Source organism: Leopardus geoffroyi, chromosome C2, assembly GCF_018350155.1.
Source record: "Leopardus geoffroyi isolate Oge1 chromosome C2, O.geoffroyi_Oge1_pat1.0, whole genome shotgun sequence".
In the NCBI taxonomy this organism is placed as follows: domain Eukaryota; kingdom Metazoa; phylum Chordata; class Mammalia; order Carnivora; family Felidae; genus Leopardus; species Leopardus geoffroyi.
The window spans coordinates 65,455,315-65,671,894 of record NC_059333.1 but is presented as its reverse complement, the minus strand read 5'-3'; the positions used below and the strand labels follow the sequence as shown (position 1 = coordinate 65,671,894).

Sequence of the window (216,580 nt, the reverse complement as noted above, 5' to 3'; positions counted from 1 at the left end):
CCCCCCGCCAAATAAATAAACTTTAAAAACACACACGCATTTGAAATATTCCCAAATGGTTTGTGGAATTTCATTTTACTGGCAACCAAATATAGTCCCTTATTTTTTGCCAATCCTTACCCCTCCTTTATTCCTTTCTAGATGTAATTCAAAATTGCTACACTCTTTTAGTAGAATACAGTAAATAGAATTTCGGAATTTGATAGCTGGAATTCTAAAGAAAAGGCCCAGAGGAGTAATTGACTACAGTCACCACCTGAATTAGTGACAGTCATCTGGGAGACAGGATTAGGTTAGCTCCCATCATTGCACTTACTATACTGCATCACAACTTCCTATTTGCTGATGTGTCTCAACAGACTAACTCTGAGGTCAGAGACCAGGTATATTCATCTCTATATCCAGGACCTAGCATGGTGTCTAGCATATAGGTTGTTGAATGAAGAATTCAGATTCCCTGACTCCTGGCTTTGACTCCAGGTTGTTGTTTATCCCATATGGATAGGAGTGGGGACCAGGACAAAGTCTCAAGTCCTGAAAGCCCAAGAAAATGGCTGTGAAGTCTGTCATCTACACGTAGGAAAAGTTAAATGCTTGTGATGATTCCAGAATCATTCTGGGGTGCGGGAGGACTTTCAATTGTGGAGCAGGGATGTTGGGAAGTTACTAATGAAGTCATTTATGTACAACTCAAATGTCCCCAGAACTCACTACCCTGTAGGTACAAATGATGTCTTTAATGGGCAAATTTCACTAACTCCATAGCTGCTTTCTTTGGGTAACTTTGTAAGGTTCCCTTTGCCACTTCAAGAAGTCCCCAGACCTTTGGTGACTGCTCACACTGTTCCTGCTATTCCATCTTAGCTTCTCAGATTCTACCTTCTGTCACACTCCCACACTCCTGTTTCTCCAAGCCCTGAGATCTTACTTTTTTTTTTTTTTTTTTTATCACTGCAGAAATATTCCCCTTCCTCTGTTGTCTGCCCTTTTTGAGGGGTCTCAGAGCCATACTAAGCCAAAAGGTGTTATGAGGTTTATTTGGACTACTCTGTTTCAGTACAGCTTTCTCCTCCCTAGCATGTGCCCTTGCCACTAGAGTAAAGGCATCAAGGAAGGATTTCAGTATAGTCACCACACTACCCGGAACCACCATTTGCCTATCCTCAGCCCTTGTTGCTGAGTTCTACTCATAGAACTCAATAGCTTCTTCTCCCATTGTGAGTTTCTCTTAGGGGTCAGAAGTTTTCCTTTTCCCTGCTAGGTTCTCACCAGATACTGCCCTTGCTACATATATTACAGTTTATTGTATTATAGATGACAAACTGTTTTCACGGATAGAAAGAATGAATTTTGAGAACTCCCAAGGATTCCATTTACCTCATTTATTTGCCCCTCAAAGCATAACCCAATTTTTAACTCCATGAAGATTCCCCGTTATACTAGATGGAAATTTCTTCCTCCTCTGAACTCCAAATTCACCTTGTCTGTATGAAAAATTGGCCTTATGATTAAGGCCTATGTCACCTTAGTCACCTTCTGCCTGTGATATCTCTCATATTGTTATTTACTTTATCATCTCAACCACAGAGCCCCTTGAGGCTAGGAAGCCTGTTGTAAACATTTTCTTATTTCCCACTGTTTATGCACAGTAGATGCCAAGCAGTATTTGATAAATATTAATTTGTAGTTGCAGCCCTCTGCCTTACCCATAGCACCTTACATCTGGATGCAGTAGGATTATCTTAAGTGATGCCATATATGGATGCATGGGAAGATGGATATTTATATACTTGTATGTGTCCTTGTTTGTAGTCAGTGTAGGGGTCAAGGGTAGGGAAGTATCCTCTTTGGAGCTGAACCAAAGGAGCCCATTAAATTTTTTTCTCTTGGGAATTTCAGGCTGAAAGACAGAGCCTGGCAGTCTCTGGAACTGCATACAGTAGCACTCTAGAACAGTCCAAAACTCTTGCTGATGTTCCTGGAGTTTCCCTGCTTTCTTTCCTTCTAACTGCTATGAAATTTGTTTAGATTCTTTGAGATGCCCTCATAGTCTTCCAAATAAGTTTTTTTGCTTAAAGTAGCTAGAAGTTTCTGTTCTTGGCAATGAGGAGAACCTGACCTGCCACAGTAGAATAAGGCGTGACACTGACAACATCACACAGAGGATGCTCTCCAGATAAAGAAAAGCATGACGTGTGTTATCCATGTATTCCACTTCATTCAAAAAAACTATTCTCTCTCTCTTTTTTTTTTTTTTCTAAGAAAAGTATGGCCTTTAGCCCTCTGAAGAGGAAAGGGTAAGTTTGGGTCCTACATAATGTTAACAACAAACAACACAACCTTTACAAATTATGGGGATAAAAATTATTTTCAAAAACATACATTTTTCATATTGTTACACACCATCCTCATATCACCTATACTGAGGTAAACAGGTAAGTATAAAATCTGAATAACATTTGCTGAATTTAAATACAAAGATTCCCTTATTGACTATTCTAAGGGCAGATGAGAATCTGCATTGATCCAACTCTTACAGTCTTATCCAGTTCCCCTTAGGAGCAAATGGCTAGTCAATCTGTAAACAGGATCTAGTTAAGTCAACTGTCTCCATCCATCCATCCATTCTTCCTTTCAATGATTCTTTAGTATCTACTGTGTGAGGCACTGTACTGGATAATGGAGACCTCAAGATGAATAAAACATGATTCCCACCCATCAAGAAGCCTACAGAACAGTAGCAGAAATAGTCAAATAACTACAGTGTAATGTGATATATAACACAGGCACGAGCAAAGTTTTATCATAGCCCCTAACTGCCTAATGGAATGAAAGAAAGGATCCAGAGACAGGATGCTTGAGCTGGAACTTGAAGCAAAATGGGAAATTCACAGGGAAATGCAGTTTCAGCTCTTCATTCAAAGAAGAGAAAATTCTGTTTCTAGTTTAGTGACAGGAAAATTAAAACAGAAAGATAACATCTACTGGGACCTCATACTGACAAGGCAACACCACTGTACAACACAGAAATCCAGACTGCTTATCGTTAGACTTCTAGCACCTAAGGACATGGTCCCCATGAATTTTTAATGCTCAGAAACAAAACATCTAACTTTCAATGTCTGCCTTATTCTATGCAATGATCTTACCAAGGATATTCAACTCCTCCTCTAAGAAGGTCCTTAGACTTAAACATTTATGGAAGGGAGTTTAAAAAGCCAAATACTTGCGGCACCTGGGTGGCTCAGTTGGTTAAGCATCCAACTTCGGCTCAGGTCATGATCTTGTGGTTTGTGAGTTTGAGCCCCGTGTCAAGCTCTGTGCTGACAGCTCAGAGCCTGGAGCTTGCTTTAGATTTTGTGTCTCCCCCTCTCTCTGCCCCTCCCCTGCCCATGCTCTGTGTCTGTCTCTCAATAATAAATAAATGTTAAAAAAATTATTTTAAAAAAGCCAAATACTTTCCTCACTAATGGAATAAAATCCCTGATTTTATATGACTGAACCTCACATTTACTAATTTTGAAACAAACTAATATACGGAACAGTTCTTAAGAAGCAAAGGAAAAGAGCAGATTTAATGTGGAAAAGTTGGGCCAAAGGGACAGAATGGTTCTGAGTCATCAAACTCTATGGGTTTTCATCTAAAAATTTTTCTTCACTTTTGACTATAAAAGGGAGAGCATCCTGAGAGATTAAACCACTATCCAAATGTGTTTTTCAAAAAGGGAAAAAAGGGAAAAAGAGGCACTCCAACATGGATTTGCACTGAAATATTTCCTACATGAGTAAGTGCTCAACTTGGATGATCTAAACCCCAATAACATTTCATAGATGAAGACACCTTGAGGTCCCTGCATGCCCTTGAGGCTGTGGACACTGCTGCCAATTTAAAGAGGCAAAATATTAAGGGTGTATAAGGAGTGAGGAAAATTTGCTGTTTTGTGCACAGTTCCTTTAAAGAGTGAGGACTACGTTCTAAATTTATTAAGAGGTTTTTGTCTTTTTTTAAAATAGAGACCATAAAAAGAAGTAGTGTGTGAAGGCACAAAAAAGGGGAACTTGAAATCCAATTGCAATAATTACTCATGCAATTGGCCCCTTTCTCTGTGGCATTATAGAAACCTCCTGAGTACCAAAAAGCTTATGCTTTTACAAAAGAGAACTGCCACATCATTGCATGGCACAACTACTGCTTCCTTAGACCTTTCAGGAAATGATCCCCAAGTGGTTTTCACTAGCCCCATAGGGCTTCCTCCATTAAAATACAGTGACCAAGATTAGCCTAGAATAACTGAACTGCAGAGATGAGTTATACTAGTTCCAAATGATTAGTTTTCTGCTCCAAATGATGAGACAGAGTATCCTCTGACGGACATAGTCGGTTTCACAGTGATGGACATACATGTATGGATGATCTGAGGCACAAGCTGTGATTGGTCTTAAGAAAATGAAAGGTGGAATTGGGTTCAACACCCAAATCTCATGATTTCTGGTCCTTATTCAGCCAAAGCGTTGAGCTGCTCCGAGTCCATATTATACACATTTTTGATCTTTCTCAGTTGTCTGGGTGCAGCATGATAAGGAAAACCAGGTATTTGGCTTGATAACAGTATTCAAGGTAGAGGTGCCACGCTCATGGTAAGCTTCTCACCACAGGATATCTGAGAGCTGCTGCCAGAGAGGATTGTGGTCCAATGATAATGACTAGAGTTCAGTTTTCAAAATTTTAGGAATAATCTGATCATAGCCTTTCCTTCTTGTTACATTATAGGACAGGAATTTAGAGTATTCAGTCAACAGGTTCTCCCAGTAACAGGTGATGTCATCCATCTGCAAGTGGTTCATAATAAACTGGCTTCCCCTAGAGACGAGATTAATAAGAACACTTAAAGCACAGCATTTAATAATACTAATAGCTTACATCTAAGTGCTTACCTTGTGCCAAGTCCTATTCAGATGCTTTATATGAATTAACTCTTTTGATCTGCAGAGCCAACCCTATAGCCATCATATCCACACACATGCACTTAGCAATAGAACTTAACTTTTTTTCTTAAAAATAAACATATAAAGAGTGAATTCTCAGAAATTCTGTACTTGTTTAATTACCTGAAAGATTTCAGTCTACTTCTATAAAGGATGGGCTTGGGACATATGTGAATGTGTGTGTTCCCTCTGGAAAGTTTTTTTTTTTTTTTAATTTTTTTTTTTAACGGTTACTTATTTTTGAGAGACTGAGAGAGACAGAGTGTGAGCAGGGGAGGGGCAGAGAGAAAGGGAGACACAGAATCCAAAGCAAGCTCCAGGCTCTGAGCTGTCAGCACAGAGACCGATGCAGGACTTGACCCCACAAACTGTGAGATCCTGACCCAAGCCAAAGTCAGATGCTCAACTGACTGAGCCACCCAGGCACCTGTCCCCCAGTAAGTTTTAATTCTGATTATCTCTGTAGAATGAGAACGAAATCCAGATATCACCATGATAACAATAGTCATGTGACTTTAGTTGGGGATGATAAAGTAAAATAGATAAGGAAAAATGAATAGAACTTACCTTTCAGCAATTTCTTGAGCCATGTCATCATTTGCTTTTACAAAATGCAACAGCTCCCTAAAATGGAAAGAATCATTAGTCTCTAAAATATACACTGAGCTAAGAAAGACCACAGACTGAGGTTTATGGTTAATCTCTAGATAGGTAGATAATTGATTATTTCTTTTTTATTTTACCTCATTTTTTAAAATGTTTTATTTATTTTTGAGAGCATACATGTAGGGGAGGGGCAGAGAGAGGAGGACAGAGGATCTGAAGCGGGCTCTGCACTGACAGCAGCAAGCCCAATGTGGGGCTCAAACTCACAAACCACCACATCACGACCTGAACCAAAGTCGAACTCTCAACCAACTGAGCCTCCCAGGTGTCCCTATTTCTTTTCTAAAGCAAAGACATTTGGGTCCTTACAGGACCAAAACAACAACAACAACAACAACAACAACAACAACAACAAAAGCCCCCACACAGGCTAAAGGCAACCTGTTGTAGATTTGGGACATACTTGAGAAAATAGAGAAATATTCAATGACACACATCAAAAATCAATAGTGAAAAAAAATTACCCTCCTGTCTCTTGCTGTAGCCCCTAGAAGAGGGCCCTGGTCTCATGTTTCTGGGCCCTTTCCATATCTCTTCCTTGTTCCTCCTATCACGTGAGAAAATTGGCCTCAGCTTCAGTGGGGTCAGTTCTCACGTATCTGAAAGTCTCTTTGATAATATAACAACATCTAATATCCCTATCTTTAGTCTTTGAGAGATAAGCACTTTTCTACTGTGGACTGCCTAAACATTACATTTCAAACTAGCATTAGAGCACTTTCTCAGATTAAATCTCACATATAGCCTAGTTGACTGGTAGCATTGTATATACAAACCACATAGAAAAAAAAGCTTTCAGGGCTCCTGGGTGGCTTAGTGAGTTAAGCATCTGCCTTCAGCTCAGGTCACGATCTCACGGTCTGTGAGTTCGAGCCCCTCGTCGGGCTCTGTGCTGACAGCTCAGAACTGGAAGCTTACTTCGGATTCTGTGTCTCCCTCTCTCTCTGCCCATCCTTTGCTTGCTCTCTGTCTCTCAGTCTCTCTCTCAAAAGTAAATAAAAACTTTCAAGGGAAAAAGTCATCAGTAGTAAATGCCTTAAATGGCTGGGAACTTAGAGGCAGATTGGGGAGTCATTAGGCACTCTGCTTGGGGAGAGCCACTCACTGGACATTGGAGAGATCTGTTTTGACTGGGATATAGTGAACCCATGGCTTCAGTTGTGGATAGAAGAATTCAAGCCACTCATCACCAACATGGAAAACAAGGGAACCACACAGGAAGAGGTGTTTGAACCGGAAACTTGCGGCTACACCTCGAAAATTAAACAGATACCTGGGAAAGAAAGAGCAAAATATATTCAATACTATACACCTGCTACCACAAATAGGATCTTTTTCTTCTTATTCCCTCCTCCCCATCTCTCCTTTTATTACCCCTCTCCCTGCCCTTCCTATTTTCAGGTTTCAAGGACACATCTGCATGTCCCTGTGGGTTTCCAGGGGCTACTGGCTGTTTCAGGGAATGTCAGGTGGGGGAGAAAAGAGGATTCTTTCTCCAGACAGACCTAGAGAGGGCCACAAACTGGGTCTAGATAGAGAGATGTAAGGCTCAGATGGAGAGAGTACCTTACCCTTTCCTATGAGCTTTCCTGGGCCTAATGTCTCTAGTGAGTCATGGCTCCCCAAAGTCTTGTTTTTCCCCTGGGGTACCCCACCAAAAGCACCTGCTGTTCCCCTTCTGAACAGAATTCCTCTTCTGAATTCTGGAGAAGAAAACCAGGTATACCTAATCAATCTTCAAAGAAATGCCCCCTGGAAAAAAGCTATCTTAGAAAAGAACATGGTCTTTTCAGCATTTCTCATGCATGCACCCCTGTCTCCAACTAGAGTTGCTTCTACCCTAGAGTTCCCACTATGCAGTGTAATCAGCATTCACCTCTCTGAATCCCCCTACTTCCTCCTCTTAACCTGGTTTTACTTGTTCACCTAATCCTTAGTCCTGGCATTGAATTCTAACATTTTAGTTACATATGCTTTATTCATTTTGAAATGTAAACTTTTATTAATCTGATAAATACTTTAACTTTACCTATTGGTTGGATGGGGTGTAGAGAGAAGGAATCCCATCACTTTGGTTGCTAGCAGAAAGGTCTATGGAGGCAGGGACCATTTTTTAGGGTCTCTGCAGTTCCCATAGAACTCAGGTGAGAACGCTGTACACACAGCATGTTCTCATTAAACAACCACCAGATGAATTAATAGGACTTTCATAAACCCCAGTTGGACCTAGTATTAAAGTTCTCTCCCAAAGTGAAGCTATTCCAAATGTAATAGGGAAACCAAGAGTCAGGAGTCCTAGAAGTCTTACTTGTATTTGCAGTGATCCACAAGATGGACATCCTTAGCAGCTGGCTTCCCCAAGGTGTCCTTTAAGTGAAAAGGAAGTTATTAGTATTGAGAGTGGTAGTATTTATTGAAAAGCAGTATGCAGCAAACATAGTTAAGCATTCCATCAACACGACCTCATTTCATTGTCCTGAATAAACACATTCAGAGGAATTATTATCCCATTTTATACATGAAGAAGCCATGGTCTCGAAAAGTTGAGACTTGCTCAGGGTCACGTGGCCCTATGTAGAAGAGCAAGGGTTTTAACCTGGGCCTGTCTGATTTTAGAGTTTAAGCTCCCAGAGCCATGTGGATCCTTCTCTGAACTCAGAGATCCTAACCTACAGCACATTTCACTCTGTGTAAAGTATACATATACAAAGGTACAGGTGGTGGCTGGTGGGCTCAGAAGTAAAACCCACACACAGATTTTGTTGGGGATGGAAAGTATTTAAAAATAAAAATTCAAACCATTGCCAACATTTACAGGTGGTAAGATATTTCTTCCAAAAACCCCGATTTCCAACTTTTCTTATAAAACATAAAAGGAAGGTCTGGTAAACTGAGCTCCTATTCCCTTGGTGGCGTTGACCAGACCTTTAGCTCTCTCTCCTGCTCACTCCTGTGGCCTCCTGGGGCATCTGAGTTTGAGACCCCCATTTATATCCCAGCTGCCTTAGAAGATGGCAAACACTTTGATGAGGGAAACAAGTCTTGTTTGCTTTTGCAGCATCCCACAGTAGAGGCTGTGCTGAATGGATACACTTTTCATATTTTTCTTTTTCTTTTTTTTTTTTTTAATTTTTAAATGTTTATTTATTTTTTATTTTTGAGATAGAGAGAGACAGAGCATGAACGGGGGAGGGTCAGAGAGAGAGGGAGACACAGAATCGGAAACAGGCTCCAGGCTCTGAGCCGTCAGCACAGAGCCCGACGCGGGGCTTGAACTCACGGACTGTGAGATCATGACCTGAGCCGAAGTCGGACACTTAACTGACTGAGCCACCCAGGCGCCCCCATATTTTTATTTTTCAACAAAGTTTGTTAGACTTCATTTGCTCCTGTTTGATTACAACTATCACATATTACATCTCAGACACACTTAGTTTTCCCACAAGAAGTTTAAAACTTCTTTTCATATCATCCTCATATGGCATTTGAAAATTTCAAATGAGGACATTTAGGGCTTAAAGTTCTTTGAATAAGGCAAGAAGTCATAGAAGACAGAGATGAACTCCAACCTGAAGGAGCCAGTCATTGCTGGCATTGCCTTAGAATCACTTGGAGAGTTGTAAATAAATTAAGAATATCTTTACATTTAAATTAAGAATATCTTTACATTTCACATGCTTGAAAAATACCCAAAGAAGAGTATTTATGACATGTGAAAATTACATGAAATTCAAATTTCCATGCCATAAATAAAGTTTTACTAGAACACAGCCAGGCTCATTCATTTACATATTGTCTGTGGCTGCTTTCACACTGTGATGGCAGAGTTGAGTAACTACAACAAGACCATACAATTCACAAAGCCTAAAATATTTACCATTTGGCCCTTTCCATAAAAAGTTTGTGTCCTCTGGTTTAAACCTTAAAAGTAGTAAAAAAACAAAACAAAACAAAACAACAACAACAAAACAACAAAACAAAACCAAAACTACTACTCATAATATGGCCCAGAAAAGCAATGTGAGTTTGAAAGAATAATTTACATATATGCTAATACTAGTTTGTGGATCTTTCTCTACATTCATCTATCACTAAGAGGAAACCTGATCTGGAATTCTACCCAGGTGACAATGTTCTTTGAGTGAGAATGTTCACTGCTATGGTTCTATTCAGACAATTGTGATTACTTTCATAGATTTCCAGGCTTGGTTTTTGGTGTATTCTGCATCAACAAGTTTTGGGTTTTTCCGAGATAGAAGAATGAGAGGATCCCGTTCTGGACTTGTCCTATAAAAGAAGCATATGACATAAAACATGTGTCCTCCACCATAATACTGTTCCCAATCTCTGAAAAGTAAGCTGTAATTGGACCCAATGCAATGACTGTACACATGGATGGATAACTTACTGGTTACAGCAGAGGTGGGGGTGGGGGTGGGGGGGTACTGGGCCCTGTGCATATAGGTGTTCCTGCCTGTTTTCCTGGCTGTTTACCCTTCAGAGATGGGGAGTATTGGGCCCTTCTTTGCTTACATCTAGTCTTTAAGAGGATGTTGTTCTGAACTCTACAGGCATATCCCAGGGAATGAATTCCCTTTTGGGATGGCTCATGTAGCGTCTATAATCACTAGTACTCACAGCTGTGTGACTAGGTAATCACCCCTCACCAAAATAGCTACATGACCTTTGTTGTGTGTATTTCGTAAAGTCCAGTGTAATATTTAAATTAAAAAGAAAACTAAAGGGCTAAAACCTGTAGAAAAAGTCCTAGTTATGGTCCAAGTAGGAGATGGTCCTGACATTTGAGAGGTCCTGGACACCTCTCCCGCCCCCCCCCCCCCGACCTGCCATGGACCCACTCTCTAGAAAAGCGGACATATCCCTATATAATTTATAGGAAGTCCTAGAACTCTTCAAGTCCACACATGGATCCCAAGTTAAGAAGCTGTGATCTCAAGATCTGAGAATCAAGAGAAGTTGATAAGGACCAGTAAGCAGTGGCTACTGGGCCTATCTACATTCTCAAGTTCACTGCCTCAATAGAGGGTATGATCTCCAACAAGGACTCACCAGGAAAACGACAAGACCCTTCTCCTTTCACGGTCCCTGTTCTGTTCATCTGTACAACAGATGGTCTTCATGTATCTACATGGCAGGTACTGTTCTTGGCACTGTGGATGTGGGTCTGAGTAACATGGAGAGGGTCCTTGACCAACATTTCCCTTTCCCTCTCCCTTTCTTCCCTGCTTCCCTTTCCATTTTCATCAGTCTCAGTCTGTGGTCTCCACCATTATTTGGCAGCCACATGGCCTCATGGAAAAAGGAGTCAGGAGATCTGGTGATGGTTCCTGATCCGCCATTAACTAGCACAGTGACTAGAAGAGGTCCAGGTCAGAAGCTACCCATAGGACACTATAATCTCTTAGGCAAGAGGACAACTCAGCTGTTCTCTTCAACTACACTCAATGCCTAATATACTCATGGCACTCTAAATACCTATTCAATGAATAAATGAATGAACCTTACTTCTTTCAATTCCAATTCAACTAAGAGTGATTTGGGCAAAAAATTTAAATTCTCTGTCTAAAATTCTGTGCTTCTACATTTATTTCTTAGTTATCTTAATTTTCTCTTTGAACTAGAGATCTTCACACCCTCAAAATTGCTTATGTTTTACAAATTTCTTTGTAAAATGCCAGAAAATATAGTCACCTTGATCCTCGGAAATATGCTGTAGAGTTTTTCTTCTTCCATGGCCACTGTGCTGCTGACCTAAAAATAGATTTCAGTTAGTTTCTATGTTTTTCTCTTAACCAAATGAGGACGTGTTTTAACCACTTCTGAAGATTAGTTCAGAGCTTTACATTTTTCATTAAGTCTGACCTAGGCTTTCAAAAGAAAGAGCCCTCAATGACATTGCATTTCCCTTTGTTGTTGCTTCATTCCTTTGGAAATGCTAGTCAATAATATCTACAATCTGTTCCTCCGTTAATAAGTTAACAACATTGAAAGAAAAGTTCCCAGCCCCTAAATGACATATTTAGAGCTATTTAATGCATACAATGAGGATTTCTTCTCTGCTTTATGTAGAGTGGTGCTATTGATAAACTTAATAGGCAAAGAGACCTGCAGAAAATATCAGAAATTGAATTAAGGACAAGAAAACAAATCACTCCTTGACCTCGTGTTTTGGATGCATAGGCAGCATCTTTAGAAATGTGTCTGATATTGCAAAGCACCCTGTATTCTTGAAACTGTCCTAAGTGCTCCATGAAACAAAGTCCCTGAAACTCAGGTCTCAGTACATACTACCATGACCAGCTTTTCTTGCTGAAGCTGCCAGTTCACAGATGCAGCATTTTTAACTTCCTTTGTAGGGGTCCTGCACAGGGTTGCATGGTGTCTTCCTCTGAGAAATGAGGGGGACAGCTGAATTGGAGTTAATGAGGGATTGCTGGACTATTTACCATAATGGAGAGACTTAGGATATAAACTTTTTAGGTAGAAATACTTTTAAAGACATAAATGTCACATTACTCAGCTTCTCTCAGCTGAGAGCATTGCTCATTTTCGTGGCCTATCTCATAGGTTTTCCTTGCTATACCATCGTTTCCTGATTCTACAATCCAAAGCCAAAACTATCTCTCATTGTGCCCCATACTCCCTCCCACCGAAACATAAATGCTATACCACTGGGTTATTTTTGTTTACTGGGTTTTTGTTTTTTACTGGAAATATGGTATATGCTCATTATATAAAATTCTTTTTTAAGTTTATTTTATTTATTTTGGGGGGGGGATGTGAGTAGAGGAGGAGCAGAGAGAGAGAGAGAGAGAGAGAGAGAGAATCCCAAGTGGGCTCTGCACTGTTAGCACAGACCCAACATGGGGTTTGATCCCACGAACCATGAGATCATGACCTGAGCTGAAACCAAGAGTTGGACTCTTACCGACTGAGCCACCCAGGAGCCCCTATATAAAATTCTAATGGAAAAGCATAAAAGTAGAAAAATCATCTGGAACCCTCCTGCCCGTAGATAACCATTTTTACCAATTTAACGTCTCAGTGAAGAATTTCCTTCCAATCAAGTCTCCATATCAGTGGTTCTCAATTGGTGACTTTGCCCCGTTCCCCCAGAAGACATTTGGCCATGACTATAGACATTTTTGATTGTCACTACTGGGGGACTGCTACTGGCATTTAGTGTCATTAAGACACTACTGGGGTGCTGCTAACTATCCTGCAAGGACAGGATAGTTATGCACAGGACAGCCCCCTGCAACAAAGAATGATCCTATCCAAAATGTCAATACTACCAATATTGAGAAACCTTGCTCTATATAACGCAGATATTTTATATATATTATATGTTATATGTTATATATTATATATTATATATTATATGTTATATATATACCCATTCTCACAATGCTTGAGGTGGTTTTGTTATCCCTAATTTACAGCTGAGGCTCTTGAGAGGGTAAGCAGTTTGCCCAGAGTCACACAGCTGATAAGAGCCAGAGTATAAACCCAGAGTCCCCGTTTTTAAGCCCTATGCTACCTTTACGTTGCATTCAGGCACAACATTCCATTTTATAGCCATGCCATAATTCACTTCATTACTTATTCATGGGCTTTTAGGCAGTGTCTAACTCTTTGCTTTAAGAAACAATACTGTAGTGAATATCTTTGTGTACCTACCTTTACATACTTGTCCAATTAACTCTTTGGGATAAATTCTAGAAGTGAAATGGCTGGGTCAAAGATATATACATTTTATATTTTGATATACATTGCCAAACCATCCAACTAAAAAAGTATCAATTTATACTGAAATTCTGAGTATAAATTTCCTTGGTCCCTGGGAAAACTGTATTTAATATACACAGACTTGTACCATCTCTGTTTTCTCTCTCCCTCATTCTTTCTACCCACCTACTTACCCCTCAAAAGACCTATGTTAGGACTTTTTTCCCCAGGCAAGTGCTAAAAGTGGCCAACACAGCCTGGGGCTGCCCCAGACCTCTTTTATAACCATCCTCCCTACCTCCTATGACAGTAGAGACATAAATCTTTATAATACAGAAACAATGAATTCTTCTACAGAGTGAAAAGTAAGTCAATAGGGACAAACTCCCAAAAGATTAGAAAAAATAGCAGGCAGACATCAATGCAGATAAACAAGGAGATTTTTAAAGTTTCAAAGTAAGAAGTGAAATCACATAGCTAGAGCTTTTGAATGGAGGGCTCTAAAATATAAAATTATAATTCTGGGGGCACCTGGGTGGCTCAGTCGGTTAAGCGTCTGACTTTGGCTCAGGTTATGATCTCACGGTTTGTGAGTTCGAGCTCCACATCGGGCTCTGTGCTGACAGCTCAGAGCCTGAAGCCTGCTTCGGATTCTGTGTCTCCTTCTCTCTCTGCCCTTCCCCCACTTGTGCTCTCTCTCTATCAAAAATAAATAGATGTATAAAAAAATCTTTTTTTAAATTACAATTCTGAATCATGAATAAATTCACCTGAAGAATAAGAGGGGACGATATCAAAAGAAAAATATGTGCTTGTAAGTTTAGATTTTAAAACATAATCTATCTCCCTAAAATAAGCTTAGTGGTTTTCAAGGGAGGAAAAAGAGTACATAGTGGAGGAACTGGTAACACCTTGACCAGGTGATCAAAATTAATATCTCTAAAGAGTTAAGGATGGGGGCACCTGGGTGGCTCAGTTGGTTAAGCATCCACCTCTGGATTTCAGCTCAGGTCATGATCTCACAGTTTGTGAGACTGAGCTCTGTCAGCACAGAGCCCAGATTCTCTTTCCCTTTCTCTCAGCCCCTCCCCCACACACTCTGCCTCTCTCAAAATAAATAAATAAACATTAAAAAAAAAAAAAAGAAAAGTTATAGATGGATGCAAAAATCACTTAGGTAAGTATTAAGGCCAGCAATGCATAAGCTGAATCTAATCATGAGGAATAGACAAAACTAAACTGAAGAACATTCTATAATGTATGTGGCCTGTATTCTTCGAAATGTCAGTGTTATGAAAGAGAAAGACAGACTGAAGAGCTGTTCCAGATTACAGGAGACTAAACAGAAATAATAACTAAATGCAACACATGAGCCTGGATTGTATCCTGTACTGGAGGTAGAATGTGCCATACAGGACATTATTGGGATAATTAAGTGTTGTACCAATATTGTTTCCTGAATTTGATAATTGCAGCATGGTTATAAAGGAGAATATCCTTGCTATTAGGAAATACACACTAAAGTATTAGGATGTACAGGGTCATAAGGTATGCAACTTACTCTCAAATAGTCCAGAAAACAAGAAATTATGCATATATTACACATAGCCTAAAAGTCTATCATAGAAAATAATGAGGTAAATTATTATCCATGCAACGGAATACCATGTAACTAATAAAAATAATGAGGTAGTTTCATATGTACTGACATGGAAAGATCCCTAAAACACACTAAGAAGTGGGGGGAAAAGATGCCGATGTTAGACATACTTCTTTATTTTTATGAGCATATATAGGTTTCATAATCAGAAAAAAATGTTGTTTTTAAAGATTTAAAAAACAAAGTAGGGTGCCTGGATGGCTCAGTTGATTAAGTGTCCGACTCAATTTCGGCTCAAGTCATGATCTCACAGTTGTAAGATTGAGCCCTGCATGGGGCTCTACACTGAGCATGGAGCCTCCTTGAGATTCTCTCTCTCCTTCTCACTCGTCCCCTTCCCTGCTTGTTCTCTCTCTCTCTGTCTCTAAAAAGAAAGAAAGAAAGAAAGAAAGAGATGAAAGAAAAGAAAGGAAGGAAGAAAAGAGAAAAAACAAAGTAGATGGATAGCAGGTAGAAAAAGAGCTACAAAAAAAGAAGAGCGTAAAAAGTGTATTTGCAAGTACCTGAAAAAAAAAAAAAGGATTAGATAACTAAAGCCAAGAATAACTTGAAGAAAATCAGGTTAAAAAACTTGTTATTTTTCCCTCTGGAGAGGATGGGTAAGGTTAATTGGTAATGTGGAGAAGATAATGCACTTGGATACCAGGACTTCAGGCCTAGATTGGTTCCTGACGTTGACCAAGTCACTCAACCCCTGAAATAAAGAGTTGGAAAGGACAATTTCCAGTTCTAGTTCTGTGAAGTATGAGACCAAGGTATTTTACAAAATCATTTTCAAAGTACACCTACCAGATAACAGACTCATTTTTTACCTGGTGGCTCTAACCGCCATTGAGGACTTCAGCCCTATGTGTTTCTTTAGAAAAGGGACATTCATTTCACCCCCTTTGAATCTCCAGCCACACATGGTACAGGTGATAGATATTTGTGGAAATGAAGTTAAATTAAATTTTTGCTTCCTCAATGGACCTGAGAGAGGACCTATAAAGACTGTATTTCTTCTAGAAGTTTTCTAATTAGGTATCAATGTTGTTTAAATCATAAATGAAAAATGTAGCTAGGTAAGAAATACCTATAGCTTGGATGACATGGACAATCTAAATTCTGAAATGACATCAGATAGACTCAACAGCGCAAGCATGTCTCAGTCATGAATCAGGAGAATCTGGAATAAGTTTGTACTTGAGATAATTATGGGACAATATGTCCTCCCCATCTCCACCTTAAGGACTTAGATCTAAGTTATAAAGTACATTTATGTTCCTCCTAGTAATTTTCTATTCTCCCCCACAACATGATCATTCACTTTTTTCAAATTATGAAAGTAATTCACTCTTATTTGGAGAATCTTAAAAATACAGAAAAATTTAAAGAAGAAAAGAAAAGGCTCCTATACTCCTTTCCCCAAAGGCATTACTGATACTTTAGGGTAGGCTCTGCTCTTTTCCTATGGATGGGTAAATATTTTATACACACACAAAATTGCTTATGCTATAGTTTTTCTTTTGTTTTTAACTTAAACAAACATTAGTTTATTTCAAGAAGACCTACAAAGGAGGACAAATAAAACCTCTCTAAAGGACCTACCTTACCAGATCTTCTCTGAAGAGGTCCCACCGTCCAAGACCTGTAGGATAAATTGGCCAAACAGCAGGCCCCCCTTCCCAAAATGTCCAAGCAGGATACATGATATCATGGTACTCTGATGTCTTCAACAGAAACAGAAAGGTTGTTCTACATCAGTCTCAGAACAGAGAGAGAAGAATTAAACTACAGTCATGCCACAGGATCTGGACAAAAGTCTTGCTCTAGTATTAAATTGCCAAAAATATATTTTCCTTTGTCTGCAAAGTCTGGACTCTAGACATTAAAAGAGAAAAATGACCGTGGGTTAAAAATCATGTGCTCACTGAATCCCAGAATTTAAAATCTCATTAAAGGTCAACTTTTCCAGTTACCCAAAGTTCTATTTGTTAGGGTTTTTAGTTTAAGGAAATAAAATACCTAACTCTGAATCATCACACAGCTCTCTTATCTTTTAACTGCTATTACATTTGAAGTATATACTGTCTTACCAGTTCCTGATTATTTCCTAGATGGATCTTTTGAGAGCAAGAATCACAATTAAATGGTTAAAATGGTAGGGGCTCTTGAAACAGATCATCTGGGTTTGAATGCTGACTCAAAATGCTGACTCCACTTCTTTCCAACTCTAGGCAAGTTACTTAATTTTTCTATGCCTGCTTTATCTTTATGATGGGAGAAATAATACCAATAATGTTACCTATCTAATGGGCTTACTAAATGAGTTAGTACATGTGAAAAACTTAGACCAGTGTTTGGTACATAGTAAGTACTCAGTAAGTGTTCATTAGTGTTATCTAATACTGTGCTACTGTTGAGCTCACCCTGGTTGGTCAATAAATTATTGATTATTTGTTGATCAGGACCAGAAGTGCTGATGGGCAGAATGGGAGAAAGGGATATTATCCCACATCTTTTGAAAAAAGTTTTAAATCATTTGTTCTCTTTTTATGATTACTTCTGTTAAAACTCTGGCCTGATAAACCTCTAACTCTTCAGTAGTTTCACTGGAATTACACATGCAATATGCCGTTTGCCTTTCTCAAATACTTTTGAAAAATGGTATGTGATTCATAAAGCAGCTCAGACATAACAGCTGCTCAGTAGAAGCTGTACAATTACTATAAAGTTGAAAGACTAAAAGCTTTCTCTTGGGAATTAGAAGTCACTGGCTTAGAAACAAAAAGAGAAGATGAAAAGAAAGTATACTGATTGTTATACTTTACCATACACAGAAACAACAAATAGATAACAAGCATAAAGTCCTTACTGACTTACATGGGAGCTTCTATCTGTTCTTCTGGGAGGGTTTCATAACAAACAAGAAAACCAAGCACTTTTGAGAAATGAGGCTAAATCATGGGAAATGCAACACAAATGTGGCCTCAGCCCATTTGCAACACAGTAAATACACAAGTCTAGAGAGAAAGTAAACTGTGATAAAGAGAAAGTGGGGATAAAAGGTCCCTCTTTGGAGAAACCACATCAGAGATGGTGCTCCTTTTCTCAAAGTCCATCGGGTTTTCCTAAACCCTCCCTTCCCCCATAGAATCTTCCACCCATTCTCTTCTAGCCCTCCCACCCCACCCCTAAATGTGGCCATACCTAGTCTCAAGGGAACCAAGGCCCATGCCTTCCAATACACATTTGCAACAACCTGGGCACTGAGAAGATATTAACTATTTCAAATTCTTCAAGTCCACAGGTGTGAACTAGTACTCCTATTCCTCCATAACTAGACTCAAAGCTCACCCTCTCACATATTCCTCTTGGATATCCCAGACCTATCCCCTCAATGTACTGCTTCAGCACAAACTGTGTGGAGTTATCCACCACCTTCAGCTTCACTGTGAGCCATGCTAGGCCCCTGGGATACACTGACAGATAGGACTGCACACACACACACACACACACACACACACACACACACACACATATGGGAGTTCAACAAATAGTTTTTGAATGAAGGTGTTCTCTAACTCCAAGCCCATGAGCTATTTTGAGCCACTCTCTTCCTATGTTCTGTAGGATCTCTAAACCTTTCCTTCAATGTCCTATCAGTTCTTTAGGCGTCCATTATTCTCTCTCCTTCATCCCTAGACTTATAGACACTTAAGCAATCTTTTTACCCATTTCCTCAGTCTTATTGCTCAGCCACTGTGAAGCTAAGAGGGACACAGGCCAATTCCTGGACCTCAGGCATCACCCTCACCATTACCCAGCAGATTCTGTCATAGGACAATCATCTCCTACTCATACTCTAGAGGAACACCTCCCATCTCCCCATACATCTCTCCCTATACTTACCTTACTGAAGGAGAAGACTGGAATGGCAGGCTCCATCCATTTAGGAACCTGAGGATAATCTCGTACATTGATCACCATTTCCATGTCAGGGAGGCGTCCGATAACGTCCAAAATAAAGTGTTCAACACCACTACACCTGTCAACCAGAAATACCACATATTCACCAGATCAGTGCCTACTATAGGACAAGACATGGTCCCATTCACACTTTGAAAGCCCGTGTTCAGATCGTCAGCCTTCTGCAAAGTTTCCTGAAAGCAATGCTTCTAAAAGGACTTTTCTACTCTCTTATATTGTGCAAGGCATCTTTCCTAGCTAAACTGCTCCAGCTTACAACACTTCATGAAGTTTTCCAGTTAGATCATAAGTCTGAAAGATGTATTATTGCTACTCCTACCACTTTTCCTCTATTCATCCCTAGTTTTTAAAAATTTCCTCTTTAGTTTAATTAGTAAGCAAGATACAAATTTTGATCGTAATCAGAAAAAGCTAATTCTCTAAGTGTGTCCCTAGGGCTTTGCCTCTCACAAAGACATTATATTTATATCCACCATAATTAAGTTTCATAATTTAGGAGGAAAGATAGGAAAACTTTTACTGCCTTTGAGGTGAATACTTCAGAACACTATCAAAATCAGTTTTGCAAGCCAGAAAGAATGTTATGTACACAATCACAAAGACTGTAATACAGGCATACTTGAGAGATACTGTAGGTTTGGTTCCAGACCATCACAATAAAGCAAATATGGCAATAACGCAAGTCAAGAGAATTTTGGGGTTCCCAAGTACAATAAAAGTTACGTTTATACTATACTGTGGTCTATTAAGTGTGCAATAATAGTATTATGTCTAAGAAAACAATGTGCATATCTTAATTAAAGACACTTTATTGATAAAAAATGCTAAGAATCATCTGAGCTTTCAGCAAGTTGTGATTACTGATCACAAATCACCATAAAAATATAATAATAATAAAGTTTGAAACATTGAGAAAATTGTTCCAAAATATGACCCAGAGATGTGAAGTGAGCAAATGCTGTTGGAAAAATGGCACCAATAAACTTGTTAGATGCAGGGTTGCCACAAACCTTCAATTTATTAAAAAAATGCAGTATCTGCAAAAGGCAATAAAGTGAAGCCAAATAAAACAAGGTTTGCCTGTATACTTTTCTGGCTGGACTCCCCAGGAATCCTCAGAGGAACTCTGGAAAGAGAGGATACACTGGCAGATTAGCTTTTCTGCCCCATCCCTTGAGGTCCTGACCACCACTATCCTGGAGGGAACATTCCAAGGTTTGACCAAAATTTTCCAGTAGCATATAAATGACTGATTCATAAAATTGATTTATATAGAGAGAGGTAACTGCAAAAAATATCAATGATTCATAAACGAAAGAAAAGATGCTCAACTGTATTAAAGAATGTCCCAGAAGCGCCTGGGTGGCTCAGTTGGTTAAGCGTCCAACTCTTGATTTTGGCTCAGGTCATGATCTCATGGTTCATGAGATTGAGCCCTACATTGAGCTCCATGCTGTGTGTGGAGACTTTAAGATTCTCTCTCTCTCTCTCCCTCTGCCCCTCCCTTGCTCCCCAAAACCCAAACTTGTAAAAACAGAGAATGAAATGGTGGTCACCAAGGGATAGGGGGAACAGGACAGATGCTGCTTAAGGGTACAAACTTACAACAAGTAGTGAATATGCCCTAGAGATCTAATGCACAGTATAGTGAATATAGACAACAATACTGTATTATAATCAAACTTGCTAAAAAACCAAAATTTAATTATTCCAACTACTAAAACGAAAGGATAATTATGTAATTAGTGCTACAATGACAATCATATATTATATAAATGTGTCAGATTAACATGTTGTGTACCTTAAATGTATATATTATATGTCAAATATATTTCAATTAAAAATTTATTTATTTTTTTAAATTTTTTTTTAATGTTTTATTTATTTTTGAGACAGAGAGAGACAGAGCATGAATGGGGGAGGGTCAGAGAGAGAGGGAGACACAGAATCTGAAGCAGGCTGCAGACTCTGAGCTGTCAGCACAGAGCCCAATGTGGGGCTCGAACTCATGGACCATGAGATCGTGACCTGAGCCGAAGTCGGACGCTTAACCGACTGAGCCACCCAGGTGCCCCTCAATTAAAAATTTAAAAACAAAGTATCACTATGACAAAAAAAAAAAAAAGTGCTGTTGAAGCTAGGTGCTAGTCTTCACCAATCAGACTGACAGAGATCAGAGTCCAATAATACACAGTATTGATGAAAGTATGAGGTCTATTCTGAGCATGTAATACAAGGGTGGTGGAAGTGAAAATAGGCACAACTTTGGGATGGCTGGCTGGCTCACTGGGTGTCATGGGTTCAAGCCCCATGTTGGGTGTAGAGATTACTTACAAAACAAAAAAGAAAAAGTATATAAAAGAAGAAAATAGGCACAACTCCTTTGGAAGACAGTCTGCTTCTATTCATCAAGATTTTTATTAAAAAACACATTGGTTGGCCTACTAATCCTACTTGTAGGAATTGAGCCTGCAGATATAATTACATGAGTACTCAAAGGTTTAAGTTCACTACAGCATTGTTTACATGTGTTGAAATTCAAAGGGGAATGGTGGAGAATAATTTAAATGTCCTTTGATAGAGGGCTGAATAAAGAAATCCACACAATGGATTAGTATGCAGCCATGGAATAGTGAGATATACTCTATGTACTCATAAGGAACAATTTAAAAATATGTTATATGAAAAAGAAAAGTAAGTTGCAGAACAGAAGATACACATGTTCTATTTTGTTGATGAGTCTAGACAACTGTATATGCATAAACTATTTCTAGAAGGATATACAAGAAACTTGTAATCGTGGTTGTCTTTTGAGAGGAGGACTCAGGGACTAGAGGTTTGGGGGTTGAAGGTAGTAGAGAAACTTCCATTTCCTTGTTCATATTTTCAGGTTATCTAAATATTTTACCATGTGCAAGGAACAGTCCTTTGATGATAAAATAAACAAACAGAACTAGTTAGAAGTTTAAAAAATATAATGTTGCTATACATTTACATTTAACAGCTAAAACATTTTGTTTTTTTTCATGTTCAGCTTTTAAAATAGCACTCTTTCACAAACTGTATAATGCCGTTTATGATTCCTTTTATATAAAACTCTAGGAAATGATCTATAATGACAGAAGGCAGATCAGTGGATGCCTGAGAATAGGGGTAAAAGGATAGCATGGCAGGGAGGGGTAGGAGAGAAGGATTGCAAAGAGGCACAAAGAAATTTTTGGGAGTGACAGATACATTCATTATCTTGGTGTATACATACAGCAAAACTTATCAAATTATAATTGTATTAAAAAGAATAAAATACCAAAAAAAGGAATAAAATATCTAGTCATAAATTTAACTAATGAGATAGAAGACCTGTACTCTGAAAACTGTAAGACATTGATGGAAGAAATTTAAGATGACACAAATCAATGGAAAAATATACCATGCTCATTGATTGGAAAAATTAATATTGATAAAATATCCATGCTACCCAAATCTACAGATTCAATGCCACTATCAAAATACCAATAGCATTTTTCACAGAACGAAGACAGATAATCCTAACATTTGTATGGAACCACAAAAGACCCTTAATAGCCAAAGCAATCTTGAGAAGGAAGAACAAAGTTGGAGGTATCACAAGCCCAGGTTTCAAACTATACTACAAAGCAATAATAATCAAAACAGTATGGTACTGGCACAAAAATAGGCACACAGATCACTAGAACAGAATAGAAAGCATAGAAATAAACCCACGCTTGTATGGTCACTTAATCTTTAACAGAGGAGACAAGAATATACAATGGAGAAAAAAATAACCTCTTCAATAAATGGTGTTGGGAAAACTGGACAGCTACACACAAAAGAATAAAACTGGACCACCTTCTTACACCATATACAAAAACAAACTCAAAATGGATTAAAGACCTAGGTGTAAGGCCTGAAACCATGAAACTCCTGAAAGAAAACATAGGCAGTAAACTCTTGGACACTGGTTTTAGCAATATTTTTTTAGATCTGTCTCCTCAGGCAAGGGCAACAAATGCAAAAATAAGCAATTGGGACTACATCAAACTAAAAAGCTTTTTCACAGTGAAGGACACCATCAACAAAACAAAAAGCAACATACTGAAAGGGAGAAGATATTTGCAAAATATCTCGTAAAGGGTAAATATCAAAAATATATAAAGAACTCATTCAACTCAACACCAAAAGACAAATAATCCAATGAAACAATGGGCATAGACATGAATAGACATTTTCCAAAGAAGATGTACAGATGTCCAACAGACACATGAAAAGATACTCAATATTACTAATCATCAGGGAAATGCAAATCAGAACTATAGTGAGATATCATCACCAGTCAGAATGGCTATTATCAAAAAGATAAGAAATATTAGGGGCACCTGGGTGGCTCAGTTGGTTAAGCATCCAACTTTGGCTCAGGTCATGATCTCACAATTTGTGGGTTGAAGCCCTGTGCCGGGCTCTGTGCTGACAGCTCAGAGCTTTGAGCCTGCTTCAGATTCTGTGTCCCCCTCTCTCTCTTCCCCTCCCCTACTTGTGCTCTGTCTCTTTGTCTCTCAAAAAGAAATAAACATAAAAAAAATTTCTGGGGCACCTGGGTGGCCCAGTTCGTTGAGCGTCCAACTTCGGCTCAGATCATGATCTCACTGCTTGTGAGTTCAAGCCCTGCATCGGGCTCTGTGCTGACAGCTCAGAGCCTGGAGCCTGCTTTGGGTTCTGTGTTTCCCTCTCTGCCCCTCTCCTGTTCGTGCTCTGTCTCTCTTATGTTTTATTTTATATAAAATAAAACATAAAAAAATAAAATAAAAATAATTTAAAAAACATTAAAAAAATTTTTTAAGTATTAAAAAAATAAGAAATAATAATTGTTGGAAAGAAAGGTTACGAAGAGAACCCTCATGCACTGTTGGTGGGAATGCAAATTGGTGTAGCCACTGTGGAAAACATTATGGAGGTTCCTCAAAAAATTAAAAATGGAAATACCTATGATTTGGTAATTTCACTTCTGAGTATTTACCCAAGGAAAACAAAAATACCAATTTGAAAAGATATATACACCCTTGTGTTTACTGCAGCATTATTTATAATACTACATATGGAAGCAACTTAAGTGTCCATTGATAGATGACTCGATAAGATATAATATATATATACATATATATATATAATACATATGTCTACATGTATATAATGGAGTGAATATATATAATGGAATGAATATATATATGTACATATATATATAATGGAATGAATGAATATATATGTAATTAAATGAATGAATACATATATGTATATATATATATATATATATATATATATATATATATATGGAATGGAATATTACTCAGCCATAAAAAAGAATGAGATCTTGCCATTTGCAACAACATGGATGGACCTAGAAGTTATTATGCTAAGTGAAATAAGTCTGACAGAGAAAGACAAATACCATATATAAAAAACCTTAATAAATAAAAATAAATAAAACCTTATGATTTCACTTACATGTGGAATCTAAAAAACAAAACACATGAATAAACAAACAAAAAGCAGAAACAGACCCATAAATACAGAGAACAAACTGATGGTTGCCAAAGCAGAAAGATGTGAGGGGATGGGCAGAATGGATGAAGGTGGGTAGGAGATACAGGCTTCCAACTATGGAATAAATAAGTCATGAGGATAAAAGGTACAGCATAGGAAATACAGTCAATGGTATTGTAATAGTGTTGTATGGTTACAGATAGTAACTACACTTGTGGCAAGCATAGCATAGCATATAGAATTGTCCAGAATCACTATGTTATTCACCTGTTACTAACGTAACATTGTGTGTCAACTGTACTTCAATAAAAAAAGTCAGGAAGATGAAAAGTATAGCATAGGGAATATAGTCAGTAATATTGTAATAACATTGTATGGTGACAGGTGGTACCTACATATATTATGGTAAGCATTTTATGATGAATATACATGTTGAATCACTATGTTGTACACTTGAAACTAATATAATATTGTATGTCAACTATACTTCAATTAAAAATTAATTTTTTAAAAACATAATGAACACAAAAAACTTACCAAGTTGTATACTTTAAATATGTGCAGTTTAGGGAAACCAAAGCAAAAATAAACTATTGGGACCTCATCAAAATAAAAACCTTCTGCACAGTGAAGGAAACAATCAGCAAAACTAAAAGGCAACTGACAGATGGGAGAAGATATTTGCAAATGACATATCAGATAAAGGGTTAGTATCCAAAATCTATAGAGAACTTACCAAACCCAACACCCAAAAAACAAATAATCCAGTGAAGAAATGGGCAAAAGACATGAATAGACACTTCTCCAAAGAAGACATCCAGATGGCCAACCGACACATGAAAAAATGCTCAACATCACTCATCATCTGAGAAATACAAATCAAAACCACAATGAAATACCACCTCACACCTGTCAGAATGGCTAACATTAACAACTCAGGCAACAACAGATGTTGGCGAGGATGTGGAGAAAGAGGATCTCTTTTGCACTGCTGGTGGGAATGCAAACTGGTGCAGCCACTCTGGAAAACAGTATGGAGGTTCCTCAAAAAATTAAAACTAGAACTACCCTACAACCCAGGAACTACGGTACTAGGTATTTATCCAAGGGATACAGGTATGCTGTTTCGAAGGCACACATGCACCCCAATGTTTATAGCAACACTATCAACAATAGCCAAAGTATGGAAAGAGCCCAAATGTCCATTGATGGATGAATGGATAAAGAAGATATGGTATATATATACAACAGAGTATTACTTGGCAATCAAAAAGAATAAAATCTTGCCATTTGCAACTATGTGGATGGAAATAGAGGGTAAGTGAAATTAGTCAGATAAATATCATATGACTTCACTCATATGAGGACTTTAAGATACAAAACAGATGAACATAAAGGAAGGGAAGCAAAAATAGTATAAAACAGGGAGGGGGATAAAACATAAGAGACTCTTAAATATAGAGAACAGAGGGTTGCTGGAGGGGTTGTGGGAGGGGGGATGGGCTAAATGGGTAAGGGGTTTAAGGAATCTACTCCTGAAATCATTGTTGTACCATGTGCTAACTTGAATGTAAATTATAAAAAAATAAATTATAGAAAAAAATAAATATGTGCAGCTTATATCAGCCACACTTCACTAAAACTATTATTTTAAAAATATCATTATTCTCCATCTTTGAAATGACATGTCTCCAGTCATTTAATTAGATGGTGCTCTGGTTCCTCAGCAAAATCTCTCAGCTCATCCTTGAAATGGTGAGTTTCTATTTTACTTTGTTCACAATAAAGTTTTTTAAATGCAATCTGGGCTTCTCCAACTGGGTGATTTAAAATTATCCAGACCTAGAAAGATACTGTTTTTGGCTAGATGGGAATCAAAGATATTATTCAACTGTATCCATTTCATTAAGGACACTGGTTCTGAATATTTCATTTTGTTTCTTCTTTGCCCAACTCTCTTTTCTTAGTTGTGTATGTAGTTGAGACAGGGAACTTTCCATGCATTAGAAATATAACTATTTTATTGTCAATGAAAGGTCCTATGCTCCCTTAGGAACATTTCTAACAGCTCATGATTCTTACCAAAATGTTCTGAGGTCTGGAATGAGAGGTATGTGCCTTTCAGAAACTTTGAGAGTATTTCATTTCATTTGGAAATTGCTCATCTAACTATTAAACATTAGTTAAGCCTTCAAAGTCTAATAATGTCTATATTCATATTTTCTTTCTCATTTGTAGAAATTAGAAATTCTTCTATACTCATAATTTGTAAAGTTGCTATTACTGTCCCAAGTAATGAAACAAATGTCTGTTTAAAATACTTCAATAATTTTCCCCATTACCAGCTTATTTGCCCCTAACACTTGATAACAAAAGTGTAATTGTGATTACTTCACGGTAATGGGATTTTAAGTGATCTTTATTTTCTTTTTTGTTGTTGTTTTTACATATTTTTGACAATTAAAATGCAGTAATTTGTAATAAAGTTGTTATTAAGAATAATTCCTTATGTCCACACGGATGCACGTTATTTGCAATACTGCTCATATACTTTCCTTTTAATGACAGAATAGAGATTGTTTAGAAAGATCTTAGGCTGAGAATACCATGGCCTCTGATTTTTGTACTTTGTAATTTTATAAAGATTTGAGTTAAAAAAAAAAAAAAAAGACTCCTAAAAGGGAGGTTTCTTATTTGTTGTATAAACATGTAATGCTACCTAAGTCCAACTTCCAGGCTTAGTCCATGACCCTCCCTGCTCATCCCCAGCCCTCAGCCCACTGATATGTTACCTCAACCATCACACCTGAATTCCTGGCTAGTGTAGCCTGTGTAATCTGCAGCCTCAGTTATTCTTGACTTTCCACCACCTTTCTTCAAATACTCAGTATCTAGAACAATACTTGACCCATGAAAAACACTCAATCCTTCTCCTTCTTCAGCCCAGCTCAATCCTGCTAGGTCTCATCAGCCTGTGCCCTGCAGCATCCATATCTGGTGGATGATGAGAAGGGTAGAACCATAGCCAGTACAACCAGTGATTGTGCCCAAGCCTCAAGAAGAGAGAGGAGACAGACTTTAATATAGGAGAAAGGGGGGCAGGAGTTGGAAAGAAAAACCCTCAGGCAGGAAGAGTTTGTCACTATTTTGCAGTCCCTCTGAAATAGGAGAGATTCACCTGTGGGGCCCTCTAATTAACTCCTCTCTAAGAACAGTATCAAATAAGCCCATATATAAGAAGGTCAGAAGATATATTTACCTCATAGCTCTTACCTCGAGGGGAACATGCAGTCATTTTCTCTGTATAATCTGTTCTTAATAATCTGATAGTGGGTCCCCAGTTTCCGTCTGACTACCTCTGCCATCATTTTCCTGGAGATACCGCCTCGAAAAGGAGTTAGATCCTCTTCTATGACACTGAAAGAATGTGAATCGTCAAGGACAGCAGGTCAAAAAGTGGTACCATTCCACCTACTTCCTATCTATGGGTTTAGGTTTAGTATTAGAAAATACAGTAAGCCAGGGAAAGAATGGAGGACAGGAATGAGCAACCTTTCCGTAGGTAATCTAAAGCAAAACAACAAAGAGGAAAAAGCAAGTCAATTTCTCTTCTTCCTCTCTGGATCCGGATCGCCCCTTCCTTACTTGATGCACATTCACCTTTAATAGGCACACAACACCTGTGTCCTCCCAGTGACTGCAGTCCCACTGACCTCCCCTTCTCCAAATCCTGCAGAACATAGGATTTATGCCTTACAGTCTGACACTGTCTGATGCCCTTGGTCTCAGACTGACCGCCTTGCTCTGTCTGGCACCCATTCACCACACATACTCTAGCAGCCTGACAGCAGTGACCGGAAAGTACAGTATTTTGTATCCCTTTTAAAGTTCAATACATAGTTAGATTTTAATAAGTATCATAAGCATCAGGTTAATTTTTTGAGGAGTCATAGAATAACAAAACGAGGAGCTAAAGGACCCTGTTTTTTTAGCTGATGAGGAATCTGACACCCAGAGAAGTTAAGTGACTTGCCACAGAGATAATTAGTGGGAAATCTGTGACTAGAACCAAAGACTGCTTTTAAAGTAATCTGTCTACCATACTACCCTCTCAGCCATAATTTTTACACTTTAAAAAAAACCAACAGGAAACTTGATGATTAGCCTCATTTATAAATATGTTCATTCCTCCGACAATATTTATTGAGTACTTATTGAGGGCCAGCACCAGGGATGCAACACTGAGTAAGACATTGGCCTTGACCTCAAGAAGCTTTCAGTCCAATGGGGAACACAGACAACTATGTGTGCTAACTCCAAGGAGTAAGTAGCATTGCTGAGACCACCTGGGCTTCTCCTATCCCAGGGCCTTTTTGTTCCCTAGAAATAGGAAACCCACCACAGGAACATTGCCTTTTATCAAGATGTACTTGGCTCTCTGATTACTGTAATCCAGGTCTCTTGGGGATATTAGGGGAATTCTTGTGACAAGTACTAAACTCTCAAAGACACATCAAAGAAAAGAACTCACCCATGGTAGCAGCTGCAGTTTTGACTTGAACATGGCTCATAATTCTCCAAAGACCTGTTAATTTGGTCAATAAATACTTTCCATTTTGAACCTTCAAGAAGTGAAGTAAATGAAAGTTAACAAAATATCCTGAGCATTCTCATTTGCTACTGGCAGGCATGCCGAACCAACTTCTGACACCCCTTCCCATTCCACTGGTGGAAAGGAAACGCCAGGAAGGATTCATTCTATAACTCTCCAGCACTCATGTCAAGTCTGCTCCTCTACTTGGGCTGTCAGGTGTCCAAGAAATTGGAAAATGTCCAAGCTCAACGCCTGGCACTCAGATAGCTATGAATAAACTGGGAACACGTATTCTCACCTTTTACTAATCAAAGTGAACCCTATAAAGAGGATTAATTAAAAGCCAAATACATTAATTCTCCCTTCATCTCTCCGTCAATTCACTAAGAACCACACACACACACACACACACACACACACACACACGCACGCAGAGAGAGAGAGAGAGAGAGAGAGAGAGAGAGAGAGAGAGAGATGAATTATTTCCCAGTGTGTTTCAGGGAGGAACAGTGTAGCCAAGCGCGGGCGACACTGGCTGTAAGTGAACAGGAGAATTCCCTCTCCACCTCGCTATCCTAATTCCGAAAAACAGGTTACTCTCCAGGGTCCTGGGCAGTAGAAGCCGCGCCAGACACCCAGAAGTTCTCACTCTCCGCTCCAAGGCGCCCCCGTGCCCTCTGCCCAGCTAAGCGCTCCAGCGGCCACAGCATCAGCCGGCCTCCGGCCGCCTCAGGGAACCGGGGGGGGGGAAGGGGGGGAAAAGCACCTCTGGACCGGGCCAGACCCCGAGCCTCAGCGGCAGGCTCGGCCCCGCCCGGAGCCCACCTGACTCCTTCTGGCGGCCCAGCACTGGGGGCAGTAATAGCAACAGCAGCCACAGCAGGAGTCGCGGACGCGCCCACCGCTCCATCACCCGCAGCCCACTGCAGAGTCCCAGCCGCGGCGCCGGCGGAAGCACGGCCCCGCACAAAGATGGCCGTGAGTGCCGCACCACGTGGGCGGAGGGCCGCCCCGCACAGAGATGGCCGCGCACCACTTCGCCTCCCCGCCCCCAAGTCCCGGCCTGCTGCAGAGTTTCTTAGGGAGCACCGCTCTGGGACTTTAGCCTAGTGCTGTGGTGGAGGCGTGTGCATAGTCCCGGCTCGTTTGTTCCGAGCCAAGCTGTATAGTTAGCAGCTGCTTCATGTCGCCGGGTGTAGTGAAAGTTTCAAAATGTATCTTTCTCTCCCTTTCTCTCTTCCTCACTTTTTCTCATACAATCGAAGCCCAGGAGAGAATGAATAAATGGCATCCCCTGGGAAAATAAGTCTAATAATGGTAATTCCCTACATTCTGTAGCATATTTAAGACACCTTATTCTCTGCAGCCAGAAAACTGAAGATCAGAGAGGCTGTTTCTTGCCCACAGCTTCATAGTTAGTGGTACAACATAGGCTAGAAGTTTTTGCATGAGATCAAACTCTTTTTTTTTTTTTTTTTTTTTTTTTTTTTGAGAGAGCAAGAGAAAGCACGAGAGTCCAGGTGAGGGAAAGGGGCAGGAGAGAGAGAATCTTGGGCTCCATGCAGAGCTGGGTCTCACAACTGTGAGATCATGACCTGAGCTGAAATTGAGTTGGAGGCTGACCACCCAGGTGCCCCTCAAACTGCCTCTTATTAAATAGTATAGATTTGTTGAGTACCTGAATATGTACAGCACTGTTAGAACTCAAGGGTTGGAAAATAGTATAGAACAAATCTCTTTGTAATAGGAATTTTTATCTTATAACAATTGAAGTGACTTAAACATGGGAAAAATCTGTGGGTAACATTATACGGGACAGTATATGTGTATAGTTTTACATAGGTATATATAATAATCATACAAGTATTTATTCACTGTCTAAAATGTACAAGGCAACATTCTAGGCTCTGGAAATACATGAAAGTATGAGAGATGAGATCTGTGTCCTTGAGTTTAGAACTGGTGGGAAGACAAATACACTTCCCCAGAGATTATTTATAACATAAGGCAATATGTAATTGCTATTGGCTTCAGTAGAGAGAAAGAAAGATCAATATGAGATGGAAATTTGGAAAAGGGCAGGGATATATTGAAATGAAAAGGAAATATTACAGTTAAGGAATAGTGTGCTGGAGACACTAAAAAATGGGGAGCCATAATTTGCAGAAGGTCAGGGTAGAACATAGATTGATAGTAGTAGAGATGGTAGTAAGATGCACATTGAGGAGTTGTGGAAGATAAAATAATGTTAATTAGTTAGGACTGGGTTATATCACTCACTTCGGGGGAGTGAGTAGGCAAGAAGAGAAAATGGATCCTCAACACTATATCATACAAGACTTCTTCAGGGATCCAAATGAAACCTTGAAATTTGTTGCTTCTACTTTAGGAAGACGTGTAGTACGTCAAAATCAATAGTTCATGAAAAGCACATAACTAGGGCACCTGGGTGTCTCAGTTGGTTAAGCATCTGACTCTTGATTTCAGTTCAGGTCATGATCTCACAGTTCATGGGCTCGAGCCCCACATCAGGCTCTCTGCTGATGGTGCAGAACCTGCTTGGGATTCTCTCTCTCTTCTCTCTGCCCCTCCCCCTGCTTGTGCTCTCTCTCTCTCTCAAAATAAATAACTAAATGTTTAAAAAGCACATAACTAAAACAACGTGTTTGTAGACAAACACCACAGTAACCTCTTCAAAGGTAGTCTAAAATGAATAGAGTGGAGAATAATTTTTAAAACTTTAATAAGAGTTTTTATTTTCCATAATTTCAGTTTTCTGTCAGACGAAAATGGAAATAACCTTCTATTATAATATCTTTAAAATGAGAATAAATCAATATTTTCTGCAACTTTACAATGTTTATGTGGAAGAGCATCAAGAGATTGGGAGATAGGCTGCATGTGAACCCCCAGAAATAATTGTCTCATTTTCCTAACAGATGAGGTAATTTATTCCAGTGGTTCCCATATGTAAATAAGCAGAATCCTAGAGCTATGAAAATCACAGATTTCTGAGTCCTGTGCCCGCCACTAATTTAAGATGTAAAAACTCTGGTTTGAAAGACCCTCCATGTTCAAGCTCTTCCTGCTCTTCAAATTCAAGTCATGCCACATTCTCCTTTGCTCACCATGACCTAGCTATACAGCTTTGTGTTGTTTCTCAAACATGCCAAGCTCTAACACACCTTAGAATTTCTGCATAAGTTTTGTTTTCTATCTTGACTGCTTTTCCCTCCCATCTTTGCCTCTGGTTCCTTCCCAACATTCAGGCTTCTACTGAAATACCATTCCCTCAAACACATATCCCCTCAAAATGGCACCTTCCTTATTTTCTACCTTAGCCCCTGTTTGTCTCCATAATACTAATAACGTATTTTATTTATTAAATGCTTCCTGCACTAGAATATAAGTTCAGGAGGTCAGGAACATATCTGTCTTGTTCACTAAGACAATGCCTGGTACACAGTAGGCGCTAAATAAATACTTGCTGAATGAATGGAGGATGCTGGAGAGCCAACAGAAAAGTGGCAAAGGAATTTCAATGTAGCAAGCCAGGAAGCAGTTAACAGAGCAAATATAAAATAAATGTACAAAATTATGAAAATATGTAATAATCTATGTTGAGTTTTACATATTCATGAATGAAAGTTCTGTAGTACCTTAGGGCAGTAAGAATATTTGGAATATTACTAACTTTAATGGTTTTGATATCGGTCATTCTGGCTCTAAATTCTGGCTTTGCCACTTATTAGTGCTGTTATTTTCAACAAGTTATTTAACTTCTCTTAAAACTTGTTTCCTCTGTAAAATAGGAACAATGATAGCATCAAAGCAATATGAGATTTAAATGAAATATGTAAAGGCACTAGTCTAGTGCCTGGCACGACTCTCAATAAAGGTTAACTAATCATGTACTCCACAGAGAGGGCTTTCTCTTAAGGTGCTTAACATCTCTGGAGCGCGAGATCTCATATACCTACTCTTTTTGACACTTTTACTTTTTTTCTAATAGTAAACTATTGGCAGTTTCTGATTCATCATGATATTACCCACCATTTTACTTTTTTATGTCACTTCCTTTACTAAAAGCTAGCCTTTCATGAAAACCTATTCATTCTTGCAGTTTTCCCTTTTTAACTTCTCTTAAAACTTGTTTCCTCTGTAAAACAGGAACAATGATAGCATCAAAGCAATATGAGATTTAAATGAAATATGTAAAGGCACTAGTCTAGTGCCTGGCACGACTCTCAATAAAGGTTAACTAATCATGTACTCCACAGAGAGGGCTTTCTCTTAAGGTGCTTAACATCTCTGGAGCGCGAGATCTCATATACCTACTCTTTTTGACACTTTTACTTTTTTTCTAATAGTAAACTATTGGCAGTTTCTGATTCATCATGATATTACCCACCATTTTACTTTTTTATGTCACTTCCTTTACTAAAAGCTAGCCTTTCATGAAAACCTATTCATTCTTGCAGTTTTCCCTTTAAACCCCAAGCTTGCTGTGTCTTTCTTGGTAAATGCGCCAACACCATCCCCCAGAATTTATTACACTGAATTGCATGCTAATATCTGGACTTTGGGCATACTTTTAAAAAATGGGTTTTTTTTTAATGTTTATTTTTGAGAGCGACAGAGAGAGCATGAGCAGGAGGGGGAGGGGTAGAGAGAGAGACACACACACAGAATCTGAAGCAGACTCCAGGCTCTGAGATGTCAACACAGAGCCTGACGGGGAGAGGGAGGGAGGGAGGCTCGAACCCACAAACCGCGAGATCATGACCTGAGCCGAACTAGGAGGCTCAACCAACTGAGCCACCCAGGCACCCCTGGGCATACTTTTAATGTTGCATTTACTGTAATTGTAATGACTGTGTTTTCCTGGTGTCTCGCCTCTTTCAATAGACTGAGCAATCTGTAGTATTAACTCCAGCATCCATCCAGTCCTTTAATTCACATACAATAGACGCAGACTGGATGATGAAGCAGGACATCGCGACTTGAACTCCTTTATCTGGCGGTGACGTGACCGTGGGTGACGGCTCCGAATCTCCTCCGTCTGTAAAATTGGGACGATAACTTGTACGTAGCTGTTAAGGAGAGTCCAAGAGACACAATAAGGACCCCTAGCACGGTGCCAACGCATCGTAGAAGTCCAGGAAGGAAATACTTCGGCCAGCATTGGCTGGGTAGGTTGGACCACAAGCCAATGAAGAAGGAGAGTCCCACTGCGCAGGTGCATGCAGGAGTGGGTGGGGTGCTGGCTCTTCATACTGCAAGAGCAGTTCCGGGGGCCAGCTAGACGCTGGGGCAGCCGGCGGTCGCGGAGTTGACGTCATTGCCGTGCGCTGCCACGTCTGCTCAGCTCCGCGGTAATGGAGGCTGAGGTTGAGTGCTGACGGGGCCGGGCGCTTCCTTTAGCTTTAGCTCTGGCTCTGACTCTGGCACTGACCTGGGGTTGGGGCGGGGGCTGGCAGCCCGAAGCCTGGGCACCTTTTCTCAACTTTCCGGGCGGGGGCGGCCTGCGGACAAGCAGCTCGTTTGGAGCTCTTCAACGCGGGGAGGGAATTCTCTTGCCTGGGGTCCAGCCTGTAAAGCCGCCGCCTCCTCCCAGGCATCCCGCCCCACCGGCTGGGCCTCCTCCATGCGTGAGTATTCCCGCATGTACAGTATGCGCTGTCCGACTGCCCGGCGTGGTTCGGTCCTCTGGGTTGCGCCGCGGGAACCTCTTTGTCGTTTGTCCCCTCTTAGGGGCCAGTCTGTTGAAGTTTGTGGTCTCTTGCCATTTGTCTTCCTTCACCTCATCCCCTCGCCTATTCTATCCCAGTTTTTTGCTTCACACTTTTCTTTCCCTCGTTAACTGAGCAAGGACCAGCAGTCCCTACATCTAGCGGTTTGAATGTTTTTCTTACCTGGGGTTTCTTAGTCTACCGTCGAAGGCTGTTAGGAATAAGGAATATCGGATCAATCTGCAGTAACGTTTGAAAACAAGGGTTTTTTCCAGGATGTCGTTTTTAAGTTGTATTATTTAGGAAGTAGATTTTGGTGTACGTATTGGCAGAGCCATGTTTTTGCCGTAAATTGATCAAGGTACAGTTTCTTTTCGATTGGGGGGGGCGGTCTTTATCTGTTATTTGCCTTTTAATCCTGCAGTTTCAGTAATTTTTAAATGATTTCACACCAGTATAGTGGCCATCCACTATAGCTCTTTCTAATATTTACACTCTAACATACGGAGTTACAACTTGAACAATTCTTTTAAAGACTTAAAAGGCCAACTGGTGTACTTTCATCCATCTTTGTCGGTCCTGACAATCACCTCTGTAGGACAAGGAACACTTTTGAAGAAACAAACTCAGAGGTAAAGTGACTCAGTTACAGTCAGATAATATGTGGCACATCTGATCTCAGAACCCAGATCCCTTGATAACAAAGCATAACATTTTGGACAGTGGTGATTCTCCTGTATTTCAGGTAGTTCACTGTGAAATATCTGTAATATTGAATTGGAAATGTGTTTGTTAGGTGTTTCTTGTTAACTTCTACCTGATTGTAATATTTTTCATATGACACAAGTCAGCTGCCAAAAGACACAAATTATGACTTACCTAATGCTGACCAGAGCTTAGATCACAACTTAGGCTTCTGACCCATTAGAGTTTGCGTAGTCCTTTCATCAAAGTAAAGTAGGTAATAGACCCTGGGGGAGCATTTATTTGAAAATCTAGTTTTACAAGGCCTACTCATTCAGTTTTTCTGGTTGTTTTGTTACCTTGGCTAGTTTAAAAATAGTAAACTGATGTTTAAATGTCTTTTCTTTTGTTCAGAGTTGAAACAGGTTGACAGCCATTAACCTGGATTGCAACTACAGGTGGCACTGGAAGCAGATTGGTTCCCGGACATGCCCGGTGGAAGGAGGGGCCCTAGTCGGCAGCAGCTAAGCCGTACAGCTTTACCTTCTTTACAGACTTTGGTTGGTGGGGGCTGTGGCAATGGAACAGGCCTGAGAAACAGGTAAAGAAGAAATAAGACTATGCATAATTTGTAATATCCTATGATCAGTATGACAGCAGTCATCATGCTATTATGATAATTTGCTTATCAAGATTATTTGTAGCAATCCTGCCCTTGAAGATTGAAAGCTCAGTATTTCAGAGTACTTTGGAGTGGAAAGTTGTGGTATGGGGCCCACAAAGTGAAAGTAGTCCTGTTCTTACAGCTGATAATTCAAATTCTAGTCATCACCTTTTTTAGCCATTAAAAGAAGGGAGAAGTGAATTTAAAGTATAAGACAAATGTGGTTGTTTAACTACTTACTAACATTCTTTTTTTGGACAGGGGAGGACAAATTAAAACTGACAGTTAATGTGAAATTCTAAAACTGTAAGTCATATTCTATCAAGGATCTTACAAATTATTTTCTTCAAAAAATTGTTTGAAATGAATAAACTATCAGTTGTAACCCAAACATTGTAAGACTTATCTCATGTTGTATGAGAGTAAAGAATTTGGCCTTTTTAATGGAAATTTATCTTTGTTCCTAATTTTCAGAAGTTAGGATGGATTATTTCTAATCTTATCCAGGGTAACTCACTTCATGAGGAGTTTCAGTCATATAGCAGTGGAAAGAGATGGCTTTTACTCTATCAAGTGTTTGATCAAGATCACTTTTGTCACGTAATTTCTGCTTCCTTTCTAAATAGAGTTTTCTCTTGCTTGGATTCTAGTTTTCAGTATTACTAGCAATCTGGACTCTTGTTGCCTTTTCAGCCTTCCTGATGTTTTTTGTGCACTTCTCTCTTCCTGGCACTTTTTATGGCTTGAAAAATCACTAAAACTATTATTGAATTATGTTGTGACACTTTTACCTACAGAGGTTATTTTGGAAGGTGGTTCTGTATTTGTTTCTTGATGGGAAAGAAGCAGCCTAGAATAGGTTATTACATACCACCTAGAAAGGATTATAAGAAATATGGATAATAGCAGTGGTAGGTGGCCTAGAAAATAGTTTTAGGAAGAATGTGTACAAAGTAAGACAGAATCCAGACTAGAGAACTCACTTCTGGAGTGTCTGTAGAGTACTAATAGATAATTGCTTAAGTGTGATATAATTTTGGATGATATATTTGATTCTGCAAGATACAGGTCAGCTGGAGAAGAGAATATTTGCCTGTATTTGGTAGGTGTTTGTAGCCTGATTGGTGAAGTTAACTTGAGAATGTCAAAGAGCTAGTTGAGTGACACAATCAAGATTGAAATCCAGGGGTGCTTGGGTAGCTCAGTTGGTTAAGCATTAGACTTCAGCTCATCATGATCCCATGGTCTCATGGTTCATGAGTTTGAGCCCCACATCAGGCTCTGCAATAGCGCAGAGCCCTACTGTGTCTCCATCCCTCTCTCTCTCTGCCCCGGCCCTACTTGTGCACGTGCGCTTTCTCTCTCTCTCTCTCTCTCTCTCTCTCTCTTTCTCTCTCTCTCTCAAAAATGAACGTTAAAAAAAAGTAAAGGTTGAATTCTGTAGTTCCCTGTCCTCCTTTTTTCTTATGGGGAGCAGGAATTTGTTCATAGGAAAAGTGCTTCAATGATTGCCTTCTAAAGAAGAAGGATATGCTGTGAATTTCTGAGTTTCCTGGAGAGCTTTTAGTTGAAGGAGAATCTTATTTGAGAAAGACTAAGAGTGATTTTTTTCTTTGTTCTATCCTTGCTTATACTTTGTTATGTCCAAATGATCACTGCTTTCTCCATCCCTTCTAATTCTTCTTTATTCCTTGGAATCTTTCTTGCTGTATCCATATGCTTAGCTAAAACCTTGGTAAAAACCTTGGGTGTTAAGTCTTTAATGAGCCTTCCTGATAGACAGCATTTCACATGTGTTGTCACAGGTAGTTGCTCAAGGATTTAAGTGGGTCCTAAATGACTCCACTGAAAAGGACTCTTGGAAGTTTGCACCTGGTTTCCTCCAAACTTTACCCCATGTACCTATTCCCTCTGCTGATTTTGATTTGTATCCTTTTGTTGTAATAAATCTTAGCTGTGAACATAACTATATGCCAAGCCCTTTGAATTTTCCTAGTGAACCTCAAGCCTGGGCATGATTTAGGGACCTGTAGCATAATTTGAAAGAGAATATTCTATGTTAACATTGAAAATAATTCTTTAAAGAGAACCTATTCTAACTCTTGTATTACAGGTGAAGAAACTGAGGCTCAAGAATATAAAGTTACTTTCTCAAAGACTACAGCTGGTCTGTTTAGACTAGGACTACCCACATTGTATCTCAGACATTTGTGTTATTTTGCTTTTTTTGCATCTATTTTTATATCCTGTTAGAAAAATAATACTTTTATTATTATTTAATAATACTATTATTTAATAATATTATTATTTTATTACTCTGACTAATTTTTTGAGATGTATAGACAAAGTCTGTTTATTTTAGCTGCCTTTTTTTAAGAACTTTGATCTTACCTCCTCTTAAGTTTTCAAATTAGAATAAAACTCTTTTTCCCCTCAGATGCTCTACATCACTTTATTTGACGTTTGTCTCTTTGTTTTTTGAAGTATAATAGCCAAGGCTGTATAGAATATCACAAGTGTAGATCTTCTGCACTTTGTTTTGAATATTTCTTGAAGCCCAGCATTTTATTGAATTTGTTAACTGCAGAAGCACATTTGTCTTCTTTACTTGGGAAAAACTGTCAGAACCTTTTTTTTTTTTTTTTTTTTTTTTAATGTTTATTTATTTTTTTGAGACAGAGAGAGACAGAGCATGAATGGGGGAGGGGCAGAGAGAGAGGGAGACACAGAATCGGAAGCAGGCTCCAGGCTCTGAGCCATCAGCCCAGAGCCTGACGCAGGGCTCGAACCCACGGACCGCGAGATCGTGACCTGGCTGAAGTCGGACGCTTAACCGACTGCGCCACCCAGGCGCCCCTGTCAGAACCTTTTTAACCTTTAAATAATAGCAAATAATTTAGCATGCTTTCTCCTTTCATGTATTTTTGACTGAAGAAGAATAAGAATTTTCAGCATGTTCTAGAGTAGAGGCTCTTAACCTTGTAACTTCTCATCAGAATTTATTTCCTTATCTCATTGATTATTAACTGGGGAGAGGGAATGGCTTGGCTGTTGGCATTAATCCCCTTCATTGAAGTCCACCAACTTGTACAACTGCACACCTTTCACATTTTATTCTATGTGAGTGCACTTCTTGGAATTGTGCGGTGGCGCATGTCCCATAAAACACCGGAGGGCTATGGTATGATAATTATGGGTTTATGATTGAGCAGGTAAGGTTATGAGACCTACTGGTAATTCACAACCTACTCATTGGTAAGCTTGTTCTATTGGAGTATGCTCTGGGAATGAGAGGAAGAAACTTTTACAGTTTTTACCTACCCTTCCCCCATTCCTGTTCTTCCCTTCTAGCTCTTCTGAGATTCTGCCGTGGTATTCTTAACTGTTGAGAATGAGCAGAGTTCATATTCCCATGAGTCACTTAAAGTACTGTAAATGTCACATACTAATGCTACAATTCTATATTTGGAAATCTTAGAGTAGAACGGCAATGCTGATATTGTTCCCTCTCTAGAATATTCTTTGGAAATATCTGAACCGAGCCTCTTTTCCTTGGTGTGTAAACAAAAGTAGACCTTAAATCTCTGTAACTATTCCCAGGCATATAAACAATTGAAAAGTTTATTCCTTACCCCCCCCCCCCCTCGGCCCCATCTTATCATTTTAGATAGCCCAGCTATTTCTGACCTATAAAAAATCCGGGAGGAAAGAACAGCAAGAAGATGGGGATTAAAATCTCCATATTTTAATTTGTGTTTTAAAAGATACCTCTTTTGTGACTATATATTAGTCTGCTGTCTTCTCAACATAAAGGTATATATGCGCAGTGAACTAGGAAAAGTACAGTCTCTGTTCTTAAGATTATGATTTAATAGACAAAGCATAGATGTATACAAAAATAACGTAACAGTAATGGAAAGTACAATAATAAAGGCATAATTTAGGTATAATGGTGGCACAGAGGTGAGGTGAATTAGTTTTGACTGAGTGACTCATAGTAAGCTGCACGGAGGATATGCTTGATCATTTAAAGAAAGTCCTGAAGGGGGCGCCTGTGTAGTTCCAGTCGGTTGACCTCTGACTTCAGCTTAGGTCATGATCTCGCAGTTGACGAGTTCGAGCCCCGTGTCATGATCTCATGGTTTGTGGGTTTTAGCCCCATGTCAGGCTCTGTGCTGACAGCTCAGAGCCTGGAGCCTGCTTCAGATTCTGTGTCTCCCTCTCTGCCCCTCCCCTGCTCATGCTTTGTCTCTCTCCGTCTCAAAAATAAATAAACATTTGAAAAAATAAAAAAAAAAAAGTCTTGAAGCATTTTGTCAGTAAATGTGTAAGTGAGAGGTTAAGGAAGGTGGTTTTGAATGGTATTGCTGGTGAAAGGAATAGCATGTACAAAAGAATAGCATGTATGTTCACAGACAGCAAATAGCATGGGTATTCTATAGGTTGCATATGGAGGCGTGATAAGAGATGAGGCTAATCTGTTAAGTAGAGAGCCTCATAGGACATACTGAAAATTTCTGGATATTATCCTGTTGGTAGTAGAGAGCCATTAAAGAGTTTTAGACAAGACAGTAACACTATCAATTTCACTTTAGAAAGATCTCTGAAGGCAGGTTGGAGAATTTAATAGAGTTAATTTTAAGGAGATTACTTCAATAGTTTAGGTAAAAAATGGTAACTGCTTGAACTAAGGCATTGGGTTTAGAGAGGAGGGTACAGTGTAGAAAAAGTTTTACAAAGTGGAATATATAAGATTTAGAGAGTGATTAGGTATGGAGAGGCAGAGGAAAGTTCTAATATGACTCCCAAGTTTCTGATTTTGGCAGCTACTGAGTGGGCCATGAACTAGGATCAAGACTATAGGAGGAAGAACACAGCAATGTCCAGTAGATAGCATGATAACGTGGGTTTGAAACTCAGCGGTGAGCTCTATGGAGAAAAATTTTAGTTTTCAGCACATTGGAGATCATGGAAGCTGTGGCCACATGTTAGATCACTGAGAGAGTGTACATAGAGGGAGAGACAAGTAGGACATCCTAGGAGAGAGTTTGGGGGAAGGCCAACAGCTAAAAGGTTAATGGGGAAGGAAGCAGGGTCCTTTTATGCTTTATAACTCTGAAAGCTGTCACCATTTGAGTTAACCGTAGTTTTCTTTTTCAGGAATGGTAGTGCTATTGGCCTTCCGGTCCCACCTATCACAGCCTTAATCACCCCAGGTCCTGTTCGTCATTGCCAAATTCCTGATTTGCCTGTGGATGGGAGCCTGCTCTTTGAATTTCTCTTTTTCATCTACCTGCTGGTTGCTCTGTTCATCCAATATATCAATATCTATAAAACAGTGTGGTGGTATCCTTACAATCATCCTGCTTCTTGTACTTCACTGGTAAGTCTTAATAGGCCTTTATGTGACTTAACCAAGAAACTAGTGGAAAGCCTATGTGTACAAATTACTTGTCTTCATAATTTTTCTTTCAATAAAATGTTTTTCTGTTAAACCACAGATTACTTTAAAAACTAATCTCATAAGATTGTTAAAATATAAATATCTGTCTTGGTCCTTGACCAGACAAAGTAAAAATATAAATGAAATATAAATGAAAATACAAAAAACATTTAAATAATTTGTTACAATAATATCAAGAAAGAGTTTTGATACTTAGCTTTCTTTACACTGTCTTAAATTTGTTGGATATTTAAGGTGCCAATATGGTTAAATTCTAGGAAATTTATCTTTTTAATGGCTATTTTAGGATAATGGCTGCTTCTATAACAGATAAACCTAAAATTGTATAATGCTTCAAACACGTAATATCTGAGGCAGTTGTTTTGGTTCACAGGATTAGCACGCTTCCATGTGGTCAGTCAGGGGACCCAGATGGAGACTCTTCTGTCTTCCAGTATGTGGCTTCCAAGGTGGCTGTGGTCCATCTCCGTCAGCCAGAAAGGGGAAAGAGCATAGGGAAGTATGAAGGAGAGTTTCTTGTGGGCCAGGCTCACATCATTGTCACATGCTTCCACTCCTAACTGCAAGGAGGCTAGAAATTATAATCCTTTCATAGGTTTTATTGTTATGATGAATAAAATTGGGCGCTGTTACAAAAATAAAATGGAGACAAAGACTATCTTTGCTGAAGTATGTCAGAATATATTGTAGGTTTCTTCTGTGATCTTTCCATTTCTTTAGGAGAGCTGGGACAATCTCAGTGCAGAGAAGGTTCTCCATAGATGGGTATATAAAGTAACAAGTAAGAGTGCTCAGGTTACTTGATAGGTAAGTGGTTGGCAGTGGCAGATTTGGGTGGGTAGTGGAGATACACTCTAGGAGAAAGAAGACTATTGTGCTGGGTAGTTTATGTATCTGGGACTTATCAAGATTAGAAAACTTCCTTGGCCTGGTAAACATAGGACTCAAATGTGGACCAAAATCTTCAAAATGATATGGGAAGGGAATAAACATTAAACAAAACAAAACAAAACTTGTATCATTTGGTTGTTCCTGGAATTAACTATTAAGAATTTTCTTTCCGGGGACTCTGGGTGGCTCAGTTGGTTAAGTGACTGACTCTTGGTTTCAGCTTAGGTCATAATCTCATGGTTTGTGAATTTGAGCCCTGCATGAGGCTCCACACTGAAGCCCTGCTTGGGATTCTCTCTCTCTCTCTCTCTCTCTCTCTCTCTCCCCCTCTCCCTCTCCCTCCCTCTTCCTCTCCCCCCCCCCCATCTTTCTCTCTTTACTCCTTCCCCACTCATCCTCGCTGTCTCTCAAAATAAGTAAACTTTAAAAAAAAGAATTTTCGGGTCACCTGGGTAGCTCGGTTGGTTAACCATCCAAGTTCGACTCAGGTCATTATCTCCCGGTTCATGGGTTTAAGCCCTATGTTGGGCTCTTCGCTGATAGCTCAGAGCCTGGATCCTGCTTTGGATTCTATGTCTCCTCTCTTCTCTCCTGTCTGTCTGTCTGTGTCTCTCTCTCTCTCTCTCTCTCAAAAATAAATAAATATTAAAAAAAAATTTCTTTGCATATTGATGATACACCTACTTAATACCAAGTAAGAGAATTTTGGTTTATTTAAGAATTGTAACGATTTGGCACAGCTCTCGTGAGCTCACTTGCTCTTACATATCAAGAGTGTACTTTGTGGTTTAATAAACTTTCCTGCTTGTGTTATTCCAAAAAAACAAAACAAAACAAAACAAAAATTTGTAATGATTCAGTGCCAAATTGTGTGCTTTTTTTTTTTTAATAGCCTTTTCTCCTGGATTATGAATTTATTGAGTGCAGGAACTGTACTTTACCCTTCTTTGGCCATGTTGTTATAAAATGAAGAGGTTGGATTAGATGATCTTTAAGGCTTCTTCCAGCTATGTAGCTCTTTAAGTAAATTCCTCACTATCTTAACGATGACATTGACAAACATTTATTGCTTACTATTCTTTGCAAGTATTATCTTATTTACTCCTTCTAAAAACAGGTACTACTTTCTGGTTCCCATTTTATAAATGAGAAATACGAGATCTAAAGATTGCAAAGCTGGCTCAAAATCACAGTAGTGACAGAGTGAGTGCTCACTCAATGCTATGCTTTACTTTTTGTATTTATTCTGTATTTACTCCATAAGTACTTGCTGGGTAGTTCATTATTCAGTTTTCACTTTGCCATTCCATGGAAACTTCTCAGTTGTTAAATTCGTAAGCTGATCAAAGAACTCTTCTCTCAGTCAAATGTTTCTGGCAAGAGTTCTTTTAAAAGTCCCCTACAAATGTTGCCTTGCAACAAAGGGAGCCAGTGCTCCTGTCATAATCAGGAAGCTACTACTATAGCTGCTGAGTCCAGAATTATGCTTCTTTTGCTCTGACTCATAACAACAAAAATGAATGCCTTTTACCCTGCCCCATTTCACTCAGTTCTGAATTCAGATTTTATGTAATGCTTATGGTTGGCAGAAACTAAGTCAAATCTAGAACTTCAGTTGTAAGAAAGTCTGGAAATGTAGTTTTTAGCTTTCTGGTCTGTGCAGTAGAGGAAAGCACACTTAAAACAGGTTATTCTGTGGATTGGCTCACTTATCTGCCATATATGGTCCTAGCTCACACAAAATTTAAAGTTCACTTGTGAAGCAAAGAATAACATCTGTGGAACAGCAAGTAAGATTTTAGCCCATCCATCTGAGAGGGGCCTGATTCAGTGAGCTGTTCAAAGATGAATGGGCTCCAGAGACCTAGTTACTTCCTGTGACTGAAGGTATTCAAACATAGCAGATGGCTGTGACTGGGATGCTCTAGAAGGGACTTAGATCTCAACTAGTGGTCTTTTTTTATTATGTGTGTCTGACTCAGAAATTTGTCAGACTTATATATTAGGTTTTTCTTTTTCCATTTCAAAATCTTAATAATTATCTAAAAGAAAATGTAGACCCCCCGAATAAGTAAAGTATTGTTCTAGCTATCAAGACATTAGCTGAGTAAATTTTAACCCTAAGAAACATAAAAGCTAGAAGTAGCATAGTAAACTATTCAGAATAGTCAGGAGTGAAGGGTGATTAATCAGATATTCTGGTTTACAGAATTACCAGTTTTCGGTGATTCAGAATATAACAAAATTTGCTTAACAATATGATACATTAGGCACTTAAATCTTTTGATACAAAAATGTCTTAGATGGACTGGTGATAGTCCATAAATAAGACCATAAATAAGACCCTCAAACATTAGGTAGGGGGTGTAGTAAATTTGTTTGCATTATTTTGGAGGAGTGGGGTGAGCAAGAAGGAGTCTCAAAGCTAAGAGGGTATAGGGGTACCTGGGTGGCTCAGTCGGTTAGATGTCCAACTCTGATTTTGGCTCAGGTTGTAATCTGAAGGTTCATGGGATCAAGCCCTGTGTCCGGCTCTGCGCTTACAGTGCAGAGCCTGCTTGGGATTCTCTCTCCCTCTCTCTGTGCCTGGTGTGTGCTCTCTCTCTCAAAAATAAATAAATGTTAAAAAAAAAAAAAAAAAAGCTAAGGGGCGCCTGGGTGGCCCAGTTGGCTGGACATCCAGCTTCGGCTCAGGTCATGATCATATGACTTGTAGGTTCGGGCCCTGTGTCGCACACTGTGCTGATGGCTCAGAGCCTGGATCCTGCTTCAGATTTTGAGTTTCCATCTCTCTCTGCCCCTCTCCCACTCGCATTCTGTCTCTCTCTCTCAAACGTTAAAAAATTTTTAAATATGGGGGACCTGGGTGGCTCAGTCGGTTGAGCGTCCGACTTCAGCTCGAGTCATGATCTCACAGTTCGTGAGTTACAACTGTGAGTTCAAGCCCAGCATCAGGCTCTATGCTGACAGTGCAGAGCCTGGAGCCTGCTTCAGATTCTGTGTCTCCCTCTCTCTCTCTGCCCCTTGCCTGCTCACACTCTGTCTCTCTGTCCCTCAAAAAAAACAAACATTAAAAAATTTTTTTTAAATAATATATGTAAACTCAATCTTTTGTTGCTCATTACCTCATTCCAGCCCTCTTGCTGATTTTCAGACCCATCAGGCATATATATTCCTGTCTTAGGGCTTCTGTGATTGCTTTTCCCTCTTCCTGGTGCTCTCTGCCCTCAGCTCTTGTCATGGGTGATGCTTTTTTGTCATTCAGCTCCCAATCCAAATGCCACAGTCTCAGAGATGTCCTCCCTAACCAACAATTTAAGTTGACTCTGCACCTCTCATCCCAGTTATTATTTATCACGGTCTTATTTCTTGGGAGCAGTTATAACTGTCTAAAATGCTTTTGCTTGTTAGCTTGTCATTGCCCTTACACTTAAACAAATTTATGAAAGATATGGCTTTAGCTGCTGTAACAGGGTGGCTAAAGCAGAATAGAACTTTATTTCCTTATGAAATAAGAATTAAGCAGGTGAGGGGCATCTGGGTGGTTCAGTCAGTAGAGCGTCAGCTCTTGGTTTTGGCTCAGGTTACAATCTCACAGTTTGTGGGATCAAGCCCCACATTGGGCTCTGCACTGACAGAGCAGAGCCTACTTGGGATTCTCTCTCTCTCTCTGCCCCTCCCCTGCTTGTGATCTCTCATGCTCTCTTTCTCAAAATAAATTAAAAAAAAAAAAAAATTAAGTAGGTGATATGCCAGTGTGGCACCTCTTTGTTTCTATTGCTCTGCCAGCTCCAACGTGCTTCTTCCAAATCATAGTCCAAGATAGCTACTCTGACTCCTGTCAGCACATATGGCCAGCAGGAAGGAGGAAAGGAGAAAGACAGCTCTTTCCTTTAAGGGCATGGCTTGGAAGTTATATATATCACTTCGTTCACATCCCTTAGCTATAAGTAGTTTTTGCAAGGGAGGCATGGAAATAAACCTGTAGTTAGCTAGGAGTCAGTGCCCACTTAAATTTGACTATGATGGCAGAAGAGACAACTAGTAATCTCTGCTATCCCCTTTGCCTCTCACAGCACAATAAAAAGTAAGATCCAGGAGAGCAGGAACCTTGTCTGTCATTCTTCAGCAGTGTATCATCAGTATCAAGAAGAGTACTTGGAGCACATTGTGGGTGCCCAGAACATATTTACTGACTGAATTAAGAAATTCAGCTTTTGAAGAAGGACTGTGGAAAGCTATTGACCTTTTGACCATCAAGATGAAAATACATCCCAGTTTTGTTTGTTGCTAATGATTTTTCATTTTGCTTATTATTTATATAGGCTTAGAATTAGAAGGAGCCATATGCAACATCTAGATAATGCTGTCATTTCTTAGGAAGAAGAGATCAAATAGAGGACACATTGTTAAAATCAAGTTAAAGAGAAAGACCAAAGTGAATATAATTGATATATCAGCCAGGAGGGAGTTTAGGTTAGTAGATGCCCAATTAGATTAACATAAGCTTGCATAGAGAGACCAAAAATATTAACTCCTGAACGCTAAGAGTTCCGTCTCATCCATTACATTTGACACTTACTATAAATATGGCATTTTAAATAAGTTATTCTTGCTATAATTCTGCAAGTTATCACTTTTTAACTCAAAGCTATAGTCTTTTCCTTTCAACACAGTAAACTTTCAAAGAAAGGAGAGGAATACATTCCAGATAGTTTAAAATAGTGTTTGTAAAGTTAAAGCAGTTTTTCATGAAAGGAGAAATAGAAGGTAGGTAGTCTCTTCAAGAGCTTTTAAATTCTTGTGGTCTGTATATGTAAGGTGATGTAAGGAAGATCTTTTGAGGGGGCAAACATTTTGGTGTAATATTTGCAGCCAGATACACATATTTCTTTCTGATGCAGTGATTTGTTTCTCTTACAGAATTTTCATCTCATTGATTACCACCTGGCAGCATTCATCACAGTGATGCTTGCAAGGAGGCTTGTCTGGGCCCTCATCTCAGAGGTAACAGCTCTATAACACTATATTTTATCACTTGGAGCTAGATTAGTTACTAAGATGGATTCAAGCTGAGTATGTGACATGTCCAAATATAATTGACTACAATTACAAATTAATTTCTTTACTTCCACATGAGTTGTGCTAGTTATTTTTGAAAGGTTTTCCTACAATATGTTTAAAATTCAGTGTCCTGTGTTCAAGAGAACGGTTATAAATCTCATTTGTTTGATAGGAGCTTATTTATAGTTTCCAAGTTCTTCGATATAATCTTTCTTATTTTAGTAGTTATAGTAAAAATAGGATGAATTTTAAATAACTATTGATACGAAGAGTTATATATAAATGAACAGTTGCATCTAAAACTTTGTTTTAGGTAACATTTACTTGAAGTTATATACCATTTGTGGAGTTGCTAGCAAGAGATATTTGTTTGAGTTTATTAAAACTTGGAATTTTAAAATGACAACATCCAAATTTGCATAAGACTAATATTAAAGATTAGAATCTTAATGGGCAATAGAGGAAAGACTTGGGACGTTAATGTCTTTTTTAAATTACATGTTGTTGATATAAATGGCCATTGGTAATTATTCTTTTAATATATTTGTAAACTCCAGTGAAGGAGGTAAAATGTGTTCTCTTAAGATTTTGTTATCTTATGCCCTATAAATGATTATGAAAACAAAAACAAAAAATCTTAACTTAGCTAAAGTGACTAAGAATTTTAATTTTGGAGTTTATAATTTAATGTATAGTTTTTTTTTGTTGTTGTTGTTTTTTTTAATTTTTTTTTCAACGTTTATTTATTTTTGGGACAGAGAGAGACAGAGCATGAACGGGGGAGGGGCAGAGAGAAAGGGAGATACAGAATCGGAAACAGGCTCCAGGCTCTGAGCCATCAGCCCAGAGCCCGACGCGGGGCTCGAACTCACGGACCGCGAGATCGTGACCTGGCTGAAGTCGGACGCTTAACCGACTGCGCCACCCAGGCGCCCCTAATGTATAGTTTTAAGTAAATAGTTACTATAATTACAGATAACTGAGAGTCAACTTTTTTCCTTCGAAAACATGCATGTTTGGTCTTTGTGTCTATAAGCTCTAATTTTCAGGAAACTTATTTCTTGTGAGCACAGAGTAAGTGCAGATGTTAAGTCATAACCTGAAAGGCATTTGAAATTAACCAAAAGTAGGATTCCCTGTTTTTTCACAGCGGGAAAGCCTGTCTAAAACCTTTTCTCCCAGGTTCGTTATTTAGATCATGAAAATAGATGCTTGCCTTTGGATATATTAAAATCTGTTCTTTCTTTAGACGAACTCAGTGGAGTTTTATGTTTTTATCTGTGAAAACTGGCAGGATTTTGTTTCATCTCTTCAATTACTTAGAAATGGTACTTGTTTATGCCAAATTAGTATGTCCAGCTAATGTGTAAATTCCTTCATGACTGAGGTTTCTACCTTGGAGCTCCAAGGGCTATAAGTTGACCTACTCTGTTGTTTCTTTTGCTAATGGCTTAACAGTAGTTTAACAATTTTTGCATGATCTTAGTTGGAAAGTATTTAGCTGTTTTCTAAAGAAACCTGCAATTCTTACAGAGATCAAAATACTTAAATTTAAAAAGATTTCTGGTCAAAGACTTAAATCTGTAAGTTAAAGTCCATGAGAAAGAATTAAAGAATGTTTAAATAGTTGTGGGATATGTACATAATGGAATAGCACACAGCCATTAAAAAGATGAAAATGTACTAACCACTAAGATATTAAGTGAAAAAAACAAAGTACAGAACAGTGTTTAAAATAAGGCAGGTGGAAGGAAAAAATACACCTGCTTATATATGAATAAATTATCTGTAGAAGGACATACGAACTAATAATGGACTGCCTAGTTATGTCTGGGAACAAGACCATTAGGAGGGAAATTTCACTACAAACACTATTACACATTTTGTATTTTGAGCACTGACTATATTACCTATTCAGAAATTAAAAATAAGAGCTGTATAGTGATTCTCTTCCTTAAAAAAAGCTAAATTAGATAAGAACCATCATCATCTCTCCTTCCTTCCATTAAAATGTTTACGTTCTTTTTTCTTTTCTTTCTTTTTTTTTTTTTTTTTTGCTTAAATCAGAAAGTATCCCTACCTTGAGAAAGACCATTTTTAAGGAGAGGCTGGAGGTAATTAATTCAGAAAGCTAAATACTATTCTTGGAGGAATACCTCCCAACTAGATAAGACTGTTCATTCACCTCCAGGCCAATTCTACTTCTCTATTTGCTCCACAAGACCAAAAAGTTATTCAGCTATTCTTCTACCAACCTGAGGCAACTCCCTTTTTAAAAAATTATTTTTCTAAATAGGAAAGTAGTATATTTTACTGAAAAAAATTGGAAAACACTAAAATATAAAGCAGGAAAAATGGTAACTTACAACCTCATTATTGAGAGGAACATATTTTCGTATACTTCCTAATCTTTATTTGTATATATACTGTACTTCTCAATTAACATAATATTAGGAATATTTTTCTACTCTTTACCTGGCTTGTTTTTGCTTATTCTTTAGATCTCAGCTGAAATATCACTTCCTCAGAAAGCTTTCCCAATGATTAGGGGTCTCTTGTTATTTGCTCTCCTTAACAGCCTACTCTTTTCCTGTAGCACACCACAATTATAAAAATAATTATTTTGTGTAAATATTAATTGTCTTTTTTATTTCGGCAGCCTCATAAAGACAGAAGTCTTATTTGTCTTGGTTATTACTGTGTCCCTAGGGCCTGATACAGTATCTGTCATACATAACATAGTGGTTAAGAGCTTGGACTTTGGAATAAGGCAAAAATGATAAATACATCCAAGCTCTGCTACTCTGGTGACATTGGTCAGAAACAGCCTTTAAGTTTTGAAAATGGAGGCAATGGCATAATTCCAGCAGCTTTGACACGTAAGGTACATTGGCATGAGGTATATATCAGGGTAGTAATACACAATTATTTGCCCTGCTGTGACTGAGAACAGTTTGAACCTTCTCCATAGTTTGAGGCTTAGGGTATTAATTCACCTGCTTCTTTGCATTTATAAGTAACTATATAAATATTATATATTGCATGTATATTATATATGCTATGTAGTATGTTGGGTAAACTAAGAAACGGATATATGAAGGACCTGAAAGTCTCTTTATTCCCTCCCATTGCTATTGACCCCACATAATTTTTTTCTTCTTTCTGTATTCTGACACTGCTGTTTTGAGGTTGTAGGAATCTACCATTTTCCCCTGCATTTTGCTCATTCTCTTCTTACTAGTTCATTGTAAAAGAAAATAACATTGTAAAACTTCATGTTTAGATAAGTATGCTTTCTTACTGTATTTAATCAGTTTTTAAAATGTGAGATTAAGAACAAATATTTGAATAGCTGTGATATAAAGAAGTGGAAGTGATTGTACATTATTTCCATGTTTGCAAAAGTCAAAAAAGAAAGTTTTATTTACATAGGGATTTGTCAGAGAAGGTCTGATTATTTTCTGAATCTTCAGTAATTTATTACACATTAATTCAGCAAATAGATTGGGGGGAAGATTGCAAGAAAAATGGAAGTGTTGTTACTCCTGTTGAGGTCATCACAGTTTAATCTGAAGTCAGATAAATTAATGGTTCAATATCTTTATGTACATAAAAATCACCTGGTAGATTGTTAAAATACAGGTTCCTTCACTTACAGCTTTGTTCTCTATCTGTAAGGAAAGGCAGTAGGAATTTGCAAGTTCAGTAAGTAGCCCAAGTAACTCTGATGAATGTGGCACTCACACTTTGAGAAGCCCTAATGTAAACAAATTAGACAATGTCATAAGAACTTAACCAAGAAATTTCCTGGAGAGGTCTGAATCTTTAAAAATGAGGAAGGTAAGTGGGATGAGACAGTTTTTCTCCCGCCACCCCCCCCCCCCCCTTTTTTTGGTCACAGATTTCCACTAAATCTACTAATTTCCTTACTTGAGTCATACTGCTTTTGAATAAGGCCATTTATAAAATGTTCCTTTTGGTGGTTCCAAACTTGCAGGCCACTAAGGCGGGTGCGGCATCTATGATTCACTACATGGTTCTGATATCAGCTCGTTTGGTGCTACTTACTTTATGTGGATGGGTACTTTGTTGGACCCTCGTCAATCTCTTCCGAAGCCATTCAGTGCTCAATCTCCTTTTCCTTGGCTACCCGTGAGTACTCCAGTTTTACCATTGTATTAGTAAGTTTTTAAAGAAATAATTTGGGTCAAGCAAACAGTAGTATAAAAGTGAGGAAAAGGAAATTCTTCGAATATAAACCAAAAGTTTAGAAAATTGGAAAGATGAGTGGATAGGGTGACCATATAATTTATTTTCTACACTAGGACACAATTGGAGCAATAGGCTTAAACCAGGACTGTCCCAAGAAACTTGAGAGGTATGCTATTCTACCAGTGGAGAATATTTTAATTGGCTCTCTTCACCAAATAAAGGGACCTAGTACAGCCTGTATTGACACAAATGATGGGTGGTGTTAGTTGAATGGACTGGCTCAACCAGTCTTACTCTTTTGGTCAAAGTACTTTGATATTTGGGTTCATGTAACAAATATGCTGTACTCATGCCCTATAGACTTACCTTTTTTGACCAGCATTTTATTATGGAAACTTAAAAAAAAATTTTTTTAATATTTGTTTATTTTTGAGAGAGAGACAAAGCGTGAGCTGGGGAGGGGCAGAGAGAGAGGGAGACACAGAATCCAAAGCAGGCTCCAGGCTCTGAGCTGTCACCACAGAGCCAGATGTGGGGCTCAAACTCACGAACTGCGAGATCATGACCTGAGCCGAAGTCGGACGCTTAACTGACTGAACCACCCAGGCGCCCTGTGGAAATTTTAAACACATGAGATTGAAAGAATTTTTCAGCAAACACCTGTGCAACCGCATCTAAATTTCACCCATTAATGTTTTACTATCATTGCATAACACATAACTGTCCAACCATTCCTCTGTCCATCTATCAGTCCACCTTGTTTTTGATGCATTTCAAAGTTAAGTTGCAGACCTCAGTTCACTTCTTCCAAAATATGTAAGCCTATGCATATCAGTCACTAGAGTTTGATATTTGTTTACAGTTTTTCTTTTGAGGTAAAATTAATACATAAAATTCACAAATCTTGTGTACATTTGCTGAGTTTTGATAAATGCATACACTTATAAGTCAGATCTGTGTCCCAATATAGTACATGACCATTATTCTAGAGGTTCCTTCATGCCTCTTTCCAAACACCACCAACCACTTCCCAGAGGTAATCACTGTTTTAATTTTTTTTCCACCATAGATTAATTTGCCTGTTCTAGAATTTCGTATAAATGGAATTATTCTGGATATACACTTTTGTGTAAAGCTTCTCTCAGCATAGTGTTTTTGAGATTTATCCATGTGGTTACATATATCAGTAACACTTCATTGTATGAATATACTACAGTTTGTTTATTCTCCTACTATTGAATATTTGGATTGTTTCCAGTTTGGGGATATTACTAAGAATAAAACTGTTAGGTACATTCTTACACAAGTCTTTTTTGTGAAGAAATGTTTTCATTCTCTTGAGAGAAATATCTAAGAGAGGCCTTGCTAGGCCATAAGGTAGGAGTATGTTTAGTTTTATAAGAATCTACCAGACCTCTTTGCAAAGAGGTTGTATCCTTTTACCCCCCACCAATTCTATAAGAATTCTAGTTGCGCCACACGTTTGTCAGCATTTAATGTTTTCTGTTTTTTATTTTTAAAGTTTATTTATTTATTTTGAGTGAGAGAGAGAGAGCATTCACGTGTGCATGAGCAGGGGAGGGGCAGAGAGGAAGAGAGAGAATCCCAAGCAGGCTTCAGGCTGTTAGCATGGAGCTAGATGCAGGGCTTGATCCCAGTAACCGTGAGATCATGACCTGAGTCAAAGTCAAGAGTTGTACACCCGACCAACTAAGCCACCCAGGCATCCCTGGTGTTTTTAAAATTTTAGCCATTCTGATCAATGTATAGTTGCAACTTACTGTACATGTTGGCTTTTTAAACTGTTTTGCATAGTTTAACTTTTATGCCTTGGGCCAGTACTTTCTTCATTGGATGTTAATGGATAGCTATCATTCTTTGAGCTGTTCTGTGCTAAGTGCTAGGCTAGGTGTTTATAAACATCACCTCATGAAATCATACCATAACTCAGGAGGCAGTGTATTTAGTCCGCCATAATGGATGCAAAGTATTCGGGGCTTTAAAAAGTTAGACATTTATTTCTGTACAGTATGTGTGTAAATCATATTGGATAGCTGTGGCAGCTAGCTCCATGGTGTTGGGACCTAAGCTCCTGCTATCTTTTTTACTCCACACTCCCTAGCAGGATAGATTGTAAAGGACTTTGGAAATTTGCAGCTGTATCTGATCTAAAAATTCTATTGCAATGGAAGAACAGGAGCACAGTGGCTGTTGGCAGACAGCAGGGTTTGCCACAGGTAAAGACAGATTAAGAGTCTAAAATAAACTTACCCGTGGTCAGACAGTTAGTGAGAAAGACTCTGGCCTTTTTGATTTCAGAGCCCTTGTCTGCACCATTGCTCTGTAATCAGTAGTTCTCAAAGTGTGGTTTCCAGAACCAGCAGCATTAGCATCAGCTGGAAAGTTTTTAGAAATAGAAATTCTCAGAATCTGCCCCAAATCTACTGAAACAGAAACTTCGGAAAGTAGGACCCAGCAATTTGTCTTTTAACAAGCCCTCCAGATGATTCTGATGCTTGCTCAAGTTTGAGAATCATTGTTTTATATAACCATTTATGGTACTGAAGCATAAGCATGAATTTAACAGTTACATAGCATAAAATCAAGATATAATCAAAGATTGTATGAACAGGGATGATAGGAAGTCTATTGGTATACTATGGTAGGCCTGATTATACTGTTTAATTAAGGCAGTCATCAACTCAGTTTATTAGTGTTAAGCTTTTTGCCTGTAAAATTAATTTTCTATGTTACAAACATTTTGCATGACTCATATTTTTTATAAGGTATAATATTTTACGTCAGTTGTTTCTTTATTTCTAGATTAATATTGCAACTGCTTCAACTGAAATGATTTCGTTATTCTGTTTATCAGCAACAGCTGGTTGAATCCATTAGAAGGTTTTTTGTTTTTTTTTATTTTATTTTTTTAAGTTTATTTTTGAGAAAGAGCATGAGCAGAGGAGGGACAGAGAGAGAGAGAAGGAGACACAGAATCTGAAGTAGGCTGTAGGCTCTGAGCTGTCAGCACAGAGCCTGATGGGCTCAAACCCACAAACTGTGAGATCATGACCTAAGCCGAAGTCAGATGCTTAACCAACTGAGTCACCCAGGTACCTCTGAATCCATTAGAAGGTTAACCCTATTTGATTTGAAAGGCTAATTATGGATATATCAAGGAATATTTTGGCTAAGTTTAAAAGGATTACCATATCAAAATGGCTAGCAAACTTTTTAGGAATAGAAAGAAGCTTATTAATTTTTGAAGGCTCTCCACACTCCTGCAACAGAGTGAAATAAGTGTGTAATTTAAACAGTTTATATTTAAATATATTTACTTTCTTCAATGTTTAAAAGTTGTGTAATCTTTTATTTAACTTCAATTTAAAAATTAAGTATGCTAAATGTAAAATACTAGATAATGGCAATAATCACATCTTTATTTTCTTGTTTATTCATAGATTAAAAAAGAAAGGGACTCTTTTCTGCCTTTTTTTTTTTTTTTTTTTTTTTTTTTTAATATGATTCTCAGCTAGTTTCTCAGTTTAGGGTAAGTTAGTCCAATGACTAACAGTTGTAGCTCTTACATTTATTTTAAATCTATCCAGGGGGATGGGGGAGAGGGGAAAATGGATGATAAGCATTGAGGAGGGCACTTGTTGGGATGAGCACTGGGTGTTGTATGTAAGCAATGAATCACAGGAATCTACCCCTAAAACGAAGAGCACACTGTATGTTAGCCAACTTGACAATAAATTATATTTAAAAAATAATAGTAAAATTTTTAAAAAATTAAAAAAAAAAAGAATCTGTCCACTGCTCCCTGTAACCTCTGCTATTATATTCTAAACCTCCATCTGGTCTTCTGGTAATCCATTCTTGCCCTCCTCCTTTCCATTTTTCACTGTAGCTATAATGATTTTCAAAATGAAAGTTGAATCATGTTACTAACCTTCTTTAAAATTCTTTAATAAATCATTTCCTTTACCCCCTTTACCTTACAGAGAGCCCTCCATAGTCTAAGCTTTTGATGTTACCTTTCTGTCATTCTATGAGTTTCTCTCATTCTACCCTGGATCAGTTATCTATTGCCATATAATGCTGTAACAAACAACTGCAAAACCATGGTAGCATACCACAGTATATATTGATCGTGCATGAGTTGGGGTCATCCGAAGTCTGGAAGCTGACCTGATCTTAGCTATGTTTAGTCACATTTGTTGGATTGTCTGGCTGTCAGTTTAAGTAACTAGGACAACTCAGTTTTGCTCCATGGGTCTCTCATGCTCTGGCAGGCTAGACATGGACACATGAAATTGATCAGATCCATTTCAAGCTTCTGATCACAGCATGTCTACTGACATTCCTTGGGCCAGAACAGATCACATTGTTGAGTCCATTGTGGGTATAGGGCAGGATCACTTCACACACAGAGGGCTATGTGGTGAGACTACAAAGAAGGGTTAAGAAATGGGGCCATCACTGCAGTCTGCCTTGCACCCTAGCCTCTTATCCCATCTTTACATGTGCAGTTTGTTTTGGCAGTATTGAACTTACAGGCTTCTCTGGCCTTCACAGTTTTGCACGTGTGAGTTTTGTTACTTCTGCATTTATTCCTTCCCACAGGGCATATACACAGTGGATCCCGGAGTTGTTAACCATCTTCTTACTTAGTAACAAGCTCATTTTTTTTCCCACTGTAGAAAACTAGGAACAGGTGAATTTGTTAATTTTTTATAAAATACATAACTAAATAGGATATCTTTTTATTTGCTATTTTCCATATCTGAACTTATGCCAGCAAATTGAGCATTTTATTTACAATGCATAAGTCACAATGTGGACGTTACTTAATAAAGACTGGGGAAAGAATTTTTTAAAGTTTTAAAGAGCCAAGCGTGAAATAACTGTAAGAAGTTATGAAAAGTCTCAAAATATTCAGGCCTTTAATCAAGTTACTCTACTTGTAGAGATTTATTTATTGTATTTATAGAATTTTTTTTCATTAATCCATTAGATACTTACTGAGTTCCTAGTATATTTCAGTCACTTTTCTACACATCAAGGATATAGTAGTGAATTTAGCAGACCAAAATTGCCGGTTCACGGAACTTACATTGTAGTGAGGGAGATAGACCAAGAGAAAAAATAACAAATAAAAAACCTAATACACATGTAAAATAGATGGAGTAGAAAGATCTGTGAAGAAAAATAACCAGGCAAGGGGACCTAGGAGTGCCTGTAGGATCAGGATGGGTGATATAGTCAGGAGGCAGGGAGCCCCTCACTAAAAAAGGGAAGTTTGAGGGGTGCCTGGGTGGCCCAGTCAGTTAAGTGTCTGACTTTGGCTCAGGTCATGATCTCATGGTTCATGAGTTCGAGCCCCACATCGGGCTCTGTGCTGACAGCTCAGAGCCTGGAGTCCGCTCGAAATTCTGTCTGCCTCTCTCTCTCTGCCCCTCTCCTGCTCGCTCGCTCTCTCTCTCTCTCTCTCAAAAATAAATAAACATTTTAAAAAAGCGGGGGTAGTTTGAAGTGAACAGTCTGCAATTTGGCACCTGGGTGGCTCAGTCGGTTGAGCATCTGACTTCAGCTCAGGTCATGATCTCATGGTTTTTGAGTTCGAGCCCCACATCAGGCTCTGTGCTGATAGCTCAGAGCTTGGAGTGTGCTTCAGTTTCTGTGTCTCCCTCTCTCTCTGCCCCTCTCCCGCTCTTGTGCTCGCTCTCTCTCTCTCAAAAATAAATAAACATTAAAAAAAGAAAAAAAAATTACCAGAGGTACACAAAGATCATGTAGGAAAGTGCTTATCCACATATTGATATTTATGGTAATGCAAAATAAGAAACAGCCTAAGTTTCCAACAAGAAATAGGTAAATTATGGTACATCTGTATGAGAACACTATAGTATCTTTAAAAATTGTTGTAGAAAAAATATTAATTACATGGAAAAATGCTCAAAATATACACTCACACATAATCACCCACTCAGTTAAAACAAGATACAGGGGTATCTGGGTGGCTAAGTCACTAAATCACTAAATCTGATTTCGGCTCAGGTAATTTCTTTTCATGGTTCATGTGTTCAAGCCCCGCATTGGCGTGGAGCCTGCTTGGGATTCTTTCTCTCGCCCTTTCTCTCTCTGCCCCTCCCCTGCTCACATGCTAATAAATAAATAAACTTAAAAATATATATATATACAAAAGTTTTTGCTGTATGAGGCTTAACATATAAAAAAAGCAAGCATGAAGTCTGTGCACCCAGTTGTAAAAATTATAAAACCGATTATTTTTTAGGTGTTTTCTATTTTGTCGTGATTTTCTGTAGTCTTCTGTTATTCTACAATGAATGTATATTGCCTTTATGGGAAGAAATTAAAGGACTTCCCCAGTAATGAATTTACCACAGCAAAGTCCCTGTTACATTCACACTGGTGAATCATGACTATTTTACTAACATAGTTATCAGATTTGATCTTAGGGGCATCTGTGGTCCTTTTTTCATATTTACCTTTTTCTACAGGTTTGGTGTTTATGTTCCTCTCTGCTGTTTCCACCAAGATAGTAGAGCTCATCTTCTTCTCACAGACTATAACTACATGGTTCAGCACCAGGCGGTAGAAGAGAGTGCCTCAACTGTGGGTGGCTTGGCCAAATCCAAAGACTTTCTCTCCTTATTGCTGGAGTCTCTAAAAGAACAGTTTAATAATGCCACGCCCATCCCCACCCACAGCTGCCCTCTATCTCCAGACCTCATTCGCAATGAAGTAGAGTGTCTGAAAGCCGATTTCAACCACAGAATCAAGGAAGTTCTCTTCAACTCCCTCTTCAGTGCCTACTATGTCGCATTTCTACCCCTGTGTTTTGTGAAGGTAAGTGGTTACTTTTGTATGCCTCCTGGATTTGTGTGTGAATGACATAAACTGGGTATTTCTTATTTAATCCCCCTTTTCTCTGTCTCCCCTTTGGCAGCCTGGATTGGTGGAGTTCGGCTGCATCTGGAGTGCACTAATACCGCTCCTGGTTGGCGGATAGGTATTTCCATATATGTGATGCACCCGTGGTGGTCCCCTCTTTTTTTCTTTCTTTTTTAAAGTGTTTTTTTTTTTTTTTTTCAGTTTCTGGGGAGAATAAAACTTGTGTTTATAATAGAATCAGTATGTAGTAGTTTAAGAGGACTGAGGTTTCAGCCTATTGTAGTTGATCTTAACATGGTTAATCAGGAGTTTCCTTGAACTTAATCTAACCTTTATCTAAACTTCAGTTTACTTCAGTAGAAAAGAAAAATGGTCTGGATGTCACTTGGGCCCAAAATCTTTTGGGACATTTTAGTGCCCTTTCTTTACCCTTTGAGAAGCACATCTGCAGCCGGATGGTCATTCACAGAGAGCACTCACCTCTTCTAGAAAGAAAGCACTTAAAATATAATTGCCTCTCCCTCCCAACCCTAATTCATACAGCCAGAAAGTCAGGTTGAAGGATTTTGGAGGACTCTGCTCTTGAACTTTCTGCACGGACAGCAGGACAACCAATGCATGTGTGACTCAGTGTGGCATTTGTCTGCAGGGCGTATGTACACGCACCCATCCTTACCTTCTTGCTTACCAGTGCATGGATCATTTCTCCCTCTTCTGATCTCTTCCAGAGTACCCAGTACTATGACATGCGCTGGTCATGTGAGCACCTCATTATGGTGTGGATCAATGCTTTTGTCATGCTCACCACACAACTTCTGCCATCCAAATACTGTGATTTGCTACATAAATCAGCTGCTCACCTGGGCAAGTGGCAGAAGCTCGAACATGGGTCCTACAGCAATGCTCCACAGCACATGTGAGTAGCCTGAGGGTAAAGCCATATCACACCTTTCTACATGCTGCTGATCATGTTTACTTGCTTTGTGTGTCATTCTTGTTCTTGGCTTTGAACATTTGAGGTTTTTTTTTGTTTGTTTGTCTGTCAACATGGATGCTTGTCATCACTCTAAACTGAACACAGGGGACATTAACTCATTCCCACCACCACCCCCCAGACCCTCTTTAAATGCCTCCTACCTTTCAACTGCCCAGTCACTCTAGAGTTTGTAATTTGTTTCCCAAGCTGTAATATTGGAGTTTTCTTTCGGTCTTAACCCTTTGCCCAAATTCACAGAGTCATGATATATTTTTAATTCTCTTTGGAAGACTGTAAGATTCATCTTCTCATCTTCATTGCCACAGCTAAATAGTTGCTAGCTAATCATCTCACACACCGGCAGCTAAAATTTGCTTCTCTCATCTTTTCTTCATAATAAATGCAAATTTGTTCTAGTAATTTTCCTTGCTTCCTTTTTTTTGTTATTTTTTCCCCCTAAACTCACTAATGAATGTCTCTCTGCTTTTCCCATATTTAAATGAAAACTGTCCCTAATTGAGTTCTCTGTAAGCATTTCTCTCATTGTGTTCCCTTATCAGTCATTTCTCTGCATGGTCCCTGTGATCCAAAATGCCTAACTTTGGAACCCTTTGGTTCTCTCACTTCTGAGCCCTCACCATACCTTCCTCTCAGACCTGGACCATCTTCATCTTCTTCCTTTTTATAATTGGAACATTTCACAAATTTCATCATCTAGAAATTCTTTCCTAATTAAGTGGGACAGATTGAGGGGACCTTCCCTTCCCCTCTCCCCCTCAGAGTCCTCCCTTCAATTATCTGCCTTGATGTCTGATACAGATTAGCACAGGCCTTCAAGCCCAGGAACTGAAAGAGATTGGGCCAGGCTGAAAAGAAACCCGACTGTGGGCAAAGGACAGATTTCAATAAAAATTGAAAATACAATCCACAGTACTAGTACTGTACATCTTCAGGCTCCTGATGGCACATGGCCATGAGGTGTATCATCACTTTAATGCTGGTAAGTGTGAGTAGGGCTGATGGAACATTTTCTGAACTGGGAAAGCTTCAGGGTGCTAGACGTTTTTTTTTGTTTTTTAACATATCTAAAATGCTGTCCCAGTTCTTACCCTAGGAAACTAACATTTCCAAAATCAGCAAGAGATGAATTAACTTAGATTTTTTAAAAAGCTTAACCTGAAGATCCCCATCCCCACTCCAACTCCATTACATTGGTGCTGGAAAGAATGAAGCTTCTTCCGTAACTTCTTTTTCCTAGAGAAACTTCTATAAAAATAAACCAAGAAAGTGGTAAAAAGAAAAGTCTGTGTGTCAGTACCTTGTGTGTCTCTGTGTTCTGTATAGCTTCGCACATATATGAGGCATTTGAAGTATGTGACAAATAAACTGATATTCTATAGCTTTTGGGGATGTAATTCTGCAGTAAATGTCATGCTAATTCGACAGTATGTTCATTTTCCACTACTCTTACTACCATCCGCTCTCTCTTCTTGTTGGTTCTCTCCAGCATTTCCATCCATAGATTTTGCTCACTTGGGATTGAGATGACCATCCACCTGCTTACATTCGATTTTCTGGCTCATAGATGCCTTACACATTTATTTTGGCTCATTCTCCTAAGCCTCTTAAGTCCCTTGACACTGAGTTAACTGTATCACTTTGTAACATCTCTACTCTATAGCAGTGAAGTTATGATAACAAATACTTTCTACTCTTTCTAGTTCGACTGTGCAATTACTGTATTCTCAGAATTCAGGCAGATGAAGCCTTGAATACTTAATCCCTTCCATAGAAATGTAGTTGCCCTTGCCAGACACTGTCTTAGCTGTTATTGCCAATATGCTAACATTGCATTTCTTTCTCCCTTAGTTGGTCAGAAAATACAATATGGCCTCAAGGGGTGCTGGTGCGACACAGCAGATGTTTATATAGAGCCATGGGGCCTTACAACGTGGCAGTGCCTTCAGACGTATCCCATGCCCGCTTTTATGCAAGTACCACATTTCTTTTCAAACGTAAACTTAGTGGTAAGCATTAGGAGGCCTCTCTGTGCGTAAGCACCTAGCACAGTGTGTAGCACATACGGAAGTTAATACATGGTAATTATCACTACTAGTATAATAGTCCCTGTCTTTTGGAAGTGTGTTCTGAAAGGCAGTTTTAAGGTCAAATACCATTATCCCAGCTTCAGCAGCTTGAAGTTACACTGGAATTTGTTGAGTCTAGTATTACTTGAAACAAGTAGGCAATTATTTAAGACTTCCTTGTTTCATCTTACAATATTTATTTGTAATAGTTTGGTTTAGTGGTATCTTTATTATATTGTATTGTGTATCCTTAAGTGACATTTGATGTAGTAATGTAATGTTTTTGTTTTGTTTTTTGTATTTGTCATACATATCACCTCCTTAAAGTACCTTGACTTCCCTTATCAAAGTAAGACAAATGCCATGATCTCTGGCCTTTTACTTTTTCTGGATTAAAAGGGGAAAAGGTTTATAAGTTAAAAGGAAGAAGCAGTAGACATCAACTAGACATCTAGCTAGACATCCCAGCTTCTGTCCCATTTGAATTTATACCTTGGATTATATTCTATTTGATCTTTTCAGTGTCCAGGAAATTCTGACTCTAGGAGGCAACAGTATTATAAGAGAAAAGCCAGCTGATCAGTGGCAGTGGGAAAAAGAAGGTGCATACAGAGGACTGTTTCTTTTTTTTTTTTTTTTTTTTTTTTAAATTTTTTTTTACGTTTATTTATTTTTGAGACAGAGAGAGACAGAGCATGAACGAGGGAGGGGCAGAGAGAGAGGGAGACACAGAATCCGAAGCAGGCTCCAGGCTCGGAGCCATCAGCCCAGAGCCTGACGCGGGGCTCGAACTCACTGACCACGAGATCGTGACCTGAGCCGAAGTCGGACGCTCAACCGACTGAGCCACCCAGGCACCCCAGAGGACTGTTTCATACAGAGGACTGTTCATAGTGCAGGGCATTGCCTTTGAATGAAGATTATATTCTAAGAAAGAATTGGAGGCCTTTTTGGGGGATACTTGAATCTCTTCCTCCCTCCCAGTTCCGTGGGAGTGTACATGGGCTTTCTGGTTCATTAGGCGTTCGCCTTTCAATTAAATACTGGGAACTCTATATCAGGGCTGGATGCTTGTAAATACCATTGTGGAAGGTGGGGCTGGGTGGGGGCTGGGAGGAGCACGGAGAAGGTGAAAGGCCCTTGAATGAGGAAACTACCAGCAGCTCCTTCTAGACTCCTGTGGGGTTGCCTTAAGATGAAGAGTAGACTTAAGTCACAGCTGCATAATCATTTGGTTTCTACACAGAATATTTAATTCAGTCAGCTGACTTCCACAGGCCATTAATGACTTCTGTTGGCCTGGGCAGTCCCCTTGAAACCTATAATGACCAGGTATTCTACTGGAGTTTTCTGCTTGAAAAATAAGTGTTTTCCTTGCTAGTGTGTTGAACAGCTGAAGAATTGGGCAAAATCCAAAGAATAAAGATTAGGGAAGTTAACTTATTACCTGACTTTGCATGACCAAACAGGTAAATCAGCACTTCTCAAAGCGGTCCTTGAGCCACTTGCATGTAAATCACCTGGCCCACTCCTTAAAGTGATTCAGGACCCCTACCCCAGACTTCTGAATCAGAGTCTCTGAAGGATTCCAGGAGTTTGCAGCATTTACAGATTTGGAAATGATTCTTAGGAACACTGAAGTTTGAGAACGCTCATTTAAAATATGCCTACTACCTGTAACTGTTAGAATTTAAAGCCTTTCCTCACCATTCTACTCATTCAGTTTATAGCTTAGTGGCACATTTAATTTTAATTGCTAGAATTGCCACAGAAACTCCAATTGCCTGGGTCCTTTTAGAGTATTAAATCTGAGCCAATTTTATACATTCTATTACTAAATATCATATACTAGAACCCAGGGTAAACAGTTTCTTTCTCCCAAAGAAGGACCCCAAGAACCTGGCTACCTTTCATGATAATTAGGCTTTATTCTCAGATTTGTGCCTTGAGGTCCAAATTAGTTTATTTAGATATGATATATCACCATTGCTACAGTTTGCACCCTATGACCTCTATCTTTCTATTCATAATGCATTTTTATTAGTAAACCAGGATTTAGCCACTTAAAAAATTTGGTAGAGGGGCGCCTGGGTGGCTCAGTCGGTTAGGCGTCCGACTTCGGCTCAGGTCACGATCTCACGGTCTGTGAGTTCGAGCCCTGCGTTGGTTTCTGTGCTGACTGCTCAGAGCCTGGAGCCTGTTTCAGATTCTGTGTCTCCCTCTCTCTCTGACCCTCCCCCGTTCATGCTCTGTCTCTCTCTGTCTCAAAGTAAATAAACGTTAAAAAAAATTAAAAAAAAAAAATTAAAAAAAAATAAAAAATTTGGTAGAAGTGAATACAGCAGCCCTGTTTTTAGCCAAACTCTAATTCTGACTGAATTTTCCTTCTTTCCTCATCGTCCTGTATGTGCACCCTATTTCTCAATATCCAGAAAAAAAAATCCAGCAGAAATATATGGTGTAGAGGATTTGAGTCAGTGATGATGGTGGATACACAGTTTAAGGGAAAATTAAGAAATTATTGTATTGATATTTCAGCTTGTAAGACCTCCCCTCTCCCCAGACTTGTCTAGTGTAGGTGTTTATGTCTCAGAGCAGCCCACAACTAACAATGATTTTTACATTTTTTTTTTTAATTTTTTTTCAACGTTTATTTATTTTTGGGACAGAGAGAGACAGAGCATGAACGGGGGAGGGGCAGAGAGAGAGGGAGACACAGAATCGGAAACAGGCTCCAGGCCCTGAGCCATCAGCCCAGAGCCCGACTCGGGGCTCGAACTCACCGACCGCGAGATCGTGACCTGGCTGAAGTCGGACGCCCAACCGACTGCGCCACCCAGGCGCCCCTGATTTTTACATTTTTAAATGGTTTACATTTTAAACGGTTGTAAACACCGATATAATATCTTCAATTTTTGCCTCTTGACTTGCAAAGTCTAAAATATTTCCCATTCGGTCCTTTATCCAGCCCCTGTCTTAGATAAATATACTTTGGATGATCTCAAATAGAATATATACCCAAGATATAATTTAAGAAAAATGTTTAGGGGCGCCTGGGTGGCTCAGTCGGTTAAGCGTCTGACTTCAGCCAGGTCACGATCTCGCGGTCCGTGAGTTCGAGCCCCGCGTCAGGCTCTGGGCTGATGGCTCAGAGCCTGGAGCCTGTTTCCGATTCTGTGTCTCCCTCTCTCTCTGACCCTCCCCCGTTCATGCTCTGTCTCTCTCTGTCCCAAAAATAAATAAACGTTGAAAAAAAAAAAAAAAAAGAAAAATGTTTAGAGGCAGAGTTCTTTTGGGTATAATCCTTTTTCATGTCTCAGGGCATTGAAATACAATTTATTTCATTATTCCTTGAGCAAAATGGGAAAGGTTTGGGTCTCTACAGCAAGAAATAGCCTGATTGATGTTCAGTAAGCAGATCTATATATTATTGCACATAGGAACCTGTAAATATGAAATTATTTTAGGAGGAAATGTGAGAAGACTACAGTATTTTTCTGTGAAATAACGTTTTGTTTTTTAATGTCTTTACAGTTCCTATTTCATCGTCCATTAAGGCTGTTAAATCTGCTTATCCTTATTGAGGGCAGTGTCGTCTTCTACCAGCTCTATTCCTTGCTGCGGTCAGAGAAGTGGAACCACACACTTTCCATGGCTCTCATCCTCTTCTGCAACTACTATGTTTTATTTAAGCTTCTCCGGGACAGAATAGTATTAGGCAGGGCATACTCCTACCCACTCAACAGTTACGAACTCAAGGCAAATTAAGCTGCCTCTCAACAATGAGGGAGAACTCAGATAAAAATATTTTCATACGTTCTATTTTTTTCTTGCGATTTTTATAAATATTTAAGATATTTTATATTTTGTATACTATTATGTTTTGAAAAGTGGGAAGGGTAAGGGATATTAAATGTATCCATAAACAAGGTGATGTGATCTTTCATGTGTTAGTACATTTGAATAATACACAGGACGAGAGGTGTGCCTCTGCAGTAAAGAGATTGATTTGTTTGTGTGGCTCTGGAATAACTCATTCATTTATGAACACATCTCATATCACTTGACACCATACCTTTGGTGTGTCTACGCTGCTTCCAGTCCGAATTATCTTTAGTCCTCGGTTGGCCCGACTGCTACAGAAAGGGAAGTCAGTGGAGTCGCCTGACAGCACCCAGTCTCTTTCTCTTTGGCTGGCTAACTGTATTGGAGTACATGGAATAAAGATTGGGTTATAGTCCTGGGTGGGGTTCTCTTTGTTGCCTACTGGGAGGAAGCATTTCTGAGATAGGAACTCAGCATTTTGTTCTGCTCAATGACATTTAAAAATACTTACAGATAAGCTACTATCCTGAAACTCAAGATTTTGCGGTCATTTTCCCTGTTCTTTCACTTCTTTTGCCTCTTAGATTTTCCTTTTATTATTAGCTATTTGCAATAATATTTTTTAAGACAGTCTTTAGAACAAAAGACCATATCATGAAGGAGATGGTGTATGGCTGGACCAGTGGGAGAAGATGAGTGTAAAGCCATGTAGGCTGGCGTATAGGCAGGCTGAAGATACCCAGTAACTGGAAGAATGGGCAAGTTCTCAGCTAAACAATCTTGGATGCAGTCTGGACAGCAGCCCACAGCATGTTTGGAGTTACAAGCAGAAGTGAAATAGAAGAAGTTACATCTTTGTCCTCAGATAATTTGATCTATGCCTAAAATGTGTTTTTAATTTCAAATTCCAGAACCTCTATGTTTGTGAGCATTAACCTTTTTGGTCCATGTCCATATTCTCAGGAGGTGATCTGCTTAGTCAATTGATGTCACTAGTCATCTAAACTTCTGAGGCCTTGTCTTGAGAGCCTGAAATGTATTCTCATATGTTTTCTGTGCTTTGGCTTTTTTACACTGTGAAGTTTTCGGTGAAACACAATATGACCTATGAAGTAAAAAGACCAATCATGTAATTCATAAACTGGCTCTGAAAACAATTCTTGCAGAAGAGTTCCCAACAGGTTTTCAGCAAAGGCAGCATTATGAGGAGTACGTGTCTATATACAGCTATCCAAGGTGACTGCTAAGTTTAACCATTTTCCCCTTAAATATTTTGACATGTATACTTTTTGTTGTTTTTAAGATACATTATTTGGCAGTCTGAGTCCATGCAGCTATTCAACAAATACATATTGACCACCAGGCACAATATTAGGCACTGGGAAAATAACAGTGAAAAAGAAATGCAAAGTTCCTACCCTCATAGAACTTACAATATGGAGGTGCAAAATGTGCCGTAAATAAATTCATGTGTATTGTCTCCTGGTAGTAATAAGTGTGGTAAAGAGAAAATAAATCAGGGCAAAGAAATAGTGCCAGGAGTGGCATTGCTAGAAGATGTCTTTGAGAAGATGATTTCTGAGCAAAGAGCAGAGCAAAGAAGCAAGACTGAGCCATCTAAATAATTTGGGGAGCATTCAGTAATACCAAAGACAGTGGCCTGAGGTGGGAACAATTTTGGTATATTGGAAAAATAGCAGGTAACCACAGTGTATTGGCTGCTTTTGTAAAGTGGCTCAACCTAAATAAGGTGGTTCTTGGAGTGGAGGGAGGCCATCTCAATATTCTTTCCTTAGATAGGGTTTCTTTTGACCCATAAACATTTTGCAGAGATTACTTGACAGCTCAGAGCAAAATGGGTGGTCTTGGCACATCAAAATGGCTCCAACTTGGTTCTATCAGCTCGGATAGATTAGATCTGATTAAAGAGAACAGACTGGCTCTCCTAAGCTGATCCCCTACACTCCTGCCTGCCCCTTCTGGTTTGACCTGTCTTGGCCATATCCTAAATGAGTCCTAAATCAGGAGGACCAGATGCCAGGCTGGCTAAACAAATGAGTGAATATAAGAAATAAAAATTAGTTTGGGCTGGGGCGCCAGGGTGGCTCAGTCGGTTGAGTGTCTGACTTCGGCTCAGGTCATGATCTCACAGCTCGTGAGTTCGAGCCCTGCATAGGGCTGTGTGCTGACAGCTTGGAGCCTGTAGCCTGCTTCGGATTCTGTGTCTCACCCTCTCTCTGCCCCTCCTCCGCTCATGCTCTGTCTCTGTCTCTCTGTCAAAAATAAACATTCAAAAAAAAGAATTTAAAAAATTTAAGTTTGGGCTAATGAAATTTCAAAGTGCCCCCCCCCCCCTTGCAGATATGACAGCATCAGGGAGATAAAAGCCTCCAGTGCAACATGCTCCTACATATTTCAGCTGTCCTTTTTAGGTGCCACATTCCGATGTAGTTCCCTGTGTATCCCTTTACTTATGCGTCATGTGAAAGAAAGTACATCATCTTTGCTTGGTGATTAGGAGATGCATACTCCGTAAAGAATTGCCTTTTGGTGACTGTTTATATACTGGGAAATTAAGTGGAAAAAAATGGCATAGCAAAAGATCAGTTGGGTGAACTTTGATACAGGAAAAGGAGAAAGATGCTTGGCCAGTTTGGGTGGTTTAAGGTGGGTAAGTAGAGGAAAGCAGTTCATAGGCATGAGCATGATGGGAATGTTCCTCAATATCCTATTTACTCTGATTCCGTGTTATATTCCTTAAGCTTCTTTCCCCTCCCTATCAGTCATCACCACCAACCCTCCCCCATTTCTATTTACTGAGCAATTATTACGTATCAGACACTGCTGGGTGCCAGAGATAGTGATGTTGAGCATTCATTAATAGAAGACAGGTAAGTCATTATAACACAAAGGTGTTCAGAAAGGTACAGAAAGGTACAGAGGTGATGCAGAAAAGAGATTTATCAACTTTGCTTGAAAGCTGCAGAAGACTTCACTGCAACAGTAACACATAAGGAACATTTTAAAGGAGGACTGGGAGTTGACCACTTAGATGAGGGAAAGAAGGTTAATGTGGTACGAACAGGACATACAAAAATTCAAGGCACGGATTTGGGCTAGTTTAGTGGGTTTTTAAAAAAGTTTTTATTTATGTATTTTGAAAGAGAGAAAGCATGAGTCGGAGGGGCAGAGAGGGAGAGAGAGAGAGGGAGAGATCCCAAGCAGGCTCCGCACTGTCAGTACAGAGCCCAATGCGGGGCTCGAACTCACGAACCGTGAGATCATGACCCGAGCCAAAGTTGGAAGCTTAACCAACTGAGCCACCCAGCATGCCATGGACTTGGACTAGTTTTTAAATAACCAGTTCAATAATGCTAGCGAGATAGGCAAAGGATAGATTATAGAAAGACTTGAATTCCACATAGGTCACAGGTTCTCAAAGGTGTGATCCTTGGATACTACATCAGATCTAAGTCGGAATCAAGAGTGAAGCCCAAAAATGTGCCCCTTTCACAAGCACTTCAAGTAATTCTTAGAAGTCTAGGAACTGAAGGCAGCTAATGAAAGATTTTAAACTTAGGAGTTAGGACCCAGAGAGTTCTCAAAATGTAATCTCTGGGTCTGCAGCAGCAGCATCACCTAACTGGGAACTGCTTAGAAATGGAAAATTTTGAGCCCTACCCCAAACCTACTAAGTCAGAAACTCTGGATAGAGCCCAGAAATCTGTTTTAACACACTCAAGGTGATTTCGGTGAGATCCACCATCCTTAGACAACTTTGGCAGCAATGTGTACAATCTGGAGAATGGACAGATGTCAATGAGACTTAGAGCAGGGAGATCAGTTAGCCAACCATTTAAAAAGTTCATGTAAGAGAAGGTGAGAGGGGGTGGGGTGAGGTGTCAAAGTTGTGTGGGTGATAGAAACAGTGGGGTGAAAGGGAAGGACAGTTCTGGTGAATAAAAACATTTTAGAGCAGAGAGGAAGAGGAAGCTTTCAAGTGAACCAGACTAAGGAAATGGAGGTCTAAGAGACAAGGTGAACTAGTGTTTCAAGGAAGAAATGATCAACAGTATCAAATATGAGAGAAGAAGGAAGTCAAGAGACAGAATTGACTGTTGATATGGTTATTGGATCATTGGTGACTTTAGCCAAGAGAAATTTTAATGGAGCAATGGGGCTGGAGGTCAGGTTGCAGTTGGTCCAGAGCAGTGAATTGGAATGAAGAAGTTGTGAATTAGAAGGTGTTCTTGGGGAGCCCTTGGGAAGAGGAATAGCAATTCCTGTGAGCTAGAGGGAAGTTCAGGTACATACATATATGGATGAGAAGATGCTGGTGGGGGGCAGGGGTATTGAAGAAACATCTGACAGCATAAACTTGTGAAGTAAGGGGCAAATTGGGGGGGTGGGGGGGGTGGATCAACCTAGGAGGGGGCTTAGAATAGTGAAATATCTTTTGTGAGTTTCTGGAATGAGGGTACTGATGAGGTGGTAAACCATAAATTTTCAAAGGCTCTCCTGCCACAGTTTTAAATTTTTCTCTGGTCTAATTCAACAATAAGTAAAAGAGTGGAGAAGATGGGTGGTAAGAGTCCTGGTCCTAGTTTGGAGGTTTGCAAAGCAGGTATGGCTGAAGTACTAGTGGTCAAGGGAGTTAGTAGTGCTGGTGGGAGTAGTTGAGATGCTATTCCTTGAGGTCTGGAAAGGCTAAGGAAGGAAGAATGAAGTCTGGTTGGGAGTACTGTCTCTCAGAGTAGGCGTAAGCCAGGCGTTAGTAATCTTGAGCAAGTAGAAGGGATACAGGAGCAAGGATAGGAGAAATTCTGAGAATGGAATATGAGAGTTTAGGATCACAGAGTTGTGGGTTGTGAAACAGCATAATGTGAAACCCTGGAGGCAAATGGCCCAAACCAAAGAGAAGTAAAAGCTGTGAGCAACTGTGCCAAGAGTGTGGGGCGGGTTTTCCTCAGGAACACTGAAATCATCCAGAACAATGGTGGAAAGAGGGAGCTCGGTGCCAAAGACTGGGAGTTCTGGGACATTGACTACATTGTAGCCACAAAGTATGATAAAAGTTAAAATAGCTGGATTCCATGAATTTTGGTAATAGATTTTTGTAGAAGATGGGCAGGAGCAATGGTGCAAAAGCAGAAGTGGGAAACTAGAGAACACCTAGTTTGTGTAACAAGGGAGAAATGTGTAGCCTTAACTGTTCAGGGACAGGAGCGTCCTCAGAGGAGAGTCAAGTTTTATTGAAATCCAGGAAGTGGAGGCAACATTGAGGGAAGATACCAGGGCTGTGATGAGAGAACACTACAGAGGCTGGAGGAAAGATTAAGAGTGAGGGCAACTGTGTGCTGCCATTTGGGGGGCAGTGGGCACGGATCCAGGAAAGAGAAACAGAGCAAGTGTGAATCTGGGAATAGGGAAGATGAAAAGGCATTTAGGGTAGTAATGAGGGATGACAGGAGCAGACCTGAGTAGTGTGAAGTTCTAAATATTTTTATTTAGAAGGCTAGTATTTTTGTCCCCTTGGCAGTGGTGTTTTTCATTGTCAGATTGTAAGCCTTGGTTGTGTGATTTTTTTTTTCCTAGGGGCCTGTGATTTAGACCCATTGAGTGCCTTTCTCCCCCTTTTTTGTGATAATATATGCCAGGATTTTGCTTCTTTCCCTCAGAGCACCATTAACATAATCATTCAAATGAAAGAGCAGTCCCCTCCAATTGACGGATTCAAGTAATAGAAAAATTGAGTTCACATCTGTGCAGATGGATTCACATAACTTGGTAAGCTGTGGACTTTTGAGAAGCAATAGCTTTTTTTCTTAATTTTCATGACAATATCCATTGATTTATAATGGGTATCTTTGGTAACATGTATGATTACAACAGTAAGAGAGAGAAGTTGCAAATATTTGACAATATTAAGAGGTAAAATAACAAAAACAAGAAAAATTTACTCAAGCAAATCATCAGGACTCCAGCTGTGAAACCAAACCTTGAAGAAAGAAAGCCAACATGGAGCCAGAACAATGAGCCTGATGCATATAATCTACTTTTCCTATTATTGATTTTGATGAGCCCAGGTCTTTCTCTAGTTCACAGTGCCATCATAAGCATTATCCTTTATATCATTTATTAGAATACATTTTTAAAGCATAACATCTGTTTTAATTACACTTAAATGTCTCTATGGATAGGTTTAATATTTATACTTTTTTAATCAATAGAAAAAATTTGACTATATCTTTGGAAACACTTGTCGAGCTCAACAAACAGCTGAATCCATGTAGATTTCTAACAGACTCCTTTGAAAAAGTGCTTTATCTTGCAGAATTATAAGCCAGGAATTACTATGGCATTGTTATTGCAAAGCATTGTGATCCATCCAGTAAAACACACAGCTACCTACTTCGTGGGTTTCTTATTTTAGCTACATCCTCCTTCAACCTCACAGAGAAGTGATTTTGCATTGCTCATGAACCTCAAGGCTGCTAAATGATCTGCTGTGTGCCAGTTTGTCTGTGGTGGCCCCCAGTTTTATACTATCTAGACTGACACTGATCTCAGGCAATCACCCTTTTTCTATCTCCTATGCCTCTCCATGCTTGGAAGGTGATGACAAAGGAGGACACGTTCTTTGTCATTCCACATTTTGAGCTGACCTTCCTGCTGGAAGTGCCTAAAATCATACTCCTGACAACACTTAACCCCAAGATTAATTTTGTCATCAGATAGGACAAGCCGGTGGTAGAATGTGGTCCTGTCCCGAACCTCTCCCACTCCAATTCCAGACAAATGAATCTTATGTTCCCCACTGCCCCTTCAAGACCTGTGTAGATAAATAAACCACCCAATTTTAGTCAAATGTGATTATCATGCGCTGAACATTAGGCATGAAAGGAGCAGCTTATCTTGGACCTATGACTTCATCATCAACAGGAGTTAATACATTTTGTGATGATGGAAGTCTCTAAAGCCCCCTCTCAGGAGCATGGCATGCTATTACCTGGCTCATTAGCAGAGATCTAGCAGGACTTCACAACCAAACCAATTAAGACTACACACAACTTCAGAACTATTTGTTCTTGATTACCGCTCTCTCATTTTTTAAACAAAGCAAAATTCTCAACGCCTGTCTCCCTAGTACCTTCTGCTGGATTTGCAATTGTGTTTAATTTGATTAAAGTCAGTAGGTAACTCGAACACTATTAACAATCCTATTAAAAGATGCTAGTTGCTACATGTTTCCCTTTCAGCTGTCATTTGATAACTTAATGGTTCTAAATCTTGTGCCTATTTGTTTATGGACTATTTCATTTGCTACCATGCCTCTCCCCTTTTTCAGTAGACTCTTCAAGGATTTAAGTTCTAAGGCACCCAGTGCAATATTACTAAGCTCTTGATAAATACTGTTGAGGATGATGATGTTTATTACGTTTTTAAATTCCCCAGAATCCCGCATTTTGAGTCAGTCAATATTTTGAATTTTATGGCTTAGATTAAGCTGTCTTAATGGAGTTCTTGGTCAGGTCTCTTCACATTCCATCTAAAGCAAAGAATAAAAACCAAATTTCCCTCTACCTGGTCCGTTTTGGCAAAAAAGAAAAGAAAAAAATAGCTGGCCTGAGAGGGCCATTTTGCCAATAAATACAGATTATCCTCTCAAGCAACTGCTAACACTGAAAGAAAACATTAGGAGATGCATGCATTTCATTTCAACATTTAAATCCAGCCACCCCCATTTTGAGGACTGGTAATTGATTTGAAGGAGCACTTTGCCAATTTGATTTTTCAGCCCTTTGCAGAGCACCCTATAGATCCTCCTGAAAACACAAGCCCTTGTTCTGTCCCTCCCCTGGGTGGAAGTGGGCAATTTGATTTCCAGCCGGCCATTCTCAAGGGGGTCATTTTTCAGTCCCAAATGAATGACCAAATAGGTCATCTCAGGGCATTTGGGGGAACAATTTCAGGGGGGAAAATCTGAGTTCTCTGCCATGAAATGGAATTTCCTCAGCGCCAGGCTAGCCCTAGTCCCCAGGAAGTTTATGGATGCGTTTGTGACAGCTGACAGGCTGGGCTATAGTGAAGAAGTCCACATTTTCGCAGCGGGACACTGATTGAGAAGGTGAGTCAGCTTCCACAGCCTTCTGGATTGACTGGCTAGGGAAGCTGAGAATACAGAATATCTCCAGACAGTTGTCATTGTGTCTCATGGTGGCATCCACATATCCAAACTCCTGAAGATGATGCTACAGACAAAAGGTGTCAGAGTCTGTCTAAGGAGCATGGCAGCCATTTAAGAAATGTGCCTAGGTGCCCCGAGCAGAACCCATTCATTAATATGTCCTTAGTGGCTTCTGAGTCTATTCCCAAATAAAAATACATCCTCTAAGGTTACAAACAAAAATTCAAAATAATCGTAAAACAGTTTAAATATTTCATTACTTGGCTCAGAGTTCTGATGGTGAGGCAAAGTCCAGTTCCCCTCCTCTCTCACATTGTAACTGGAACATGGTCTTTATCAAAGCATAGACACCATAGTGCACTGAGATTGGGATAAAGCCTATCTGCCCACATTTTCTGATAAGGCAGGAATGTACTTTTCAACTCTCCTGAACATGGCCTTTCTCATCTGTCACCACTATATTTCTTCACCTTGCTTGCCAAGGAGGAAAAATGCTATACCCTAGGACTTTGTTTTTTTAATGGGTTGACATCTCCTCAGCTGTTGGTCCAGTGTCTTGCTCACCTAATGAGAATGCAAGACCCCGAAACGCCTATTAACTGCTCCCCTCCTCACTCACCTCAGTGCCCTCTGAAAGTAGAACTCATCAGCTGGCCTGCCAGTTACCCCACCACAGACACTGGCTTAAAAGGTATAGGACAAGATTTTAAAACTGTAAGGTTTATCAGGGAAGAAGGGAGAGGGGAATATGTATCTGTTGCAGGGCATCAGCTTCCAATTTCTCACTGGACGAGGTAACTTTAATTCAGCCCCTACCTACCCTAGCAGCAGCGTGGGTTGTGAGGCCTGCCCAGAGGTACTGGCTAGCCCCTAGAGAAAGTTCTGCAATGACTGAGCTTGTGGACAGAGTTCAGCCAGACTTGACCCTGAGAAGACGTGGATAGGGCTAGAAACAGGTCTATTTTAATTCGTTTCTCAAATAAGATCGTTGTCTTAGGTTTGAAACTGCTGATACTCTAATGGCTTTTGCCTTGAGAAGGGCTCCTGTGAAGCCCTTTTGGGGGGAAGCACCAAAAATGTGCCAGCAGGTTATATTAGTTCTCCTTCCTCTCACCAATCGAAAAGGAAAGAACCATTGGAAGTTCTAAAAAACTGAAATAAGATCAGATTGGTTTATTGCTTCTGCCTGCATATAGACAGAAGAAGGGCAAGTTGGAGTGCTGGGGTGGGTGATGGATGAGGGGGATTATGGAAAGGAGAAAGATACTCAAATATGCTCTGAGTAATGGAAGGAGAGGGAGAGGGGGAGGCACCCACTGGCTAAAATGAAATGCATATTCAGAAGGGCAGCTCTCACCAAGTGGTAGTGATGGTCACCCTGCCAGGGTTCCCCACTTATCCTTTCCTGTACTCCCAGCCTAGTGTGGGGGAGAGGGAAGCTGAGCTAGAGGTGTTTTCTCTAATGCCCAACCAATTTAAACACATTAAGTTTAGAGTATGGTTCTGCCCATGCGTGAGGTTTTTCTCTATGATGATATCCTGTTCTTGGACTCTGATTTGGAAAGAAAACAGATCACTTCACTTCACTATTGCATACTCAAGTGAAGATTCAGCACATTTCATTGAGGTAACCCTCAGCTCAGCTCAGCCCCCACCTTGCCCAGCTACTGGATTTGTAAATCAGAGGTCAGGATAATGGTAGAGTCCCAAGTTAGCAAAAGCCACAGCCAATAAGTTTTCTTAGATTTTTCCAGTCTCAGAATTTGCTCTTGTGTATAGATTCTGATTTTCAACGCTGATATATGGAGCCATCTTGGACAGGTCTGCAGAGATTCCAGGGAAATACACCCAGTTGGGTCTTTAAGTGTTAGTTTGCACTTCCAAATCTTCTTCCATTCTGGAGTGTACACTTTTACAAAGCTTATCAGAAAGCTGGTCTAAAAGAACACATGCTTTAAAGAGCATTAAAGAGCATGATGTAAAAAGGAGGCCTTCAAACCTCAACAGCAACATTTTCCAACACAGGCAAAGGATTTCTCTTTCTTTCAAAAGACGTTTAGCCAACTCTCAACGGTAATAGATAATGACAATGTGGGAGAAATGCAACTCACAAACAAACTGAAATCTCATTGGAGGCAAGAATTTCACCCTGTTCTGTTACCTGATCTTTTCCCACCTGCCGTTATGGATTTATCTAAATTTCATCTCTTGGTCCTTCCCTTGACCTCTTTTCTGGCAAATGAACTAATTAATAAATGGTCAAAAGCCTGAAGAAAGAGAAGAGGCCAAAATAAGCCCAAATTTGGATAACCTACGCCTGGAATAATGGCAAGTTGGCCCTGTAATAACTTCCAGATGATGAATCATGACATTTTTTTCAGACACCAGTGAACTGATGTCATTCTATTTGCCTCCCATTTCTTCCATCCAGAATCACTGATCTCCGCTGGGGCTGGTAAAAACAGCTGGTTGAGGTCTCTAATCTTTGGCCATTCTTAGGGATGGTCATTTTATTCCTAAGTGTAACCCCTTCTGGTGTGACCCACGTGTTTTCTGCCAAATCCCCACAAAGAAGGCCAGGGGAAACTGTCTGAGTGGGACTTCTGATGGGGGACAGAAGAACCTTGGAATCTGTCACTGTGGATGAAGGGGGAGGGTGGTCCATAATGGGGAAAGGGGGACTGAATAAGATTAGGCTCTGAGGTCTTCCCGGTCTTGACCTGTGGAAAGGCTTAGAACCCCCTGATGGTCGCTCTATTTTTGAAGAAAGAAGGTTGTCTCCAGATGGCTCTGTCTCTGATGTGCGTTTTCTGCATTGCACTGTTGCATCCTGGGTGGAGAGCAGGTTAGCCAAGACTGGTTCTGGAGGAAGGGTGGGTCCCTCACACATGTGGGATATAGTGGTATCCATTGGCAAGGATGCAGTAGTTCCTGTATCTTGCTTTGATTTCTCTTCTTTTGGGCTTTCTGAGGAAGAGACAGAATCATCTTTGGCAGATTTCTGATTGGTTTCACCAGTTGAGCTGGGTTCCTCTTGGCCCCTTTCCAGAGGCTGAGCCCCACTGTCGCCTGAGCTCTGAGAGGGCAGGGGCTGTGGGATCTGTGTATACTGAATCTTGGGTGGGATGACTGGGACTGCCCTGGCCTGGCACATTTTGACCATGAAGGAGGTTCTCACAGCTGACACACTCACAGGAGCCGAGTTACGGCGGCCTGTCAGGGCCTGAGCAACAATGTCCAAGTCCTGAGGGTCCTGGGAGTAAATGCTCCATGGGTCTACTTTACAGTGAGATGATGACATCCATGTGACTTTCCTGTCTGCTGGATCAGAGAGCTGCATTCCAGGTGAACCAAATGAGGCCACATTCTCAAACCGGAAGAGGTCAGTGATGGGAATGGCAGAGTCCAAATTGAGGGAAGAAGGCCTGTGTTTCCCTTTGGGGGGCCCACAGTCAGTGCCTCTCAGCTGTAACTTTGGGGGATGCTCTCCAGGCAAGGTACTGTCCTGCACACTAGGTGAACTTTCCTTGCTATTGTCTGGCCCAGGAACACTACCTTGCTCAATCTGAGGGTCGTTGTGCCCTTGGTGTGCCCCCAGTTCCTTTCCCTCTGCCAGGCTGACAGGGCTGATTTCTGCTGGTTTGGGCTGCAAACCACTTGGTCCCTTCTGGCTGGGAACAGTCTCTGTCCCTTTTGGGCCAGAGAACTCTCTGAAGGACCTTAGGGTTTTCTCATCCCGTTCAGTAATCTCTCTCCTGGATGCCAGGGATTGCAGAGGGTCGGAATTCCTCTCTGCCTCAAGGTTAGCACAGCTGCTGGAGGAGGGAGTCTCAAGAGTCCACTGGCTCTTGACAGAGGTGGTTTTGCTATCCAGAGAATGGCTCTGGCGAAGGCTGGGCCTGTGGGGAAGCCTCTTCTCCAATCGGTGGCCCTGGGCGCCCTGCACCTGGGCCTCTTGCACATCTTTCAGGGTGGGAGAGTGAAGGGGACTCGTTACCCACTGGGGCTCCTCCCAGGGTTCCACCATCTCCAGGCCATGCTGGGCAATGTCTGTCACAGTTTCGTCTTCATCACAGTCTGAGGGCTCCTGCACTGAATGGGCTACATCCCCCTCTCCTTGTGGGGAGATCTCAACCTCTCTTGTTGGGCTTCGAAGACCAGAGCCTTTTCCCTCAGGGGCAGCGTTCTCTGAATTTTGATGTTCGCTTTCCCCTAGAGAGACCTCCTCCCCCTGACAAAGTCTGGGGGTCCCAGGGCTGCTTTTGGACTTCAGCTGGTCTATATATGGATTTGTCTGCAAATTCCTAGATGAGTCTTCTCTCTCAGGGCTGCCCTTTGATAGCTGATCTCGAGGCGCCTCTTCCAGAGGAGTTGGAGGGGACGCGGCAGGCGGGAGCAGAGGAGACAGATTCCCTGGGCCTCCCTGGTCCACCCTTGCTTGTGGAGAAGCCGCCTCAAACGGTGCGATTTCCAGAGGAGCCAGGCTGGTGGGATCTGGGCGCTGGCCCTTCTCTGGCTCAGATGGGTGGAGGCTGTTCATAGTCTCTGGCTTTTCTCTATTGGCTGCCGTGGAAGTCCCCTGTGTGCTCTGATTGGTTGGATCCCTAGTCCACTCCTCCACAGGGGTGGAGACGGCAGTCGGGCCACTGGACAAGCTCCCAGGAGGCTCTGGGGAAGCGAGAGGCCCTGGACTGGGCTCCAGGATTGGCTGAACTGGGCAGATCTTTGGAGCAGGTGGTGGCAGTGAGAGCTCCTCCTCAGATTCAATGATTTTCAGCTCCTGTTGAATCTCGGGCCAGATCAGGGTGTTGGCCAGATCATCTTCATCCTGAAAAACACCAAGAAACGGATTATTTTAGAGCCAAGGACTCTCGGCACCGACAACTGCAACTGTTTCTCAGGGAGAGTAAAGGGATTGGCGAGGTGCCAGGCTGCACTATCCCAGCAAGTAAAGGACACTGCATTAATAACCATGGATGTTTACTCAGTGCTTATGATGTGCGGTAACACATTTTAACTGCATTTTCTTGTTTAATTGTCCCAACAACTCTAAGAGGTAAACACTACTATAACTACTCCCATTGTAGAGGTGAGGAGACCTATGTTCAAACAGATTAAACAATTTACCGAAATCACAGAGCAGCAGCCTGGGACTAAAATCCAGCTGTGTCTACACCAGAACAGAAACACTTAATCCCTGTGCACTGTTGACTTATAAAACAAACCAACCCCTGGTCTCATTTAACCTCAGGTTTACCAGATGGCACACAAGAAACAGATTCTCCCAGTGGAATGTAAATGTTAAGTCTTGCCCTGACATCTGCTTTCCAAATAAATAAATACAGCTTTTATTTTATTACCAAAGAAATATGTATTTCACATGGAAAAAAATTTTTTAACACATATTAAAATAAAGGAGAATACAAAAACAGCAGAATCTTATATTCCTACTACCCACAGATAACCACTGTTGATCTGAAGGGGTGCCTTCTCCTCCATCTTGTTTGCTGCCCTTGTCTCCCCTCAAGTCTAGTTTCTCTTTGTCTGACTCCTCCCTTACCCTACACAAAGCCCCAAACTGTAGACAGGAAAGGGATGAAGGGAGGCCTGGTCAGGGCCTGGGAAACAGATTTCAGTGGCCTTCAGTTCTTCTCTCAAGGTCTAATTCTGTCCCAGGGAGAAGCAGTTCTAGAAGGCATATCCATCCTGTGGGGGTTCAGGCCTTTATGAGAAACCTGACCTCATGCCAACCTGACATCACTTCTCATCCGGCTCTGATCATGTGTTTCATGTTACAATTAATTTGATGCTTATCTTATCTTTCCCAATGAATGGACTATGAGCTCTTGGAGGTCAAGAATTGTGTCCATTCGTCTTTGATTCCTCAAGGCCAGAGCCTGGTATACTGTGAGTAGTTGCTCAATAAGAGGTTTTCTTTTGAGTTATTTCTATTTGAGTTATTTCCTTCAGAGAATTCTCCAGAAATAGGATTACTTGGTCAAAAGGCAGGGATATTTTTAGGATCTGATTCTACTGTATTGCATTCATTTGTATCTATTTCTATTTCACCTTCAGGGCAGGGGCAGCCTCTCTTTACTCTTCTCAGCACCTCCATTTATTGATCTCTTACTAAGAAATCAATAAATTTAGATAAATAAATGAGCATGTAAACTCCCCTCCACCCCTCTCTACCATCTCAGTAAGTGGACCATGGTGCATCTTTCTGCTCAGATCAGAAATCTATGAGGTGTCTTGACTCTTCCTTCTTCCTCACTCTTACCCAATCCCTCACCAAGTCCTGTTCATTTTAGCTTCTTTCTTTGTGTGATAATTAAAATTATTAAAATTGTGTGATAGTTAAAATTATTAAAATAAAAATATTATTTTAGACGTTGCTATTTTATTTTATTTTACTTTATTTTATTCTAGTTTATTTTAAGTAGGCTCCATGCCCAATGTGGAGCATGAACTCATGACACTGAGATTAAGAGTTGCAGGCCTTACTGACTGAGCCAGCCAGGAACCCACCCCCCCCCCCAAATATGGAAGCTTTATGAACTTGCATATCATCCTTCACAGAGACCATGCTAATCGTCTCTGTACCACTCCAATTTTAGTATGTGTGCTGCTGAAGTGAGTGCCACTCTAGCTTCTAAATAACTCTTGAAGCCTTCCATTTCTATCTCTGTTGCCCCCACCCTTGTCTAAGCCCCCATCTTTTCTCACCTGGTCTGTCACATACTAGCCTTCTAACTGGCATCCCTGCCTCCTCTCCGGCCTCGTCCAAGCCATTCTTCTCACAAAATAGAGGGACCTTTAAAGTATAAAATTCTGCACAGATCAGATTTCCCACTGCTCCTTAATCTCCAAATCCCTTCCAAGCAGCCCTGTCTGACTGGCCCCTGCTTCCCTCTGGGCCTCTTTCTCTGCCCCAAATTCCTGTTCTCTGGTCTTGTTCCTGTTTCTTGAATTTTCATGCTCTTTCCCACCTGAGATTCATGGCACATCTTACTCTTTCTGCCTAGAAATCTCTCCCTTCCTATTCTGTCCCCTGCCCCTTTAGTCTAGCTAAGTTCTTAGTCTAAATATCTATTTTTCAGAGAAGTCTTCCCTGACCATTGTGACTCCCCTCCTCCCTCTGACTAGGTTAGGTCCTCCTGTTATATACTCTCACAGCATGCTGTACTTCCACATCATCCTAGAAAGCATGCGTTTAATGACCTTTCACCCACTAAGCTGTCAGCTCGAAGAAGGCAGGGACTGCGACTGTCTTGCACACTGCAGTCATCTCCATGCTCAGAGGAGTGCCTGGCCCAAAGTAGGTGTTTACATACACTTTATTTATTTATTGGTTTGTTTAAAATTTGTTTTCACGTTTATTTATTTTTGAGAGAGAGAGACAGAGTGTGAGCGGAGGGGCAGAGAGAGAGGGAGACACAGAATCTGAAGCAGGCTCCAGGCTCCACGCTGTCAACCAAGAGCCAGACACGGGGCTCAAACTCACAACTGAGATCATGACCTGAGCAGTCGGCTTAACCGACTGAGCCACCCAGGCACCCCTATTATTGTTTTTCTTTAATGTTTATTTTTGAGAGAGAGAGGGAGAGAGAGGGGAGCGAACACACACAAGCTAGTGGGGGAGGGGCAGAGAGAGAGGGAGACTGAGGATCCAAAAGGGTCTGCGCTGACAGTGGAGAGCGCGATGTGGGTCTCGAACTCACGAGCTAAGCCGAGAGATCATGACCTGAGCTGAAGTTGGACACTTAACCGATTAAGCCACCCAGGCGCCCCTTAAATACATTTTTAAACTGAGGAATGGACTGATGCCTTTACCTGTTCCCCTGAATCCAGCCTGGTTCCCCTTCCAGAACTAATTTTATCTGCTTCTGAAAGCAGTGCTATTCCCAGAATTCAATCCCCGTAAGAATGTCCATATCCTTCTCCTTCTACAGTGGCAAACACATCCATCAGGAACCTTTTCTCAGCCCTCTTGAGGCCACTATAGCACTCCTGCACTGCCCTAACTCCCAGCACATCGTCCTTTTGTGCATGTCCTGGAAACCAAATCCCCGGAAACAAGTTAAAAGGCAAAGAACTTCCTTTCTCCTTTGACATACACGTCCAGGTCACAGAGCTGCCTCCTCAGTGCAGGACTCCTCCCTGGATGCCCCGGAAAACCTCCTCACACCTTCATTTTATAAAAGGACATCCCATAAAACCTTGGAAAAATTTCACCTCTGAAAAGTACATGAGGTGTAATAAGCCCTGGCATCATGTTCTAACTTCTCCAGAAGCCATGGGGGAAAGGAGCGAATCCTGGAAATCTTTCAGAAGGCTTTACAAACGTGCACAGGCAACCGTCCATCCAGGATGTCTGGAAGGAAAGCTGGACCCCATAATGGTCATCATATTTGGGACTGGTTTTGTGCTGCTTCTGGGATCGAATGTCATTATATTCCAAGGACGTGTCACTGGTTTACGGTGACCTCAGATCAGAAATATTTAGAGTTGAGCCTGTCCTAGGGAATCTGAGCTGGATGGTTCCTTCCCATCATCACAGGCCTTCTGAAAAGTCCACTGAAAAAGACTCCCAGACCTGATTAGAAGACTGTCTCCTAAAGTCCCTTTGGCAGAAACTGGTTCTAAAAAAATAAAAACAAACCGCTTTCAGCTAGTCCGAGAACCCTTGGGATAAAGAGGACTCTTCCTGGCCGGATCAGGCAGTGAGTCCACCTTACCATCTCGTGGAGAAACACGGCTTCGGCTCTGGCCCGGGGGCTCTCCTGCAGAGTGCTGGGCTTCCCCTGGTCAGCCTCACGACCCTCCTCCACCACCTTCTCTGGATCTAGCCTCTTCTCTAATTCACTTGGATGTTGAGAACCCAGGGAGATTTCTGGAACCTTCTTTTCCTCCAGTTGGGAGCCTGGCTCCAGGGAGAGGCCTTTGCTGCATTCCTCTGTCCTCACTGCTTCCGGTCCTGGCTTGGCATCCTCAAGAGCCGCCTTCTTAGGTACAGAAGCTGCAACGAGGATGAGAGTTACCTGTTGAAGACTTCATTTGAAAAGAGGCTGTTCCCAGCACAGTCACCGTCCTGGGCTAGTCCTCCTTCCCAAGTATGGAGAAAATTCTCCCAGCCTGCTGCCCCTCACATTCTTTACCCTTTCCTTCTAGCCATGTCCTGCCTTCAGTTCCCAAAGTCACAGACTGTCAGAGATGGGAGGGGCCTTGAAGATCATCTAGTCCAGGGGCTCGCGACTAGGAACCATTTGCTCTTCCCCTCCCCAGGAGACATTTGGCAGTGTCTGTGGACAGTTCTGGTTGCCACAAGTAGGTGGGGAGGAGGTGGCTACTGGCATCTCGTGAGTAGAAGCCAAGGATACTAAGTATCCTACAAAGCATGAAACAGCCCCACCCCCAACAAAGAATTGCCCAGCCCACAATGTCAATAATGCCAAGGTTGAGAAACCCTGTTCTAATCTAAGCTTTCACTTCACAGATAAATAAATTCGGATCCTGACAAGTCAAGCAGTTGCCCGGGGCATAGAAATCTATTATTTACACAAAGCTACAAAGATGTATTATGATTATGATTGACAGCTTCCTGTGTGACCCTTCCCAGGGGTTTTCCGCACATCAATCTGGATATATCTAAAATGAAATGATTAAGCCCTGGTCTTTTTTTTTTTTTTTTTAATTTTTTTTTTTTAACGTTTATTTATCTTTGAGACAGAGAGAGACAGAGCATGAATGGGGGAGGGTCAGAGAGAGAGGGAGACACAGAATCCGAAACAGGCTCCAGGCTCTGAGCAGTCAGCACAGAGCCCGACACGGGGCTCAAACCCACGGACTGCGAGATCACGACCTGAGCTGAAGTTGGACGCTTAACCGACTGAGCCACCCAGGCGCCCCTAAGCCCTGGTCTTAAACAGACCACAGGGAGTGGAGAGGGAGGCAGACCCCAAGTTTGACCTCTGCTACTTGCATGAAGAAGGTCCTATCTCATTGTATAAGGCTGTTTTCACAGTGCAGGATAAAGACTAAATACCCAGGACAGTAACCAATCACACAAAAGCCTTTGGAAACACTTTCTCTTCAAAGGCTTCACTTCCTCTTCTAACCCTCACCCTGCTCCATCCACACCAACCCACCACCCGGAGCATTCCCCAAACAAGGCATCACTTGATGCACCTGAGCTTCCGCTCATCTCGTGCCCCATGTCCTGAAGGGAATGGGAGGAGAAAAGGACGAATTTACTGAAGATCTTCTGTGAGCCAGACTGTGAATAAGCATTTTATGAACATTCTCCCATTGAGACTTCACCCCAGCCCTTGAGATACCAATCACCCCTGGCTCAGAGATATCAACCACTGTCCACTGTCACACTGCCAAAAAGTGCTGAAGCTAGGATGCGAATTGGCCTAGTTGAAGTCCAAAACCTACACACTTCCCACAATATTCAGCTGCCTCTCAGCCCAGAATATCCTCCCCATCTTTTCTGGGTGGAGAAAGCCTAACCATTTAGGTTAGGTTAGAAGGCCCAGCCCAAATGTCACCTCTTCTGGGAAGCCTTCCTGGAATTCTCCTGAGTGGACTGCCTCTTCCTGATGCCCTTGAAATCCTTCCTGAACACATCTTTCATTACGTTTCAGGGACCTAAGCCCTCCCTTATTCAAAAAGCCCAAGGAGGGTCTCCTGCTACTTCTACAGGCTGACCTGTGCGGCATTTCGGTACAGTTTAATTTCTCTCCCTAGTTCGTGAGCCTGCTGGGTCAAGGGAACATGTTTTAACAATTTTTGTAACTCCACAGTCCATTATAAACATGTGAAGGAGCATGGTGGAGTGTTTTAAAACCTGGATTAAAATCCTGGTTTTTCCGTTTCCGTGCTATGGCTCATTTGGCAAGTTAACTGATTCCTCTCTAAGCAAATGGGGATAATAGTAACTACCTCTACCTCACAGAGTTGTTGTGAGGAGAATGAAGATAATGCATGTAGAACACTTAGGACAGTGCCTGATACCATAACAGTTGTTCAAAAAAGGTTAGCTAATATTAATAATGAAAATATTCTTTTTAAAGATGTTTATTTATTTATTTTGAGAGAGAGAGAGAGCAAGTGGGGAAGGGGCAGAGAGAGGGGGAGAAGGAGAATCCCAAGCAGGTTCTGTGCTGCCAACTCAGAGCCTGATGTGGGGCTCAATCCCATGACCCTGGGATCATGACCCGAGCTGAAATCAAGAGTTGGACAATCAACCTACTGAGCCATCCAGGCACCTCAATAATAAAGATATTCTTAATCCACAAGGAGCATTGGTTGGTTTGTCTGTCAGTCATCCTCTCCTTTGAGGTTCTCCCTACTTCCATTTTATGTGGCTCACAGTTGGCTGTTCATCATAGAACCCCCTCCTAACTCCAAATATGGTTCAGAGACTCACCCTTAGCCAATTATAGGACCCTAATTGCTTGGCAACCATAAGTGGTCCACGGTTGAGCATGTGACCCAAGCAGGACCAATCAGAGCCTTCCCCACATTTGACATATGGAAATTGGGAGCAAGATGTTCTTTCTCATCGCTAGGGTTGCTAGCCATGTTCTCTGCAGATATGAGGTAGAAATGAGGGATGAGAAGAATTGAATCCCTAATTCTAGCTTTTGAGCTAGAATTCCATTCTTTGAGCTTCTCCCCCTACCTTCTCACTATGTGAGTGAATAAAATAATAGGCATTATTTACTGAGTATTTGCTATGTATTAGACACTGTTCTGAGAGTCTTACATGTATTAACTAACTTAATATTCACAGCAAATGTATGAAGAAGATATGATTATGAACATCATTCCCTTTTTACAGATCAAGAAGTTGAGGCATACAGCTGAGCTGCTAAAGACCATACAGTGAAATGGCTGAGACTGGACTTGCACTTGGGCAATCTGGCTCCACAGCCCATGGTCTTAACCACTTCACCATATTGTCTTGCAAACTCTGTTCAAGCAAGATTAAGACTAGCTTTTTACCTCTTGCAATGAAAAGAAACCCTTTCTCCCCTGCTTTACCTGTAGAAGCCTCAGCGCCCAGTGGCTTGTCGTCTTCAGGCCAACCTCCACTCTCTGAGCCCTGGAAAGAAAACTCTTCCAGGCTGGAAAGTGACTGGAGCTCTTTTGGGGGTGTTCTGCATGGGGTGCTGTTAGTGCTGATGACAGCCGACACACGGAGCGGCACGGACACGGCGAAGGGCTCAGAGATGTTCAGGGCCTTGCGCTGGTGACGGGGTGAGGGCTCCATCTGGAAGAGACTGCTGGTGAAGACAGATTTGCTGGGGTTGTCGTTTGATGTGTAGAACATACCCAGCATCTTCGGGGCTGTTTGCTCACTCTCAGGATCCTCAATGGGCCGGAACACCTTCAGCTGCTCAGGTGGGGGCCGGGCCTGAGCACTCTCGAATTGGCTTCGGTCACTACTCACGTCAAAGCCCCCCTCTGCCCCTGCCGGCATCCCCTCCTGGCCCCACTCGCCCTCCTGCTTGCTGAGGTCACAGGAGCTGCCAGGGCTGGTCGAATGCAATTTTGCCGCTGGAATGAAAAATCCACCAGTGGTGACTGTTCGATTAAAATTTCCTTTGGTTTCTTTCCCTGGTGAAAAAGCAAACAGACACATGGTCAGCAGCCGGGGCAGACATACGACTACACAGCCTTCCAGTAAGGGAAGGTATACAACACCTGAATATTGGAAAGGCATCGTGTTCTAGTAAGGGCCTAGCCCTCCTAATAAAGACAGGTGGATACATTTGGTTGACAAGAGAGTAAGCTTCCTCTCATGTGCACAGAATGTTGGCACGATGCTCTGACAGGACCATTTGCTGTCATCAGATGCATCTGTTTTAAACTTTGCAGGTAGAGCGGTTTCCCCAAGACGGCCACTGCTAAGGTTGCTAAACAGAACAGTCATCCACCAAGCAGTAAATGTAGATCTTGAAAAAGAAAAAAGACAGATGGGAGATGGCAGAATGATGTTTTCTCAAAAGGAAGGAGAAGACAAAAAGGGCAAACTAACAGAATTTTGTTTTATTTTAAAACTCGAAAATGTATTGTTTTAAGCCTCCTCTGGCAGATGGACCCAAACAGGGGTTTGATTTCCCAGCAAGGAGACAAATGCTGTTGTTCTCAGCTAGACCTTCCTCCCTTTTCCCAGGCTTCCTCCTGCCGATTCAGGGGATGAGAAACTAGAAATGTAAATTAATGAAAAGTTAGAAAGCCCAGTTGTGAGGAGCAAGTTCCCAACCGACTTAAAAGTGAAAGTAAAGAAGAGAAAAATCTGTATGGGAAATAAACGGCAAGATAACAAGTGAGTTGTCTGGGATCGGTAAAATGATTCCCAGCAGGCTAAGGGCTGTGCTTGACATCTTATGTAACGTGAGGTTTGACTGTTCTGTAGGGGAAGTGTAATGACCTCCTTTAACACATGAGGAAAGCGAGACTCAGAGGGGCAGATACCTGCCCAATGCTCATCCAAATGGGGACCTACATTTTGAAATATTAAATTCTGTGGCGCAGGGCAAGAACTGCCTCAAAAGTTTTCCAAACCAAAGCAAACGGATGACTAGAAAGGTGAGACAATGCTAAAAGGATCGCGTCAGCTTAAAAAGAGTTCACTGTCGGGGTGCCTGGGTGGCTCAGTCGGTTAAGCATCTGACTTTGGCTCAGATCATAATCTCCCAGTTTGTGGGTTCAAGCCCCACTCTGGGCTCTGTGCTGACAGCTCAGAGCCTGGAGATTGCTTCAGATTCTGTGTCTCCCTCTCTCTCTCTCTGCTCCTCCCCTGCTTGTCCTCTCTCTCAAAAATAAACATAAAAAAAAAGTTCACTATTTTACAAGTTTACAGTTATTTTTAAAAGGTTGTTCTAAAGACTTTCTGCAGTGTTTCAGGCTGCCTGATTTATCAAAGAGCAAAATGTTTTGTATTAAAGGAATTGGAAAGTCATGGGATAAACGGGGGAAGCCCTGTGCCTCGCAACTTGTAGCAGGGGTTGTTGGCTGCTTAAGAAAAAAAAAAAAAAAAAAAACAGGAGCGAGAGGTGCAGGGAGGTCAGCCCTTAAGACCAATGTGGTGAGATGCCACTTTGGTGGGGTGTCACCTTGCATGCAACCCTCCACACATCTACTCTACCAAAGGATGACGTGCCAGGCTGGTGCCCATCACTGTTTACTGGTAAGTGAATGAATGAATCTACCAACTCAAAATCATGACCTGACAGCCTATGGGAGCACATAAATTCAAGACACATAAGTACATAGGAACTAAACCATGAGGTAAAAACCAGTGTTCGGCTCTTCTTTATGCCCAAGGGGGAAGACCCGTCTGTCTTGATTCTCAGGAGTTGCCCTTTTGCCTGGTTGAGATTTGAGTGTAAAATGGCTGCCATCTCCAGCTATGGTTAGAGGAAGGCTGGAGGAACAGGATGGCCCTTTAGGCCAAGACCTGTAGTGTAATGGCAGGGATTAATGCAGCGGCTGTGTGAACCCCTTGGGTTCAGGGTTCAGGGCAGATTTGGGACTAGGGGATGTGCATGATTGCGATGAGATGAGCAGGCAGGTAGCTCATGAAGGCAAGTCTGGTGTGGGAGCTCCTGTCTCCCAGTAGTAATCCCCAGTTCCAAAAGTAGTTGTGAGATCTCACCTTCCACAGGCACTGAGCACAATGAGTCCATGCTTTTAGCTGGTCGGATAGTAGCCTTTTCCACTAAAGACAAAAGAAAAAATATCCCTGATGAATGCATATTGAGGGGAAACGTTCAGAACAATAGGTCAGGCTGTACATACACGAGAGAACTTTCTTCAGGAAAGTTTTTCCAAGTACTTATAATTCTCCCCTTTAGAAAACATTCCTCATTCCACCCTAGATGCTCCTACTTTCATGATTGGACTGAGCTTATAAAAACAGGGCATTCATAGATCAACATTTTATTAACATTTTACAAGCACAGGTAAATTACAATTTTGTCAAATAGCTGTTAGCAAATGAGGAGCCTTGAACCCAATTTTATTATACCAAGATTCATCCATGGCATAGAATCCATGGGGCTCCCGGCCACCCCTTCTATCTAGCAGGTGGGAGAGCAGGATTCTTGGCTGCAGCCACACCTGACAGCACCCAGGAATTGGGTACAGCAAGTGAGAGGGCCCAAGGGACTGAAGTCCTGTTTCTCCCCAATGCAGGTCTGCTCCTGCCCTCTGCAGACTGGTTGCTTCTCCAAATGATCTCACCCACCAACCTCTCCCTGGAGCAGACCCAGACCAAACCAACCTTTTCTGAGCACTTACTATGTGCCTGGTGTCCTCTGTGCATCTTTGTAAGCCACCTAGGCAGATTTGGGGAAGAGTGTAGCTTAAAGAAGTAAACACTTATTCCAGGGACAGGATTAGGCACTTCAAAATGTCACCCCAGGGAGCTGAATTTGCTGAAAGATAGCTCCTCCCAGCAGGCTTTGTAGGAGGGGAAAGAGGGCATTCTGGGAGCTGAGTGGGAGCCCCAGGACTTGTGGCTGTAAGGTAACTCTGGGTTCAGACAGATCTGGCTTTGAATCCCAACTCTGCCACTTTGGGCCATGTGAACTCAGATATGTGGCTGACCTTTTCTCTAAACTTCAGTTTCCTCACATGTAAAATGAGGAAAAATAGAGTTGTCATGAGAAATGTATGAACCGTGCATTTAAATAATCAGGTTGTACTAACCCAGAACACAGTCAATGCTCAACAAACAATAACCCTTGTTGCTGTTTTTCTTCAGGATAAACCAGGGCTCAGCAGCAGGAAAGACTCAGGAGATGGTCTGGAAGAAGCACTCAGTGTTGGCCCCAACTCAGACTGAGCTGTTTCAGCCCTCTTTTAAAGTTCCCCCATTTTCCTCCTTGCCCCAAACCCTGCTGCCTCTGAGAGGCTCTGAATTAGCCCCTTGGCCTCCCTGCTCAGGGCTTCTCTCTGCCTGGGGCCCGGAGAGAGAGGACAGAGCCATCTTCACTCAAACCCTTGGAAATAGCAAGACTGCCTTCAACCTCCTTACCTCTACTAGTAGGGCTAGATCTCTTGTCCTTTCAAGATCTGCTATTTTCACAAGTTTACAAACTGACTTACTACCCTAAGACTGCCTGGCCAGTGTCCCTTCCTTTGAGACAAGCTTTTGCCTTTGTTTTCCAGAGGTTGCATTTCTGGACTTCTGGCTTCCATGCGATAGCATTTAGAGCCAGTGACCAGATGACACTAAGTGTCATGGAGGATGGACAACAGTTGTCTCTACACAGCCACCAGTGTTCACTTTTTCATGTTGGACTCTCTTCCTGATGATGCAGCTCCTTGTGGCCTTGGTGACCACAGAAGCTGATTTTGGGAACAGTCTTCAAGAATTCCCTGGCTCCATTTCTGGATAGTAACTAAGCACTCAGGACTCCTTGGCCTGTGTCTATATTTAGATTATAATATAGATATTAGATATATCTAGATTATCTAATATAGATATCTATATATCTAGATATATCTAATATATTTAGATTATATTTTTCTGTCTTGGACCTTGTCTGGGCCTCATGGAGATACATCTGCCAGTTTTCTGGCAGCTTTGGGGTCCTTGAGTCTCCTCTTTTAGATGATCCCTATGGCTTTGGGATTTCCCTGCTCAAAGGCATTCACTTTGGAGAGTTCCTTGGACTCTCCCTGTTGGATAACACAAATTCCAGTACATAAGTGACTGGGAGACCCCAATGTGATGCATCTTCATTTGGTCAATACCCCATTTTTTCTTATCCTTCATTTCTTATTTCTGTTCAACTTTCTAAATACAGGTTAACATCCCTTCATCTACCCCCCTCCAAAAAAATCCCCAATGCTGTACATGGTGAATCAATTTTTAAAAGTCCCTTAGTTGATGGAATTTATAAAAGATTTTTAAAAATCTTTTAAAAATCATATTTAAATATGTGGGTGGCTCAGTCGGCTGAGCATCTGACTCTTGATTTCCGCTCAGGTCATGATTTCACGATTTCTGAATTCAAGCCCTGTGTTGGCCTCTGTGCTGACAGTGCAGAGTCTACTTGGGATTCTCTGTCTCCCTCTCTCTCTGCCCCACGCCTCCCGACTCATGCACTTTCTGTCTCTCTCTATCTCTCTCTGTCTCAAAAATAAATAAACATTTTTAAAAGAAATTTTAAAAATTATTTAAACATATTAATCCACTGATGGACTTTTTTCACATGCGTATTTCAACAAATAGTGAGTCTATGAGTCACTTAACAGAGACCACACTGGTGGATATGACCATAAGCTGCCCCTACCCCCGGTCTTTAGTTGTGAGGGTTCCAGTGGTCACTGAGGCAATAGTCAAAGTCAGAGAGCCACTTGTATTGGCACTGTTGGCTTTAATTTCACCTCTGCATCCCATCAAAATTCAGCCATTCTAGTGATCTATCCCTGATTTGTTTGTTCATGTGGTCTTAGACCAGTAGCTTTCAAGCCTGGTTGCATTTCAAAATCACCCGAGGGACTTTCTAAAAATGACCAGTACTCTGGTTTCCCAACAGATCTCTTGAGGCAAAGCTGCCATGGGTGTGAACCTCTGAGGACAGCCAGGCTTAGACCCCCTGGCCAGGGACACCCTGTGCATTCCGAGCATTGACCAACCTTTGATCCAGCACCTCGAGCTCCTTCCTTTTGAAAACCACAGGGTAGAAATCTTCCCAAGTCAAGGTCAAGGCAAATCATTCATTTCTCTTTTGCTCATTTGTTTTGCTCTATTGTTTTTGACCTTTTGCTCCTTGGTAAACTTCTTTCATTATATCATTGATTCTGTAACTGAAATTCTCTCTTTGATGTGCTTAAGCAAATCTCTTTATTATTAGATCAGGAGTTTCTTGCCAAAACTCCCCTCAAATTCTCCTTAGAGAATCTTAATTTCTGATTTGTATCTGATCCACGATACCTGTGGCAATCTGCCCTCTTCACCTGAGATATCTTTCCATTTGGAGAAAGACATGTTTCCGCATATAGTGAATGTTGTAGGTGCCTACCCAGAACCAATTTCCCTTCCTCCTTCTCACAGAGCTTTTGTACTTTTTGGGTGCATCTGACTGTAATCCCATTCCTCATGCCAGTGATTGGTTTAGGAAGCCATGGCTAAGCCAATCAGCACAGGGCCCTCCCTTGGCCATAGGGATTGATCCATATGACTCAGGTGAAGGCAACTGAGATGGGGTTGGGGTGTTCTGATGGAGGATTGCTGGAAAAGAAGGGTCCCTGCTTTTAGGAGCAAGCTACCAGAAGTGATGTCTTTTCTCCTTCTGGACATAGTGACAGTCAAAGGTAAAGCCTACAAGTACTATAGCCACTTTGTTGCAGCAAAGAAGCCAGTCTGGGGATGAAGCTGACCTACTTGGGAGGGCACAGCTGAGGAAAACATAAGGGAGTGGAGACAGAGCCACTAAACCACTCTGAAGCCTTCCCTATGTCTGGGTGTCCAATTACAGAACCCAGGAGTTCCCTCACTGAGTTGGCCAATTGAGTTGGATGTGCTATTGTTTCCAGCCTAAATCATTATAACTGCTGTCTATCCCCTGTGGCATCCCTTGTTACTCCAGGAGGCAAATGTGAAAATTTCTAACATCTGTGCTTGGCATTAGGTTATCACTGGGCTCAAGGAAAGTCCTTAAAAATATTTCTTCTCATTTTTCTTATAAGCATTAATTCCCCCCCCCCCCCAAATCTTTATTATTAAAAACTTCAAACATTCACAAAATTTGGAGATTTTGTGAATCTAAACCTACCACCCAGGTTGACATTTGCCATATATTTGCTTTCCCTATATTGCCATGTATTTCTATGTCTGTATCTACCTAGTCACTTACATTTCGCTGAATCATATGAAAATGAGTTTCAGTATTTTGACATTTCATCTTTAAATACTTTAACTTTAGCATATGCCTCCTAAGAACCATTAATCTGAAACCATTAATATGAAAATTTATAATTCCTTAACATCATCTAATAATTTATCTGTCCCCCAAATTATCTTATGTAGTCCTTTTTTTCAAAGGATCCAATCGAGGTTTGCTCATTACATTTGTACATTTAGTTCTTACAATTTGTTTTCATAACTACTTCCCTCATTTTTTAAAAAAAAAATCAGACTTTCAATCTATCACACTAAAGGTCATTGTGGCAGATTTCTTTGGACTTCCCTTTCTGACACAGTATTCAGCTGGATTGGTTACATTCCCCATTGCACAGTGATTCCCTCATTTCTTTATTTTTTTAAGTTTATTTATTTAGTTAGTTAGTGAGGGGGGGGGGAACACGAGTGGGGGAGGGGCAGAGAAAGGGAGAGACAGAATCCCAGCAGAATCGGAGCCATCAGTGCAGATCCTACATAGGGCTCAAACTCACAAACTGTGAGATCATGACCTAAGCCGAGATCAACAATTGGATGCTTGGATGCCCAACCTACTGAGCCACCCAGGCATCCCTGATTCCCTCAGTTCTTTCCTATATCAATTCCTATTCATTATTCAGATATAATTCCCACAAGGCAACACTCTCATTTAAAATTTATAACCCTGGTATGAGTCAGAGGGGAGAAGGGACAGATCTTCCTTATAGTACATTTCAATTAATAAATGTAGACAGAGTGATGGAAACAGAAAATGACCATTTGGCAAACACCACAGTAATAACTGTTGTAATGACAGTAATTTTGCAGGCAAGAATCATTGATGGATGCTAAAATTCAGGAATGAAAATATGATGAGAAACAGGATATTGGCATTGTCTCAAAATATCTCCTACAACCTACTTGTTCATTGGAAAGGAAAAAATAGTAACAAAATTTTGTAGATGGTACTTTAACCAAGTGATCAAAGTTAACATCACCAGCAATAAGATATTGACATCATATGCCTCCTGACGTGACCCGCTGAGACAGGCACAACATTCACAACCTCAACTGAATCATGAGGAAACATCAGACAAATCCAGCTTGAGGTGGTATATTCTACAAAATAAATGGCTGTACTCTTCCAAAGTGTCATGGTCAGAAACACTGAGAAAAATGTCCTAGACTGGAGGCAATTAAGGAGGCATGGCAACTGAATGCAACATGCATTCCTGGACCCAAAAAAGGACATTAGTTGGACGGCTGGTCAATTATGAATAAGGTCTGTAAATTATTTAGTAGGATTATATTGATGTTAATTTTCTGGCTTGGCTCATTATATTATGGTTAACATCAGAAGCAGCTGCATAAAGGGTACAAGGGTTCTCTGTCTACTATTTCTGCAACTTTTTTGTAAATCTAAAATTTACAAATTTTAATTTAAAAATTAATTTAATTTAAAAATTTTTTTTTTTTTTAAAAAGACTGCCTAGTTAATCTTTATGTTTCAGGTCTACTGAGGTTGACATGGCCAAACCAAAAACCTAAGAAGCAGAGCTAGGAAAAAATTATATATACACATACATATCTATGATGAATACTTATTTATAAAATAGACAACAAATATTGATCTCTGTCCCTAGTTTAGGAGCACAGGGCTGCTAAAACCCTTGTAACTCCCTGGGTCATAGGAGTGTCTTTTGTTTTAATGAGGGCACTCTGGATGGGTTCCTGGTTGGCTCCTGGATGAGGGCTGGTCACCAGAAAGACCAAGCCATGATTAGAAGCTTGGAACTTTCAGCCCTGCCCCTCATTCTCTTGAGAGGGGAGAAGGGCTGAAAATGGAATTAATGATCAAATATGCCTATGTGATGAAGCTTCCATAAATTCCCAATTATACGGGGTTCAGAGAGTCTCCAGATGGGCAAACATATCCACGCCAGTGGGGTGATGCACCCCAACTCTATGGAGGAGACAGACACTCCTGTGCTCAGGACTCTCCCAGACCTCACCTTAATGTATCTCTTCAACTGGCTGTTCATTTGTATCCTTTATCATACCCTTTAATAAACTGGTCAATGTAATGAAGCGTTTCCCTGAGTTCTGCGAGCCACTCTAGCAAATGAATCAAATCAAGGAGGGGGTCTTTCGAACCTCCAATCTATAGCAGTAGGTCAGAAGCACAGCAGACAATCTAGGCTTGTAACTGGCACCTGAAGTGTGAGAATGTGCGGGGTGGGAGGCAGTCTTGTGGGACTGAGCCCTTAACCTGTGGGATCTGATGCTGTCTCTGGATAGACAGTGTCAGAATTGAGTTACATTGTGGGACGCGCAGTTGGTGTAGCAGAAAATTGCTTGTTGTGAGGAAAAACCTCCACACATTCGGTGACCAGAGGTGTCAAAAGTGAAGTGCTGTGTGGGTAGTGAGGAGACACATGGGAGGGGAACAGTAGGGTAGAACTGGGGTTTTCCCTATGCAGGAGATAAGACTCAACTGAGTTTTTCTAAGACAACATATATCTCATAAAACATAACTGCTATTGATTCTTACCTGAGAGCCTCTGCCCTCTCACAAATACACTCCCATTTCTACTCAGCTTTGATTTGGAGTCTGATCCAGAACGTCCCAGGTTAAATATTGATTTCCATTTCTTTGATTTACTGGAGAGCTTTCTTCTAAAAGAGCCAAGCCATAAGACAGCATTAGTTTGGTAACTGGTCATTTCAGTGGGACATTTAAATTGAGAAGGAATAGCCCTGTCATGTTCTGACATTTCAGGAAATCCCTCTCTAAAATCCAGTCTGAGCCTGAGTCTGGCCCTGTCTGGGGATGCCCTGGATGACCAAGCTAGGCTTTCATGTTCCCCAGGGGAAGGCGCAAAGGTGTGCTATAAAGGCAGGGGCGAGGGCAGACAGAGGCAGGGATGCATCGGAAACTCAGAGGTCACAAGCAAGCACACAGTTCTGGGGATTCTGGTAAGCAGTGCAGTCCTGGGTTTTCAAAGACACCTATTTTTTTGCAGGAGTAAACATTAAAGACCACAGAGCTCAGTGCTGCACTTGGGCCGTACTGCTAGGTCATCCACAGGTGAGGAAAGAGCTGGTGAAGACTTCTGCGGACTGTAAAGGGGGTGAAGGAGAAAGTGACTTGGAAAAGAGACTGGCCTGTGAGAGTTAGAGGCTGCCGGGTGTAGTCAAAGATCACTGCAGAGAAAGGCAGAGGGTAATTAGTGTGTCTCTGGCTTCACTCATTTCCCTGATGCCTCTCACCAGGCTGCCTCAAGAAGGCATGAAAAGGAGAGGTCTAGACTGGGTCTGGAGAGCCTGATGCCACCAGAGGTCACCACAGAGACTTTGCCCTGCTCTGGTTTGCCCAACTATCAGATTTCATAAAGTTTCCTGATGAAACCCTACAACTTGTGGGTTCCACAAAGGACCCTTTCTCCATAAGGTTCTCATAGAACACCCAGATGTCAAGCCCAATATGTTTTTACAATCAATCAGAGATAGATCTGCAGCACTTGGTGGTTTCTTTTGGATCTGGCCTAGTTTTTTTTTCAAGCACTTGGTCTAGGATGTATTTTATAGGGTCACATACCTTGGGGTATGGTGTGCCCCTTATGTAGTTAAGGCACAGAGGAAATGTACTTGAGGGTCCTTCTGAGGTACTCTTCTTCCTGATCCCTGGGTGGAAGTCTTATTTTCCAGGGATTTAGGGAGCAAATACTGGGGCTTGGTCCAGACAGAGCATGATCAATGCATTTTAGGAAATGGAAGGGTTTCTTGCCAGGTGAGTTCTAGGTGTACCATTCCCATAACATGCATTGTGAGAAGTGCCCCTACTGCTGTGTAATATGGTAGCACTTTCTCCCTCCCCAATGGGAAGCAGCCCCGCCATCTTGGGGATGACACTGACAAGAAGTCTGAGGTGTCTATTTTCACGCCTCTTTCTACTGACCAAACATTGAGGATGACCATCTCCAGTGAAAGTTTGCCTTTCAGCCCCTCCACCTATTGTCTGCCTAAAGTTTAGAACTCCTGCTTCATTCACTGCCTCCTATTTATAGTGGGGTGTGAAGGGGAGAGGGGAGGAGGGATGTGTGGAGACCAGGGTTACAACAGAGGAAGCAATGAAGAAAGAAAATATCCTATGAATAAATATGATATTCAGTTTGGTTTGGGAGGGCAAGGGGGGTTCTGACAGGCATGGAAGAAGGAACAGAAGCCAGGAATATGTGTCCCCAGGTGCTGCATGCCCAGAGCTCTCAGTCTAGAGTGGCATTATTTGTTAGCTTATCCTCCATTCATCTCTATAGTTTTTATAATGTCACCTGGAGGTGAAGGATGGGGGCAGGGGGTCAAGTTTTTTATTTTAGCAAACTTCCTTCCGAAAATATCAAGACTGTTTTATCTAAACTAAGGAGTAAGGGATTTCAGCCATTATCCTTGACCCCTATGAGCCCCATCCCTGTCATGGTACTTAAGGATGTCTGGTGGGAGAGCAGGTCTTGATAACTTAGGGACAGTAAGTGAAGACATCAATCACTGGTGAAAAAAAGCTGTGGAGACAGCTCCCTTTTCTTCCTCTGGAATGTTCCATTACATCCCAACCCAGCCAGTACCCCCAACCCATGCTGCCACTGTAGCTCTGAGACTATATAACTTCCTCCTCTGTCCCCCTCCACCCAGACGTTTCCCAGAATTTAAGAGAATGCTGCTTACTTGTTGTCTGGTAACTCAAGAACTGTGTGGAAGAGGGTGCCCATGGACGGAGGGACAATTTCAGGCAAGCTATTCTCCCTCCTTTCTTTCCGAGCAGGATGGTTAGTAGCCAGGCTCCGAGCCTGAGCTTCCTCCAGGCTCACCAGCTTCATGGGCAAGGAGAGGGCTGGCAAGGTCAGGCTCTTCATGATTGGCGGGTTTTCTATACAGAAAAGACAAGACCTCAGTTATGGAAGGAGTCCTGTGCATCAGGTCTAGCCAGATTTCCCATCCACAGCCCCTCCATTCCTGACTTCCTGGCAGGGGGCTTCTGGAGTTTTGGGGGATTTAGGGCAGAGGCTGTACATAGGAAACTAACAACCTCATGGCCAGACAGCCAGCTGGCACACAGGGCTTCAGGAGGTAACCTATATTTCTTGCACTTTTCAGAGAGGGACCATACATTCATTCATTCATGCAACAAACATTTATTGAACACTTCCTGGCTAGTACTCTGGCCAGGTAGGAATTTTATGTCCAACCATAGAGGTAGCCTTGCTCAGCTAGAACAAGGCAGGAGACTGTTCCTGCTCTCTGCAGCTGTACAACACACACTCCAAGGCAATTTAACGTGAGAGCCTATACTTTCCCTAGATCACTAAGGTTTATTTATATCTCTGCAGTAAAAAGGTATTTTATAGCCTATATTATTCCCTAAACGATAGGTGGCTTTTTACTCACTACTCAGTGGTCTTAAGTGCATGCAAGCTAATCTTTTCTTTCTGTGTTTTGTTTGTTTTTGGTTTGATGTTTTTTGGTTTTTGGTTTTTTGTTTTTTTAAATTTTTTTTTTTTCAACGTTTATTTATTTTTGGGACAGAGAGAGACAGAGCATGAACGGGGGAGGGGCAGAGAGAGAGGGAGACACAGAATCGGAAACAGGCTCCAGGCTCTGAGCCATCAGCCCAGAGCCTGACGCGGGGCTCGAACTCACGGACCGCGAGATCGTGACCTGGCTGAAGCCGGATGCTTAACCGACTGCGCCACCCAGGCGCCCCTGTTTTTTAAGAAATGGAAGTCATAATGAGAGATCGATGGTGTCCAGAGTCATCTCTTTTCCCCAAGTCATTGGTTCTCAACTTGGGGCAATTTTGCCATTCCCACCCCACTTCCCCAGGGACATTTGGCAATGTCTAAAAACATTTTTGGTTGCCATAAGCATGTGTAGGAGTACTACTGGCATCTAGTGGGTAGAGGCCAAGGATGGCATCCTACAGTGCACAGCACAGCCCCACAACAAGAACTCTCCAGCACCAGTGCATGGTGATGCATTGACGGCAGGCCCTTATCTGTGGGCCTCTCATAGTGTACACATGCCAGAGGAGTGTGCAACCCCAAACCATTGCCCAGCCTCCTCACTGGTGGCCTGGCCTGTGAGCACTGAAGGGTGCTGTCTAATATGGGAACAAAAAAAAAAAAAAAAAAAAGGAAAACAAACAAACATAAAACAAACAAAGAACTATCCAGCACCAATTGTCAACAGTGCCAAGATTGAGAAATCTTGGTCTAAGTAAAAAAAGCAGAGATCTAAGTTGGCTTCTATTTAGCCTTTGGCAACCCTGCCAGTTTTCTATAACTTCAGAAGGTGTGAAGAGACTCAAAGATAACTTGCACCAACTGAAACTAAGCAATCTTTTTTGGTATAAGACTCACATAATTTTCAGAAAGCACCTTGACAGCACTCTTTCTCATTGCAGAACATGACCCTCTCTGAGTGGAGGGAAATAAAACCACTGATAAAAGGCCTTGTAGAAAACAGAGTGTGTGACACTGGGGTTTTCCCAGGCAGGAGAGCATGGCAGTCATTCAGCGGGGCTTCAAGTAAGTAAATCCATGAGCCCAAAAACTTTCCAGTAAAGTTTCCAACTTTAACCATTTTCCAACTTAATCCAAAGGAGGTTAAAATATTTGAATTTTATATGCTCTCAATATTTGCTTTCTAGATTATTTCTGATTTGTTAATTACTTATTTACTTAAAAAATGAAATCACTCCAGGAGCAACTGGATCAACGGGAAGAACCCACACTGCAGGGCCAGGAGACCTCAGTTGGTTTAGTAACCACTCTCTCCCTAGTTTCAGGCTGCAGTGTCCTAAGGCCTACTCATTGTCTCTGCTTAGATGTTTAACAGGCATCTCTAACCTCACATTTCATAACAAAGCTTGTGATTTCTGCTCTTCACCTCTAAACTGGTACCCCTACTATCATTGCCAAGTCAGTAAGTGGCACCATGGACCATCCAGCTGTGTAAGCTGAAACCTGGAGTAGTTATTTTTCATTCATTCCTTTCTTTGATGCACCACCTCCTCCTACATCGAGTCAATAAGCAAGTCTGAAAACTCTACCTTCAAAATGTACTTGGAATCCAGCCACCTTCCTTCTTTCCACTGCTAACGTGCTAGTCCAGGCCACCATGATTGCCCATCTGATTTCTGCCATTGCTCTTTAACTGGTCTCTCTGCTTCCAGACTTGCTGCTTTTCAGTTTCTCCTTCACTCAGCAATCGGAATGCTCAGACCCTGCACTCCCTGCTCAAAATCCTCAAATGCTTTCCCATGGCACCGAGAACAAACGAAACTCCTAGCTTGACCTACAAGGACCTTCCATCTGCTTTCCCTGTCCTCTTTGCCCACTGACCCAGTGGGCTACAAAAATATGCAGTAAAAATTTTTAACTGTATACTCCCATTATAAACTATACATTTATACTACTGTATTAGTGTTATATATAACAGAAAGTATACAAAATCATAGAAATTACAAAGTATACAATATAAAGAAATGAGAAAGAAATTCTAATGGTTTCTTCCAACACCTGTAGTTCAGTATCTTGGTCTTTGGTGTCCCCTCGGGTGGGGCACCCCACTTTGGAGACCACATTGGCTCTAGTCACACTGACCTACTTTTCTGTACTACTATGAGCCCCTTTCCACTTCAGAGCTTTTAGACTCTCTGTCCTTTGTGTTTGGAACATTCATCCCACAGATCCTCACATGACTGGTTCCTTTTGTCATAAGGTCTCAGTTCAAAGATCACCTCCTCAGAGATCATAAGTCCCCAATAATTTATTGGTTGATTCAAAAGGATGGATGAATGAATGAATGGATGAATGCATATTCTCACCTACCTTCAAAAAGGATTTATATAGCTTACAATAATGGGAGATTTAAAGTAAAGATGAAGGAAACATTAGCCACTCCTAAGAATATAACCAAGAGAATTGGAAACATGTGTTCGCACAAAAACTTGTACATAAATGTTCACAGCAGCATTATTCATAATAACCAAAAAGTGGAAACAACCCAAATGGCCTCAACTGATGAATGGATAAACAAAATGTATATGCATACAGTGGGATATATATTATTCATCCTTAAAAAGGGATGAAATACTGATACATGCAAAAATATGGAAGAACCTTAGAGAACATATGCTAAGTGAAAGAAGTCAGTTACAAAAGACCACATGTTGTATGACTCCATTTATATAAAATGTCCAGAAGAGGCAAATCCCTAGAAATAGAAAGTAGATTCATGGTCGCCAGGGTCTCGGGGGAGAGCAAAATGTGCAGAAACTGCTTAATGTGTATGGGGTTTCTTTTTGGAGTGATGCAATGTTCTGAAATTAGATGGTGGTGACAGTTGCACAATTCTGTGAATACACTAAAAACCACTGAATTGTATACTTTAAAATGATTAAAATTGTGAATTTTATGCTATGTGAATTTTATCTCAATAAAAAAAATTTTTTTAAGAAAGGTTATAAACCACATAGAGGACAGGGTGGGGATGGGAACAATTATACCAGGAATTAAAATTTGATGTTAACTGCCATTGATTATTCTGATGGTTATACTTGTTTTCTCCAAATACATTAGCTGAACTAGAAAAGAATGCTTTAATCAGCTAACACAAATATTTTGCAGATAGGGTTCTCATATACCACGGATTCTCCAAGTGTGGCCCTGACCAGCAGCAGCACCATCACCTGAAAACTCACTAGAAGTACAAATTCTCAGCAGCATTCCAGACATACCGAATCAGAAATGCTGGGGATGAGGTCCAGTAAACTGTGCTTTAACAGCCCTCCCTCCAGGTGATTGTGATGTATGCTAATGTTGGAAAACTCACACAAGTGGTGGTCACAGCCTTCTTGATCTAGATTTTTTAGTTTTACAAATTTGGCTCACAGGAGTTCAAGCAACATAAACCAATTCATCCCTAGGGTTCATTATGTCATTATGAGAGCTATAGGAAATCATATTCTTGCATCTTATCACACCCAGCCTAAAATAGCTGTCTTTTTCACCAACATAGCTACAGAGATCGATGCTAACTACTCTGCCTACGCATGCCCACAAGTACACACTCAGTTTTGTAAGCCTAGTGCCTGGTGCAGGGAAGAATAAAGTAAGCACTCAATAAATGCTTATGAAGGGAACACATTCTGAATATACACACGAGTATGAATATGCTGCCTCTTAACTCAAAAACTCCAAGATGAAGGCAGAAGTATCTTCCAAAATACCACATTGAAATTAAATTTGAAATAGAATAGTTAAAAGGGAGGAATGTTGCCTGTAGATAATAGCCCAAAGGGTTTAATAACTAACTAAAACCAATGGGAGATCCAGTGCTGCATATGCATTCATGGGATAGGCCAGGTATGCAGCTGACCAGAAACACGCTACAGCCACCCACAGACACATCTTGCTGCACGCAGACAAATGTACATGTATGCACGAACCCCAGACACTGACACACAGAGCAGTCAGCACACGTACGCAGCCAACACTCGGAGCTAGAAGCCTAACTTATTATTGGGTCCCATGACTAAGGCAAGGAAGAAGGATGGCCTGGTGGCGAGTCTGCCAGACGGAGCCGTTACCATTGTTCTCCAAAGACCCAGGTGTGCCGTTGTTAAAGATTTGATCCACATGATTCAGTATGAACTCAATCACCACCTGCTGGACCCGAACTGCAAGGAAAGCAGCATCTCCATTGCAACCAGTGGCTTCGATCTCTTTGGACCTAAATAATGGACGAAAGACACTCAGTGAGTGAGTCTGCCCCATAACTGAAAGCAAGTAAGGGGAGTCAGTGGGTCTTTTGTACAAGCCCCATCTCCTAAATGTATACGCTTTGTTCATCTCTAGATTATTTTAACTACGTAAGACCTATTAAAAGGACTCTACTCCGACTTCAGCCAGGTCACGATCTCGCGGTCCGTGAGTTCGAGCCCCGCGTCAGGCTCTGGGCTGATGGCTCGGAGCCTGGAGCCTGTTTCCGATTCTGTGTCTCCCTCTCTCTCTGCCCCTCCCCCGTTCATGCTCTGTCTCTCTCTGTCCCAAAAATAAATAAACGTTGAAAAAAAAAATTAAAAAAAAATAAAAGGACTCTACAAAGTCTGTAAGGCCTAACACAATGAACAAACTTATTTAAAAAAAATTTTTTTAATGTTTATTTATTTTTGAAAGAGAGAGAGAGAGAGAAAGAGAGAGCAGGGGAGGGGTAGAGAGAGAGAGGGAGTCACAGAATCTCAAGCAGGCTCCGGGCTCTGAGCTGTCAACACAGAGCCTGACACAGGGCTCCAACCCATGAACCATGAGATCATGACGTGAGCCGAAGTTGGGATGCTTTACTGACTGAGCCACCCAGGCACTCCATGAACAAATTTAAAAACAGTTACCATGTATACCATGTATCATACATTGCTAGACTATAAACACTGTATTACTGAATATGCAGGAATATATTTTTTTCTTCACAGGATCTCCTTCCACCCCCATCCAATTGTGCTATGGGGCAGGTCATCATTTATGAAGCCACATGAAGCTGTGACCCCACCAAAACCAACAAAAGCCACTAAGCCCCAAAGACAAGAAAGGCCTTTTCAAGAAATTATAATATACAGACCCTTAACTTTAGCCACATCCTGATTATAGCCAGAAAACGCCTTTGGAACCCAGAGTTTCCAGGTTAGCAAGCAAAGAGCTCAGGCTGTGAAAATCACCTTTTTTTTTTTTTTTTTAAAGTGTATTTATTTATTTTGAGAGAGACAGTGAGAGCAGGGGAGGGGCAGAGAGAGAGGGAGAGAGAGAGAATCCCAAGCAGGCCCTGCACTGTCAGTGCGGAGCCCGAGGAGGGGCTCGAGCCCACAAACTGGGAGATCATGGCCTGAGCCGAAAACCAAGAGTTGAATGCTTAACTGACTGAGCCACCCACGCACCCCTAAAAACATCTTTAATTTACATGTGTTACACATGACCACTTAGCTACAGGTTTGTCTTCCAGTAGCTTCCGTTTTGAAGAATACGGTCTTCATTTCAGTTGTTGGGCTGCCTTGAGCCCACTGGGGTGACGAGAAGGTGAGGTTGTGGTGGCTACCTGAGCAGGTTTGGTGCCCACACCAGGGCCAGGTTCCTGGCATGCATGTTGGTCTTGCTGCTGAAGGAGGCAATGTGGGCCAGGTGTCGAATCAGGTATTCCAAGGTCCTGTAATGGGTCATTTAAAAATTTTTTTTAACAAAATAAGAAACTTCAGTGCCTGTGCAAAGCCTGACGACTGGGTTTGGATTTAAGAGAGTCTAAATATTTCTATCACATGAATTTTGGAGGAATATCAGGAAGGTAACAAGATTGATGGAAATAATCTTCGTCCTAGGCATGCTGGCCGAGGGTGGAGAAGGGAAATGGTTTTGTCAGAAGTCAGCTCAGGCCCTTGGAGAGCCAGAGACAGACCCGGGAATCACAGCACCCAGAGCCCGAGAGATATCAGTGGCTCCCTTGGCTTCCTTTTACGCAGGTCACCATTGCCACCACACAATCTTGAAACCGGCTCTTATCTCTGCCCCTTCTGTAATTACTCCAGCTACAGGTAACTTGGTTCTTGTTAGAGAGCTGACCTCGTGGGTGAATAACATCTGTTATTATAGGAAGTTCTTTCTTATCCCACATCAAAATCTGTCCCCTTGTAAAAGAGGCTCAGAGAACATTGGGAAAGGTGGTTAGATGAGGGGTTAAACGGTGAAAACAAAATGGAAGGGTGAGCTGATGTGAGGGGTGGTACTGATGAGCAAATAGAGAGATCAGTCCGTCAAAAGTTCAAAAGGTACAGCCAAACCCTATTTAAAAATCATCCTGGTTTCCATAGATTTGTGTATACTATGAATCTGGGTAAGAACCTAGGCTATCACTGCCAGTGAGGCTGGCTTGTATGGCCAGAACGACTTCCTGTGAGACTCTGAGGGCTGCCCCTTCCTGTCAGTGTCCCTGGTCAGGCACCAACTCACTCTGATAAAGCTGACCTGCTCATCCACCTCAAAATGCCGCAGGAAAGTCACTGTCCACTGAACTTTTTCCCTTTTATGATGCCAGCCTGCTTCTTTGGTATTACACCACTTTGAGAGGCTGTGGGCTTCTTTCACCAAGGATTCTTACCTGTAATGGGATGGGGGAAGCTCCTGGATAACATTTTGGATTCGGGCCAGTTGGCCTTCTTCCGGGCAATGAGACACGGCCTCCTGTGAAGAAGAACATGAAGTAGGCGAGTGGGTGCTTGAGAGGGTGGCCACCCACCTGCGTCTGCTGGCCTTCTTTAGGTTTCTGGCACTCCAGCCTCCCAACTAGGCCTAGAGATCGTCTTTCCAAGAAGCATGCTTTCCTAGTAAAAACAAACAACTAAAATCTGACAGTTTGTGATGCGAAGTATCTAACAGTGAGTGCGAGTGGGGACATGTGGATTGTTTAGGTCTCTGTGTGTCCTCAGAATGTTGTTGGCTATCTGGTAAAGATGCAGAATGCTGGGTGTGTGGTGTGGCAGAGAGAGTGACAGAGATTCACACTGGGAGAGGGAAAGAGAGACGTGGAGATGACAGGTGCGACTTGATGGTCTTGCCTGGACTTACTCTCTGGTTGTTTCCTGTGTGGGTATTTTGTTCTCCTGAGACAGGGAAACTGAAGGGACCTCATGAAAAAAGCTGAGTTTTTTTTTTCTTTGTTCCTATTCCTGCTTCTGTTCTTGCTAGGACCTACACCCCCGCCTTACACATACCTTATAGAACAGGTAATGTATGTTCTCCTTGCAAAGGTCAAGGAGTTAATGATCTCTTTGGAGTCTTCCAGCCTAAGAGATGACATCTAAAGAGTGACCAGGTGAGGTCATCACGACCATTTTCCAAGACCACTGACTCATCAAGGCCCCTGGCTCTAGGGCATAAGTGACTTACGGAGAACACCTAAACACCTATCTTTGTTCCTGGATTACTGAGAAGACACATGCACTAGACAACCATCCTCAACAAAAACCCAGGCCCCAAGCAAAGATGACATTCACTCTTCTTTCCTTTCTGAGTCTCTGTGATACTCTCTCCATATCTACACTCTCTATGTCTTCGATAAACTCTACTCTCACTTCCTTTCGTTGTGAGTTTGATTTCCACCCTGTGAGAAGCCGAGGACCCTCTTGGCTGGTCCCGTGAGACCCCCTCTGGGTCCTTGGACCCAGCCATCCTGCATCATTCCTCTCGGCCCAGGGCCCTCAAGGAGAGGCAAGGGTATCAGTTAAGGCAGTGTGATCACAGGCTTGTTCAGAACTCCTGCACGATGTAGGCATCCCTGAGCAGATGCCCCTGTGCCTTGTCCTGAGAAACTGTTCTGCCTGTGCCCAGCCCCTTCCAGTGTGGTGGCTGAGTGCTCAAGCATGGGAGCAGTAGCTAAGTGCAAGGTCAATGGTAATCACATCTTTCTTTTTTTACTGAGGTACACTTTACATACATTAATAATGTACAAATCTTAAGCTAGAGCTCCATGAATTCATTCATATGCACATACCCATGTACCCCCACCTAGATCAAGATACACCTTAAAGGGGGCTCCTGAGCTCATGTCAATCTTATGACCCTGAATTCACAGGCATATGTAACTTACATAGTCTTGTGTTTCCTCCCAGTGCTAGAAACTTGCTTTACATTTGTATATAATAAAAAGTAAAATCAGGAAATGCATTCTTTAATTTGATAAATATTGCCCCCTGTAATACAACCAAAAATAAGTTCCTAAGTGTGGTGTGGTTTTCTTATATCCCTCACCTCGATTCAGATTTTAGGTGTTATTTTGTGCTTGTGAATAAAGGCTGAAGTTCAAATGCTCAGTAGTGAGAAGTTTTAAGCACAGAAAAGTAGAAGGAAATTAACTTTACTGGGCACTTTCTGTTATGCCACGCCCTATGTGAGGTCACACTTGCTGGGTCTGTTCTGTTCTAAATTAGAGAAGTCCTAACTGGGGCCAGCCTGGACCTCCCAACTCCTTTACTTGTCTCCATTTTTTTCCCACAGAATTCACCACCATTACTTATACAATATAATGTACTTACTTATTAGGTTTATTGCTTATTGTCAGTCTCTCATGCTAGATATAAACTCTACAAGTGCAGGGATGTGATGAGTCTGTGTGCCTGGAGCAGGGCCTGGCACCCAGGAGGCACTCCCTCCATATTTGTTGAACATCATGCCAGGGCTTTGTCAACCAAGTGGTTTCTTCCCCCCCTTCTTTTCTCTGCTCTCCCCTCTTAATTTAATTGAAATAAAACATACACAGAAACCAACTGTTTTAAAAGGCAATCAAAATTCTCTACATAGGAAAACTTGAGATTTTGTTTCCTGAGCATTGGTGGGAGAAATGAGGGTCCGGGAGGGTCACAGTCACAGGTGTCCCAATCTTCTGGTGGGTGTGCAAGCCTGAGAAGAGAGCCAGCATAAACACGATCTCTGTCGTAAACCTCAATTTTTGAGATATGGAGGAGGTGGAGGGTGGGAACAAGAATGAGGCCTGGAGTAAGCACCTTGACATCTCTGCTCTTTCTGAGAAGTCATTTAGAAAATAGATTTGTGGAGAAGACCCAGACTCCCAAGGCAGGGAGAACCTCATAAGGGAAGCCAAGGGAGAGAAGCTCCAGAGGAAGGAGGGACTGTGGAATGTAGTACAGGTCCTCCCACATTCTATCCTGCAAAGGGGGAGGGAGGGGTGGGAGGTCTCTTTTCCCCCCAGCAAACTTTGTAAAGTGCCCCCACCCTCCTAAACCTGTGTCTGGGGAATAAAGGTGCAGGTCAATTTAACAGCCTTCATGGAAAGTTTCTTTGATATTTTAGGAAGCTGTTAGTCATCTTTGTTCTGAGAGGCTGGGCGGGCCCATCCCCTGATGCCTGTAGGTCCCATTTGGGATTCTTGTTTATTTCATTGTTCACAGCCTCTCCCCATCCCATTCAGAAGCCCTCTAGATCCTGTAGTTTCTCCTGGAGGGTCCAGTCCTTGAAAACTTGTTTTTAGCACTCTTTATGTTTCCCCAGTAGGTTGGCAGAACCTACCACTGGGAAATTGGAGAAGGGGAGTTAAAACTCTGCCTATGTCAATTTTTTGCCTGAAAGAGAGTTTCACTCAACTTTTGCCAAGCTACTCTGGCTAGCAATTAAATCTTAAAAGATTTAAGGATGAATCTGCGACTATTTGCTCTCTTCCAATCAGTATCAAGAAGACTGCTTCTCTGCCCTTTGTGGACTCCGTCCAAGACTAGACTCTCTCCCTTCTGGTGGGCCCCTTGCTCCTGTTTTATCTGTTTACCTGAACACCACCAGCACTCTTACTTACAGCTCACGTCCTGCTACCTCGCAGCCCTGTCACCATGGTGGACAAACAACCCGTGCCTATCCTTTCCAACTGTAATCCAACTGCAACTCAGTATTGTCCTTGATTTTCCATCAATTATTTAAAAATCATTAAAAAGCCATTTTTGTTATCTTAAAATATTTTAAGCTATTAGACTCAAAAGTAATTCATGCAATGATTTTATTTTTAAAAATATTTTTAACGTTTATTCATTTTTGAGAGAATGAGAGCATGTGTGTGTGTGTGTGTGTGTGTGTGTGTGTGTGTGTGAGCAGGGGAAGGGCAGAGAGAGAAAGAGAGGGAGACACAGAATACTAAGCAGGCTGCAGGCTCTGAGCTGTCAGCACAGAGCCCAACTCGAGCTCAAGCTAAGGAACCTCGAGATCATGACCTGAGCAGAAGTCAGATGCTTACCTGACTGAGCCACCCAGACGCCCGGATGCACATGATTTTAAAAATGAAAGCATTCAAACGAATATACAGAATAAAGTCTTCCTCCCAGGCACAGACCTTCAGAGGTTGTCTCCAGAGGCAACCAGTGTGTCCTTTCAGGCACTCGTTATACCTTTCCATCTTTGTCACACATGTGGAACAAGCATGATTATGAAAGAGAACTTCAGCTACCTCCGTCTGACCTCCGACTTTCAATTGATTTTCTTCTTTCCAGCTTATCTTTTAACTCAGGAAAAACACCCTGTGGGCAAAGCATCCCCTGATGGGGACAAAACTGCCCCTCAAGCAATAAGGACTGCCCTGAGTCAGCAAGATGGGAGTGACTGACCCCAGGACAAGGATCGGTTTGACCTTTACTACCTACGTGCCTGTACCCACCCACCTTTGCCCCACATTTTCCTTCTATAAACCTTGAAAGTATTCTCAGCACTTTGGAGACAGTCTTTGAGCCACGAGCTGCTGTCTTCCCAGTGTCGGCCTCTCTGAAATAATTCCTCTCTTGCTTCACCACCACTTGTCTCTGCCTTTGGGTTTCGTCAGCAGTGGTGGTGGAACCTGGTCTGTGTGGGACCTCCAGAGGCAGGTGCTCTTGTACCCCTGGGCCCTGGCTACAATTACATGACCTGTCCCATCTCCAATTTCTCCATGATCCTGCTTTGTCGGGGTTTGAGGGGTTTCCTGGGACACAGGACTTCCAGTGTTAAAACTGGGGGAGTTCTAGGCAAACCAAGGGCAGCTGGCCACTGTCCCCCTTTGTAGCTATCTTGAGCTCACGGTCAGTCGGCTTTTGCCACACACTCATTCCCCACCTCAAGTGGCATTTCAAATATGTGTGGATCCGCAAACCTGTCAGCAAACATTTACCAAGTAAACAGTGACAACATTTTCCAGCAGCTGGAGAGCAGGGAAAGGAAACATAATAATGAACAAAATAAACACTGTTTCTGTCCTCAGGAAGCTTAGGATTGAATGAGGGAGACCGATACACAAAAGAGTTATTTCAACATAAATTCAGTATAAAATTAAACACCTCCCCAAACTGCCTTCTCTAAAAATCCCAAATCAGCAACTTTTCTTTTGGGCGTGATAATTTTACCTGAATCAATCTGGTGAAGACTGAATTTTTCCTAAAATGAACTTTTTTTCCGATGCAAAGGAAATGTAATGTTGTAGGTTGAGCAATTGCTCCCAAAGATATCAGGTCCTAATCTCTGGAACCCATAAATGTTACTTTATTTGGGAAAGGAATCTTTGCAGATGCGATTAAGTTAAAGGTTTTGAGATGAGATGATCCTGGATTATCTCAATGGCCCTAAATGCAATCACAGCTACTCTTATAAGAGGGAGGCAGAGGGAGATCTGACCCAGAGAGAGGAGAGGGCAGTGCAGTCACAGAGGCAGAGATGGGAGTGATGTGGCCACAAGCCAAGGAGTGCCAGAAGCAAACAGAAGATGGGAGAGGTGAGGAACAGTTTCCCCTAGGCTCCCTGGAAGGAGCACAGCCCTGCACACACCTTGATGTCAGCTCAGTGAAACTAATTTCAGACTTCTGGGCTCTAGAACTGGGAGAGAACAAATTTCTGTTGTTTAAGCCACTAAGTTTGTGGTCATTTGTTACAGCAGCTATAGGAAACTAATACATGATTAAAAATTAAAATATGAACAATGAGGGAATTATCATCACTTGCTATCCTACCATACAGACGTTAACTGCTGTTAACCTACTCACATATGAAACATAAAAGAAGCAATCTGCCAGGACTTCCCAGCACCAAACATGAATACTGGCATCATCTCCTATTCACTTGCATACACTATTTTTTTTTTCTCCATTTAACTTTATATTGTGGCCAATAAATACGCTTAAGAAATGCAATCTTAGGGGCGCCTGGGTGGCTCAGTCAGTTGAGCATCCGACTTCAGCTCAGGTCATGATCTCACGGTCCGTGAGTTCGAGCCCCGCGTCGGGCTCTGGGCTGATGGCTCGGAGCCTGGAGCCTGCTTCCGATTCTGTGTCTCCCTCTCTCTCTGCCCCTCCCCTGTTCATGCTCTGTCTCTCTCTGTCCCCAAAATAAATAAATGTTAAAAAATAAAAAATAAAATAAATAAAAAAAAATAAAAAAAAAGAAATGCAATCTTAAAAAAAAGAAAAAAAGAAATGAGACTTTTCATGGCTACCCAGGATTAAAAATAGTAGATTTATTATCATTTATTTTAACTCATCCCTTATTGTTACACAGATACTCCCCAAATTTTGGTATTATAATATTGCAATGAAATATTTACAAGTCAATCATTTATGTACACATCTGATTATTATCTTAGAATGTAGTTCTAGAAATAGAGTTACTGTATTAAAAATATGAGCATTTTAGGATTCTTGACAGTAATTTCAAATGACTTTCTGAGATATCCAGCCAGTTCACACTTCCAATAGAAAACCATACAAGAGCCACTGTCACCACAGGATCACCAGCATGAAATACTAATGTTAAAAAATTGTTTCTCACAGCGGACACCCAGGACTCCAAGATGGCGTCGCCCGTACCAGTGAAAGAGAAGAAGCTCATGGATGTGAAGCTAGGAGAGCTTCCAGGCTGGATACTGATGCGAGATTTCACCCCTAGAGGCATTGCTGGCGCATTTCAAAGAGGTTACTATCAGTATTACAACAAGTATGTCAATGTGAAGAAAGGGAGCGTTGCTGGAATTTCTATGGTGCTGGCAGCTTATGTGCTTTTCAACTATTGTCGGTGTTACAAGGAACTCAAACATGAGCGGCTACGCAAGTACCACTGAAGAGGGCCCAGTATGGAGGCAGATTCGGCATTCCTGACCGTGACCTTTGAATCCTTTCATATCCTAATTCAGAATTAATGTCCAATAAAAGATGACTGATACTCAAAAAAAAAAAAAAAATTGTTTCTTTAATATGCAAATATATTTTTCTAATACATTTAATAATTTTTTTTTTTAATTAAAAAAATTTCTTAGGGGCATCAGGTTGGCTCAGTTGGTTAAGCATCCGACTTTGGTTCAGGTCATGACCTCACGGTTGGTGGGTTCAAGCCCCACATCAGGCTCTGTGCTGTCAGCACAGAGCCTGCTTATGATCCTCTGTCCCCCACCCACCCTCTGGCCTTCTCCTTCTTTCTCTCTCTCTCTCTCTCTCCTCTCAAAAATAAATAAACTTCAATAAATAAATAAATAAATAAATAAATAAATAAATAAATAATTTTTTTTACATTTCAAAACTGTCTACCTATATGACTTTTTGAAAATTGTTTATTTATTTTTGAGAAAGAGAAAGTGTGAGCAGGAGAGGGTCGGGGGCGGGGGGGGGGGGACAGAGGATCTGAAGCAGGCTCTGCACTGACAGCAGAGAGCTCACTGAGGGGCTTGAACTCAAGGACCAAAAGATCATTACCTGAGCCAAGGTGGGACACTTAACCGACTGAGCCATCCAGGTGCCCCATCTGACTTTTTTTTTAATTGAAGCACAGTTACACACAATGTTACATCAGTTTCGGGTCCATTTATAATTTTTTAAAAATTGTATTTCTTCTCTGCATTGTTTGTTGAGGTTCTTCACTCATTTGTTTAGCGGGTGGCTTTTTTGTTATGTGGTTATTTATGGGTTTTTTTCCCCTTTATTAATAGGTAGGATTCCATATAATTAAAGAATATTAATCTCCCATCATCTTTACTGTAGATGGTTTTTATAGTTGGCCATTTGCCTTTTAATTTTGTTAAGGTGTTTTTTACATAGGAAAAATAATTTATATGTAGTTTAGTTTGTTACATTTGTCTCTGCTGATCTTTTTCCCTTTGCTTTTGTTGTTAGAAAGACTTTCTTTACCCTAAAATCTGCTAAATGGTAAGAGTGTAACTGGACTTTCCTCCTTTCCTAATAGTCAATTTTCCTACTACCATTGATTGAATTGTTCCTTTGTTACTCTGGAACGCTTTCTTTACTTCATATTAAGTTATTGAATGCTTGGGCCCATATAGGAGTTGTTAACTCTATTTTAAAATAGTATGGTACTTTTGAGACAGAATATTAAACCTTTCCTTCTATTTATTAGCTGTACAAACCCAGACAAGAGAGTCTCTGAGGCTCATCTGTAATTCTCTCATCTGTAAGAGACTATAAAACCTACTTCATACAGTTATTATGAAGATTAAGTATAACATTTTAATAAGTTTATCAAGTTTATCATGTAGTAAGCACTCAATAAATAAGCCCATTAGTATAATTTCATTAATATTTTTCTAGTCCTATTATTCCATTGACATAGTATTCTACTTTAGCTGTGCAAGTGGGTTTAAATAAATCATTGTAAGAATTTGTGACACTTTTAACAGAGCTATTTCTATATTCCTGAAGAAAGTTTGTTTATATCATCATAATTTGTTATTGTGATCAAAGAAAGTAGTTAAGTGATAAATTTTTCAACAATAGTCAACTTCACTAAGGTCCTACCTATGTCAAAGTCAGTTGCACAGCAAAATACTTTTATTTCATTTTTCAGTGTCAATACCATGTTAGATATCCTGGAAATATGATGATGACAAGTTGACAATAATGTTGCTTTGGTATTACTGTGTTACTGTGGGAGAACAAAATGACTAGCAATGTTAGGGAACGAAAGTGAGAAGAGGGGCGCCTGGGTGGCGCAGTCGGTTAAGCGTCTGACTTCAGCCAGGTCACGATCTCGCGGTCCGTGAGTTCGAGCCCCGCGTCGGGCTCTGGGCTGATGGCTCAGAGCCTGGAGCCTGTTTCCGATTCTGTGTCTCCCTCTCTCTCTGCCTCTCCCCCGTTCATGCTCTGTCTCTCTCTGTCCCAAAAATAAATAAACGTTGAAAAAAAAATTAAAAAAAAAAAAAGAAAGTGAGAAGAGATAAATATAGATTTTGTTCTGAGCCTAAAAGCAAGATTTATGAAGAAACCGTATATCTAAAGTTTCCAGATAAGAATTTGGGGCACCTGTGCGGCTTAGTTGGTTAAGTGTCTGACTTCATCTCAGGTCATATCATGGTCTGTGGGTTTGAGCCCCACGTTGGGCTCTGTGCTGACAGCTTAGAGCCTGGAGCCTGCTTTAGATTCTGTGTCTCCCTTGCTCTCTGCCCCTCCCCCACTCATTCTCTCTCTCTCTCTCTCTCTCTCTCTCTCTCTCTCTCTCTCTCAAAAATAAGTAAACATTAAAATAAATTTAAAAAAAAAGAATTCTTATCTATCCCTCAACTATCATAAAATTAAACTTAGTTAAAATAAATTAGACTCATTCTGTTCTTTAACATGATGATATTCTATTCTATCATATTCTAAGATGCACTATTATACTGAAAAGAGGATTAAAACCATGTAGAAAACAAACAATAAAGTCTTATGCACAAGTTAAAAACAAAAATTAAATATATTTTTGGTTGATTCAGATTGCAAATAATTTAACAAATTAAAAATATCCAGTGTTGGTTGGTGAGGCTGCAGGGAAAAGACCATTCTTATCTCTCTGGAGAACAATTTGGCAATACATCACAAAATTTTAAACTTTTTTTTTTTTTTTTCACACCAGCAGCACATGGCACAATGGTCAAGGCAGAGTTCTGAGGACAGCTTCTGAGCTGAGACAATCCATGTTTCCATGGAAGATAAGGGGATTTTAAAAAATCGTTAATGTTTATTTTTGAGGGGGGGCAGTGGCAGAGAGAGAGGGAGAGGATCTGGAGCGGGCTCCACACTAATAGCAGAGAGCCCAGTGTGGGGCTCGAACTCAGAAACCACAAGATCATGACCTGAGCTGAAGCAGGATGCTTAACCAACTGAGCCACCCAGGTACCCCTAGGGGATGTTTTTGACAGAATGAAAGGATAGAATGAAAAAATGTTTCCTTGCCCCTGTGATGAAACAGGTTCAAATGTCACAGTTAAGCAAAGGGTCAAAGACTAGTTAGCATCCTAAAATAATTGTTTGCTAAAATAAGCAAATTGGATTTTTCTTTTGTTTATATATTCTCTTGCTTCATAGATATTTGGTGTATTATGCTAAATGAAAGTAAGTTTCCTCAAATCCTAATATATTCTAAATTTGCTCATTACTAAAATGTTACTCTCTTTGTTTAGTGTTTTCTGTTATGTTACTACATTATCCACCAGAGATCAGTGAAACCCTACTAGTTAGATCATAAAGTTTAAATAGCTTCTATTTACTGTAATCTCAATTTATAATAAATGGTAACATTAAAGTGTGATTTCTTCTATAAACTAGTCTCAAACTCAAGTTGTTGCTGAGGAGAGAGATATATATATAATATATATAATATTACATAATATATAATATAATATAATATATATAATATAATATAATAATATATATTATATATATAATATAATATTATATGATATATGTTTAAGAAATATACATATATTTAAAGATACGAGTAGCTCCTAGACACTCATAGAATTGTTAATCTGAAGCCTGAATCACTTGCAGTTTTGGGCACAATTTTGTGTGAATATGCATTTTTCTGAGAATTGGATCCAGAACTTTCATCATTTCCCTCAAAGGATCTGTGATTCAAAAAAGATTATGAATTACTATATGAAATAAATAATGTAACTTTTATAGTTTAGGTATTGGCAAATAGCACGTAAATACCTTGAGACCTACCAGATAACACTAACAGGAATTATCACAATTGAGAAAAATATGTTTTCCTGTTAATAAAATAAAAGTCTTTCTCCAAAGTCTGTGTTGCAGTAATAAACTTTTTTTTTTAATGTTTATTTAGTTTTGAGAGAGAGAGAAAAACAGAGCGTAAGTGGAGGAGAGGCAGAGAGAAAGGGAGACACAGAATCCAAAGCAGGCTCCAGGCTCTGAGCTGTCAGCACAGAGCCCAATGCAGGGCTTAAACTCACGGACCATGAGATTGAGATCATGACCTGAACTGAAGTCGGAGGCTTTATCGACTGAGCCACCCAGGCGCCCCAAGAAAATTTTATTTTATTTTATTTTATTTTATTTTATTTTATTTTATTTTATTGTTTATTTATTAGAGACAGAGCATGAGTTGGAGAGGGGCAGAGAGAGAGAGGGAGACACAGAATCCAAAGCAGGCTCCAGGCTCTGAGCTATCAGCACAGAGCCTGACGCGGGGCTCGATCTCACAGACCCCGAGATCATGACCTGAGCCAAAGTCGGACGCTCAACCGACTGAGCCACGCAGGCACCCCCCAACAAAATTTTAAATAAAAGCTTTTTACTCAGTAAATCTAATTCTATGATTTTTTTCCCTGAAGATATAAGCAGGCAAAAGGATAAAGATATATGTACAAAAATGTTTATTATATGTTGTTTTGTAAAAGCAAAGTGTTGAGAAACAAAAAGTCTAAATGTCCATAGTAGGAAACTGGCTTTAGAAATTCACTGCGCATATGAGAGAATACTCTGTAAAAAGTGTCTATTTGTCAGCACGGAAAGATGGACACACTGTTGAGTTAACACTGCAAAGCAGTGATATATAGTATTGAGAAGGGAAAGTGGGGAGAGTGAAAGAGAGAGACAGATTGAGAGAGCTTGAGAAAGAGTCAGAGGGGAGGGAGAGGGAGCAATCTGTAATGATGTCTCCTAAAATGTTAGCTGCAGATATGCCTGGGGTGTGAGATTTCCAGGGATTTCTACTTTCTCCTTTATACGTTTCTACGTTACTTTCATTTTTGCAATAAAATTCTATTTTCATCTGGGAAAACAAAAACACTGTGCAAGGAGTAAGAGTGAAAAAAAAACCCCACATGTTAACCGTAGTTGTTTTTGGTCTTTACAAGAAGAGACGAAGGGTTCCTTTCCACTTTCCTCCATTTTTCAAACTGTCTTTTAGCAAATATGACTACTTTTATTTTTATTTTTGTTAAATTTTTTTAAAGCTAGAGAACACAAGCTGGGGAGAAACAGAGAGAGAGAGGAAGAGAGAGAGAATACCCAGCAGGCTCTGCACTATCAGCACAGAGCCCGATGCAGGGCTTGAACTCACTCATCATGAGATTGTGACCTGAGCCAAAATCAAGAGTCAGATGCTTAACCAACTGGGCTACCCAAGTGCCCCCTGAATATGATTACTTTTAAAATGAGGAAATAATTACATATGGTAATGGTATTATAATCTGGCAGACTCACATGAGACCCACAACTTTTCTTCCTGGTTCCTGGGAAAGACTCCTCTGTAATTTTGATGGTCAGAGACTGCCATTGTTTTTGACTTAGCCACTCAGAGTGGCTTTGGCCTTAGTTCTCAAGGTCCACTTAGCTCTCTTAGGGTCCACAAACCACTGACACTTCACATCAGCTGGTATATGTTGGCTTCCCCAGTAGTCAACGACTAAACCCAAGTTTTTTGTGTTTTGGCCTCATTTTTTTTTTCATTAAAAAGTTAATGTCCTTTTAGTAGATGAGATTTTGAAAGTTAAAGTCTAAAGAGGCAGGGAAAACTATAACCTCATTATTGAAATAAATGGCTGTTAATCCTTTGAACATCTTTTTCTTTAATCAGATTTTAATATACAATTATGTATCTGTTCTTTTCCAGGTATCATTATGAGTGTTTCTCTGTATCATTGAAAACTCTTAAATACATTTTAATGGTCCAAGTTCAACATTTAAAATGCATCCATTTAGTCCTATATCATTTTGAACTGAAGAACATTTTATATGCTCAAAGGAAGTTTATTACAGGAGCCATGAGAAAGATTGCTGCCCATGTTAGAGCCTAGATCTGGTCCTTACCCATAATCGCAACTCCTACAAATCTTACTTTCAAGCATCACCTCTGACCACCTCATACTAACAGTCTGTTGACCTCAATAATCCATCAATACTATTTTTTTCACTGTTACACACACTGCCTTAAGGCCTCACTTCCCTTCTCATCCAGACAAAATTCCATGGTCAACTATTTCAATCACTCTCTTGTATATACCCTCATCTTCCTCATCCCCTTTATTAGCTGAATACACCCTCAATCTTGGTTAAATCCAACTGTACCTACTCTGTACCTCCATCCCTGCAGCCAAATGCTCAAGCCCAATTTTTAATGCTGTCTCTACAGACATCCTGTAAGCATTTATGCTTTCTACTTTTCCTATAGGTGCCCCTATCTGGTAACCATAGAGCTGCTGTTTAGGTGTTCTGTCCATCTATCTTTCATCAATCCAACTCACAGGCCTGCACTTCCTCTTGGCTGCATTTCCCAGATTATTTTCTTTTTCCAGCTTTCTGATCTCTCTCTTGACTTGGGTTTGTTCTCTCTCCCTTCTCTACCTGCCCACCTCATTCCCAAACCCCCAAAAGAAATACAGAAGAAGTCGCCTGATAAAAATGAACTAGCCGTGAGTGTACATCTGGAGTCTCAGGTTCCTGTCCTACTGTGTCACCTTGGGCCAGTCATTTCACATCTCTCATTCTTAGTTTTCCCCCTATACTATGAGGTACATTCAGCTAAATAAACATAGAAGTAATTTTAATCCAGCTCTTGAAACAAATAGCCACGATTCTGAAAATTTAAGAAAGGAAAAATTTAGCCAATAGATCCACTACCTTACTTTCTTCCCTATACCATCCTATTTCCATTACCTGGCTAAGACAGTGCCAGCCATCTGGTGAGTATTATTATTGTTATTTTAGTGCTGAAACTCTCCTTGGCCCATCCACGTGTCCCACTCAGTAACCATAATGGAAATCCAAACACTTACCGTGAATTTCTCATAGAGCTCATAAGTCAGAAGGGGGTTGGGCAGCTCCCTAAAGTACAGCTTGCAGAGTGAGCCCACACAGTGGATGTCCTGGAGGTACACTTCCCTTGTCAGATCTGGACATTGATCTGAGCCAAACTCTTGCCTGAAACAACACAGACAGAGACATAACAACCTCGGGAACATGTGTTCTATGTAAGCAGCCGCTTGACTGCTTAGGGGTAAAAAGACCCTAAACTGCTGATCTGACTACATTTTGACCTCTATTCAAAATGACCTTCTATTCCTGGCATAAGGAAGCTATGGGAAGACTTATCAAATCAGGTCTGGATCTTCCCTGTAAAAGCTGCTGTCATTAGGAAAACATAATGCCCATTTACAAATGGATTTCTCAGCGCATTATGTCTGCAGTTTCAGTTATGAACAGTGGGGAAATATGAAAACAATCCGCCAAAAAAGCCTGTTGAGATTTCAATTCTTCAACATTTTGTTCCAAATGAACTTTTCTTTCTTGGAGGAGAGACCAAAACCAGAGTGAGTCAGATTGTTATCATTCATCTCCATATACCTACGTCAACAAACTTGTTTTATCTGAAGACTCAAACCCAAGGTTTAAGCAACTATCTCCTTGCTGCTAAATGGAAACTTCTAAGCTCCCTGACAGGGACTCCCACAGGATAGACCAGCTTCTAAATATCTTCTTTTTTTAAAAATTTTTTTTTAATGTTTACTTATTTTTGAGACAATGTGAGGGACAGAATGCAAGCAGCCGAGGGGCAGACAGAGGGAGACACAGAATCTGAAGCAGGCTCCAGGCTCCGAGCTGTCAGACCAGAGCCTGACGCGGGGCTGGAACTCACAAACTGTGAGATCATGGCCTGAGCCAAAGTCAGACACTTAACTGACTGAGCCAATCAGGCGTCCCATAAATATCTTCTTATAAGCAATGTATAGTGAGGTGTTTGGGAACATCATCAGATTCCAGGCCTTGTTTCTGATTATAAAACATTTCCTTATCAAGCTTATGTGAATACACTGCCTCAAATAGTATACACTTGTAAGTTAAAAATCTGTTTAAGAAATGACAATTTTCAGCTTTAACATAGAGGAGGAATTAGGTTTCCTGACAGTATTCATTTGGTCAGCCAAGTAGTGGCAAAGTCAACAGGACTCTCGGAACCAGCATTTCAAAACAGCTCGCTGCCCATTTTCCTGTCACCTGGTTCTGGACCTTCAACAAAGGGTGGGGAAATCCCTGATGGTGGCCAAACCTGAAAGGAGCTGAGTGGGGCCCTGAAAAGAAAACCATGCAACGGCCTTATAAATTCACAAGTGTGTGTGTGTGTGTGTGTGTGTGTGTGTGTTTCTTTAAGAGGCCAGAACAAGAATAATTTGGAGCTTATTCATTTATTTAGCCAAAATTTCCCTGTCGAGGCTAATAGGGTTGGTCCTTAAATGAAAAAGAATTGGCCATTGCTCAAATGTTCTCCTACGGTACTAACTACCATGTAGTTGGTATATTTCAGAGCTAAGAGTGAAACATTAAAAAGTATTTGTTGAAACTCTAAAAAATGTCAGTAAATTAGTGAAATTATAAAAGCACATAGATCTGTTAAAATCTATGGTTACAATAAGCTGATTAGTTTTGAACAGTCACCACTTCTCCAGGAATAAAAAAGATGTTTTATTCCTTTGGTATAATTTCATTATAATTGCGATTTGAGGGGGAGGGACAGGAAACCAAGTCAGAGGAAGAAGACGAAAATACATTAACTTTACAATCTATTAAATTTAACAGACTATTCTGGTAACACGAATGCTTTTATTGTTTCAAAAGTCTACATTTATTTACAACTAAACATATAATAAATATATAAAAATACCACCTGATAAAACACTCTGTATATATACTGTATATCTTTTCCCTTTATTTGATATATGTAATACATATAAAACATACACATATCTGTGTTTTGTGTGAAGGTTATTATACTCTTAATTCAATGTGACAGAAATTTCTTCCAAAAAACTCTAGGATAAATTCTAGAATTGTTTAGGAAAAAGCAATACATTTGGAAATAACCCATCTATCCATAGTCTTTTAAATATCAGCCTCGGGTGCCTGGATGGCTCAGTCAGTTGAGCATCTGACTCTTGATTTTCACTCAGATCATGATCCCAGGGTCATGGGATCAAGCCCACTAATGGTGGAGCCTGCTCAAGATTCTCTCTCTCTCTCTCTCTCTCTCTCTCTCTCTCTCTGCCACTACCTCTGCCCTTCTCCCCTACTTGTGTTCTCTCTATATAAAAATTAAAATTAAATAAAATAGGAGCCTCAATGAAAGAAATGCACAATCATGAAGATTTGTGATTTCCTGACCAAGTGAAATATCCAATGTTGAATGTGTGCCAACAGAAAAACTCCTATCATCTCCAAGTTCTGAACACTATGTAATTGGGATCTAACTGAACTCTGGGTAGACAAGTGAATGATAATAAATCATGTTTTCCTGACTTGTATTTTAAATCATTTGAGTTCAGCTGAATCCACCTAAGAAGGCTAAACCTGGTGCAAGACAAAGAAACAGATTAAAAACTCTCAGGAGCTTTTGTTGGAAAGAATTACATCAGACTAGAGGATTTCCTGATTAGATTAAGAACAGTTAGGCATCTGAAAACATCACACTTGATCTTCTGCCCTGCCACCCTTCTCTCAACTGCTTCAGGTTTTTAATACTCCCAATTCTGGCGAACAGAGGTATGGACAGAGGAAGGCTCATGGGAGAATTCTTTGGGGGCTCTTCTTTTAGCTCACCTTAGCCTTTGTATATTTGAGGTGACTCCCGAAAGCCGATAAATTCCATCCACAATGCCGTGAGTCTCTATAAATTCTGCACAGCTCTTCAATACATATGGAACTATGAAAAGAGAAACAATAAAGTATTAGATATAAGTCTAACTGTTCTTTAAAGATATCCTTTTAAAACTCCAGGTAACTTCAAAGAGAAGCAAGTATGGAATGCATGTGAGTTACAAGTGGAAACAATTACTTTTAAATGGTAGATGATATTCTTTTGTATTTAAAAAATCATGAGGTTTTGTTAAACTTTAGAAAAGTCATGTGTTTTAAGAGTTGGTTGGGTTTTCTTAAAAAATTTGAAAAATATGCAAACACTTAGATTTTGAAACCAGCAGTGACCTTGGAAATCCCACAACTCAATCTCCTCATTTCACTGGTTCTCCTAGTGTGGTCTCCTGACCCGCAGCATCAGCATCTCTGGGGAACTTGTTGGACATGCAAATTCTCAGGCCCTACTCCAGACCCACTGAATCAGAGATTCTGGAGGTGGTGCCCAGCAATCTGTGTTTTAAAAGCTTTTAATGTGAATGCTAGCACGATACAATTGCCTATACTACACATGAAGAAACCAAGGTGCAGATAGATTTACTTACCTCATTCAAGATTATTTGTTGCTTATGAAAAGTAATTAACGTGGGAAAATCCTTATGATATAAGTAGGTAAAAGAAAAATAAGGCACACAATCAAATATACATTGTGAATTTAGCTATGTTAAAAAAAATGCAAAGGAGAAAAGACTAAAGATGTCCACCAGAACGTTAAAAGTGATTAAAAGGTCAAAGTGTTAAAGTATTTTTTTTAATGTTTATTTATTTATTTTTGAGAGAGAGACAGAGACAGAGACAGAGACAGAGAATCCCAAGCAGGCTCCACGCTGTCAGCACAGAGCCCAATGTGGGGCTTGAATTCATGAACTGTGAGATTATGACCTGAGCTGAAATCAAGAGTCGGACACTTAAACAACTGAGCCACTCAGGCACCCCTGAAGTATTTTTTTAAAGGTGAGAACCGCCCTCCACCAAGACCACTGAATGGGTCAAATCAGTCATTGATTGAATGGACCACATAAAAGGGACCACCATGGCCTTTGGAATTCCTGCCACTTCAGAAGTTCATTGCCCGGGTAGAAAAGCCTGACTATGCCAACCTCTCCTCAAAGCTGACCCTGATTGGCCCAGCCAGTTCAGTGACAGAATGGCAGTTGTAGGCCTTCTGGATGGCATGGAGAGAACAAGTTTCTTGCCACCCTGGTCCCTGAAGAGATCCACCTGAGGTCCCTCCATGACAGTGTTGTGAATGGTGGTTTGGTATGGAGCACCAAAGCCTTGGGTGCTGAAGTCTTCAGTCATGGAGGTGGTATGGAACTTCATGAACTAGTGCTTGGGTTAGCACTGTGCTCTCTCCCCCAAAATATACCTAATCCACTAATGCCTTAGATCAGAGTAATGCCAATCCGTTAAAGCTTAATGTGCATGATCATGCCTGCACACAATTCCAAGTTGGGCTGGACATTACATAAGTAGACACCAGGTGTTCAGACTTAACATTCTTCCTGGAGTCTATATTACAATATTTTTTAAACAATTCCCACCATTTCTTTCAACTACCAACTATAATTTTGGATGTTCAGTAAAATTCATCATCCTTAAAGTATTTCACCCACCTCTCAAAGGCCGTGCACGCCCAGGACCATTCCCCTCCAGGACACATCCATGTTTTGCCCTGATCTTTCATGACTGGAACTGGGGAAAAACTTCTTAGTTATCTCAGGTAGGAAGAGGGCAGGGAATGGGCTCGGGATTGGAAATATTGAGACCAGAAACCAGCAAGGTGGAACCACTCACTATTAGTGAATACAAGGTGGGAGCAGGGTGTGGTGGGGGAGGGGCTGTGAGAATGGGGAGGGGTCCAGGACCTCTGCCTGGCTCCACCCAAAAGAGCTATACTCTGATCTGTTTTATGAAATAGTTTTCTCGGTGAGATTTTTGTCTCCCACCCCCATGTTGCTAAATAATAAACAAATAAATAAACAAGCAAACAGAGTTCAATGTTTTAAAAAAAAATGTTTTGCATTTTTGTTTTAATCCCTATTGTGCACAATAATGGCCAACTCTTTCCCTACAGCACCAAGCTGTTGTTTTGTGACTGCCACATTTGGTCTATGGTTGAGAACACAGGTTCGAATGTCAAACTGCCTTTGTAACCTTAGGCAAGATACATATGTAATAATTCTGTTTCTCAGTGTCCACATCTGTAAAATGAGGATAACAGTGATTTTAACCTCATAGTTAGGATTGAAGTAATACCTGTAAACATTTAGCACAGACCCTGATATATAATAAGCATTCTACAACGACAGTTGTTATTTCTATTTGAAGCTTCTCTGTGATGTAAATTCGTAATTTGTGAGATGCAATCTTGGTGAAAATAATTTACCTCCTCCTATCCAATGGATGATTGGGGTAGAGGGGACCAACCACTTACCAGTCGACACTCATATCTACTATTTGGAATGGCTTCTGTGTCCTTCTTGGATTAAATATTTCTATTTGAAGGTAATTTTGCTTGTCTGAAGTCTCTTTTCTATGCATTTAAGTGTGTTTCTATAACACAAAGGCGGCAGGATCCAACAGTGCACAGATTTTGAGTTAGAGTCCCGGGGCTATGCTTGGCCTTGGTGTGGTCCATAGCACATCTCTGTACCGAGGTATATGGCTATTGTGCCATGCAGGGCACAAGTGGACTTAAGAGCTCTGAGCATTCCCAAGAAGGACTCAAGACAAAGCCCTGGATTTGAAGGGCCTTTATGAAACACTCTACAGAAGGTGTAGTGTGGGGTCACCAACCTGTCCTATCCCATTCTCAGGTAGGGCCCTTCCAGTACCATAGCTCTTAGGTGCAGTACCTCAGGTCTGTTTGATTTAAAGGTGGAGAAAACACATTCCCGGATGGAGCCTCCACCACAAATTTACTCTGGCTTTGATACAGAGGCCCTAGAACCTCTCGTCCACAGCTCTGTTTAAACAAGAGGCAAGAGTAAAACAACTCAGGGGAGGAGGCTGTGTTCCGGGTCCCTGAGGAGTGTTAGCTTTCCTGGATTCTTGTCTCGGGCTGAGTTGGAAGATGAAGGAATTCCCCATCATACTCAGTAAATGGGAAAGGATCCACTGAATCTCCATAATCATCTAGCTTGAGAGCCAGAGCAGTGGTTCTCAGACTGCAGTCCCTGGACCAGGTGCACCAGCAGCAGCTGCCTCCAGGAGATTCTGATCTGCGCTAAGGCTGAAGAACCATTAGTCTAGGCATGAGTTTCTCATAATTTAATGTGACCCAGGTTACTGGGATCTTGTTAACATGTGGGTTCCAATGGGGGAAGAGTGTCAAGAATTTGCATTTTTAAGAAATTCCCAGGTGATAGGAATACTGCCCCTCTACAGCCCACCCTTAGGGTAGCAAGGGTCTAAAGGTAATACTGGTGAGTGGTGCTGCAGAGGGTACTAAGAGTTTATAGAATTCTGTAGACTATTGTCTCCGGGGTCCAGCCAAATTGAGGACACCCTAGAATTGTGGATACGATAGAAGCTTGACACAAAATAGCTGAGTAGTCATAGATGGAAAGAAAGCTTTCACTGTCAATTTAGGCATGGGCAGGAGTAATGTTAGAAGTCAGAGTCACAGAGCTAGTTTAATTCTGAGGGTTTATCATGGACCCAAAGAACTTCAAGTCTCCTCCTACAGAGGTACACACAGTTCAGTTGCTGATTGTGATAGAATGTTGTAACTTCTTTGAACTGTTTCACGGATGGTTCTCGAAGACCCTTTTATGTTTTGTTTTTTTCTGGATCAGCAATCCTAAATGTTAAATTTTTTTTTTTAACGTTTTTATTTATTTTTGAGACAGAGAGAGACAGAGCATGAACGGGGGAGGGTCAGAGAGAGAGGGAGACACAGAATCGGAAGCAGGCTCCAGGCTCTGAGCCATCAGCCCAGAGCCTGACGCGGGGCTCGAACTCACGGACCGCAAGATCGTGACCTGGCTGAAGTCGGACGCTTAACCGACTGCGCCACCCAGGCTCCCCTAAATGTTAAATTTTAATCCGAGCACAAAATAAATCTTGAGGTGGTTTCTGATAGAGAAGATAATTTTGCCTTTGATTTATGCTTTACAGTTTACACAACATTTTAAAGCCTTTGTCTGATTTGATCCAACCTGGTACAACTAACAGACATTTTATACTTATAAGTAATGTGGGGCACTTCTTTCCTCAACTCCTAACTCTTCAAGGATTTGGTGCAGAAAAGTCCAGCAGTTAAATAATTTCTGAGTCCCCCCAGAAGAAATGTCTGGCAAGATGCCCCAGTTCCCTGTGTGGCCAGGACCTGATCAGATCTGGAGACAGAGATTGGAGCAAGCACAGTTTTATTTGGTTACTTATGTGGTCATGGCAACCATATGATTTCATAGTGCAAACTGCATTTGGGTTTTAGGGAAACATGGCCCTCCTTCCCCCCCGTTCTGGATTCTTGTTAAGGTCTTCTACTGGTCAGATTTCATCTCCTGTCTGGGTCCTGCATTCCTAATCTTTAAAGTGAAGTCTAATCGTATATACACACAATGGAATCCTACTCAGCCATCAAAAGCATATGATAAATGATAAATGATAAAGCATATGGGCAACAGAAGCCAGACTATAAAGGAGTATGTACTAGGGGCACCTGGGTAGCTCAGTCGGTTAAGCGTCTAACTCTTGGTTTCTGCTCAGGTCCGACTCTGCGTTTCTGCTCAGGTCATGATCTCATGGTTGGTGAGTTCAAGCTCCACATCAGGCTCTGCATTGACAGTGCGGAGCCTGCTTGGGATTCTCTCTCTCTCTGCCCCTCCCACTCTGTCTCTCAAAATAAATAAGTAAAATTTAAAAAAAAAGAGTACCTACTGTACTATTCCATTTATATTAGAAATGCAAACTATAGTGGAAGAAAGCAGGGAAGAGGCAGGAGGTAGGAATTGGGAAGCAGTCGGGGAAAACTTTCAGGAATGAAGGATATATTCATTGTGACTGAGGTGCTAGAAGGGACCAAGGGCCAAGGGTGCGTGAAGAGGGTGGGTGAAGAAGAATTGATTGTTGCAGGAGGAGGGTAATAGAGCAAGGGAAACAAGCCGCTGCACAGGGAAGAAATCTTCTGAACATCTACTGCCGTGCATAGGGCAGAGTGAGGACTTCAAGCAGCATTGCTATGCTGTGAATGGGGCAGCACAATGGCATTTTTTTTCAAGAGATGGAGTAAAGATTTCAATTACTTTTCCATTACTCTTGGCCATCAGCAGAGAACTTCCTAGCTCCCCTCCTGACCCCGGGAATCTAAGAGCTGTCACAGTGGCTCCCCGAAACTTCTCTCTCTGCCAGCTCCTGCATTTTATTTCTGTCCTACCCTTTCTGTCCTGCAACTCCTTCTCCCTAGCCTTTGGGAGTCTCCGCTTGCCTAGAGGTCGCTGTCCCCCGCAATTTCCCCTCTGATTCTTCCTCCGCCTTGTAATTTCTTTGTACTCTCTTCCTCTTGGCCTAGTGCCGAATTAAAGAGAAATTTGAAAATGTGTGGTATTTATTTTAAAAAGTGTTATGCTCTCTGTTCTTTAAAAAAGCAAAGTAATTGCTTTCTAATTTTCTAAATTTTTAAATATATTTTGACTTTGGCATGTTTTCCTTAGAGAAAAGTTTTTTGTTTTTTGTTTTTTTATTTTAATCTTAAAAAAATTCAGATATAGGGGCGCCTGGGTGGCTCAGGTTATGATCTCACGGTTTGTGGGTTCGAGTGCCGTGTTGGGCTCTGTGCTGACAGCTCAGAGCCTGGAGCCTGCCTTGGATCCTGTGCCTTCCTCTCTCTCTGCCCCTCCCCCACTTTCTCTCTCTCTCTTTCTCTCTCTGTTTCTCTCTCTCTCAAAAATAAATAAACATCACGGGGCACCTGGGTGGTTCAGTTGGTTAAGCCTCCGACTTTGGCTCAGGTCATGATCTCACGGTTCATGGGTTCGAGCCCCGCGGCAGGCTCTGTGTTGACAGCTCAGAGCCTGGAGCCTGCTTCAGATTCTGTGTCTCCCTCTCTCTCTGCCCCTCCCCTGCTCACGCTCTGTCTCTCTCTGTCTTTCAAAAATAAATGTAAAAAAAAAAATCAAAAATAAATAAACATTAAAAAAATTCAGGTATAATTCAAATGCTGTAAAATTCACCCTTTAAAGCATATAGTTAAGTGGTTTTTGGTATATTTCCAGAGGTAAGCAACCATCACATTTCAGAACATTTTCATTGTCTCAATTCCAGGATATTTCCATATATGCAAGCTTATTTCATTGCAGCAATTTTTGTAGTGGCACAAGATTGCCCATCCATAGGAAGCTCCTCTTATAAATACTAGAACATCCATATAGTGAAATACTATACAGTTATTAAAAAGAATGAGAAAACTTTCATGTACAGATACAGAGTGGTCTCCAAGGCATATTGTCAAGCAAAGAGAACAAGGTGCAGACAGGCATAATGGTATCCTAGCATCTGTTTCTTAAAAAGAGAGACTAGAACAGATATGCAATTCATTTATCTATGCATTAAATATTTATGGAAGGACACATAAGGAAGTCATAAATTTAGCTGCCTATAGGAGATGGAACTAGGGGGTGGACTAGGGCTATAAGAGGGAGACTTCTCATTATATATTCTTTTATACTTTTGAATGTTGAACTATAAGAAAAAATTTTTCATAAAAAATGAGATTTAACAACAAAAATGAAATCTAACAAATTTTTTTGCAAGCCTACTCCTACCCAACACTAAGTTGTGAGCTCCTTGGAGACACTGAGGACAATACTCTGTCTCATTAGTCTAGAATAGCATTGAAAACATGAATGCTCAAAATGTTTTGCTGGACAGAAGATTGGTCATTTTTCTCCAGATGGGTTTTCTGTGCTCCATGGATACCTGAATCCCTCAAGGAGAAACACTTATTATGTGTCAGGCACTGCATTAGACGCTTTAAAAAACAAAAAACAAAAACAAAAAACAAAAAAAAACCTGGCATTCCCCATTCTATAATCATAGCCAATCCATGAAATAGGTGAAATTCTCCATTTTGAAAATGTGAAAGCTGATTCTGATAGGTTAAGTAAGCTGCCCCAAATCACACAGTTGGTAAATGGCAGAGTTGGGCTCCCAAACCAAGTGTGACTGACTCCAAAGTTCCTATTTTTTTCATAGTACTATAATTGGGGAGGAATAGAAAAAGCCTCCTTGTCATGAATTGGTGGCCAAGTGTTGTGACACCATTGAAGAAGAGCTGATTGGTTCTGTGCCCTTAACTATTCAAATGCCTGAAATTCTCCCACTGCAGGCCTTACCTTATGGTAGTGATGGCTTTTAGGCATTCAACACCTAGTGGTTAATATTTATTTTAAAATTCCTCTTGAAGGGGCACCTGGATGGCTCAGTTGGTTAAGTGACCGACTTTGGCTCAGGTCATGATTTCACAGTTCATGAATTTGAGCCCCACATCAGACTCTGTACTGATGGCTCAGAGCCTGGAGCCAGCTTCAGATTCTGTGTCTCCCTCTCTCTCTGCCCCTTTCCGACTTGTGCTCTGTCTTTCTCTCTCTCAAAAATGAATAAATGTTAAAAAAAAAAACTAGGGGCACCTGGGTGGCTCAGTTGGTTGAGTGTCCGACTTCAGCTCGTGTCATGATCTCACAGTTTGTGGGTTTGAGCCCTGCGTCAGGCTCTGTGCTGACAGCTTGGAGCCTGGAGCCTGCTTTGGATTCTGTGTCTCCCTCTCTCTCTCTCTCTCACTGCCCCTCCCCTGCTCATGCTCTGTCTCTCAAAAATGAATAAACATTAAAAAATTAAAAAAAAAAACACCAAAATTCTTCTTGAGAAAGTTACAAAAGCAATATATGTTGATAAAAAAATGAAAAACACTTCATGATTCTAAGCTATACTATCAAGCTATAGTAATCAAAACAGTATGGTACTGGCATAAAAATAGACAAATAGATCAATGAAACAGCATCAAGAACCTAGAATAAACCCAAGCATATACAGTCAACTAATATTTTACAAGGGAGCCAAGAATACTTGATAGAGAAAAGATAGTTTCTTTAATAAATGGTGCTGGTAAAATTTGATACCAACATGTAAAAGAATGGAAATAGACCCCTATCTTACGCTATTTACAAAAATTAACTTGAAATGAATTAGATTTAAATGTAATACCTGAAACTCTTGGAAGAAAACATATGGAAAAACTCCTTGACAGGCGTCTTGGCGATGATTTTTTGAAGATGATACATTAAGTGCAAACAACAGAAATTAAAAATAATCAAGTAGGACTGCACCAAACTAAAAACCTTCTTCACAGGAAAAGAAATAATCAACAGGTGAAAAGACAACCTACAGAATAGGAAAAAATATTTGCAAACCATATATCTGATCAAGGGTTAATAGCCAAAATAGGCAAAGAACTTATATAGCTCAAAAGCAAAAAATAAAACAAAAACAAAAATAAACAAACTAAAAGACAAAAAAACACCAAAAAATTCAATTTAAAAATGGACAAAAGTAGACATTTCTCCAAAGAAGATATATGAAAGGCCAACAGACACATGAAAAGATGCTCAACATCACTCATCATCAGGGAAATGCAAATCAACACCAACAACCATGAGATATCACCTCCTGCTTGTTAGAATGGCCATTGTGAAAAAGATACGAGATAACAAATGCTGGTGTGGATATAGAGACAAAAGAAACTGTGCACTGTTGGTGGGATTGTAAATTGGTAAAGCCACTATGGAAAACAGTATAGAGGGTTCTAAAAAAAAACAAAAAAAAAAAAAACAAAAAAAAACCCAGAACTACCATATGATCCTGCAATTTTACTTCTGGGAATATAACCAAAGGAAATGAAAATACTAACTCAAAAAGATATCTGCACCCCCCCCCCACCCCGTTCATAGCAGCATTATATTTACAATAGCCAAGACAGGGAAACACCTCAAGTGTTCATCAATGGATTAAACACACACATACACACAATGGAACATCACTCAACCATAAGAAGAAGGAAATCCTGCCATTTGCAACAACATAGTAGACCCGGAGAGCATGATGCTAAGTGAATTAAGTCAGACAAATGCTGTATGATCCCACTACCTGTGGAATCTTAAAACAAACAAACAAACAACTCATAGAGAAAGAGGTCAGACTTGAAGTTACCAGAGACAGGAAGCAGGGGAAAAGGAAATTGGAGAAAGGTGGTCAAAAGGTACAGACTTCCAGTTACAAGATAAGTGGGTACTAGGAATGTCTGTTCAGTATGATGACTCTAGTTAACACTACTATATGACATATAGGCAAGTTAGTAAGAAAGTATTTCCTAAGACTTCTCATCACAGAGAAAAGTTTTTTTTTTCTTTTTCTGTTTTCTCTTTTTATCCTAACTATATAAGATGATGGATGCTAACTAAATTATTGCTGTTATCATTTCACAATATATGTAAGTCAAACCATTATTCTGTATACTTTAAACTCATATAGTAATGTCAATTATATCTCAATAAAACTAGAAAACATTTTTAAAGAATAAAAAAAAGCTGGAAGGCAAGAAACAAAGATAAAGACTATAGACTGACAGTGTCTCTTATAAACCACCCTTTCCCAAATCTTAAATGATAAAAAATAAAACACATTGATATGTTATTAATAGTAATTACTTATAGGTGGTAGAAAATAAATGATTTTTGCTTTTCTGTATTTTTAATTTTGCTTTTCTGAATTTTCTATAATATTTTTTTAAAAGAAAGACATGGGTTTTTGAAAAACAAGTTTCATTAAAGAAGTCAGAGGGCCTTCTGAAGTCAGTGAGGCAATTTCTAGATGTTGAAATCTAGATGTTGAAACCCCATTGAGATAATTACTCCTTGTTTAATAGAAGTATTTGCCTGACCTGTTGGCCTGGTGTGGCCAACGACTAGCTGTGTTCCACAACTGAGCTCCTGATGGTGGATTGCATTCTGGAGACCCCTGCCTTTCCCACTTTTAGAGTCTCAGATGCTAAGTCAAGTCAGCTCTTTCTTGTAGAAGTGTCCAGACCGGATCCTCCCTCTGGTGCATATCCTTGACTCACCCCAGTCACTGTCAATGCACCTACTCTCTCCCAGTGACAATGATTCCCCTTGAAATGTGTACAGAAGCCATCTAGACGAAGGGTCAAGAAGGTAAGACCTTTGTCCTCGGAAGACAAGAAAGGAATGGGAGTAACTGTGCACCTACTTTGTGCTGATCCCTGAGCTCTATCCATTATTTATACCCAACGCACAACCACCTTATGAGGGAGGAATTATTCCTACTTTATGAGTGAGGAAACTGAAGCTCACAGGTATAAATAACATGGCCAGTATGAAAATATCAAGCAAACTATGTTAAGGGCTCTAGAGAGGCACAAAAAATGTGATAGAAGTCCTTCTAAAGAGATTACATATGGTAGGCAAGGTCAAGCAGGGTTTTTATGTGCTGAACAAAAAGAGGAGACTGTGTGCATTTATTTATAGGGTGCCGACGGTTAAGGGAGACCACACTAGAGGGTGCCGAGACAGGACCCTCACCCTGAAGGGCTCCCATGTTGTGACATAAGTGGATAAAGAAGGGCAAATCCAGGCTATGCAGTAAGAACTCTAACACTGGTTCGAGGGGGTGATTTGAGATGCTATGCTGCGATATGATACAACGTGATGTAATATATACAATACATGCAGAACACTTGGTTAAGCGCCTGGCATATAATAAGCACTTAGTAAATGCCACCCACTTTCTGGTATAGGGAATGGTATAAACAAGGTGGGAAAGCAAGAAACAATGTAGTGAATTCCAAGAATGCTGACTAGACCAGTCTGGTGGAGAAGAGTTCAGGTAAATTAGGGGAGTTCTTAATGACAGCCCAGGAAGATTTTGTTCTATCTTGAGCTCCACTGCAGGACAAATCTTTCTAAAAAAAAAACTAACTTGATGATAAAACTCCCTTACTCTGGAACATTCAGTGGCTCCCTCTTGCCTGTAGGATGATGTCCAATCCCAGCAGCTCTAGGACCAGACTCAGCTGTCCCATCACGGCTGACCCTTGAATTCTTCCGGTCAAGGGAACAATAGTCCTTTGAGAAAGCTGAGTGGGGAGAGGAGGTCCTATGAGGGAAAAGACCACAAACCTATTGCTCCAAAAAGAAAAAAATGAAGGTTAGTGGAAAGGACCTCTTTATGCTTTATTGAGAATGAAAGAGAAGGTGATTCTAGCTGATTCCTGAAATTTCTTTGAGTTAATGGGCAAGTGAAAACAGCCTCAGTGAAGGTAGGTGTTGGGGAACGGAGGTGGCTGTGGCCCCAAGGAAGGACAGTGCCGGGTAGAGAAAAAGGGTGGGGCATGATGACAAGAAGACTGAGGAGCTCCTACATGGCCTGGGGCTTAGCTGGCCCAGCTCACCTTGTACACAAGAATAGTACAGAAGGATCTCATTCCATTGCTGAAAATGGAGACCTCTGGACTTTGTGTCATTTGTAGACTTTTTTTTTGGCTCATACTTCCTACTTTCTGACTTTGTCCCCAGGGTATTTGTGGGGCAGACATCACTCAGTTCATGGGGCTGACCTTTCAGTCACCCCTAGCATACTCCCAGGCCTAGCTTGTGAGCATCAGTTTCCTTTTCATTGCCAAGAAATCATTTAAATACTCAATTTAACTGCATGAGGACCACAGTCAGCTTCAATCACACGATCAAGATTTTGTTTCCTGGACCAACAGCCCCTCTCTTTCTTGCCACCTGCTCCTTGGGATGCCACGGATAGAGGCTCTACCTCGGTAATAGATAAAGCAGATGATCACATGTGCCTCGGGAGAGAGTCCCAGGGGGAGAAGGGATAGGAGTCCAGCAGGGTAACAAGAAATAAACAGGGAAAATACACCCACTTCTTGAATTGTATGCTTCACTAACACCAATCATCTTAAGAATGAGGACAATGTAACTTCTTCTCTCATCTATGTCTTGGCCACATTTTTTTGTTGTTGTTTGTTTTTACATGCCTAGTGGGTGGTCATGGGATGCACTCATCAAATGCTGTGTGGGGTATCATGCTTAACAATCATTATTTAATTTAATTCTCAAAGTGTCACAACTCTGAGGTATAGGCATTCCTATTCCTATTTTATAGATGGGCAATTAGGATTCAGTGTAGTTGGATGACTAGTCCATGGTCAAACAGCTAGTGGCAAACCTAGCATACAATTACAAGCCTGGTTGAATCCAAAGTTCACACACTTTCCAGTACATTTTGTAACCTCCAAGATAGGGAAACTGAGGCACATCCCAGGCATGGGGAAGACCAGAAAGCAGCAGGAAGCAGAGATGACTTCCTGTCCAAGAGCAACCCGATGATGGAGAAGGATATAAAACAATGAGTTAAGACAGCTGGGTTTTTGCTCTGACCCCCAGGTACTAGATTTCAGACCTCTGAGGAGAAAGTAACTGTTCCTTTTATGAATTCCCCCACAGGTACTAGGTGCTGGGTACTTATCAGTTAAAGCCACATGAATCAGCTCTTCCAGGGAAAAAAAAAAAAAAAACCTGCCACTCCCAGCCCCAGACTTTCATCTGTACCAGGAACAAGTTCTGGATCTAGATGATTGCTAATGTTCCTTTCAGGTCTTACACCCCATGACCTGTGAATTTGCTGGATGAAGCTAGGCTAGAAATTTAGAAGGCAGACTTCACTTCTACCTGCAGTGTTCGAGTCTGCACTTCTGCTGGTTTATATCTAGGTCTTCAAGGCAAAACATGAGCATGAGTGTTAGTTTTGTTTCTGTTTCTTACTTGTATTATTGACTCCCCAACTTGCCCTTCCCATATGAATAGAAATTTGTGTTAAATAAATATAAACTTCTCTCTCAGAAGGTCTACACATATCTCCTTTTGGTATGACTGGGCTCCTATTAGCCCAATGTGATTTTTATTATCATGGATACTGGAGTCCTCCAGGACTTAGCTTTAAATGGTGCTGAGTTCATCTGAAGGCTCCTTCCCCACCCCCAACCCCAACTGATGTGACCATGCCCTGAGGGTGAGAAATACCTTCTCTTGCTTATTGTACCTTCTGGTTTCCCAGGAGGCTCAGCTTCCTAATGGTTTCCAGACCCATGGCACCATGGGTTCTTTTCATTTCTGTGTTATTCTAAAAATCAATTATGCTGATGAAAGATGAGGAGCATTTAGAAAAAAACAACTTCATCACTGGCCCTCTAGGTCTATGCGAAGAAGAGCCAGGTAGTGCTTATCAGCTCCTCGCTGTACCCCCTGTCCCAGCATCCTTTCATTTCCTGCCCAATATTCCCGAGCCACAGGCAGCCATTGTTTCCAGAATAGCTCTGCTTGGAAGCCTGGGTACCTTGGCCTCCCAGTGCTTCCTGTTGTTACAGGGCCTCTCTTTCCTGCTGAAAACAGCCACACTTCCCTGCAGTATGTAACCCTTTTGCGGCAACTCATTTCTTACATGAGCTTGTTCTGTGCTTGCAAATACCAGGCGCACATTCAACTTATTTAACTTAACTTTCTTTCTAAAAGTTATGCTTAGGCAAGTACCGCAAATGTAAAAACTATAAAAATATAGAGAAGCATAGGAAAAAAAAAATCACCAAATCACACCCATTCTATTAGCACTTAAAATCTCTTTGGTGTTCATACTCTAAAACTCTGCATCATGCATCTACATACACAGAATTTACCCAGAGACTTAAGGCTTGAAGAGATGCTCATTCCCAATGGTTGAAACAGAGGAAGGAGGCCTGCCTGGAAACCAGCCTCCCTGAGGTTCTCATACATGAACAAGCAAAAGGCCTTGGCAGCTTGAGGAAAGTACAGACTCCAGGAAATTCCTCCTCAGATTCTCAGGACTACTTTTAGAGAAACTCAGGGAGAGATTCTCTTTAAGCAGTTTGTTAACAGAATTTGGGAGGTGGGATTGGGGAGGTGGCAGAGGGGTGACACTGTTGGGGTGTTCAGGGATCAGAATCCCCTCAATCCATCTCACTGCCAGCTGCCAGAATGAGATTTCAAAAACAAAGATCTGATTGTGTCTCTCCCTTGTGAAGACCAAGGTCCATAGCAAGGCCAGCTGGGTCTTTGTAGTCCCACCCCCAACACCACTTTCTCTAGTCCTGTCCAAGTTCCGTGAAGACCATGGCTCATCCCTTTACATTCTCCTTCCTCCTTTTGAAATGCACCATCCCACAACTTTCCTGTAACCTCCAATAGAATAAGTTGCCAAAAACAGGACACAAAGCTCTGCTGTATTTTCTAGAATTCTGGATGTTATTTTAAGATGCAAATCAAGATATCCTAATTTCTAGGAGTTTCTATTTTGTGGTCCCAGAGAACACGGTCGAGGCATATGATGTAGAGTATTTTGGAGACTAACATTCACCCTTTCCCCAACTTTTTCTATGAATCAGACACATCCCAACAAAAAGATACGCTGCTGCAGAGGGACTGCATGTCTACCTCTGCAGGTAATGTACTACTCTTCACATAAAATCAGGCAAAAATTACTAGCAATCTGTGTTTTGCTAAAACAGCAAAGGATGATGACATTCAAGTTTTTATCTTGAGGCTTTGCAACTCAAAAATGACCTCCTATTCTCTGAATGTCTTCTATAAGGAATCAGTATTCATTCAGAGACTGGATATTGCAATTCCCAGAACCTGTTCACTCCTCTCCTTACTCACCTCTGTTATACCTCTGTCTTTATAAGAAATTTTCACCAGGTGTATCTAGAATTAAGGCCCTGTAATGAAGATGACACAGAAGACTGCTGTCAAATTTCTGGACACTTCTTAGAGGAGGAGGCAGTCATAAATAGTATATAACAGATGTAAACAACTACTAAAGAAGATACTAGTTTACCACTGAGATACCCTCAGTTCTAGAGTTAGAGGAGCTAGATATCAAACAGACCTCTTTAGCTTTAAATTTCTAAAACTTCTATTCTCACTTTTTCCCGGAACAGCTGGAGAAAATGTCAGCTGTCAGATCTGATCCAAGGGTAGCCCAGGGAAGGGCAGCTTTTAAACGCTAAGGCTCAATCCTGATCCCTTTTTGGGCACGTGGAAGGGGTCTGGGAGGGGTCCGGGATGCCTCCAGGGCATTCTGGACACCAGCAGGCAGCAGGCTCTCCTGGGTACAACAGACTAGGAGTTCCAAATGGAGACTAAGTTTCCATTCAAACTTGCATACAAGGAGGCCCCTGTAAAGCTTCCATCAAGGAAATAATGGCAATAAAGTGATGTTTTAAAAGATCAATCAGGATCAATTATGGTGAGGAGAACCAAGAGGTGGAGAGGCTGTCTGGAAAAAAATCCAGGCACTGAGGGACTCACCTCCAGGTCACTTCTTCTGGCAAGCCATCTCAGATCCCCAAAAGGAGGGAGCACTTGTTATATAGTTTTAAAGCAACTGATATACAGTTAATACTTAACTGAGTGGCTTTTGTTTTTGTGTTTTTAAACATCTGCTTTTTATCTATTCTGTAAACTCTGTGAGGAGCTATTCCATCTTACCCAACTTACCCTGCTCATGACCTCAGCTTACAGTCTAGTAATTGGCCTGTTCCCAAGCAGCACCTGCAACAAGGCAGCATATGCACGTGGAGGAATGAATGAAAGGAAAGTTTGGCCCACACGTGCAGACATCAACTGGACCTCACGTGGGACGTGGCAAGATGTCATCATCTTCATGAAGATCAAAACAGAGGCGAAATGCACCTTTGTCTCCTGTGCGTTTTTCCTTCCCAACCCCTTATTTATTTTCTCCTTCCCAGCCACCCCATCCCCACCCCCAAGCACTTACTCCATACTCTATTCCTGCTCTCCATTGCCTGGTCGACCAGAATCCTTGAATTTTGGAAGGCAGCTATGCTCACCACTATACCATCAATGCCAGAATCCTTGAATTTTGGAATGTCAGAGCTGGAAGAGACCTTAAGATTATCTTGTTGAACCTGCTTGATTCAGTCCCAGGTAAACAAGGCTCCGGGAGGTTTGGGGACCTATTCAAGGTCACCCAGCTCTACAGTGGTAAAGTCCTAGAATTGGAGACAGCCTGAGAAAAGAGGGCAGGAGTACTGAAAAGTGAGCAGGATTTCCTCTCTTTTCAATTCTGAGGATTAGGGCTTAAATATCTTATAGGCCTCCCTCTGTCCTAGACTAACTAACACTTTGGTGTCAGAAGCAATTTAGGGCATTTACGTTTAGGCACACCCTTAGCGTCAAACAAATTAAGTGTGTTTATTGGATCCCTATGTGTAAAACACTATGCCAAACTTTTGGGATCCAAAGAAATATCTTATAAGGCGCTGCTTATGACCTCAGCTTACAGTCTAGTTAGCTCAATTACATGCAGTTAAATTGTGAGTAGAACAAAAATGTCAAGAAGAGCCCTTTCTTGTTCATTCTACAGCTGTCAGGCAGGAGTCAGTTGGGTTTAATGATATCTTTCTGGAGACAGAGGAAAGGGAGTCAGCTGCCAGAGACTATCTCTCCTCTTCTACAAATTTGCTTTCTCTTCCTAAAAAGTGAGTAGCTGATCCTCAGCAAGAAGGAGGGCTTTGTTTATTGTTTTAAAGACCTCCTGATTCCTGTTTAATAGGATGTAGGCTTGCAATGAATTGTCCCAGGCTCAAGTTCCCTGAAGAGATGTGGAAGTAGCAGGCTGTGAAGACACTCTCAGAGCAGCCTGTGGCCAGCCTGTGGGTGTGGGAGGGTTGCCTCAGGCTAGGGACTCTGAGTGGAACACAGAGGAAAGCAGACCTGAGCTGGTTCGGGAGGTTCTGGGGAACTTACTGAGAAGATCAGCTCTATATGGAGGGCAGAGGAGCCCTGGGGTCACAGGACCCAGGCAATGTGACCAGTTCTCAATCCATGGGATCTAAGAGAAACCGGAGAGGGCAAGCAGTGGGGCACATGGGTGACCACAAAAAAGAGGTGACCAAAGGCTGAAAGAACCTTTCATGACTTAGTCTCAAGCACAGACTTCACGTTGGTCATGTCCCAACATTTTGGTTTGACATCACTTGCTAGCTCACTTAGTGGCCATCTCTCACTTACCTTCCCTCAAACATCTGGGAACAGGGACAGATCAAGGAAGAGAAAGGAGTCCCTGCCCTAGTCCTCTTCATTATTTAAGCTATGCTTATGTCCCACTCTCTCCAAGACGGCTTCCCAGATTCATTTGTCAGTCAAGTATTTTTTGGTTCCTACTCTATGGGTCGGCGGTGGGTGCTAGGGTCAAGAACACAAGGGAAAGCGAAACAAGAGGCCCTATCGTCAGGGATTTGAATCTAGTGGGAAGGAATTCATTGAAATTAATCTCCTCTTCTACTGTTCCTCGTTAAGGGAACAAGTTCTGAAGCCATTCTGCCTAGGTTCAAATCCTCCCACTACCCCTTTCTACCGGTGAGACCTGGGCATCTCTCCTATAAGTAGATGCCGTAATCCTGGTGTCCTTGGTTGGTTCCCGTTTATGCCCATTTTCTGTGTAACTACAAATAGTAATCCCTGTCACTTAAAAGTGTTTCCCAATTTGCGTAAAAAAATGATACGGTTACCTCCCTTTTAATGTTCAGTTTCCTTATTTATAAACTGGAGTTAATAATAAATCTCATAGCTGTGAGATTTAAATAAAATAACCTGCAAAGTGCTTGGAACAATATCTCGGTAAAGCCCCCAGAAAATATTAACAATTGCCATTATTTTTTTTTAATGTTTATTTATTTTTGAGAGAGAGAGAGAGAGAAACAGAGAGAGGGAACACGAGTGGGGAAGGGGCAGAGAGAGAGGGGGACAGAGGATCCAAAGCAGTCTCTGTGCTGATAGCAGAAAGCCCAATGCAGGGTTTGAACTCACAAACCGTGAGATCATAACCTGAGCCCAAATCAAGAGTAGGAAGATTAACTGACTGAGCCACCCAGGCATCCTGCCATTGTTGTTTTTATTGAGATTATTGTACCTTTGGACTTTGGTACTCTAGAGTGAGTGGGTCCTTATATCAGGGACTATTTTACTCCTCTTTGAATTCCTTGGACCCAGCAACATGCCCTGCACAATGGAGATTATGAATCAAAGTCTACTCAAAGGCACCAGGCCAGGAGCACCTGCATGGCTCAGATGGTTAAGCATCTAACTCTAGATTTCAACTCAGGTCATGATCTAACACGGTGAGAGCTAGCCCTGGTCAGGCTCTGCTCTGGGTGTGGAGCTTGCTTGAGATTCTCTCTCTCCCTCTCTCTCTCCTCCCCTCAGCCCCTCCCCCACTCTTAAACATTTTTTTTCTCTTTAACGACAACAACAAAAAAGGCACCAGACCACAGACTTTAGCCATAGTAGGTTAAACTCACAGAATAGTAGATTGGTGGTCTGTCCAGAGATGCTGCTTCCTATCTGGTTTCAGACAGAAGCACAGGAAAATGGAGAATATTGTCCTAATTCCCTTTCTAAGCAGGGCTGCCAGATAAAATACAGAATACTGAGTTAAATTTAAATTTCAGATAAACAACAAATAATTTTTGGTATAAGTATGCCACAAATATTGCATGGGATATATATATATATATATATATATATATATATATATATATATATGTTTGCTTATTTTTGAGAGAGAGGGGCAGAGAGAGAAGGAGACACAGAATACGAAGCAGGCTCCAGGCTCTGAGTCTGAGCTGTCAGCACAGAGCCTAACCAGGGGCTCAAACCCATGGAACTGTGATATCATGACCTGAGCCAAAGTCAGATGCTTAACCAACTGAGCTACCCAGGTGCCCCAACATGGGACATATATTAAAGCATGATTTGGGGCACCTGGGTGACTCAGTTAGTTAAGCATCTGACTCTTGATTTCAGCTCAGGTCATGATCTCTAATCCATGAGATTGAGCCCCTAAGTCAGACTCTGTGCTGAGAGCAGAGCCTGCTTGGGATTCTTTCTCTCTCCCTCTCCCCACCTCTCTCTCTCAAAATAAACAAATACACTTTAGGGGCGCCTGGGTGGCTCAGTCGGTTAAGCGTCCGACTTCAGCCAGGTCACGATCTCGCGGTCCCTGAGTTCGAGCCCCGCGTCAGGCTCTGGGCTGATGGCTCAGAGCCTGGAGCCTGTTTCCGATTCTGTGTCTCCCTCTCTCTCTGCCCCTCCCCCGTTCATGCTCTGTCTCTCTCTGTCCCAAAAATAAACGTTGAAAAAAAATTTTTTTTAAACAAATACACTTTAAAAAACAGAAACAAACAAAACATGATTTTTTTTGTTTACCTGAAAATCAAATTTAGTTGAGTATCTTGTATTTTTATTTGCTAAATATGGTAACCTTATTTCTGAGTCAATTTCCCACTCTTGGCTGTTGCCTGGCCCGCAGCAGTGTTCCCTTTCAACCTCATGTTCACAAAGCCACTGCCACAAATCTTCCCTCTTTGCCTTGTTGGCCAACCCTAGACCTATCCAAGAGGCACCACTCATGAGTGAGCTCACCCCAACATGAGGGGGAACTGAGAAAGGGGAGGAGCAGCAGGTATGGGTGTCAGGGAGCCAGAATTCTCACTGGTCAGAGGAACCTGGATGTCCAGAAGGGTCCATGGGCTCTCCTCCCTGTTGAGATACGGGAAAGCTATTTCCCCACTTGGTCTCTGGCAGAAAAGGGATAGCAGAGATAAAGCCAGTCTTGGCATCTAATCAGGATTTCTCTTCCCATACGTTTGTCTACTAAGCCTGTCTCTGCATGTTCCCACCTCCTGGTGGCCCTTTTCCTTGGTTACCAAGTATATTTTTGATGATATGAGTCTACGGGTGGCTGGGGGTATCTTGGCAGCATTCTTCAGAAAAGGAGGGAGCAAGAAACCAGGGTATCTCTGAGTTTAGGAAGTATAAATTTGTGGAGTACCATCTCCCCTTGCTCCTCCTTTCCTTCCAATCTTTACTTAGGCACTGGGCTAAATAGCTCATTTGTATTATTCATTCAATCCATACCAGCAAGGCAAGTATAAGTCTCCTCATTTTACAGATGAGAAATCAGGACCAGGAGTTTTACTGCCTTGCTGAACATCATTCAGTTTGCAAATGGTGGAGGCAGTGATTAATCTAAGTCTCGCTGACTCCAAAGCCCACTCTTTAACCAGCCTCCTACTCTGCTCCTCTTTCAGAATTCACCCTCATACCTACTAGGTTCTCAATAACTATTTCCTCAACGAGTGACAACTGAATGAGCCACACATACCTTTATAGACCCCCTAGACAATGTTCAGCAGGAAGATGACTTGTCGTGATGTGTTTAATAAATTTTAAAAAAAATTTTTAATGTATATTTATTTTTGAGAGAGAGAGAGCAGGGGAGGAGCAAAGAGAGGGAGACACAGAATCTGAAACAGGCTCCAGGCTCTGAGCTGTCAGCACAGAGCCCGATACGGGGCTCGAACTCACGGACTGCAAGATCATGACCTGAGCCGAAGTGGGACGCTTAACCGACTGAGTCACCCAGGTGCCCCTAATACATTTTTTATTTTAAAAAGTCACCAGGGTAAAATTTGTGATTAAATATTTCATGGCTGCTAATATCATTACAATCCTCTGTATATTTGTTTTTAAATTAAGATATTGTGGTTATAGGTCCTGAGTTCCACAGACTTTGATGCTCGTAGTTATGTTTTACAATTATTATAGTGTTTCGGGGGAATGTATTCCCTGTGTAATTCAGGATTCAGCTGGCTTTTTGGGAAATCATCCTTGTGGGATATTCAAATCATAGCCTCTGGCTGGTCCATGCCTTTTAAAAAACTTTACTAAAACATGCTCTGACCTTCAATTTTATGTGAACCAGCAGTAACCAATGGTCTCTGATAGGTCTGCGTATTCCATTGAGAAATTTATTTTTTCTTTTGATGTTGATGTACATTTGGTATTAATTTTTTTCTCAGTGTGTTTCCATTTACACACGAATGACCTCAGTCTGGTTTTAGCAGAGCACTGCTAGAGTTGTATGAAGATGCAGGGCTTATTGACAGAAAAGTCCTTGAAGCTGCTGGCCTAGGATAGAAGTGCTTTCTCAAAGCACATACATTTATACCACACATTCTGTTAGACGCGCGCACACACACACACGCACACACACACACACACACACGCACACACACACACACACACACACTGAGTCATAGGACATCAGGCTGTGAAACACAGAGGGACGCTACTTTAAGGAATGTGACAATGAATATGAAAAAGTAAAACAATCACCATCTTCAGAAAAAAGTGGCAGGAACCTGGTTGGGTACAAGCTGTGATATCCAGCCTGGAATGGTTTCGATCAACATTCCAGCAGTGCCCACAACTCCTAAGTCTGTGTCAGAAAGTGAGAAGACATCTGGAAGACCCCTGAGAGGTAGCAGTAATGTCTTACACAGATTTCTGGTGGTTATATAATAATATCAGCGATGGGTTTTTCAATTGAGGTATGTATGTGCTTGGATAAACATTAGAATACTCAAGAGAAGAACAAGGCAGAATAGTAAACATGGAATTGACTCCGATATTCTTGGCCATATGGTCAACAAAATGAAGCTGCTCCAGAAAGTCACTTAAATTCCTCCTGGAGACCACGGCCTTGGCTGCATGTGGAGACAATATCCACACCCATGCTGAGAACTAGGCCGAGTACCTCAAATACATGGGTTTTAACCTGAGCTTCACAACACCCTGTAAGGTAAGAATTATCATTCTCATTTCCAGAGGAGGCAACCGAGTCTCAAAGAGAGAGGTCCCTTGTCATATCACACAGCTGGGAAGTAGCCCAGACACTGTCCACCTCACATAGCCACTGCTAGTCAACTGGTGATAGGGTCAAATGGTGCCGATTTTCGTAGACACTAGAGCTACTCCTATATCTACTTAGTCACTGAATCCTACTAGAATTATATATGGCATTTGGGAGAGATACATCTGGAGACCTTTGTAGATCCCCAAATTTGGGGATACCACCAGAGCACTTAATTTGTATGATACAATGAAGAGAACAAATTACCTTACGAGATGGCTACTGGGGTCAGCGAAGCTCTTTTGCTGGCTCAGTTATTAGTCTCCATATGCCAGACCCTCAACGTGTGCCATAAATGTGTGGCTCAGCAAAATAAGAAATGACTACATGACATGTATCTCATTGCGGTTTTAGTTTGCATTTCTCCGACGACTAGTGATAATGAATATCTTTTCATGTGTGTATCCATCTGTATATCCTCTTCAGTGAAATACCTGCTTGTGTCTTTGGCCCATTTTCTAATTGGATTGTCTGGGGGGTTTTTTGTTTGGTTTGGTTTTTCCCCACTGCTAAGGTTTGAAAGTTCTTTATACATTCTATATACTAGTCCTTTGTCAAATGTGGTTTGCAAATTTTTTCCCCTCCTCTGTAGCCAGCCTCCGTTGCCTTGTAACCAGAGTCTTTTGCAAAGCAAAAGTTTTTCATTCTGATGAGGTCCAGTTAATCAATTTTTCCTTTTATGGATCCTGCTTTTGGTGTCAGGTCTAAGAACTCTTTGCCTAGTGCCAGATCTCAAAGATGTTATTTTTTTTCTAAAAGTTTCATAGTTTTGCAATTTACATTTAAGTCCATGATCCATTTTGAGTTAAATTTGTAAAAGGTTTAGGTCCAGGTTCATTTTTTGGCCTGTGGATATCCAATTGCTCCAGTACCATTTTTCAAAAAGGCTATCCTTCCTACATCACATTGCTTTTGCACCTTTGTCAAAAATAAATTAGGTGTACTTGTGTGGGGCTATTACTGGGTTCTCTATTCTGTTCCATTGCTCTATGTGTCTATCCCTCTGTCAATACCACACTTCCTTCATATGGTAGCTATGCGTTAGGCTTTCATATTGGGTAGAGTGATTCTTTCCATCTTCTTCTTTTTCAAGATTTCTCTAGCTATTTTAAGGCCTGTGCCTTTCCATATAAATTTTAGAATAAGCTTGTCAATGTCTACAAAAAAACCGTGCAGGGATTTTGGTAAGAATTACATTAAACCTTTAGGACATTTTAGGGGGAAATTCACATCTTTCCTAAGCTGAGTTCATAAGATTTTTTTGATTTGTTCCTTCTCCATTCCTGTAACTACCACCCAAAGGAGAATGTCATTAGCTCAGTCTGAATTACTTGACCAACCTTATAAGTTGCCTTTGGATTATAGTCTTCTGTTGTTCCCATTCTTCTTACATATTGCTGCCAAAATAATGACCCTCAAATCCTCTTCCACAAAGTTTTGACCTGGGAGCCTCAAATGGCTTTCTACTCCAGACCCAAACGCAGATTTATTCGTTTCTGCAAACTCCCCCAAACTTCTACTTTTCATTCATTCTTGATATGCCCAGGTAATTCATGACTCTGGACCTTTCCCTATTCCTAGAACATAGCCAGGAATTGCGTCCACTCTGCCAGGCTAATCTGTTTCCATTTTTCCCCACCAATTCAAGCTTGCTCTATGCAAGAAACACTCTCTAAGTAACCTGGTCATCTTGCACATGTTCATGCACAGTGCCACGCCTAGTGTGAGATCAGTAAAAATAATCTGACATTCAGAGCAGATCTTTTTTTTTTTTTTAAACATTTACTTATTTTTGAGAGGCAGAGACAGAGTGTAAGCAGGTAAGAAACAGAGACAGAGGGAGACACAGAATCTGAAGCAGGCTCTGAGCTGTCAGCACCGATCCAAATGCGGGGCCCAAACTCACGAACCATGAGATCATGACCCAAGCCCAAGTTGGACGCTTAGCTGATTCAGCCATCCAGGTGCCCCAGAGCAGATCATTTTTAATACCATCTTCCTTTATATAATGACCTTATTTTCAGTAATTAGCATATAATATAATAGTAATATAGCAGTACTTGTTATTTTCTTATTTTGTTCTTTAGTTTTAAATCAATCTACTTAAAAAGGAAAAATTAAAACTTTATTTTAAAGATAATCAAATTCTGTAAAAAATTTCATTTATGAACTAAAATTTGCATTTATAAAGCAAAAATATACCTTGCAGTTTATACTGTTTCACTGTTTTAAGTTTTAACCACCAAAAAAAACCTCAAGTGGTCATACAATGACTTACGTCTGTTTCTCCTGGCTTGTAATCATTGTGCTATCATTATTTATTTCACATCCACTGTTTAAATGCAAGAATCTATAGTACCAAAGGGGTTGGAGACACAAACTGCACCTGAAATGAGCTCAAACTATTCAAACCAGTATGAATAATTGTTAAAAATGAATGCCTACAACAGTTGAGTCCACATAGGTTGGGGATGGCTTATAAGTGGGAGGTCCTCCAACTCAACTTCCATGTAGAATACAATGTTTATTAAAGGGTAAGTAATAAAAGCGTACTTGGGGCACCTGGGTGGCTCAGTCGGTTAAGCGTCCGACTTCGCTCAGGTCATGATCTTACAGCTCATGAGTTCGAGTCCCATGTCAGGCTCTGTGCTGACAGCTTAGAGCCTGGGAGTCTGCTCTGGATTCTGTGTCTCCCTCTCTCTGCCCCTTCCCCAACTGTCTCTCTCTCTCAAAAATAAATAAACCTTAAAAAATTGTTTTAAAAGCATATTCATATATTAAATATAGTTGCATATATATTATGAAAACCCATAGTCCCTCAAAATGTTAAAATGAGTTACCATATGATCTAACAATTCTACTTCTAGGTATACCCAAAATAAATAAAATAATACATCTGTGCAAAAGCTTATACATGAATATTCATAGTAGCATTATTCATAATAGCCAAAAAGTGGAAACAACCCAAATGTCATTAACTGTTGAATAAATAAATAAATCCTCTTGTATCCATACAATGGAATGTTATTAGGTGATGAAAAGGAAAAAAGTCCTGATGTGTGCTACAACATGGATTTGCCTTAAAAACATTTTGTCAAGTGCAAGAAGCCAGACACAAGAAGCCATGCATTGTATAATTTCATTCATATTAAATGTCAGAATAGGCTAATCTATAAAGACAGAAAGCAAATTAATGGTTGCCTAGCACAGGAGGAGTAAGTAGAGAGGTGGGGGAATGGGGAGTGACTGCTAATGGGCACAGAGTTTCTTTTTAGGGTGATGAGAATGTTCTAAAATTGATTACAGTGATAGTTGCACAACTCTGAATACACTATAGACCATCAGTTTGTCATTAATGGGTGAATTGAATGATGTGTCAATTATATCACAACAAAACTTTTTCTTAAAAAGCAATAATACACATAGCAATTGTGGGGACCAATAAAAGACTATTATGCGGAAGGATATGGGGAAGGTCCACACAGGAGGGACCTCTCCCACCACTGCATCTTGTTGATATGTTCAATGTATAGTTACACCACAGCCCACCTGGTAACTGGCTGGTATAAATTGTTTATGTAAAGAAAAAAAGTATCATTTGGGACTTAAAATTTTAAATAAAAAACCTGAGGTGACACTCTTGTTTGGGGGGGAGTTGAGAAATAAAAACTTTTATATAGTTAAGTGAGTCTTCTGTAGACTTGTTACTCAGAAATCACTGTTTTTAAACTCAACCCAAGGATCTAAATTCCCTATGTGCTTGACCAACACAGAGCACCCTATACTGATGAACTATGACTGATCCATAGATGTATCTGTTGCTCTTTCTAACTGCCCCCCCCCCAAAGTAGTAACATCCCCTATTCTCACAGCTGTGGAGACACTGTTCCTGAGGTTACCTCACCCTCCAGCCAGGGCCCAAAGTCCCTGCTCCTCAGAGTCCAGATCTCTACTTCAGCATGGCTGCCACGTACCTCCCTTCTCCTGACTGAGCCCCAAGTCCCTGTAGGAACCTATGTGTTCTCCTCCCTCCACACACTCCTCCTAAGTCCCTCTCTGCTCCACACACAGCACCACCAGCTCCACCTGAGGAGGACACACTTCCCCAGAGGTTCCGAGGCCTTCCCTGGCCTTGTCACCTATCTTCCCGCCACCCCACCCAGCTTATGGGAGTTTTTGCCTCCACTTTGAGGGTCATGGTTAGGCTTCTTGGAAACCTAACTTTCCTCCTGGCCGTGTCATAAGTGGTGGTCCATTCCTATATTACTACAAGTGCTATTTTTAAAGGAATTTTATGCACATTATCTCCTGTGATTCTTGTAATTTTTAGAAGCTGAACATTTTCTAGATATTTTCTCAGTTTTGATGATAAAACTAAAGCTCAGAGAGATTAAAAAACGTGCCTGAAGTCACACAGCCAATAAGTGAAAGAGCTATGATAGAAGCCTATGGTTTCTGCTTCCTATTCCAGCTCAGTATTACATAGAGGAGTAAACCGCAATGAAATTACAGTTTGCATAGACTTTTGTTGGTTGGTCTTGGAGCCTACCCACCATTTTAGACTTTTTTTTTTTCCATGGGAAAATGCATTTCAAATTCCAAGTGATCAACGTACAAGTGTTTCTCTGGGGCAAAACTCAATTTTAATTTGGGGGCTGTCTCTATCATCCCTCCAAGGAAAGTTTTATTTTTATTGATTCCATTATTATACTGATCAAGACCCAAAGGATTAAAAACAAAAGCTCTACAGTCAGGCTTGGGCTTACCACTTACTAGATGTGACCTCAAGCAAAATATCTAACCTTTTTGAGCTTCAATTTCCTCCCCCATAAAAGAAGGGCAACATTATACACATATAGGTATACTGTAAGAACTAAATTAATGAGGCAGGCATGTAAAGTGCTCAGTGCGATGGTTGGTACAAAGTCCATCTGTAGTAGACGTGCAATGTTGTTTTAATAGGGGAGTGAGGCTGATTACAACCCAGATAATGTCCCCATTGGCCGGGATGGCCTTTGTGTATCCTCTTATGCAGATTAAATTATTAATAGCACCCCCTTCCACTCTTACGGTGTCCCAATACAGATGATAACAGATAAATCACCCTCCCTGCAGAAGGCTGGCTGGCAGGGCCCAAGAATTGTGACCCCAGGGCACTGCCAGCCTTAAGGCTGGAGCTCCCTAATCACAGGAAAATCTGGCCTTTGTCAAGAGTGTACCACCAGGGAGCTGAGAGCTGCCATTTGGGTGATTCCAGAAATCTGGGTTCCGCTGAGGGTCTGAAACCAGGAAGAGAGCTTGCAGGGATTAGGGATTCCAGCCAAAGGAACCCACAATCACACAAGTGTCTAGTCAGCCAGGGGCCCTGCCAAGGAGCCACAGGCGCAGGGTGGGGGCTGGAGAGGGGGCCAATACGGGAAGCCAAATGGGAGGTGAGGGTGTGCCAGGAGACGAGGGACACCAGGAAGGGAGGTCAGGAAAGTGCCGGAAGGGCGATGGGACTCACTGTGTGAGGGAAGGGGTTCTGGATGTCAGTCCCCCCACAGTCTTTAAAGGGGCTCAGGCGCTGTCCAAGGCATATGTGATTGTACCCTCTGCGATGCCACATACGCGCCAGGGTTAACCAGCAACTCTGAGGAGACTCCCGGTGACAACAAGGACCAAACACAATGTGGGCAGGGCCACTCAGCCCTCCCGAGGCAAATGTTTCTGGCACCCGCCCTTGTCAATTTTCTCCGTTGAAGAAACAGAACTGGCAGCTTACTGCAATTTTACCTGAGTACTTCTCACAAAGCGACTGTCGAAAAAAACTCATAAATGAAGTGGAATGACTGAAAGCCCTACTAATCAAAAGGTTAGTTGGCAACAAGAAATAATGGGGTAGGAGTCAGAACAAGGTTCTGTCTCAACTGTCAATGATGATAACTATTGGGAGGACAGTGAGTCTGGGTGTGCAAGCATTACAAAGACAATGGAGTGTTAATGAATATACAAGCACATATAAGCTGGACCATTACAGCTAGATAAACTATATAGCTCCAACAAGATAATAAAGTAGCAGCATTTTATTAAAAAAAATTTATCATTTGTATTAAGAAAAAAGCTCAGAAAAAATGACATTACATTTAAAAAATACTGAAGCTGGGGTGAATGTAATAAATAAATTTCATTATATTAGGATCATGATAACTCCAAACACTAAAGAAATGCTCCTTTGCATGCTCTTTGAATACGTCAGTGGGAGTTGCTAACCTCACCTCCCTCTGAAAACATACAACAGTTAGAAAATACAAGTATCTTCCCAGAAGGTTGGGATAGATACAGGGATGATGGACCCATAATGGAATATAAATAGTAATGGAAATTCAGAGTCCCCTTTTGAAGAAGGAAGGACAGGCTTTTCTTTCTAATGAACACTCCTGGTTTGAACCAGAATGCTGAGCTGGGCTGTTTTAGTCCAGTCTTTCCAACAGATGGAACAAATGGCACCTTTGATCAAGGCAGCGTAGTGTTATAGAAAAAAGTGTAGGCTCTGGAATCTGGCAAGCCCGGGCTCCTTTCCAAGCCAGCCCTTCCTGCTTCTCTGTGACTTTATCCAAGTTATTTATTCTCTCTGAGCCTCAGTGATCTCACCTGGAGAATGAAGATGGTAGTTGCTGGGGAGGACCAAATTTAACATCTGCTTCATTGTCACTATGAAAGCGCCTTGACCTCCACCTTGCGCTGCCAAGAAATTGGGGACCAAGAACAAGGCAATAGCTGTGACTAGTCATCATGAGTGAGCAGTGAGACAAGGCTGCCAAGAAAGCTAACCCAGCCCAGGCCTCATGAATGGGAGCAGAGGGTCTGGAACTTGGGTGCGTGTTTCATCCCTGTGCATTCTCCTCTGGTTAGACCACATCTGGAGCTCTGGGGGCAGCATGTGGAGGTTCATCTTAAAATACAGGGAATCCGGAAGGGTGCAGAGGAGGCCAGAGGGCCTGAACATTACCTCATTTGGTTGAAGAAACTGGGACGTTTAACCTGGTAAAGAGAAGTCTTAGGGCAAAGTAAAAACTGTTCTCAAATACTTGAAGGATTTTATGTGGAAATAGGTGAAGACATATTCTTTGTGGCTCTAGAAACTAGCAATTCAGGACCCAGAGATAGCTCCATCAAGTGAGCTCTTGCCCTAAGAGAATGTCACGGATGGCAACTCCCTGGGTCCAGGATTCCTGCACTGGGCTGCACTGAGATTAGCTGCCTTGTGAGGTCTCTTCTGAGTCAACAGCAGCCCTGTTTTAACAAAGCCATTTTAAAAATTCTGTTATAATTTTTTGTTCACATTTTATACAATTAAATCATATTTTATAAATCTTAAGTTCTTCAAAATGGTTCATGAAGGTGATTATCCTGAGACATATTAAAAGTTAGAGGATACAAATCAAAACCACACTCAGGTATCACCTCACGCCAGTCAGAGTGGCCAAAATGAACAAATCAGGAGACTATAGATGCTGGAGAGGATGTGGAGAAACGGGAACCCTCTTGCACTGTTGGTGGGAATGCAAATTGGTGCAGCCGCTCTGGAAAGCAGTGTGGAGGTTCCTCAGAAAATTAAAAATAGACCTACCCTATGACCCAGCAATAGCACTGCTAGGAATCTATCCAAGGGATACAGGAGTACTGATGCATAGGGGCACTTGTACCCCAATGTTCATAGCAGCACTCTCAACAATAGCCAAATTATGGAAAGAGCCTAAATGTCCATCAATTGATGAATGGATAAAGAAATTGTGGTTTATATACACAATGGAATACTACGTGGCAATGAGAAAAAATGAAATATGGCCTTTTGTAGCAACGTGGATGGAACTGGAGAGTGTGATGCTAAGTGAAATAAGCCATACAGAGAAAGACAGATACCATATGGTTTCACTCTTATGTGGATCCTGAGAAACTTAACAGGAACCCATGGGGGAGGGGGAGGAAAAAAGAAAAAAAAAAAAAGAGGTTAGAGTGGGAGAGAGCCAAAGCATAAGAGACTGTTAAAAAACTGAGAACAAACTGAGGGTTGATGGGGGGTGGGAGGGAGGAGAGGGTGGGTGATGGGTATTGAGGAGGGCACCTTTTGGGATGAGCACTGGGTGTTGTATGGAAACCAATTTGACAATAAATTTCATATAATAAAAAAAAAATGAATAGACATTAAAAAAAGAAAAAAAAGAATTCCCAGAAAAAAAAAAATAAAAAAATAAAAGTTAGAGGAAATAGTGACTATGTTTTATCATTAGATTCAGAATGCTTTTGATGATTTTCATTCCAGTCTAGAATTAATGAATAACTAAAGTTTCCAGGCACTATATACATACCTTCCCTGACTCCTCCTCCAGCCTTCAAATCCAGACTGGAATCAATGAGTCCTATTTATTAGTGCTCTGCCCAAAAGTTAAAGTATTTTTTGCTTTTATTATTTTTTAAATATTTATTTATTTATTGAGAGAACACAAGCAGGGGAGGGGCAGAGAGAGGAGGACAGGATCTGAAGCGGGCTCTGTGCTGACAGGCTGGCAGCAGTGGGCCGGATGTGGGGCTCGAACTCATGAATCACGAGATCATGACCTGAGCCGAAGTCAGGCGTTCAACTGATGGAGCCACCCAGGTGTCCCAAAGTATTTTTTAATTTAAAGTCTAAAAATGTCAACATCGCTTTCCTTAACCACTTCCATTGTCTTCTTTTCTCTGAAATTGTTCTAAAGTTCACAAGGAACGCACACATAGAAAGAAACGATTAAAGGGCTGATTTTGAACCTCTTTTCTCTAAAAAGAGCCATGTATATCACATTATTTATCTTGTCCCAAGCATGGAGCACTCTAGAAATGTGATTCAGTTTTGAAACAATGAACAATTATTCAGCATGGGGACCCTGGGGCTTAAAGGAGATTTGGGGACCCTAAGGTCTTAGCCTAGCACCCCTTAAACTCATTAGACCAAGGGCGAGACCATGAGCAGTGGACATTTGAAACATGTCAGCACTTTCAGAGGAGCACCCAATGACATTTTAATCTGAAAAATTATAAACAACCTCACTCCCACCAGCAGCCCGGCCACCTCCTGAGGAATGTGCAGCATGGCAGATCTGAAGGAGCTATTGATAAGCACAGCAGCTTTAAAGTGCCCTGGTGAGGAGAGAGTTTGACAGCGAAGATTATTTCTGATGCTTTCAAAGGCACACACTTTATAAATATATTGCACATATAGAGCACAGGTCTGTTTCTACGTATGGCATGTATACACCACAGCCCATTTAAAAGCATTTCAAAGCCCATTTAGTGATGGTTTTCCCCAGTGCTGCGGGGTGAAGGATAAAGAGATAAAGGCGAAACCTCTCTCCACAGAACTGTAGGGGAATGCCCCATCTCACAGATACTTCCAGCCCGTCACAGTCTTCCTCATTTGACGGATGGAGAAACCACAGTTCCAAGAGGGGAGGTGATTTACTTTAGGGTTGTCAGAGAGGTAGGCCTAGAACCCAGATTTCTTGACTCTAAAACTAGAGTTTACTGTGTGACGGCAGAAAGAAAGTATCTATACTATAAATCACAAAACAACTTTAAAAAACGGGTGAAGCCACCGGGGGCGGGGAGGCCTGGTTTTTATCCCACCAAAGGCAGGCACATCGTGTCCCACTGTAACAAAAACCAGGGGTGCTCACACTGGGTCACAGAACAGTCCTGCCACTGGCGTGGAAGGCAAGGTGGCTGGTCGTTCTATGAAGCCAGCAGGCCGAGCTGCCGTCACCAGCCTGCTTGCAAACAGTGGAGCTAGCCCCGCCATGCTCCATCTCCTGTGAGCCCTGGGTTCTCTATCATTGCTGTTTTGATCTATTAAGTACATGAAGAGTCAAATGGGAAGACACACAAAGCCACCTCCTACATGTCCCCGGTAGCCCTTGCCTTTCAGCCTGGTTTGCTCCTTTCCTGAAAGCTTGGACCACAATACTAACTGGGGTGATTAGAGCAGTTCAAACAATCAGTCAATTGAATGGAAATATCTACCACACCAGTAGGTTTTATGAAGTAAATGGCTGAGTCGCTGATGACAGTGGAAGAGCCTCACTTAGACACAGCCTCATTCTCTTCTCCATGCGACTTCCTCAGTGTCTCTGTTTGTTTACCCAGACAGGGTCGTCATTTACCCGCTCCTCAGCACCAGCGAAGACCCACACAATGAGGCTTGGCTAACACTGCGGTGGGGACGCTGCGGACGCGGTCTCTCAATGCGCTCATGGTTCAGTCACAGAACAGTCTGTCCTTTCACTGGCCACTGTGGAATGAGCGCAAGCTCTGTGACCGGGCACGCAGGGCATCCTCTGTCGGAGGGCCAAATCCCTGTTTCCAAGTTCCCTACTGTAACCTTGGAGACGCTGCAGGGGGTGGGAAGGCCCTGTGAGGGGCCTTTGTTTGTCCCTGGAGACTTTCTAGAAGGAGGGTGTGGACAGCTGGGTTCTGGGCCTCGCAAAGAAGGAGGGAAAAGAACTGGAAAGAGGGACCAGAACGGCAGGCCCACAAAAGACCAGGCCAGGATTAATCCACTGCAATAGGCTCTCCAAGTTTTCTAGCACCCTTCAACACCTCTTGAATGTTTCCTTTTAGCTGCTCCCACTCACACAGGCTGCAAGGGTTTTGCACAGGAGGACCTGGTGCCCATGTCGTTGATGTGGCTTGTGTGTGTGCATGAGCATCACCAGGCAACCCGAGGTGAGTGAGAGAAGCAGTAAAGAAAGATGAGTTTTATGACCATAGGCCACCATGATCTAAAAGGCAGTGAAATGACAGGATCTTCTAAAGTCTCTAATTCAGGGTAAACTCTGCACGCCAGACCCACTTATATTCTTAGGAAGACTTCCTTGCCATAAGATTTTTAGTTCCTTCCAAGGAATGTCAGGTGGCTATATGATCATGTCATGAAGTCCCATCATGGGTGATTTAACTGTCCAGTAGATATTTCTTATTTTTATTTCTTATTTTTTTCTATATTTATTTCTTATTTTTCTAGTAGCTATCATTTAAGGCATCTATGATATACCAAACAACTACTTATATGATTTTGTTTCTTCTCCCTACCAATCTTGGAAAGTGGGTATTAGTATCTCTTCTAATAAATGAGAACACAGAGGTTCAGAGGTGAAGTCTGCACAACTAGGAAGGGCAGAAATGGCTTTCAAATCTCAGTTTGTCTGACTCCAAAGCTTGTATCTTTATAATTATAAATACAGATGAGAAGGTAGTAAGCAAACACTACATTCAATTCTCAAATATTTTATAATTTTTTAATTGCCATATAATGTACATTCAATTTTGAGTGTCACTTTTCATTTCCAAGGGCACAAGTCATGTCCTGTTGATTATACCTGACAGGAAGCACACTATGGGCAAAGTATGATGGGCAAAGGCTGAAAGGACACTGCCCTATCGCAGGCTGCATTGCCAGAAGTATAGCATCTAGAAAGAGGAAGGAGAACACCACTCTGCACTCCTTGGTTGACACCTGGGACAATATGTTCCATTCTTGGAAACACAGTTTAAAAGGGGCACAGGCAAACTGAGCCACATTCAGAAGAGTCTGACCTTGAAAGCAAGTGGACCTAAGCAATGTCCTATGCAGAAAAACTGAGAAACTGAGGTTATTTGGCATGGAGAAAAGTTAGAGTTTCTGGTGATATGTAGGAGTTGGGGTGTGGGGGGAGGAGAAGGGATATCTTAGGTATCTTCGAAGTTTGAAATGTTGTCTAAGGGAAGAATACAGTTCTCCAATGTATGTAATGAATAGTTCCATACACTTGTAAAGCTAGTATAAGAATGTTGCTAACTGTTCAACAGAAAGAAAAGCTTTCCAATATTTGGAGAGCTATTCACAGATGGAATAGTGTGCTTTGTGAGATAGTAAGTTTCCCATCACTAGGAGATACCCAACTAGAGACAGGACTTGGTGTTCATGTGCTGGAGGAGAGTCAAGCATCAGGACTCCATGATCTTTAAAGTCATGCTTGGGGGGCGCCTGGGTGGCTCAGTCGGTTAATCGTCAGCCGGGTCACGATCTCGCGGTCCGTGAGTTCGAGCCCCGCGTCGGGCTCTGGGCTGATGGCTCAGAGCCTGGAGCCTGTTTCCGATTCTGTGTCTCCCTCTCTCTCTGCCCCTCCCCCGTTCATGCTCTGTCTCTCTCTGTCCCAAAAATAAATAAACGTCAAAAAAAAAAAAAAAAAATTTAAAGTCATGCTTGGAATTCTCTCTCTCCCTCTCTGCCCCTCCCCTGCTTTCTCTCTCTCTCTCTCTCTTTCTCTCTCTCTATCAAAATAAATAAGCTTAAAAAAATGCTTAAAATCTCATAAAAAAAAGTCCCTTCCAATCCCTAAATCCCACAATTTATCAGTTAATTTACCATCATAAATGTCCTCTCAGATTCTGTATTTCTTTCTCTTAATATATCATGTGCATTGAATCTATTTTTTTTTAGTTTTAATTTATTTATTCATTTAAGTAATCTCTACACCCACCATGAGGCTCGAACTCATGACCCTGAGATCAGAGTCGTACATTCTTCCAACTGAGCCAGCCATACGCCCCTGCATTTAATCTATAATACTTGGTAAGCTTTACTTTTTCCTTTTACTTGAATCAATTCTATCTTAAAATATTTCAATATGAAGTTAATCATTGGTGGTTTTATGAGATTCCCTTAAAGAAAAATTTAAAGATGCTTGATCTTTCTGATCAGCCAAACATTTATCCTAGATTTCTTTTTTTTAATTTAATTTAATTTAATTTAATTTAATTTAATTTCTGAGAGTGAGAGAGTGAGAGAGAGAGAGAGAGATGTGTGTGTAGACACACACGTGCACAAGTGGGGGAGGGGCAGAGAGAGAGGGAGAAAGAGAGTCCCTAGCAGGCTCCACTCTGTCAGCACAGAGCCTGATGTGGAAATCAATCTCCTGACCATGAGATCATGACCTGAGCCAAAACAGACGCTTAACTGGCTGAGCCACCTAGGCACCCCTACCCTAGATTTCTAATATGGGATATTTAAGCAAATCTCTTGTCCATTGGCAAGGAATATTAATTTTTATGAACACATTATTCCAGATTTTCCTATTTAGTGATCAAATACTGTCATTAATTCCTCTTCCAAATGGAATAGTAGCAAGATGAATTCCTTTAGTTTCTCCTACACCTGAATAATGAATTTACTTGCATTGGCAATAGTATCATACATGCATTCAATTCAGTTCATTAATTCATTCATTCAATAAATATTTGTGGAGTGTCCAATATTGTTTGAGGCACTGGGAAAACAGCAGTAAATTACATAAACGAAATTCCCTGCTCCTGTGGAGATGTCTTTTAGTGGAGGAGACAGTCAGCAAGATAAAAAAGTAAATATACAAGATAAACAAAATATATACTAGATAGCGGCACTTACTAAGGAGAAGAATAAAGCAGGGTGAAGTGTGTGGGAGGATAGGGGAAAGAAAGAGGATGTTTCAATTTAAACGGGGTGGTCAAGTCCCTTTACATTTTATTTAAATGGTAGGAGCCCCACTAAGGTGACAGTTAAAATGTAAAGTGTCAAAGGAAGTGAGTGAGCAAGATAAGTATCTATTGGAAGAACATTCCAGGAAGGGGGAATATCAAGTGCAAATGCAAAACCTCAGTCAAAGATACACCACCAGCTGAGTGCTTAGTATCACGTACAACAAAAGAAGTGAAACACAGGTCTGTGTACGCAGGATCTTGAAAAGGAAAGAACACATCTGTACTCAAAACAATAGGCAGTCAACTGTCATGTGTGAAATAGCGTAGATCAGATCATTGAAAAACTTCTACTCTTTAGTTATACTGGACCAGCCATTGTCCCCCCAAATACACCTTACCTGTTCACACCTCCAGGCCTGTGACTGGCCACAGAGCCAGAATCCTCTACCCATACATCTGCAAGATCATCGAATGATCTTCTGCCACCTTCCAAACCCAGCCCAAACTTTTCCTCCTTTATGGGGGCTCTTCCTGACCACTCAGCACTCAGTGGTTCCTTTGTCTGAATCCAAACACTAGCAGGACCCCTCTCAACCTACTGAATCAGAACTCACATCTTAACAAGATCCAGAGATGATTCAAGGGCACACTAAAGTTTAAGGAGCTCTGAACCACTTCTTCAAATGTGGCTGCACGCCGTGAAACCCCAGGGAGCTTTTAAAAATACCAATGCCTCCTTTCACCTTCAGAGAATCTGATTTAATCAGGATGGGGTGGATACTGGGTATTGAGATTTTTGAAAACTTCCCAGATGATTCTAATATAAAGTCTGAAAATCAATGCTAGCTCCTCTTTCATTCCCCTCTAATTCCTCTCCCCACTGTTCTTTCCCTAACTGGCAAACAGCCTGATCTCAGGCCTGGTCATTTTTTTTCTAGAGGTGGATTCTTAGGCAAGAACCAGCAGAAGTGGCTTTCCTCCACCCTTTGTCCGCTGACTCAAGGGCCCTGGGCTTGGCCTCACGGATGCGTTCACGGGTGTGGAGACTCAAAGTAGGAAGGAGTCAGCAGGGTAGTGGGAGAAAGAAAGCAGACTGCCCCCCTTCATCGTGGCCTTATGGTAAGCGCCCTGCACAAGACTATTAAATACCTTGTCTGAAATGGAAGAGAAAAAATATCTCTCCAGTGTGCCTCATGGAGTTACAGGGTTTGGGGGAAGATCGACAGAGGCTATCTGGGAAAGTGCTTTTAAAATAGTAGAGTATTGGGGCACCTGGGTGGCGCAGTCAGTTAAGCGTCCGACTTCAGCCAGGTCACGATCTCGTGGTCCGTGAGTTCGAGCCCCGCGTCGGGCTCTGGGCTGATGGCTCAGAGCCTGGAGCCTGTTTCCGATTCTGTGTCTCCCTCTCTCTCTGCCCCTCCCCTGTTCATGCTCTGTCTCTCTCTGTCCCAAAAATAAATAAACGTTGAAAAAAAAAAATAGTAGAGTATTAATGTACATGAAAGCTGGCACGGCTTCCTGTCCAGGAGTCCTAGGATACCCATTTCAAACTTAGGAAAATCTGCCCTTCCCCTATTTCTCAAATGTAAGCAAGAATTTTAGGTGAAATTTTATCTTAGTCCCCAAAAGAGAGGAATATGCCTCTGCAGTACCTGAACTGACACGGGTGGGTGATTCACATTATACCTCCCTGCACCATCAGTTACCAGAAGGAAGTGATCCTGTGGCTTGAGGATATGTCGATTAGCACCAAACACCTTGTGAGTGTTCAATAAATATTAGCCAGTGAGGCCTAAGTTAAGATTACTGAAGTGAGGAGTCCTACTTACTGCTTACCCACATGACCTACGTTTCACCTTTTAAGGAAAAGTACAGCATCTTCATTTAGCCATTCTGCTGATCTGCAAACTGAAAGACCAAGAGAACCTGGCTTACTCCACATAGGTTCTCTGTTTTACTAAAAAGAATGGTACCTTAAAAGTCACAGTAAATGCCAGAACTTAAAACTAGATCCTACCATACTACCTTGATGTAGAGCAAGCACGAGATGCTGAGTGAGTACAGAAAGGCCCCTCTGTCCAAATATATTTTCCCCGCATCTCTCTTTAGAAATTCTTTGTGGTTCTCATTCTGGCAGTTTCTTTGAATGGATACAAATGCGCTTGAGAGGGGCAATAAGAAGGCCCCTTTTTGTAAATCGATTTTTTTTTTTTTTACAATTAAAAAATTTTTTTTTCCTTTAAGTAATCTCCACACGCAACATAGGGATTAAGCCCACAACCCCAAGATCAAGAGTTGCATGGTCTACTCACTGAGCCAGTCGGGCACCCCTATAAATCAGTTTTACAAGATTTGGGGGGACTCATGGGATTACTAATTTTTGTATTTTTCTGAGAGAGGACATCAACTAACAACAACTATCACCATTTCATAATAGAATAGACAGTTCACAATAAATGAAGTCATAGGAGCATGATCTCAGAATAAAGGAGTGTTCTTTTTAAGAAGGGACAGTTGCAATCGTAAAACTGTGATGACAGGTACAGATAAATGTATTAGATGATCCCTCCCACTTCTCCCATGGCTCTCCATTTGTGAGCCACCATCCCAGACAGCTGGGAGGATGTGAAGTGAATTGAGAATGTTTAGAGTCCTGGAGATGGGCGGGGGGGGGGGGGGGGGGGGGGCTGGCTAAAGAAGATGGTATATTCCAAAAAGGGAAAGAGAAGAGAGGAACACTCTGTAGCCATAATTCTGACTAGGATTATGTACAGATACAGACAACAGAGCCCTACTGTGTTGGATCTGAAGGGAACTTCATCCCTTGGATACAAAACAGGGATGGCAGGAGCCCCCTATATTACACCTGAAGAAAGCCAAGTGCACTGGGGCTTTTCTTTTTCATTCATGAGTGTACCCTGCCTACCTCCCTGGGGATGCAGCCCCCCCCCCCCCATTCCCTGGAGGAAAGGGCAAGGATGAAGGAGAGGAAATGTGAAAACAGTGTTAACAACCCAACACATAAACTAGAACGTAATTAAGATGCAAGGAAGGAAGAACAAAAGGAACTCTCTCACTGTAGTTGAAACTTTCACAATAAAAAGAATCCCTCCCTTTGAAAGTAAGGATATGAGCCACAAAAGCGATATAAATATTTTCTGTTAAAGATGAGCTCATTTTGCCTGAGAACCTGATGCTCAGAGGACCTGCCCGAGGCCATTCATACCAGATGGCAAGGCCAAGCTTGCACCAGCCCCCACTGGTGTTTCCACGGCTTCCCGCTCTCAACGGATAGTATGTCACGTGAGGCAATTAAAACAATCTCCTAAAGTTTTAACGTATTCTCTCTCTCTCTTCTTTTCCTGTTATCAGGCAGGTTTCCCTTCTTCCCGGATGTGGTTAAAAGACCAACGAAACCCCCGTTTGCTGTCCAGAGCACCCCTCCTCCCTGTGTTCTCCTTTGCCGCACCTCGGCCCCGGGGTGTGAGGATGCCACCCTCCCCCAGGTGCCTCGCTACCCGAGCTGCGGCTGGAGTCAGCGCCTCGGTGGCTCCTGGGGGTTCCCCCAGCCGTGGGGCAGCTGCGGGAGCGGCGCGGGCACGGTGGGGGCGCCGCCGGGCTCCCGGTGACTCAGACGGGCCGAGGCGTTCCGGGAAGCGGCGGGAGGCGCGCGGGGGCGCAGGGCTTTCCCCGCAGCCGCAGGGGGTCGCGTTCCCGACGCCAAAATGGGGATCAGAAACCCGTGGGCGGAGTGGCCCGGGAGGAAGCCGAGCCGCGCGGAGCAGAAGCAAGCGTCACTGTTCCTTTTTGAGAGGGATCGGACGGAATGTGGCCTTGACTTAACGAAAGCCAAAGACTTGGCCTTGAGGGGACTGCGCGCCGGCAGTGCGCACGCGGGGCCCCAGGGCCTGTTCCGGAGGCTCCCCGGCCGCCCCTGCTGGGAGGTGGGGGGCAGGGAGGGGCAAGGGAAGGGTGGGTGGACGACTTGAATGGGGCAGGGTGTCGCGGGACCCGCCGCCTGGGCCCCCCTCTCCTCCCGTGACTCTCCCCGCCCCCGCTGGGAGCCAGGCGCCCGGTCTGACCTAGCCTCAGGTCAGCAAACAAATGACCGAGGAGCAGGCTGAGGAGTGCCGGGCCCCTGAGCCAAGAGGGCTTTGAGGGAAGTGGAGTACTGTGAGGGCTCCTCCGAAGAACCCCCGCCCACCTCTCCTTCCCAGCCTTCCCTTCCCAGACTAGCCGGTTCTGTATCAGAGATTCCTTTGTTTTCAACGTTGGCCTCTAAGCCCTATGGTGGGAGGCTGGAGAGGAAAATGGTTGGGCAGAGCTGGGCAGTGGAAACAAAGATTGGGGTGTGAGGCGGGGGAGCTTGTGGGTAGCTGCATGAGGGCACAAGGGAGACATCCAAGACAAACCCATCTGGAACACAAGCTGGCCAAAAGGAGAAAAGGCGGCAAGAGGGGGAATGGGGTGAAAAAAGCTCAACCTCCAGGCAAGACAAGTTCAGAAACAAAATGTTGGCTCTAAAAAAGGACTTAAGGTGGTGCAAGGTTGTTTCTGTGAGTTAGGCAGTTTAAATGCATTATCTTTGTTTTCATTTATCTCTGTAAGATCAATACTATTATCCCATTCCAGAGACAAGGGAAAAATCAGAAAGTTAAAATTTCAGTCTCTGGTCCCAGCTCCCTAAAGCAAATCCCCCTCAGTACCCCTTTGCCAAGGTCTGCTTATATTATGAATCAATCACCACCACCCCCTTTTATTCTCCTGCAGTTCGAGTTCCTTCACTTCCAAACAAAAAGGTCCTAATAATACACCTTTTAATGCAGTCATTTTACTTCTGGAAATCTATTCTAAAGAAATGTTATGACATAGGAGGCATATGCCTCAAAATATTCACTGTGGCCTTCTTTATAATATTAAAAACACTCTGATCTAAATGACCAATAATGAGGAGGAGTAAATTATTTATATGATAAAATACTACAAGGCCTTAAAACAATGCTAAATGTAGGGTTTGATAACTAGAATAAAGATTTAAGTTATAATGTTAAGTAAGAGCAAGATACATTGTATATATTATATGTATATAATATATAATATTTATATACACACAATGTAATCACAACCCTTATGGAAAGTATACATAGAAAAAAACCTGGAAATAAATTATACCTTTGTGTGGTAGAATTGACAACAAGCACCTGTTTATATGTTTTCCAATTTCTCTACAATGAGCATAAATATGTCTTATTAATTAAAATATTAAAATATTTATTTCAAAAACTTTGCATATCATACACACACACACACATATATGTATAAAATATGAAATCACTAATCCAGTCACTAGGCCTGGATGAAAGAAGATAAGGTGTACTTGAGTGGTTTTTCCATCAGTTTAAAGATTGTCCATAATTTATTTATTTATTTATTTTTTAATTTTTTTTTTTAACGTTTATTTATTTTTGAGACAGAGAGAGACAGAGCATGAACAGGGGAGGAGCAGAGAGAGAGGGAGACACAGAATCTGAAACAGGCTCCAGGATCTGAGCTGTCAGCACAGAGCCCGACGTGGGGCTCGAACTCACAGACCGTGAGATCATGACCTGAACCGAAGTCAGACGCTTAACCGACCAAACCACCCAGGCGCCCCAAGATTGTCCATAATTTAAAAGATATGTAGAGGGTTGCCTGGGTGGCTCAGTTGGTAAAGCCACCCACTCTTGATTTTGGCGCAGGTCATGGTCTCACGGTGGTGGGATTGAGCCCCTTGTTGGGCTCCCTGCCGGGCATGGAGCCTGCTTGGGATTCTCTCACAAGAAAAAAACCAACCAACAAACAAACAAACATATATAGAAGTCAAAGGGGATGGGGCAATTTTTATACATCCAAGACATTAACAAAAGGGGAGACCATGCCCTGTTGGGCCAAAGGAGGGTCAAATATCTGAGCTTTAGAATACATAAAAAGGAAATGGTGAGTTCCCAGCTGATTCCTGATTGGCAAGGACATGCTGATTCATGGGCAGAAGGGACCAAGTTGGAATTGAACTCTTAATGGCAAAGGAGAGAATACATTAATAAACATGATTACTTAGGAAAGGAGGTGAAGGAGTAAAAGGTAAGGTAATGACATCATGAAAAGTTTATTTTACAATTAATATATTGTAAATTCAGGACACTATTTTCTAATCATGAAGATTAGATATGCAAAATGGACTTAACATGTTCATGTTTGGCCCAAGATTGTTGATACTGGTATAGTATTTTGTATCTCAACCCAAGCAGATGATAATAGGTTCATTTGGGGGTAGAAAATGCCTAAGAATAAAATAACCCCCTATTTGTGGCCCATAACTTTTCTATAAGGAGGGAAGGGGAGAAAATCAAGACAATTGTATGTCTACTATGTGTTCCTGGAGATCCTTCTGTAGCAGCAAGAAAATATGTGCTAATTGATAAAAGCAGGTTTCCTTGGTTTGACAACTGTCCAATCCTGTGTAAGGACCTGGTAGAATGAAGAATATAGCAGTATCCTATAGATACTAATCTATAGTAATCTAATAATAGATGTGGTATGAAAATAACAGATGGAACATAAACTATGTTAAGAACCTATGTTATGGTAGGAGGCAAAAGTCTTGTTCTGGGATTGAAATCTAGGATTTTCTGGGTGGTGGACGTGAAAATTAACAAAGCATATACAAAAATCTCTCTTTCTGGGCTTAATGATGTCTCGGGTATTTCCAATTCCCCTTCCTTGGTTCTTCCCTGACAAGGGGGATACCTGGCTGATATCACCTCTGTTGCTGATCTCACTTTTTCTCCCCCATCTATTGAAAGCTGTGCACCCTATACTGGGAATGAGGTGTGAGGGACTATTCGGTTGAGGGCCTTGTAGATTCACTTCCTTTCCTTAACAACACCCTAGTCTCCCCAACACCATCACCCTCTAGTCTTCCCAACTTCATCACTCTGTTTTCCAATCACTGAAATACATTAGAGGGGGGCAGGAGGAACCACTCGTGCTTCTCTTAAGACTTTTAAAATTAAGGGCTATGGGGCACCTTGGTGACTCAGTTGATTGACTCTTGATTTCGGCTTAGGTCATGATTCCAGGGTCATGGGATGGAGCCCCTGTTGGGCTTTGCGCTGAGTGTGGAGTCTTTCTGAGAATCTCTTTCTTCCTCTCTCTGCCCCTCCCCGACTCATGCACACATGCTCTCTCTCAAATACAAATTTAATTAAATGAAAGGCTCCTAGAGCCAGGAGACAGGATGTTTCAGCACCAGAACAATGTTAGGATTTCTACAAACACTTGTTGGTTAAATGAAGAAATAAAGAGCACAATGTTTTGGTTGGATGTTAACTTTGTGTTAGTGCCTAGATGGAAGGTGGGAACCCATCTTGCTTGATATCCTGCAACTCATGGAATGCAGTGAAATGTTATCTTCTTAAAATGCCTTATGCTACAATATGAAGTGAATTCTTAATGCCTTGCATCAAAATCAAAGAATGTGGCAGAGAAATCGTGTTACTTAAAAATTATAATAGAGAAACAGAAACCATTTTGATTTACTTTGACCAAAACACTGAATATAAGCATTTCTATGACACTTAGGTCAGAAAATATAAGAACTTTCTGACTCTACCCTTAAAACACACACACACACACACACACACACACACACACACACACACACAAAACACAACAACAAACCCACATAACCCTCTAGAGACTGTTTCATAAAAATATGTGATGAAATCCAGAAGGTGCTTTTATCTCATAACACCCATACCAGAAGATTAATCTCTGTGGTCAGTGTCTTGTTCTGGTTGTGGATACGTTTGAGCCCAGCTTTGGAATCTTCTCCAGTGAGAACATCTGTTCCACAGTTGTTAATGTTTGTTTGGTATTGCCCAAAAGAAGACAGCAGAAGAGAAGAATTTTTAACAATGAGTCCCAAGATAGACTAGATCAGCAGCATTGCTTATTTTGAAACGGCTTTTTTTTTTCCCCCAGTAATGTGACCTGTATGTAAAAAAAAAAAAAAAAAAGAGGGGGTAGGTCACTGGACCAAGAGATGGATGTCCATCCAATATTGGAATGTAGTTTAGCTTGTTTTCACCACTTCTCAAATTTTCGTCCCAGAAAGATTTGTTCATTGAATTATTGCTACATTCCACACTAAGCTTAGTTTTTGAATTTTTGGATAGAATTTTGAGTGTTTAACTGAAAATAACCATAAGTGACAGACTAATTCTACAGTTTCTACAGTATTCAATTAGGAGTATGCAAGAATAAAAAAAAAAAATCTCGTTGTCTTAGGAAGTCTAAGTAAAACATGTAAATAATCTATATCATTTGGAAATGTACTACCTTAGCCAAGAACTACCTTAACTTAGTTCTTGAGTTCTGTGAAACCCAATTAAATTAGCTGATCATTAAGTAAAATATCTTTTCATTTTTCTAAATAATGTGAGGTTCAAGCATATTTCCTGCAAGAAAAATCAAGCAGGCCTTCATTTGCAGAGTGGAAACATTACATTTAAGGCAAAATTCAAATTATTAGATGACATTTTTTAAAAAATTAGACTGTTACTTCTCTGTCATTAGTACTATCTTTAAAATATTCTTTTTTAAGAGTAATTATTTGAGACTTCCAATGGATATCATTTATAAAGATTCTGAGTTTTACCCAGTAAAAAACTATTGAGACCTAGCATTTGAAAACTTTGTAGAAACAGCTGGGTTTAGTTTCAGAGCTCCAAAATTAAATTGAGAGAGGGAAAGATCCTAATCCCTCAAACCATCTGTTCAAAGAACAGTAAAAAAAAAAAAAAGAAAAGAAAAAAATGACAGTCTTCAGCTGAGGGAACAACAATGACCTCTTAACTGAAATCTGAAAGTTCCTTTCCTATTCACTATTTCAGCTGATCCTCACCACATTCTTGTGAGGACTATAAGGTAAATATTTTTTATCCTCTTATTATAGCTAAGGAAATGGAGCCTCCTTATTCCGCATCACACAAAACAACATTAGCAAAGGCTATTCTTGCACCTTGGTTGGCCGCTTCAAAAATTCTAAAGCTACTTTTCCGTACCACCTTCTAATTCCATTCTTCCTTTGTGTCCCCTTTCCTTTCCTTCCTTTTTCCCTCTCTTTTCTTTTGTCTTCCCCTTCCTCCCACATTAATAGAGATGCCTCTATAGTGCCAGAAATTATTCTACGTTGCTAATGTCCACAAAAGAAACTATGTCCACAATGGCAAGACACCTAAGAATCATTCATAGAAATCTAGAGAAGAGCCGCTTCTCTCTGCCTTATTTCTATACTGTTTCCATTGAAAATGGAAACTTCTCTATCCTATAAAACATAAAACAGCACACTACATATGGGTGCTGACCACTTTTTTCCAAAGAACTAGATTTGAATGGGTGTTCTATAGGCCCTTTGTGAAACCAAGTCAAGCCAAACAAAATACACATGACACCTGGACTGTCCAGAGGAAAGATTCCAGGGCAAACCTAAGGGCAACAGATCTCAGAAAGGAGGCATTAGTGAGGTCAGGAGGGGGCACAAGAGATAAATGATTGGCTGGGTGGTTGACCCTCAGACAAAAAAAAAAAAGTTTCGACTTGCAGATTTAAGGAGCAGTGATTTTCAAACTTTTTTTTTTAAGTATGAACTGTTTTGTTCAGATAAATTTTACCCCAAAGCATAAAAGAAGTAGAACTGAAGAAAGCAAGAGTGCTCTGCTTAAGCAGGGTAGGGGACCCCAGCGTCCTCACTTCAGGCCTTGGAGTGGTCCCTCGTATGGGAAAAGAATAGCACAAATTTAGGTTTATTTGTACTTAAATATCTTTCTAAATAAGTAAGCTAGCCCAATTTCTTAGGATTCAAGTATGGGTTCCCAAACAACTATTTCAGCAAAAGCCCCTAACTCAAGCCCACTCCAACCCCGGGGGTTTCAGAGAAAAGAGGCAGCTGGTCAGGTTGCCTCTCTTCAACCTGATTCCTTATCTTCAAAGCCGAGATTCTACCTGAAGCAGGGTAGGAGGCATGAGAATAGATGGTTTGGGTTCCCAGAGGACTCCTTGGGGGTTGTTGGATTTGGGGGGAGCTGTATTAATTTTATCCAGTTCTAAAATAATAGTTTCATTTAGAGAAAGTTCTCTTGAAAACATATCCCTTAGTCCCGCACTGGAAAGTTATACTTTTTTATTCCTTTAGCAATTCACTATGTTCAAAGCACACTATTTTTGTGTCCATTATCTTGTCAGATTCCCACCCCACAAAGTAAGCTAGACAGGTATTATTATCCCCATTCTATAGATGAGGAAGCTAAGGTTCAGAAAGATGAAGGGACTCCCATAAGGTCATATGACAAATGCATAGGTCTTCTGATTCCTAATCTAGAGCTTTAAACATACAGGTTATATACACAAATCTTGCATCCTAGTGAGTAGCAAGTAAAGACTACAGATTTGGGGTTATCAGTTCTGTGTCCTTGGGGACCATCTATGTAATAATTACTTGTTTCATCTCACACACAGGATTACTCAGGACAAATGAGAGGATTTGGTAACAGCACTTTGTAAGGCGCCACCTAAGGGTTAGTTACTTCTCCCCCACCCCCTCCCCACCCCCCGCACCCCTGATCTTAACAGGTCCTCTGTCCTTCCATTAACTTGGACTTCACTTTTACAGACCAAAAGATACTTGGCTCACACTGTCTGTTGATATTGTGCAAGTCTCCTGTGAAATTCAGCAGGTAGCCAGAGCAGCCAGCTGCCATACTTTTGCACAACCTCAAACTGAAGTTCTTTCTCCCTTTGTTGGAGATTCAAGGATGTGCTGCGAAAGGCTTCCAAGAGTACTTTACTCTGAACCCCAAGCAGTGGCCATAAGGACTGTGAGTCCAGCTGATGTGTTAAGGAGGACCTCAAGGGATGCAGGCATGGGGGAAGCTGGGCCTCTCTGGAGTCATCACAGGCCAGGGTCTTTGTCTTCTCCTTGGCAGAATCAGAACCTGAATTTGGCAAGTTCACCTGAGAGTGATCCATTCTCTGCAATCAAGTTCAGTGGGGATAACTTTATGACATCTAATGGCAATTTCATCTTATTTATTTATTTATTATTTATTTATTTATTTATACAGTGAGCTTGGGAGGGGCAGAGAGAGGGAGAGAGAGAGAAGCGCAAGCAGGCTCCGCACTGCCAGCACAGAGCCCAATGCGGAGCTCGAACCCAGGAACCGTGAGATCATAAGCTGAGCCGAAATCAAGAGTCAGATGCTTAACCAACTGAGGCCACCCAGGTGCCCCAATTTCATCTTTTTAAAATAGGAATTCACAGTTGGGTGTAGCCTCTGTATAGATGGAGGCTTCCCTCAGGAGGGCAAGACGCAGATGATAAAAGTTGTTGATAAAAACAAAATAAGAGTAAAGAAAGTTGGGATAATTTAGGGAATATGTACGCTTTTACAAAATGAACATATCTTATTGTTTTCTCAGAGTATAAACATTATACATTATTCATCATTAAAAAAAAAAAAAACCAAATCACTCAAAAAACACAGCAACACAGTGAAGTATGCAGAAGAAAGAGAAAAGCATCCATCCAGAAAAAAGCTATTGTTAATGTTTATATATATATATATATATATATATATATATATATATATATATATAAAACATTATATATATATATATATATAAAACATTATATATATATATATCATTATATATAATGTTAATATATATAGTTACCAAAATAGAATTAATTATACTGTATATCTGTTTTGTAAGCTTTTTCACTTAGATGTTGGACATCTTTCTATGCCAGTAAATATATGTCATCTTTTTAACCAGCTGTATAATAAAGGATATTTTTCTCAAGTTTTGAGGTAGTCTTACGAATCCTCCTTCTCTCCTACAGGCAGCATTATCTGAGCCCCTTCTCCTCTTTCGGGGGTTCCTGATGCTGGGCGCTTCTGAGGAACGCACTGACCTGTTATTTCTGGCTAACACACCCTGGCAGCCAGCAAACTCCAGCGGCCAGCTGTATCTTCTCAGGCAAATGACTGTATTCTCCAGAGCTTCAGGTTTCTCTGTATAGTAAATGAGAAGTTTGGATAACAATTTTCTAAGATTCTCTCAGCTCTGAAATGACACAGTAGCTTCTAGTTCATTTATCTCTGTGTTTGCCTTGGCCCGGGGTGATGCTGGCACTGAATGGCGGGGAGGCCCCAGCGCTGCACCCGCATGATGTTCTTAACCGCCCGGCCTGAAGAAGAAGCCCTGCTGGTAGCCGATGGTTGAGGCCGGCAGGAAACGGGTGGGTGGGAGGGCTGTGTTAGGGAAACAGCTCTCCTAGTTTCCTTCCAAGATGGCAGTGGGTGATGTCTACTAGGAGGATTCACATTCACAGCACATCAGGAAACAGGGCGTTTGGGGCCATTCAGTCCCCTGAGCACAACTGTCTCAACAGCAGGATAACTATGGTATCCAGTATTCATAAATACTGGAATTCCTCTCCTGTTTTAAAAGCTCTTTGGCCTAACTTTTCTCATCTAAGTCTCATTCCTGTCTTTCAGATGAGAAAACTGAGATTCAAAAAGTGTGATGATTTGCCTAAGACCAGTGGGCAATTATTTGCAGAATGAAGATTCCACCCCACACTCCACCAGTGGGTTCCTCCTCCACCCCCACAGTCTTCACACTGGATGCACAGTCACATGACAGATGCACACATATGTGCAAAATATTCACACAGACACACGCCTCAATCCCCACCCACCACTGCAAGGACCCAAGAGAGCAAGCACTGCCCTTCCCTGGCTCCCTCGACCCATTTAACACATATTGATGAGCATTATGGTAGGCACCAGTGGTTAAAGTGATGAATCAGGAGACATGGCTCCTGATCTCACAGAGTTGACCCAGGGTCATCCAGAATGAGGCAGGGACAGGGTGGATGTGAGGATGGCCCATTCAGTGTGACAAGAGCAGCACTGGGGCAGTATGGGGTAGAATGGGAGCACATAGGAGAGACACCTGACCTTTCCTCAGAAGGATCAGGGAAGGCATCTTGGAGGATGAGACATCCACGTTGAGACCCAAATGGTGGGTTGGAGTTGGCAAGAGCCCTGGTAGAGCTAAAAAGGGAGATAGGGTGAGTATTCTACACAGACAGAGGAACATGTACAAATCCTTGAGGGCAGGAGGAACACGTACTTTTGAGGAACTATGAAAACTACAGTGTGGCCGAGGGTCATGCTCAGACGGGGCGGTGGTATCCATGGAAGCTACAGAGAAGGCAGTTCTCTGAGAATGACGGCTGGTAAACCAATAAACACCATCTTAGTGTTTATGGAGCAGATGTTTGTCTTGAGGGCATTGGGAAGCCATTCAAGGGTGTAGGGAGTGATATCAGTGACAGGCTCTTATCAGACATTCTCTTTTCCAATTCTGCTATAAGATACACTCTGGCTATAGTTTCCGCAAAAATATGGATGTTCAACTTCAGGACACATTTCCTGTTTAAGCTGCCACCCGTTTCACTGTTGTTGCCGCTTCCTAGGTCTCTACGGCCTGTGCCAGGACGGCTCAGAGGACCAGAGCACTGTGATCTAGATGCCATGGGTATGCCAGCATGCAGGCCAAATAGCTTCTAACTTCTACCCCCGGCCTCAGCTTTAACCCAGGGCCCGGACTCCAGCGGACGGAACATGGATTGGCCAGACGACATCCCTAAGGAATATTGGAACACAAGTTTGAAGTATAACTAGAAGTATGTGGACTAGCCAATTCTACCCTCATTATAAACAAAGGGAAGCAGTATGAATATTTAATAAGTTATAGATAATAACAATTATCAATGAAAATGATGCATGGCTCATACAACATATTCAATAAATACTAAGTCAATTAATCAGCATTTAATGTTTATTTTTGAGGGGCACCTGGGTGACTCAGTCGGTTAAGCATCCGACTTCGGCTCAGGTCATGATCTTGCGGTCCGTGAGTTTGAGCCCCGTGTCGGGCTCTGTGCAGACAGCTCAGAGCCTGGAGCCTGTTTCAGATTCTGTGTCTCCCTCTCTCTCTGCCCCTCCCCTGCTCATGCTCTGTCTCTCTCTCTGTCTCAGAAATGAATAAACGTTAAAAAAAATTTAAAAAAATGTTTATTTTTGAGAGAGAGAGAGAGCGAGCGTGAGCGGGGGAGGGGCAGACAGAGAGGGAAACACAGAATCCGAAGTAGGTTCCAGGCTCTGAGCTGTCAGCCCAGAGCCTGACATGGGGCTCAAACCCACAGACTGGGAGATCATGACCTGGGCAGAGGTCAGATGCTTAACCGACTAAGCCACCCAGGTGTCCCCAATTAATCAGTATTTAGACAAGAAGAGAAGCCTTATAGGAACTTGTAAAAAGGGAAAGAAATGGTTAAATTAATTATGATATTTTATTAAAAGCATATATATTTGCTTGTGTATGCACAGAATTTCTACAGAAAGATTTCCAAGAAAATTAACACTAGTTACTTCCGGGGTGAGGAACAGGGAAGCTGAGGGCAGGGATAGGGGGGACAGTTTTTACTATGCCCTTTAGAGTCTTTTAGATTTGGAAACACAAGAATGTGATACCTGACTTAAAAAAATAAAATTAAAATTAAAAACCCACCCATTAAGCAGGATCCCATGTGGTGATGAAAAAGAGTGAGATTGAGCTATACTTACAAAAATGGATAGTTCTCCAAAACCTGCTGTTATTTAAAACAGCATGTTTCAGAACATATTTATGTTGTAACTTTATCTTTGTGGGGAAAAAACAAACTCACTCGATGTGTATATTTTTTAGCATATTCACAGAGAAAGGTCTCTGTGCCGTCCAATAGAATAGCCATTGGTCACATAAGGCTATGTAAATTTTTGGGTTTTTTTTTGTTTTTTTTTTAGTTTGTATTTATTTATTTTGAGAGAGAGACAGAGAGAGAAAGAGTGGGAGGGCCAGAAAGGGAGAGAGACAGAATCCCACACAGTTTCCCCACTATCAGCTCAGAGCCTGATGTGGGGCTTGAACTCACAAACCATCAGATCATGACCTGAGCAGAAACCAAGAGTTGGCTGCTTAACCAACTGAGCCACCCACGTACCCCTATGTAAATTTAAATTAACTAAAATGTACAGTTCAGTTCCTCAGTGGCACTAGCCACATTCAAGTGCTAACAGCCTATATGTGGTTAGTGGTTGCCAAACTGGACAGTGCAGAGAGAACACATGTCCCTCAGAAAGTTCCGCTGGACAGAACTAGTCTGGTTGAATCCAGCCCAGACTGACACAAGGGATTACAAGGATGTAGGAAGGGACTTTGTACTGTATAAGTCTCCATGTTGTTTGAATTTTTTTTTTTTTACAATTACTTCGAAAATTTTACAAAAGAAGGGGACCTATGGCACCTCCGGCAGGTGTTTATTCCTCATTAAACCACATCCTGTATTTTTTCACGATTCCTGCCAATTCTAGTCAGGAGTCAAGTGCTGGCAGAGTTGCCAGAGGAACTATTCTGGTGAGGGAGTGATGGAGACGACCACTGTCCAGAGTCAGAGCGCATACACCTCTGGGAGGAGCCCCTCAGAAAGCAGCTGACCATCCAGCTAGTCTCGTTTCCTTCTGGTCCCCAGTGCTTTTCAGTCACAAGGGACAAAATCAGTTTGAGCTCCTGCCAGAGGGAAAAGCAGAGGCTGAAGTATTTTTAGTCCTTGGAGTTGTGGAATCTGGCAGAGGCGAGGTGGACACTGGACAGGGAGGCCTACATCCAAAGGACCCCGAGGTCTCCTCAGAGATGGGGACATAGCGGGGTGGGAGGATACTGCTCTGAGGTGGGGACGGCCATCCCACAGTGGAGGAGGAGCATACTGGGCCAGGCTCAAAATGGCACCTGGGAGTAAAACTGACAAGAACAATGGATCTGATAGCTGCTCCATGGTTTGTTTCTTTCTTTCTTTCTTTCTTTCTTTCTTTCTTTCTTTCTTTCAAGTTTATTTATTTTGAGTGAGAGAGAGAGAGAGAGCACTTGAGCAGGGGAGGGACAGAGAGAGGGGGGGAGAGAGAGAGAATCCCATGCAGGCTCCATGCTGTCAACACAAAGCCTGACTCGGGGCTCAATCCCGTGAACTGTCAGATCAGGGCCTGAGACAAAATCAGGAGTCAGACACTCAACGGACTGAGCCACCAAGGTGCCCCTGCTCCACGGTTTCTAATACTGGAGGAATGACAAAGATGAAGAGAAACTTGGAAGAAAAAGAGATGGGATGGAGTCAAAGTATAGCCAGGAGGTAAGTGGGAAGGAACATTACAATATTTTTCAACTCAAATAAAACTTGGACTTGAAATATTAAACATCGCTCTGGTTATCATCCACAAGACAGAGAGAAGTGAAATTTCCAAAGGTTATAAATAGATGGAATAAACTGAAACTCTGGGTTATAACTGCTTGGGGCACTTCATTTTTCCCCCACCTGGAGGAAGTTTATTCTAGACTGGGGTCCAAGTTTTTTCTTACCAGCAACAACAGAAATAGCAAAAAGGATACAGAAGCTTGACATGTGGCTCAAGATTCTTTATCGAACTGGAATTTAAAGTGGCCCATTTGTGCTCATTGTTCTTTCTTTCTTTGGCAGATTTATAATGGTCATTTAATAAGCCATTTGTCCCTATAAACCTAGTCCAGGCAGGTAGGTGGCTCATGCTTCACCCTTGTTCTCTTTGTTCTTCTTTTGAGAATGTTGATCCTGCCATATTGTTTTACACCCAATGCCTTTGCTTAGATTCTTCCCTCTGTCTGGAATATCTTCCCTTCAGGCAGAGAGACCTCTCAAATTCCACTCATTTTAGAAGACTCAGCTCCTCTGAGTCAGACTTAATGTCATCCACCTCCCATTGTGGTTTGGTAAGAATCCGTTGAGGATGTGCCCATCTCCTGCATGAGGCTGTGAGCTCCCACAAGGACAGACAATGAATGTTCATCCTTGTGTCCCCCCTAACCCAGAGCCTGGTTCATGATGAGTGCTTAGTAAATGCTGATTTTCATCTCTTCCTCCCCTCGCATAATCACCACTCTATTCCTTTCATTCACATTATTAGTATCTTTTGAGCCAACGTGCTGTGGGGAAAACAGATTGTGGTAGGCTGAGTAATGGCACCCCAAAGTAGTCCATGTCCTTATTCCTGCTGCCTCATATATCTAGAAGGATTTTTGCAGATGTGATCAAGCTAAGCATCTTGAGATGAGATTATCTAATTATCTGATGTCATCACAAGGTCTTTGTAAGAAAAAGGCAGGAAATCAAAGAGATGTGATGAGGGGCCATGAACCAAGGAATGAGGACAGCCTCTAGAAACTGGAAAAGGCAAGAAAACGGATTCTCTCTGAGAGCCTCCAGAAAGGAACCAGTCCTGCAGACATCTAACACACCGATAAACAGAAAACGGTCCCAGTCTCCAAGGAGAAAATTTTCTTTCTACTCAGGGGAGGAGACAATTTAGGAAACTATGATGGGTGGAAGTTGGAGGTGAGGAGTAATAAAGTTCTACACTTCACCATCTTGATCATCTTCCTAAATATACTTCTGTGTACAAGCTTCTATCTTCAAATAAGCCACTGAGAAATGAACACAGAGTCAACCCACAAAGAGCGCCGTGTGGATCCATATGCTCTGCAGCCTAAGATTCTGTTCATACATCCTAAGATTGAGTCAGATCAGTCAACTGTCAAAATGACGTTGTGGAGCAAAGAAATAGACAGATATATCATATGGGCCAACTAGAATCCAGGCCTTACATTGTTCCCTCAGTGATGAAAATGGGCTCATTTTCCAGATTTATAGCCCTCCTGAAATACAAATGGAAACCAGAAGATTGGATGGCTGTCACTATGGCCTTTTACCGTAACCCTCATTTTCTTTTTCTTTTTCATTTCGTTTTTAGATTATTTTTTCTGATTACTAAAGACATGTAAAATTTAGAAAGTTTGCCACAGTCCCACCCCAGAAATATTTATCAACAAATAAAGGTCTTAAAACCAGCATCTTTATGCCACCAACCAAAGAAAATAAATAATTGGGTGCACATGAAATAATTTTTTTTTTTTTAAAGAGGAAGACCCTAGGGGCGCCTGGGTGGCGCAGTCGGTTGGACGTCCGACTTCAGCCAGGTCACGATCTCGCGGTCCGTGGGTTCGAGCCCCGTGTCGGGCTCTGGGCTGATGGCTCAGAGCCTGGAGCCTGTTTCCGATTCTGTGTCTCCCTCTCTCCTGCCCCTCCCCCGTTCATGCTCTGTCTCTCTCTGTCCCAAAAATAAATAAACGTTGAAAAAAAAAAATTTAAAGAGGAAGACCCTAGGGATATATGGGAGCCTTGGAACAGTGTTTGTTCTCAGCTCTCTCAACTTCCACATCTGTAGCATTACTCAGGAACCACACTCTGAGTAATGCTGAAACAGGGTAAGATTTCCAATCACCAAGGAAGTAATAACCAGAGTCAACACTTACAGAAGATTTACAAAAATTCCAGGCAGTGCACGAGTTCATTTAATCCTCATAATAACCCTGCACAATGGGTACTATTACTATCATAATCCCCACTTTACAGATGAGGATACTGAAGAACAGAGAGATTTCTTAGCTGGTCCAGGGTCACAAAGCCAGCATGTGAGAGAGCTGGCATTTGAACCAAGGCAGACTATCAGCAAAAAAGCCACATGCTAACCACCTGGCTACACTGCTTCTCAGAGGAGAAGTTAATTGATATCACTAAACTGTACCTATCAAGGCAGGAAAGGGAACGAACAGACTTTATGAAGATTTTTTTATAAGGATTAAAACGAAAAGGCTTTATGAAAAATTGAATGAGTCAAGACATCCCATCCCCATAATAATTTTAAAAGATTATTTTCCCAACTTAAATCGTAAACATACATGTCCACTATTGAAAAACTGGGCAATATATAAAATATAACGAAGAAAATAAAAGTCATGTGGTTTTACTTAGCTGCTTCTTTCTGTGGGCTAAGTCCATGTTTCTGAAAGTGAGATCAGTAGACCAAAGATACCAGAATCACCTGGAGCTCGTCTTTAAAAATGGGGATTCAGACCCCATCTCAGGCCTAAAAAAGCAGAATCTCTGAGGCCTGACCTCAGGATATTACTATGCAGCAGCTCTCTACCGCTTGGAGCCCTGTCAACCATAGCACTCATTCTGTGAAACCTCTTGCCGTCCACAGACCCAGATACTATAGGACCTAGGCAGATGCCTAGAGGAAACTTTTACTAGATGTCCATTTTGTTTCAAGGAGACTGAAATGAAATTTAAGGAGCATTTCTAATGCTCCTTATAGTGTACTAATAGTGTACTAAATTTAACCGATATTTCTTTTTAATTTTGAAGTTCGATTTTAAATTAAATTTTAAAAGTAAAAACTGCATTTTTTGGGGCGCCTGGGTGGCGCAGTCGGTTAAGCGTCCGACTTCAGCCAGGTCACGATCTCGCGGTCCGTGAGTTCGAGCCCCGCGTCAGGCTCTGGGCTGATGGCTCAGAGCCTGGAGCCTGTTTCTGATTCTGTGTCTCCCTCTCTCTCTGCCCCTCCCCCGTTCATGCTCTGTCTCTCTCTGTCCCAAAAATAAATAAACGTTGAAAAAAAAAATTAAAAAAAAAAAAATTAAAAAAAAAAAAAAAAAAAACTGCATTTTTTGTCATTCTTATGCCCAGTAAAGTTTTGAGTATCACTGCCCGAGGCTTAAAAAGAGAGGTCCAGAATTTTTAGATCCAGAATTCAAAGCTCGTACTCCCCACCCCCTATCCCCAAGGCCTACCCACTCCCCTTTCCTTTCTGAAACCAAATTGTCATTAGGGGCAGTAAAGAAAGGGGAACTGAGGAAACCATGTCCCATTTGAAAGTCAGGCTTGGGGTGAGAAAACACAGATTACTCCATGAGTAGATTTCCTTGACCTTCACCTATAGGCTTTGTACCCAGGGTCCAAACAGCTTTAATGCAGCCCCTAAGGGCCCCCAAGCAGGGTTTGTGTCCTCAATTTTGAGCTGATTCAGAGCCCTGCATCTAGCTTTGCTTTCCCATAAAGCAAAATGGCTCCTCTCCATTAACATCAGGCCCATGTTCTAGCTATTAGCCAAACAAAAGATTTTCCAAATATGGACCCAAAAAAAGCATGTGCACTTTGAAGGCCACAAAAAGCTTAAATAGCTAAAACATATTAAAAAAGAAAGCCAACAATTGACGCCAAAAGCGTGAGTCCTTAAGGAACAGAACAGCAAGACAAAAGCCAGAAAGAGGAACAAAAATATGCATTGTAGGGGAGGGGCAAGCAGGGAGGTGTAGATTTATATGGAAGAGCTGACATCATTGTTTCCCAATAATACTCTGCATGCAGGAAACAGATGGGAAAGAAGTGGTGGAAGGGACTACTTATGGTAACAGGGCACGCTCTCTGTGTAGAAGCCTGCCATTTGGAACCTAAATGTTTTACTTTGAAAAACTGGGCATGAGAACTCCATTGCCAGAAGTTTTATTAAAGTCTAGCTAAATCCTGCTGAACTTATCACCTTGGCAATGCATGGTAAAATGGAGCTTTGCATATCAGATTTACTGCCAGCTGACCTGTCTGTGGCTAAGAGGACACAAAGCTGTGGAATGGGAATTTAATGCCTTCAGTTCCCCTACTTCGTGGCTGGGTGATGTTTAGGCAAGTTACTTAACCTCTCTGAGTTGGTCTTCGTATAAAAAATAGGGGACAGGGGCGTCTGGGTGGTTCGGTTGGTTGGGCGTCCGACTTCAGCTCAGATCATGATCTCACAGTTCATGGGTTCAAGTCCTGCGTCGGGCTCTGTGCTGACAGCTCAGAGCCTGAAGCCTGCTTCGGACTCTGTGTCTCTCTCTCGCTCTGCCCCTCCCCTGCTCATCGTGTCTCTGTCTCTCTTCAAAAATAAATAAACATTAAAAAAAACATTTTTCTTTTAATGGGGGACAAAACAGAATTTCCACACAACAGGGACAGGTCAAGGTTGCACATTGATGCCATAATGCTAGATTTAATTGACCCATAATTAGGATGGTCAGTTAACATTACAAAAAGCTTTCTCTTTGGGGGTACCTGAGTGGCTCAGTTGGTTAAGCTTCCGACTTCGGCTGAGGTCATGATTTCATGGTTTCCGGGTTCAAGCCCTGTGTCAGGCTCTGTGCTGACAGCTCAGAGCCTGGAGCCTGCTCTGGATTCTGTGTCTCCCTCTCTCTGTCCCTCCCCTGTTTGTGCTCTGTCTCTCTCTCTCAAAAATAAATAAACATTAAAAAAATTTTTCCAAAAAAAGTTTTCTCTTTTAACAGACTCCCTCTTTTAACAGACTACAGCTAACCCAATGGCTACTCTTGTTATGATCAGCTACTCTGCCTCCTCTAGCTTGACTCTTCTGCCACTGAAGACAGTTTCTGTCACCCCAACAGGGCCCCTCACCCCCAAGCCTGGCCACTCAACTACCTTTCCCAGAATAAAGTATCTTCCCTTTCAGGGTGCAAGAAGGCGTGACCAATTACAAGTATCAGGCAAAAACATGTGGTTTCCTGTCTGTAGACACCAAGCATCCCATCTCCCCCCATCCCTGTCGTTCCTCATGGTCAGATGATGTCTATCATTTTATTGAATTTCCCCCTTACAAGAGATCCACTCTGTCGGATGGCTCTCTCACTCAGCTGCCTTACATGTGGGCATCCCCTGCTTGCACATCAGCAGGAGCCCTCATTTCATTTTTCTGTGTACTTCTTTTAGCTGTCTTCCCCTCTCACGTCCCCACTAGGCTGAGAACTTGAGAGCATCTTCGTAAATCCAAGAGTGTCTTGCACATTAGAGTCCCGTTAAATACTTGTTGCGTTGAATTGAAAACCCCACGCAAGATGGTTTCTGAATAAAAACGTGAACAAAGCCAGGGAGAGAAATATGCATAATTGCACAAATTAGCTCAGTTGCCTGTCACGAAAGCTATAGATTTATTTATAGTTTGCCAGAATCCTACTTTATATGTCAAACTGTTTTCTGGTGTCTGTCACAGTAAGAGCTGGTATATGTTGCTTTGGATGGGGGGTGACATTCATCCCTGTCTCTGGGGGGGAGGGGATGGAGGGGGTCCCAAAGGCATTCTGGGGCAGCATCAGGCCATGGGCGTGGTACCAGGGCCTGGTATGCATCAGCCAAGCTTGAACTAGAACAAAGAGTGCCTGAGACTCCATCCCAGAAACTCAGTTGGTTCTGGGGCCCCGCCAAGAATGTGGTTCATACCAAGGAGTGACTGGTGAGGCACTAGGAAAAGGCAGTGTTTCTGGGGCGTCCTGTGCAAAGTCTGGGTCAGTTTCTATCTTAGAGTAGCTGTAAGTCCCTATGGGGAAGCTTCAATTATCTTGGATTCCTGATATTTCAGCACATTAGCAGTGTCTCTGGTCCTGAGCTTCCTAGAAGGGCTCTAACACTGGCTTCCTGAGGAGGAAATAGGGTCAATCAATCAAGTGCTGTGTGCTGGCCATAGGACTCACCCTGAGAGGCACCGTGTGCTACTAAATCTGTGTGAGCTGCTGAATGCCACCTGCCTTCAGCAGAGCTCATCACTGGCTTATCAGTTAGAAAATAGAGTAATAAGGAGAATGAAGATCATATTGCGTGTCTCTGACTCTAAGGCAAAGGGTGTTCCAAAAGGGAAGGAGGATTGGGGCTGCAGCCGGCAGGAACGGGCCAGGAGGAAAAGGTGGGGTCTGGTTGGTCTTGAAAGCTAGTAGGTTTAGAATAGATGTGTGTGTAAAGCGCCTTGCACAGGGTAAAGTGCCATGCAAATGTCCACTGTCATCATCATCATCATCATCATCATTATTATTATTATTATTAATGATCTAGGCTAGGGCAAAAACAGAGAAAAAGCTACTTTTTACAGATTTTTTCTTGTTTTTTTGGTTTTTTTTTACAAAATTGTAGTGTAAATGCCAAATTACAAAATATGCTAGTCTGAGAAATTGTGTTTGTGCTTAGGATTCTGGCCTTGGGAGTCAGGCAGATCTGGATTTAAATCCTCCCTTTTCTATCTTCATAATTTTGGCAAGATCTTTAACCTCTTTCATCTAGTTTTCTCCTCTATAAAAAGGGGATAAAAATGCCCCATTCTTACAGATGTCAAAAATATTACTTGCTAGGTATAAAGTGACTGGCACACAGTAAGCAATAAATGCAGACAGTAACTCTACTAATAAAAATAACAAGCAGGTCTGATGTGGGACTCAGCCTTCATTTCTGCGTCCCTTCTCTCTTTCCAAGAGACCTCCTTTTCCTCCTCCTTCCTTTAGCCATCCAGCAGCTTAATGATATATCTCCTCTTCCTCCATTAAAAGTTGCTCTTAGAAAAAAGTCCAGTACCAGTATCTATTCTCCTCTGAATTGTAGTCAGCATATTTCTTCTGGGTGCTCTTATTTTAAGCTGTACCTAAAACTGCATGCTGGGGACAGGGTTAGAGGGACAGGGTGACTATCTAGACTCCTGAAGCTTTATGAGGCTATGGCCCCACCTCAATAAAGCCTCGAGGCCTGCCCTTTGAGGGAGGAGCACCAAGACCAATTAAACTCAAGCATGGCATTTGTACTGGGGCATAGAAATAGCTCAGACAATTGAATGGGACATGCATCCATATGCAAAAAGAAAAGTAACTTGAAGGGTGGGATAAGTGGGGAAAAAGCTACTTCAAGGCTTAAATTCAAGGCAAGTGGGGAGTGAGAAACAAAACAAAACAATAAAAAAGCAAGTAGCTCCAGGCACGAGGGTGGCTCAGTCGGTTGAGCATCTGACTCTTGACTTTGGCTTAGGTCATGATCTCAGTTTGTGGGTTCGAGCCCCGCATTGGGCTTGAAAAGCAAGTAGCTCCATGTTCCTGGGCCTCAAGACTGGCATGAAGGAACCACGGAAAGGACACCTGAGTTCTGAAACCCAGAGGCCAGTGGTGGCGGGGGGGGGGGGGGGGGGGGGGGGGGGGGGGGGGGGGCAGGCAGTTCAGCTCACTCCGTCTGTTCTGAAGGCAACGAGCATCAGCTCACTCCGTCTGTTCTGGAGGGAACAAGCATCAGGTCGCCCCAATTAAAAGGGTCTGTCACTACTTTGTCTCAAAAATATTTAGCTACAGGGGCGCCTGGGTGGCGCAGTCGGTTAAGCGTCCGACTTCAGCCAGGTCATGATCTCGCGGTCCGTGAGTTCGAGCCCCGCGTCAGGCTCTGGGCTGATGGCTCGGAGCCTGGAGCCTGTTTCTGATTCTGTGTCTCCCTCTCTCTCTGCCCCTCCCCCGTTCATGCTCTGTCTCTCTCTGTCCCAAAAATAAATAAATGTTGAAAAAAAAATTTTTTTAAAAATAAAAAAAAAATTAAAAAAAAAAATAAAAAAAAATATTTAGCTACAATATCTAATGGAAAAAGGCGGGGGGGGGGCACTTCTTATTCTCAGACTTAAGTCCTGGATCTTTCAGCCCACCTGCTTCTCCACCCTCTGTTGCACAGCCACACACGCAGCCACAAAATCCCAGGAAACTTTCTCCAGGGAGGTGATTCCCAGGAACAAACAGTCCCCAGCAAGCGTCTCAGAACTGCCTAAGTCAGTCAGCTTCTGGAATTCAGAATGCGTTCTCCCCTCCTCCCACTCCCACAGAAAAGGTTTCCAGCTAGCCTACAGATGCCTAATATATTAGGCGGGGGAACAGTGCAACAAAAACTGCAGCTGTACTGGTATTGAGGGGCTTATCCTCCACTTACAGCATGGTCTACAGGAAAACGTGTTCCCGCTTTCAACATGTTTCCCTCTGCCCCAGCATAAGGCCCAGCCTCCAGCTCCCTCTACCCTAGCAGATGGTTCACTTGGCTTCAGGGAATGTCTGGGATGACAAGAGAGTAGGCTTCCTTAGCGGTCCCAATGCCTGAGCCTCCTGAGCTTGGAAGGCATTTGAGGGGCCGCCTGTGGGGGAGTGTGGGGAGAGGGAGAGGGAGAGGCTGTGCCTGTGGTCAAGGGGCTGTCGGTATAGGTCTGGAGAGTGGCAGGAGGGAGGGGTGTGGGTAGATGGAGGTGGCTGTTTCTATTCTCTGTGTGGGTTGTTTGTCATATCCAGACCCTACAGAGTAAGTTACAGTCAGGCTTTGTGTTATCAGTCAGTTCGCTCCAGGTTTAAAGCATTTTTTCTCCTCTTTTGGTTTTGCCTATTTAACTCTGGGACCCAGATATGGGGATGCCCCTCTAAACGCAACCTTATGAAGTTGTTGTTCCGTCTGCACAAACTCTGCCTCCAAGACCTGACTTCTCTTTCGGTTCCCTTTGGTTTTAGGAGTGGCTGGGTATCTTTCTCAAATCTTTCTGAGGGCCCTTTCCATTCAGATGGACATTCTGGTCTTCCACCATTATACACGGCAGTCCATCCACTCTGCGGTAGCTCTGGGAAACCCCTGCATTAAATGGCCTCTTCATTCACTGGGGCAACCAATCTGCTTCCCATTCCTCTTCATGACTGATGAAACCATCTGACCATATCATTTACCCATTTCATTGGAGCCCTCACTCATTCAGTCATGGGTGTAATGTAGTTATACCAGGGCAAGTCCAGGGTGTTATGATAATAACAGCCACACTTTTATAACTTTCCATATACACATGCCCTCTGCCAAGTGCTTTGCCTATATGAATTCATTTATCTTCACATCAGTCCTCTTAGCCCCATTTCACAAATGAGGAAACTGAGGCCTAGCGGGGGTAAGTAATTTACTCCAGGGTTGGGAACAGGCAAAGTTGAGATTTGGGGATTCTATGCTGGACAGGAAGCCTCCAGAACTCCTAATGGGAATACCCAGCAGGGGCACCTAACTTGGGAGGTCAGAGAAGGTTTCCAGAAGCAGCGGAGACCTAAAGAATGAAGACTCAGGGGGCACCTGGGTGACTCAGTCCGTTAAGCGTCAACTCTTGGTTTTGGCTCAGCTCATAATCTCATGGTTTGGTTCGTGGGATCAAGCACCATGTCGGCTTGGGATTCTCTCTCTCCCTCTTTCTCTGCCCCTCCCCTGCTCTCACTGTCTTTCTCAAAATAAATAAATAAACTTAAAAAAAAAAAAAAAGAGTGAAGAGTTAGGTAGGGAGGGTGTGATAAGGATGTGTGAGGTAAGATGCTGGGGAGGAAAAGACTAAGCCAAAGAGAGTACCAGCCCTGGTTCTCCAATCAGTGTTAAATCCTGTCTTGAACAAAAAAATATTACCTACCTTCCTTGCTAAGACTTTGTTCCTGTTTATGTTTGGGTATCTTATCTATTTACTTGTAGATAGTAGCTTTTACGGGTTCTCCTTCAGTTATGACAGCTATTTTCAAAGCTTCATTGATCCACTGGCTTCTCTCTTTTTTTTTTTTTTTTTTAAGTTTATCTATTTTGAGAGAGACAGAGACAGAGAAAGCATGAGTGGAGGAGGGCAGAGAGAGAGAAAGGGAGAGAATCCCAAGCTCAACCAACTGAGTCGCCCAGGTACCCTGAGCCATTGGTTTCTGAAAGTCTGTTCACATCCCTTCAACTGTAAATTTCTCAAGTCTTGAGGGCTTGTTTCTTTCTCTCCCACTGTGCCTCCACAGTGCCTCAGTACCTATTTGTGAAATAAATGAATAAACAAACTGAGAGAATGATTTAGCCTCAGAAATATATATAAAGGGGCACCTGGGTAGCTCAGTCAGTTAAGCACCCGACTCTGGCTCAGGTCATGATCTCACGGTTTGTGAGATTGAGCCCCGCATTGGGCTCCACGCTGACATCTCAGATCCTGCCTGGGATTCTCTCTCTCCCCCCCCTTTCTGCCCATCCCCTGAGCACATGTGTGCTCTCTTTCTCTGTCAAAATAAACGTTAAAAAAAAAGAAATTATATATATATATATATATATATATATATATATATATATGTATATACACATTTTTCTCCCTTTTCAATCTGATAAGAACTAGAAAAAAAAACTTTAGTAATAAAAAGGCTCACAGTTCTTACCAAACATTCAGAGGAGACATTCTGAATAGTCAAGGCTGCTTATCCAAGGGGAAAATAAATGGTCTGTAAATGCCTAAATTGCAAGCAGTGGTTCTCAACTCTGCCTGCATATCAGAAACAGCTAGGAAGCTTTAAAAAAAATTTTTTTTAATGTTTATTTATTTCTGAGAGACAGAGAGACAGATTGAGAGAGGGGAGAGGGGCAGAGAGAAGGAGACACAGAATCTGAAGCAGGCATTGTCAGCATGGAGCCCAATGGAGGCTCCATGGAGCCACCCAGGTGCCCCTTTAGTAAGCTTTTAAAACATACCTATGCCTGCACAACAAGAAATTCTGACTTAATTGTTCTGAGAGGGGACCAGGGCTTCACCTTTTTTTTTTTTTAAAAGCTCCTCAGGGGATTCTAATATGCTGCCATCATGGCAAACCACTGGGTGACACAATATCACCTTTTCCCAGGAATCGAATAAAATGACATAGATTGTTCAGAAGGGTGAGAAAGTCCTTAGCCCTCAGAGTGGAGACAGAAGGCACAAATGGAAGCAGAAGACAGCTTTTCCAATAACCTTCTCTTTCTGGTCCCTTGACTGCTGGCCCCAGCATTTCCAAGTCCTGTGGGAAGACCAGGGGCACTTGGCTCACAATGAAATAAGAAATGCTCAGGGTGCCTGGGTGGCTCAGTTGGTTGAGCGGCCGGCTTCAGCTCAGGTCATGATCTCACGGTCCATGAGTTCGAGCCCTGTGTCAGGCTCTGTGCTGACAGCTTAGAGCCTGGAGCCTGTTTCAGATTCTGTGTCTCCCTCTCTCTGACCCTCCCCCGTTCATGCTCTGTCTCTCTCTGTCTCAAAAATAAATAAACGTTAAAAAAAAATTTAAAAAAAATGCTCTTGGATGCACTCTGGCCTCACACGGCTTCACCCACAGCCTCCCAACCACAGGTGACAATATGATGTGGTTTTCATTGGGATTCTTTCAATTCAGTTGTCAAAAAGAAGACAAAGAAAACTACTACTATCAGCATACCAGTGAAGAAGAGATGCTCTTCTCCCTCTATACCAGATGGGAAGATAAAGTTATCTGGTTCCTAAGGAAGAGCTGAGGGTTGGGGTGGTGGTCACTATTCCGGCCACATTGGTCAGGAGCAACTTTGTGCTGTTCTTGAGTATTCTTACCAGACTGGAGAAAAGTCCTCAAAGAAGTGAAAGGGGGGAAAACGGCCCTTCACATCAGGCCTGTGTGCCTCTGGGGATGATCAACAGCAGGGTCTGAACTGTGGAAACTACACACACACACACACACACACACACACACACACACACACACATACACATTTCTATAAGAAAGGGTTTCTGGTTTTCATCAGCTTCCTAAAGATTAAGCATGACACTTGGCCCTGGGCAGCTTCTGCTCTGAGCTGAACACCTATTTGTCACCCACACATCCTGCCCTGGCAGATTTGCCCAGCTGAAGGTAGCAGGGCTAGGCCATGGCAAATCACTGAAGTAGATGACATTCATGATCTGTGTTCAGCCTCAGGGTTGTAGCTTCCCCACATTCGGATGGCCTGAGCACAGCTTATTATCACCAGCTCTGTCCACCATCCCAGCTTAGGGCTTTCCCTCCCTGTCCAAGCACAAGGGCTCTCTTGGCTTCCCTACATCTCGGTCCTTCTCTTCTGCTCCTGTGCTCCCAGACCTGAAAGCATTTCTCTTTATCTCTACACAGGACCATCACCTTACCCTTGACTCCGAAGCTCAGTAATCATGATGTCAGTCTTGTGAGGCCCTCCCTAGCCTTCTGGTTTCTAGTTACCATGCTGACTTGTCACCTGGATTCGGGGGTTGAACTTCCAAGGTGGTGGGCAAAGGGGCAGTGCCCAGGTCAGCTTTCCTCCCTGGGAGCAGAGTCCAGGCCTTGTCTATTAACTAGTACATGTTTCAGAAAGTCCATGAGGAAAACACATTGTTTTAGGAAAAAAAAAAACATTAGCACTGTGCTTACTGATACTACACTATAGTCAAATTAAAAGAGGACTACATAACTAGTTTTTACATGTAGCAAAAAGGAAATCCTAATTACTCTCATTTATATAAGCTGTTTATGATGCACGCCTAATCCTCATGTGGCACAAGAATGGTGTCTGGATCATTAAGTGGGTCAGTCTCCTTTTGTTTTAAAGCTAAACTCTATTCAGGTATGTCAGACTTGAAAGTTGCTGATCCTGTGACAGGATCTTGCCTGTGCAGTCTTTCAATCTGGGAAACAAAATCATTAGAGGAGAATGTTGGCCTGGATAAGGAAGCTAGGGAGGGAAGAGGAGCCTGGTAGGCCAAGCCTCTCTGCATCCTTCATGACTTATACTGTATGACCTTATGCAGGTCAATTTACCTGTCTGGGCTTCCTTGCCTCCTCCCCAAGGCTGGGATTATTAGGCACTGGTTTTCATTTTTTTTCCCTCTGAGCAGTAGCTCCCTTCCTTCTTTTCCAAATGCAACCTATATAGAAGCCCAAAATACAAAGCAGGTGAAAGAAGAGCTGCCAAAGGCAGCCTTTGAGGTGTCTTCACAGAATGCTGACATTCCTGGCTCATCCTACAATCTATGACATCATAAGAATGGGGCAGGAATGGCAAGCACCCCCATGCTTGGAGGGGGTCCCAGAAAAACACCCACAGGGTGGAAGGGGGCATCCCGAACATTTGTAGTGAACCTCAAGTTCCTCACAAAAACAGGGGGAGGGAAATATTTCCTTCTGAACTTTCGAGGGTAGTGGTTAAGATGCACATGTGGAGTTCTTTCGCATTCAAAATAATTCAGTCCAAGCAATTTTATATCAAATCGCCCTCTCCCCGATTATTGGAGAGGATTAAATGAGGTGACTGTTATGCCTTGATTTCAAAAGAGGCAGTTTTGAAACCTGTGGTACCCCAAGCTCTATGATACTAAGCCATTTGTCCTAATGACACAGCAGACTCTGAACTCCAGAATACCACAGGAATATCACACCACTGCAAATTACTAGGTGGTGCTGAGTCTCAAAAAAACGTAATTGAAACAAAATCCTTGCACTGTTTTTGAGATGCACATTTGATATGAGCGAATCAAATCATTTTTGAGATTATTTTCCTGGAGGCAGAATTATTCTGCACAGTTAAACAGCCCTCCAGTCTCCTCCTTTGTTATAGCTAGCTGTGTGTAAATACGAGGCCTATATAGTGGTCTAATTTCTTTCCGCACTTAACTTTCTAAAGACAAGGCCTTTTTGTCATGGGTATGCACGGGGTCAGTCAACCTTACAAAAGGAGTCATTTACTGCTCAATTTCCCCAGCCTTCCTATGATTAAAAACTTCTAACTTCAAATGCTATTATTGTATTCTAAATTGTTTTCTTTCCCTCTCCCCCAACAAATGTTTAAACTGTCTCTACTCTGCAGGATTCCCTTTTTTACCCAATGTGGCCTTGAAAACAGAGACGCTCTCCTTTTCTTTTACATACCCTACAGTATTTTAAGATCCAGGCCTTCTGACCTTTTTACAGCACTCTTCTTGTCTGACACACCAAATGCTAATCTGAAAGCCAAGAGGAGGTAAAGGGTCTGGGGGGTTGGGAAGGGGAGGGAGGGAGGTACTATATATTTGGCATCCGTTCAGAAATTCAGAAAATGTTTGTGCAACCACTCCCCAGCCAGGATCCACCGCACCCCCTGCCTTCCAGCACATTAATAAAAAAAGATGTGAGCGGATGAAATTGGAGAGCCCGGGAGGGACACCCAAGGCGGTCGTAATTATGTACCCGGAGAAGCCCACTGATCATCATCATCCCACAGGTCCTGCCCGAATCCCTCGCCTCCGACATCCAAAATCCTCGATCAGGATCTCTGGAGCTCCCACCCCCAGCCCGCAGAGGTAGCCGGTTAAACTTGCAGCAGCACCGCCCAATAACGGCTTGTGTGCGACAAACGGAAAGACCCACACAGCCTCTGCACGTCGAGGTGGCAGCGCTGTGCACCTTAGGAATCATATCTGTTCTTTAAAAAGAAAAAAAGTACATTGAGCCCACAGGCCTGGGATACATTAACTTGCGAACGGAATCTAACACGCTCCAGAAAAGTCCATCTCACTCTCAAACAAAAAGAAAAGGAGGTGTGGGGGGAAAGGCAAAGGCACTTTACCATCCTGTCCTGAGCTTTCCAGATACTCGGTCAGGTCACAGCCAAAGGCACTGGCGGCTCCCTTTCGTTTCAGCTTCTGCTTGGCACCCTTGTTCTTCATGAGTTAGTCCCAAAGAGGTTGCCCCTCCGTCTCTCCCTCCCCTGTGCTTGGCACCGCGCCTAGGATGGTCTCCGGGGTCAGATCACTGGCTGCGGCGCGGCTCCGGGGGCCCGCATGGGCGCGCGGAGGAAGTGCGGCCCGGGGCAGCGCGCATGGACCCCGCGGGGCGCTGAGACCGGCGCGGCCGCGGAGCCTGCAGTCCACGGCGCGCTCCTCCAGGGCCGCGGTGCCGGAGGCCGGGCGGAGCTGGCGGCCGCGGGCCGGCTGGCGGGAGTGTCACTTCCTCACTTGGAGTCCCAGGGACTTTTCACCGGCTCCTGCGGGATCTCCGAGCGTCTTCCCCCGCTCCGGAGGGAGGGCTAGCTCTCTCCTTTTGGCTTTTGCAGAGACGCCCCGGAGAGGACGAGAGCGCGGGAAGCGGGCAGCAGCCAGGGGCGAGGAGACAGCCCCGGGGCTGCGTGGCTCCTCTGCCCAGCGCCCGCTGTCTTGCCTTCAGACGGCGTTGGGAACGCGAAAAACAAGCATCCTGTCTCTCTCGCCCGCCCTCACGCCTTCCTTTTTTTCCTGTCTTACAAATCCTAGGATCATCCAGCTCAGGAAATGCTGGAAGGAAGTTAGCTAGGGAGGGGGGCGGAGGGTGGAAATTTTTGGCAGCTCAGTGCTGCGTGTGTATGGGGCCGGAGGAAGTAGGTGGGTGGGTTGAGGAGTACGGGGCGGGGGGGTAGGACGCGCTCTTGGGAGAGCCGGTCTGCGGCTCTGGAGATAACTCGGCAGCTCGGGAGGAAACCGCCGCGCTCCCAGGAGGACCCGCAGCCCCAGCCGCCCGCTTCCTGCCCCACCGCGGCCCTTGGAGGAGGGTAGGAGGAGGCGCGCTAGCCTTCGGGACGGACGGTGCTAGGTGGGACCGAAAAAAAGTCCTGCCTCCTTTTCATCCTCCTTGTCATCATCTCGTTGACACTTTCTATTTCGGTGCCTGCCTAATCCTACACAAACCCTTCAAGAGTAATGACAGAGACAAAGACAGGGATTCCAGCAGAGAAACCTGACCTGCCCGGGAGAGGTTTTCCGCCGGCCACTCCCATCCTCCTCTCCCGCGCCCAGGTACCCCCAACCTAGTTAGCTCCCCTCCCACGCTGACGGAAGACTAGAGGCTGCCGCCTTGTAACCACTGCCCAGGAAATCAGATTTCTGGTTACAGATTCATGCACACGCACACACACACACACACATCACGTCACGTCACGTCACACGCATTATTGCAAGTTTACTACAATGGAAGTGATTTGCGGGGTAGCCAGGATTTAAGGTGACTGATTCTCCAGCATAATGTGGAGAAAGGAGTCTCCCAGGCGGTTCCGTAAATTGTCCTCAAGCTTTCAGGAGGGCATGTTCTTTTCTTCTCCAGTTAGATCTGAAATTCCTTGACTTCTGTGTATTCAGCACACAGTAAGCACTCAAATCCTTGTGATTTAACCATTGGAAGATTAGATTAAACTTCCTGCACAAATTCAAATCCATATATAGACGTGAAGGGGAGGGACATTCATACAGCTCAGATTGCTGACAGAAGCTTTAAGTATAGTATTTTACTTACTGAATCCCTTTATAGTCACTTAAACACGGTCTCCCTGTGTATCCTGGTGACAGTGAACTCTGACCTTTCACCTTTTCTCTTTGACAGAGGTCACAAGTGATAGCCTGTCTTGCAAATCTGGCCCACAGAGGTGTTTGGTTTCACACACACAATCCTTTAAAATTTTTTCAAATCAATTGCTAACTTTAAAGGGTTAAGAGATTTCACTTAAGAGATGTGAGTTTCTGGCTTCTTTTGCACATGAGATGCAGATCTGATAACACCAAAAGTGCACTCCCACATGGCAAGGACTGCTGATGCCCAGTTGTGACAGCCCCCACTGCCTGTCTTCCCACCTTGTACCTGCCTGACCTCCAGAGCTCCTAACCCAAGCTCTGAGTATGGTGGCTCCTTCCTTCCATTTTCCATCTGTCTCTCAGCGACACCAGCATTGCCCTGTCATCTTGGCTAGACATCTTCAAGTAACAACTGACTCATTTCTTTCCTTCCACCCCCACCTCCAGGCTAGTCCTGCCCAGACGGATGAGTCCTTCAAAAGGCCTCTCCTCTGGTTTTCTTCTTTTCCACGCCCATTCAGTGAGGATCAGTAACTCCTCAGAATAACTCCTAGTGGGATTTGCTGAGTTCGGTCTCTGCCCACTTCATGCATCCTATGTACTAAAGACTTGATGAACCTTCCTGAAGTATTGTTCTTGTTACATTCCTGCTTTGTTCAAAACCGGTCAAGGACTCCCTGTTTTCTAGTGCCAGGACAGTGGTTTCTAAGCATTTTGTAAGCTATTTGGAGAATATTCGGTAGGATATTTAGTGTAATGGCTTATTCCTCCCTTTCTTTATAGAGAAGCATTTCCATACAAGAGTGTAATTATTACTATTAACATTTGTTCGGGAGTTTACTTTAGCAAGGACTTTCATATTCTTTTATTTCATCTGACCTACAGTAGATTTCATCGCTTGGGTAGCCAAGGAAAGAGGCCAAAGGGGTGCTTTTCTCCTGGGTGCAGGCCCCCAGGGCACAAAATATGGATAAATTGTCAAGTTCTTGAATTGCTTCTTTAAATCTTTAAAAACATTCTTTTAACTTTTCATTTTGAAGTAATTTCAGCTTATAAAAATCTTGCAAATAATAGTCAAAGAATTCCCATTTACCCTTCACGCAGCTTTCCCTAATATTAATGTCTGCTATAATCAGAATACAGTTATCAAAATTCAAAATTAGGAAATTTATATTATACAATAATATTTAATTTATACAATAATATTAACTAATATTAACTACATTAATATAATAATTTTAATATATAATATATCATATATTTAACTATATTAACTATATTAAACTAATATTAACTATATTAATATATTTATACATAAGTATATAACACTAAAATTAACTATATAAAACTAATATTAACCATATTAAATAATATTAGTTAATATTATTGAAATAATAATATTAACTAATCAACAGCCCTTATTCAAATATCAATTAACTTTAATGACCTACAATATTTATTAAGTAGGGTCTTTCTCACAATAAAGTCCACCAGTAATTTACAAATGATTCACATACACTTCACAGTATAACATTAGCTATGTACCAGATCCTCTTAATCACCATCAAATGCAGAAGTGTAGGTTATCACAAAACAGAACTGCCTAGGTAAAACAGTAAAGCTAGTGACCTCCACACAGCCCTAAGATTCCCCAGAGGGACTCCACAATGTGTCATGATAAGTCACGATAAGTTGGGTTCACATTGTTTATAGAGTTCAGGGTTGAGATGATACTGAACACTGGGCGAGGTGTCCATTATGCCTGGCTGACTGAACATTTGATATATATGCATGGTGGCTCTTTGTCTTTATTCGATAACTCTCAATTATCTACACCTTGTGGTTGGAAAAACTCACAATTTACCAAGCCAGATAATGAACCACATAATGACAGCAAGACTCAAGAAGCTGGAAAGCTGTCCTCCTCCCCATTTGCTCCCTGACCCCTCTCATTGCTGAGTGTGCCCTGTGATGGATGCCAAACTTGAATCTAGCCCTTCTTCTGGACACTCTACTTTTCTTTCTCTTTCCTTCCTCTGCTCACCTCTTCCTCTTCCCGTATTTCTTTCTAGTTGCTTACTCTAAGATGTGTACCTTTTCCTGAGTCTAGGTTATGCTGTAAATTGTTGTTTCTAGGTGTTCAAATGAGGAACAAGCATCCCTAGTGAGGTTGGAGGAGGCCCACATTACCAATCTCTAATCAAACAGGACAGAGTGGAGGAGAGGTCCACCTGATGGAAGAGAAGGAACAAGAACCAGGATCAGTCTCTCAGTCCTAGAAGCAGGGATATCCTGCTAGCAGTACCTCTTGAAACATGCCAGCTGAGCTCCCATTGCTTCACCACCTCTATGACCAGGAAAGTCAGTTTTTCCTCTTCTTTTTTTTTTAAAGTTGATTTATTTAGAGAGAGTGAGAGTGCGAGCAAGGGGAGGAACAGAGGGAGAGAGAGAATCCCAAGCAGGCTCTGTGCTGTCAGCATGGAGCCCAACGCCAGACTCAATGCCATGAACCATGAGACCCACAAACCATGGGATCACGACGTGAGCCAAGGTCAAGAGTCAGATGCTTAATGGACTGAGCCACTCAGGCATCCCAGGCAGTTTTGGTTCTGGGTGGGCCTGCAAGAGCAAGCAGTCACAGTGATAAGAACAGAGAAGGAGGAGAGCCTTAAATGCTCCCACTCCCAGCTCAGAAGTTGAAGAACAGACAGAGTTATTATTACACATGATGTTCTCTCTCTCTCTCTCTCTCTCTCTGTCTGAAGCATTGTATATTTTAGTTCCCTTTCAGTTCCTAGAATTGCAAAACTGCATTATTCAGGAGGAAAAAAAAGGCCTTGGGAAACACTACGGCCACAGTTGCCCAGCTGAGAATGCAATTCAGTTGCTTCACCATCCACCAGGTGTTTGGGGATAGAAAGGGCAGAAAGTGAGAGAATAGTGAAAAAGAAAAACACTCCATAAAAAAGGAAGCCCTCCTAACATTTTATGATAAAATTGCATTGACCACTCCCTCCCTACTAATTCAGAACCTCAGGCTTTTATGTAAAAGAGTAAATGTAAGAGAAATGCCAAGTTTATAAAATTGGGGGCTGGTAAGGGAAAAAATTAGTTTTTGCAGAAAAATATATTTATCTATACATCAAGGGCCTTATTGTAACCGAGCTAACATGAGTTCACTCCATGGTGTGTCACATATAGTAACTACACCGGTTGAGTTGTCGCACAAAAGAAACCTTATTTGCAGGAAATAAGGTGATTGTGGGGAATAACTTCCAAAGCCACCACTCCCCAGCAAGAGTCAATGGGTTCCTTTTATTTCAGATTAGGATGACTATTTAGATAGGAAAGCCTTATCATCATAGGTAAAGGCAGGCATAAGGTGGCAGGAGCACTTTAAGAAGCCATGCCTATACATGCTTCATATGTTATGTTAATGAGGCTTGTGCTCTTCCTTGGGTGGAGATTTTTAGTTTTGTAAGGAGATAAAGGTAACAGTCAGTCACTCCAAGGATCACTCAGTTGCTCCATGGTCCATCCTGGCAGGTGTGAGTCGGGGGTTAAATTCATACCAGTCCTGGGGCACCTGGGTGGCTCAGTCGTGTAAGCGTCCAACTTTGGCTCAACTTTGGAGGTTGGCGAGTTGGAGCCATCGGGCTGTGCTGACAGGGCAGAGCCTGCTTGAGATTGTCTTTCTCTCCTTCTCTCTCTCTCTCTGCCCCTCCCCCCATCTCTCTCTCTCTCTCTCTCTCTCTCTCTCTCCCCCTCCCTCTCAAAATAAAAAATAAACTTAAAATATATATTTAAAAAAATCTATACTGGTCTGGGTGGTCTGGGCCAGCAGGAGCTCTTTTTCTGGGCAGTCTTTATTGCTTCAAGAGTAGTTTCAGTTTCCATCACAGGATGTTATGTCCTTTGGGTCTTTTGCCTGGGTTAAGAGATAAGCTGGAAAGAAGAGTTCAAGGGAAAATGTGAGACAAAGGTCGGTGAGTACAAGCAGGTAGGCAGTAAAGGTCAGGTCTTGGGGTACAGGTGGTGACACTATGAGAGCTTTCAGGAGGAAATGCCCTTTGGTCATGTGAAATGCAGGACTGGGTAGACGTGAAGAGGTTGGGACTAGAAATTAGATGAGACATCTGCACAAAGTTTGAAATTATTTGAGAAATAAAGCTTCTCCTACCAGTATTTTAGTTACACTCTAATTTCTTTGCATTGAATGTTGTTCAAAAACAAGAGGTTTGGAAATCTTTTGTGTTCTGCGGAGTGTTTTAAAAACTGTAATGACATTTGACCCATGATGCACAGTGTTGCACTAAATGAGTCTTCAGTATTTCAGAAACAATGAGTAAACCCGGCAGCACAAGACTGCCTTGTCCTGCTCCACCAGGGGCACAGGGCACTGCCAAAGAGCAGCAGGAAGCATCCTTCCTAGTCTCATGTGGAGAGGAGACTTCACAAGACCAGAGGGAGAGCCAAGTGCCGTGGTTTGAATCACTAGTAATACAGACATTGGACTCTGCCCAGGGTCTGGCCTTAACCTCCAAGTCTGAATTTGGATCCATTTGGCTGGAGGCCTCTGTCTGGTGGCCCAGAGGGAAGGATGCGACAGGCTGTTCCCATGAGCAGCAGCCCCGACAAGCCTGGCTGGGTCTGTTCTGGGGGTCTAACAGTAGGTTCAGGCATCCCTGTCAGCAGTTGCAGTTGGGATCCCTTCTCTCCCTTCATGCTCTGCATCTTTTGAGTTTGAGAGCTACAGGGAGACTTGGGTGGAAAAACCTGGATCCATGAATTAGGGAGTCCTCTGGATAGGGGATGCCGACTGATTTCTGTTATGTTGGTGTTTTGTTTTGTTCTGTTGCCTCTTACTCTGCCCCTGCTTCCTATTTTAACTCTGTTCCGCACCCCTTTGGGCATGTTGCCTTCTTTCTGGCTGGGAGAAAGACGATAAAAGGAGCAGAGACACAGTTCTGAGTTCCATCTGTCCCCTGCAGGGTCTCTGAATACTGCAGCTAGTGATGTTCTTAGGTGGGTGGAGATCTGTCCCCGCCCCGTTCATTGTGTTCCAGAGTTTCCTGTGCATTGCCTGTAACCCTCTACCACTCTGCCAGGCCCCTTTTAACACAAAAGGGAGGAGATGGGGGCAGGGAGTGCTGAGGAAAAACATCCCTATAAATAGCCCTCTTGAACAAAATTGTTTTCCCAATACACAGTTGTTGTGAAACCTTGATGCCCCTTAATCTAGCTCCTCACTCTTCTCCCAGTCCATTCCAACCTTTCTCCAGACGCCTGGTGTTGCTCCTCTATTCTCTCTGAGAGGGAGATGTTGTAGAAGCACTTAATGAAAGCTTTAGATCCCCACAGGCCCCTGGCCAGCTCTGGCCACATGGGCTATGGGTTCAGGCTAACCTCGATTCTATGCCTGCTGCTGCAACTTATTTGCCCCAGGGCCTTGGTTGGACAAATTATTTAACCTCTCTGAGCCTCAGTTGTCCCACCTGTTAAATGAAGTCATAATAGCTACCCATAGGGTTGTGTGAGGGTTAAATAAGATAAGGAAATAGCCTACGCTTTGCCTGAATCTAGGTCAGTGCTCATATATGAAGAGTGATTATTATCATCTTCCTTAGCAATTCTTCTATTCCCTTCATCACTATCCAATTTCTTGGGGTCTTTTCCTATTTCCTGTTACAAGGGTGTCCCATATAAAACACATTTGTAAGACTTTAAGTTTATTTTATTTTATTTATTTTATCTTTCCTAGTTCCAGAAATGATTTGTGATGATTTACATTTATGTGTTAGAATGTAGAAAATTTTTCAGAAACGGTAAAGTGGCCTCCTGTTAAACAGTCTTCTAACAGGGAAGATATATTGCGGTTTGTGGGCTATTGGGGAAGTAGTTCTGATTGTGGCTCTCACTTGTTAAATAACAAAAATTCAAACAAATAAATTTCAAAGATCTAACTGGCTTTATTAAATGATTCATGAGTCAGGCAGCATCCCATCCAGCAAATAGAAAGGAGCTCCATCAAGCTGCAGAAAAGGAAAGGATTTTCAAGGTAGAGAAGGAGCAGAAAAAAAGGAAGTTATTAGCAAAGAATCTATTGTATCAGTCAAGGTTGCCCTCCTAAGGAGAATGGAAGAGGTCTATCAGTAAATTTATTAGCGCTGACCAGGAAATTCTCATGTTAACTAGTTAAAGGTTGCATTCCTGGGGGGTTGAAACTGCAATTAAGTTAGGTATTAAGTCTTGGTTTACTTAAGTAGCTCCATTATGACCTTGTGGTTCTCTTTTCAATAATTCCTCCTTTTTGATCAGGCTCTCAGCTTAACTGAAATGTGATCAAAATTTAAGACATTAGTGCCACTCTCAGAGTTCTCCAAGCTTTTTGTTGTTTTGTGTGTGTGCTATTCATAGGTCATGACATTTTTGCTTAATCTCTGTGATATTCACAGATTATGACTTCAAATTCACAGTTTTTAAGTCCATCATCCACTTCCTTCCTTTTCTGACCTTCCAGTCTTAGGGATGATGAGGGAGCATAAGGCAAGCTAACAGGCCTCAAACACCTCCCCACCCCCACCCCAGCCAGGTGGGATATGTGTGGTATTCCTGTGGGCACTCCTGGTTGCCCAGGAACAAAGGAAAGGGGAAAAACAAATGGTTAACTAATAGATATCATAGTCCTGCAGGACCTAAGTTTCCATCACCCCTCCATAGTGATGTGGGAAACAAAGGCAGAAGGAAATGGCAGATAGAACTACATTTCCTTATAATCTGCAGTCGATTGACAAATACTTGAGGTTGGCAGAGTAAAATGTTTCTCCAGGAGCTCCTTACTGTCTTAATGTTAATGCTTTGCCAGAGGGAAAAACAACCTTAGCTTGACAATAGCTAGGCTTCCAGTATCCTGTGAGTCTTCTTTAGCATATGAAAATCTCACTGGAAACTTCCTTTGGACTTTACCTCACCCCTAACCCTATAGTATAAAACAAGTCTCTTCTCCTGGTCCTGGGGCAGCTCTTCCTGCCCATGGGTCCTATCCCCATGCTTCAATAAAATCACCTTTTTTTTTTTGCACCAAAGACATCTTCAAGAATTCTTTCTTGGTCGCCGGCTCTAGACCCCATGAACCCCACTATCACTCCAAAAACCTCATCAGGGAGATCATTTGCTTGGATGTTAGCAGCTGCAAACATGCATTTGAAGCTTTTAGGAGATACCATGCACCAGGGAGGTTATTATGATTACTAAAAGCAAGATAATTCCCAATGTCTGGACTACATTTTGAAACCATAGTCTCTAAGACCCAAACCAATCAAAATCAAAGAAGTAAAAGAAAGACCTTGCTGAAGGAGTCTCCTTTTTAAGCCAAGTGGCTTGCTCAGTGGTCTCATGAGTTGTGTTTTAACTTCCTAGAAGTGTTCATGAATGTGCAGCAGGCAGTGCTGGCCATAGCACAGATACCTCCTTTCTCAGTTAAAAGATGATCAGGGGCTATCCTATTATCAAGAACAACTTTGGCCAGAAAAATCAAGGATCTTTGTCAGGCAGCTATTGTCTTAGGAATGGATTCTGCAATATCTTTAAGAGTTAAGGAGACATTCCTGATCATATTCTCATTTACATTTACTCCTAATCAGAGAAGTCTGGCCCTGCCAAAGGAAGCAAATCCTGAGTCATGAATATCTCCTACTATGTCTTTTTTTAACAAGATAATGTAAATCCAGGGGAGTGGACCAATGAGATTGAAAGGAACAATCCAAATGACAGCCCTACCTTAGTTTAAAGCTAGGTTCTCTTTTCTGCTTATTATGGATCTTTGATAAGAAATACAATTGCTGAGAAGTCTGTTTTGCTTGCTGTTTGCTATGAGCATTGTGAGACCTTTCCTGAATGTAACCCGCTGTGTAGTAGAATGGGTTGTAAACCTTCCTAAATGTAGTCTGATATGTAATGGAATGAGTGGTTGTACATAAACTAACCGGCGTTTCTCACTTCTGTAAACCTGCTTGCTTAGCACATTCCTCACCTATCCCCTTCCCCTTTTTTTCTCCCACCACAAGTAACGGACAAAGCCTTCCCGCCAAAGGACAGACAAAGGACGCCCAATCAGAAAACCACAAATGTCCATACTTTAAAATCGACTAATCAGGCCCCTCATAATTTGAAACCTCACCTATGCTGTTTGTCCCTGTCTATAAAAACCCTATACTAACTCTGATCGGGGCCTCTTAGCGTCACCGGCAGCGAGTGCGCAGAGGTCCAGGTTCGAACCTGCAATAAACGACCCTTGCCGCTTGGCTTTGACTCACGACTCTGGTGGTCTTTTGTGGGAGGTTTTGGAACGTCGGGCATTACATTTGGAGGTCCCACCGAGATCTCCCCCGAGCCCACCAGACTTCTGATCAATGGGTCGTATCTGATTCCGATCGGTAAGTAAGCCGGCTCTAACGTTCTTCCTTTTCTCTCTGATCTGTGCTTCTTCTCTGGAGAACCGGTTCTGTCTGGAAGCTGGTGTGACCCTGGCGGACGCGCTATAGGGCACCCAGCCGGGGTCAGTTGGAGACGTCCACTGACATCTGGGGGCCTCCTTGGCCCATCTGGGGACCTGTTCGGTCCATCTGGGGCTGCTTGGCCCATCTGGGGACCTGCTCGGTCCATCTGGGGGCTGCTTGGCCCATCTGGATTCTTTTCTGTGGGCTGCTTACGCCCAACACGCCTGCGAACTAAATACTTTCATTTTCTTTATGAACCTCCAGAGTGCTAAAAAAAAATATCTCTAGGCGTCTAAAAATAAAAAAAAGAAGAAAAACCATCTAGGCATGCCAATTGTTACCGGTATTTTGATGTGATGTATGTCTGTGTGTCTGTCTGTTGAATGGAATGATTGTTGGGAGTCAGGGGCACGCGCCTGACTTACCCTATGTGTAGTCCCACAGCATAAGCTACGGGATTCGAGTGGGCTCTAACCCGATTTCCGCGGTGATCCTCATACGGCTTAAGGCGGTCAAAATCTTTTTGATCCGAGCAGGGGGTTTATACCTGCCCGCCCATGCTAAGAGGCACCTAAGTTCCCGCGAGGGACGCGGACGGGCGAGTACGCGAGTGCTTCTTTGTCAGTCTAAAGAGTGCTTCTTTGTCAGTCTAAAGAGTGCTTCTTTGTCAGTCTAAATGTATTGTCACCCCGGGGCCCTTGTAATTACCGCCGTCCCAGCCATAACCCTTTCTGTTGGGCTGGCCAAGACGGCACCAGAAAGTTGGAACCGCTGCGAAAGATTTTTGTTAGTTCTTGTTTTTCTTTCATGGGTCGGATGTTTTATTGGAATTAAGTGTTTTCTCGGCTGATCAGAATTAATTATTCCATCCTTTGTTTCTCTCTCCTCTTTTCTCAGCTCCCTGCGGCTTTCCTTCCCGCCCCCTGGCCAGCGGCACCCCCCCCTTCTCCTCTCCTCTTCCTCAGAATCATAATATGGGCCAAACGCAGAGCACCCCTCTCTCCCTCCTTCTCGCCAACTTCAGGGACGTAAAAGCTAGAGGACACAGCTTAAGCCTAGACATTCACAAAAGGAAGTTGATTACCTATTGCCGCTCTGAATGGCCCACCTTTGGGGTTAATTGGCCTACAGAGGGAACCTTCTGCCTCTCTGTGGTCCTTAAAGTAAAATCAAAAATTTTCCTACCAGGGAAAGAAGGTCACTCGGATCAGATTCCCTATATTCTGGTGTGGCAAGATTTAGTAGAAAACCCTCCTCCTTGGATGGCCTCTTCCTTAATAGCAGAGTCATGCCAAATCCTGGCGGCTAAATCCATCAACCCTCCCAAGCCGCCAACTCCAGCTGCACCCCCTGTTCTCCCCGACAGCCAAGATTTACCTTTCCTTGACCCTCCCCCTTATCAGGTTCCTCCTCGCACTCCGCAAGCTGCCCTTATCCCTGCTGCGCCGGCAGAGCCTCCCATAGCCCAGCCCATAGGAGAACTGGAGAATAGAGAGGCTCAACCCGCGCCCATGCTTAGTGGGGGCGAAGTCCAAGGGCCGGCTGGACATACCCGTAGGCGGGCCCCACGTGAGCCAGGACTCCGCCTTCCTGACTCCACCGTAGCTTTACCCTTACGGGAAATAGGGCCTCCCGATGATACGGGGAATCCCCGACTTCAATACTGGCCCTTCTCTACTAGTGACCTATATAACTGGAAAACCCAGAATGCCCGATTTTCTGACAACCCTAAAGATTTAATAAGTCTCTTAGACAGCGTTATGTTTACTCACCAACCCACCTGGGATGATTGTCAGCAGCTCCTCCGAATCCTGTTCACTACCGAGGAGCGAGAAAGAATTCAATTGGAAGCAAGAAAGCTGGTTCCTGGAGATGACGGCCAACCCACTGCTAACCTTGATCTCATTAACGCAGCTTTTCCCTTGACCCGACCCCCACAGGATGGCTGGGACTACAACACGGCAGAAGGTAGGGGACGGCTGCGCATTTATCGCCAGACTCTAATGGCGGGTCTCCGGGCTGCTGCACGCAAGCCCACTAATTTGGCAAAAGTGTATTCAATAATACAAGGTAAGACAGAGAGCCCTGCCGCTTATTTAGAAAGATTAATGGAAACCTTCAGACAGTATACCCCCATGAACCCCGAGGCCCCCGAAAATCAAGCTGCTGTTGTAATGGCCTTTGTAAATCAAGCAGCCACTGATATTAAAAAAAAAAACTCCAGAAGCTAGAGGACCTGGAGGGAAAACAGATTCAGGACTTACTCCGTATTGCCCAGCGTGTCTATAATAATAGAGAGACTCCAGAGGACAGGCAACTTAAAGCCACCGAGAAAATGACCAAAGTCCTGGCTACTGTTGTCCAAAAGCCCCTGGGTAAACACAAGCCCCTAGATAAGGACCAATGTGCCTATTGCAAAGAAAAAGGCCACTGGGCCCGAGAATGCCCTAAAAAGAAAAAGCCACATCATGGTCAAAAACCGTGGCAGCCAAAAACTACACCTGCCCTTTTCACTCAAGATGCAGAATAGGGGGGACGGGGTTCGGATCCCCTCCCCGAACCTAGGGTAACGCTACAAGTGGAGGGGAACCCAGTTCAATTCTTAGTTGACACAGGGGCACAACATTCGGTCTTGATCAGACCCCATGGAAAAATTTCTGAAGAATCTGCCTGGGTCCAAGGGGCTACTGGAATAAAAAAATATCCCTGGACCACCCAAAGAACTGTGGACCTAGGAAATGGGAAGGTCACCCATTCCTTCCTAGTCATCCCTGACAGCCCGTGCCCCTTATTAGGAAGAGACTTACTCACTAAAATGGGGGCCCAGATTCATTTTACGCCAGGGGGCCCCCAAGTGACTGGCCCTCACAACCAACCCATTACCATACTTACTCTAAGATTAGAAGATGAATATCGACTCCATCAAGGGCCACCCTCACAAAGTCAAAACATAGAGCCCTGGCTCCAGCAGTTTCCAGAAGCATGGGCTGAAACCGGGGGTATGGGGTTGGCTAAACATCGCCCAGCTCTATTCATAGAGCTGAAGCCGGGGGCAGATCCAGTTCGGGTCCGACAATACCCGATGTCAATGGAGGCCAAAAAGGGCATCACACCACATATCCGTCGCCTCCTAGACTTAGGCATCTTGCGTCCCTGCCATTCAGCCTGGAACACCCCCCTGCTGCCCGTACGAAAACCTAACAGTGCAGACTACCGTCCGGTACAAGACCTGAGAGAAGTTAACCGCCGAGTCATGGACATACACCCAACAGTACCCAACCCCTATACCCTCCTAAGTGCCCTCAGCCCAGAAAAACAATGGTATACGGTCCTTGATTTAAAAGATGCTTTTTTCAGCCTGCCTCTGGCCCCCAAAAGCCAGGAGCTCTTTGCCTTCGAGTGGTCCGACCCTGAGAGAGGCATAAATGGGCAACTCACCTGGACCCGGCTCCCCCAAGGATTTAAAAACTCACCCACCTTGTTCGATGAGGCACTCCACGAGGATCTGGGTGAGTACCGGAATCAAAACCCCGAAGTAACTCTCTTGCAGTACGTTGACGATCTTTTAATCGCCGCTGAGACTGCCGAAGCTTGCTTGCAAGGCACCAAAAATCTCCTCCGGACACTTGGTGCCCTGGGGTACCGGGCTTCAGCAAAGAAAGCCCAAATTTGCAGATCCGAGGTAACCTACTTGGGGTATCTGTTAAGGGAAGGCCAACGATGGCTCACTGATGCACGGAAGGAAACCGTTCTCCGCATCCCCCGACCCACGACCCGAAGGCAGGTAAGAGAGTTCCTGGGATCAGCCGGGTTCTGCCGCTTGTGGATACCTCGGTTCGCCGAGATGGCTAAGCCTCTTTACTTGGTCACCCGAGAACAGGCGCCCTTTGAGTGGACAGAGGAAACTGAGCAGGCTTTCCAGCAAATTAAACTCGCCCTGTTGTCGGCACCAGCCTTAGGGCTCCCCGATGTCTCCAAACCTTTTCATCTCTTCGTAGATGAAAATAAAGAGGTAGCCAAAGCAGTGCTGATGCAACTCCTTGGCCCATGGCCCAGGCCTGTTGCCTATCTTTCAAAAAGACTGGACCCAGTAGCGGCTGGCTGGCCCCCTTGCCTCCGTATGATAGCTGCTACAGCTCTAATGGTAAAGGATGCTGATAAGTTAACTATGGGACAAGAGTTACATATCACAACCCCTCATGCCATCGAGGGAGTCCTCAAACAACCTCCTGACCGATGGATTAGTAATGCCCGACTGGTTCACTACCAGGGACTATTATTAAATCCCCTCAGAATCATTTATGCTCCCACCAGAACACTAAACCCTGCCTCCCTGTTACCAGACCCGGACTTAGATACCCCTCTCCATGACTGCGCTGAGATATTGGCACAGGTTCATGGAGTTCGGGAAGATTTACAGGATCATCCGCTACCAGACGCCGAAGTTACCTGGTTCACTGACAGCAGCAGCTTTGTACATCAGGGTCAAAGGTACGCGGGGGCCGCAGTCACAACTGAAACTGAGACTGTTTGGGCAGAGCCTTTGCCAGCTGGCACCTCTGCCCAACGGGCTGAACTTGTGGCCTTAACCAAGGCACTGACTTTGGGAAAAGACAAGAGACTAAACGTGTACACCGATAGCAGATATGCTTTTGCTATGGCCCACATACATGGAGATATATACAGAGAGAGGGGACTGTTAACTGCAGAGGGGAAAACCATCAAAAACAAAGAAGAAATATTGGCTCTTTTAAAGGCACTCTGGCTGCCTAAACGACTAGCCATCATACATTGCCCAGGCCACCAAAAACCGATCACACCGGTGGCCAGAGGAAATAATCTGGCTGACCAGGTGGCCCGAGAGGTGGCCTTACAGGTGGACTGTGCTTTAATGACCACCCTACCAGACCCCGGTCCAGCTAGTTTACCAGAAAGTCCCACCTACACTAAAAAAGACCTAGACTGGATCCAAAAATTGCCTATGACTCAGTGCCTTAACGGATGGTGGAGAGCAGCAGACTGTAGCATAATCCTCCCAGAGGAAATGGGAAATAAAGTTTTATCCAAGATGCACCGAGCCACTCATATGGGCACGAGAAAAATGCAAGACTTAATAAGACATGCTAGGATCACCATCAAAGACTCTAGGACAAAAATCGAACAGATAGTTACTAGCTGTAAAGCTTGCCAACTAACTAACGCCACCAACCACGGGAAAAACCCTGGCTCAAGAACTCGCGGAACCAGGCCGGGAGCCTATTGGGAAGTAGACTTCACCGAGGTAAAGCCTGGAAAATATGGATACAAATATCTGCTAGTGTTTATAGATACCTTTTCAGGATGGACAGAGGCCTTCCCCACCAAGCATGAGACTGCGCAGATAGTAGCAAAGAAAATGTTGGAAGACATCATGCCCAGGTACGGATTCCCTACCCTAATAGGATCAGACAACGGACCAGCATTCATTTCAAAGGTAATACAAGGGATAGCGCAGTTTATTGGGGCCGATTGGAAACTACATTGTGCATATAGACCCCAAAGTTCAGGACAGGTAGAAAGAATGAATAGAACCCTAAAAGAGACCCTAACCAAATTGACCATGGAGACTGGCGCTAACTGGGTAGTCTTACTCCCCTACGCTCTGTTCAGGGTGCGGAACTCCCCTTACAAACTTGGATTAACCCCCTTTGAAATCATGTATGGAGTGCCCCCCCCTATAATTCCCAACCTACAGTCTAATGTGTTAACTGAATTTGATGATCATGAACTTCTTATTTCCCTGAGGGAACTCCAGCACACCCACCAGGAAGTTTGGCCCAGATTGAGAGCCATTTATGAGAACGGGCCCCCTCCTGAGCCGCATCACTACCGACCCGGAGATTGGGTATATGTGCGGAGACACCAGCAAGAGACCCTCCAACCACGGTGGAAGGGACCCTACATTGTGATCCTAACCACACCCACTGCTCTCAAAGTCGACGGGATTGCTACCTGGATCCATTACACTCACGCCCGACCAGCTGATACCTTTGCGGTTCAAAAAGACTTCGTGCCGGAAGCCAACACCGCCTGGACGGTTGACCAGAGTAAGACCCATCCTTTAAAATTGACTCTGCGTCGAAAACCTGACCCCGAAAACCGGCTGAGACCAAAGGCCTGGGTGTCCCATACCAAGACTGTTGCTGCAGCTCCGGACCCACAATGATCGGAGGAACACTCATTAGCGTGCTCCTGCTCACCTCCTACGGACTGATAAGCATTGCAAGTAACCCCCATACACCCTATACTTTAACCTGGGAAATTACTAACCTAGAAACCTATGAAATATATAATGTCACCACTAAGACAGATGTCCCCCTGAATACCTGGTGGCCAGATTTATATTTTAATCTAGAAAAAGTCAGTCCGTTAGAAGATATGGAAGGGGGTGAGTGGAGGAAGAAACAGCGAAGGGTGTCAATCAGTAGAAATGGATTTTATGCATGTCCGGGATTTAGGGAACCAGGAAAGATGAAACGCACCTGTGGGGGGATAGAATCTCTCTATTGCGCCGCATGGAGTTGTGTCACAACTAATGATGGGGAATGGAAGTGGGAAGTAACCTCCCAATTCATTGAAATGTCCTATGTCCGACCATGTACTCACACCAGGTATAATGAAAATTGTAATCTCATCCGTGTGCAGTTCACAGAAGAGGGAAAAAAGGACCCTCGATGGGTTCACGGGCTGACTTGGGGACTCTATTTATATCAGTATCCTCTCTATGGAACCCTCATTCAGATAAAACTAAAGGTACAACCCAAGGTTCCACCAGTGTTAGTAGGACCGAATCCAGTAATAGGGGCCACAAGTGAGCCTACTACTACTCCAGGGCCCACTAGTAAGCCTACTGACACCACGGGCATGGGTACTAGTTCTTCGACCACTCAGGTGACCCCGAAAAAAACCCAAAAAATTCAAATCCCATTCAAAGATGACCCCTTATGGGTAATGATAAATACTACTTATAAGGCCTTAAACCATACTAAACCCAATGAAACAGAAGCTTGTTGGCTGTGCTATTCCACAAAACCTCCATTTTACGAGTCGGTAGCAATAATAGGAAATTATAGCACTGCAAACAACTCAGACGCTTGCAGTTGGGGACAGAAAAGACCCGGCCTCACACTACCAGTGCTTACGGGAAACGGGACATGTATAGGAGCAGTACCAACAAAATATAGCCACTTATGCATAAGTAACAGGAATATATTCAATACTTCAGAGAACTGGATTATTCCACCAAATAACTCATGGTGGCTTTGTTCTCATGCGGGATTAACCCCTTGCCTCTATAAGGACATGTTCAATCAGTCGGAATTCTGTGTAATGGTAATTGTGTTCCCAAAAATCATATACCACACAGCTGAGTATGTAGACCAGATGTGGATAGCACCCAAAAGAGTGACTAAAAGAGAACTCATTACTGCAGGGACTCTAACTCTGGCCACCATATTTGGACTCGGGGCCATCGGAACCGGGACAGGGATCTCGGCCTTAACTATACAAAACAAGGGATTTAGTATACTTAGAGAAGCGGTTGACAAAGATATAGAAAGAATAGAAACTGCCATCACTTCGCTTGAAAAGTCCCTAACCTCCCTCTCGGAAGTAGTTTTACAAAACAGGAGAGGATTAGACCTGCTGTTCCTACAGCAGGGTGGTCTCTGTGCAGCACTAGGAGAAGAATGTTGTTTCTATGCTGACCACACAGGAATAGTAAGAGATTCTATGGCCAAGGTCCGAGAAGGGCTAAATAAACGAAAAAAAGGAAAGAGAACAAGAGGCTGGATGGTTTGAATCCTGGTTCAGTGCGTCCCCATGGTTAACTACCCTGCTCTCCGCCTTACTCGGGCCTCTGGCCATCCTACTTTTCGCTCTCACATTCGGCCCCTGCATCATAAACAAAATTATTAATTTTGTCCAAGACAGGTTCAATGCTGTACAATTAATGGTCTTACGAACTCAGTACCAACCGCTCGAGACATTACAAATAGAAAACTGAAGATCCAAGATTGGCTCTTTAGGCACAAGAAAAAGGGGGGAATGAAAGGAACAATCCAAATGACAGCCCTACCTTAGTTTAAAGCTAGGTTCTCTTTTCTGCTTATTATGGATCTTTGATAAGAAATACAATTGCTGAGAAGTCTGTTTTGCTTGCTGTTTGCTATGAGCATTGTGAGACCTTTCCTGAATGTAACCCGCTGTGTAGTAGAATGGGTGGTAAACCTTCCTAAATGTAGTCTGATATGTAATGGAATGAGTGGTTGTACATAAACTAACCGGTGTTTCTCGCTTCTGTAAACCTGCTTGCTTAGCACATTCCTCACCTATCCCCTTCCCCTTTTTTTCTCCCACCACAAGTAACGGACAAAGCCTTCCCGCCAAAGGACAGACAAAGGACGCCCAATCAGAAAACCACAAATGTCCGTACTTTAAAATCGACTAATCAGGCCCCTCATAATTTGAAACCTCACCTATGCTGTTTGTCCCTGTCTATAAAAACCCTATACTAACTCTGATCGGGGCCTCTTAGCGTCACCGGCAACGAGTGCGCAGAGGTCCAGGTTCGAACCTGCAATAAACGACCCTTGCCGCTTGGCTTTGACTCACGACTCTGGTGGTCTTTTGTGGGAGGTTTTGGAACGTCGGGCATTACAAGATGTCTTAGTTTGCTTGTGAAAAATTAGGAGCACTGTTAGGTAATGGAGGAGGCATTGCATGGCCAGGCACCAGGAATCTAGCATTCACAGGCCCAAGGAGAATGATAACCACCACAGATGAAGACAAAATCCTTTCACTAAGGGTACAAACCACTTTCACTAAGATGGCACTGTTGATGGACAGATAAAAGTTTTTGATGACAAATCCAACAGTCTGAAAGGCAAAGCTTACTTCCTTTAGCAATAACCTGGAAGATACAGATGTCTTTCCAGGCCAGGGTCAGAGTAAAGGAAAGAAGGGGAAGGAAGCATTTCATGTTTAGTTAGTATGAAGTCTTGATTCAGCATCTTGGGCAGAAGCAGCCTACCCTGATGTCAGCTACTACTCTTCCTAGTCAATTTGATTTGGAGGTTTTCACTTTTGTATAGGAGCAGATGTCAGGTGGAGCCATATTTAGCTGTGAGGTGTATGTTCAAGGTGTAAGTCCCTGAAGTTTGGCTGCCATATGTTAGTGATGAGGACCTCGTATAGTCCCTTCCAAGGAGATTCAAGGGCAGTCTTTGTTTGAGAGTTTCTAAATTCCAGTTCAGTTTTATGAGCTGAAAGTTATCAGACATCTGTATTCTAGAGTACTTGCCAGATTTCTTCCCATGAATTTCACTGATGATGAAACACATTTGGAAAAGCATCAGAATAAAACAATAATTGTAAGTAACAAAAGACTTAAAAATGGCCATGGCTAAAGATCTGATAGGAGGTCCTTATATTGAAATTGACAAGGAAATTTGGTTATTTCTATGACACACAACACTTTACGTTAATAACATATTAGGACATATCAGATTTCTAGGAGTTTCATGCCATTTCTAGAACATTTATTTTAACAACATATATCTATACAAATATAATCAAAAGTTTAGTATCACTTATTTGACAACGTTTCCCATGTGATTTAACATGCTAAATAACCTAGTTAGGGGTGTTTGGCTCAGTTGGTTGAGTGTCTCTTGATTTTAGCTCAGGTCATGATCCCACGGTTGTGGGATCAAGCCCTGCCATGAGCTCTGCACTGAGTGTGGAGCCTGCTTAGGATTCTCTCTCCCTCTGTCCCCTTCCTCCCTCACATACTTTTTTTCTCTCTCTAAAATAACAATAAATAATAAATAAATAAATAAAGCCTAGATGGTTTATTATCTCTCATGATGAAAACAAAACTTGAAATGTTGCAGGGGCCTTCTGGATCTCAGTTAGATTATGGTCAAAAGATTTCATTTTAGAATTTGATCTTTGGAAGTATATCAAAATTATCAAAAGATTTCAGCATTTGATTAAATAGGATCACAGATCATTATGAAACAATACCTAATTATCCATTTAACCTAAATGACAATAAAAGATTTTAAAGGAAAATGCAGAAGGTTATATATTTGAAAGCAAAGTTTGACTCTTTTAATATTAAGACTTAATATTCTTGAGAAATCAAAGACCTGAAAAAAAAAAACCCTGATAAACATAAGAAATTATTTTGGCAAAACACATAATCCTTATTTTCTACAGAGATAACGTTAAAAGTAAAGAAATAGTTTCATTTACAATTTATTAAGAGCAGACCAGTAGTTCAAGTAAACTTTGTTCTTTTACCAAAAAGAAAACAAAATTTTAATTTTGCACCAGTGTACTTTTGATATTAAAACTCATTTACTTGATTTTTAATTTTTTGAAATGTTTATTTTTGTTTTTGAGAGAGAGAGAGAGACAGAGACAGAGCATGAGTGGGGGATGGGCAGTGAGGGAGGGAGACACAGAATCTGAAGCAGCTCCAGGCTCTGAGCTGTCAGCAGAGAGCCTGATGTGGGACTCTAATTCATTAGCTTAGAGACCATGACCTGAGCTGAAGTTGGAGGTTTAATCAACTGAGCCACCCAGATGCCCCAAAACTCATTTACTTAATTAAATTTAGTTTAATCTTAGCCAGTACTGACCACACATAAAATTTCTTTCCAAAGATTCCTTTTTCATAAATCTTCTACAACTTCCTTTTTACACTCAGATTTTGTCCTAAGTTTTCCCTCTTCCTCACTTTAGGATAAAATTACTTTCTTTTCCTTCCACAAAAATGCATTTCCATTTCTCATACCTTCTTTTACTAAAAACACACATCCTACCTTTCTTGCCTACAGAGATGTTTCCCTTGTTATTTCTAATAGCTTTAACCACATATATGAATTAGAATTCTTAACCCTTAGAAGCTTTAATTTCTAGTGGAAGCTGAGAAGTAAGAAATTGTGAACTGTTACATCAGTATTCTTTAGATAAATTTGTGAATACATTTTATAACATCTAGAAACATGCTGCTTCATCATTTAATCTCTGAACAAAGCACAAAACATGTCTGTTAACAGATCCAGATTCATCTTCAGTTTCTCTGTAATAGGGAAACCAAAAGCCAATAAACTAATATTCAGTAATTACTGTGTCACTATTTTATCTTATTTAGAAATGGTTTAGATATTTAATGGACTTAACTCATCCCTTAACTTAACAAAACTTTTAGATTTCAGGTTACCCAAAAGATTTGGAAGAAACTATTTAGAAAGTTTACCTAAAAACTTTTTATCTTATTTACATGTATTTAATTTACTTGTTCTTATGTTTAGGTTACCCACAAAAATTCATGACACATTAGACAAATTCAACCATTATTCTAAGTTATTTTTTCTGGCAACTTTTTGCAACATAAATAATATGAACTTATTTGACTGTCAGTAAATCCAGACAGAATAAAAGTTTTATATTTAATGCTGATAACCCTAAGGACCTGTTTATTTGAAAAAAAATTTTTTTTTCAACGTTTATTTATTTTTGGGACAGAGAGAGACAGAGCATGAACGGGGGAGGGGCAGAGAGAGAGGGAGACAGAATCGGAAACAGGCTCCAGGCTCTGAGCCATCAGCCCAGAGCCCGACGCGGGGCTCGAACTCACGGACCGCGAGATCGTGACCTGGCTGAAGTCGGACGCTTAACCGACTGCGCCACCCAGGCGCCCTGAGGACCTGTTTATTGTAATTAAACCAACAACTTTAAGTCTGCTTTAATAGTGAGTATTTTCCCAGCTCATGTGCACTTGAGAAACATTTCGGTTAGCTTAGATCTTTCTGAGCCTTTTAGAATACCCAAACCAGGGCACCTGGGTGGCTCAGTGGGTTAAATGTCAAACTTTGGCTTGAGTCATGGTGTCGTGGTTCCTGAGTTTAAGTCCTGCGTTGAACTTTGTGCTGACAGCTAGGAGCCAGGAGCCTGCTTCAAATTCTGTATCTCCCTCTCTCTGCTCCCCCCCTCCCAAAAATAAATAAACATTTAAAAAGTTAAAAAAAAAATACTGATTTAGAATGCCCAAACCTACAAGTGCTGGTCTTTAAACCAACTACAAGGGCTGTTTTACAAATTAATTTTATTAATACCACCCAGAAGTAAAAAAGTATCTAATGTTTATAACATATGTATTTTGTGACATGTATATATATATATATATCATATGTAAATAGGTGATAGGTAGATAGATAGATAGATAGATAGATAGATAGATAGATAATGCACAAACACATAGACAGACATAAAGACCTTATAGTTATTGATATTTGTGGAGCAAAAACCCTTGCTTTTAAGGCCCTTCTTACATGTTCTTATCTAATTGAAACATTCCCCACAATGGTCAATGTAATTTTAGGTTGCTTTTACTAGCATTTAGCCATTTTACTAGATAATCTGCAACTTCCAGGACTATAGTGCTTGGACATAAAATAAGCAGGCGTGCTGGAAAGTGGCAGGCTTGGTATTTTGGATTTAAAGTTGTTTTTTTTTTTTTAATGTTTATTTATTTTTGAGAGAGAGAGAGAGAGACAGAGCACAAGCCAAGGAGGGGAAGAGAAAGAGATGGAGACACAGAATCTGAAGCAGGCTCCAGGCTCTGAGCGTCAGCACAAAGCCTGATGCAGGGCTCGAACTCATGAGCCGTGAGATCATGACCTGAGTCGAAGTCAGATGCTCAACCGACTGAGACACCCAAGTACCCCTCAGTATTTTGGATTTAAAGGATCCCATTCTTTTACTTAGACTTTTGTATTTCTCAGAGCCAAACGAATACCTAAAAGAGGGACAGACTCTGGGTTGGGGATTGTGGGATATTTTATAGTGTACCTCATTGCCTGAAGGTTTTCTTAAAGTTGGCTGGTGACCTAGTGTCAATCTAACCTGTTTCCTACAGGTTAGATTATCTTATCAAGGGAGTCTTCTTGAAGTGGCAAGCATTCTACAAGCCTTTAAACACTTGACCTGTGCCCACCAATTTTTGCTGCTTTCTGGTTTCTGAGATTCCCTTAGCAATAACTGTTACTTACACAAAACAAGACAGACAAATGTGCACCTTAATATATCGGCAGTAACCGAGAGACATGGTGGTATCCTGCCCACAAGAAGACCCTTTTCACACCACCATCAATTTCCATGGAACATTGGACCACAGAAGGGAATGATCTAGCAAACCCCATGTTCAAGCACAGTGGAGAACTGCAGCTGCCACCAACAGTTCCCAACATGGAACCTAGGGACAGAGCAAAGGTCTGGGATTTTCCACTTGGGGAATTGTGGTCTGATAGTCTACGGGCATGGCTTCTGGCTGGCATTTCTGCCAGCTCAGTTGGGCATTGGGCAGAACCATCTGCGAGCCCAAGCTGACCTGCCCTGTAAAGGAAAGCCTATTAGATTGGGAGCTCAAACGCAAAAAGAGTGGAGCTCAACCGAGAGGAACCTACCAGTGGTCCTTGGAGATGTTGAGAAAGACAGTGAACTCAAAAGTGCTCACAGAGCTCCACACCTGTGTTTCTTGTTCCTGAATGCGGCCAGAGTTCACTTTGGATCCTTTTGCTGCCACCAAGTCTGTTAAATAACAAAACTTCAAACAAGTAAAATTTAAAGATCTGCCTTTATTAAATGATTCATTAATCAGGCAGCATCCCCTTTAGCAGATAGAAAGGAACTCCATCAAGCTGCAGAAAAGGAAAGGATTTTAAAGGTAGAGAAGGAGCAGAAAAAAGGAAATTATTAGCAAAGAATCCATTGTTTTAGTCAAAGTTGCCCTCCAAAGGGGAATGAAAGGGGCTTATCAGTAAACTTCTTAGTGCTGACCAGGAAATTCTCAGGTTAACTTGTTAAAGGTTGTATTGCTGGGGGTGGGCTGGGGGGCGGGGGGTTACTGCAGTTAGGTCAGGTATTAAATCTTGGTTTACTGACTTGGGGCTTTAACTTAAGTGGATCCATTAGGGCCCTGTGAGGTTTTTTAACACACTTTTCTTGCATCTCTGGTGTCCCCAGACCTGTTTTTATTTCTATCTTGGGAACACAGTATGCAGAAATTAGTTTGAGGACAGGAGTTATAATAGGTTACAGATATAAGTTATTCTCAGTATATAATTGTATCCCTGAAATTGTGAATATTTGTAAACTAGATAATATATTTCTGTTTTTCATTATACCTTTTAGATATACATTTACAAAGTTGTGGGGCTTGTTGGTGGTGGGGAAATGGTACCAGTTTGTAATAAAAATCACACTTGAAAATTCTTACATCTATTTCAGGGAACATTCTGCTTTTTTCAATCCTTAATACACAAGTAGTTAATTCTTCATATTGATCCTAAAATAAGCCAGTTGAATGTACACAAATCTCATTTACTTGCGTACTCTTTCAAAGTAAGATGTGTGTGTGTGTGTGTGTGTGTGTGTGTGTCTGTGTCTACTACCTATCTATCATCTATCCATTTTATATTGATATGATTTCATGAGAATCAATGTGTTTTAAAACCCTTCAGATTAACATGCACATGCCTGGATTTACTTTTAAAAATGATGCTCCCTAAACTCCCTCATTTCCCAGACAGTCCTGATTTCAAACAGTCTGTCCCAATGTGAAACCATATGCTAAAGGAGGGGTCCTAATTTTTGCTTTGGAAAATATGGTCAATGTTATGAGTTGAATAGTGTCCCCTCAAAAATCATATGTTGAGGTTCTAACTCCCAGAATCTCGGAATGTGACCTTTCTTTGGAAATAGGGTGGCTGTGATGTAACTAATTAAGTTAAATTGTGGACAAACTGGTTTAGGATGGGTCCCTGATGCCATATGACTGGCATCTTATGTAGGAATGGTGGAAATTTGGTCATAGACATGCACGCAGGGAGAATGCCATGTGAAGACAAAGGCAGCAATTGGAGTGATGCTTTTATAAGTCAAGGAATCCCAAGCATTGCCAGGAAACCACCAGAAACTAGGGGAGAGGCACGGTATAGATTCTTCTTCACATCCCTTAGAAAGAGCCAACTGCCAACACCTTGATCTTGACCTCCAGCCTCCGGGACTGTGAGATAATAAATTTATGTTGTTTAAGCCTCACAGTTTGTGGTACTCTGTTATGGCAGCACTAGCAGACTAATGAAGCCAACATAGTTAGTGAGCAGAGCTAACCCCCAAGTTCTGCACTGAAACCTGTTATTCTCATGGCCAAATTGGTTACAGTCGAAGTAATCTCAGATGTCTCTTTGTGGAGCTCCCAGAAAATATCTGAATCTCTGGGTGGTATTGACGTTAAGCAATGAATACTCATTTCAAAGGAAGTCAAGGAGAACTCCAAAGGAGGGCAAGGAGAATAGTTCCAGAAATAGCCAGGGATTCAGTTGATTGTAGAAGATGGTGGGATATAGGAGGTTGGGGGAATCCTTCTCATGTATTTTAATGTTTTGAAGGATTATTCTTGGGACACCAGAGAAAGGAAGCTTTGTGGGCCCACTGTAATAGCCCACAGCCTTCTTGATTGGGCCTCTCTGGCTCTGGCCCCTTGTTCCTCCATCCACCTTCCTCTGCAAGGGATTCAGTGTAGGAACTATCTCCCTTCTATATCCCATGACCCAAAGGCTGGAGCTTTTAAGAGAGTCTGCAGTTTGACTATTTACACTCAGCATTTGTTCATTTATTCAATCAGTCAAATTTACTGTATGTCCTCTATATACCAGACACAGGATTTTGTACTGAGGACACAACGTTGGAAAAACACCATCCATGCCCTCATGGAGTGCTCAATCTAGTGGCAAAGGGCCAGGCACACTGGCTATTGCCAAATCATGAGATAAACAGCATAATGGGAGTATTGAAATAGAAGTGCCTGATTCCTGGTGTAGCCAGTGTGGGCACCTTAGATGAAGTAACTATGGTGGAGACCTCAAGAATGACTAGTTGTTCCTGCAGATAGTAGGGGTGAGGATTTTTAGGATAGCAAGGATAGTGTTTCAAGAGACTTAGAGGTGAATGAGCCCAGAACTTGTTAAGGGAATGGAAAACAAATCAGTGAGGTTGGGTGTAGGAGAGATTGGTAGCATATGTAGCTTATGCTAGTTTAGAGTTAATCCTATAATGGGTGGCCACTGGAGAATTTTGAGCAAGACAGTGTCAGCTAAGTCTGGCAGTGATGTAGGACTGAAGGAAGAAACAGAGGGAGGAGACAAGACTAGGGGGAAGGGGACTAGCATGCCTCATTGGCGCCTTCCCTCTCACCCTAGCGAAGGGAGGAGATGCATCCTAATTAATGCCTAGCTTCTGGAGTTGGGGTCAAATCCTGGCCTTGTCACTTGCTTTAGTCCCACAATTAATTCATATTGAAGCCTAAATATGAAATCAGATGATCTAATAAGGGAATTTAATTTACCTTCATTAATACTACATCTTGGTTGAAAAATAAGTCATAATAGATTTTAGAAACCATGGAACTACAAATTCAGCCTCTAGAAATACTATAAATTATTTGTAAGACCTTCACCACAAAATTAACTTCCACACTGCTTAAACTGTACACAATATCGTGGCCTTATAGGGATTTGGCTTGAATTATTAAAACGCCCAGAAGGGGCATCACAGTAATCGTCAACATTTGAAATGTGGGTTTGCCATCTAGTGGGCATCTTTGAGTGAATATGCATTGTACGTACACATACAACATATATATAGATATACACACACACACACACACACACACACACACACACACATACATACACACACACACACACACACACAGAATTTCCATCCATGATTCTTCATCTTACTCTCTCATCCTCAACACTTAAGGTCAAACAGTATTTTGGACACATTACTGTTTGTAAAAGTGTCTTAGTTTATATCTGTCAGGGTAAGTGAATGTTTTATGACGTGTGTGCTTATACATACGGTATGGAATAATAGCAGCATGTGGAGGGTTTTTTCAAACTACATGTATTCCTCCACATCTGCTTTTTTTGCTCCAATTTGAGAATTATTGATCTAGAAAATGCACTGTCACCATAAAGGCATAGTGCCTGCTCCATGGTAGATACTCAGTAGACATTATCTTCCTTCCTCCTCTTCTCCCCCATTCTCTCCCATAAGAGCTCAATTCCAAACTACAATACAACAGTAAAATGTGCATTTAGTATGTGAGGTGTTATATGTGTGAAGCACATTCTCGTCTACCCAAATACAAGAATGTGTTTTGATCCTATCTTTAAGATGCTTACAGGGGAGAAACAAAAGCTTTATCACCAAAGTCCAGCAGAATGAGTCTCAAATGTTTGTTTGGGGCAGATCCTTTGGAAATTCGAATTTTTTCTTTTAGGGGTAACATTACAAAAATGTTAGTTTCCCCAGACTAAGAAGAAAGACTCTTATTGTAAGGTATGAAATGGATATAGGGGGAGCTTGATTTGTATTTGAGTGGGCAGAGACTTAGAAGAGATCAGGCCCAAAAAGGGAGGGGAGGGAAGTGGTGAGTGAAGGAGACTGGAGGCATGTTCTGTGGAGGTTTCAAGAGAAGGAGGATAGAGATTTTGGGGTGGGCACCATATGTGTGAGATATCGAGAGAGGGTCAGGAAAAGAAGATTTTAAGAGGTCTTGTTATATATTATGAGGGGAATCCCCTTTTCATGTTTTCAAGCAGTGCAGTAAAGTCTTAAATTGCCTTACTGTTATCTTTGGATGCAGGTTAGCGTTTCTTTGGATAAAATAACACTGTGGAAACAGGCGGTCAAGTGGCATGTAGCTTTATCTGGAAAACACAAACGGTCAGACCATAAAACTTTAGGTACATTATATTTTCCTCGTGTGCCTTACACCTAAAGTTAAACAAAACTGAAGTGATAAAATTGTATAAGGAATATCTATTACAAAAGTAATTCGTGCAGTTGGTTTAAAAATTCAATGGAAAAAGAGAAAAGCTTCCTGCCTCACTCCTCAAACCTCTCCTTCACACCCGTGTCTTATCACCTTCCAGAGTTTGTTTTTAATTCTTTTGATAGTTAGTATTGTAACTGTAAACTCCATGCTTATATCACTTTCTTGATTTATTTACTTTATTCAGTGTCTGTTAACCCCACACTATGGATTAGAAATATACCTCATTGAGACTCTATTTTTTTCTCTCTTCGTGTGCTTTCTTAATTATATTATTTCCCATTCTCCTATTGTTTATCATTATATATGTATATTTTTTATTAAGTAGACTCGATGCCCAATGTGGAGCTTGAATTTACAACCCTGAGATCAAGAGTCCCTCGCTCTACCTACTGAGCCAGTCAAGTGCC

At 41.9% G+C, this 216,580-nt stretch overlaps 4 protein-coding genes and 2 non-coding genes across 6 annotated transcripts; 3 read left to right on the top strand and 3 right to left on the bottom strand.

Moving 5' to 3' along the window:
- Positions 1 to 2,349: 2,349 nt before the first annotated feature.
- On the bottom strand, positions 2,350 to 30,182 carry POGLUT1 (protein O-glucosyltransferase 1). The gene is made up of 11 exons (XM_045502135.1): positions 30,006 to 30,182; positions 29,118 to 29,208; positions 27,860 to 28,003; positions 18,953 to 19,088; positions 16,649 to 16,770; positions 11,365 to 11,424; positions 9,840 to 9,939; positions 7,961 to 8,019; positions 6,758 to 6,925; positions 5,554 to 5,610; positions 2,350 to 4,861 (listed from the first exon to the last, which is right to left on the bottom strand). The coding sequence occupies exons 1-11, from the start codon at positions 30,088 to 30,090 to the stop codon at positions 4,705 to 4,707; spliced, it is 1,179 nt and encodes a 392-aa protein (XP_045358091.1). The 5' UTR covers positions 30,091 to 30,182; the 3' UTR covers positions 2,350 to 4,704.
- Positions 30,183 to 34,466: 4,284 nt separating this feature from the next.
- On the top strand, positions 34,467 to 65,886 carry TMEM39A (transmembrane protein 39A). Its single transcript, XM_045502134.1, has 9 exons — positions 34,467 to 34,831; positions 36,011 to 36,197; positions 41,421 to 41,643; positions 47,539 to 47,622; positions 51,677 to 51,831; positions 58,416 to 58,764; positions 59,538 to 59,725; positions 61,655 to 61,775; positions 65,407 to 65,886. The coding sequence occupies exons 2-9, from the start codon at positions 36,085 to 36,087 to the stop codon at positions 65,638 to 65,640; spliced, it is 1,467 nt and encodes a 488-aa protein (XP_045358090.1). The 5' UTR covers positions 34,467 to 34,831; positions 36,011 to 36,084; the 3' UTR covers positions 65,641 to 65,886.
- A 5,292-nt stretch (positions 65,887 to 71,178) lies between these two features.
- On the bottom strand, positions 71,179 to 188,436 carry ARHGAP31 (Rho GTPase activating protein 31). Its single transcript, XM_045502132.1, has 12 exons — positions 187,970 to 188,436; positions 121,225 to 121,327; positions 118,410 to 118,554; positions 104,991 to 105,073; positions 103,938 to 104,045; positions 102,439 to 102,581; positions 97,515 to 97,716; positions 95,344 to 95,468; positions 88,557 to 88,619; positions 85,937 to 86,512; positions 82,624 to 82,904; positions 71,179 to 78,713 (listed from the first exon to the last, which is right to left on the bottom strand). Exons 1-12 carry the CDS (start codon positions 188,067 to 188,069, stop codon positions 76,284 to 76,286), a joined length of 4,359 nt encoding a protein of 1,452 aa, XP_045358088.1. The 5' UTR covers positions 188,070 to 188,436; the 3' UTR covers positions 71,179 to 76,283.
- Positions 80,424 to 80,526, bottom strand: LOC123576267. Its single transcript, XR_006701282.1, has one exon. It is a non-coding gene; the product is annotated as a U6 spliceosomal RNA (small nuclear RNA).
- LOC123576297 lies at positions 98,811 to 98,952 on the top strand. Its single transcript, XR_006701304.1, has one exon. It is a non-coding gene; the product is annotated as a small nucleolar RNA SNORA42/SNORA80 family (small nucleolar RNA).
- LOC123610914 (ATP synthase subunit f, mitochondrial-like) lies at positions 111,178 to 111,584 on the top strand. Its single transcript, XM_045502133.1, has one exon. It carries the CDS (start codon positions 111,198 to 111,200, stop codon positions 111,462 to 111,464), a length of 267 nt encoding a protein of 88 aa, XP_045358089.1. The 5' UTR covers positions 111,178 to 111,197; the 3' UTR covers positions 111,465 to 111,584.
- Positions 188,437 to 216,580: the final 28,144 nt, after the last annotated feature.

Bases quoted from the DNA above. Each gene is read 5' to 3' on its own strand.
- ARHGAP31 (XM_045502132.1), bottom strand. From the start codon at position 188,069: ATGAAGAACAAGGGTGCCAAGCAGAAGCTGAAACGAAAGGGAGCCGCC. The intron at 105,074-118,409 runs GTAAGTGTTTGG...TCTTCTTCACAG, and splicing joins AGCTCTATGAGAAATTCACG to GAGGCCGTGTCTCATTGCCC. The intron at 88,620-95,343 runs GTAAGAATCAAT...TTTTGTCTTTAG, and splicing joins GAGAGGGCAGAGGCTCTCAG to TGGAAAAGGCTACTATCCGA.
- POGLUT1 (XM_045502135.1), bottom strand. From the start codon at position 30,090: ATGGAGCGGTGGGCGCGTCCGCGACTCCTGCTGTGGCTGCTGTTGCTA. The intron at 28,004-29,117 runs GTGAGTTCTTTT...ACATTCTTTCAG, and splicing joins AACTGCAGCTGCTACCATGG to TGTCATAGAAGAGGATCTAA. The intron at 9,940-11,364 runs GTGACTATATTT...CTTCTTTTATAG, and splicing joins GCATATTTCCGAGGATCAAG to GACAAGTCCAGAACGGGATC.
- LOC123610914 (XM_045502133.1), top strand. From the start codon at position 111,198: ATGGCGTCGCCCGTACCAGTGAAAGAGAAGAAGCTCATGGATGTGAAG.
- TMEM39A (XM_045502134.1), top strand. From the start codon at position 36,085: ATGCCCGGTGGAAGGAGGGGCCCTAGTCGGCAGCAGCTAAGCCGTACA. The intron at 41,644-47,538 runs GTAAGTCTTAAT...TTTCTCTTACAG, and splicing joins CTGCTTCTTGTACTTCACTG to AATTTTCATCTCATTGATTA. The intron at 51,832-58,415 runs GTGAGTACTCCA...CTTTTTCTACAG, and splicing joins CTCCTTTTCCTTGGCTACCC to GTTTGGTGTTTATGTTCCTC.